General features: G+C 36.3%; 13 protein-coding genes and 1 non-coding gene across 36 annotated transcripts in view; 9 read left to right on the forward strand and 5 right to left on the reverse strand.

Moving 5' to 3' along the window:
- LOC5566139 (WD repeat-containing protein 61) overlaps positions 1 to 3,295 on the reverse strand; it is an 8,705-nt gene extending 5,410 nt beyond the window's left edge. Inside the window, exons 1-2 of the mRNA XM_001650456.2 lie at positions 3,159 to 3,295; positions 2,785 to 3,091 (exon numbers count right to left, since the gene is read on the reverse strand). Coding sequence (XP_001650506.1) covers positions 2,785 to 3,091; positions 3,159 to 3,161 — 310 coding nt within the window. The 5' untranslated portion in view covers positions 3,162 to 3,295. The remainder of the gene's footprint in view (positions 1 to 2,784; positions 3,092 to 3,158) is intronic.
- Positions 3,296 to 20,542: 17,247 nt separating this feature from the next.
- LOC5566138 (golgin subfamily A member 6-like protein 22) lies at positions 20,543 to 185,772 on the reverse strand. Of its 4 annotated transcripts, none has more exons than XR_002499306.1 (6): positions 185,584 to 185,772; positions 184,144 to 185,514; positions 183,943 to 184,075; positions 71,934 to 72,083; positions 21,043 to 21,130; positions 20,543 to 20,806 (listed from the first exon to the last, which is right to left on the reverse strand). XR_002499306.1 is itself a non-coding variant. In XM_001650447.2 (4 exons), the coding sequence occupies exons 1-3, from the start codon at positions 185,620 to 185,622 to the stop codon at positions 183,959 to 183,961; spliced, it is 1,527 nt and encodes a 508-aa protein (XP_001650497.2). In that variant the 5' UTR covers positions 185,623 to 185,772; the 3' UTR covers positions 20,842 to 21,130; positions 183,943 to 183,958. The 4 variants fall into 4 exon arrangements, 1 of the variants encoding a protein (XP_001650497.2); XR_002499307.1 differs by having other exon boundaries at positions 21,007 to 21,130; XR_002499305.1 differs by lacking the exon at positions 20,543 to 20,806 and having other exon boundaries at positions 20,842 to 21,130.
- On the forward strand, positions 20,740 to 57,016 carry LOC5566136 (capon-like protein). Of its 13 annotated transcripts, none has more exons than XM_021839673.1 (10): positions 20,740 to 20,828; positions 22,666 to 23,012; positions 40,069 to 40,140; positions 40,219 to 40,314; positions 40,811 to 40,978; positions 45,434 to 45,608; positions 50,024 to 50,121; positions 50,187 to 50,354; positions 53,458 to 53,580; positions 53,886 to 54,984. In XM_021839673.1, the coding sequence occupies exons 2-10, from the start codon at positions 22,908 to 22,910 to the stop codon at positions 54,849 to 54,851; spliced, it is 1,971 nt and encodes a 656-aa protein (XP_021695365.1). In that variant the 5' UTR covers positions 20,740 to 20,828; positions 22,666 to 22,907; the 3' UTR covers positions 54,852 to 54,984. The 13 variants fall into 13 exon arrangements, with proteins under 13 accessions (XP_021695365.1, XP_021695369.1, XP_021695364.1 ...); XM_021839677.1 differs by lacking the exon at positions 53,886 to 54,984 and adding an exon at positions 56,201 to 56,992 and having other exon boundaries at positions 20,743 to 20,803; XM_021839672.1 differs by having other exon boundaries at positions 20,743 to 20,803.
- On the forward strand, positions 66,506 to 74,418 carry LOC5566135. Its single transcript, XM_021843415.1, has 4 exons — positions 66,506 to 66,734; positions 69,956 to 70,128; positions 70,190 to 70,381; positions 74,307 to 74,418. The coding sequence occupies exons 1-4, from the start codon at positions 66,603 to 66,605 to the stop codon at positions 74,416 to 74,418; spliced, it is 609 nt and encodes a 202-aa protein (XP_021699107.1). The 5' UTR covers positions 66,506 to 66,602.
- On the forward strand, positions 77,906 to 87,561 carry LOC5566123 (laminin subunit gamma-1). 3 transcript variants are annotated; one of them, XM_021839660.1, is made up of 13 exons: positions 77,946 to 77,990; positions 78,446 to 78,448; positions 78,704 to 78,977; positions 79,413 to 79,979; positions 80,042 to 80,351; positions 80,772 to 82,160; positions 82,225 to 82,422; positions 82,614 to 82,727; positions 82,786 to 84,088; positions 84,153 to 84,402; positions 84,460 to 84,546; positions 86,705 to 87,005; positions 87,091 to 87,401. In XM_021839660.1, the coding sequence occupies exons 3-13, from the start codon at positions 78,834 to 78,836 to the stop codon at positions 87,300 to 87,302; spliced, it is 4,875 nt and encodes a 1,624-aa protein (XP_021695352.1). In that variant the 5' UTR covers positions 77,946 to 77,990; positions 78,446 to 78,448; positions 78,704 to 78,833; the 3' UTR covers positions 87,303 to 87,401. The 3 variants fall into 3 exon arrangements, with proteins under 3 accessions (XP_001650503.2, XP_021695353.1, XP_021695352.1); XM_001650453.2 differs by lacking the exon at positions 78,446 to 78,448 and having other exon boundaries at positions 77,906 to 77,990; positions 87,091 to 87,561; XM_021839661.1 differs by lacking the exon at positions 78,446 to 78,448 and having other exon boundaries at positions 77,945 to 77,990; positions 78,715 to 78,977.
- Positions 97,168 to 104,758, forward strand: LOC5566122 (adenylate cyclase type 2). Of its 3 annotated transcripts, XM_021839662.1 has the most exons (16): positions 97,168 to 97,456; positions 97,524 to 97,664; positions 97,728 to 97,890; positions 97,960 to 98,321; positions 98,385 to 98,500; positions 98,559 to 98,594; positions 100,088 to 100,519; positions 100,583 to 100,733; positions 101,865 to 101,939; positions 102,012 to 102,136; positions 102,205 to 102,465; positions 102,524 to 102,785; positions 102,839 to 102,931; positions 102,994 to 103,262; positions 103,585 to 103,679; positions 103,737 to 104,758. In XM_021839662.1, the coding sequence occupies exons 1-16, from the start codon at positions 97,319 to 97,321 to the stop codon at positions 104,558 to 104,560; spliced, it is 3,543 nt and encodes a 1,180-aa protein (XP_021695354.1). In that variant the 5' UTR covers positions 97,168 to 97,318; the 3' UTR covers positions 104,561 to 104,758. The 3 variants fall into 3 exon arrangements, with proteins under 3 accessions (XP_021695354.1, XP_021695355.1, XP_021695357.1); XM_021839663.1 differs by lacking the exon at positions 97,524 to 97,664; XM_021839665.1 differs by lacking the exons at positions 102,524 to 102,785; positions 102,839 to 102,931; positions 102,994 to 103,262; positions 103,585 to 103,679; positions 103,737 to 104,758 and having other exon boundaries at positions 102,012 to 102,126; positions 102,205 to 102,459.
- LOC5566121 (leucine-rich repeat-containing protein 59) lies at positions 104,460 to 106,590 on the forward strand. The gene is made up of 4 exons (XM_001650451.2): positions 104,460 to 104,892; positions 104,949 to 105,008; positions 105,075 to 105,371; positions 106,168 to 106,590. Exons 1-4 carry the CDS (start codon positions 104,770 to 104,772, stop codon positions 106,555 to 106,557), a joined length of 870 nt encoding a protein of 289 aa, XP_001650501.2. The 5' UTR covers positions 104,460 to 104,769; the 3' UTR covers positions 106,558 to 106,590.
- Positions 111,862 to 130,844, forward strand: LOC5566143 (proton-coupled amino acid transporter-like protein pathetic). 2 transcript variants are annotated; one of them, XM_021839680.1, is made up of 8 exons: positions 111,862 to 112,147; positions 119,263 to 119,319; positions 119,382 to 119,452; positions 128,547 to 128,636; positions 128,697 to 128,847; positions 128,916 to 129,577; positions 129,659 to 129,802; positions 129,861 to 130,844. In XM_021839680.1, the coding sequence occupies exons 2-8, from the start codon at positions 119,311 to 119,313 to the stop codon at positions 130,123 to 130,125; spliced, it is 1,392 nt and encodes a 463-aa protein (XP_021695372.1). In that variant the 5' UTR covers positions 111,862 to 112,147; positions 119,263 to 119,310; the 3' UTR covers positions 130,126 to 130,844. The 2 variants fall into 2 exon arrangements, with proteins under 2 accessions (XP_021695372.1, XP_021695373.1); XM_021839681.1 differs by lacking the exon at positions 111,862 to 112,147 and adding an exon at positions 115,387 to 115,601.
- LOC5566141 (ras-related GTP-binding protein C) lies at positions 142,273 to 143,876 on the reverse strand. Its single transcript, XM_001650449.2, has 4 exons — positions 143,712 to 143,876; positions 142,959 to 143,645; positions 142,756 to 142,898; positions 142,273 to 142,683 (listed from the first exon to the last, which is right to left on the reverse strand). Exons 1-4 carry the CDS (start codon positions 143,712 to 143,714, stop codon positions 142,341 to 142,343), a joined length of 1,176 nt encoding a protein of 391 aa, XP_001650499.1. The 5' UTR covers positions 143,715 to 143,876; the 3' UTR covers positions 142,273 to 142,340.
- On the forward strand, positions 159,746 to 177,491 carry LOC5566142 (phosphatidate phosphatase LPIN3). Of its 3 annotated transcripts, none has more exons than XR_002499303.1 (7): positions 159,746 to 159,948; positions 171,855 to 174,287; positions 174,355 to 174,493; positions 174,558 to 174,770; positions 174,834 to 174,937; positions 175,322 to 175,831; positions 176,212 to 177,491. XR_002499303.1 is itself a non-coding variant. In XM_021839666.1 (6 exons), exons 2-6 carry the CDS (start codon positions 171,934 to 171,936, stop codon positions 176,459 to 176,461), a joined length of 3,060 nt encoding a protein of 1,019 aa, XP_021695358.1. In that variant the 5' UTR covers positions 159,747 to 159,948; positions 171,855 to 171,933; the 3' UTR covers positions 176,462 to 177,491. The 3 variants fall into 3 exon arrangements, 1 of the variants encoding a protein (XP_021695358.1); XR_002499304.1 differs by lacking the exon at positions 159,746 to 159,948 and adding an exon at positions 170,788 to 171,254; XM_021839666.1 differs by lacking the exon at positions 175,322 to 175,831 and having other exon boundaries at positions 159,747 to 159,948.
- A 5,357-nt stretch (positions 185,773 to 191,129) lies between the features above and the next one.
- LOC5566134 (cyclin-dependent kinase 10) lies at positions 191,130 to 193,160 on the forward strand. Its single transcript, XM_001650446.2, has 4 exons — positions 191,130 to 191,274; positions 191,334 to 191,485; positions 191,543 to 191,615; positions 192,147 to 193,160. The coding sequence occupies exons 1-4, from the start codon at positions 191,265 to 191,267 to the stop codon at positions 193,133 to 193,135; spliced, it is 1,224 nt and encodes a 407-aa protein (XP_001650496.2). The 5' UTR covers positions 191,130 to 191,264; the 3' UTR covers positions 193,136 to 193,160.
- A 5-nt stretch (positions 193,161 to 193,165) lies between these two features.
- Positions 193,166 to 193,646, reverse strand: LOC5566137 (39S ribosomal protein L42, mitochondrial). Its single transcript, XM_001650445.2, has one exon. It carries the CDS (start codon positions 193,597 to 193,599, stop codon positions 193,210 to 193,212), a length of 390 nt encoding a protein of 129 aa, XP_001650495.1. The 5' UTR covers positions 193,600 to 193,646; the 3' UTR covers positions 193,166 to 193,209.
- A 2,159-nt stretch (positions 193,647 to 195,805) lies between these two features.
- On the forward strand, positions 195,806 to 200,441 carry LOC5566133 (conserved oligomeric Golgi complex subunit 5). Its single transcript, XM_001650444.2, has 5 exons — positions 195,806 to 196,011; positions 196,070 to 196,581; positions 196,640 to 196,781; positions 196,858 to 197,562; positions 198,991 to 200,441. Exons 1-5 carry the CDS (start codon positions 195,966 to 195,968, stop codon positions 199,875 to 199,877), a joined length of 2,292 nt encoding a protein of 763 aa, XP_001650494.1. The 5' UTR covers positions 195,806 to 195,965; the 3' UTR covers positions 199,878 to 200,441.
- Positions 200,442 to 206,964: 6,523 nt separating this feature from the next.
- Positions 206,965 to 207,038, reverse strand: Trnas-aga. The gene has a single exon. It is a non-coding gene; the product is annotated as a tRNA-Ser (tRNA).
- Between the last annotated feature and the right edge of the window lie 32,126 nt (positions 207,039 to 239,164).

Raw genomic sequence — 239,164 nt, forward strand, 5'->3', positions numbered from 1 at the left:
AGAGTGTGACGTCTGTTTGTCTGTGTAATAACTATCATCACTCACTGGGCCCGTCGGCCAAACACACCGATTATAGCATTGGGCGTACATATCTTCGTGACTATGATTTTGATTAAGATTTGTTCTAAGTGTTATGTCTGTGAACAGTGTTTTAATGTCTAGTGCAGTAAATCAATTGTCACCCAACACGCAGCAACAAAGACATTGTCACCTTCTATTCTTGTTGCAACAATTGTATTCCGCAACATGAGTTTATCATCACTTGAACAGAATATGACAAAGATCGATCACCACGTGTGCAGCTATTTTCTGGGTTTCGCATTGCAATTTTCGAGAACTTCCTTCGTGTTGGTAAATATTAACACATTATCAAACAGCATCCATGAAACAAATTTGGTTTTTTGTTTAAAATAACTGATTAATCGCGAGTTGAAAAGGATGCAACAATGTTGCACTCTGTGATTGTCATGACAATTTTGCTTTTGATTGTGTCCTTATCCGCAACAGTTTCGACAAACGGTTGTGAGCGAGCTTGATTTGTTGTTTGTTTTTCGTCTATTTTGATGATAATTTGATTCACTGGTCTAGTGTCATTATGATCTGCTAAAGGATGCTTCAAATAGCCACCACAATAAAAACCGTAAGAATATTCGTTTGAACACTCAAGATATTTACAAAAATGTACAAATTTGTCCTTCGTCATGAAAAGCTTATAATTTTGTCAGTTTTTAATTAAGCTTATAAGACAATTATATTTATAATTCTGGTAAATTTTACCAATTCATTGAAACTTCTGATCATAATGAACAGTTCGTGAGCGAAATTAGATTTGTTCGTGAACAAAATTATTGAAAAACAATATATTATTTTCAAGATGAAGGGGCGGGGTAAAATGAGCCACCTAGATTTAAGCAAAGCAAACGATGTTTGGGACATAAAAATGCATTGCCTAAATATACCGGATTATTTTTTACTGCATAGTCATCTTTATGCACCATTACACAGTGGAACACTTTGCTAGAAAATAAGTTGAAACAAGTGTCGCAATTTAGTACTAGTATAACATGCTCTGTTTACTATGTAGTATGTATCGTTAAAAAATAAGCCGCTAGAATGAATAATTTCAAGCAAAGCTAATACAATTTCCTTTCCAATAATGTACTCTTCACCACTAACTCTTCTCTATACTGTTTTAAATAAAAATCAATGAGGTGGCTCATACTGCCCCGTAAGGTGGCTCATAATGCCCCATATGATTGGTGATTACGTAGAAAAACATGGCTTTCCAAAAAGTTCCTGAAATAATTTGCAATTTGATGTTAACATTAAATATCGACGTAACATGGAAGATAACATTTTATAGTACTAGTCTGAGACGAGACTCGCGAAGACGGTCTTCTTTTTCTGTGATTGCTGAGTTTTTTCTTATTCCACTCTGTGTTGATATCAATTATGCGCAAGCCGTTCAAACCCTCACATGGACATCTCAGCAGAAAAATATTGCGTTTGCATCACACCGAAGCATAAATAGCATTTTGAGTGCAATTCCATGCCAGCAAACTTATCAGACACTAGAAATAACTAATCTTGTGTTAAGAATGATCAACATCTTTGAAGAAACGACTCCGCTGACGTAACGTTTTCAATAATATTTTATATTGAATACAATACTTTTCACTTTTTCAGCCATAGAAACGACTGGCTGCATTTGAAGTTTCGTGACAGCGAAATCTGGGCTGCATATGAAGTTGATATTTTTCCTCTTCGCGAGTCTCTCTCAGGTACTAGTCACTTGCATTTAAACCATATTTTTTGCTGTTTTTCTATGCATCCCACGACGTTTTCCTTACGCGGCCCATATTGCCCCGATCACCCCTATCTGGTCGGATTACATGAAAAACTTAAACTTCTATCTCCTGGTCGCTGTTTTGATTTCTTTTCAGACCTTACACAAAGGGACGAATGACCTTCGGGATAAAGTCCCTCTCAAACAACAACAACAACAATTTTTAGACCTTAGGGACATCAATCAAAAGTTCCTATTTTTAAAATCGATACCAGCTTTCGGGACGCAACAGTGAAATTCTCGCAGAACATTACTAAAGGACCTATGTACAAATGAGAGATTCTCTCCTCTCTCGTTCTCTTTCGATTATAACAGTGGAATACTAAAGATTTTGGGAACTTTTTCACTATAGATCGAAAGTCAATTTCCTTGACTAGCGTTTCATACAAAAAACGCAACAGAAGAGGTTAATATGACTCAGTTATTAATGAAAGAGAAAGTAAACAAAGAGAGCCTCTCAATGTTAGATAGGTCCTTTAGTAATGTTCCGCGAGAATTGTTCTGAGATTTTTTTTATATTGACTCGTTCAGGATTGCATTCATATTGACAATTCAAAAATTGATAATGAAAAATAAATCTCCATATTCAATGAGTTTACATTAACACTTCACGAAGAGTACAAATAATTAGAAACAACCCATTTAGCAAGAGCAATCTGACCATTAAATGAAAAATCGTCCGTCCCGAAAGTTTTATGGAGGTCAATGGAAATCCATTCTGTTGGAGATCCCTTGGATTTTACAGTACTTCTTAGTTGCATCTTTCTTAAGACAATGAGAGCTTGCATTCACCTGGCCATTTTTTTTGGTAAAAGAGAAATCGACCATTGCTGATAAGCCGTTATGATACTAAACGCGAGATATGATTTCGAGACCAGTTTTCCAGTGGTCTCCAGTAGGTACCTAGTAACTCTATAATTTTATAATGCCCGCCTTACCTTCTCCATCGCTGCTGACATCCACAGAAACAACGCCAAGAGAGTGTCCGGTAAAAGTGTTTCGTAGCTTCAGTTTGTTCTCCTTTGTCACATCCCAAACTTTAACACGATCATCCAGCCCACCCGTGACAACGAAATCACGGAACTCTTGACCATTTCTCTTATTTCCCAGGGAATCACGAGAATTCTCAGCATCACCGTCCAGCTCCTTGTCTTGTTCGTCTTCTGTAGAAACAGCAACTCTCCCCCAGGAGCATGACCAAATGCTTTCATCGTGCGCGCTTTCTTCTTTATGAAGTAACGAATACTGCAATTTACAAGAAAATACATTGGTAAAAGCAATCAAATATAATGTGTAACAACTGAAAATTTACCATTTTGATCACTTTTTTTGAGTTTTGTTTGTAAAGTTTTGCAAAGAAGCCGACACCGAAATGACACTCTGAACTCTGACACTGACAGTTTGAATTCGTGAGGTGCCGTTCACAGTTTACGTAACGTCTAGGGAATGGACACGACTTAACGCGTTACAACCGTTACGGCCACCCGAATAAAATCGCAAGACAAAACCGGACACAGATTCCTCTGACTACACGTGAAAAAATTCTGTGGTAAAAATTACTATTTTAGCTGACTACGTCCATTCTTGAAACTACCATGCAATTTCAGACCAATTTATTATGTTTACGGTACATCCCACCACATTACACGTAGGGTGTTTCATGTATTTTGGTGCGTTACGCGTATATAATTTGGCCACTTCCATTTGATTTTGCCGTAAATGGCAAAATTATATACGCGTAACGATCTGTCCAAAATACTTTGATCACCCTACATTTGACAGAAATAATTTACAACAATCTGATTTTGGCTACAGACATGGTAAAATCAAGCGCATTTCTGGTCTGCTTAACTTAACCCCATAAAATGGTAGTTTTTACCGCACAATTTTTTTTTGCGTGTACCCACAAATATATACTGCCTCGCGTCGAAAAATGGGTTAACCAACGTGCGAAGTTCGATTTTTGACCAACTTCGTACGCTTCGCTATGCCGTAGGCTGGTAAAGGAGGATCGAAAGGCTGATAAGTAAATAAATGTGACTTGTATTCTGCACTTTTCAGCACTGAAACAATACTTGTTTTGGCTCTCAGGTTTTGACGTCTCTACGTTGGCGACGAGAGATAAATAGGATTGTGACAGAGTTTTTATATGTCTGTATAAATACTCTGGGTTGTAAGGGAAATTTGTATCTTTCTCGTGTAAATTTCAAGGGTTTGTTTACAAGTTTCATAACGCCAAAATTGGCAATTTTCAACACCCACCCACCCCCACTTAGCGGTCATGCACAAATTACGTCATGCTCCAAGGGGGGGAGGGGGTCAAGCCAAGCTTTACAAGCCTTACAAAAATTTCGGAGGACTCATACAAAAAACCTGAACAAGGGGGGGGGTCAAAAAAGTTGAAATTTAGCGTGACATGATTTGTGAGATCAGGAGCATATAACCGATCCGGATATTAATCAAAATTTACGTATCAACGCCCCAGCGTAATTTGATCTTATCTTTTTTAGATCGGGAGTATCTTGACGCCCTGTAGAACATCAATTGAAAACTTCAGGCTTAAGCCTGGTATAAGCCATTTTACGAGACGTTTCGGAACAGCTGATCGCCGAAACGGCGTCAATTGACAGGAGACCTGGGATTAAATCCAGCGTGATTTTTAACAACGCCTCATCTTACCAAATGGGGACATGGAGAAAATGACAAAAAGGAGATCCAAAAATGTTCGTTACTGCAACATTACACCTAGTTGTTGTATCAGCTACCTCTTTGTTACCCAAATTGCACATAAAAAGGCACTTTTGTGATTAGAAATATTTTAATAATTTTTCTCCATTTAAGTTTTCGCCTGTATGAAAAGCTACGCTAGAAATGCGCACAGTCATCAACCATCATCGTCGCGAAAACTGACGACGATGATTGAATTCTCCCAGGTCTCCTGTCATTTGACCAGCTTCGTAAAATGGCTCATCCACATCCTAAGTAGAGCGGACAAGTACAATTTGTTGCTAATTACCAAAGTAATTTTGACAGCTGATCCAGAATGAGCGAAGTGTCACTTTTACTTGCGGAATAATTGAGCGGCACATTTTTCCGTACGGAATAGTGACAGCTCCATTTAATTTGTACGGCAGGCGTTACCAATGTTACGAAATCAGCTCTACTTGACAACTGGATACAGCTCAAGTAATTTGGACAGCTGAAGTATTTATTGGCCATTACTATCCTTTTGCACAGTACTTATACGAAGTGGATACTACCCATTAACAACGCCCTGGAGCAGTGTTGCCACATGTTTTCCAACTCTCATCTGTGTTTTCGGCTGAAAAAATCTTTTTTATCTTAAGTCAACCTCCAAAAATCTAGGTAAAAATCTGTGTCGCAATAAAATCCAATTTTTTTTTTATGTTTATAAGAACCTTTGCGAACGTTCTATGGGTGTTCTTGGCATATCAACGATTTTTAATTTGAACTTATTCAGTAGAATTTTTAGATAATGCATTTATAACTTTTAGATTATGCATTTTTGACTTACTAAATTTCCGCGCTGGATAATCTAAAAATTCAAAATACTTAAGTTTTTGAGAAAAACTAAACCATGTAATGCCATTTCTGTTTTAAATCTTACAAAACCGTGTAATAAACTCGTTAATTTTCCTAAAAACTCAAAAATCTTTTTTATCTAAAAAAAACTGTGATCTGTGATCACAGATATCTGTAGGAAAAACAGAAAAAAAATCTGTGTAATTACAGATAAATCTGTGTATGTGGCATCACTGCCCTGGAGTAAATTGACCTTATTTCACGTAGATCGGGTGCAGATCAATCGGAATAGGGCGATATTCAAAACTGAAAAGGCAATAGATGGCTCTTTTTCGATGGTAGTAAAAACGAAATCCTGGAGCAAAGAAAGCACCATGGAAGATGAACTTTTCCGTACGGAAAAAAAACAAAAAGTTATCTGTTCACATTACGCTTGATTTCTAATCACTACTTTTTCAATTCAGTTTCCTAGTTGCTAGTAATTTACGTTTTTCATTATTTTCCATACGTTTTGACAGCTCTCGACTACCATTCTTCCATGCGCTTGTGTAGGAAGTTTGAGAAATTTGAGAAACGAGCGTAGCGCGATCAGTGAGTGGAATACAAACATCAGTGTCGCTGCTCGGCGACCAGTGAGAGAAACTGAATGTTCGAAAGGTTGTTGTCTGTACATACTTTTTGCCACTGACGCCAACTGTCGTTACCCTATTGTCAAGCTATATCAACGCCCCGGAGTAATTTGACCTTGTAATGTAGATCAGATGCAAGTTAACGCCCTGTACGACATCAATTGAAAATTCCATGCTGTATCAACGCCCTGGAGTAATTTGACCAATTCGACCCTACCTTACCAGAACGACATCAGTTGACAATTCCAAACTAAATCAACACCCTGGAATGATTTGACCTTAACGCATTCAAATCAGCTTCCTCTTAACGCCCTGTGGAACATCAATGGAAATTGTCAACATGTATAAACACCCTAGACTAATTGACCTTGTCTTACGTAGATCATTAGCCCTGTTTTTTTTCGAAAATTCTAAACTGTGTCGACTGAAGTTATTTGACCTCATAACATGTAGATCAGCGCAATATCAACGCACTGGAGTAATTTTACTTTCTTCCCCATATAGATCCGTTGCATCTAACGCTTTGGAGTAATTTGATCTTATCTTATGTAAATCAAGTGTACCTTTTCGCCATGTATCCAATTTAAAATTTCAAGCTATATCAACGGCCTGGAGTGATTTGACCTTGTCCCATGTAAATCAGTTGCAACTGAACGTCCTGTGGGACATCAAAAGAAATTGGCAAGATGTATGAACGCCCTAGACTATTTCGACCTTGTCTAACGTAGATCAGGTACACATTAATGCCCTGTGTCGATTAAAATTTTAAGCTGCATCGACGGCCTGGATTATTTTGAATTTATTTCATATATATCAGCTGCATCTTAACGCTACAACCTATTTAAATCAGGTACATCTAACGCCTTCTATGATATCAATAGAAATTGCAAGCTTTATCAACGCCCTGGAAATTTTGACATAATCCTATGTTGATCAAGTGCATCTTAACGATCGTACAAGACGGAGGATCAAATGTTAATTCCAAGTTGTATCAACACCCTACATCTCAACGCCCTGTAGGACATCAATGAAAAATTCCAAGCTCTAACAACGCACTTAAGTAATTTGGCCTTATTTTACGTAGTTCAGACACATCTTAGCACTTTTAGTAACATTAATCGATCATGCTTTATTAACGCCCTTGAGTATTTTTTTTTCCACATTGATCTTTGCTAGATCTGAAGCATATCAACGCACTGTTGAAAAGCTATTGAAATTTTCTAGCTGTTTCAACGCCCTGGATTTATTTGATTATCCTATGTAGATCAGGTGCATCTTAACCAATGTAATGGATTTTACTTAGGTGGCGCAGATCATTGATGCGTGCCACTAGTTCTCTCTTTCATTCTCCCGCTGTTCTTATGCAGCGCAAATTGTGACGTCACTATTTGCGCTGCATAAGAACAGCGGGAGAATGAAAGAGAGAACTAATGGCACGCACCAATGATCTGCGCCACTCTAGTAAAATCCATCACATTGCATCTTAACGCCCTGTATGACAGTAATAAAAATTGTATATCAACGTCCTGAAGTAATTGATCTTGTCACATATAGTTCATCTTAACGCCTCGTGGGACATCAATTGCACATTATGAGCAATATCAGCCTGCTGGAGCATATTATCCTTATCATATGTAGGGTGATCAAAGTAATTTGGACAGACCGTTACGCGTATATAATTTTTCCATTTACGGCAAAATCAAATGGAGGTAGCCAAATTATATACGCGTAACGCTCTGTCCAAAATACATAAAACACCCTAGATCAGGTACATCTCAACGCTCAGTACGACATTAAATGAAAATTCCAAGCTTTATCAACACCCTTCAGCAATTGAACCTTAGCCATTTTCAATCTGTTTCACAACGCCCTGGAGTAATTTTACCTGGTTTCACGTAGATCATGTGCTTTCTAACGCCCTGTAGATAAGCATTTTCAATTTTGCTTCATTAACTAATGTGAATCAAGTTAAGTTAAGTTAAGATCTAACTTGAGGTGTGTTTGGTACTTCAATTATGTCATCTGTTCTTGCGGGAACGAGCGATGTAATCAGGCACAATAGTGATTAGCGTATTGTGTATGCCGATAAATTTATTTATTATAATAGTGAGTTCGTTCTGGTTGAAGAGTGTTTTATATTTTGTTTTATAATATCTATATTTAGTTGCATATTATTTTAGCGTATTTAACACCAAATAATTGTGGTACTTTTCCTCGAATTTCGACTCCGCGAACGACAATTCCCAGAATGATACATTTCCTCGAATGCCATTTTTTTAGAATACATCGTTTCTCCGAAAAGTGCAGCTCATAAAGGTACAGGAATAGTTCTCAGTGAATCACCACCCTTTCACTGAGAACTATTCCTGTACCTTTTTAAACTACATCACTTTTCGGAGAAACGATGTATGTATTCTAAAATAATGGCATTCGAGGAAAAGTATCATACTAGAAAGAATGATTAGCAATCAAAATAAGGAGATGTTAGGTAATTCTTCCAAATTATATACGCGTAACGCTCTGTCCAAAATACATAAAACACCCTAGATCAGGTACATCTCAACGCTCAGTACGACATTAAATGAAAATTCCAAGCTTTATCAACACCCTTCAGCAATTGAACCTTAGCCATTTTCAATCTGTTTCACAACGCCCTGGAGTAATTTTACCTGGTTTCACGTAGATCATGTGCTTTCTAACGCCCTGTAGATAAGCATTTTCAATTTTGCTTCATTAACTAATGTGAATCAAGTTAAGTTAAGTTAAGATCTAACTTGAGGTGTGTTTGGTACTTCAATTATGTCATCTGTTCTTGCGGGAACGAGCGATGTAATCAGGCACAATAGTGATTAGCGTATTGTGTATGCCGATAAATTTATTTATTATAATGGTGAGTTCGTTCTGGTTGAAGAGTGTTTTATATTTTGTTTTATAATATCTATATTTAGTTGCATATTATTTTAGCGTATTTAACACCAAATAATTGTGGTACTTTTCCTCGATTTTCGACTCCGCGAACGACAATTCCCAGAATGATACATTTCCTCGAATGCCATTTTTTTAGAATACATCGTTTCTCCGAAAAGTGCAGTTCATAAAGGTACAGGAGAACTATTCCTGTACCTTTTTAAACTACATCACTTTTCGGAGAAACGATGTATGTATTCTAAAATAATGGCATTCGAGGAAAAGTATCATACTAGAAAGAATGATTAGCAATCAAAATAAGGAGATGTTAGGTAATTCTAGACCATTTGTTAAGGACGGTGGAACTGGAACTGGAAAGAACCGTCCATCGAATGAATAGGAGTAAGTGAACACCGAATGACTGATCCATTTAACTGCTCTGAAATGTATGAAGTTGTGATAATTAAGAATATCAATTTTTTTCGGGAATTGGACTATTCTGGGAAACAGGGTATTCGGAGAACTGGCGTACGAGAAAAATTCGGGGAACCGATATCCGGGGAAAAGTAGCACAACTCGTTAATGGCCGGTACGGTGATCATAAGTACTGTGCAAAAGGATAGGGCAAGAACCGGTCAAGGAATGATTCTGCTACCGAAATTACTTGAGCTGTACGCTGCTGAGAAGTAGAGCTGAGTTCATAACGTCGGTAACGCCTGCCGTACGAATCAAATGGAGCTGTCACTTTTCCTTACGGAAAAATGTGCCGCAAGTAAAAGTGATATACTGCTTCGCGACTAAAAATGGGTGAACCAACGTGCGAAGTTCGATTTTTGACCAACTTCGCCACGTCGCAGCTCGATTCTCAATAGTGCGCATAATGCACACGGCGGAGGGCATAGATGCGCTCTATACACGCAAACAAATTTTGTTGTATAATCTATCGAATCCATGGTAGAATTAAGAACTGCACCAACGATTTTCAACCGACTACAAAAATCTGTTAAGTTTACTATAATCTGGTGAAAATCACTGAGCAGTGCAGTAAATTTGACTATGTCCATAGTAGCATCCACTACAAAGCATTGTATTTCAATCCGTGACACCCACCGTATAACACAGTGTGGTCAAAAGTATGATGCTAAACTTCTCAAATCAAGAATGTTTCTAGTCAAAAATACTACAACTCTGGTTAAATCAACAGAAGAAATTTTCTTGTGTAGTGATGTTGACTATGTTTTGGTAGAGTTAACAGATTAATGTAGTCGGTTGAAAATCGTTGGTGCAGTTCTTAATTTTACCATGGATTCAGTAGTTTCTACAATAAAATTCATTTCAGTGTAGCGAAGCGACTCGCGACGCGGCGAAGTTGGTCAAAAATCGAACTTCGCACGTTGGTTTACCCATTTTTAGTTGCGAAGCAGTATACTTTGGCGAGATGGACCGTGATCGGTCTTAGCCGTCTAACTAGACACCCCAAAGAAAAAAAAAAAAAAAAGTGATACTTCGCTCATACTGGATCAGCTGTCAAAATTACTTTGGTACACGCAAACAAATTTTGTTGTATAATCTATCGAATCCATGGTAGAATTAAGAACTGCACCAACGATTTTCAACCGACTACAAAAATCTGTTAAGTTTACTATAATCTGGTGAAAATCACTGAGCAGTGCAGTAAATTTGACTATGTCCATAGTAGCATCCACTACAAAGCATTGTATTTCAATCCGTGACACCCACCGTATAACACAGTGTGGTCAAAAGTATGATGCTAAACTTCTCAAATCAAGAATGTTTCTAGTCAAAAATACTACAACTCTGGTTAAATCAACAGAAGAAATTTTCTTGTGTAGTGATGTTGACTATGTTTTGGTAGAGTTAACAGATTAATGTAGTCGGTTGAAAATCGTTGGTGCAGTTCTTAATTTTACCATGGATTCAGTAGTTTCTACAATAAAATTCATTTCAGTGTAAAAAAGATAAATTTTACTTGAGCGCTTTAGGGATGATTCCAATATTACGTAACGCAAAATTTGGCAATTTTAGACCCCCTCCCACCCCCACGTAACAACTTTTGTATGGACAATTTGAAATTTTTGTATGGACCGTAACACTACGAAAGACCCCCTCCCTCCCCCTATTGCGTTACGTAATATTTGAACGATCCCTTACGTTTCAGGTGCATACTACACTGAGATGAAATCTCCATTATTTTTTATGTGCGGAAAACAGATAAGATGGGTTCGAGGGCCTAAAATTTTAGTTTATGTGCAACATTTAATTTTCATTAGATTACAATAAAATTAAATGTAATGACATATGTTTCCCACATGCTACGCAATACAATACAATGAAATGCATTCATGATTCAATTACGTGAAATATGTTTTTGATTGCGGGTCAAACGCAATATAAAACAGAAAAAAACATGTTTGGAAGTGTCTAGAAGAATTTGCTGATGGACTCTTAATCTAAACGTATGGTAAATAACGTAATACAATAAAACGTACTTCATGTAGTTTAATCAAAAATATCTGTTCCTCAGCAGGACGTGAATATAACGAGGGATTGAGCACACCGGTGAACATAGCAGCGAAGTCAGAAAGCAACAGCAAACCTGGAGACGAGGCTGAAAATGCCACTGATCCCTCAGCTCGTTACTCCCATCAGCATCAGAAAAATTAATCGCACTTAATCAACTAATTATGTATATGATACATAAATATTATTCAACATTATACAAACAGTTTAGACGTCAAACTTACGTTTTGGCTATTTTTTTCTTTTTTTGATGATGAGAAGAGTAAACAAAACAAAAAATTATCTAAAAGCGCGCTATTTATTTACCATTTGTTGCCAAACATAAAATTTAAAAGTAGACTAATATAATTTGAATTGGATCCAACCTTGTTTTGGATGTGCGTCGCACATAAAAAATAAAGGTTACATAATTTCGGGTTCTATCTGCATCATTGTTAAAATTTATGTGCAAAGCTTGATTGCAAAAAATTATGTTTGCTGCACATAAAATATAATGGAGATTTCATCTCAGTGTACGCATAAGTCAGTAGCGCAACCAGGATATGGCTCTAGGGGGGGTTTTGTGAACTTGAAGATAATGTGTTTTTGGGAAAAATGTAACAGGTGTTGAAAATTTCGAGCGGAAAAATTAAAAAATATTGCGAGATTACCATAAAAAAAGTAACGCCATATGCAAACTTAAGCTTTTCTTGTCCATCCTGGGCATACATTTTTGTATAAATTTACAACTCTACTCAAAGGAAATCTGTTGTACCTGATGAAATTTTCCAAAAGATTTTTGAAATATGTTTGTTGGGTATGGAAAACCCTTCGGGTTCCAAAGAACATTTCGGTATTTACAAACATTGTCTTCAATTCTATGTTTTTAATATGAATATTTGAATGAGATTGCAATATTTGATATTGTTTCAATCTACATGTACATAATGCGTACTTTCTTCGAAAGTTTATCCAAGCTACAATCGTGCGTGCATTCATACACGCACATACACATTTTTCAACTAACAGAATCTTTCAATACAAGTCGCAGAAGCATTGCGACTATCATTAGCAATTTGGCGAAGGCAAATCAGCATTGCAGATAGTGAAGCATTTCCGTATTGTAGACGAAAATTTGTGATTTTCAGCTTAGCAACGGAACCACGATCTCCCATAATCTTTCCTAGGATTTTTATTTGTAATAATTAAAAACTAAAGAATTGCTTCTCCGGAAATTCGCGTGCTCCTCGAAGGTCTTAAAATGCGGCAAAATGCCCCGCCAACTAATAAATATTTCAAGGCATTAAATTTTGCATCAACCAGCTTTCTAAACGGTATAGATATGCAACTATATATGCATATTTGTTTGAAACAAACTTCTCTTCAAAAACCTGTAAAATATTTGTCAGAAAAAGTAAAACAAAAAACTACGTTTTTTAACTTTTCGAAGGCTTCAAATTAGAGATCAACAACTTAAAACAACATAATTGTTAGTACGACTTACTGCTCCAGTGTTTGTTGATTTGAGTGTTCAGTTTCAAATATGTATATAGAACTTCTTTTTAAAAAATCTGCTCTGGGGGGGGGGGGGGGGGGGTTTCACCCCCAAAACCCCCGCTTGGTTGCGCCACTGCGTTAAGTAAATGCATATTACGATATTAATGAATTTGCCTACAGGGCGTTAACAGTGTATGCACCTGATCTTTTGAAAAATCTTTTAACAAATAGAACGTGAGATATGAGGGCTTCGTGGTCGTGCAATTAGTGTTACCAAGCATTTATCCGCATCGAGTCAAGGAGTGTGGGTTCGATTCCCGCTTCAGTCCGAAAAACTTTTCGTCAGGAACGTTTTTCGACTGTTCTACTGGGCGTTGCATGCTAGTCCGTTGTCTAGTGTGGTGCTTCCTTCAAAGGACATAACCTGGGAGGGAGAAACCAATACAAAATTTCTGTACGTCATAGTGAGCCGAGATTCCGCTGTCATGAACTGTCACTGTGAGCCCAGATCTCAAACATTGGACTAACATGAAAAAAACGCGTAACTGATTAAAACACATTTTCGTATTTCTTCAGAAGTGATAAAAATCGAATAAAAATCAATTCATGCACATAATGCAAGTAATGTCACGTGAGCACCATTTAATCTGATTGAACATAAAGCATTGAAAAACGCATCGTTCTACTTTTTCCAATGAAAATGAATATTTAGTGCATAGAAAAGTGTGGCCCTATTTTCATGTTTGTCAGGAAAGATCGAAGGTGCACAACAAAAGGAAACTACCGATTTTCTCGAAGCCTGCCTTGATTGTTGTTGGCATACTGGAGTTATCTTGCAGTTCAAAATAACGTTGTCTTATATTTCGTGTGTAGTATCGGTGCCTCCCTCCCAGGACATAACCATCCACTGAAGCATTAACGTTTTTTCAACTTTCCCGGTGAATATCCTGGGATTTTTATACACACAAACACGTCGGAACCCTTGACGAACAAAACGGAGAAGGAATCATTCAAATTCGTTGACCCGTTCGTAAGCCATTTCGTGACAAACAAACACCATTCCATTTTTATTTATATAGATTTAACACAGACAAACAGACGTCACACTCTCACCGATCTCCATCGACCACCTTTTTAACGGCCGATTCAAATATATGGTAGGGGGCCAATACACCACCCGCAGCGCTCGCATCGTTTTTGTTCGCGTTTGACGTTTACACACTACCGCCATCTGTTGGTCCATCGGCCAAACACACCGATTTTAGCATTGGGCGTACATGTCATTGTGACTATGATTTTGATCGGGATTTGTTCTAAGTGTTACGTCTGTTTGTCTGTGGATTTAAGGTGACCAGACGTCCCGCGTTTCGCGGGACAACGCAATTTTCAATATGATATTACTGCGTCAAAACTAATTGTTTGACTAAACTGAGAAATTAGATCATGATTTAGACATAAAATGTTTGTAGAATACACATGCAATACAAATAATGTTTGATTGGGAACGAGATCTGACAGGGTGTTGCTTTAATCTTATTAATCATATATTTTAGTGGTATCAGTTTCTCATTCAAGTTAAACTAAATTTGTAGGCAACATATGGTTTTGATTGACTTTTTGTTGTATGCACAGTCAAATTTCTTCTGAATTACCGTAAAATGGGGTGTTAAGGGATGAAAAAAAAAATTCAACTAGAATTTCAAGCAACTTCTAGTATGTCAATAATTGAACAAAGTACTGCCCTACCATTCTCTCGTGGTGTATATCAAAAGCCAAATACAATTATAAGGATCCCATGACAGTTTTCTGAGATAATAATGAAAATGTGTGATTTTTGACGGAAATGCAAAATGGGGTGTTAAGGAATTTGAGTTTCGTAAATAAAACCATATTTTTCAAACAGCAAATCATAATCTTTTTGGTCAATAACTTTGGTGCTTTCATTCAATTTCATAAGTTATGTTCAACCTTAATCAGATAATACATCAATATTATTGAACTTGGAACTCCTGCAAACGCAAACCGTTTCATTTTAACTGCTAAATTTTTCACAGTTATTGCAGTAATCCAGGGTAACATTGATCATTTTTTTGAATATTTCTTAAATATTTCGTTTGAAAATGCAAATGTAGCAAATTTTATATTTTTAAAACAAGTACTGCCACCCATAGCTCGTGACTATATACTGCATTTTGTTTTTTGAAAGACTTAAGCATGTTTAAAAAAATGTTTTAAGTGAATTTTTGATTTAGTATGATATGGGGTAACATTGATCACCTATGTAAACAATGTTCGGTAATATTGGAAATGTCATTGCTTACTTAAATCATTACCCCCGAAACCGAATATGAAGGCCAAACGCTTACGAGTCATTTACTTTTTAAGTAATTTTAAAATTAATAACACCACAAACCACGGAATACGCCTAAAAGTAGGCAATTTCCTAAGGGAATTCTATATTCCTAACAGTAATTCGTTAATGTTGTCTAATTGAGCATACTTATGAAAGTTTTGACAACGGAATCGTTTTCGGCGATGCCATTTTTAGTAAGAACCACATTTTCCTTGCTCGTATCGTTTGCAGAACTTATGTGAGACGTGAATGTTCGGTAGCGTCATCCTTACCCATTGAAATCATTTTTTCGAAAAGTTGATAAATTTACGCATAAGGTAAACGCAATTTGCGCAAAAATCTTCACTTTCATTAGCTTATGAATATAAGAAAGAGAAGCACCATTCATGATTTGATAATGCTATGCAGAGCAACTTCTTAAATAATCTATAGTATAAGGATAATTTCAACAAGCTTTTATTTTTAATAGGGAAATGGTCAATTTGTCCTGAAAATATAACACTACACTAAACAAAGTATTTGCATGCAACACCCAGTGGCATGGTCGAAAAATACCGAAGAAGAAAAGTGTTCCAGTATGGAGCGGAAATCTAACGCTAACTATATAACACGTTAAGTGCCCGACGAGGCCGCGAAGTTTCTCAAAGAGAGCTCAGAAATGACAGAGTCTATGTACAGAGAGTTACGCGAAGAGGCTTCTTTGAAAAAAGCCTTTATTTGTTTTCCTTCGTCTTTGAAAAAAGCCTTTATTTGTTTTGTTGATCTGTTTGATAGCTGGACGGTTTGAAAGCTCGATAGATTTGTTTTAACACTTCGCGCAACTTTTCATTTATAGACTCTGAGAAATGACAAAATATTATTTTTGTTTACCACTTCATAGGATTACCACTGAAAGAAACAACGACTGCAAAACCATTTTGCATTTCCAAGTAAAAGAATCCTTCTAACTTATAAAAAAAATTACCAGTAAGTTCGAACAAGTTTTGGAAATAATATCTAGAAAAATCCTATGTTTACTTTAATACGTAGTTAACAAGATTTTCCAACCAATTTAACCAATTTTTGAGATTAGAAATTTTTGAAGATATTCAGTAACAAACAAAACAGGGTCCCTAACTTTTACAATGCAGTTCTACCTCACGGAGTAAGGCAAAAGTATATTGAAATATATTACAGCATAAATCGAATGAGTTTAGTAACTTGGAAAAAGTAGAAAAGATAATCCCTTAACACCCCACGTATTTTCAAAAACAGACTTTATCCATCAAAAATATTAAAACTCGAAATCTAGATAAAATTTTCAAAATTTGTTGCCTACATTGTGATCTCAATTAAATATACTTATCTTTTAAGTTACTCACATATTTATCTTAATATTGTTTCATAGTTTTGTAGATTAATGTATTTAGCCTATAAAATTTGAACAAAAAAATTTTGAATCCTTTTCAATATCTAGACTCCACAATACTTTATTTTATAAGACATTCCCTATCACATACTGCAGTTCACAATCCTCCGAACAAATCAAGCATTTCAGATGACTGATATATCGACTTTCGACGTTTTTGTGACTCGTCGAACTTGATGGAGAAGTTCAATCCCTTAAAACCCCACGAGTCCTTTACACCCCATTTTACGGTACTTACCAGAATGAAAATCATTTAAGCATAAGGGAGCCAAACTTTCAAATTTGGCATCACTCTAATGCTTATATCTATGTAAATTTTTGGCCAATTTTCAAAACATGACTGGGTCTCAATTAAATATGATTTGTTTAAATGATGGTAATATAAGTAAGTTTAAAAAATCCAGGTTCAATAGAAATATTTTTGGAATATTGTGAATATAATATGAAATAGCAATATTCTCCAAACTATAGCATATAGAAATTTGTTTCTCATCCGAAATAAGGATACACCCCAACCACAAGCATTATACCATTGCATTAATTTGACCGAAAGTCAACATTTTTTGCATTAATAATGTTATCATGCATTTATTCAATAACTGTCAAGCAATGATCCATTTGATTAACGGCATGATTTTGAGGTAGAGCTTGTCACGTCGCAGGCGTTGTTCCGTAATCGGAAGCTGTTGGTGATAGTTGTATACGTTATTTTGCTGTTTTGTATCTTCAAATAATCGTGCTTAGGTGTTCCTACGTTTATAAAGCGTCGTGGATTACGGATAATTTCTGTCGCACGTAAACCCGCCAAATTTAGTTTCGCATCTAATCAGTGGTTCAGCGACTGCCATTACTACTTTGAGATGGAAAGAGACAAAGCCTGTAAAAAATGCTCTCAGTGTTTTGATTTTAATATCGATGCTTACACTGTTTGTGAGGGGGATTGCGCGGGATTTTTCCACGCTAAATGTGTTGGACTCAGTGTCGAAGACTTGAGCGTACTCTCATCGAATATAATCTGGATGTGTAATACCTGTATGCATAAGTTTCGGAGAATGAGAGACAGTATTTCGGCAGAACCTACAAGAGAAGATAGCAACGTGAAATCAATAGATGATGAAGTGAAACAGCTGAAAGCTACAGTGGCAGAAATTTTGGAAACGCTATCCAAAATTGTACCAGCTGCCTCCTCAAGTGAGGCCCCTTTACTTCATTCCACTCCAATATCATCGTGTCAACTACTCAATCAAACCGAAGCAAGTGGCCCAAACAGGGAAAGTGATGAGAGACTGCGCACTACGAACGATGGTGACTTCTCATTATTTCTGTCCAACATAGATGAGTGTGCTACTGAACGGGATGTACAGAAAATGGTTTTGCAAGCGCTTGGTACTCACGAACCCGAGAACGTTGATATTGTAAAACTCACATCAAAATGGAATCATCGAAGAAAATTAGTTTATATTTCGTTCAAAGTTGTACTAAATAAGCGATGGAAACCTCGTGCAATGAATCCGTGTGTTTGGCCGAAAAATGTAAAATTTCGAGAATTTAGGCAAAGCGAAACGTGGAAACCTGCCTAATTCTATTAGATTTGTATGCATATGAAATGTCTTCTGTTTATTCGTTGTTTTTTGTTTCGGAAATATTTAAGAGAGATTTTGTGTTTGTGCTTTACATTAATTTGGTTGTTGTGGGGCCCTTTCCCGCTTCAATTATGCTCTATAAAGCTCTTAAAGATTATGTCGCTTTAAAACAAAATCTGATAGCATACTATAGAGTAAACATAAAGTATTCATATATAGCTTCGTGGTTACTTGGGACTTGTTTTTGGATTTTTTTTATTGGGGTGACCATTTCCGAAATAGGGTGAACAGAAAAATCGCGATTTTGCAAAATTGTCATTTAAAATAAAATATAACTTTTTAACCGTTCGACCGATTTTCAATCTTTTTGGACTTAGATTTTCAATCTTTTTGGACGAAATGAAAGCTAAAGATTTCGACGTAGAAAAAAAAACCGTTTTTTCGTGTTTTTTTTTTTGTTTTTTGAAGGCCTCGGGACCAAGGGGGCTATTGCTGTTCTAATTTTTTCTTGCAAGTTCAGAAAATTTTAAGTTTACTGTCAAATTTTCAGCAATGTATGTTTCTTAGTTTTTGAGATATATATTTTTGAAAATAAAAAATCAGTCATTTTTCATCGGCACACACTGTAGGTCTCAGCGCATAAGATTTTTTATTAAAAAAAAAATCATAACTTTTGAACAGCTCAACCGATTTCCAATCTTTTTTTATGAAATGAAAGCTTAAAATTTCAACTTTTCAGACAAAATTGTAAAAACTAAAAAAAAAAATGTACATGGAAAAATATAAAAATTTCTATGTAGTTGTTTTTTAGAAATTTTCATTTATTTTAAAGTAATGAAAATATTTTTTCAAGGTTTTATATTTTTCTGAAAAGCTGAAGTTTTAAGCTTTCATTCCATAAAAAAAGATTGGAAATCGGTTGATTTGTTCAAAAGTTATGATTTAAAAAAAATAAAAAATCTAATGCGCTGAGACCGATGAGAAATGACTGATTTTTTATTTTCAAAAAGATATATCTCAAAAACTAAAAAACATACATCGCTGAAAATTTGACATCCGTTTTGTCCGCTACTGGTGCACTGATAATAACCTAGACATCCTACGATTTGATATTGAACAGACGTTTGATAGGATGTTTTTGTATTTGATTTGACTCAAAAAAAAGATCGTTTTTGAACTATAGATGTTATACCAGACTTTTAGATATCTAAATTATTTGATCTTTAATGATTTTATGCAGTTTGATAACATTACAACATCATCGCATTTTTATTAATATGAATATTGGAGAATTAATTGCGCATACCTTAAATGTGACTCATATAGAAAGTATTCGATGGGAATATAGTGAATGCATGTGCGGCAAATAAATTTAATGAAAATCTGTATATGCAATTGCACACATATTTAAGGGAGCTATTATCTTGGGTGTACTAAGTTCATTTAACACATACTTATCTTCTCTTCATACACATTTTAATCAAACTATCGAATACAAACAAAGTGCTTTCAACTAAATTCGATTGCATTTCTAATAAAAGCGAATTAAAACAAACTGGTTTAAGGTGAAGATTCAAACTGAAAACTTCATCTGTTGGCCATGCGCTTGTGGTGACTAATCGATAAAATTTTCAGCGGGTGCGGTTATCTGGTTCTTCAGATTTGTGATCTTGAAGTTTTGGAGTTTGGCCTCGATCTTCCTTCACCTCAAGACAGGTACGAATGATTTTTTTATGAAACAATACACCAAATGAATTATTCCGATTACATATAACTTCGATTAAGGCGATAAAATGTATGAATCATGTATGAAAACTACAAACCCTGAAAAGGAGTTTGTAGTTTTCATACATGATAATTAATATCGTACATTTGGAGTTATTTATCGAGGTGAGAGATGTTCCATATATAATTTGCGATAATGCGAAAGTCCACTAAAGGTACATGGACCCATCGCCAAATAGCAAATGATAAAGACCAGTTTTTCTAGCATTTTTCCGAAAAATTTTCTCACAGTGATTTTTTTGGATAATGTTTTTTTTTTGATAATTTAATAGACTGTTGAGCAAAGTTTCATTCACTTTAACTGTAAAACTTTCGTTCTGCACTGCATATTGAACGAGCTAAAAATTTTCAAAATTAGAGGTATACAGAAAAATTATTAAAATTCATAAGGAGTTTTATTCTTCTGATAAAAATTTCATACAAATCCAAGAACATTCGGCTCATACTTTTCGATAATAAAAATAATCCCAATAGAGAGGATAAATCGAATAATATTCAACTATTTTGAAGTGCCATATCTTGTATACCCTTTTAACGAATGCTCGAAGAAACATACTTTAACCGATGGCATTAAAAGTGCGATCTAATCATGATATTGAATGAATACACAGCAGCAAGCACCACAAACACAAATACTGAGAACATTGTCGATTCCATTCAAAGATATCCAGACAGTCAGTCAGTTGTTTGGTGTGTATCGGGCTAGATGGGTGTTGACCCATGAGTTTTGATGTACTGAAAAAGGAGATAAAATTTTGTACAATATTAAATTAAAATAGAACTACAATATATTTCAAGTATTCTGAAGACACGAAGAAGCGTAAAAAATCCAGCGGATGAAGAAATTGAACGCAGATTGTGTCTATGTGTACGCGCTCTACTTATGCCAAGAGAAGATAGTTGGAACGGTGTTGTAAATATGCATTAATGCTTACCTAGAAAGCAAAGTGACAAACAAGTGCAATATTTACCGTAAACCAACGCGTTAAAATCAGTATTGTGTGCTCGTATTCTTCCTACATCCGCGACATATACCAGTTTGTTTCAGTGTATCGTGTTCTGAAATGGCAGAAAGTAAAAGAAAAAAAAAAACGATTTTAGTTAAATAAACCGGAAGCTGTTTTATTCTACATTTTACATTGTGTGTTGTGAACAGTGAATGCTCGATCTGCATGATAGTTCCTATGTTATGACTCATTGACTCTGCTGAAGTTAGTCATCGACAGTCACTATCGTTCAGATGTGATTAATTCCTTAATTGTTTCACGATACAACAAAGGATGGTTTAACTTGCATAGCTTCGACATTAGGTTCAACATCACCGTGCGTGACTGATTTACTTCAATTGGGATACCCTCTCGATTGAGAGAATATATGTGTGACCGGCCCGGACAGCATTTTTATTCAAGTTTTGGATCGTTCTTCAAAATTTCCATCGTTACTGTTTCAAAAATAGATTTCATGTCTGGCATGTCCAATGAAAGCAAAACACTCTGCTATGACGAAAATATAAAGATTACCATTTGAAATTTGATTCGATTGGTAGTCTCCAAATTAAGTTGATACTGTTGCAAAATCAATCAAACAGAAAAGTATTTTTAGTATATTAATGATTGATTATCTTATTAATAACTTTTATTATTGATGTACAGAAACGAAATATGCGAAATAATGATAAGTAAAATATGATTTTAAGAGTTGCAAATGATCCCGAATCTTCAAATTTAACATAGCAAAGTGAGAATAAGCTCTTTGTGGCAAATAATAGTTTAATGTTAATCATCATACAACTCCACATTATTTAGATATTTAATTTATTTTAAAACAAAATCAAATTTTCGAATAATTGAACCAAGAAACGTTTTTTAAATGCTTGCCATTGAGTCTCGTTTTTGATTAGTAACTATTATGACATGTTTAATAATTTTAACTGCTATACTAAATTTAATCTATAGTTATAAAACTAGTGAAGTAATACAACAACCTGGACAACTAATTCATCGAATCACAAGTGTTAGTTGACCAGCATGAATTCTAACAAAGCATACACGACCACATGAACAGCTTTTACAGAGAGTGCCATGTGTTTTCCTTCATATTAACGTGCACATATGACAACAAAGATAAAAAATTAAGTTCTACTTCTTGTTATGCTTTTTTACATCGGAAAGCAACCGCGGAATTGAGAACCGGTTTATCCAGTTTTTACCAATAAAGGAACATGGAAGAGATGAATAAGGCATAAGAGCATAAACTTTTTCTTTTCTACTTTGCTTTCTACACCTGAACCGCGTGTGTGATGGACACAGTCGCCTTTATGTATGACCCAGCATGACCATGTTGAACGTTCTGGACAATGATCGAAGAAAATAAAGGAAAATCAGTTTTAAGATACGTTCAATTTCAGTTGATTTGTGCCGCACTCTAGACGGAGCACAGAAGTGGCTGTAAATCTCTCCCGTAGAAGGGTGGAAGAGAGAAACTTTGAAATTGTGTTATTTCATTTTGTGCTGCTTCCGTTGCTCTTTCGCCCTGTTTGGTGTTCTGTGTTACAGCATTATAATTATTCCCAAAAGTAATTGACCTTTGGTTAGTTCATCCTAAGTAGCACACGCGTTTAGAAAATACAGGAAATGTTTAACTATCGAAAAATCGATTCCTGTAAGAAGCAGTGAGTGTGTGATTAAAATCAAAAGGTTCAACAAAAAATGTTATTAAGAACGTTTATAAGCTGACCTAGTGCAAAGCAGTGTTACGTTGCAGAGAAAAGTGATTCAGCTCTTCTGCTATAAAACATAGTTCGGAAAAGAGCCATCTCAACACAAAAGCAAGCAAAATGCCTTCTCAACCTTACGATCTGGTGAAGGATGACCAAGACATTCGGGTGCCACTGTATCCAGAGCAAGCATTTTACGGAAATGGAATCACGTTTCAAGCAAGGGTAAGTTTTACTTCTGGGTAGAAAGCCTTGTTAGAACCACCTGAACGACTAAACTTGCATTTCAGCTGACCCTTAGTCAAACAAAACCAAAGTTGCTTTAATTTGTACTTCTATGTGTCAGTGTGCATTTAACTGGTTATTAGTACTTGCAAACGTCTATGGTGCGCGGAACTCTTTATAGACAGGAGCAGTAGTAAAACTGCATTGCAATAACATGAGTCATGTACCTTTATATTGGAGCCATTGGTAAAGCTTTTAACATCAAAGCCAAGTAATGTTACATCGATTGAAACTTATGTACTGATTAAAAATAATTTTACCAAGTGAATCCTATAAGGGCTTTGACTCAGTGATGTGCGTTACGACAGCTTCTTCATCTCTTATTTCTCAGAATTTGTCGTGTGTAAAGTTGAAGTAGCTATCTCTCCATGTTTGCATTTTCGTCTACGTTGCGTCTCCATCGTCATCATGCATTTTCAAGCGATGCTGCTGCTTTCTCTGTAAAGAGCAGGTGCATTTTATATAAATATATAAACCACAAAAAGAAGATACCGGCAAACACTGCAGAAGATGCAATTCACATATTCGCGAATACATAGGGAATTTAATAGAATTGCTTGAGCAAAAGACTGGTAAAACGAAGATCTACTTGAGAAGTTGAAGCTTTACATATTTTTTTATCTTTACAACATTCGTAAAATTTGCAAAAATGGTAAATCAGTGGGATTAATATTCATATAAACATTCTAAATAATTGAGAATAGAACATTCCTTCGAAGGCATTAAATACGTTCATATTATCAGTGCGTTAAGTGGCCTTCCTAAGCCGAGTGGTCAGAGTCCGTGGCTATAAAGCAAAGCCATGCTGAAGGTGTCTGTGTTCGATTCCCGATCGGTCCAGGATCTTTTCGTAATGGAAAATGTCCTTGACTTCAAAGAAAGACAAAGAAGAAAAATACTTAAGATTCACTCCGTCGCAAAGTTTTTCCTAAAAGCATGATTTTCCTGATACCGGCAAACACTGCAGAAGATGCAATTCACATATTCGCGAATACATAGGGAATTTAATAGAATTGCTTGAGCAAAAGACTGGTAAAACGAAGATCTACTTGAGAAGTTGAAGCTTTACATATTTTTTTATCTTTACAACATTCGTAAAATTTGCAAAAATGGTAAATCAGTGGGATTAATATTCATATAAACATTCTAAATAATTGAGAATAGAACATTCCTTCGAAGGCATTAAATACGTTCATATTATCAGTGCGTTAAGTGGCCTTCCTAAGCCGAGTGGTCAGAGTCCGTGGCTATAAAGCAAAGCCATGCTGAAGGTGTCTGTGTTCGATTCCCGATCGGTCCAGGATCTTTTCGTAATGGAAAATGTCCTTGACTTCAAAGAAAGACAAAGAAGAAAAATACTTAAGATTCACTCCGTCGCAAAGTTTTTCCTAAAAGCATGATTTTCCTGATACCGGCAAACACTGCAGAAGATGCAATTCACATATTCGCGAATACATAGGGAATTTAATAGAATTGCTTGAGCAAAAGACTGGTAAAACGAAGATCTACTTGAGAAGTTGAAGCTTTACATATTTTTTTATCTTTACAACATTCGTAAAATTTGCAAAAATGGTAAATCAGTGGGATTAATATTCATATAAACATTCTAAATAATTGAGAATAGAACATTCCTTCGAAGGCATTAAATACGTTCATATTATCAGTGCGTTAAGTGGCCTTCCTAAGCCGAGTGGTCAGAGTCCGTGGCTATAAAGCAAAGCCATGCTGAAGGTGTCTGTGTTCGATTCCCGATCGGTCCAGGATCTTTTCGTAATGGAAAAGATTCACTCCGTCGCAAAGTTTTTCCTAAAAGCATGATTTTCCTGTCACATTCAACCACGTTGGTAAGCTTCATGACCCGGAAATAGAAAAAAACATCCCTAGCACTCTCTCCGAAAGCTTCCATCAGATGAAGAGCAGCAGTTTAGTACGAAAAATGGTGACATTTTGAAAGAATGATAAATTCAAGAAATCATTATGTTCACATAATGTTCATTATGTGCGGACGTCATGCCATAAAGAAGAAAAAGATATTATCAGTGCGATTGCCGAACAAATTTAAAATGTAGGGGTAGTACTGGCACTCTTAATCTGCCCTAAGCTCCTTCCCAGCATTTGCTTTTATAAGCCTCTATTGCGTTCATCACACAGACGTTCCTAAGCAATGTTGCTCAAATGGTCACTCTAGCAGCAATCAGCCCTTACCGTAGTTTTGCAGTCTAGTAGTTCAGACTACTATTAAACTATGATAAGGCCTGAAATGCTACTAGAGTGGTTAAAGTGAAGAACGAAATAGTTTTATTAAAAGGTCCTCATTCCCCATTTCATTTCATCACTCACTATCGACACTTTTATTCATCACTATCACGATCACCGATTATCACTCAACAACTATCGTAATACACTTCAGATATACTTTCCATTATATCACTTTGCACTAAGTAATTAAAAGATATTCAATTTCATTTTTCATTATTTTTGTTGCTGTAGAGTCATTACTATTCAAACTACAATTTAGCACTACGATCAAGAAAATTACAGTAAAAAAAAAATCACTTCGAACCATTCTTCTGCTCTCGCTGTCATTATAAAAATCAACATGTGTGAAGAACTAGGCAATAGGCAATAGTGTTTATATTCAGAGAAATGATTGTAAAATGTATTTTGACCATTATTAAATTAATAGTCATTATTATTATACCGTCAACGTACCAGTATCCGCTCATGTTCCAGTAGCCCGCTCACGAGTTCAAAAAGTAAGGTAATTTGAGTAAATACACAAAAAAATGTCCACAGTATGATTCTATTCGTCCATTTTAAATTGTATAGCGGCTAAGGTTTTCAGATTTTCGTTGTGTAAACTTATCTTTTTTCAGTGTGAGCGGGCTACTGGAACATGAGCGGAAACTGGTGCACTGATGGTACATGTATTTTTCACAGAACTATCACAGTCACTGCCAATATCATTTTCAAATTTTCATCACCATAGATTTTATTATAGAATCACTATTAGCACCCTCACAATCATTAAATTTAACAACGACGAGTTCAACTCACAGTTCCACCAAACATCCATTCTTATGCTCATTATAAATCGATTGATCACACGTTGGCTTCGAAACTTAACCACCATTACTGATTAGTACAAAAGGATGCTGCAGCCCGTGTAAACGAACTGAAATATCAACAACCAGCACTGGTTTATAAGCAACTATTGAGCCCTGGCGGTCCCTCCGTTCGAAGAGAAGCTGAAAATACGCCGAAACATATTAACAGATCCTCCGCCTGAAAGCAGCCGTTTCATGATAAATCATGAACTGTTGGAGGTGTGCCAAAGTATTGGGAAGGTGATATTTTTCACAGACGGGTATTATTATGGTGCACCTTCTACTTTGGCATCGTCAAACCCTGTGATCGTGGCCAGGTAAATTTGAAATGTACTTTTTATGCTGATAATACATACTTAGCAAACAATAAATTGTAATGTTCACGTCATTAAAGCTGCGCATCAATTTCGTCTTAAATGCGTGGTATACAATTACAAATCTAAAACATATTGAACCAACCGGTGACTGATGCAAATCGATAGAACCGGTTTGAAAACTTGGCAAAAAAGTATGATTAAAACTTTGATTTAGCGAGATGGGATTTGAATCTTGCCCAAGTAACACAGCGTGTTATATATGAATAAATAATTCAAGTTTTGAACATATTTCGTTGTTTTTTTCCAGTATTATTTAATTTATATCTAACACTTATAAAGCTAAAACAGCGCAAAAAATGGCGTCTTATATAACATCTTATAGGTTTGACAACTATGCATAATCATCTACAATTGATTATCACCTACAATAAACAAATTCTCAACATGATCCAGTGAAAAAGGATCGCGTCCGATACCTATCGGCCATCTCAACACGATGAAGGAAATAAGATCAATTTACCACATGTTTTGTGTTTTTACACAAAATGGGCCTCTTGGCATTTATGTCGATCGAATCCAATTACCTACGTTTTGAGCAGAATAATAGATTTGGGGTTGATGAATCTGATGCCGTTCTCAGAAATTTCCCAGCAACGTCAGCTATAGGTCGTTGTATTATACATTGTATTATACATTGGTTTTATTGATGGTTACATAAAATTTTAAGCATATTTTATCAAACTTTTTTGTGATCTTATCCACCCATGCTGGGTGGTTTTGCATGCTGCAAATAGGACTAAAACTTTCATTTTAGATATAACACGATTAAATTTAGATATATAGGGACCATCGAGATAGGGAGAGATCGAGACAAAGAACAAATTTTTGATGAATACTAGATTGAAAAACACTCCGTTGCCAAGAAAGTAATAAACAAACAGATGCCAGTTTGCGCTCCTAATTTGTTTTGAATCCTAAAACTTTGGTCTAGTAACCTTCGATATTGGTCATATCGACATACGGAGAGAAAACTGGGTACAAACAATCAACAGAAACACATCGAGATAAGGAGGATATCGAGATATGGAAAGAGAAAATGTATGCAGACTGAAGGGACTTATGAAATCATCGACATAGGGAGAGATATCGAGATGTAGAACATCGAGATGTGGAGAGTCGACTGTAATTCATTTTAGATATAACACGATTAAACTAAGATAAGATATAATTGCACGATTAAATTTAGATTGAACCGAATCTTTTAACATGCTTACAAACTTCATACAAAATTCTTCGTTTCAAACTTTGACTTCGCATTATTTGTGAAAAATCTTTCCGCGTTTGGTGTTCCCGCATTTGATATTTGCATTTCAAACGCACACAGCAATATATGGTAAAATACAATACTTTTCTAAACCGTCTAGAAATAACTTTTCTGCAACGAAAGTATTATAAACTTTGATAAGTATTGTTCTACACATAAAGTTTGAGTTCTGTGGCAAATTAAGTAAATAAATTGCCTTACAAGCTGGCGAACTTGCATGTAAGTTGGCTGAAATAGTCAATTTTGAACAGCCAATATCTCAAAAACTAGACGTGCTATGATATTTTTGTAAACGGCAATGGATTTAGCAACTATAAATTATGTGAACAGCGTATTTTTTTGTGCTTGAGACAAAAACGTGTTCCAGTGTTATGGCATTAAAATACGTAAATGTTAATTTGCAGGTTTTCATATGAATAAATAACGCCTTCAATAGCTTTTTGTTATCGCGAAAATAAAGTCAAGCCATGCTGTATGCGTCTGGGTTCATTTCCTGTACCATCTAGGATCTCTTTGGGTTTTTCAATTTGACTTCACTGTCATCGAAGGATGGAAGGAAAGTTATTAAGGGCCGATTTCTTCACCACCGCTTAGGCCTAGGGGTAAGTGTAGTTTACAGTTTACAGTCATGGTGAAGAAATCGGCCCTTAGACATTCATTGTTACTAGAGACCTTTGCATCTCCACAGTTGTCATGGAAGGATATTAGGTTAGTGGGATCTGGGAGTCACCTGCAATTCCATAATTATAATTACTTCATGACGTCTCCTTCGTATCGCTCGCCCCCACTGGAGCAGGCATCGCAATCAAAGGACTAAACACTACTAAATTTTTGCTTATCTGAATTCTCTGTTTTGCCTTATTTTTCAATATACACTGCTGAACAAGTTTTTGTCTGAAGCTCCAAAATATTGCTATTTTAGGGTCACTTAATCTATAGCCGTTTTCGGAAATCTCATAGCACGTCTGGTTTTTGAAATATTGGTTGCTGAAAATACTAATTTACTTATTTTTGTCGATTTCAGTCAGAGAAGGGATCGAATCCCACCCCTGAGACAGGGGACGTCTCCTTTGGGAGGGAAAGTAAACTTATTGGTCCTGAGATGAACAAACCTAGGGTTAAAAATCTTGTTGATAAAGACAAAAAAAAGATCTACTTGTCAGACTGCACCACCTGTTTTTGTTTGGAGACTATTGCGTACTTACAAAGGCAAAAATTACCAATTTTCAAAGAAAACTTTCAAGCCATTAATGTGGAGCTGCTATTGAACACCAAGCTGCGCCAAAAAAAAAGAGGAAGCATTGGAAAAGATATGCCATTCACCGTCTATTTACAGCATTGCATAATGTGTAATTTTGCCAAAAAATCTTTATTTTTATATTTTGCATAACTTTTTGCGTTAGACGTTCTTCAAAGAAAACAAAAAAATAAATGTGATAAAAGTGTCTTGATTCCAAACATTTAGACAGCTATCAACCGCTCATCCTAAGATTGAGCCCTTTATTGCTCTTGTTGGAATAAATTCTCTTCTTGGTTGCTTTCCTTGAGCTATACCTAATTAGACAATATTGGCAAGAAGCATTTTTCGGTCTGCCTTAATCAAATCATTGATAAACTCATGTTCACCTCCTTAGCAATCATGAAATGATTTTTTCTTTGGAATATATAACACATTTACAGTTGACTCTCCATAACTCGATATTCAAAGGACCATAGACTTACAGATTTATCGATTTATAGAATATACCGACACAATAAATTCCAAAATCAAAGAAACAAATTTCTGTAGTTCTGTAAGAATGCAATATGATTTCGTTGATAGTATTTTGAGAACCATCAATCAAAAACTTTTTTCGGAATGCTCAAAAACCTCGTTATTTTTACTGACAATCAATATTTTTTTTTATTTTCAACGTTTTTTACAACATGGAAGTATTGATACATCTCCTAACAAGAATAAGTCCAAATTTTCCCGATTTTTAAATAAATATTTTAATGCAATCGTGTCACCGACTAGTATATCTATCGAGTTATAGAAATATCGACTTGATGATAGAACGATTTATGGACATTTGAAGGGACCGAAAAATCCATCGAGTTATAAAATAGGTATATTAAATTACTGAATATAGAATTGTGAAGAGTCGATAGTACCGTAATCCGGGGGCAAAGTGATCACTTTTTTACAACTTTTTGTTGTGTTATCCTTCGGAATGCAAATATTGTCAAATAAATTTCTACTAAATTTGGGTCTCTTGAATCTGAAAATGATGTCAAAATTCTTACAACTGGGGTATTTGATCATTTTATTGCAAAATTAAACTTTGAAACTCTGCTCAATACGCCTAAATGTACGCAATTTCCCTTGAATTAAGCACATTATTTGAGAATACACGGTACTTACTTGATACTTGATGGGCTACAATTCGCTACGATGAATCTGCACCGAATGGATGAGTCTTCTCCACTGGGCTCGGTCCTGGGCCAATCGCTTCCAGTCGCCCTGAACGTTAAGTGCCCTTAAGTCCTCCTCAACCGCAAAAAAAAACATCGTGTGCGCGGCCTACCACGAAGTCGGCGGCCTTGTCCGGGTTCTCTGTTGAATATTATCTTTGCTTGTCGTTCTTCCGGCATACGGGCAACGTGACCAGCCCAGACCAGAGTCTCCCTCTTGAAAAGGCACGAACGCCTCTTCCACTGCCCGACGGTCAATATCATCCGCAAAGCCAAGGAGCATATGAGAACGTGTGATAATGGTACCGCTTCTCTGCACACCGGCTCTCATGATAGCACCTTCGAGCGCTATGTTAAACAGCAAGTTAGAAAGAGCGTCACCCTGTTTCAATCCATCTAAGGTTACGAAAAATGACGAAATCTCGTCCACCACCCGCACACTTGATTTCGATCCATCAAGCGTTGCAGTCAGTCTAATCAGCTTCGCCGGAAAGCCATGTTCGGACATAATTCTGCCATAACTCGTTTCTCTTCACTGAATCGTACGCTGCTTTGAAATCTACAAACAGATGATGGGTCTGCAAGTTGTACTCCCGGAATTTATCTAGGATTTGACGCAGGGTAAACATTTGATCCGTCGTTGAACGGCCCTCTCGAAAACCAGCTTGGTATTCACCGACAAAGAACTCCTCGTACGGTCTCAATCTGTTGAACAGAATTCCAGACATGATTTTGTACGCCGAATTAAGGAGTGTTATCCCTCGGTAATTGGCGCACTCCAGTCGATGCCCTTTCTTGTACAAAGGGGAAATGAGACTTTCCAACCAACTAGTAGGCATTTGTTCTTCCTCCCATGATACGGTGAAGGAGTTCGTGCAGCTGCTCACTTCCGTGTTTGAGAAGTTCGGCCGGGAGCTCGTCCTTCCCAGCAGCCTTGTTGTTCTTCAGCCCATTGATAGCTTTCTTTACCTCATCTAGCGTTGGAGGTTCCACAACCTGTCCATCGTCATCGATTTGAATTCTGCTACCAGATCCACTTCCGTTATCTCCGTTCAACAATGACTCGAAGTACTCTTTCCACCTGGCGGCCACCATTGTTTTATCCGTCAGCAAGTTTCCTTCGCGGTCGTTGCACATGGCGGGAGACGGCGCTGTTTTTCTCCGCACACCATTTACGGACTCGTAGAACCGTCGCATGTTGTTCTGTTCCATAGCTTCTTGCGGCTGAGCAATTACTGCCTCTTCATGCTCCTTTTTCTTTCTGCGATGGATCCGTTTTTCGGCTGTCCTTGCTTCCTTGTACCGCTCTCTGCTCTGACGGGTACCAGACACCAGCATCCGGCTTCTAGCCAAGTTCTTCTCGTTCGTCATTCTCTGGCACTCCTCGTCGAACCAACAGTTCCTTGGTCTTCGTTGAGCAGTACCTACCACTTCTCGCGCTACTGTGTTCACCGCTCCGTGGACTAACTCCTACAGATCGCTGAGGTTGACGCTTTCGTCGATTTCGCTAATCCGCTCGTCGAGCTTTTGATGGTAGTCCGCTGCTACACCATCTGCTGACAGGCGTTGGATGTTGAAACGCAACGATTGTCGATGTCTAGAACTCGAAACGGTTGATGATTGCGCTCGAATTTTGCTTACAACGAGATAGTGGTCTGAGTCGATATTGGGACCCCTGAAAGTTCTAACATCGATGACATCGGAAAAATGTCGGCCGTCTACCAGAACATGGTCGGTCGATTTGGTTGCAAAGTTCGCCATTTGGGTGTTGCCAGTTGTGGTTGCGGATATCCTTGCGTGCAAAGTAGGTGCTACTGATGGCCATCCCCCTGGTGGCAGCAAAGTTCACTAAACGTAGGCCGTTGTCGTTGGTAACAGAGTGAAGGCTCTCTTTACCAATGATAGGGCGGAAGAAGTCGTCTTTTCCGACCTGCGCATTAGCGTCGCCGATGACAATTTTCACGTCGTGTTTTGGGCATTCTCCATATGTCTTGTAGAGACATTCGTAAAACGCGTCCTTCACGTCATCGGGTTTGTCGTTAGTCAGTGCATAGACGTTGATCAGGCTATAGTTGAAGAACTTGCCCCGAATCCTCAATACGCAGATCCGCTCGTTGATCGGCCTCCACCTAATAACGCGCTTCATCTGCTTCCCGATCACTATGAAACCGACTCCGTGTTCAGCTTTATCGCCACCGCTGTAGTAGATGTTGTATTTGAATGCGGTGTTAGCGGGGTCTACCGCTCTGAATTCACGTTCTCCAGATCTTAACCAACGCACTTCCTGAATAGCAGCCACGCACACGCCAACTTTTCGCAATTCACGAGCCAAAAGGCTCACTCGTCCAGGTTCATTTAACACGGTGCTCCAATTACCGTTATTATCAAATAAAATATACCATTCAAACGGCAGTCAGCAGTTGATTCCTTACGTTGTTCTGCACCTCTGGGCCGATTTTGAAAAAAATCCTTAGACAGAATTTTGAGTTACGCCCTTTTGAAGTTTATATGATAGAAATCACTTAAAATATGCCATTTTTACTTGTTTAAACAAAGAGATTATACCAAAAAATGTAGTTTTGATTTTTTATCTGGTTTTAGATATTGAAAAATATTTTAATAAAATAAAATATTTAATATTTTAATATTTTACAGACATTTGAAAAGGGCCAATGCTATGTTTAGTTATTACTTATCAACCAATACACGAAAAATTATATCTAACAATCTAACGTCTGATAGTGATTTTAGGAAATTGTCCAAAGCATTCAAATATGAATGAATAATTCTTGGACAGGATATGCAGATACGCCCTTTTGAAGTGTATGGAATGAAAATTGCATGGTGAATTCCGCTTCATCTATAATCAACAGTTAGGTGCATACATCATCATTACACCTCTGCGATTGTTCTTATTTCATTCAATTTAGCAAGTCGCACAAAATTTACACGTACACATATTGTCTAGATTGACATTATAAAAGGGCCAAAGTATAATTGAAATATATACACATCAATATAGCTGAACATCATAACATAGAACATAATTCTATGTTCAATATTCTATTCAATTCTATATAATTCTTTTCTATTCTAATCTGTTCTATTCTATTCAATTCTACTCTACTTAAATTTATTCTATTCTGATCCACCCTACTTGTTCTTATACATATTTTTACAAATGCCAATGTTGTAATCAACAACGCGCAAAAGAATTGAACGATACACTTTCGATGTTTGTTCGACTTTATAGCGCTGACAGGTCTGTGAAACAGCGCTATGCACAGACTCCGACGCCAGCTCATTATGTCAGCCTCGACCAGTTGCATTGCAGAAGTCTTTTACATTAAACATGGTGGTATGATATTTCGAAGATTTTGTCAGACTCTGCTCTTCCCAGCTCTCGACAAATTTGTTCAAATTACCTTTAAAACGAGGATCCAGCTCAAATGAAAAGCATTTAATACAAAATGCTTAAGTTCCTTAAAATACATAAAAACTATCATATATAAGTTGAAACCCTTATTTGGACTTACTGTGAAATAATAATTCAAATCTTCATTTTTATGGATCATATGAGAAGCACGCATTAGGAGTCAGAATCTGTGCATAGCAATTTTTACAGAGCTGGGAGCGCTAAAAAGCCGTACAAATATCGAAAGAGTACCGTTCAAATCTTTTGCGCGCAGTTGTTAATTTTTACAGTGTCCATTTGTAAAAATATGTATAAGAACAAGTAGGGTTGATCAGAGTAGAATAAATTTAAGTAGAGTATAATTGAATAGAATAGAACAAATACGAATTGAAGTATGTATGTATGAATATATAATATAGATAAAGATAAGTGATGTTCGAGTTTTTCGGTCAACTTTGATACAGTCATTATTCAGCTATATTGAAATGTGTATATTTCAATTATACTTTGGTCCTTTTTCAATGTCAGTATAGACAACATGTGTACGTGTAAATTTGGAATCGTTCAAATATTACGTAACGAGGAGGTTCGGAAGTGTTACGGTTCATACATTTTCCATACAAAAGCTGTAACGTGGGGCGAGAAAGGGGGTCTCAAATTGGAAAATTGTGCGTTACATTTGAATACAATTTGAATCATTACTTCTATGCAACTTGCTAAATTGAATGAAATAAGAACAACCGCAAAAGTGTAATGACTATGTATGCATCTAGCTAACCGTTGATTACAGATGGAGCAGAATCCACCATATCCCATATTCCATATTCTTTCCATACATTTCAAAAGGGCGTATCTGCATATCCTGTCCAAGAATTTTTCATACAAATTTGAATGCTTTGGACAATTTCCTAAAATCACTATCAGGCGTTAGATTGTTAGATAAAATTGTTCGTGTATTGGTTGATAAGAAATAACTAAACATAGCATTGGCCCTTTTCAAATGTCGGTCTAGATTTTTTTTTATGAAAATATTTTTCAATATCTAAAACCATATAAAAAATTGAAACCACAAAATTTTATTATAATTTCTTTGTTAAAACTAGTTAAAGTGGCATATTTCGTGTGATTTCTATCATATAAACTTCAAAAGGGCGTAACTCAAAATTCTGACTAAGGATTTTTTCAAAAATCGGCCCAGAGGTGCAGAACAACGTCAGGAATCAACTGCTGACTGCCATTTGAATGGTATATTTTATTTGATAATAACGGTAATTGGAGCACCGTGTTTAAGGTCCTGACGTTCTAGGTACCGAGTTTCCAATCATAGTCCTTATTTCGTTGCCAGGTCGGTTGCCGAAAAAAACGTTCGTTTCTTCGACCTGGGGACGGACCTGGTGTAGTGGTTAGAACACACGCCTCTCACGCCGAGGACCTGGGATCGAATCCCATCCCCGAGATAGTCACTAAAAATTCAGCGACGACTTCCTTCGGAAGGGAAGTAAAGCCGTTGGTCCCGAGATGAACTAGCCCAGGGCTAAAAATCTCGTTAATAAAGATAGAAAAAAAATTCTTTCTCCTTTTTTCGTGATGGATAATAAATTCGGTATGCTACCTTACCGGGGTCGCGCTACCTACATCACGTTGATGGGACTGCCATCTTAGGTGTAGCTGACGTGATACAGCATTTCATACTCAGCCGCTAGATGCCAGAACAGACGCTGTTTGAGCCGCACCTCCTGGTTTACAGACGCTCAGAACGTACCTCAGAACAGTGGCCAGGCTGCACTACCAGCTAAGTACGCAACCCTTAGCTGGCGGTCTTTGTCATCATTTGACCCGTGGAAGCGCGAGGTAGGAACTTGTGAGGACCAGAGCTGTGTTGGTCGCTCCTTCCTGATTGTCGATTCACCATTTTCCCTGAGAATACACGGATGTATGAGCAAAAAAAAAACTATACTTGCTATGCTGCATAAAAAAATAATGTGTCCAGTAGTTCATACTTAAGCTTACATAACATTTTAAACACTCGAAGTTGACATGTAGGCAAAGCACCTGTGGATTGTTTAGCACCGACATTTCCAACTGCATTGCTTCAAATACTGTGAATATTTTTATGCAAAACTGACTATAATGAAAATTGAATAGTCTAAAATCATCATTAGACATCTATAAACTAGAAAACATGGAATGTCTATGGTTCCAACAAAACCTTCAGCATCCTTGGGAGGAAATGTTTTTTGATCCCGACCTGATCAAATTCGCCCCAGTGATCAATTTTGGTAACTTTTAATGCGAAAATTTGTTCAATTATTTAAAAAAAATAACTCATTGAGCAATAAATGGCGTCCTTGCGGTACAACCTTCAATTATGGCCTACTTCGCCTTTGGACGGCTGTTGAAAGATCGTTGGAATATATGGCTCTGCTCTGTTTTGATTGTTTTTAATGGGCTTTTGATTTTTACTGTTTAGGGGCTGTCCATTTATTACCTAAGACATTTTTCGGGGGTTTTCAACCCCCATGGTAAGATTTTTTGTATGAAAATTAAAAATAATTTGTATGGCACGTGAGAAATCTCAGAAACTGATACTACACGTGCACTAACACAAGCAAACTTGCTGACTGCAAAAATCAAATCATCTTAAAGTTGTTTTCTGTCGATAAAAAATCCATTGTATCTCTGCCTAAAATCGAATACTATTAGTTTTTTCAACATATGGTGAACATTTCAGTTCTAATTGTATGAATCACAATAAAAAAAATGTAATTTTTGTAAATAAATACAAATATATTGGTCATGGTACACTTACCCGCACTTTTCAATGGGATGGGGTAAGTGGACCAACTATTGTTATCAAATATTGTCAGACTACTTACGCGGATTTGAATAAGCTTTAGTGTCATCAAGTGTTGTTTTCCTTTTACATTTTTCATTCCTAGCTTGAATTTGCCAAAATGACCTGAGAAAATGTCAATTGATCCACCTAAAAGTGTTGTACAGTATTTCTAGTACAAAAAATAAATAAAAATTAAAAAATTAAAACAAAATTTATCGTGGTTTTTCTAAGCTGAAATGCAAAAGAGCAAAATATACAAATTCTCCAGCTGAAAGCATATTATCGTACGTTTTTGACCATATCGATTGTTCTAGACAAATGATATTAATATTTCCATAAATAGAATTAAAAGATTTCAGTATGTTAAACAAAAATAAATGTAATTAATATTTTTAAACTACAAGTGTCTTTCGAAAATATCGTTAGGAATAATCCTCAATTATTTTGTATAACTCAGGTGTGATGAATTTTCTCCAAAATATTCTAGTTACAGTGTTTGTTTTTGTTCGAATAAGTGTAAAGATTGTTTTATATTTTAAAGCTATCAAAATATATAACATAGCACTTATAACAAGAATGACAGTAATATCATTCTTACTACACAAGATTACATCACATTTGTTTTGAGAATATAGTTTTTTTTTATAGGTTATCCACTTACCCCACCATGGTGGGGCAAGTGGATCATTTGGCGAAAATTTTCAAGTCCCTCATGCTCAATACATGAAAATCAGAAAATTCAAAATAATTGACAATTTGAAGTATAATTGTTATCCACAGAAAAAAGTTTGAATTACATTATCAACGTTAGCTGTAAATAAAAATGAAGTTGACTATTGATTTTTCTGTATCCATTTACCCCACGGTACCTTACCCGCTAGTTACAGAATACAACACTGATTTCAAGTATACGCAGAAATTGTTGATTTTGCTTCCACAAACCCTTTTTTTAATCGGCTTTCGGGCATGTCAGGAGTTAATCATCAATGTTAACTTCCTTTTCCCGATCAGCCTAGATAGCCGTGTAGTGTCGGTAGCGGTTGTTTCAATTGGCTAAGAATTAACACTACGGACTGCCTGTTCCGGTGGTAAAAGGTGACCCCTAATTCATGCGGCTTTAAGCTTACCGTGCCTAAGAATGATTGGTTAGGGGGGTCTAAAAAAAACCTAACCGCAAAGGGGGCCTGTGGAGTACCAGGGCGCCCTCTACAGTAAGGAGCCCTTCCTGTGCTACCCGGAGCAATGGTTCAGGTGACCTTGTGTTTCTCAGAGATAATCGGCTGCCCTTCTTCAGTCTCATACCTGAGGCTGAATAAGGGTGAGATTGTAAGGATGTTGTAATTTAGTTTAAATTTTCACCCTTATGGCTTCGCATTATGCGTTTTTTTTCGTTGGCGCAGCAGGGACGAAACGGACCCCCCCCAGGACCTCTGCGAGTTGGAGAGTAGAGATGGTCGGGTTTCACATTTTTCAAACCCGAACCCGACCCGTACCCGACTTATTTTATTTCTTCAAACCCGGACCCGACCCGAACCCGAGACAATAATTGAAAAGCGAACCCGGACCCGACCCGAACCCGAAAAATTTTCGCTGTGTAAACCCGAACCCGACCCGAAACCCGAAAAAATTTTGTAAGAAAACCCCGAATAAAACCCGAGTTTGAAAAGATGGTAAATTCATCGTTTCTGATGCATAGGGAAGCTTTTAGGTTGTTACTCTGTTCAAAATTCTCACCAAACCCGACCTAAACCCGACTCAAACCCGACTTTTTGTAAGCCCGAACCCGACCCGTACCCGATAATTTTGTAGCTTTCAAACCCAACCCGAACCCGAACCCGAAAAATTTCAAATTTTCAAACCCGAACCCGACCCGAACCCGTCGGGTTCGGGTTCGGGTCGGGTTTCGGGTTTGAAAACCCGAGACCCGACCATCTCTATTGGAGAGTTGCCCAGGATGTGGTGAAGTTCGCAGTTGGCTCTGATGAACCTTCATAAAAACCACAGAAATCCGAATGCAACTCTGTCACAGCGACCGGTGCCACTTAAAGTACCAAAGCACCCTAGCCCAAACTAACAGGAGTGCCAACCGGCACATCAGGATTGATGCCAGTGAGATCCTGATTATGGCATACTTACTGGTCGCGATACAAACGGACAAGGCATGGAACTACGAGTAGGAGTGCTTCGAGCACATTGGGACCAACGCCAGTACGGGCCCACTTTGGGACCAACGCCAGTACGGGCCCAATTATGTATACTGGCAGCGCACGACTAAGGACAAGCTACGGTATATGTACTAGATAATATGCTTTGAGGCTGACAGCGGCGGCATTAGTAGGGTCGGGTGACACTGGCCCGAAACAGCGAGTGGGTTAATGGCGCAGGCTGCCCCCGTCCCGTAAAACCGTGGCAGGCTCTAGAGTACGTTCCAAATCCGTCGCCTGGTTGTTCCAACTCAGATCCCATTACCTGACCTGCGCCGATCCGGCTCTGAACATAGTACCTACCCCATAAAGGACTATGTCAACCCTAGCATGGCCTCCCTGCTTGCATAGATAACCATGGAATCATAAAGGCGACTATTCCAGCGAAGATGGATAGTGGCTCTTAGGAGGACCCATAAGAGATGATCAACCAAAACAAACAACTAGCGGAATGTGAAGGAGAGGCTTCTGGACCTATCAATAACCGGCAAAGGTACCCGCCAAGGAAGGAGGCGACCATTTTTTTCGAAAACAGTGTGGGCAAAAGTCTAGATACTGTGACGACGGCAGGCACTGGCCGCTCCAGTGCAACATGTTTGGTGACCGATGGCCCGGGACTTATCGAGGCCATGGACCGCAATAGGGAGTACCTCCCTAAAATGTAGGTAGCTGCTGACCAACTTGATGTCATCATCGAGTTTGTTAATGGACCCCGGGAGGGTCCATAATAGGCATTCGGACAACAGTTTTCCAACTGCATATTTAACTGGAAAAATCGAATGATTTTGTATGTTTTATAGGCGTACCATGATGTAAAGACATTGAACTTGTTGTTAAACTCCACAAAACGTATATCCGTCTAAGATATCATTGCGGTATAGCGCCGAGAATGAATTTCAGCTACTAAGGGGCCCATTACTAGCATTGAAACCCTAGTAGCGGGATGTAGCTTCTGCAGTTTAATGATTATGATTGATAATACATTGCAGTGATGAATTAGCCGTAAGCGGTCAAAATCATTATTGAGGTAATCAGCTGGTGGAGATATCGCAGAATTCTAGTAGAAGATCGATTAATATTATGTGATAAGTCGACATACTCATTTATTCCACCTTGGCTGTCCATTAATTACGTGAAACTAATTTTACAATTTTTCAATCCCCTCCCCACACATCTCATAGTAAGATTTTTTGTATGAAATTTGCATATGAGTAGTATGGCGAACGTTAAGTTCCGAGCCCCTTCCTCCTAGAAATCACTGCGTAATTAATGGGCAACCCCGTATAAGCCAAAGCGTAATCGTACTCATGTACCTTCTTATTTTCGATTATAATTTCAGTTAATAGGCTGGCAAATCGTTCCACGTCCCAGCAGTCGAACGGAAATCGTCCAAGCTATGCGGAGAATTCGAGTAAGTATTTCAAAATTAAGATTGCAATTTGAACAATTTTATGAGTAATTTTGGAAATTTTGTTTCTTTTGTCTACAGTATGAATACAAAACACAAAATGCAAAGAAAAAGAAAGTTTCTTTCTATATCTCAGTGGATGGAGTGAGGGTTTGTTTAAAGCGAAAAAGGCGAAAGGTATGTTCAGTTTTGTAAAGAGTAAATAAAATCGATTTTGGGGACGGACCTGGTGTAGTGGTTAGAACACACGCCTCTCACGCCAAGGACCTGGGATCGAATCCCATCCCCGAGATAGTCACTAAAAATTTTTCAGTGACGACTTCCTTCGGAAGGGAAGTAAAGCCGTTGGTCCCGAGATGAACTAGCCCAGGGCTAAAAATCTCGTTAATAAAGATAAAAAAAAAAAAAAAAAAAAAATAAAATCGATTCTGTGTGCATTAGAAGAAACAGTGCTTTCCGTCATCGTAATCATCGTCATCATTGAAACTTCAACAGCAGTTTTTCTGTTCAAAACTGATTTTTTTTTTGACGAAAATGAACACATTTTTATGTAAACTTTTATGATTTTGAACGAAAAAACTGCTTTTGAAAAATCTCAAATTTATGACGGATCCTGCCGCATTAATGTACCTTAAATGTTATATTGTTGCTCTTTTCAATCATTCTATTACAGAGAAAACACCAGTGGAATGACCCACCAGAAATGGAAATTTTAAGCCATCCAATTTATCGAATTTTCTACGTATCTCACGATAGTAATGATTTGAAGATATTCAGTTACATTGCGAGAGATGGTAGCAGCGATGTATTCAAATGTTGTGTATTCAAAACAAATAAAAAGGTAATGGACATAGATTAAACAGTAAGCGAGCGCTCTTCTATCTACATATAAATTATATAAGACTAGTATTGAGTTTTATGCATACACTCCCAAGCAAAACTTTAAAAAGGATACATAAGTGTTTTGTTCATAACTCAGGTATTACACATCTAATTGAAACTTCCTGTGGTACATTCAAAAGGCTATGAGTTCATCTTACTTCGTAGGTATTTTGACAAGACGCTCTTTGAGTTTTGTTTACTTAATTTTTACTTGTAGTTGTAATATTTTTTAAAAAACTACACTGAAAAAACATGGCTAAATTTCTTAGCATTGGATTGACCAAATTGTTAAACCAGAACGACGTTAGCATCGTATTCTCAAAATACTTGAAGAGCTATAAAAAAATGTTAACGGAAAACTCTATATGTATTGTGCAAAAATTTGTGATCACCTGCTAAGACGCAGGCAAATCAATGCATTTTCAAAATCTTTGCCATTTTTAACTGATTTCAATATCACTGCACATTTTTATTAAATTTAGGTGAGGGATTTTTGATTTCAATATGATAATAAATCTTAGTGGAATATCTATAAGTAAAATAAAACTGAAATTAGTACAATACCATTTAATTCCATAAGAGTATGTATAATTTGACAGATAGGCGTATTTTGACCTCAACTGTAAGGCCGTCTTCAGTGTCGTGTACTAGACTCAATTTCAATAGTCTATGTCTTATTTAAATTTAAATAATGGGGTGTATGTATATAACTGGTATAATATTTTACAGAATTTTCGCATTTTTATTCAGTTCTAGTTATCCCAAACGTTTGCACGAATGACTGTTTTGATAATTTTTCAATAATTTTCAGATTACTCCGACAAAAAGTGCTCTTCAAAGATTATGAAATCACGGTTCTAATGTCGTACCGGTTTAAAATTTTGGTCAATCCAATGTTGAGAACACTAGCCATGTTATTTCAGTGCAATTTTCGAAAAATGTCACTACTCTAAGTGTGCACAAAGCTAAAAAAAAAACTTTTGTCCATATACCAACGAAGTAAGATTAATTTATGGCTTTCGAATGAGCATTAAGAGATTCAATTGGAGGAGTAATTCCAGAAATATGGACAAAACATTTTTATATGTTTTCAGAGCACCCTCTAAATCAAACATTTGCACGGGAATGTATGTGTTGATAATAATTGTATGTTGTTTGAGCATTTATTACAAAATAGATTCTAGGTGATGGTTCAAATGGAATTGAGTGATTATAATTCACTTATTCATCCAAACTCATTCTACGTTGCGTTGATAACATTATGCGACACAAATTCCTAGCTTCGCTTCTGCGTTCTCCACGAACACTTGTTGTAGCTGCGAATGTGCGTTATAGACACCCACTAAGTGTATATAGACATTTCTTCTCAACGGCTTAAGCCGCAGTGTCCGGATCGTGGAAACCTATTACTTTTTTCCAATTCTCCCGACAAACCTCTCTTGCTCTTCTGTGAACTTTCGCATGTACAAAGAGACACGCTTGGCTCACTAATACAAATGGTCAGTGAAAAAAAAAACTTGCGCGCTGTTGTGTACGAAGGTTTATGAAGCAGAATTTTAAAATTATACCAAAAATTCATAAAACGAAGAAGACGGAGATTTTTCTCAATGTGGTTTGCACGGAGCTAGTGCGTACCGAGTATCAAAGCAGTATGGTTTGTTATGGAAAACCAATTCGATATCTTCCAATATTGTTATCCTGTGTAAATTTTACATTTCATTGCAGCCGAAACACGGTGAAACGCTTAATCGGGTCCCAAAGAAGAGTCTTTCGTTTGAAATCTCAAGTAGGCGTGAAAATGCGTGCATAAAAATCTGCGATAAATCCTCGACGAATATTGGATGCTATTCGAGTATCTTTGGTTGAGCGCAATGGTGATCTATTTACTGGACATTTGAAAATGTTTAGTGGTCCGTGTTAGTGAGTGATTGTCTGATGAAGCTAAACAGGATTATCTGTTGTAAGATGTTCTATTATATAATATCCTAGAAAGGATTCTCGTAGAATATAATCCTACGTTTTCTGCGTTTAAATCTTCGATGATTGGTGTTTGCAGTTGCTTGAGTAGCAATTATGTGACATTGTGGAATTCTAGAGTGATAAAAAATTAAGCTTGTGCTAAAAATAAAAAGGAAAGCCAAAGTGAACGGAAAATATAATAAATGAGCACGGTTTCATGTTGATGTGAAGCATTGGGAAGCAATAGAATGAGATATTGTCATTGGAATGATATCTCCAGTACATCATGAATCGAAAATCAATGGCGAACATATTAGTTTTTCAACATTTAGAGCTCAAAGTATTGTTTACGACTACGGAATTCAATTTGGGCCTGCGGATCAGCGTTAAAGAATAGCCGTGAATAGATGTGAAACGAACAATGATCGTTAAAAAATATAAAAAGTGATTCTATTATTTGTTAGAAAAATGTTACTCGTTCACGGATAAAAATAATTTTCGCAATAATAAAATACTGCACCAGTGAGAAATACAACAGGAGAGTCTTGACCTATTCTAAATATACCTTTCAAGTTTGATTTGTCTACTTAGACGATTGTCGTGATGGTTATGATGGAATATAATTATCCGCAAGACAATAATATCGGTATATTCGTTTTGTGTTGACACGCGAGGCAAACGAAGATTTCATGTTCAGGTGTGTGCCACATAGGATTGGATCAACTACTCGTTATTGAATTTAATTCGTCATGTCTGAGAATTATACCCGATCCTGCTCTCAGTGAAAATCATTCAATACTTGAATTATCTAAGAAAAGATACGCATTGGTTTAAGTGATACTGTATTATACGAGTATACTGTACAGTGCATCATGATCAAGCAGAAATCTGAAGATATGCAACTCGAAGGCCTGGATCCGCTGGTATCACCAAACAGTAAACGAAGAAATGAGTCAACGTTACGACAACTTCAAAATGACATGATGGGAAAAGCTCGATCTACATTGAGCAGTTTAGGCGATGTTTTGAAAGGAAGTAAAAGTGCTCCAAATACTCCAACTAGTGCAAGTGGATCCGGAAATGAACCATTTTATAAACATTCATCTAATGAAATGAACATTGAAGAAACAGACCAACAGTTTGCTACTCCACCACGTAGTCCCAAAACTCAAAAAGACAAAAGTACTTTGGACTTTTTCCCGTGGTCTAAAGTCAAAGGTAAAGAAAGTTCAAAAAGTGTTAAAAAAGAGAAACTTAAGCCTCAACAATCTCAGCTTAGTGATGTTTACGAAGAAGAAATTGATGAGCTTCAATCATCTAGGTCGAATTTCCCCATAACGGGAGCAGTGAAGAAAAAACCGTTGACTGATAACATGCCTGCAGCTCGTCATTTGTCCCAAATCCAAAAACCAAAAAATAAGTATTCAACGGAGTATTCGGAAATAACTTCAGAATACAGAGATGAGCATGATCTGAGTCGATCTATGGAGGATGGCATACAGTATATACATCGTGATAACTTGCGCTTTAATGAGAAGTACTATGACAATCGTCCGAGATCGTATAATGAAAAATACTCACAAAGTTACAATCCTGTTTATCATACTCGAGGTCCTGCGGAACAGAGCGATCAATACGAAGAAGATTTTAGCCAAAACACAAAAAGTAATAGAAAATCTTCCAACCCATCTAGCCCTGCGCCAATCAAACATATATTATTCAACGAGGAGAACGATATACTTTATTATAAAGATAACCAAAGGCCTACAAAAACAAAATCATTAAGTGAACATTACAGCAGAGATAAGCAGAAGAATATTCCATTCAAAACTTCATCAACGAAAGATAACAGAAAATCACAAGATTCAACCCCATTGCCGATCCGAAAGGCCTCAAGAGATGATAAACCAATGAGTGCCGCAAACTTGTCTCATGGAAATCCAGAGCTTGTATCAAATAAATCTGGCATGAAGCCCTATAGAACAGCAATCATAGAAGACAAATCAAGAATGATTCAAAAAGTAGCTGTATCTAAACCAGGATTATCTAGAGATTATTCAATTGATTACAGATATCCGTTGAGCGATACGCAACTGGATTCAATTCCGTACGGTAATACAACGGATCAACGAACCGTACGTTCGACGCAATTTACCAGTGATGATCTAAATGAGAAAAGATTCAATAGAAAAATATGCTTTCAAGAACCATCTTATGTGGATAAAACTAAATGTGATACACTTCCTCGCAGCAGAAAAAATCTTAGAAAAATAGAATGCGACCAAAGTGTCAATGAGTATTTAGATAAGGAAATGTTGCGTCCTCGTAGCGGGAGTTTAGATTCAGATCTTGAGGTAATTCTGTTTGTATTTATAAAGATAGAGCGCTCTACTGTTTTCACTTCCCTAAGAGTTGTTTAATTTGGTAAACAAATAATTTTTATTTTTATTCACAGTCACAAGCAATGCGTATAGTAAGAACAGTCGGCCAAGCTTTTGAGGTTTGTCACAAGTTATCTACACAAGATAGTGGGGATAACGCTGATGAACACTCGGAATTATCTCACTGTGATGTATCCGAACAGGATCGAAGCTTTGATAGAATTAGTGACGAGGGAGAAATAAAAAAAGGTAAATATCCTAAGCTCATTCAAATGTTTCATCACATGCGTTCCTTATGTTCGTGTTTGACTTTTAAATACTTCCGCCATCTGGTGCCCTTTTGATTAATGATTGTGTGTTTCGCTTAAAGCGAGAAAAAAGTGTTCCACGTGTTCTTCTTTTTCCATTACGTCCTCAATGGGATAAAGCCTGCTTCTCAGTTTAGTATTTTTATGAACACTTCTTCAGTTACACTGAAAATAGCGTTTCGTATTTTTCATACACTTTTTCGTAAAATGGTACTAAATCCAGTTTCTTATTTACTCTTTAATGCATTAGTTGAGTTGGACTATTTTTTTATTCTTCTAATTTCTAGCGTTACGTCCCCACTGGGATAATGCCTGCTTCTCAGTAGAATATTTTCTTATAAGCACTTCCACAATTATTAACTGAGAGTTTGCTTTACCATTGACCGTTTATGCATGTGTACACCGATATTTTATGCCCTGAAAAGTCGAGAAAATCTCCAACCTGAAAAGACCCTGGACTAGTAGGTTTGATCTTGCTAAATAGCTGCGCGTTTACCACTAATGCTATCTGAATCCCCCTGAGCTAAATTGACATTGTAATTTAAAACTCTCAACGCCTAATTGAAATCGGAAGTTTCCCATCCTACCTGTCATCTTCATGATGTCAGTACACGGCCATAAGCTCAAACATTTGTTCCACACTTAAAACTTCTTAGAGTTTTATTTTCCAGAAACGATGTGTAAAATTTGTATTAAAAGAAAATAATTGGTAAAAGTAAATAATTAAATTAAACAAAGGACTTTAACCGGATTTTGAAAATCTTCATAATTTTGCGTATGTTTTATTAAAACATCTCCAATTTAGACAACTTAAAATCAAAAGCAAAATTTGCATTTCTCGTAAAAAAGGTGGGATTCCTTTTAGTATGGTTTAATATTGAATTTATAGACTGGGAACAATTGATCCTTAAATAATATACATTATACTTCAGGCGACAAAAGAAATTTCATTTTTTTTAATTTTTGGCAACAAAATGTATATGAAAACAATTTCAAAAAAGACAACCCTCTTACAAGGGAGGGTCATGATAGCGCCCCCGGGGATTTCAACCGGACTATTTTTGTTGGATTCTGTATGTCAAAATATGGAAAAATCCAAAGCCTTTCGGGTGATGGGCCAGTGGTGTAGCCAGGAGAGGCTCTCAAAGTGCAAATTTTTGCGTATCGAATATAATTGTAAAATTTTCTTATTCAACTAAAACTATAATTTCAATGCTGATTGCAGTAGTTATACACAGAATAAATGTTCAAAATGTATATTTATTTTACCAGAGGCGTAATAAGGGTGAAAACTCGTGGGTAGAATTTTATAATGTGTCAATTTATGGACCACTTGGCGCTATTCCCACCTTTGCCACGAAAATAAAGAAAGGCAACCTGCTTTCTTCAGTCGCGTAGATGAGGAAATATGGTTGCAACTGATAGGGGAAGAAAACGATAAGGCTTACGAGTGATTTCAATGATTATTTTTTGAATTACACAAAATATGAAAAAGCATAAGTATTTTTTATATGAATTGAAAGTGTTGTCAGTAAATGCCTTCATTGAAAAAAATAGATAAAAAATATTGTAAGTCAATTTCCAATCACACCAAGCTTACATACCACGAGACATTTTTATACATTTTTTTAAATTGATAGGGTTGAAAAGATTGAACTCGAAGAATTCATATAGTCATATAGTCCCTGTGCCAAACAATGATGTTGTGTTTAACTATGAGTAGTGTATCTGTCAGAAACCGGACAAAATATTAGTATGAACGGGAGATCGGGAGATTGCACGATACCAGTACATTCAAACAGAATCTATCTCTTGATGGATTTAACGTTTTTAAGGATTGTCGATTCATAAAGGACATTATCTTTATTAGACGTCCAAGAACCGATCAACAGAAGAACTTATCATCTTTCCACCAAATGCGATCACAGAACCTCATTCAGAAATAACATCAAAGCTTGCTTTAATACGTTTTCTGTTTTTTTTTTTCTGATGTGAAGAAACGTACGTTGAACAACTACTGCCCCTATTATGGCCACGATGATTATTTGTCAGCCACTGAACTATGGTAATTCAATCACTATCTACTCTACGGTATAATATTCCTCCAGCAAATGCCTTGATTTGATGACAAACGATTATTTCATCTTCTTTAATATATGTTTATATAAACAAATTCATATCGATTTAAATATAAACATACTTCTGGGCTGTCCATAAACCACGTAATCATGTTTTTTTTTCAATTTTCAGACCCCTTTACCTATTGCCCGCACAAAAACTTTAAAATGTGTATGGACTGTGGTCTTTTGGTAGAACACCATTCCCTGCTTCCAATATGTTACCACGTGATTTATGGATGGCCTCTTGGCTATTTTCCATGCTTGGAAAATTTAGTTTTGAAAAACATTCGTAGATCATCGTTGTAAATACGGTATGTTCTAGCAGAAGAAGAGCAAATTCTGCTAGAACATACCGTATTTCCTCATCTCCTACATTGTTAACATTGCCCTTATGTTTACCCTTCCTGTCTACACGACTGGAAAAATCATGTGGCCTTCCTCCATTTTCTTAGTAAAGGTGAGAATAGCGTCAAGTGATGGGAAATTGGAACCAAAAAATGTAGGTTCACAGTTCGAACGAAACGTGTAAATTTCTGAGACATATAATGCACATAATTGGAGCGTGGAATATCATGGATATTTACATGATATGTCATGTAAACTTCAATTAAATGTCATGTAATCCAGCAGGATTCTGTGTGATTACATGACATATAACACATTTTTACATATTTTCAGACTTAAATTTACATGACGTGTAATCTGCATTATTTTTTTACTGTGTTATTATAAAATTGTTCCCACGAGTTTTCACCCTGATTACGCCTCTGGTATAATGAATATACATTTTTCACATAGATAATTATTTATTCTGTCTTTATCGTAGTTTATGATCATGCAAAAAATACGCCTTTGCCTGTGCTTTCTATCTCATTAAAATTTTATTATCCAGTAAAATTACAAACGAATAGAAAAGGTGATCAAGTCTCATCAGACTCCCCTATTGTCAAGAAAAAAGTTTTTATATCTATATCACATAGATTATAATCCGATGTATTGCTGTACATCCTAGAGCATAGATGAATCTATGAAGTTGATTTATCTAATTAATGCTTAGTAACTTGTGCACATGCGCACGAATCTACAATATTTTTCGTTTACGATCGTGTTCACCGTGTTATTGATGTATGTAGTACCGAGCATGTGAAAAGAAAATCTGAAAATGTAGTAAACTATCATACGGTTTCAATACGACCCATAAGCGTTAGCGCTATATGACTGTCGTTTTCGATTTCTTTTTATATTGAGAGAAAAACGAAGCCGTGGACGATTCCGCTAATTCAAGGTATATGATGACGTCTTATGGAAAACTGTATACCTATTTGACATTCATAATTTCTCAAAGGTGGGTATGATGTGCCAGCCAAGTAATAAATCATGAAGGAAGCTAAATTTTGCTTACGCCACATCAATGTGCGTTCTTTTGAGATAGTGAGCAGTAATAGATTTAGATGATTGTTACAAAAAAGATCATGCACTTTTGAACAAGTAGCATCTCCCACTGCAACTAAATGTTTAGTGTATATTAGGATGGATACTTTAATTATAATTTATCGTGTTTGCGGCTAACAGTCATCTATAATTGGGCATCTTGTTCTTCTGAAAGAAGTGCGCTTTGCGTAAGAGGACTGTGAGTTGAAATTGAATTGACTTCTACGTTCATGGGTTCTTTCGTGGCGTAGCGGAACGGCCCCTGTCTAGTTAATTGGGTGTCATGAATTCGATTCTCACCGAAAATACGTGTAAATTTTCCGCAAATTTCACTTCAATTTGTCCATTTGATCCAATAGCAAAAGAATATGTAATGTCTAGATTTTCGATAGTTGTTAGGATGCATGTTTTATTAACTTCAGCCAAATTAGACGTCAATTAATGAACCTCAACCCTATCAGCCCTGAAATCGACCTTTTTGCTGACAAAAGACTAGAGCTCAAGAAGTATGCAGTTTTCTCTTCGATCGATAGAACTTTTTAGGGATTTTTTCAACCTGAAAGTTTAGGTCTTGCTATGAATTTTGTCGCAAATAACTGTTAAGTATGTTGAAGAAGAAGAATGAGTAGTAGAAAAAGAAGGAGAAGAAGAGGTTTTTAGCAACTTGTTTCTTGGTAACAACTACTTTTAAAAAAGAAATCTATAACAGAGTCTTAAACAATTTCATCACGAATTAAAAACATGACTTTTTGCTTCTTTGCCCTACATTGTAGTTGATACAAATTTAATAAATTTTCTTTTTCAGACACTATAACAACACATCAGGAATCTCCACGACAAATCAGGCCTACTCATCTGGATTTAGATTCTACAACAAACCTTCTCTCATCTCAACGGACTACCGTGACTAACTTTATATTTTTTTCTATCAAATTTATATTTCATTCATTTTTTTTTCGTTTTTTCAGGATCCTTCAGAAATACTCAAAAAGACTCCTCTTTCTGCGTCAAAAGAACTAATATCACTAAAAGAGCAACTGGATCAACAGCAACTCAATACCAGACAAATCCTAGCTCAATTAATGCTTGTGCGAGAACAACTTATTACTGAGACCAATACGAGAATCGAGGCGCAGGTATGTTTGCAGTAAGGGCAAAACTTTCTTTTGATAAACATTGGAACTTTTTAATGAAACTGTTCGTAACAACTAATTTTCTTAAATTTCAAGTAGAGGAAAAATGCTAGTTTTAGAGCTACGAATTCTCAATCTTTTCTTCAAAATAACGTAAGATTGTACCACAGACAACCAGACGTAACACTTAGAAGAACAAACCGCGGTTGAAATCATGGTCACGAGAACATATACGCCCAATGCTAAAACCCCGTTAAAACCGTTAAAAAGGTGGTCGATGAACTTTGATGAAAGTGTGACGTCTGTTTGTTTGTGATTGTATTTGGACAATCATACAATCACAGACAAACAGACGTACTAGTAATGTGACGAAAATAAATTTTCTTTTTTTTTTGACACGCGTGTTTCGACATGAACGGCAAGGTCGTCTTCAGTGTCGTATACCCAACCAGGGTGGCCACTAAATTTTCATTTTGAAATTGCCGCTTTTTACGATTCACTAATTATATTTTTCAAACTTTTCTCTTTTTTTGAAATGTGTCAATACGGAGACGTATTCTATTCTTGGAAATTTTGGTTTTTCTTCGGCAGGAGTATTTTTAAGCTACTGAACACATATTTTAGGACTTCTTACTTACAATGTTGGAAATAAAAAATGAAATAAATGATTTTCATACAAAATTGTCATGTTTGGAGATATGTTTGAGAATAACGTGAGTCTACCATTTTTGTTGGATTATAAGATTTTTATAATTTATTATTTCCAATTTCAAACTATCTAAAACTTGAAATTCTAAAACTGAGGTATGAAGACACTGAAGACTAATTAAATGGTATATTATCAAATTTGGATTTTGATTTATTTATAACTATTCCACTAAACACCTGCCAAACAAGCAGGAATTTTAAATTTTGACAATACTTTCATTTGATTAGGTACACAATTAAAAACATGACCCCCTGTATACGATTACAGGTAGAGTTCTAGTTTTAACATACCCACACACTTTTTTCTAGTATAAATAATAGATCCATGCGATGTTCTCTTCAAGTCAAGCACTCGACAGAAGTCTGTAAGTCGCAGACGAAATAGGCCTATCTGTCAAGATAAGCAACACATATTAGAGTTTAAAGGTATTTGCTCGCCTTACAAGTGATTTAGTATTTCATTTTTTTTGCAAAAGTGAAGTGTTAAAGTTCAATTTGTAGTTTTACACATACTCTAATAATCCCTCCCCTAAATTTAATATAAAAAGTGTAGTGTAAAAATTTACCGTACTCCGTTAATTTGTTCTACCGAACCGTACAGCTATTTTTATTCTCAATTTTTACTTATATTCTAATTGGAAGCTCATTTCACCATTGGGCATCACTTGAGCGAGGATCGATTAAAAATGTTGTACTAGAGCACAACGCCTAAATTCACACTATTTGTTTATTTTCTTTTTGTATTACCTAATCTAGTTTTGGATCTGATACTACTGTCTCTTTGCGCTCTCTACTTTTCGCAGGTAGATCGAAGAGCACGCAGGGATGCTTTCTCAGTCCAAGAGATGTCCATTTGTTCATAGCCGTTTTTGTCGATTGCCGTGTTAAGCCGGGTGCAGTTGAGCATTCGCTCAGAGAAGGGTCAGATGTCAGTCCGCTTTCAGACGGCCGTGATGTTGGACGGATGGGCTCGTGTTGTTCTTGAGCGGACTGACGAAGTTTTTTGTTGATAGGGCTGAGAATCAAACCCATGACCATCCGCTCATAAAGCGAACGTGTAGCCAACTACGCTACGTTGCCCCCTTAACCGTACAGCTATTGAGATTGCAAAGGAATCCGTAAAATAATTTAAGTGTGTAGTATGGATGCCGAATATTGTAAAAATTTACCGTACTCCATTAATTTGTTTTACAGAACAGTACAGCTATTGAGATTGCATAAGAATCCGTAAAATAATTTAAGTGTGTAGCATGGATGCCTGTTTCCTATGCTAAAACTTACTGCAAGAAGTTATCAAACTTTGATTTAAAACCAATAAAGAATTTAGAGAAAAAATTGTAACCCATGACAGTAACTAGAATTCAAAACATTCTAGTTTCTGTCATGGGTTACAATTTTTTCTTTGGTAGTTATTCTAAACAGAGGATTATATTTTATAAGCATAGTGTAACAAAGTAGAAGGTAAATCGTTATTATTGGATACATTCCAATGAAAGTTATTTGTCCTAGATCATAGTTTTATTACATTTTATTAGTTTTATTACAACGAATTTCTACAACTTATTTTCGTTGATTCGTAGATTTAGAGCTTGAAAATGTTCCTTCAAAATGATTTTTGCGGTGATTGTTTCAAATTCCCGGTTTATTCCGGTGGATTTAAATTCCCATATTTTTTTCGCTTTTCCTGTGTTTTCCGGTTCTGTGGCCACTCTGATTTAATAGAGTCGACTACTATACGACACTAGGGTAACAGTTGAGCTAGAAATTAGCGTCAACATTTTTTAGATGGAATGAAATCATATTGAAAGATCTTCATATTTATCTATTGATTACAAACTGTCAGTAATTCCTGAGGCTGCTGATCATTGAGCCGTAATTTTGATATAATTCGTGGTAGATATTTGTTCTACCATCAAGAACGTAAAATTACCTTTCTATACCTATATTAAGTTTAAAATGTGTGAATACGATAGATTTGTTCAAGACTAGTACGCGACAAAGAAGATGGTCTTACAGTTGAGGTCCAAATACGCGTATATGTTAGAAGATATAAATTCCTAGTTGGTGCAGTACTAAACTCAATTTTTCATTTATTTACAACTGGTATAAATTCCATAATCATGCTCAGAGATTTATTATCATTATTTTTGCTATCACAAGACACTCACACAATTGCCTTGAGATCTGAATGGGATGCACTGGTCATGTCCAATAGTAGTAATAGTGGTAGATGAATTTTCATATATTATTATTTATTTATCATAGAGGTTTTAAACCGACCGATTGATGAACTTTTATATTTCAATGGATGCAACAAAATGTGTCCCCTCACACACTTACAATGTCAAGTTTTGAATTAGTAGCTAATATCCGGAAATAACCTTTCATTTACAAACAGGCACGCATTCAGCAACTGCTGCAGCAGAATCGCGAATTGCTTGAGCATATTGCATCTCTTGGAGGATATCATGAGCCTGATCGACCTGCAATATCTACAACTGCTATCGGATTAGCTCCACAGGTAGGCTTTATGTTGTTATATACTTCTAGGTGTCCCCGTTTTCAGCTACCATTTAACAAATGCTGTGTTTCGCTTCTACTGATACATAAAAAAATAATAGAATAATGATAAAATTAAAACAGTGCTTATTTTCGTGTACTGAATACTAATACATGTGAGTGATGTTCGTGTGATGCAGGACATGTTTGGCTTCAACGGTAAGTAAGAACCGTAATGCATGATCGATATGAGATTTAATAATTCAGCATGCCGATATTGAAAGATACAATTTTCGTATCAATTTATTCATTAGTCTTTATTTTCAGTATCCTTATTTTCAGAGTAATCAAATGCTAAGCGATATACTTAACTTAGGTAACATGGGTCACCATTATCCTCCAATGCATCAGTTTACCAAAACCAATCAACCAACAGTGACTACATTGCAACAATCTCTAAATAACCCTGGTAGTGGAAGTTATTCAACACTCAACCAATTACATAATATACAATCCTCGCCCAACATGCTTGGCCAAACGGTTGGACCTCTTTCAACACAAGAGCTTTTGAAATTGAATCAAAGTATATTGAACCAAATAACGAGTTCCAATTTCAACTCCATGTATCCGACATTGTCTACGGCAAACATTGGATCTAGTCAACAACAACCTAACAGTTTCATGTATGCTAATCAGAATGCACCTGGCTTCAGCCCACAATCAGCTGCTACCGAAGGAGCCAAATCACCTTCGTCAAATAAAACAACGCACATGGATTTCCAACTCGGTTTAAATGATCAACAAGTGAACTCATCCAACAGGCAATTAGGCGATGACAACATATTACATAAAAATGATCAACGTGATGGCGAAAATCAAACACTCGTGAACGAGCCAACACAATTCATAAAACCACTATCTCAAGTTGGGACCCTAACAACAATGGATGCTGATGGAAAAGTTAAAGTAATTGTACCTGTTAACGCTAGTGAACAAGTGGAAGTTTCCAAATCACCAAATAGAAAATCAGCATCATTTTTGGAACTTTCGGGCAGTGCATGTAACGATGGAAGTAGTAAAAATGTGTCTATACTCAAAGAACCAAAAGAGAAGAAAACTTCCATTCCAAGTTTGGTAACATTGAAAGTGACAGATGAAAGCGGAACTGTTACTCGCAGGCTACCTGCAACACCAAGCTTCATTACCCGTAGTACTAGTGAAAAAGTTCCAAATCGTAGTCAAATAATGAGCCAAGTTCAACGTACACAATGGGCCCGTCATACTACGAAGTGAAATGTCGGTAAACATGGAGGAATGTTAAGCAATAAGGAATGGTGTATTATAATTGAAAATAAAAATGAAAAGTATAATAAGTGAACTAAAAGTTGACATATGTATAAGACACAGTAAAATGATCATAAATTTGTTTTCCATGTTTTAATTTTCATATCCGAAGTTGAATTGTGTTTGATAATTTTGGGAAACTATGCTTGCTATGCTTGTGTATTGCTATATAGGAGTAAAAAAATAATGATATACTGCCATAATCTTTGCCATTTTTCATCATTTGAAAACATGACGACAATGTTTTGGGGATTGTGGATTATATTTTTAGTCAAATATTTATAGTTATTTATTAATTGAACTAACAAACTGTTAAGTGCAACTTGATCATTTAAGGAAACGTCCATAAATGACGTAGCATTTTGTACACCCTCTAGTCTATTTTCTTATACCTAATACATAGTTCGTCACAAAATCGTAGACAGACAACACCCCCTCCCTTCTAAAATGCTACGTTATTTATGGACGGATCCTAAGCTAATACTAGTGAAGAAGTTTCTATGGTTCGAATAGATGTTTTATCGGTAAGTTCTAAAAGTATCATAGTTTCGTTTCTCGCTACCAATTTTACCGATAGTTTGGGCGCATAAACATTTCACTGTTCGATAAGACTTTCCACAATTATGAGCTGTGTAAGGTAAAAATATGTTATACGCCCCCTTAAGGAAATACTGCTCTATCGCAGTAGCAAAGGCATCCCTTCTAAAAAATTTTGTGTCAAGGTGTTCCTTATTTAGTTGGTCATGCTCTGCACGCAATATTCTCTTTCCAGGTTGCTTCAAAAAAGTGTACAAGATGTTTTTTTTGTAAACGGTCCCAATGTTTACGTTTCAAAACAACCCGGGCAATATGCCTCTCCCATACAAAAAAGGTCCACAGCGTTGTAGAAATGTTTCCGAAGAGAATTCTACCACCTGCTTAGCTTAAAAGGGTCTATTAGCATTCGACTTCCGGTAAAAGTTTTTGTTATAAGTACAATAGTTAAGAAAGAGTTTCATTCACCCTGAGGCTTGCTTATCAGAAGCAAGATTTTAAACCAAAAACCTGATTTTCGTTATTTATAGAATTTCTATTGATTGTTTATGCTTCTCAAAGAACAATATGCGCAACATCATTATTTCGCGAAAATGAAGAGGGGCGTATTGCACGAGTTACCCTACATTCTTTGTCAACTAAGAATTTTCGCGTTTGTGCGGTAAGCACGAAGGGCACGGGAAAATCTTTTTGACTCACCGCTAAGAATAATTATATGAATAATCAATTTACGTTATCATTTAATTAATAATTATTTTTTACAGCTCTCATCAACTGCCAAGGTAGCCAGATGGTTCCATCAACTCCAGTGGACTAACCAAAATCAGACGCTTTCAAGGCCAGAAAGTGGGTTTGTTTCAGGGGATTCACGTTCTGAAAAAAATCAGAAATCAGAAGCCGACATTACCGACAGTCTAGCCAAAGATCAACAACATCATCAGAATATAGATTTATGCGATGAGTATCTTTTGATTGAAGGAACAAGTAATTTATGGAGCAAATTGAACGTGAAAAAACGCAAAAAACTTTTGAGTATGAAATTAGGGAAGGTTACTACTTTTTAAAGATATTTATTATAATTCCTTGTTGGAAGATAATTATTTAAATAGTATTTTTATTAAGTACAAAATCATTTTTACTCAAACCCGCATTTCAAATCGTTAATGCCAATTAGTAAAATTTTATCATGTAATTTTCTCTTGAATACGCCATAACATTGGTCATCAATACTGTTAAAGCAAGCGATGTTTTCATTGTCGAAGGCGATCAAACATAATTAAAATTAGTATACGAATGAATCGTTAAGTATAGACATGACATCATTCACTACACTCAATATGAAATGAGAATATAATACGTACTACTTTTTTACAGTTTATAGAACTTTAATTTGGATTTTTTTATATATTATGCATTAGTATTTAAACTAACCTTACTATTTTCAGTAAGCAATATCTTATTTCTGACTAATACGTAGACAATAAAAAAAAATAGTTTTAAGAAATCTATATAATCATTTGCAATAGTGAATCAATTTAAATTGGAGTAATGTAATTTAGACAATTGAACAATAGTTATCTGATTAGAACAATGTTTAAGACTGACAAAATTTTAATTAAAATAAATACTTCATTATAATAATACTTATCATCCTCAATTAATTAACTTCGAACAATACCGAAATATCCTTTTTGAAAACATATTCATCTTTTTGCCATTACCTCCCTACTCGAACAAATCCTGCTTCGCAACTGGTATGTACGAGTATAATCTATGCCCTCCTAGAAAGTCGAGAAAATCTCCAAACCCAGAAGACCCACGATCGGCGGTATTAGAACTCACAACTTTCTGCATTTTTTTACAAGAGGGAAATATGCAACCAGACCCTTGAGAAGGTAACGCAGGGATAATTGGGATGCTACAACAGACCCAGAAAAATAGGCGCGTGCACTGCAATGTACAGAATGCACAGACTTACCCTTGGCCTCAGACCCTTTTTTCCCTGGAACCACCTTACGGTATTTCTTCTGGGAGGAACCAATGTAAAGAAGCCTTCAATAAGAAGCATAAAATCATAGCAAGAATGTTAGCAATTCTGACCATCCATACATTGATAATCTTCACACCGTGCGTGCACAATCATCGCAATCGTTGTGCGCAGTGATGTCAAGGTTGCGTTCCATAAAATCATTGCAAATAATGAGAATTTCCGTTATGCCATTATGCGAAACGTCCTTATGCGAATCGTCTTTCTGCGAATTGTCCCACCCCCAAATAAACATATTACAAATCGTGGAAAAATCTATTACCTACCACCTGGCAACATCGTCATCTCCTGCAAACACTAGACTCAAAGAAAACACTAACCATCAACTATTGCATTTGATTGCACTTGTAATCAGTGCTGGGAATGGTAATAGTAGTAGGCTTGAATTTCGAGAAAATCACGTGGCTCTCTCACTACAGTAGCTAAAAATTTGTGAAACTGATCAAGTAGCCTATGGACCAATGCATGAGGTCATTATTTGACGTTTGAGCGGTGCCGTGTTATTTATGTGGCCATGGCAACGAATGAATTTGACACCGCTCAAACGTCAAATTAGTGAACTCATGCACTGGTCCATTTTAGGTGCGTGAATTCTCTAAATCTGTAGTGTCACCATAGAACATTTTTCTACAGTAATTTTGGGTTGCCCTTAGCAACGGGTGTTTTGCAATTTTCAAGACTTTAGCCTACAGCAGCGATGAGCGTGAGTTTCACTAGCTTCGCTGACTGTGATTTGCTTTGCTTGGCTACTGTAGAGTGAATTTGAGATTTTTTTCCCAACCCTAATACACGTCAAAATCGAAAATCGTTCACTGCATAGAATAAATACCATTGCTTACCTAGTTTGTGTAGTCTATATTACTCAGTTTTTTCTCAGCTTTCTGATAGCTTTGTAATGATTGAAAAAAATGTGTTTCAATCACCTACCGGGGTGATAGAGTCCGCAGCGGTTGACTCTACTTCCTCCATCGATTCGCCATAGAACATAGGATGGTGTTGTCGGCGAAGTCAAAAATCCTAATACTCGTCGGCAGCACATCGCTTTCTATGACATCGGACCCAGGATTCAATCTTGAGGTACTCCCACCTTAATTCCTTTTTTGTCCCTCTATCTCATACAGTAGATTCCAACTTTTAGCTTGGTCGAGTTGAAAAGCTGCGCGTTCACCACTGCGACTATTTGAAGCCACAAACAATCAGTACCAGAATTGAGCTATGGGGTCCTGGGAATATCTCATGATTGGTCCCTAACTACATAATTCAACGCATTATTTCATGCAACAAACTGGCGTATTGAAATTAAAATTTGATTTTGTACAGAATGTTCAGCCCACATATTTATGATTGTTAACCTCTTTTACTTTCAAAATAAACCAAAACGAATAAATGCACTAGTTGATTCATAAGATTACACTGCGGAACACGTGTTTGTCTCAAGCAGCAAATACCACTAATTACTTAATTAAGGGTTGCTGAACCCATTACCATTTTCAAAAATATCATAGCACGTCTAGTTTTTGAGATACTGGTTGTTCAAAATGCAAAATTTGACTATTTTGACCAACTTGGATGCGAGTTTGCCAGCTTGTATAGCAATTGATTGGCTTTATGTGCCACAGAGTTTAAACTGTAAGTGTATAACAATATTTAACAACAAAGTTCATGATACTTTTGATGGTCAAAAGTAATTTTTTGGTTGTTCAGAAAAGTATTGTATTTTGCCATATAAGAGAAACGAAGAATTTTGTATGGAGACTGCAAGCATGTTGAAAAAATCGTTTTGATGTAAATTTCATCATACAATTTCAACTGAAATTTAAATTAAATTGAAAGTTTAAGTTATATTTTGCATACTTGGGGGATTAGATCACTGAAAAGTTTGATAAATCATACTTCAAATTTCATGTAAATATCAACGAAACCAGTGTTTTATACAACTTTGGCTAAAAATTGTGACGTGCAGGACACACACTAATTTGATCCTTGAGACACACAAAAATGTTCTTTTTGTTACACTGTGTTATCTATCTTCTATATAAATAAAAATGGAATGGTGTTTGTATGTCACGGCTTATGAATGGGTGAACGACTCGGGATGATTCTTTATCCGTTTTGTTCGTCAAGGGTTCCGACGTGTTTGTCTGTATAAAAATCCCATGATATTCACCAGGAAAATTGGAAAAAACGAGAGTGAACAGAACTGTCATTTTGTATGGGACGATTCATAGCATTTTTCAACAGCCTACTTGATGGCAAGACGAAGTTTGCCGGGACCACTAGTTATCAATAATTTAACAGACAAGGTAATTTGTTACTTATCCTCGAATGCCACTGTTTGCGAGTGCTTCAAAAATCAAGTTTTGCAACGCGTTGCATACAACATTTTTTTGCAATTTCTCATCGTAATAGGCTGTTTCTCATCACGCCTATCTGTCATGAAACGGCCTACGTTCCTGTACTGAATTATGCAGTATCGTAATAGTCAGTTGGCTTGCCGAGTAGGATAATTACGACGAGTGGTGTAAAAATCGAGTTCTGCAACGAGTTACGTACAACATTTTTTGCAATTTTGTAGAAGACCACTTGAGGGTATAAGAAATTATCCTGGAATGCATTCACCATTATTTTACCATTTCTGAAAAATTGTTGTGTTATGACTCATTACGTAACTCAAAATAATTGCGTAATGAGAAAGCGTTACGTAATAAATCATTACAGCACTGGTTTCAGTTGCGTAATGACTATTCCCGCCCTGCATACTTCAATGCTGGAAAGTAGGCCGTTTCATGATAGATGGGCATGATGAAAAACAGCCTATTACGATGAGAAATTGTAAAATGAATATTACGCAACGCTTTTTCATTGCGCTACTGTTTTGAGCTGCGTAATGAATCAATTTTCAGAAATTGCATAAAATAATTAATGCATACCGGTATGATTTATGATACTCTCTCAAGTTATCTTCTACGAAATTGCAAAAACGTTGCACGCAACTCGTTGCACACTATTTTGCAATTACGACTGTTGGAATATTACAGTTCGATACAACTCAGTATTCCTCAATCAGGTAGGCTGTGGGATGATCGTCACAAATTTTCACATTTCAATTGCTTATTTAATTTTCAAAGACTGATTAGGTAAGACGCCGTACACAATTATCAGCCATATTGCAAGTCATTCATGTGCTGAATTGTCTATACATAGAGTAAGGTGGGGCAAAGGTTCGACCTATGTGGTATACTCAAAGTGTTCAAAAAGACAATAGCAGTTGAAACAAATTAAATGCCTCACAGTGAACCTTCAACATATTGGCTATCATCTTGCTTTTGCATGAACAAACTTGTGTCAAAATATTTACCCATTTCTAATTATAACAGTTTCAAAATTGATTGTCTTAAACGAACTTCTGCCCCCACCGGGTGGGGCAAGAGCTGGAGTCTAGTGTGGGGTAAAAATTCGCTGGCTAAAACACAAAATATCGATACTTTTATGACAGGCATACTTTATACCAGCCGTAAACTTATGTTTGCAGAAATGTACACACTAAATTTGCATCAAACTTAAATTACATATTTTAACGGTTTTTATATGATCTAACGTGTGATATGATTTTCATCTCCAACGAGCCTACCAAAATAGAAAAAATAATCAAATCCTCTGTTTCGCACCTTAGGATATCCGATGCAATTAATCAAAATAATTTTAATAAATGCTACAGATAAAATTTATGTATTTATTAATAGTAATAAATTCAAAAATACCAGTTTTTCGCAAAACTAAGTGAAAATGTTAAATTCTAGTGACATTTTTCGCACGATCAGGCAAATTTCGCTAAATTTGAAGATAATATGTGGATTCTAGTCAATTTGCAAATATTTCCGTAAGTTTATACATGGGTCGATCTTTTGCCCCGCTGATTCAAAAATTTTCCCCACGATGTTTCCAAGCATTTATGCAAAAACTAATACCACAAACCTCAAAGCGTCCTTATGATAGGCTTAGAAACGCCCTTATATGAAATATTGAAAAAGATTTTATCATTATTTGGTTCAATGCAACGAAAGTTTGACCAAAAATTACAATATTTACGTCGAAAAACAACATATACAGTCAACTCTCCCTAACTCGATATTAAAAGGACCATCGATTTAGGGAGGTATCGAGTTACAGAAAATCAGTGCAACTGCGATCCAAGGGACCAGGGCAGGCAATCGTCAGATTCGTCACAGTCCGAACGTCGATTCAAAATCGTCAACGAACAACTTTGTCTTCATTCCGTTCGCTCCCCTTTCTCAAACGAAGGAGGCGTTTATTGTATGCACAAAACGGCGAATGCCATCCCAGAATTGCTTGTATTGGCGATTTAACCCGTACTCCTCAAGCTTCAAAAATAGCTCTGTTGGTAAGCGCGTGAGGTTGACGATTTAGAGATCGTTTGTTCAACTCCGGGCACGTTTTATTTTTTTGTTTTTGTTTTATTTTTTTCAAAAAGGCTCATAATCTATCGACGCCACGGTTCATATTTTTAGTCGGCTCAGAGCTCCCAAACGAAAATTCGACCATAACAAAGGAGGCTTATTTGTTCGTCATGACGTCGAGCCTTTGCGGCGGACCACTGCAGCAAATCGTCATCCAACGCTGGTTGAGTGAAGATGACGATTCTTTTTTTAGTTCCGTCGACGACTTATTCCATTTGACGATGACGATTGTCTACCCTGCAAGGGACCATCGAGTTAGCCATGAAATCAAACTTTTACTATGGTTCTCTAACTCGATATCGAGATACACAATATCGAGTAAAGGAGAGTTAACTGTAGAAATAATTTTTCCAAAAATCAATCGATTTTTGCCCCACTTTACTCTACGTATATATAAATCGCCCCATAAGCTCCCGTCTTTTTTATAGTGAACATACAAATTCTACTGCCTCCTCTACATTATATTGCAACTCAGAATTCGTCATAGTCAGCTTCTGATTCTACATCCGAATCCGACTCAATTAGGTTCATCAAATGGAGGTAGAATCAGAACCCAGTTGACTTAGTACATGTCAATGGTTGCTACTCCGTGATTGATCGGAACTGGTAAGAATTGCACTATGATCCAAATAAATAAGGGATGGGAGTTTCCGCTTACTCTCGAAGTGCAATTTTAGCAGATCTAATATTAGTGATCAATAACGGCGCCGGCCAAGTCCTTACAGTCAGTTGGGATGGGGAAGGAATGTTAGGGTTAATGATTGTTGCTTCTAGAGACCGAGAATACCTCTGCATGTCCACAATCACCACGGGAAGGGTGTTTATTAGTGAGGGAGGAAAAGATCTGGGAGTCACCTCTGGTCGATGATGCGATCCATGGACAAGGGGGAAATATACGACTTATATTTAAAGCTAGTTTTGTATTTTTGTCTCGAGAAGTTTTTGGTAGAAGCTTTGAAAAATACGTCAACATCTATAATGTCGAACAATTCAAAAGATGTTTTTATTAATGACAAAAACTGAAAATTACATGTATATATTTTAAGTTATATGGAACAGGAACAATGCCGACACTTGTAGTGACGAACTATACATAGTTTATTTGAAAATTACATATGAGTATTACTGTGCATTTTGTCTCGATATGGTAGAAGTTTAAAAAAATACGTCGACATCCACAATGTCGAACAATTCAAAAGATAATTTTTAATAATGTCAAAAAGAGAAAAACATATGTATATTGAAATTGTATTAGATAAAAGCATAATGCCGACACTTACAGTGACGAACCATACAAAGTTTGTTTTAATATTACTTAAAAGTTACGCTTTCAAGAAAGTATGTGTTATCACAATCATCAAACGAACTCACCAGTTGGTAATCGATCCTCGACTGAACACAAAACTGACACCGACAGCAAAACTTCTTGGCGTCCTGAAAACAAACCGTCTTGCTTCCTAAATACCTACCCAGCAAGACGCTCCAAAACAGAAAAAAAAATCTTCGGAGACGAAAACACGCGCGAAACCGTGAGCAAAATCTATCCGACGACGCAAAACCGAACCGTCTTGCTTGGGCTTCACGAAGCACTCTGTTACATTTTTCAGCATTGTTTCTTTCGGTAGGAAAAGTAGGCCGTTTTGTTGTCCATTCTCTTGAAAAAAAGGGTGATTTGCAACGGAACTGCAAAACTTGATTTTATACAATTCCGTTCCAAATCAATCAACTTTTTATTGAGAAGATGCACAACATAACGGCCTGCTTTTCGTACCAAAAGAACAATGCTGAAAAGTACTAATTTTCAGTACTGTTTTGGGAGGTGTCAATCAAATATTCCAGTCTCTTTTGCCATAGCATCTGATGTGCGATGGTTATCCGATAAAGACTGGTGATTCTAGTTTAGGATCGAATCGTTTAGCATCCAATAGGCAATATAAGTCTCTATTATATGAACGAGAAAATTTGTGACTTTCCTAGGTACCTACTACTGTATCACAGCTTACACGATTGAAAATGGATGTATGCCCACGTAGGTTCTATGGAATAGTTATTTATGCAACAAATTGCAAAATGATGATTTTTTCAGCACGAGTCGTACATTTATCCAACGAGGCTCGCCGAGTTGGATAAATACGATGAGTGCTGAAAAAATCGAGTTTTGCAACGAGTTGCATACAACATTTTTTGCAATAATGAAAATTGCCGATAAAGTTGGAATTTTGGGGATATTTCAAGAAAATCCACATGGCCATCCATGCGTAGTAGCAACTCAGTATTTCTCAATCAGGTAGGCTGTGGAATGACTGTCAAAAATTTTCACATTTTCATTGCTGATTCTACTTTCAAAGACAGGCCAGGTAAGGACGCCCCGCTTAGAATTTTCAACCATATTGTATATGCTGAATCTTGGCAAATTACAAGAACCACCCCATAACGCTCCCGTCCTTTTATATAGTGAACCCATAAATCCTCTACTTCCGTAAGACTCAGAATCTCCACGGTTAACCAGCTTCTGATTTTTAGCACGATAAAAAGAAACAAGGTATTATATTCCGAAAAATGACATTTGGTAGTGACGTCAATCCTATCGCAATCTTGAACGAGTACAAGAGAAAGCAAAGCCTGCTCTCTTTTACTATCCTTCTAGCCCCATGCTTGGCGATAGGAATAACGACATATGTTTTTACTGAAAATCGTTGTTTACACGTGGGAATAGCCTACCTCGTTGTGTATACCGTGATTTTTAGGATCCGAATCCGATCTAATTCGGTTCGTCAAATGGATGAAGAATCAACTCAAGTTCTGATTGTACATTCATTTGACGAACCGAATTGAATCGGATTAGGATCCTAGAATCAGAAACTGGTTTCAGAAAATCACAACATTTCAATAAATGACGTATGGAGGTGATCCGACGCCGATTCGATAATTTCCAAAACAATACTGAAAAGTGCTACTTTTCGATACTGTTATTAGTGCTGAAAAGTAACACTTTTCAGCATTGTTTGTATCGGTACGAAAAGTAGGCTATTATATAGGTCATTTTCTTGATAAAAAGTAAGCCGATATGTAATCGAATTGCAAAAATGTTTGTTTGTGCTTTAAGATATAATCCAGCTGAAACGTTTTTTTTTCTTTAATAGTAAAAAATTTTGTTGCAACTCGTTGCATTCAGGCTTCTTTAATTATTTTTTTTCGTAATACTAACAGTTTTCCAATCAAATTTTTGAACTACTCATGTTGAATGGATGATGTTACATCAGATAAGAAAGATAGTGGTACATAAGCGTCATCAGTGAAGTAGCTTTAATAGAACACACGTCGTACGATCCTTCCAACGTTTACAGCATTGCGTGAGCCTTTATTACAAAGGAAGGTGGAAATGTATGCAATCGTTCCCACCTTAATTTCCAGGCGTTATTCTTTTAGGTAATGGCGGAAAGCTTTGTATTCAAAAGAAATTTATATGATTATTTTTTTTCATACTTGTTGGCTCAGCTATCTGCAAAAAGGCCAAAAACAAAATAGTATCGATAAAATATTCAATATATTGAATATGATGCATTTAATTAAATTGGACAAGAAAAGTACCAATTTTCGACCCTGCACTAATTTTCGACCCATCCATACGATTTTGGCCTACTTTGTATGAAAATCCGAAAATTGGCACAGAATTCTTGTAGGTCTAAAATTATTGCTTTTTCCCTATTTAATTTTTTTATTAACAATTTGAAACAAGGTATGTACTTTGTCAAATAAGCTAAACCTAAATTCAAATATTATCCATGCAAAATGTAGATAATATTTGATAGCAAATGTAAAGTGGAAGCGGAATTAGTACATGAATTATAATATCTGCAAGCACATTCTCTTTAAAAAAAATCCATATTTATTTATATTTGTTTTCTGAACATGTTTTTTTATAACACATTACCCATTTTTTTAGTATTTACTGCCGCTTACTGGGAGACAGCCTGTTATCTTCTCATTTCCCTGGTGTTACGTCCCAACTGGGACAGAGCCTTATTCACAGCTTTGTGTTCTTATGAACACTTCCACAGTTATTAGTTGAGAGCATTTTTTACCAATTTACCATTTTTTCTTGTGTTTATCGTGAGGCAAGTTCAAAGATACTATGTCCATTGAAATCGATAAAATTTCCTCTACGAAAAGATCCTCGTCCGGCGGGTTTCGAACCCACGACCTTCATCTTATCTTACTACGCGTTTATCGTTACGGCTATCTGGGCCTGCTATACTCAGCTTATTGTTGTATTAGTACGTACATAATTTTGGTAATCTCCGGAATATTTGTGGGATCATGAAAGCAAAAATTTCCAATTTTATGATTAAGTTATTTGTACCACGCATTTGATTCTTATAATGGCAGAATAACGTTTATCTCAAATTAATCACTTAACAGAGATGGACATTGTTGTTACTGAAAACAAAACGATGATGCTTATGGGGAGATTACTCTCGTTTGCAAAAAAATCAAACATGAAATGTAAATGTTTACTTGTCGAGTAAAAGAAATTCATAGCTTGGAGGAGGTGTAACTTCATTGGCTCTATCATTACTCATTTTTCATTGAAGGAGTGTAGTATTGCTAAAAGTACCCGCCAGCAAGTGAAAAAATACAATGAGTGACAACGAGATGAAACCTACCATGAAACGGAAACCATCCGGTATTTTGAAATCGGACATACCAAAAAATCGGAAGCCTTCAGGATTGTCTATAGACGTTAAAACGCAAAAAGCGTTAGATCACGAGGTTTGTATAGTAATTAACATCAGACGTGATAATATTCAGAGAGGATTTCGAAGATTTGTCGATAATATAATGTAACTGTAAAAGCTTCAGTGTCAGTAGCTCGCGTGACTCTTTATTATAAATATAAATGAAAGAGCATTACGAAAACGCCTATCACTTAAATGTTATCATCATAGCAAATCTAATCATTTACAAGGATTTACTCAGGAGAATGGGGAACAAAGAGAGAAAGGTATATAAACGTAACTCTGGTAGAAGGGTAGATACGACTATCCTTTTTGACTTATGCTTCGGTCTAGCTTCGAAGGAAGGCAAATGAAAGTGTGAACTGAAATTTAATAATTGTATTTCCTGTCGTTGTCGGCCACTACCATTTGAACTCCCGTGAAGAAAGAGAAATTAATTTTCTTCTAACCATAAAAAACGTTAGCACATCGGGAGGCCACCCTGAAAAAAGAAATAATCCAACGACAATGTACAGTTCAGATATTTTCAGTTATGGATTGTCTTTCGTGGTATACATGCGATCGAACCGGAGGCTTTTGTTGGAGATACTGGGTTTTCAGTTAAATTTTGTGATGTGATATAAAAAAAGATAAGTGATCACTAGTTTAAATCATTCTTGGATATGATAAACATATAGTCCAAAGGTTTATATAACGTCTGAAGAATTGAACAGTGAGAATGATTCATATAAATAACAGCCTCCCGTTGTAAGTGTCTTATGCATGTGAAACATATATCGTTTTTTTGCATTGCTGGAACTGCATGTTGATAGTCTAATTGAGAGTGTTAGCATTTTTCGAATATGGATTACATCAGCCAGTCATAAAAATGAAAGTTCATAATACTCATTCGGTGAATCACGTGAATGTATTCAAATCAATGTACAGTAATGTACAGAATAAAGTACGCATTCATCATTTTTAATACATAATGATTAAGGCCTCTGCTTCTAGTGATCCGATTGACTCAAAATTTTACCCGTAGCTAATTGATACCTTGAATTTTAATCAGGAATAATTTATAAATATTTTATAAATGCTAATGCTTTTATAGCTAAACAGTATCGCAAATCACTTATTTTGCAAAATTGCTTATTTTTGCAAAAGAGAGTTACTGCTCTAAATAAGTCCATTTAAAATTAATTGCTAATTCAAAATTATGCCATTTTTGTCCGAATTGCAAATTTGTGATAACAATCGGTGCACTAGAAGCCGATATCCAAAACAAAATAAATAACATTTTGAATGAAAAAGGGCCGATACATAAATTAACCTGTCCAGTACTGTAGAACATTATAAAAAGTTTGTTAAAGAATAGGATAGATTATTGATTAATGTCAGTCAGAAAAAAGTGTGAAAAGTCAACAATCCTGCTACAGTGGGCTAGGACTATGCCACCTACGAATTGGTGGAAATTTCCTTGACTATTTTGCCTCCCACATTATATACGGATGCGAAAATGGCAACTTTGGCAAAGAAAGCAGTTCACAGTTAAATTTTGTGGAAGTTATAAGTAAACTAAACTCTGGAAGAAAACTAAGCTGAGAAGCAGGCTCTTTTCCAGTCAGGAACTGATGCAAATAAGAAGAAGAAGATAATTTAAAAATAGTGATTATACTTTTGAATAGGATGGGTTGTGTTCTTATCAAAAAAAGAGAGCTTATTTTATATATTTGGATAATAAAAGAGAAGATAAATCCCCAACAATTGTGTGAAACTATCAAGACCACGCTGCAATCGTTTAAATTCATAAGATAAAATTGATTCAAGAAGTGAAAACAAAGAGCATAGTGGAACTCCAAATCTATGCGCGTGAAATTTGCTAGTGAATGTTTATGTTCTAGGAGCGGAACGGTAAAGCGCCTTTGGATGCATGAAAATTATTGATAGAAATGTGCATTTTGTTGGTGCTTTATTTTTAATGAAACCAGTAAATGTTTATCAAGTTAAGGTTGTGGAGATTCGAATACATTAAAAAAGTGGTTTCGATGTGACCGGCCCACTATCTACACTTGGTCTTTCAACGTGTTCAAATTTATGTTTCGAATTATCTCCGAAGGAATGCCAAAATATTTGGGATGATCATCTTCTTCTTCTTCTTCTGGCGTTACGTCCCCACTGGGACAGAGCCTGCTTCTCAGCTTAGTGTTCTTATGAGCACTTCCACAGTTATTAACTGAGAGCTTACTATGCCAATGACCATTTTTGCATGCGTATATCGTGTGGCAGGTACGAAGATACTCTATGCCCTGGGAGGTCGAGAAAATTTCCAACCCGAAAAGATCCTCGACCGGTGGGATTCGAACCCACGACCCTCAGCTTGGTCTTGCTGAATAGCTGCGCGTTTACCGCTACGGCTATCTGGGCCCCTATTTGGAATGATTGGGATGATCATACAAAGTTCTTTTTTCTTGTAATGCAAAATTCATAGGGATCATGTTAAGGATGTTAAGCCCATAAAAATGAGATCTCTAACATTTTTATTATACGAACAAACAATTCAATGGTTCCAACGTGTTCGTGTGTACAAATAATTTAAAAAGATCGCTGCAAAAGTATGATAAACCAAGAGATAAAAGCTGTAACTTTCTATGGGAGTCTTCATAGTATTATAGAACGGCCTACTGAGTGGCAATGCAACGGGCCAACTAGTTGACTTAGTACTCAATTACAATCAAAATTAATACCGTTTTGTCTCAAATTTCGAACAGACTCATATTCCGAACACTCGGTTTTTGTATGGCGGTGTGGTTGAAATGTTTCACTGAAATGTGTCATCAAATTACCAGGAAATATCAGTCAATTGCAATGCAATTTAAACGTCTTTCAATCTATTCTATACCTCTGGAGTAGTTATGATTCTCTAGTTTGGGACCAATAGTACGAGCTCAGATAAATTTATTTGTAAAATAATTCATTTGAATACGATTTATTCGTGCTGTTCGGAATATGAGACAGAATGAACACAGTGTTCGGCATTTGAATCAAAATGTTGTTCCATACTTGTACGTAAAAACAATACTTAACAAGCTTAAACAAACAATTTTATCGGCACACCCAACAACTAACAGTTAGACTTTGCCGAGAAATTAAAATTGCCACAAATATCAGCTTATTTATGCCTATCAGATGTATTTGAAGTCACTGTTGGCCTTAAGTGTTCGGAATATGAGCCAAAACGGTATTCAAATTGGAAATTTTTATTTGATTCCGCAGCAGATTTCACCTCCATCATCAGTTTCACCACAACTATCAGTCACATGGGCTACTCATGTGCAAGCAAGTAACAATGAAGGCGAAGAGATAGACAAAGAAAGTTTTGTAGATGACATATTTTTCAGTGCTGAAAAAGCATTAGAAATGAAACCAACAGAGCGAAATGCGTCAAGGTAATTGTTTTTTCTTCCAATTTGTTTCCAATACTTCTACTAAACCCATATAAATCTGCAGCATTGAAATCCATGATACAGAAGATGAGGATTATTCTGCCAGTTTGAATGCCATCATCAAAAGGAAAGCAAGCATCAAAAAGAAAAGAGGATCTAGACGACATCGTAGAACTTCAAGTCCAATTAGCCAAATCATGGGATCCAGTAGCGGTGATCGTAGACGGTCAAGCGTGTACACGACTAGTTCAGGAGAGTATGTATTAACTATTTGAAACTCTATCTGTAAATTTCGCTTTTGGGAAGAAAACTTTATAAAATATAAATGTAACTTCAGCGTTTTTGGGGACATACATTATCGGAAATGCATATGTTCAAATTTATTTTCGGATAACCCTCGTGAATTGACTTGATGAGAATACGTTGAAATATTTCAAACATAAAGAATACACCATACATGTTTTATACGAATATTCACAATAATCGCTTATAATTATCTCATGTCATTCTTTGGTAATGATTTTATATTATTCCTTAAAACTAAACGTTTATATTATAATTTGTTAAGTTTGTCCACTCACTTTTACTGGTATAAATTAAAATCTTTACGCGTCGATCAATACATCAATTAGCATCTAATGTGGCAAAGATAATTTAAATTCCTATTACACATTTTTAAGCCAACTTGCTTGTCCAAACCAGGATTGTCAGTTCCATGTCATGTCATAACAACTGAAAAATGTGATGTATGAAATGATGAAATGAATGAAAGGCAAAATTTTATATTTAAAAAAGCGTTTTAAAACACAAATATTTAATTTCATGTTTATTTTTTATGTTTTATTTCTCTAAGAACTGCTGTAACATTGGAGGATGCGAAAGAAGATGAGACACAGGATAGGATTTTTGAAAATATAAGATTGCATAAAGAAGTGTTACAATCAGTCAAGATGGAACCATGGAGTATGAAGCGCAAGTTAAAACTGGTGAAACAGGTTAGTTGGATGAACAAATAATCAAATGAGAATTATCAATATGAATAAATATCAACAATTTGTGTTGCTTTTTCCATCCAGGCTAAAAGTTATATAATACAGCATGAAGGTGTATTGCAAGATCATTTTGCTTCACGTTCGGCGAAAAGTTTACTTACACAATTCAATATTTTCCTAGCTACGGTAAGGAATACCACGTTGATGATGTACATGTTTTATTTTGGAGAGATCCTTTTTTCAGAAATGGCGGCAAGTTTTACGAGAAATAACAAATGTTTCTACATATTTAATCCCTTGGGAGTCTAGAATAAAAGAAATTGAATCTCACTTCGGATCCGTTGTAGCTTCATATTTCACGTTTCTCAGATGGTTATTCTGGGTAAATATAGTAATATCATGTCTTCTGATTTTCTTCGTAATGATGCCAGAAGAAATCTATGTTAATCGAGATCGAGCAAAGTGTGACATTAGAAAAACTATGTCTTCGCAAGAACAGGCCATATCATCGAATTTCAGTACGATTTGGGAATTTGAAGGAAGGTTGAAATACTCTTCATTGTTCTATGGGTAACTAATGTTGCGTATATGTGAATTTTTGAATAACATTCAGAATCTGCTTTTAATTTTTCAGCTACTACTCTACATTTTCAGGTGCGATTTCTTGGGGGTATAATTTACCATTAGCATATTTTCTCACAGGCTTAGTAGTATACATATACAGCTTCGTTGCAACATTGAAGAAGTAATAATCAATAAATAGCATAAAATGTGATGCCTAATTATGTGTTTGTTATAGAATGGCTAAAAACTCACGGATGTCGAAGCTGTCATCAAAAGATGATGAATATGTGTTTGCATGGAAACTGTTCACAGGCTGGGACTACATGATTGGCCACACTGAAACCTCGCAAAATCGAATGGCATCTATCATTTTAGGTTTCAAAGAAGCACTCTTGGAAGAAGCTGAAAAGAAGAAAGACACGAGAAAGCAAGTATCAATCAATCATATTTTTTCATAGTTATTGATCTATTAAACTTTTATTTTAGCTGGCGAATCATATTGCTACGAATAACGGTTAATTGTTTAATACTTGGATTACTAGTCATATCGGCATTTGCAGTAGTGCAAGTTGTTAAACGATCTATGGATATCAAAGAAACAGACTCATGGTGGACGAGGAATGAAATAACTATCGTAATGTCATTAATTACATTTTTCTTTCCAATGGTTTTTGAAGCATTGGGATTACTTGAATATTATCATCCACGAAAACAATTGAGAATACAGTTGGCGAGAATTATGGTTTTAAATTTGCTCAACTTGTATTCACTTATATTTGCATTATTTGACAAAATAAGTCATATGACGGAAGAATTGCATAGAATGAAGCCCTCGAATTTTACAAGTGATAGTCAATGTATAACCATAGCTAAAAACCAAACATATAGCAATTTTAGTGCATCGAGTATGGCACTTTTCGCAGAACAAGCTTTAAAACCTATGTCGCTTACACTATCACAAGAACTATTTGATGCTCCAAGTAATTGTTACAAATTATTTATCAAATGCCCAGTGCAGACAACGATCAATGCTGCGATTTTGACGATGTTCTTTTCAAATATAACTAGTTCCATGTCACCTGCTTCTAATACATCTGAGTACTATGTACCAACCTCTAATATCATGACCACTTCCTATACAACCATGGATGACTTAAACTCTTCTATTATCTCAATGGAAACTACACCGACTTATAGCAATATAGAAGAAAAAGATGACTCATTTGTTGCTGAATTTGGTTATGAGGATGATGATATTGCTTATTATTTAGAACAAAGAATGCGCAATTTACCGAATGATCAATTTGAAGACATTCCAATTAATAAAAGAGAACTGAACATGAGCGACATATATCAAAATTATAATATATCCAGCGAAACATTGACTGAGTCTTCAACAACAAATGAATTTTTCGAAGTGGTAACACAAGCTCTTTACGCCAGCACAGCAACAACTGATTTTCAAACTATGACGTACAATGAATTGTATACATATGTTACTGAAAAATACGACGAATTTCTTGAATCGTACTATTACTCGGAAGAAGATGAAGAACATGAAGACAATAGTTGTTTTCAATGGATTTGCCCAAATACTACTGATTCTACAACAGAAGCTATTTCAAGCAGCCAAGCACCACTCTCAGATGGTGTAACCATTACAACAGAAAAGCAAACCTTATTCGACGTCACAATTCCAGTTGTGGAAAGCACATTGGCTACAAGTAAAGAGTTCCCGACGCAAAGTGCTAGGGAAGGAAAATTCAAGAACGCAGATATACGAACACTTTGCTGGGAGACTATGTTTGGACAAGAACTGGCCAAACTAACTATCATGGACTTGGTAAGTTCAACGAAATAGTTTGTTTTAAATTTTAAGCCAATAATTTACTATCAATATCTAGCAAAGATAAATGAAAGAAAATTGTTTTCTTTGTTTAATTACAGTTGATGACTATTTTCTCGACAATGACACTTGATTTTATGCGAGCATTATTTGTTCGTTATATGAATAACTGTTGGTGTTGGGATTTGGAAAAGGTGTATCCAAAGGTAAAATGATTCTTGTTAGAATACGCTTGTTTAGCTAAATAGACTTTTTTTTATTATTTTAGTATGGAGATTTCAAAATTGCTGAAAATATACTACATCTTGTAAACAATCAAGGAATGGTGTGGATGGGCATGTTTTTCTCGCCAGGTCTTGCTGTGATCAATATATTCAAATTAATTATCATAATGTATTTGCGGTCGTGGACTGTTCTCACATGCAATGTTCCTCACGAAGTAGTGTTCCGGTAAAATATAAGATTCAGCTATGTTGTTGCTGTTTTTGAATAATTGAATCTTTTTTTCAGCGCCTCGAGATCGAATAACTTTTACTTCGCACTCCTTTTAACTATGTTATTTTTATGTGTACTACCAGTGAGCTACGCAATTGTATTCTTAGAGCCATCATGGCATTGTGGCCCATTTTCACATTCCAATAGAATTTATCACCTTCTTACAAATGCTACGGAGAATATCATTCCAGATGCTATAACTAAATACATTGTTTCGCCAGCAGCAGTGATTCCATTGCTTGTACTTTTGATATTAATTATATACTATCTATTATCCTTGACAGGATCTCTCCGAGAAGCAAATCAAGATTTGAAGTTACAATTGCGCAAAGAGCGAACAGAAGAGAGACGAAAAATGTTCAAAATAGCGACAACTCAACATTGTCAACAAAATGAAACAATGAAAGGACTTTCAAATTCATGGCATAAAGTGTTGGATTCCACACAACAAAAAGCTCATCCGACAACAAACGGAAATGATCAAAATTCCGATATGGTCAGCACTAAACACCGTCAAAGACTACAGCGTATGATGCAAAAAGCTTTACAGAAGCAAACCGACCATCAAACAGAAAATAATGCAAATCAAGTGCCTGAGCATAATGCGGATTTTGGACAACAAGAGTTGAATAAGAAACTCGTTAAAAACAAATCGGGTAGAAATGAAACTGAATCTAGAGATAATTTTAGTGGAATATCAATTAGAACTATTAGTGAACAGAAAACTTCGAATTGGGTTGAAAAAATTCCTGTCATTACAATCAGTAAAACATCTAGCGATGAGTGTGTACTAGATTCAGATGTTGAAGACAATCAGGATAAATGTCAGTGAAATTTTTGTAACATTTTTGAAAGATTGAATGATGTTCTCTATGCTTAATAAATGTGAGTTTTGCCCACAGAGAAAGAGCTCAAAATCAGAAAATTTTTGAAATTTTAACCACTATCAGTTTATTAACTTTGAAAACATAACAAACGTCTCTCCACGGTCTTAGCCTTTTCGTAATAGATAGTACATAGTTACATAGATAAATCTTTTGTCAACATAATCATAAATAAATAAATGAAAACCCTCAAATTGATACTATACAATTTAATTCCACTAAAGTTTGTATCCTTTGACAGATACGCGGATCTTAACCTCAACTGTAAGGCCGTCTTCAGTTTAGGTCGAAATTCGCGTATCTGTCAAAGGATACAAACTCTAGTGGAATTAAATGGTACATTACTAAATTCGGTATTCCATTTATTTATAGGTGTTCCACTAAAAAACTCGAAGATTTATTGTCACCATAATTTTGTTTGAGTTATCGTTAGCTTAGTTAATAAATCGCATTAGCTATGTTAATTGAGGCCAGGAAATAGAGTTGGATTGTTTTAGTTATTTTTGTGTAATATAGTCAACTTACCCACTGGCATGTGAATAATTTAAATAATAGTCGAACTAAAAAAAAAAAAACATAAATATCGCCAGTTTATAAAAAATGCAATTTTTTGTTTTTTTTTACCCACAATAAAAATTATTTAAAAAATGAATGAGGATAGAAGAACAAATTAAAAAAAAATGACAGTCGAATAATCATCAAAGATCAATAATAGTGCAAGCATTCTTGTTGCAAAACTAGCAATATGTATAATTATGGTTATTTTTTGTTTATATCTAGATGTTTTGTAAAATGTTGTGATAAATGTTCTGAACTGATGCTTGATTATTTGATGCAATGGAATGGAATGATAGAATCTAAGGTGAAGATGAATCGAAGCCAAATCTAAAATTTCCAAGAGCACAAATCTGGAGAACCAAACTTCTGTTCAAGCTGAAAACCTAATCAGCTGGGGGTGACCAATCGATAAAGTTTTCAGCTCAAACGGGTGTTCGGTTCTCCAGAGTTGTGCTTTTGAGAAATTGAAGTTTGGCTTCGATTCATATTCACTTTAAATGCGAAAATTATTACTTTCAATTACTTTGAATAATGGGAAAATGTCGTTATTTTATATTATAAAATAAGGATTCACAGAACCAGTTTTTAATTCCAACAGTGTTAAAATTCTAAGAGGCAAGTTTAATCAGTAATTGTAATCAGTAAGATAACGGCAATTATTATTATAACATCAAACTAGGAAAAAAACACAGTATAGAGATATTGCTTTGCAAATTAACCATAAACACAGAAACATACGTCATTGAACATACTAAAATAAGTAAATGAAAACCGAAAATAGTACTATACCGATTTATTTAACTAGAACTTCTATCCTTTGCGATATACGCGTATTTCGGCCTCAACTATAAGGCCGTCTTCAGTGTCGTGTACCAGAAACGACAAAGTATACAAACTCTAATGTAATTAAATCGTTTAGTACTAAATCTGGTATTCATATACTTCCACTTTCAGGCATTCCACTAAACAGTTTGAAGATTTATTATTATACAAAAATTGTAAACACTTCCGAGTATTTATAACTTCAGCTTTCCCCACTAGTTTATTGTTCATCCAATATATCGTTGAAAAATAGTAAAAAGAATTCGTATGACATTTTGTCACAGTCTGAAATAGTATTTTAAAGTTTTATAAGTGTAAAGGTAGTTGATCAAAGAATATAAAACCAAAGAAGTAGCATAAGTAAAAATTATTATTAGATGTGATCCTGAATATATAATGATGATCCTAAATTAAATGAAACTAGATATTTTTTATATATTTCCATTAAATGCAGCGTTCCAAATCATGGAGGTACATCGAATTCCCCTAGACATTTGAAATAAATTTGATTGATCCACCAAGGTTTATTGGGGTCGTAGCGGTAAACGCGCAGCACGACCATCTGAGGGTCATGGGGTCGAACTCCGCCGATAGTTTTTTTTCTGGTTGGAAATTTTCTCGACTTGCGAGAAATTGCCAATTAACGAAAAAGGTCTCAGTTAATAACTGAACATTTTTCTGAGAACCTGTTTCTATCCCACTTGGGACATAACATCATGATGAAGAAGATTTTCTACATTAGATGAGCTTGTAAATATATATTCCATGCACTAATTTTGTTAAGAATAAATTCTACGGCTCTGCACAGCTACAACATGTTTTAAATATGAGTATATTTTCATAGACATATTAAGAGCATGAAAATTAAATTCTGACAAAATTTCTTGAAATGGTTCCACACATTATTGTAATTAGCCTAAACCTCTCTTCTGTTTTTCACTATATAAATGTAAAAAACGCAGTTCTTAACAAATATGCAAAGAGGCGCCGACTGGATGATTTGTGTTATTTATTTGTTTCAAATTTGCAAATTTGCGTAACACTAAACCGATTCAATATTTCATTTTTTAATAACACATCCTGTACGTTTTGCATGTATCCCATCATTGTCAGCGTGTTCGCCTTTGGAGAGGAAAATAATATTTTCTTTTTGATACAAGTGTGCAAAACCAATCTTAAATGATGTCTTTGATTAATCTTTCAGGCTTCTACATGGTTAATAATTAGACTCTGCTGGAATATAATGAGCTAAGTTCGAGCAGTAACTACATATGAGTTAAAAATAGAACATCCCGAATCCCGATCTGACAGCATATTCTACATTTTACGAGAGATCTAAACATTGGCGAGAAGGATTAAAACTAGTTCCACTCACGATCATTAAGATTTCTCATAACAAACGATCATTTTTTTTTCTGTACGTATAAGTCACAAATACATTGAGCAACTCATGCGCACATGTTCTTCTTTATGTGGAATATGCTGAACACGATCATATGATCATAGTCCAACTTGGCGAGTCGTGCCGGGATGGATTTATTCAAATGAATGTGTAAGTTAATCTCTCAACAACATGTTGTCGTTGTGTTAAGGAATACTGAGCAAGACGAGAATAAGGAGAACTCAAGAGAGCATGCTTTGGGAATCAACATTCAGTTGCACTTAAGATTTCGTTCAGTATTGAGGTTCGAGAGTCGTATAAAAGTATGTTTCCACGCATGGAGTGCACCATCTTAGTTCTAAGATAGATTGAAAGTGAACAATTTTTGGTTGTAGGCCAATTGTGATAAGTGATTGATTTCAAAAGTGACAATATAATTCATGAAGCAATTACTCATGTTAATTCGAAAAAGTAGAACAAAGTGAAGCATGCTACTGAGAATCATTCATTGGAAAAGTCTGTTCAACTTGAACCCTACATTATCTCGATTCGAGATAAGGTGCTTCAACATTCCGCTTGGTTCTTGATTCTAATATATGACGAAATTCCTGATGGTTTTTGAGCGCTTCATGTTACTAAATGATTTCATTCATGAAGAGAAAATCATTACTTTTTGCAACGAATGCTTTGAAATGATGACGTAATCGAAACATAAGTAAATCTTGTCCAAGCAAAAAAAGAGTCCATGATATCATTGCTTATTTCAAGATTCATGCAGTTTGTTTTAATTAACAGATGTGCGAGGTTTGCATAGTGAGTTGAAATATGAAGAATAGAGCGTACGGAATGATGGATACATGAGCAGACAGCATACAAATGTTTATTTTAGTCCGCTTTTTCGTGGTTAACCGATCTGATCTAGTGTTAGTGTCGAAATTCACTTTGTGCTCCACCCAGGCGATCGTGTAAATTTTAGTTGATACAACATATTTTTTGGCCAAATGTGCTTATCGGTCTAATAGTGCACGAACCGTAGTTTTTTTTCAGAAATATATCAATAGGTTTGCTGCTAACACAATGCAACTATTTGGTGGGGGCGCAAATTAGCTTAGCAATCAAAGGAGCATAAATCAATTCCATCAAAACTCTGGACAAAAATTATCAGGATGAAAATGGCTATCCAATTGCCAAAGACGATCATCCACTATTTATCAGTACTGGCAATACTAAGGGCAACTACGATCACGGCAAGTGATAATCAACACTATCTACCACCATTGGAATGTTACGATCCATACGGGAGACCGCAGGTGAGTGATTGCTGTAGACTAATAATATATCACTTAAATTGTAAATCTTGCTTGTATGTAAATTATGTTCAAGAATTGAATCTTTCAGAATAGTTACACAGATTACACACAAATCAAGATCGTCTATAGATAATTCAAATGAACCTATGGACACATCACAATAATTGATGCCAGTCTTAATTCAAGCTTGAAAAGGCCACACAACGTAGCGTAAATGAAAGTAATGATAATAAAAAAAGTACTTATAACTAGCGTATTATATTCCGGAAGCAAAATATCAGCTATTTCGTACGTTACAATTTTGATAAGGAAGCAACAAGCTGCTCTCTACGGCTTAGTGATACAATGAGATGGCATACACATTTTTTTCAATTTAGACCCAAGCGATTACGGAGGCACGCAGATGAATGTAATAATTGTCATCTACATTTTTAGCGCTGTATACCCGAGTTCGAGAATGCTGCATATCAGGTTGAAATAGAGGCCACCAACACTTGTGGCGAAGATGGTGTGACTAACTTTTGTGTGCAAACTGGATACTCCAATCGGAAGAGTTGCGATGATTGTAGAGAAAATCAACATGCTCCACATTTTTTGACCGATTTACATGATCCAACCAACCCTACATGGTGGCAATCAGAAACAATGTTCGAAGGAATCCAGTACCCAAATCAAGTGAATCTAACGCTAAATCTTGGAAAATCGTTTGACATCACGTACATTCGAATTGTTTTTTACTCACCGCGTCCTGAATCATTTGCCATTTACAAGCGAGTAACACCAAATGGCACGTGGACTCCATATCAATACTACAGTGCCACATGCCGAGACACATATGGTCTTCCAGATTCTCTTTCGGTAATGAAGGGAGAGGATGAATCTCGTGCATTATGTACTAGCGAGTACAGTGACATTTCACCCTTGCGAGATGGTAATATAGCTTTCTCATCGCTTGAAGGAAGACCCAGTGCAATAAACTTTGAACACAGCCTGGAATTACAGGTAATTTAGCAACGAAGGATATGATGAATAGTTCTGGATAATCTGTATATACAATATTTCAGCAATGGGTAACCGCCACTGATATTCGCATAACGCTGGACCGCTTGAACACTTTCGGAGATGAAGTATTTGGCGATGCTCAGGTGCTTCAATCTTACTTTTATGCTATAGCCGATATTGCAGTTGGCGCCAGGTGTAAATGTAACGGTCATGCAAGTGAATGTATCACAAGTACCAGCAATAGTGGTCAACGAGGACGAGTATGTAAATGCCAACATTATACCGATGGGCCAGATTGTGAAAAATGTTTACCTTTTTATAATGATGCACCATGGGGACGAGCCACATCGAAGAATGTTCATGAGTGCAAACGTGAGTAATAACTAACCAAAATATGTGACTTGACATGAAACAATTGATGGTGTCAGCCGTTTCTTCTTTGATCAATTTTAAACCAGTAATGTCAGTTTCCATTTAAGAAAAGTTGTCACCGAGGGCACATTTTCTCTCATCCTTTTGAACGATATTCTCGATAGCCTTTGTAGAATCGTTTCATTCCATTATAAGCCGTTTGGTCGCTGAGTCAAGTCGCGAAGTCAATCAACATCGAAAAGCAACATGAATAATATTTCAATACTTTTGATAGCAATAATTCTGTTGTGCAATAAATTAGAGGCTTACATTCACAAAAATAAAAAAAATGTGTCTTTACCGTGGTATTTCATAAATTGTATAATCCAATTATAAGTTAGTCGGTAAAGGATAATTGAACATGGTTTTGAACTATTTCAGCGTGCAACTGTAACGGATATTCAACGAAATGTTTCTTCGATCGTCAACTGTATAATTTGACTGGCCATGGAGGACATTGTATCGAATGTGGTGCCAATCGTGATGGACCGAATTGTGAACGGTGCAAGGAGAATTTCTATATGCGTGAAGATGGCTATTGCATCAATTGTGGTTGTGATTCAACGGGATCTAGGTCACTGCAATGTAATGCGGAAGGAAAATGCCAGTGCAAACCTGGAGTAACGGGAGAAAAGTGCGATCGCTGTGAAAATAACTTTTACAATTTCGGACCTCATGGTTGTCAACCTTGTAATTGCGACGTTAGAGGTTCCTTCGACAATACTCCATCATGTGATCCCAACACTGGAATTTGTGCTTGCAAGGAAAATGTAGAAGGACGTCACTGTCGCGAGTGCCGGCCGGGATACTTCAATTTGGATTTGGAAAATAAGTTTGGATGTACTCCATGTTTCTGTTATGGTCATACCAGTGAGTGCACAAGTGCTGCAGGATACTCGATAGTGTCTACCACTTCTAATTTCAACAAGCATAAAGAAAAGTGGACAGCCGCAACTGCAAGTGGAACTGCTGTAGATATCAAGTACAATTCAAAAGGACAAACTATCGGTGTCGGTGCGCAAGGATATGAACCGATATACTTCCTGGCTCCAGACCGTTTTCTCGGCGATCAACGAGCATCATACAATAAGGTTTTGAAATTCCGACTTCAACTCGTTGGACAACCAAGACCAGATGTGTCTACGTTTGATGTCATACTACAAGGATCAAACAGTAGTATATCGCTGCCAATATTTGCACAAAATCAACAAATGCCTGATGACGAGATGAAAGAATTTTCCTTCACGCTTCATGAACATCCTGAATATTCTTGGCAGCCATCTATGTCAGCTAGAGGGTTTATGTCTATACTGAGCAACCTCACTGCCATTAAAATAAGAGCTATTTACTCCGACTATGGCGAAGCATTTTTGGATGATGTTGAATTGCAAACTGCACATCGAGGAGCAGCTGGGCGGCCAGCAACTTGGATTGAACAATGCACATGTCCAGAAGGCTATTTGGGTCAATTTTGCGAATCATGTGCGCCAGGTTATAGACACAACCCCGCTCTGGGTGGACCATTTATGCCTTGCATACCTTGCGATTGCAATAAACATGCAGAGATATGCGATTCTGAAACTGGACGTTGTATATGCCAACATAATACTGCAGGTGATACGTGCGATCAGTGTGCAAAGGGATATTATGGTAACGCTTTAGGAGGAACTCCTTATGATTGTAAACGTTGCCCTTGTCCAAATAATGGAGCATGTATGCAAATGGCAGACGAATCAGTGATATGCTTGGAATGCCCAGTTGGATACTTTGGTAATTTTTATTTTTTTACAATAAAATATTCGAGCATCCAGATCAATATTATTTCTGTTTCAAGGCCCTCGATGTGAACTATGTTCCGATGGCTATTATGGAGATCCAACCGGTGTCCACGGTGCCATTCGAATGTGCCAATCATGCGATTGTAATGGCAATGTTGATCCAAACGCAGTCGGTAATTGTAATCGCACTACTGGTGAATGCTTAAAGTGTATTCACAATACAGCTGGCGTCCACTGCGACCAATGTTTACCAGGTGAGCAATGATTAAACGTTTCAAAGGCAAGATAAGATAGACTCTGAGTGATGTGTACATACAGGGAACTAAAATGTCGCCAAAATTGGTTTTGGTTTGGAGCATATCAATAAATATTTTAGTTTTCTGTTCCGGTTAATTGATGTAAATTAGAATTTTTGTAACTGACACTAACAAAATTCTTTTTAAAGGTCACTTTGGAGATCCACTGGCATTACCTCACGGTAACTGTGAACAATGTAGTTGCTATCCTAGAGGCACCGAACAAACGGACAAGGGCATTTCCATCTGTGATCCCAATAATGGTAATTATGAATTATTGTTTTGCGTACGCACATATCATTTATTCAATTACTGTTTTAGGAAATTGTCAATGCAAGCCTAACGTAATTGGTCGTAATTGTAACGAGTGCAAGAATGGTTACTGGAACATAATATCTGGAAACGGTTGTGAAAATTGCAATTGTGATCCAACGGGAAGCTTCAATTCATCATGCGATACATACACTGGAGAATGCTATTGTAAGCCAGGAGTTGTCGGCAAAAAATGCGACAAATGTGCAGTAGCACATTATGGATTTTCACTAGAAGGATGTAACTCTTGTGACTGTGACCCAAGCGGTTCGAAGGGTTCCCAATGCGATCAATATGGACAGTGCCCATGTAATGACAATGTCGAAGGTAGACGTTGTGATCGTTGTAAAGAGAACAAGTATGATCGCCATCAAGGTTGTCTCGATTGTCCAGCGTGCTACAACTTAGTGCAAGAAGCAGCAAACGAACACCGTCAAAAGTTGGCTAACTTGAACAAAATTTTACAAGACATCCAATCCAAACCAATTGTAATAGATGATAACGAATTTGTATCGAAACTAAGAGCCGTTCAAGATAAAATTGATATTTTAGTAGAAGATGCAAAGAGTGGTTCTGGTGGAGGAGATAAGACACTAAATGAGATGTTGCAAGATTTAGAGAAACGTTTAGAAACTGTTGAAGATTTACTCAACAAGGCAGATCAATCTCAAAAAACGATGGATTTGAAAATAGGCAAAGGAACCAGCAATGCAACAATAGCAAACACTCAAATAAAAGAGGCTCGTAAGGAACTTGATAACGCAATCGACATATTACAAACTGATGGAAATGGAGCCTTAAATAGAGCTCGAGATATTTCAGGCCGACTGGGTAATCAAACCAACCAAATTAGTGGAATTTCTCGAGAAGCCCGACAATACGCAGATCAGTTTAAAAAAGAAGCCGATGAAAATAAAAAAGAAGCTGAAGAGGCTCTTGATAAGGCCACTAAGGCTCATAATATGGCCAAAAATACAATTAACTTACAGTCTAACATAAGCGAAGAATTCCGAACGAATATTTCTTCTGAATTACAACAAGCTAAAGACAAACTTAATACAGTGTCAAAGTTAACAGAACAAGCATTAACAAAAGCAAATGAAGTGTATGATGATGCTCTATCCCTTTTCGTGGCAGTGAACAATTTATCTCCTCCCAGCATTGATATTGACCAGATCAAAAAAGAGTCCAACAGATACAACAAAGAAGCAGATAAAATCAATCAAGATTTAGATATAACTATAGAAGATCACAACACTCTATTAACCGACGTCAGCGAAAACATAGAGCTTGCAAACACGCTACTTGAAAGGTAATTCTCGTATATGTATTTCACATTTACAAACATCGATAAATATCTAACTTATCTCTTCTAGAGCTGAGTCGCAGAAGGATGATGCGATCAGAGCCGTCCAAGAGTTGGAATTCGCAAGAGAATTAGCGGAGAAAGCAGTAGCAGAAGGGGATGGAACCCTTAAGAAAGCCAACTTTACCTACCACACACTCTCTGGGTTCAAAAATCAAGTTGAAGAATCGAAACAAAAAGCCGCAGAAGCCCTCAAATCTGTGCCCAGTATTAAAAGACAAATAGAAAACGCTATTGAACTGATTGCCAATTCAGAAGCAGTGAGTAAATTTTTTTTTTCTTAACAATTCCTTTATTCTTCAATAAATCAATTTTAGGCATTGAAAAACGCCAACATAAACGCTGCGGAATCTCGTAGTAATGCGCAAACCGCTCAGAAAAAATACGCCGAAGAAGCATCTAAGGTAAGGATTACATTCATATAAATATCGGCACAAGTTTGTGTTGTTCCTTACAAGCACTATCAAAGTCGTTTAAAAATTTAAACCGAATATGGGGGACGGACCTGGTGTAGTGGTTAGAACACACGCCTCTCACGCCGAGGACCTGAGATCGAATCCCATCCCCGAGATAGTCACAAAAAATTTCAGTGACGACTTCCTTCGGAAGGGAAGTAAAGCCGTTAATCCCGAGATGAACTAGCCCAGGGCTAAAAATCTCGTTAATAAAGATAGAAAAAAAATAAATAAAATAAACCGAATACGATACTTTTTAAATTAATTATGAGGAACCAATAATTTGCACTAGTGTAGATTAATTGCAATTAAAACCCTTGATAAATAATTGATAAATAAAATGGGACAAAAGATTCCTTTTAGGATTTCTAGCTCAATAAAAGCCCAATATTATTAATGTCATAGTGGTTCACTCCGAATATTATAGAAATCGATTGAGATTTGGAAAAGTTATGGCTATTTGTTGGTTTTGCGCTAAAATATCAATTTTCGATAAAATTTTCCTTCGGAAGGGAAGTAAAGCCGTTAATCCCGAGATGAACTAGCCCAGGGCTAAAAATCTCGTTAATAAAGATAGAAAAAAAAAATAAATAAAATAAACCGAATACGATACTTTTTAAATTAATTATGAGGAACCAATAATTTGCACTAGTGTAGATTAATTGCAATTAAAACCCTTGATAAATAATTGATAAATAAAATGGGACAAAAGATTCCTTTTAGGATTTCTAGCTCAATAAAAGCCCAATATTATTAATGTCATAGTGGTTCACTCCGAATATTATAGAAATCGATTGAGATTTGGAAAAGTTATGGCTATTTGTTGGTTTTGCGCTAAAATATCAATTTTCGATAAAATTTTCATTGCATGGATCAAAATAAAAATAAAATCTCATTTCATTTTTTATTTAAGGGCGTTGCTATGCATTTTATAAGGATGCTGTGAAGTGCTTTGGCTTTTCATTATTATTTGGAAATAAAATGTTTGTTTCTGGCCCATAGTAGAGTAAAAGTTCGAGCCTTTATGGGCGGTGTTTAGTTAGATCAGACAAAGTGCTTTTTGTGAAATTCAGAAACATATACTCCAAGAATTTGGAAGGACTTAATATTTGCACTATTTGCCGTAATATTGTAAATAATCTATTTGGTGAATCGTCTATATCGAAACTGCATTTGAAAAATCAAAATTGTAGAAATCCTTGACTTATTTTTACAAGGCCAAAATATCATCTAGTCTGACCACCGACCATATTGTCTCACGAAAAAACTTACCTAAAATTTACATATTATCTTTAAATTTGGCAATATATACAAATCATGCGAAAAAGACATAAAAATATCACGTTTTACCACAGTTTTGAAAAAAAACAGCAGTTTTTGGGTATATAACATATAACCCTGTTTGGTGCCTTTTTTTGTAAATTTGATTTTGATCAACTATTTGCACATCAAAATAGCCATCCTATGTAAAGTTTCCAAAAAACATCGATATAGACAAATTTGCTGGATACACTTGCAGTAAAACATTTGCCTATTTTTAGTTATATATGTTATAGCAGTTTTAAAATTGTGTTTTTATTGTCTCAAACAAATTTTTGTATCACCAGTGCGTGTAGCTTAAGGTTTTTTCCGACTTGATTTTTCTTAAATATGAATGAGTCACCTTGAACTATACTGCGTACACAAAAACTTTATGATCATGATGTATAAAACCAGGGGCCTTCTTAAGTCGAGTGGTTAGAGTACACAGCTACAAAGCAAAGCCATGCTGAAGGTGTCTTGGTTCGATTCCCGGTTGGTCCAGAGTGTTTTCGTAATGAAAATTTCTTTGACTTCCTTGAACATAGAGTATCATCGATATACGATATACAAATGCGAATGTGGCAACTTTGGCAAAAAAGCTCTCAGTTAATAACTGTGGCAGTGCTCATAAGAACACTAAGCTAAGGAGCAGGCTTTGTCCCAGTGAGGACGTAATGAAGAAGAAGAAAAAGAAGATGCATAAGAACTATAAGGGACAAATTTTTAAATATTGATCTATTTTTATTTTACAAGTATACAAATAATAAGACATCCATATTCATTATTAAATATTTGTTTTATTTAGCTCGCTGACAACATCAAAAAGAGAGCCAATACAACGAAAAATACTGCTCGAGATTTGAGGCATGAAGCCGACCAATTGAATGGCCGATTAGCTAAAACTGAGAACAGTCTATCCGAACGAGAAACGAATATTCGTAAGGATTTCAACCTTACGAAAGAGGCTAAGGAAAAAGTTGGACAAGCTCAGCTCAACTCAAACGAAGCAAAAACGCAAGTCGATAAAGCTATGAAAGATATCAAGGCTATAATTGATGAACTGGCTGATTTACGCGACATTGACGTTCAAAGTCTGGATGCGTTAGGTAAGTGCATGCTGAAAGAACAATTTGATAAGAATAATATAATACCATTATATTCATTATCGTTTACTTCTAATTTGTATTACAGAGGACCGTTTGATGGCGGCTGAGAAAGAGTTGGAGGATGCACAGCTTACAAACAAGTTACACGTGCTAAACGAGTCGAAAAACATTCAGTCACAAAACATCAAAAGTTATCAACGCGAATTAGCAGAACTGGAAACCGAAGTGGCAAATATCAAAATGATTGCAGACTCTTTACCTGAACATTGTTACAAAAGAACACGACTCGAGCCATAAATAGATCGTATGTGACGGAACGCGATAGCTGCCTTCTTCATCAACATCCGTGTTTCATCGTCATCATAAAATTCTATGGACCGTTTGATCAAAATAATGCATTTATAAAGCATCGATGTGCCAACCACGAACAATATAATTTAAGACATATATTTTAAAACAATGTGTGTTTAAACGGGAATGTCAGAAAATACTCCGTCACTCGTATTTAATCAATACTAAAATTATATATATGGTTCTGAAATACAATTGTTCAAACCAAAAGTTCAAATAATATAACAAACTTTTACAGTTACTTAAAAATGAAATAAAAATCAATAAATAAAATTATATGCGTTTTAACAAATAATAAAAACTATTCCCACACATTATTGAATATCACCTATCATTTACAACTCTTTTGAATCAACAATTAGAATACTTATAGGCTGCACTGCCCATACTCGCATAACAGTCCCATAATCTATGGGATTTCCTATATAAATGGGACTGTTATGCGAGTATGGACAGTGCAGCGCACTCAAACATCAGTTTAAATGGCAGTTGTGTAGCAGTAAATTGCTATTACGTGGCGGTATTTCATAAGAATATATGGAAACAAATTCATGAAGCGTGTGGCAAACCCGAATTAATTTTTAAAAGACGATTTATTACTGTTTTGGGATTTTGAACGGTTGATTCAAATACATGGTAATTGACTAATCAGCCACCCGCAGCGCTCGTACCGTTTTTGTTCGTGCTTGATATTTGCACACTATTGCCACCTGTTATCCCATAATAACTATAATTTTCAAGAAATTCTATCCTCTATGGCCATATCTTTAACCTGTACGATAGATTTTATTTCAGTGCAAAATCGTTTGAGCATTGTTCTAAGGAAAATTCTCATAATAGAGTCGGTGTACTTATAGTAGATAACCCCCTATAGTCACACTAGTGGCTTTTAATGGTCGTTTTGTTACACATCTTCGAAAAGTTTTTTTATATATATAAATACTGCCGTGAATCGCAAGTCAGTCCCATCTGCATTTTCGTCAAAATTGAGTTGAGTTCAGTTTACAACATATTTTTCAATGCTCTTTCAGCTCAACTCATAAGACAATATGATTTGTTCGGAATATTAGGAAAAAATAGCAAGTCAAATTGTCCCATAATGAAAAGTAACCGCATATCCGTCCCACTACAGATTTCCACCCCGTGTAACACAGAAAATAACCGTGTTTTGATCATCTCTATATTTTTCTCGAAAAGATATCGAGGTGAAAAGCAAGTTGTGAAAGTTTTATTAAGATCTGATCATGTTTCAATCCTCTGGGATTTTTTGAATTTTCATATGGGAAACGAGTTTGGAAACTTTCTCAATGCCTACATTTCACAGATGGAGCTGATTTGCGTTTCACGGCAGTATATGTCAGATGCTGTTCATTTAAGTACCTTTGATTCAGTGCTTAATTTTGTTCAAAAAACGATCAGAATAAATAGTCAAATATGATTGTTATTATTATTTTTCTAACAAAAAAAAAGAAAAAATAAAGAACTTTAAAGGTTAAATATAAAAGTTTTATAAACATACGGTTTTGTTTTATGTTTTGCCTACGCCGTGTTAGTTCGCGTTAGTGTTAGTTAGCGCTACTATAGGAACAGAAATTAGAAATAGTGATTCTCAGGGATTGAATCCTGAGAAAATTGAGAGAATCTCTCACTTATCGCTCTCTGTATGATATGTAGCACAATATGAAAGCTTGTTAATCATATTATATATATATATATATAGCCATTCCATGAAAAACCGATCTAGTGGGTCTCCGAATTCCGTGCAAATTTGCTATTTTGTTCCTTATTCGAAATAAGGATTTTGTCAATTTTGTCTGAATAGTTGAAATTTTAAGCTTTCATTCCATTGGAAATCGGTTAAGCTGTTATAAGTTAATTTTTCTTAAACATTACAAATCTAATGCGCTGGGGCCCAGATAGCCGTAGCGGTAAACGCGCAGCTATTCAGCAAGACCAAGCTGAGGGTCGTGGGTTCGAATCCCACCCATCGAGGATCTTTTCGGGTTGGAAATTTTCTCGACTTCCCAGGGCATAGAGTATCTTCGTACCTGCCACACGATATACACATGCAAAAATGGTCAATTGGCAAAGAAAGCTCTCAGTTAATAACTGTGGAAGTGCTCATAAGAACACTAAGCTGAGAAGCAGGCTTTGTCCCAGTTGGGACGTAACGCCAGAAAGAAGAAGAAGAAGAAATCTAATGCGCTGAGACCTACAGTGTGTGCCGATAAAAAATGACTGAATTTTATTTTCAAAAAAAAAATAACCCAAAAACTAAAAAACATACATCGCTGAAAATTTGACAGTATACGTAAAATTTTCTGAACTTTCAAGAAAAAATGAGAACAGCGATAGCCCCTTTGGTCCCGAGGCCTTCAAAACACGAAAAAACGGAAACTTGAGTTTTTTCATGTGAAAAACACAATTTTTGTGAAATTAAAATTAAAAATAACAAATAAAAAATTTGCAATATCTCGATTTTTCTGGTCACCCTAATCAAAAAATCCAAAAATACGTGTATCCTTATTTCGGGGAGACCCACTAAATCGGTTTTATATATATATATATATATATATATATATATATATATACATATATATATATATATATATATATATATATATATATATATATATATATATATATATATATATTTATATATATATATATATATATATATATATATATATATATATATATATATGTATATATATATATATATATATATATATATATATATATATATATATAAAACCGATTTAGTGGGTCTCCCCGAAATAAGGATACACGTATTTTTGGATTTTTTGATTATATATATATATATATAACCGATGTAGTGGGTCTCCGAATTCCGGGAAAATTTGCTATTTTGTTCCTTATCCGAAATAAGGATACACGTATTTTTGGATTTTTTGATTAGGGTGACCATTTCCGAAATAGGGTGACCAGAAAAATCGCGATTTTGCAAAATGTTTATTTAAAAAAAAAATTATAACTTTTGAACCGTTTGACCGATTTTCAATCTTTTTGGACGAAATGAAGGCTAAAGATTTTGACTTTTCAGGAAAAATATAAAATTTCACAAAAATTGTGTGTTTTTACATGAAAAAACTCAATAGTTTCCGTTTCTTCGTGTTTTGAAGGCCTCGGGACCAAAGGGGCTATCGCTGTTCTCATTTTTTCTTGAAAGTTCAGAAAATTTGACGTATACTGTCAAATTTTCAGCGATGTATGTTTTTTAGTTTCTGAGATATATTTTTTTGAAAATAAAAAATCAGTCATTTTTATCGGCACACACTGTAGGTCTCAGCGCATTAGATTTGTAATGTTTAAAAAAAATTATAACTTTTGAACAGCTTAACCGATTTCCAATCTTTTTGTATGGAATGAAAGCTTAAAATTTCAACTAAGACGGGGTTGGTGGTCTGATGGCTACCGCTTCTGCTTCATATGCAGAAGGTCATGGGTTCAATCCCAGGCCCGTCCCTTTCCTCGTACTTTGTAGTTGTGTATCTCTCCCTTGCTTCTATCTTCCATTCTAAATATATCACACTCAAACTATTCGTTCATAGCAAACGCTAGAACCAGAGACGGACAAGAAACCGTTTCCCTAACGCTTCCTACTTCCACGCGCACGCCTTTCTTACGCCTGATACATAGGCAGTCTGCTAACCACAAAAGCAAACCTCTCTGCCATTCCTTTCCCCCAATCCATACACTCCCGCATGAACTGGCGTGGATGCAGTGGAATATACGGTCTACGTGGGAGCCAGTTCAATGCATCATCAATTCCTCCCCCTTCCCCTCATTGGTCTGCATTCTGACGTGGCAGGTGCCATTGTTGCCTAAAAATAGAAGATCACCAGCACTTATACACTGAGGATGCCTGTTAGTCCCAAGCAGTTATTCGGTTGGTTCCTTGTGTAAGTGCTGCTGATCTGGCGATACTGGAGTGCATCCACGGGCGGCCAATCAAGCTCAAGCTCAAGGAATGAAAGCTTAAAATTTCAACTATTCAGACAAAATTGAAAAATCTGATAAAAATATGTTTATCGTGAAAAAATATAAAAATTTCTAGTTTTTCTAGAAATTTTCATATATTTTAATGTGAATTTTTTTTTCAAAGTTTTCTATTTTATGCATATGCATTCTATACGCACTTGTGTTTCTATAGTGGCACAAGCGATACAAAAAATATTATTTTTCGTAGTTTTTATATTTTTTTTTCGCAAAAACCAAAATAAAAAGCTTTTACATGACGTAAGTTTAATGTTGAATCGGTCAACTTTAGCCATAGAGAGCTAACATAGAGCAATCTCAATTTTGTGGTAAGGTAAGTCGTCATTAGTTTCCCATTAGTTTTTCGGCTAAACGGCATTCAACCGAATGGCACTTTTGGACAAATGGCGTTCGACCAAATGACCTGGACCCAAAATTAACACCCTCGAGTTTGTTTGAATTATGGGTGTCGATTATGGAGGTGGTGGAGTTGACAGTAGCGCACTCTATTTCCATAGTTGAGGAATGGATGAAGTCTAGGAAACTAGGACTGGCCCGTCACAAAACTGAGGTAGTGAGTGGTGGTCAACAACTGCAAGTCCGAGCAACGGGTGCTTATCACGGTAGGTTATTGCACCATAGAGTCCAAGCGATCCCTTAGGCATCTTGGGGTGATGAGGATGATGCCTAACTGCTCTGCTGTAATTGCCAGCAAACGCAAACTCCTGGCAAGAGTGGCGCTATCCATCATAAGGTATGGAGGACTTGTCTGGTCAAAAGCGCTTAGAACGAACAGAAACCTAAAGCGGTTGGTAAGCACGTACAGGATCATGTGCTTAAGAGTAGCGAGCGCATACGGAACGGTATCTAAGGAGGCCGTGTGCATCGTAGCCGGGTTGACGCCCATCGGGCTCATCATCAAGGAGGATGTTCAATACCAGAGGAGTCCGCGACACGTGTAAAGAGGCAACGCTCAGAAGTTGGCAGCAGGAATGGGATAACTCAACTAAGGCTAAATAGACTCATAGGCTAATACCAAATGTGTCAGATTGGTATGGAAGAAACCAGGGGGAAGTGAATTTCCACCTGACGCAGTTTCTGTCAGGACATGGTTGCTATAGACAGTACCTGCATAGGTTCGGGCACTCAGAATCGATTGCCATTTGTTAAACCTTTGGGAAGGACTTTGCAAAAATTTTTAATTAATTTTGAAACAAAAATATGTTTGCATATGTTAAAAAATATATGCACTGTTCAACTCGTAATCGAGGCAAGATGCTTTATAAATTTAAGTTTTATAGGAAATATGCAATTTCCGAAGAAAAAACTTAAATAATCCAAAGCAATTTGATTTTTTTTTCATTAAAAAATCATGTTTTTGGGTAGTTTTTGTTGAATAACTAAGTCAAACCCATTTTTTATTTTAAATGTGTTGCATGAACAGTTTAAAAACAACTAAAATTGCTTCAAAAACATGCAAAAACAATCAGATTCGATTGAGTATTTGTGAAGTTATGACCAAACATAAATAATTTTTATAGTAAAATGAAGAAAATTTTGAATAAAAGTATTTTTAACTAACAAGTTTTGATTTTAGACTAATTCGATGTTCTACAAAGTTTTTATGAATTTAATTTGAAAAATAATGGTGCTAAAAGTTAAAGTTAAAAATTAAAAGTTAAATAACAAAGTTATGTTTCCATCACTGAAGGTCATTTTTTATAACTTGAAAATTCACCTTCAAGACGCTTGCGCCACCTCTGATTGTTAATATTTTTGGCTCAAATTTTGAGGTTTCTCTTTGAATGTGATTTGAATTCAGTGGAGGACACGTATTTTTGGTTTTGAGAACTTTTGAAAACTAAGCCGCACCCTAATGCACAGGCCCCTCCCGGAAGAAATACCGTAAGGGGGTTCCGGGGAGATAAGGGTCTGAGGCCAAGGGTGATGTCGATGCACTGTACACCGCTTGACCAGTTCAAAAAGAATTGCTCACGTACAGTGCATGGGCTGGTTTAAGCGGGTGCGTCATCCCCACACTCCCTGAGTTACCTTCTCAGGGGGTCTGTTTGCAGAATTCCCCTTTGTAAAAAATAGAAAAAAAACATGCTACGAAAATAAAAGTGCCATATCAGTGATGAAATGGATTAGATGATCCACAAGTCGCCTACTATCCAACACTTTGCTTATATGCGAAGTTGCTGCGAGAAATTTAATGTGAAATTTCGAATAAAAATTGATGCACACTTTATTTTTTGACATTAATTAGTTCATGTACAAAACAGATCAGTCTATCGAATAGTGTTGAAACAAATGCATATCTGTGCTGTTACTTCAATAGGGCCTAACTGACATGAGCGATTTCTCTTAATCGATCCTCTCTTTCGCTAATAACTTCGCTAAACTATATAAATCTGTATCTTCTTAATGAAACAAAATATAGTGATTCTTCATCCTACCGCACAAAAATATGTTACGAAAAGAGAATCAGTTTTTTGCATAAACGCAAAGAGATGAAGAGAAATCAATTAATGCAGATAGGCCCTTATGAAAGAACAAAGCAGATATGTTCAATGAGTGATATGGTGTATATTTCGTACCGTAAAGCAAGAACCGGATCCTACTCTTGGCACTTGTGATTCACTTCGGCAGTGGGTTGTTCTGGAAGCTACTGTGTTTATCTTTGGCCACATTAAGCGTCGTATTAAAGTGCTTCTAATTGCAAAGTTTCAGACAATTCGGCCGAGAAAAACCTCCCATGCCAAAGTGAATCATAGAAGTACCCAAGTAGCTCTGCACCCTATTGCTCGTGCTATGAACAATTTTCGCACCTTATAGTGTGAATGAATCATCTCTTACTATTCATTGCGTTCTACTCTTATGGTGCAGAACCACTTGGGCACTTCCATGTTTCACTTAAGCAGGGGGGGTTTTTCTCGGCCAAATCGTCTGAAACTTTGCAAAGTGCATCAATACGACGCACATTGTGGCCAAATATGAGCATTGTAGTACCTAAGTTGACAGGAGCTGGCACCATTGTTTTCAGGTTTTGTTGAAGCGCGAAAGAGAGAGAATTTCGCCGTGAAATGCCTAATTGAATGGAGGCAGCTACATGTGATGTTAGTGGGGGAAAGAGGGGCGAAAGTTTCATTCCAATATTTCTAACTCAATTCAAAATAAATATTATAAATGTAATGATGTTTAAAATGCTGTCCAAGTTAAATACTTCCACTCCAAATATAATAGAAATTGATTGATGTTTGGAAAAGTTAACGCTATTGGCTTTATGCGTGAAAATTGCAATTTTTAGCCAAATTTCCATTGCACTGATCAAAATCAAAATAAAAGCTATTTCGCTTTTTATGCATTTCCGGGCTTGTCATGAGAATGCTTTAAGATGTGTTAGTTTTGCATAGATGCTTGAGAATAATTTTTTGCCCATAGTGAGGCAGATTATAGATTGTCTCGCAGAAAAACTTGCCTAAAATTTACAAGTAGATGAAAAAACTGAATTTAGTACTATACCGAATTTAGTATTTACTCAACTGTAAGGCCGTCTTCAGCTGAGAGAGAGGAGACAGCTGGCTTAGATTGCGAGCTCCCAAAAGTCAAGGGAACCTGTCATCAACTGTCACAGGAAAACCGCACATTGGAAGGGCAGAGCGTGAAAAACCGTCAACATTTGGCCAAACTAAAACTGGGTATGATTGAAAATTCAGGTTGTTTTCCTGTGATCTCGCATATAAAATAATTGATTATTTAAACATTGACAATTGGACTCAAATTGATATTGAAATTTTAAAATTTTATGACCTTTTTGATAGCAAATGGAATGTGAAAATGGTTTTGACCCAGTTTGTGCTCTCCGATCCATTGTGCACAACCCAAACATGAGAAGAAGAAATCCAAGAAGCCTAGAAAACAAGCCAGTTGTCAGTGAGCTGTCTCCTCTCTCTCAGGTCTTCAGTGTCGTGTACAAACTCTTGTGGAATTAAATGGTATAGTACTAAATTCGGGTTTTTTCATCTACTTATAGGTATTCTACTAAACAGCTCGAAGATTTATTATTAAAATTTACAGTTTTTTTTTTAATTTAGTTAAATATACCTGATAGCGCGAAATTGTTACCAAAATTTACGTGATACCATAGTAGTAAATTTTAGTTTGATGGAAACTGTTATTTTTTATACATGTAATACTATTAAATTTAGTGTAATATTATTAAATTTAGAAAGTACACACTTACACCAAATCACCGACTTCGGTAATCTCATTACCAAAATCTCAACAGCTGAATGACCTGTAATCGATTCGGTAAACGAAACTGACCTTTCGATAATTTGCGTTTGCACCTCAGCTGTCAAATCTACCGAGTTTTCGGTGAACTTTAACCTCAACAATAGATTACCTGAGATCTGTAATTTCACTCCTGACACACAGTAAAAAACTCACCGATTACCAAAACTTCGTTATTTCTGTGAATTACTGATCTGTTTCGGTAAATTTATTTACCGAACACTCGCACTCTGTTTGAGTGTGTATTGTTCTGCAAACATAAAATCATGGCTGGTATAAAGTATGCCGATATATAGTGTTCCAGTGGGCGAATTTTAGTTTAGAATTTTAGTTCCAGTGGGCGATTTTTTTTAGGAAACGCTAGATTCGAGCTTTTGCCCCACCAGTGAGTTCGTATAACCCCTTTTTTGTTTCTCAATATTTTTGCACCATTCTTTTATAAGTTCTCAAAAAACTCGTCTAGTTCCAGAATATGTGGCGATATTAAGAATTAGTCATCTGGATTCTTTAATATTCCTTGGGGGACCGACGCGTAGTCATAACCCACGTAAATATTAAGATACAGAATTTTTATCGTATTCGGATATTCACTCCTCGAAATTAATGCGAGTATGTTGTGAAAAAATGAAGCAATTTGGTGCAGCCGTATTTGAGTATTGAGCATTTATGTTTCTGGTACCACGCTCGACAAATAAAAAGCTTGAAAACTCTAACAAACCTTATATCGTAATTTTTAGATTTCTCCAAGAATACTGAACCGGTTTGTATGTTTTTTTCAGGGTGGCTTTTTATCACCTGGTATTGTATAGTACACAATTCATTTTTCTGATAAATTGACCAAAAACAAGAACAAAACCAAGGAACATCGGAATATCTTCAAATCTAGATCACCAATGATTAATATCGACACGGATTCTAGAAAAACTAGAAGAGATTTTTGAGATCTTGTTAAATATCGAAAAACAAAAAAGTTATAGCGGTTTGAATATTTTTTGGCGGTAGGAAATGAAGCTGCCGGTAGAGGGGTTAAGACATTAAATTAGTTATTATTAAAACTGTTAATACTAAACATGGCTAAGCATTTTGACAGAAATTTGTTCAGCAAAATTGTAGCGGATATGTTGAACGCTCACTGTTTGGTATTTGTTTCTTATCAACTGTTATACTTTTCTGGAAATATTGATTATTCTACTAAGGTTGAACTTTTGCTCCACCTTACCTTACGTTACTAGCATGTTCTGCTATGTAGTGCAGGGTGTACAGTGCTTCCAAGTTCATCGGAAAACTGTTTCATTGAATCAAAGCTCTCAGCGGATGAATTTAAAAATCTAACGAAAATCTCATCTGATGAGCATTATCTGCTCCATTAGCATTGTAACGCTGTCAAAAAGAAGATATTGACTCATGCGCGAAATTATGACGAACGGTGATCAATTTTATCATTATGATAGGTAAACAAGTATCGTCGTTATCAATATAATGTTTTAAGTGGCCATTGTACGACACCATGAGAGCTTATCATTTCTTCTGAACGATTAGTTGTTGTTTGACTCGACTGAAATTTACTTTTCATTCAGTATCATTGCCGGAGTATTCAGTACTTGTGTTTATATTATTTTAGGTTGTAATGTAACTTTGATTGGAATGTCATTAAATTTGAAGCACATATGGTGATCATGACCGATGACAAGGATGCAGATGATCCAAAAATTTACAATAATGAAACTACTAGTGAAGTTGAGCCAAGTCAAGAAACAGAAGCGGATTATTATGCTTTGAAAAAATGGGAGCTTGGATTTTTAAGGGTTTGTATTGAAGCATTCAAATGCAAAATTATTAAAATAAATGATGATTGATCTTTTTCTGGAACAGCAAGAATGTGTCAATCTGGGACTTGAGGTGTTCTACAATAAGTACATGGCTAGAGTTCAACGTAGTTATCTGTCGATTTTTGTTGTTCTCCAAACTTTTATCAGTATAGCTCATGTAGTGGTAATAGTAACAGGAGATCAAGTAAGATACGCAAAGTAATGGTCTTCGATTTCTCTTCAAAGATTTTTTTTTTATTTATTTCAGCATCCGACGGCTGCCATACATCCCGATTTAATTTGTTACACTTTTGGAAGCCTAATAGTCTGGATTTCTTTGTTTGCCGCATTTAAGGAAAGGCTGATAAAAGCTCATCCATGGGTACCATACGTAACTTCATGCGCTGCTATTTTCACGCTCATTGTAACCGGTATGGAGTGACGTGATAGGTTTGATGTTGCAGATTTTGTTACATTAAAATTATTATTATTATTTTCAGATATTATGATCCCTCTTTATCACGCAGTAGTTACCTTCATGAATCCTCCATTAAGGCCATCATATGCTAGTCACGTAATATTCGCAATTTACATATTTCTGCCACTAAGCGAAAACTATAATGTAATTATACTCGGTGGCGCTACCACCATATGCTATTTGATAATAATGGCATTGATTACCTATCGTTTGGAATCTGATATGATCATTAAAGTCACAACTGAACTAATTTATTTCTTATGCCTTAATTTATTTGGACTATATTTTCGCTTAATTAATGAGGTAGCTATCAGACGAACATTCCTCGACCGAAGGGAATTGGTCGAAGGAAATCTTCTTTTGAAATTTGCAAGAAATCAGGAGGTAAACTTCAACCTAGAAAAAGTTTTTTTGCCTTTTAATTGATAATAATTTAAAACATTACAGAAAGAATTACTGCTCAGCATTTTGCCTGAGCATACAGCCGAGTTAATGGAAAAAGACATTCGAGTGATGATTGAAAAAATGCGCAGTGGACATCATAACAACATAAATCCACATAAGTAGATAATAGATAACTAGTATCAACGTATATTTTTTACTCACAAAAATCTGTTTCAGTTTTTTCAGAACCGGAACTCAATGGCGTTCTATTAAGTAAGTCAATATTTTGGAACAACATATAAATGAAATCATTTTTAATTTTTATATAAGGGAGTGGCTAGCTTTATCGTAAGGGCGAGGTGTATTACTTTTTGCATACATGTTTGGAAACCGTTTTTGGCCTATAGTGGAGCAAAAGTTCGAGTCAAATATTATCTCACGAGAAAATCTTAAAATTTACTCAAATCTATATTCAATCTTGTTTTGAATATAGTTTTGTGCGAAAATGCTATTTATGAATGTATTGAAATTAGCCCTGTTTTGAGCAAAAATCTGTTCAAAATTAAATGTGTATTTTTTTTTTTTTTGCAAACTTCAATTTACGGTTGACAGAAGTTATTTCTATCTATCTTTTCCGATTTTCCATACAAAATTACCAACTTTGATAAGCTAGATCTCAGTTATATATGGACCGATTCGAATAAAATTTTCACAGAACATCAGATATAACTTGAATTTTAACATATATTTTTGAATAATTTTTCCAATAACGAGTTTGTAAGTATTAACGGTTTAACTAAAGTGTAATTTTCAACGAAAAATTCAAAACTATTTATCTCAAAATCTGATAGCCCTACACAAAAACTGACTTCAGCAAACTTGTTCATCTCATTAAAATCTACAACTTTGCTGAAGATACCATGAAGCTATTCCTTCAATATGTTTAGTTTTGTCATTTATAAAAAAACGTCAAAAAATTCACTTTAGTCAAACCGTTACTGCTTTTAAACTTGTGATTGAAAAAATCACTCATAAATATATGTTAAAATTCAAGTTATGTCTAATGTTCTGCCAAAATCTTATTCAAATTAAATAACTGAGATATAGTTTACCAAAGTTGGTCATTTTGTATGGAAAATTGTTTTGTCCAATACTGTATATAGATATTGTGTGAATCAATCAGCGAACTTTTGGTCAACCATTAATTTCGAACTCTTGCTCCACCGGTGAAACTATTATTACTAGGAAAGGGCTAGTATTTTGACACAAGTTTATTCAACAAAACTGTAGGTAATATGTTGAAGGTCCACTGTAAAGTATTCATTTCATTTTCAACTGTTATAGTTTCTCTGAAAATACTAATATATCCACTAAGATCAAACTTCAACCCCTCCTTACTCTACGGCTGAAATAAACTTCGAACTGCTACCCTAGAAAAAAAAACTGTTTTATACTTGAACTGACGTATTATTTCATTATAAAATATAATGCAATGATAGTATAAAAGTTCGAACACATTTTGGAAAGTAGCGGTCAACTGAAGTCTGGAATAGGCGGCATCCACAAATTATGTAACGCTCTAGGGGGAGGCGGACAGTAGGATCAAGCGTTACGACTCATACAAAAATTTTATTTTGTCATACAAAAACCGTTACGGAGGGGGGAGGGGGTCGAAAATTTCCAATTTTACCGTTACGTAATAAATGGACGGTGCCATAGACATTTTCGTATATAAGATAATAATTCAGTATTTATCTACATTTCAGCAAACTCTATGTGCAAAAACACACCAACGTTACAATTCTTTACGCGGACGTGGTCAACTATACATTTATCACCACGCAGTTACCAGTGAAATCCTTGGTTGATGTACTTCACGAACTATTCGTCAAATTCGACGAGGCTGCTAAGGAGTTCAATGTGCTTAGAATAAAGTTTTTAGGCGACTGCTACTACTGCGTTTCGGGTGTCCCTATCAAGAACAAACATCATGCGAAAAGCTGCGTTGATTTAGGACTACGAATGATTAAAGACATTCGTGATGTGCGGATGTCTAGAGATCTGAACATAGATATGCGTATTGGAATTCATTCAGGCAGCATAATTTCTGGTGTTATAGGAGCGTGCAAATGGCAATATGATATCTGGTCTAGAGATGTTATTATAGCAAACAAAATGGAATCGACAGGAGAAGCTGGGTATGTCAACTTACACCTACAGAATTTTGTGAAAGATAGCACAATGTTCTCCCGTTTCCCTAGGAAAGTGCATGTGACAATGCAAACGTTAGAACTACTGGACGGAGAGTACATATATGAGGATGGGACAGATAAAGCTAAAAGCGATCCTGTGTTAGTGAAACATAATATACAAACATTTCTAATAGTTCCACAGTTTTGCGATGATAGTAATGTAAGTATAATTATATTCAAAGTATAATTATAGCTAAAATGACGTGATATCACAATTTAATTCTGCAATGTACGCTAGTTCACACAACATATTCAAAATTATTAGATTTCTTCTCAGCATATCTCTTAGTGCTCGAAACCTGCTAGAATTTAATATCTTTTTCGTTAATTTTGCAAGACGGTTCTATCGATTGTTAGATAATTTTTTAATCGTTCGGATTCAACGGCTACGCCGACTTATTCCCTTAGATAAAAAAGAGGTTTATTACTTGCCCAACGTTTCGCTCTCTTAATGAATCTTCGAGCTGTTTAGTGAAATACCTATGAAAAAATGAATTTAGTACTATACCATACTATAAGAACACAAACTCTGGTGAAATTAAATGGTATCGTTCTAAATTCGGATTTTTTTATTTGTTCTCCCTCTCAGTTAATAACTGTGGAAGTGTACTCAGAACACTGAGGCTGAGGAGAAGTAGTGGGGACTTAATGCTAAAAGAAGAAGGATAGGTCGAATTTTTACAGCCTAAATAATTCGACGCATAGTATTTATATTATATTTCTACATCGCTTATTGTCTTTATTGCTTTTTTAATAATTCACACAAAAATAAAAATAAATCGGTGGAGATACATCTATCTAAAGCACATTATTTTGTATGGTATACTGATATGCGGCAGGACTGATATGCAGCTTAAATGTCATGACATTACAATTTATATTTTGCTATGTATGCTAAGTAGTTCACCTCAAAACGAAAGCCGCAAGGAAGATGTTACCATAACCTTTAGGTAATAAGTGACCATCGTAAGGTTTGACTTACGGCATGAGAGTAAATTCTAAACTATACATCAGGTTCACCATCATTATATGAAGAAGCCTAAAAAACGTTAAAATTCTATAGTTTCCTGGATTTATTGTTTTTGACTCCCAGAAACTGCTGTACTGAACGCTGAGTCTAGCATAAGTTATTCCACAATTCCAGATGACTTTATCCATTACCCCAAATTGAATGATTTTTGGAAAAAAGATTCATACATTAGCTCAAATTTTCTGTACTCTGCAAACTATTTTTATGTTTTAAATTTTCTTCGCATGTTAAACTGACTTACTACCTGTTTTCCTATTCTAGTACTACACATTGACGGATACAGCAACGAGCAGCCGGTTGTCTGTCGGGGTTAAAAGGAAAACTATTCAAATAAAGGTAAAGTAAATAACATAATAGGTAACATATTTATTTTTCATTCAACTCTTTTTTTATCCATGCTATATAAAGAAAGAACGAAGCCAAGTAACGCGAAACTTTATGCAAAATTCAATGGAGCAATTCCGTGAAATTATGAAACAAACTAACGTTGAAATGGCAAAAGAATTAGATCGGATGCCGATAGGTAAATTTCAGTATGTATAGCTTATTGAAGATGTTCTTAAATATGATGTATATGATTAACGTGTTACTTATTTTTCAGGTTTAATAAAATATTTTCGACGAGTCGACACACAATTCAGCATCAATCATCAGCTTTACCATATTATTCCAATAGTTATACAAACAACGATACAATTAGTGACAGTCGGTTAGACAATTTATCAACATTTTTCATGTGTTTTGAAAATAAGCGCTGGGAGTGGTTATTCATGAAAGAACCAGATCTTATGCTGAAGTATAGTGTGCTGATGAGTTTTATAGTATTTGTATGTATTTTTCTAACACAAGTGCTCGACAAGGCGTGAGTAAAAACCTTAAATTCCATCCAGTTCAACAATTGTATATTTCTATGTTCGTAGATCCGGAATCTATTTTTGGTTGGTTATGGGATTATCTGGATTGATATTGTTTTGTTTCATACCAATAACCTGGTTTAAAAAATTGTGGGACATATATACGCCATACTCATCTGAAGATTTGCTGCGGATCAGAAAACCCAGGAATACAGTTCTACGAAAGTTATATGATTTTTCTGACAGTGTCATGAGAAGTTTCACCTTTCGAACAATTATCTATCTGGTTACGATATGCATATTAGTCACTTGTTCATTAGCATACTTGGTAAATAGCATAATCACATTAAATGCCACTTTTCTAAACTATTCAGTTTTTAGATTGAATGCAATTACGATATCATTGAAAAAGAGAAGGATGAGACTGTACATAAGGAATCGCTTCTCATAAAGGACTTTTGTTCCAACTCATGGGTATGTTTTCTAGCTATAATACGTTATAAGTTTGGTAAAATATTTGTTGTATATTATTACAGTCAGTCAGCCAATGTTTGACGCTAGCTATTGGAATGGCTTTTTTGTTTCTACGAATCCATTATCTGCTAAAAGCAGTTTGTGGGTTAACGATCCTGCTATTCTATGCATGGGCTATATTCGATGAGTTGCATTATATTTACGATAACAGCGCCAGCATGAACCCCGGAATGAACTCTAAAGTAGCACATTTGTTGCTAGTTGTATTCACTGTAATAGTTTTCCAATGGATTGATCGTCAATCAGAATACATCGCGCGAGTTGATTATAAGTATGTATGGGAACAATCATTTACGCTTGTTATTAAATAATTCTTATATAAATGAAAACCGAATTAAGTATTACATATACCATTTAATTTCACTAATGTTTGTATCCTTTGACATATACGCATATTTCGACTTCAACTGCAAGGCCGTTTTCAGTGTAATATACTAGACTCGAACTCGGGTCTAGTACAAGACACTGAAAATGGCATTCAATTTGAGGTCGATATACGGGTGTCAAAGGATACAAGGATACAGTGGAATTAAATGGTTTAGTACTAAACAACTCAAAGAGTCATTATCAAATAATTCTTGTATTTTTTCTAGTTGGAAAAGACAGCTTCTCAAACAAAAAGAAGAAGCTGAGGTTACCAAGCAAACTAATAAAATCTTAGTTGAGAACATACTACCCACACATGTTGGTAAGTTTAGTTGTAGAAAATTTGTTTCAATTAAGTAAAATACACAAAAAATTTCAGCCGAAATATACATAAACCGCCAGTTAAAAAACGAATTCTATAATGAGGAATACAAAAATGTAGCAGTAATGTTTGCAACAATCACAAACATGGATATAAATACAGACATTTCTGTGGAAAACGAAAAAAGCGTGCTAAAAGTTTTGAACGAAATTATTTGCGACTTTGATGAAAAATTGCAATACTTTGACGGTTACCTAAAAGTAGAAAAAATAAAAGTTGCTGGATGGACATATATGGCAGCGTGTGGATTAGATCCCGGTCGATGTGATTCGTCGTCTTCACTCGGACCGTACCGCTCAGTTTCAGGCATCACGCGAACTTCATTGATGACCAACGGACGAAGAAGTTTGAATCCCAGAACTTCAGATTTATCACCTCAACTCCCCCATAGAAACAATTCTAGCACAAGGCACAGTAACAATGTAACCATCGTAATGACAGAATTTGCATTAGAATTGATGAAAGTTCTGCGTGATTTTAGTATAGAAAATTTTAAACAAACGAATCCGGGATTATTGAGAGTAGGTATCTCCAATGGAAAAGTGATGGCAGGAGTTGTCGGTTCAAGCAAACCATTGTATGACATATGGGGAAATGCTGTTAACATGGCATCCAGAATGGATTCCACGGGTATCCCTGGAAAAATTCAGGTAACAAAAGAAAGTGCCGAAATTATTCAAAGTTATGGGTACCAGTGTGAATACAGAGGTCAAATATTCGTAAAAGGAAGAGGAAAAATTCCAACATATTTCGTCAATGTTAATGACAAATACGAACTGGTGAAATCCACATCTACTGATAACGTCTCAACTAAACTATAAGAAACGGACGGCGATAATAGGCCAATCTCTCCTAGCTGTGAACTTGTCTATGTGTGAGTATTTCGAGATTTTGACACTACCTTTCTTCATGAACCCTCTCAAGTATGACAAATGGCAAACAATCTACACGTCACGAGTGCCGGCAAGCTGATTGAGATCGAGCAATATTATAATAATTGATATTTTCGTCAAAAAAAATCACGCCAAAAATGTCCAAACGAGTTGCAACAAAACAAGATGATCGGGAAAAAATCAATGTACGAGAAAGGCTGACTGAAAACGTCTTAGATTTGAGTTTAATGAACATCTCAGTAGTTCCAGTAAACGATATTGTAAGTTTAATTCATTATTTAATTTGTCAAGAAACTCAATTCAATTTTACTTATAGAAACCATTGAAGCGTGCAACTGTTTTGGATTTGTCGAACAATGTAATAACGGCAATAAACGTACGTACATATTTGAGTAAGCTTAATTATTGCATATTACTAAATAAAGGATAAACATCTTTGTAGAGCGACTTTACAACACTTGTTCAGTTAACAAAGCTGGATTTGAGTAATAATAAAATCCGGTTGATAGCGGACGACTTTGGAAACTTGGTTAACCTGCGGCATTTAGATCTTTACAATAATCAGATCGAGCGGCTTCCTTTGAGCTTCGGTCGACTGAAAAAACTCAAGTACCTGGATCTGAAAAATAATCGCCTGAACCCAGTGTTTTCCAAAATAATAGGGACTTGTACGGACCAAAAGGATTGCATGGAAGCGGCAAGGAAGGCCGTTTCCTTTATGGTTGATATAGAACAGCAGGTATTGAACATATTTTTTATATAATCTTATATTTATCTTTAATTCGCTTACGACTTAGTGAATCATCATTCAACATTTATCAATCACTGAGGTTGCAGAGCTTGTTTCCTCGGTTATAGCACTTTTAACAAGGAACATTTTTTTGTACCAAGCTCAAAAATACCACTATTTACTTAATTTGGGGTCACTGAATCTATTGCCGTTTTGTCATAGCACGTCTGGTTACTAAATAGGCACTTTTTTAATGATTTGGAAAACATTATATTTACCCATACAAAAGAAAACCAATTTTATATGGAGGCTGCAATCTTTAAAAATAGGCCAGGAGAAGTAAATGAACTTGTCATTCATTTTCCTGTCAATTTTCATACAAAATCTACTTTTTCTCTGCTGTAAATTCACTCTGGGTGAACCACTTCCCCTGGCCTATTCGATTACATCGTAATTAAATCGGGAAATTCAAATCAAGCTATGTCTCATACAAACTTTTAAGCCCCATTTAGAATGCTCGGTCGATTCGTTTGCCACAAAATTAATAAACCATAGTTTGAAGTTCATTTGAACAGTATTTTATACAACTTTGACGACCTGTAGCAAAATATTAGGTCCTGGGGCATTTCTGAAAGCGGCAATATATTCAGCAGTCCCAAATTTAGTGGAAATACATATTTTGATCTTGGAGACAGGCGAAAACGTTATTTTTGTTCTGCTATGTAATCAGTTAATCAGATTTCCATGAACATTGTTTGGAAACAATTTTAGTTATTTCACTCTTACTCATTTACACTCTTTTTAGGTGCTAGAGGAACGACGAAAAGAAAAAGAACAAAAGGAGTTGGAAACACAAAAAAGTCTACAGGAAAAAAGTTTACAGGAATCCAAGCAATCTGAGAAGCCAAATGCGGAGAAGAAAAAGAAAAATAAAAACAAGAAACCAAAGCCGCAGCATGCTCAATCAACGGAAAATCAAGAGGACAGTCCCATGTCCAGTAACACAAACAGTCAGCAGACGAAACAAACAGTTGAAAATGATGAGAAGCAGAGTAACGGTTTACTGCGATATGTGTTAACACTGGCAGCTATTGGTATAATTTTATTTTTGATCATTTATTCACTGAATCCTGACTTGGTTGGCGACATTTTTGGTAAACAATATTCCGAAATTATGGAAGAATATATTAAGTAAGCAAATGCAATAAAGTAAAACGTGTGTATCGAACTTTTTTTATTCTTATCACTCCATTAACTCGAAATAACACCCAATCGATAACTCGTCACAGTACTTGAGAATATCTAAACAAATTTCCCGAGAAGAAATAGCAAACATTCCTCTCAGTTACCACCCGGGATGTTATTTAGCACATTTTCAAAGAAAAACAACTTTGAAGTGTTTGATCCACACATCCTGATTTGAACAGATTTATCTCCGACAAATGTATGTTATTTGAAATGCTTCGATGTGTGTATGTATTTGGTTCTAATGAGAATTTCAAATATCAGTGATGTGATGCATTCCCTCGATTATACTAACTACAGAGCTTTAGATCATTAATGCAAAATAGCTGTGCGTTTATCACTACTATCCTACAAATTATAAATTGTATAAAATGTCTCCCTTTCCTTTTTCAGTTAAATTTTATTCATTTCAAATTAAATTAATACAATATAACACAGTTTGATAAGGCGAGATGGATCTACATAGGGCCGAGCCGTGTCCAAATCGAACGACACAGCAGATAAAAAAAACACAGTTTGACAAAAAAAAACGATCTGAATGCACAGACACGCGTCACCTGGACTTGGAAGCATGGCGTTCTCACAATATTTCTGATTTTTTTTAGTAATTTTTGAATCTTAATTACAATCAACTCTCTCGAACTCGATATTCCGTATCTCGAGATCGAGTTAGAGACCCCTTATAAAAGTTGATTTTCATGGCTATTTAGATGGTCCTTTCGATCGCGTTTTCACTGGTTTGGTGAGGTTTGTTGTTTTATAATTCGATACTTCCCTAACCCTATGGTCCCTTCAATTTAGAGTTATGAAGAGTTGACTAAATATATAATTAAATCAATAACCCGACACAGTATTTTATTCTCAGGACAGCAGTATGCTATACTGTGTTTTCATGCGCTAGACAAAGGTTTTCAGACATTTTGGCTCACCGAAATAAGGTGTTTGATCATCACATTTTTTTAAGAATACTGCCGAAATTCTGTCGTTTACAAATGTTTTCCTCTATTAACAGTTCTAATAACTGAGCGAAAACATTACTTTATCATTCGTATCTTCTAAAAGAGTTTATGTGAGGCGTGGCCTAATTTCGTCAGTTATTGAATTAAACTGCAACAGTAATAAGCAATAAGCTTTTATTCACAGGTATTGTGTTAGCGCATTGACCAAGTAATCGTTCGAAGAGCTAGTGGAGTAGTGAATAGAAGAGAAGATTTACTATCTTAAAGTTGGAAGTTCGATTCTCGTTTCTATTTTTGTTTTCATTTGTTTTCACTTTAGCTACAAACAAGCAATTTTACTATAACCTATATATGTTGCAAACAGGCTCCGCCGCTTGCGATATTTGCGTTTAGGGTTACCATATTTGCTGTCACCGGAAAGAGTACATTTTTCCAACTCTGGAAAAGAGTACTAAAGAGTACGATTAGCCTTAAGGCCTTTACATTATTGACGAGTGTGCAATTTTGAAAAAAAAAAATGGAACTATTCAATAATTACGTCTCTACCTAAATAATGAAAACAAATACAAATATTATAAAACTTTGGATTCTGGCTCAGTTTTGATCGTAGAATCAGAATATTCCTTATTTGGCAACATTATAGTCTATCAGATATTTTTTAGTACTAAGCAAGATGGTTCCTTTACAAATATAGAAAAAATATTTGTTTGTTCAGGAAACTAGAACTAGGAAGAGCGAATTTTTCAACCTTGGATCTGAAAAGAATTTCAAGCATTATTGTTCATTCAGGTGTTTCTAAGGAATTGTTCAAGCATCTTTTATAGATGTAAGCTTGATTAATTTGATAGTTTATTTTCATGTTTAATACACTATATTTTAACCCTATATCGGTAGCATGCATTGACTGAGTACACGCACCTTGAAAAAAAGCTCGCTTATCATTCACAGCTCAAGCGAGGTTACGCTGGCGATGGTTGAATGCGCGACCGCCCTTGAGTTAAAGTTAAACCCTTCCATTCCCACAACTTTGTTCAACCGTTTAACGACGCTTCTAATAAAAGTGCATAAATAAAAGCTGTTCCAAATCGTTTGAATCCAATTCGAAATTAATAATTAACTATAAACTAAAAATCAATAGTTAGTTAATTGTTTACCAATGGTTTTACCACATGGTCACTTTTTTTAAAATTTAGTGAGGTATATGAGCTTATAAATACTTTCAAATTATTTTTGAGCTAATTGTTCCAATTCGATTCAATTATTATTTAACGAAAATCGTTGAAATCCTGTTTTCAAGGGAAACATGTGGATTTCCCAAAAGATTATTTGATTTGTTCGGCGATCGTAATAACTAGAAAAGAGTACACTTGAGCCCATTTAGCAAAAAGAATAGTACACACATTTTTAAGGCAAAAAAGAGTACATGTACTCTAAAAAGAGTACATCTGGTAACCCTATTTGCGTTGCTATTCAGTACAATTGTAAGTCATAGTTGAAAACAATTGACAAATGTGATTGATTTTAAAAAAATATTCTCGCATAACCTGTGATCTCGCCCTAAAAGCCATTGGTAACCGAGTGTGTAGCTTGTTGTTACCGAGCAAACAAATGGATTTACACGTTATTCAACATTGCTACAATGAGGAGAAGATCCTCCTCCATCGCCCAGTGGTGATAGTTTTCAGCCTGGGCCATTAATTAGGAGCATTGTTAGCTGGAACAGTTTACCAACTTCAATAAAAACCATTAATTCATTTCCTAGCTTCAAGAAGAACCTCTTGCAGAACTTTCAGTAGATGGGTGTTGTTAAAGAGAACATATTGTTAAGAGATTATTAAGTGCTTTTCTAGTTTAACTCCATATTGTAACATTAAAAAAGATGAATGTCTTAAGTTACATGAATTTAATAAATGAAATAAATAAATAATTTGCTTAGAAACAAGGAGCTACACACTCGATTACCAATGGCTTTTAGGGCGAGATCATAAATTATGCGAGAATTGGAACAAACTGTGCTGCTTGTGGGAGATCTGTTAGATCGCAATATGAAATAAGATACACAAAAGTCTACAAGGGGAGCTTTATGAGTCGCGTGGTCATATTTTCAGGATTTTTCATCCCTCATTGCAGCCAATTCTTCGCATATTTTAGTCGGGATCCCTCCACAAAATGGTTACACAATAACGCATCCACAGTAAAACAAAGAAATTGTTGATACGTCACGAAATTTCCGAAAAAAAATGGTGAATTGTGAAAACGTGAAAATAATTCATTTCAACCATTGAAAATAAAATACTGTATAAGGTTATTGATAAAATTATAAATTTTAATTAAAATATACGCTCCTTAAAATAATTATGACATTATGACTGAATGACACATGATGTAAGTCATGAAAAATGTAATTTTACATGATGAAGGACATGAAAACGATGCCACTATGATTGACATTTCCCGAATCAGACACCATTGTATTTAAAATGTGACAAAAATTCACGTCATTTGGCTCGCTTCTTTTATGTGCATCCAGAAGACGTAAAATCACAAGATTTTTTCGGAGCTGTACTACAAGTTTGAAAAATCACTAACAAATTTCCTGAGGCAGACAAAAAAGATTCTAATTATATTTCAATCTTTTCGTACTTTAGCCCAGGGTGACGCATCTCTGTGCATTCAGGTAGACTTTTTTGTCCATGTGAAAGACTTCGCATTCATGCACTCTTAAAAATAATGAAAATTGCTGTGGACGTAATTCACGTTATGACTGAATGACGCATGATGTAAGTGATGGAACGACACAAAAACGTGTTCTCAAAGATGTATTGAACAAAAAATGTAATTTTACATGATAAAGGACACGAAAACGATGGCACTGTGATTGACATTCTCAGAATAAGACACTAACGTATTTGAAATTCAACACAAATTTACGTCATTTGGTTCGCTTCTTTTATGTGCATCCAAAAGACGTAAAATCACATGATTTTTTGGGAGTGTGTGTTTATCATACATTTATATAATAAATCAAACGAGGTAAGTTGCAACAGCGGTGAAATTTATAACTCATCGACATTATTCCGAATTGATGTTTTTGTAACGTTGAGAAGCTTCTTCATAATTTGTTTAATCGTTTCTTGAGCTTAAAGTTATTGTTCTCGTTTGATCTGCGAAAACATTCATGAAAAACGTTCCTTCTACCACTCAATCAGAATAAGTATGAAGTTAAACATTTTTAATAATAGCGTGTTTTATAGTCTATAAAGCGACTAAATAAAAGTTTTACGCTTTAAAACCAGATAAATTTATACATATTTCTTACTTCTCTTGTGAGGTAACATGCAACAGCGATTTCAACGTCAATTCCGCTGTTTCCTGATGATAGTCATCAATGTGGATGTCACTTGAGAAATCGCAATTGAAAATTTATTTATATCATCACCATACCTTTGAATGGAAAGTCTCAGAAAATTTACACAATTCTTTTGAGAATTGTGAATTAAGAAGTTTTACACTGGCTGACTGGTATTGACCCGTTACAAAATGTTTTTCATTATTACTTAGAAAAATTGACACAAGTATCGACTATTTTTTCTGGAAATTATACAAAGCTAAATGAGCTATCAACACTTGAAATGAAATAAATACTAAAACAGTATTCAATATGTCTGCGTCTTGTTTCTCGATGTTTGCGCCTTTAGAGCAATCGTTTTCATTTATCTGATACTATAATAGTTCATAGGCAGATTAACAACAGGAATAAAATATATTGCGGGGTCATGTCAAATTAATAATTAAAAATAAATCTACCACAAAAAAAAAAACAGTTAATAGGTAATAAACATTGACCCACAGTACAAAAATAGTGCTCATGTTTGCACAAATACTGTCATGTCATGTAAACCGGCATGGTTATACAGACAGTTAAATACAGGAAAGCCAAGGTATCATATCACTAGTGTATCTGACTGAACGGAGCAGTTGAGACCAAATGGACAGCTTTCCAATCAAAATTAGAATGCTTTAGAAGGCAGCGTTTTTATATTTGTTCATGCCCATGTTAATCATTTTCATCATTTTATCAGATGGACCCTCAATGCATGCTAAAACAAAATTTCGTGGCGATCTTATAGCGAATTACATATACTTCATTCATCGTTCTATTTAGAATGTATTGTCGAAAGCCGCATGCGTAAATATCATAAACTTTTTGCTCTCTCTATTACAACAAAACCACATAGAGACAAGCCTAGATCAAAGGTGTTCTCACAGAAAGTGCAGAAAGTATCCCTCTATGGGTTGCCGTGCCAGTCTTACTCTTACTCTTGTGTCAGACGGTTGCTGCCCAAGTTTAGTCGGAAAGGGGACCTCATTGTCTTCCTCGTGAGTCAATACATTTCCCCGGCCAACTAATTGGGTTAGCTCATTGGAAAACGGAAAAGACTCGCTTCCTTCCGTTATCGTTAAAGGCAGTACGTGGTTCCTATTCTAATCTCCCTATCAAATTACATATCGGAATTGCGATTCGTGAAATCTTTCAACTAATTACGTCAGCCAGACTGAAGAACAGAAATATCTGTATATGTGAGTATTTCCAAGGTTCTCATTTCGATGCGACATTATGTGAGGTGTGATAAGAACTGTTCGGTTAAGGTTGAGTTATGATTCAATGAAATTATACAAAAATATGTGAATAGTGCCAATACAAGTCCCGGTAGTGCAGTCGCTAAGTGGTGCATCATTACGATATAAACGGCCACGTGTTTCTTTGCATGAGAGAACTATCCATTGAATTGCAAACGTAGTGAAAAGTATTGGCATATACCAATACTAAGAAGAAGTGCCGAAAATTTGATGCACACCACAATGAACTGCAAATCGCATATTCCGCTAGTGGACTGGCAGATTTTCAACTTTCCTTTTCATCGCTCATTGCTGAGGTAAAAAATCGTACAACATATTTATGTTCTTATGTATGATTTGCAATGAATTAGTTACTATCAGATCCAGACGATATTTGAGACTAAACTCGTCAGCATATTTTATATGACACCGGTGAGTTCCAATATAAGGCGGTAATGATCCTTGCTACTCGTGCATCTTTTGGTGAGAATGTATAATGATGCAATAGTATTTTTGAATTGCTTTTACCAGATGCTCCAGAAAAACGTGTTTTATTATTCTCATCATATAAAGGAAAGTTTCAGTGGTTCATCTTAGAATGTGCTTCTGCTAATAACATAGAAAACATATCAACTTTAAGTTAACTTTCAATGTTAGAAAAAAAGAATGTTAAGTTTTGTACGCAAAAATGAAGATAAGGCTTTGAAATGTTATTTATAGCTTTCTATATTTGTAAAATACTGCCAATGCACTTTGAAGGCCGACAAATACAACATAGATGAGAACCTAGGTGAAATGTGCGTTCCAAATAAATCACTAGCTGGGTTCCGTTATTTTAAGAAATAAGAAACAAAAAAAAAACGTCACGAACGTTGCGTGAAACTTTTGCACAAAACCCCATCATTTTAGGGTAAAACTGGTGTGTCACACGCAATCAGAAAATGCAAGCTCATGCTGATTTATTGAAGTATAGAATCAAACAGGTTTAACCAGGTATATGAGATTAAAAATATTCAAAGTGTTGCTCTGCAAACATGATGAAGAAGCAGTGACATATGCATATTTTGATCGTACTAACATCAAATGTTTATCTTATAAAATAAGTGTGTCATCACAATCTGATTAGTCATTATCAATCAATATATTTTTTGTAATTGGTCAGGCCAATGTTTATTATTATTATTATTAACAAAAGGAATTACCAATCCCATTTTGGATCATTTTTCTAGAACATAAAGAACATCTCCACTGTTATAGAACCTGCTGCACGTCTTAAGACCACTTCCAAAATTATTAACTGTGAGTTTTATTTGTATTCACAGATGCCCAAACATTTACACTCCTTAAATGATTGCCCGTTAGATTTTGGTAATATTCACTTTAGTACAGTGCCAAAATCGAACGGTTTTTCGAAAATTTGTTAGATTTTGGCAAATAATATCAACAATGTTTACAATTTAATCCAAACTAAGTTCATAGGATGACTTGGTAATTCAATTCAAATTGTGTTAGAAAAATGCACCATGAGAAAATCGTTCGATTTTGGCGCCGTTCGATTTTGGCAACTTGAAATAATTACCACAAAGCCTCTTGCCGTCGCAAAGAAAAGATCTAAGAATTTCAAATAAATCATGGACTCTTCTTAGTACGAAAATATAGAAGTATAACTCCTGCTGGGGTTCGTCCGTATCGCGTATCAATTTAAAATTGTGCTTGAATTTTCGTTTTTAGTTTGGATGTATATTTAATATTATTTTCAAGCAATCTATTACAGTGGAAATGTTTAACAGAACTAACAGTATAAACAAATTTAGATTATTTTTTATTTCATTTTTATTAAAGTGTTGTGTTTACTGTTAGTTGCACAACAGTAAAATAAAAATAGAATATTTACAGAACAAAGTGAGGTGTAAATTGTATCATCTATGTTTAAAAAACAACATAAAAATATTGTATTTTTGTTATATAAAATTTATGTTTCTGTAATTTAATTGAGATGAAGTAATATGTGTGGAACGTATATGCGGTGTTATGTTTACTAAAATATTAGTATGTTCTTAGAGAACATCGCTGGTTTAGTTTAGCATAGGGAGAGATGTCCCAGAACCAGACAGCATTTAGAACCGGACACCGTCGAAAAATTGAGAAAAGAGGTGTTTGAAAACCGATAAAAAAGATGACGTATCGCCTTAAATTAGAACCTTATTAATAATTGAATATGAAAAAATAATTTTTGAACATGAAAAAAATATTTATAAAAAATAATACGCAATCATAATGGAAAATATGAATGAATTATGTACCAAACTACAATTTTGTTACATGAAATCTTTGTAATTTATGCACCAGTGTCTCAAAATACATTAAAATAAAAAGAAAGAAAAGTCAGAACAAAATCGTAAAATTTGTTTTTTTATCATTATACATGAAAGAGGTTCTTCGATTCAAGTTCTGCAGACTAAGTAAAACTCAAATTACTCTTTGTTGGAAATGCATCAATTGACAATGAAATACTACCTGGAGTTTAAAATATCATTTATATTTTTAAATTTGTTTTTGTATGCTACAAAAATAATAATATTCAACATGAATGGGCCCCAAGATCGCATAAAATCAATTGTTTTTGATTTATGAATTTAGCAGCTTAGATGTCTAGTACCGGGGGATCTCCCCTATCGTTCCTACACAGTATAAAAACTCAACTAATAACAGACAAGCTAATCTTTTCAGCTGATAACTGTCGACATCCTGAAAAAATACCATGTTGAAGAGGCATGCTAAGTTTTATTGGAAATTCAAAGTCACGAACATCGAGAATTATCACTGTTTTCGTCATAATTACATGTGACGATTTCGTCGTCATTCAGCAAATGATGTCATTGTTGCTAATCAATATCATGCCAAATCATTATGTTTATTGATAACTCTAACTTGACCGCAAAGTCGTTAACAGCGGGGAAACAACAATAGGGAGATGGGCACTGTGCCCGGCAGTTCTGATTCAATTTATTGAAGGGATTTTCCAAACGCTATTGGGGTCAAAATTGGCAACCGAATTTTCTACATAAAATTGCATCTAATCACTGAGTTCAAGAAAATTTTACAAATAAAATCCTCAAAAACAATATGAATCAGAAGGATGACAAAGCAGTACTTTACCCTATTTGTTCGGTCACCTATAATAGATTACAATCCAAAGAGCCTGTCCTCAGTATTGCACATCGAGCGTTAGAGTTCGCACCGTTTCAAGTTTACTGGTTCTGGCTATTTTGATGGCTCGTCTAAGAACGCAGTGCATTTATTAGTGTCATATTTCAGCTGACCAAGCATTACGAATGTGTGTTTTTTTCTGTTGGGCTATACGGTTTTAACATAGCTACTGAACAAATCAATTGTGCTAGAGGATTGCGGTGTGGTAAGATAGTCATTTTTAGCTAAGTGAATATTTCAACAAATTGCATGCAATATTACACTCACCAGTGAGCTACTACAGAGAAAACAAAATATTTATCTGCATGACTGTAAATCATTTAACGTGGCCTATGCAAATACAGAGTTACGTATGAGATGTGTATCACAAGTGGGCTTTCGTTTTGTACTTGGTTCGAGAAGTGTGAGCTGAGCACGATTAAGTAAGCAGCCGTTGCAAAATTAAGCCAGTCGAATGTTAACATTACATCCGTCTTCGAAACTACACGTGTCATGAAAAGCGTTGTTTCTGAAAGCACTTTTAAGTTCAAATAAATAATTCCTATTATCAGTTTGAAACTTGTACTTCGGAGCAGTATTGATAACAATAATAGAGCGAAGCAAAACAGATAAGATGTTTTTGATTATATAGGTGCCGCTTGCTGTTGAGAGCATTTCCGTGCAGCGATGGCTATATTAAACATTGGTCACGATTTATTTTGCGGAAAAAATGACCCTAGACATCTTTCCACACTTCAAAAGCTTGATTGACAAGCTCAATACATTTTCAACGGAATATTCTGAAAATAGAAAAAGAGACGTGCCTTCTTCTGAAAATCGCTTATGACAAAATTGGTGCGTAAAAGTCTACGTCTACATACAGTCCACCCACAATAATGTGTCATACAAAATTATTTGCAACGAAACGAAGAAACGAAATCAACAATTGGATGTTAACCGGAGCAGGCAACGAGAACTAATTGATAATTAATTTTGATGCTGTGGTATTATCGTATATGATCAATCAATTTTTTTTTTTTTAATAAAGAAATAAAATGTTATATTAATTATTTGTTATACATATTGCGACATTACAAAAAAAATCAAAATTAGTAATTATTGCGATATTCAAATTAAATAAATAATTCACAATGATGATATCTGAATGCTACCTTTATACCAGGTTATCGTTAGAATATTGGTATTTTTTTTCGAACAGAATGTCTATCAATTAAGTTAAAAGGTAAAATTATAACACAACTTTCGAGGTAATACATGAATACCTGTTAGAACAGTTTTTAATTAGCTAAACAATTATATTATTGTAACATTCAAATGATAATCTCAATTGATATATTCGTAGCGTCTATTGAACAAGATTGATTGAAGCTCACTTATCATTTTGATATTGATGGTTTAAAAATACTAGTTGTAATTGACCTTCATCAAAATGTTATGAAAATCAATATTCTAATTATTCCATTTGGATAAGATTATAAAACCAGATTTCGTTCGGCAAAACTTCTTCGTCTGTGAAGATTTATTTAATCCAGATTCTACGTCGATCAAAACGGGATGATTCCCACGGCAAAGAATAAAACACCGTAATGTTAAACGTGATATTTTGCATTTTAATTTGTGTCAATCACAACAATACCGCTATTCACTCAACTAAGAATTGCTGAACCCATTGCCGTTTTCAAAATTATCGTAGCACATCTAATTTTTGGACTATCGGCTGTTAAAAAACAACATTTTTTGGACTAGCATTTGAGAACACTTGTCGAAAATGTAAAGAAAAGGTCAGTTTCCGACCTCGTAGTAAAATATTTAAATAGAATCACACCATGAGTCCGTCAAGAACTTGCCTAAAAATTTTACTCTCACAAAATATTTAGTTAAGAATTCATCGAAGTGTTCGACAATATTGATTTTAGGGTCAAGATTTTCATAATCCTTATTAACCTGATTTACAATCCTGGGTTAGTTGATCTCGGGACCAACGGCTTTACTTCCTTTCCGAAGGAAATCGTTACTCTAGCTTTTAAAGTCAAAAGTGACCATTTCGGGGATGGGATTCAGTCCCAGGTCTTCGGAGTGAGAGGCAAGTATTCTAAACACTACACCAGATAATAAGATGTCAACGCAAAAATAAATGGATCAATCCATTTATTTTTCCGCAATAAATTTGTTACACTGAGATTTCATCACAAAATTCTAGTAGGAAATCAGTGTTTAGAATTAAATTTTTATACCTTGACAAAATATTTATTTTACATAGGGGTCGTCGATTAATTAGGTAAGGGTTTATGGGGGGAGGGGGGTGGCGTGTTTGAGATTTCTTACGCGCCATACAAATTATTTTTAATTTTCATACTAAAAATCTTACTATGGGGGGAGGGGGGGGTCTAAAAACCGCCAAAATTGTCTTACGTAATTAATGGATCGCTCCAGGTATATCTTTTTAACTAATTCTAAAATCAATAAAATAAATAACTATATGGTTTTTGACAAGACGAAGTTTTTAGATCTGCCAGAATCAAACGGGACACTTTTATACATAATTAATTATGTAAATTTATTTTTCAAGACATAAACAATTTTCCTCGATTTATAGTATCTTTAACCTAAGAGCAAAGATATTTTCAGCTGAGTAGATGGAGGAAAATGGTTGAAAAGCACGCTTGCGGTACACAGTACAAGCGTGGTGTTACTTTCGGTGATCATCTGCGCAACTGTTGATAAGGTTATTTTTTTTTCTTTTTTTTTTTTTGCTTATATAGTACCCCAAAATGAATTCAGTTTAACTGTTTAAATTATTCAACATTCAATTCGAACATATCTACATATTTTTAACCTACAAGAGTATCTATTTGTGACTCACGGTAAACCCCTGAACTCAATTACCTTTTTGACATCTATTGATTGCATATTCCTCCTGATTTGACACAAATCAACCACTTTATGCTTGGAACGCTGAAAGGCGTTGTCCACAAATTACTTAACGCTCGATGGAAGGTGATCAAAAATTCCCAATTTCAGCTTTGCGTAATAAATAGATGCTGCCGAACGAGTTGATTGGTCAAATTCTAATTAAACGATAGTAATTGAGGAAGTGCTCGTTGAAGTGATTGAAAATTCTCAAGTTAATAAGAAATCATATTCCTGGACGTATAATATACGAATAGAAATATGGCGAAAAAAAAGGACTAATCTGAAAAATAGTTATCCCCTATATCTATATTAAAATGGAGTTGTTTGTATGTCACGAAATGACTTGCGAACAGGTTATCAGATTTTGGAAATTCGTTCACTAAACAGTTTGTTAAGTGCTCCGACGTGGTTGTGCGTATAAAAAACTTATGATAATCACCGGGAAAGTCGAAAAACGAGGGTGAACCGAACAATCATTCTGTATGGAACGATTCATGTCGATTTTCAACAGCCTATTTGATGGCAATATGATAGTTGCCGCGACCACTAGTACAATACTAAATATGCAAGCGTTGATTAAAAACAATACGGCAGAGATCTATTCTTCTCCAACATAAAATGTGATACTTATATGGTTTTTTATGCAAATGATTCAAATTCAGTGTCTATGATTGATGTACAGAACCATAGACACTAAAGCAAAGTTCCGATCGAACTACATAGTATAGTCAATGTCTGTGGTATGGTTGTCAAGTAAACATCTAGTGCCACGAAATCAATTAGTTGACCCTCAAAAACTAGGGATAGGAAGATCGACCAATCATCGACTAGTCCAATGTGCTTGATCAATTTACAATCGAATATCAAGCCTTTTTAGTAGACAAAGAGTCTGTTTCCCTTAATTGAATATGTAGACGATCAATAACGTGAATTTCTTTTCTTTTTACCGACAGACACTCTAACGCCAGGCATTTAGAAGCAATACGCCACATCAATTAAAAATGGTTAACGTAAGTAAATTGAACTGTGGCAGTCTTAAGCGGTTGCATAATGAGCGACATATTTCTTTTAGGAATACACCGGGCCGCCAGCCCAAGAATTGGAAACATTCCTACCTAAAGATGCGAAAAACGGAACATCAAAGTAAGTATCCTACACAAACATCACGCAGCATTTTTTTTCGAATCAATCAATAAATTTGATAACGTCAGTTTAACATGAACTGTGATGTATCTATATTCTAAAAACTTGATATTGAAAACGGAAGTTAAAAAAGAGCAAAGCAAACTGGTGTGAGGCGCAGCAGCAAGAGCCACTGAACCTTATAGGAGAGATACTGTTTTCCAAGAAATTTGTAAAAAGATGAACGAAAAGCACAAAGCAATACGAAAAGATCATTTTTGTTTCATTTTCTTTGACCGGTTTCCCGCAGAGCTGTTGCAGATATTTTCCATGCCATACGTACATGAAAAATGTTGATCCGCATGAAACCTGCTTACAGAGAACGAAAAATCTGCGTTAAATTGGAGTTTATCAGGGACAAAAAATGATGCTCTGTCCAGGGTAAACTTACTAATATTGGACCGTTATGAAATATCATTCGATTACCGTTTAAATTTTTTAAAGTAAACAGCTTCATTATTGGAACTAGGGGTGACGTAAAGGCAATACGCTGATAGTTCACATATTTAGTTTAAGGTGAAGATGAATCGAAGCTAAACCTCAAATTTTCAAGAGCACACATCTGGGGAACTAAACATCCGTTTAAGCTGAAAACTTAATTGATTGGTCACTAGCTGGTGGTGACCAATCGATTAAGTTTTCAGCTCAAACGGGTGTTCGGTTCTCCAGATTTGTGCTCTTGAAAATTTGAGGTTTGGCTTTGATTCACCTTAAATTAGCTTTTCTCTTCATTTGGTGCTGATTATGTAGACATTTTTGAACTCATGTTGATTTAACACCAAGTCCGCATTAACACAACGGTCCATAAAAGGGAATTTACTCAACCTCTTTTCAAGACGAATGTAGTAGCTAAAGGGAAGATCACTGGAGAAAACCTCGTATTGGAAATTGCGAAATTCAATGTAGGGAATAAATTAAAATATGACAGGATTGCCACACTGAGCACTTTTGCAGCTCTACGTGAGGCGATCCTCTTACGAAGGACGTGCGGCTCTTAAATTATCGAACATACCGAGTGTACTTATTATTCGCAATTATCCCTTCCGTTTTGATCATTTTCTCCCCGATCAATGCGATTGTAGGCTGTACCAAAATTCTGTGTGCTGCTAATGTATGTTAAGAGTCTGATGCAACTTCCAAGCATTTTCTATTTTATTGTCAACTAAAACTAAAATTATGTCAATAGTATAAGGATAAGAAAGAAGTTCACCTGGAAAAATGCTATTTCGAGTTTAATGGACCACAATAACATGTGTTATGTTGTTTGGCTGATATGTGGAAAGAATAAGAAAACGAGAAACATTAACATTACATGGAGTAAGACATATGCGATGCAATGCAGCATGAGTTAGTCTTTTATCAACGCTCGCAGTGATCGGTTGGTCTTGATTGAAAAAGTGCGTGCATCGCGAGAGAAATGATGGCTAGTGATTTCCAATTCAACAATAATAATTCAGAAAAATGTGATCCACGGTAAAAGTATTATATTTTTATATGAACAACATGTAAGCTAAACACCATATAATACACATATTTATCTAACATAGAAAATGTGTATTAACCGTTGGCATTTAACAATTTTATTTTTGCATCACCAAAAGAAAAGAAATATGAGTTGTGATGATTGAAGATAAGGGAGTCATTAGTTTGATCACACTCGCGTAAATGTATCTACTTTTTTATCTGCACCCCTTTTGTGATATTTTTACCTATTTTATTTCATTATTGAGTTTAAAACAAAACACTAAACATCAAATATCACAGAAATCATCAAGTTTTCATCTGCAAATAAAAACGTATAAATTTGCGAATACTGCGGATATTTAAATATTTGTGTTTTAATGGTTTGGATTACATATAATGATAAAATTATTTAAATGTAAGTTGAAATATGATTGTATACCAGTAAGCGTCAAAGGCAAACTTTCGTAATTGAGAAATTTTTGCTCGAAATTTCTCTACTTAACAGTTTAATAGGGATTCCGCATAGATTTCCCTAAGATTCTTTTTTCCAGCATTTTTGGTCAGGTCATGTTGCATATTATTGTGGTATTTTATCAGCAGTCGGGTTAGGTGCATTTTCAAAAATTCATGAACCCTTGAACCCTTCAAACTTTCAAAAAAGCTAGCATGTTGAATTTTATATGTAGTTCATCGAAAAAAAAAAATGCATCTGTGCAATGAACCATTGTATTGCCGAGTATTGCGGTATTTTCCTTTTATTGCAGTATTACGCAACCGCAATAATAGATCAAAGAAATCAGAGATTTTTAGTAAGTTGTTGTTTTCTCTTAATTTTTCCATGGAATATCATGATACAAATTGCATTGTTAAAGTAAATTTTACACGATTATCACACATCTAAACCCAATCCTGAGTTTCAGCCACTACAACAATAATCGGAATATCAAATTAATTATTATCGGAGTGGTAAAGATGGATAAACTATGGGTGAAATCTCGCGTAACTTTCCAAAAGGACCAGTCTAAAATTGAGAGGCTTACTTCCTCTTAAAAAAACGGAGTCATATTTACCTATTCTGTTACGTTTTTTTTTTTTGTATGAAACGCTAGCCAAGGACATTGTCTTTCGATTCATAGTGAAAATTTTCCAAAAAGCTTTAGTATTGCACTGTTAAATCGAAAGAGAACGAGAGAGGAGAGAATCTCTAATTTGTACATACAGTTGTGTTCAGAAGAATAGTAGTGAAAGCCGATTTTCATACAAAACACTCAACTTTGGCATGCTGTAACTTTGTTTCCATATGAGCAATCGACATGAAATTTTGGCAGTGAACTACAAATATACTCAATTTCATTATCATTTTTTGAAAATTTTCACACCACCGGCTAAAAAGTTAAGCACCAGGTGAAATCGCTCAAAATAATAGTAGTTTTAATAATTCAAATATCTGCTGTATTTTGAGTTTTTTTAATTTTTTTTTATTCATTGTTTCAACCATTTCCACCCAAGCTATAAATGTATAAACAAGCCATTTTTTTTATAAAATTGTTGCTGAACAAAAATTTACAAAAGAAAAACTACTATTATTTTGAGCGATTTCACCTGGTGTTTAACTTTTTATCCGGTAGTGTGAAATTTTTCAAATTGTATGATAATGAAATTGAGTACATTTGTAGTTCACTGCCAAAATTTCATGCCGATTGCTCAAATGGAAACAAAGTTAAAGCATGCCATAGTTGAGATTTGTGTATGAAAATCGGCTTTCACTAATATTATTCTGAACACAACTGTAGGTTCTTTAGTAAAGTTCAGCGTGAAATTATGAAAAAATATACACGTCCTCGGCTGGGACTCGAACCCAGTATTTCAGATTCTGCGTGATCTGTGAGGATTTGATTTCGAAATTTTTAACCTTCACCAATTGCCTCGGTAGCTTAGTTGGTAAAGCGCTCGTCTAGCATACAATAGTCCTGGGTTCAAATATCAACCGACCACGTGGATTTTTTCCATAATTTCACCCATAATTTATCCATCTTTACCACGCGGAATGAGTTTATTATTTTTCAAATAAAAAAATAAATTCAGTAGCATTTCCTGATAAAGGTTTAAGAGTTTCCCTTAATGAACTTTATGAATATTTGAAGAATTTGCTTGAGAAATTTAACGATTGATCTTAGGAATGGTGTAGCCTTGTGTTTAAGTCCGCGGCTACAAAGAAAATACATGTTGACTGAAGTAACCACTATCCCACTAATTCGCCTTTTTGGTCTTGTAGGGCTGTTATATGGCTAATATATGGCTTGTCAGCTCCGTAATAGTTCTATATTAGCGCGGAGGGCGAATTAAAGTGCTATCTGGTAACTTGGGGAAGGCTTGTTTGTTTGTTTTTACAATAAAATGTTTGTTTGTTTGACAATAAAACAAACAAACAAACAAGCCTTCCCCATAATACCAGATAGCACTTTAATTCGCCCTCCGTGCTAATATAGGGCGTCTGGGTTCGAATCCCGGTCACTCCAAGTTATTTCGTAATGGAAATATTCTTGACTTTCCTTGGCATATCATGCCTGTTACACGATATACGAATTTGAAAACGGCAACTTAGGCAATGAAAACCCTCAGTTAATAACAGTGAAAGTGATCTTTGAACACTAATTTGAGAAACAGTCTTAGAAGGGATGTAGTGTCTTAAAGAAGATGAAGAAGTCTACTAGAATAGTAAGTAGTATCCGTTTCTTTCAAGAACATTCATTGATGATAATAAATATTCGTTCTGTTTAGTGAAACACCTATAAATAAATGAAAAACCGAAAATGGAATTGAATGTATAGAACTAAATTCGGTTTTTCATTTATCTGGCTTACAGGTAACACACAGAACGTTCAGCTTTCACAGAACGTTCACATGAGATGATGGTAAAATTTCACAGGAAATCAGCAAAATAATCTAAGTGTGCAGTCAAATAACGTTCTAGCATTGCCTAAAATGCTAATCAACTGCAACTAAATGGAATATTTCATGTTGTAAACAAGATGAATGTTTTTTGAAATCTTAATTTACGTGAATATTTACTGCTTCACTAAATGTTCTTTTTTTGGATTGGGCCCGCATAGTTTAAATATCCCAAAAAGTTTGACAAGCTCAGTTAAAAATAATTAAATATTACAAAACCCGAGTTTTTTTTTCAACTTCGACGGCACTTCATATATTGGCTTGCACAGCGTTCCTCATAGCTAATTGTAGCTTTGCTGGCGGTGCATTAAACACATATTGCCCAAAATGGACAGAGCAACCTCTACTGGTATGAGAATCGTGGTCCGTCATAATTATGATCGCATGGTAATTTGTGAGAATCGCATCAGCAGAAAGAAAAACACGTTCAAAAATTAAGCATATTCATCATTAAAAGCAAGGGGAACAGTAGGTATAAGAAAAAGTACGGACTAAAGAGTTTCCACTCTCAGAAACAACATTAAAGGCTCCTTCAACAGACCCTAACTGAGTATTGTACCTACAAGTAAAGCTACAAGCGTTGTTTGAAGAGATTTGATCCTGCTTCATTCATCAAAATTGGTTCAATTTTCATTGATCATTAAGTAAAATGTCAATTGTGCGAAAAATCTAATTATACACGGGAAAAAATCTGATTCCCAAATCATGATTTACAAGTCATGAAATTCATAATTTGGTTAGGTCATGTTACCAGGACCACAAATCATGGTTCCTGGAGTCATAACCATGATTCCCTCAGAAGCGTAACATCCAAACGGGGTGCATTGCATCATTTAATTCGTTTCGATCACCCTCATTTCAACAAGATAAAGTGGTAGTGTGGTATGATACGGGACTCTCAATCAGAACATTATTGGTTCGAACCTCGCTCTAGCTTTTTATTTTTTTATGTTGCCGATCATAAACGGATGCGTGACTCATGATTCCGAGCAATCCGCAACAAAAACATAACGTGTGTGTTGTGTTACGGCGATTTGACTCATGATATCATGAGTCCAAATCATGGTTTATTTTCATAAGCTGAAAACACTCTGAAATCATGATATCATGAGCCATAATCTTGTTTATGGTTTCTGATTTCTACCCGTGTATACTAAAACCTAGGATTTCCACTCCCGGTAAGAATTTTGCGGAATTCCTGTTTCCCGGGAAATAGTGTTTTTGTTCCTTGGGATTCCAGTATTTCCCTGAAAGTTTATTTGACTACATTCAAACAAAAACTATCGCACAATTTTACTTTTTATGTCATACCAAACAGTGTCCTAGATTACTACACGGGAAAAAAATCTGTGGTAAAAATAACTATTTGAGCTAACTACGCCTATTCTTAAAACTACCATGAAAAAATCAGACCAATTTACATGTTTACGGTACACCCCACCGTATTACTGGTACATTTCTTCTTCTTCTTTCTGGCGTTACGTCTCCACTGGGACAGAACCTGCTTCTCAGCTTAGTGTTCTTATGAGCACTTCCACAGTTATTAACTGAGAGCTTACTATGCCAATGACCATTTTTGCATGCGTATATCGTGTGGCAGGTACGATGATACTTTATGCCCTGGGAAGTCGAGAAAATTTCCAACCCGAAAAGATCCTCGACCGATGGGATTCGAACCCACGACCCTCAGCTTGGTCTTGCTGAATAGCTGCGCGTTTACCGCTACGGCTATCTGGGCCCCGTACTGGTACATTTGACAGAAATAATTTACAACAATCTGATTCCAACTGCAGACATGGTAAAATCAAGCGCATTTCTGGTCTGCTGAAAATTGCCGGTGCGAGCCCCCTAAATTTGTAGTTTTTACCGCACAAATTTGTTGCGGGTAGTTATATTGAAATGTTTATTTGTTATTTTTTGTAATCAACTAGTTATAAATAAAACGTATATCTTTTTGGCGATTGTGCTGCTTTTCCCCGAATGTCGGTTCCCCGAACGCCAGTTCCCCGAATGACCCGTTTCCTCGAATAAGCCGGTTCCCCGAATAGTGTAGTAGTTCAAAAAGGTGCTATAATAGTTTTCAGTGGCATGATGGTGAATTAGAAAGAACGATAAGCAATCAAAAGTAGGAAGTATTTAGTCGTTCTCGACTATACACATGTTGCCAAAAATGCTGAGGACGGTCAAACTCGTAAGAACCGCCAATCAAATAAAGAAGGGTGCATATCAGATGACCAGTACGTTCACCAACTGAAATGTATAAATTTATGACAAATATGAGTGCGAAAAACTTTTCGGGGAAGTGGGCTATTCGATGAAACGGGATATTCGGGAAACTGGCATTCGGGTAACTGACGTTCGAGGAAACAACATTCGGGGAACCGAAATTCGGGGAAAAGTAGCACAACCCTTTTCGGCGATATGTTTTTCTTTCACGAAATATATATCATGTATTAAATAGACTTATAAAGTTCTTCATGAATTCTGTTCAATCATCGCATCAGTCACAAGCAGATTACAGCAGATCATCAGTCAAAATTTCAACTTAGACTCTAGTTCTTATTCTAGTGCTTGATAATAATGATTCAGTGTTTACAAATATGATTTTAACTTTATACGATTAGTCCAGAATGAGCCTAACTATTAATTTTATTGCATGGACTGTTGATTGATTTCATTATTTATTTATTTTTTTGGCTTGTCCAAAACTTAGTCAACAGATTTTTTTATTTTTTATTTTTTTTTTTGGAACATAAACAAATTAGGCTGGGACAAATTTTAATTTTCTTTAATATCCGAGACCTTGTAGAAGGTACGAGATCGGAGATAAAATAAATAAGGAACTAATATAAAAAAAATTAAAAAAAGGATTTTATTGAGTTTTTGTTTTAACATTAACTTTTACACATTTTTCAATCGTCATCGATTGTCATTTAAACATTTTTTTTACATTAAAAACTTCAAATATCTAACAGAAGTAAAGAAAATAATGGATTAAAAGCAGTGCTGTTAAACGTCAAAATTTTGAAAAAAATAAAATGCTTATTGCTTCCTCGCATGCGAAATATCGCTACAGCAAGCATTGGCAACCGATAGTAATTCGGAAAAGGTCACCGCGAAAAACATTTTCCGATGACTTTTTTCACTAGGAGCGATGATATTAGCAAAGAACATTAGCAAAAACTTTTCGGGGAAGTGGGCTATTCGATGAAACGGGATATTCGGGAAACTGGCATTCGGGTAACTGACGTTCGAGGAAACAACATTCGGGGAACCGAAATTCGGGGAAAAGTAGCACAACCCTTTTCGGCGATATGTTTTTCTTTCACGAAATATATTTCATGTATTAAATAGACTTATAAAGTTCTTCATGAATTCTGTTCAATCATCTCATCAGTCACAAGCAGATTACAGCAGATCATCAGTCAAAATTTCAACTTAGACTCTAGTTCTTATTCTAGTGCTTGATAATAATGATTCAGTGTTTACAAATATGATTTTAACTTTATACGATTAGTCCAGAATGAGCCTAACTATTAATTTTATTGCATGGACTGTTGATTGATTTCATTATTTATTTATTTTTTTGGCTTGTCCAAAACTTAGTCAACAGATTTTTTTATTTTTTTTTTTTTTTGAAACATAAACAAATTAGGCTGAAACAAATTTTAATTTTCTTTAATATCCGAGACCTTGTAGAAGGTACGAGATCGGAGATAAAATAAATAAGGAACTAATATAAAAAAATTAAAAAAGGATTTTATTGAGTTTTTGTTTTAACATTAACTTTTACACATTTTTCAATCGTCATCGATTGTCATTTAAACATTTTTTTTTACATTAAAAACTTCAAATATCTAACAGAAGTAAAGAAAATAATGGATTAAAAGCAGTGCTGTTAAACGTCAAAATTTTGAAAAAAATAAAATGCTTATTGCTTCCTCGCACGCGAAATATCGCTACAGCAAGCATTGGCAACCGATAGTAATTCGGAAAAGGTCACCGCGAAAAACATTTTCCGATGACTTTTTTCACTAGGAGCGATGATATTAGCAATATTTAAATGTCAAAGACACAAAAGAAAATTAATATTTGTATCAGCCTTTACAGGTTTTTCTTCTTTCTGGCGTTACATCCCTACTGAGACAGAGCATGTTTCTAAGCTTGGTGTTTCTATGAACACTTCTACAGTTGTTAACTGGGGCTATCTATTTTTTGCGTATATTATCGTATTTGCTACTATTTTTGCGTATTTAAATCGTGTGGCAAGCACAAAGATATTTTATGCCCAGGGATGTCGAGAAAATTTCCATTACGAAAAGAATTTCGACCGGTATGATTCGAACCCGCGACTACCAGCTTGGTCTTGCTGAATGGCTGCATTTTTACCGCTAATTCTATCTGGGCTTACAAGTATGTAATGTAGAATTTCTTAAAACAAAAACAACAACAGATATGCGGGAAATCAAATCAAAAGAACATTGGAAACTCTAAATCTTTCAAGAATGCAAGTATAGTCGAATTTATTTCGTGCGTTGTATTATCTTAACGTAGTTATTTTTTTTTTAAATAACACAGTACATCGGCCGAGGTTGAGAAAAATCATAATTGTAATCGTTTATTTCTTTTGTACTCACAGATACCAGATCACTCCAGCAAAAACTGATGTGGAAACTGCCTTAGTAGCATTTGATCCGTTTAAGGAGCGAAAATGTGATCATCCTACAACGTAAGTATTTAAGGTTGGATTTTTAGGTATGGTGTTTCATATGATGTTTTAATATTTTAGCGATGGCGAAACTTTAACGCATTTACTGAAGGCATCGTTAGGTACTGGAATCTTGGCTATGCCAATTGCTTTCAGCTATGCTGGTCTTGTAGGAGGTATTCTGGCTACGATTCTAACAGCAATAGTTTGCACTCACTGTGCTTACGTTTTGGTAATGAAAAATATTAAATCTATAGGAATGTGAGAAACAGTCTAATATTTACTGTATTACATTTTCAGGTAAAATGCGCACATACAATGTACCACAGAACGAGAAAAACGGCCATGTCTTTTGCAGAAGTAGCAGAAGTTGCACTGGATAACGGTCCACAATGGGGCCGAAAACTAGGACCATTTATTCGTTCCTGTATCACATACGGTCTTTTCATAACCTATTTTGGAACATGTTCAGTGTACACTGTTATCATTGCAACAAATTTCGAACAGGTCATCGAACACTACACTGGCACTGATATAAGCTTGCGCGTCATGATTGCACTTCTGCTAATCCCATTGATTCTCCTGTCGTGGATTCCTAACTTGAAGTACCTGGCTCCAGTTTCGATGATTGCAAACGTATTCATGTGCGCAGGTTTGGGAATTACTTTCTACTATTTGGTGACGGATATGCCACCTCTAACCGAGCGCCCAATGTACGTATCTGTGTTAAGTTGGCCTTCCTTCTTCGCAATTGTAATTTTTGCCATGGAGGCGATTGGTGTTGTAATGCCATTGGAAAACCAAATGAAAACACCACAAAACTTCATCGGACTCTGTGGAGTGTTAAATCAAGGCATGGGTGGAGTTACCCTAATATACATTCTCTTGGGATTCCTGGGATACGTACGCTATGGCGATGCAGCGCAAGGAAGCATTACTCTTAATCTGCCTGTAGAAGAAATGTAAGTAATACCTAATAGAACAATGTGAAAAATACAATTGCAACATATTAATCAATATATTACTTCTTCTATAACCAACAGTCCAGCACAAGCTGTAAAGATTCTCATTGCTCTTGCTGTATACTGCACATTTGGACTTCAATTTTACGTCTGCCTAGATATTGCATGGGTCGGTATGAAGGACAAATTCCAGAAGAGGCCTACGCTGGTCAACTATACAATGAGGTACGAAGTAAAACATAAGTTTCATATGAGCTAATTGATAATCTTGAAATAATTTTAGGACTATCCTGGTTACAGCATCAGTACTGCTTGCCGTTGCTGTGCCAACAATTGGACCATTCATTGGATTAATTGGAGCATTCTGTTTCTCGATTCTTGGTTTACTCATTCCCATTTTGATAGAAACTGTAACCTATTGGGATCAAGGTTTTGGAAAATTCAACTGGATTATTTGGAAGAATGTGATCGTATGCTTCTTTGGTGCCGTGGCCTTGATATTTGGATCAAAAAGTTCAATCGAAGATATCCTCAAACTATACTTTTAAGACAATCTTTAGATTTCAACTGAAACCACTGCATTATCCATATGAAGTACTGTGGGGCACAAAATCCGTTCGACAATGATTGTACTAATGCTTACATGTACTTATATGTATGAGACTTTTTCGATAAACTCAATGGTAGGATCCAGACCTATCATTTGATAAGTACTAAAAAGCATGGTGTTTTACTAAAGATCTTTTAAATACCTAACGTGCATTGCATAATTGTGATACAAATCGAGAAAGTGCCTATTTTAATTCGGTAGTGCTAGTTTTTTAAAAACAGCATAGAATAAAATGGTATCTCTAAATCTTGAAAAAAAAAGTATATCTAAGGGTTTTGAACTGATTCAAAAAGATAATGTCATCTTGCTGAACCCACCAACTAATGTCCGCAGCAATAGTATGCAATTAGCAAGCAAAAGATCATCGAAAACATAATTTACCGTGTATCGTTGTAGTTATTGAAAAAATTCTTTTTATAAAAGAAATGACTTGATTTCTATAAATTGCCAACCTTCAGCAATCTACAACGTAAATGCATACCGGTTATATGCAACACAATTAATCTGATGTGCGAAAACAGAATTCAAATAGAATTGTATTATTTACTCTCATAATATAGCACTGTAGTAATTTAGAATCTTTTTTTTTGCGTCATGTAGTTTTTGAAAACAGCTCGCTGGAATTCAGAGTAAAAAGAAATTTGAAACTGAACTTAATACTATTAGTAACTAGCATTATCCGATTTTTCCTTTTGTCTCTTATGCCTTCATCAAGCAGAACAAGCAGTTAAGATTAGTGTATTTCAATATACTCTTAAGAAACATGGCTCTAGTGATTTCAATCATTAATCCGAAATAAATCTACATCACATTTATTCGATACTCAAGTAAATCTGTTCATTAGCGTCTCGTGGCTCTAATTACAAATAAGATATTAAGACAGATGTTTCTGAAAAGGTTTGAAGTGGATTGCTTGAAATTCAGTGTACTTGTTTCTTGACGTATGAGAAACCAGTCCACCATAAAATGAACAATTTCTAAGGTGTTGTTCATAAGTTATATAAGGGGTTATGAAGGGAGGGGGGCTTCGAGATTTATGACAAATCATACTAATTATTTTTGATTTTTATACAGAAAAAAAAACCAAAAGGGGAGAGGGGTCGAAAATTGCCAAATAGGTTTAATTTAATTACTACACATCCCCTGATACAAAAATGGAATATACATTTCTCGATACTTTTTTGACAGAGCCGCGTATTTATAATGACTATAGATTTTTGAAAACACCGTCGCTTAGATAGCGCGAGTCACATATTATAACAAAATTCACGTTGTCCAGCAAAGAAAAACTAACTCATGACTAAATTTTACAAATTTGACTCTTCCAAATTTTAGGTAAAACCAACATTCAAATGAGAGATTGTCAATTATTTTTGAGAGATTGTTTGTAGTAGAATGTCGAAAAGTTTCAATGGCTGCAGCGGGTATCGAACCTACACCCCATGACACGATGCACTTCAATGCCTGACGACACTAACCGCACGGCCTCGAGGCCCACTATATAATGAAATTTAGCGTGCAATGCGAGTATATAGATTTTATTTCAATTTATTCAGTACTTTTATGCGACTAAATTTATGATAACACATTTGATTTGATAGATGATACGGATTGGTGCGACGTACTTGGAATGTGTAAATGGAACTAAAAAGAATGCACTCATGAATTCAAGAAAATAGCGTTTTATGTTAGGAAACTCGTCATTCACACGATTTCCGTCACCGTTATGTACGGATGTGATGTTATTTGTACAAGTAGGCGAGTTTTAACGTTAGAGTAAGGTGGGGCAAAAGTTCGACCTTAGTGGTATAATCAAAGTTTCCAGAAAAACAATACCAGTTGAAACCAAACAAATACCATACAGTGAACCTTCAACATATTGGCTATAATTGTGTTGAACAAACTTGTGTCAAAATATTTACCCATTTTTAGTTATAACAGTTTCAAAATCGATTGTCTTAAACGAACTTTTGCCCCACCGGTGGGGCAAGAGTTCGAATCAAGTGTGGGTCAAAAGTTTGCAGGCCAAAACACAAAATATCGATACTTTTATGACAGGCATACTTTACACCAGCCGTAAACTTAGGTTTGACGAAAAATACACACAAAATTTTTATCAAAAAGTAGCCCAAAACAGGATTAATTGTAATATACTCAAAAATAGCAGTTTTTCGCAAAACTAAGTAGAAATGTAAAATTTTGGTGACATTTTCGCACGATCAGACAAATTTTGCTAAATTTACTTTATTTACTTTATTTACTTAAATTCAACGAACTCTTCTGGTCTAATTGTCTAATTGTCTAATTGATAATTATCAATAACCTATTATACATTTAATAACTCTAATTACGAAACAAGCACATTTGAATTCATAATCACAAAATGACAAGTTCACAAAATACGTAGCACAAAATTTGATCGATACAAATATAAGTCTCATTCCTTTCGCGCGAGCAGGGGTTGAGGATAATATGTGGATTTTAGGCAATTTGCAATTTTTTCCGTGAGTTTATACACGAGTCGAACTTTTGCCCCGCTGATTCGAACTTTTGCCCCACTATGGGCCAAAAATTGTTTCCAAGCATTTATGCAAAAACTAATGTACCTTAAAGCATCCTTATGATACGCCTAGAAACGCCCTTACATAAAATATTGAAAAATGTTTTATCTTCAGTTGGTTCCATGCAACGAAAGTTTGACCAAAAATTACAATATTCACGTCGAAAAACAACAAATAGCCATAACTTTTCCAAATTTCAATAGATTTTTATGATATTTGGAATGGAAGTCTCTTACTTGAATAACATTCGAACCACCATGACATTCATAAGTTTAGTTTTGAATTGAGTTCTTAAAAAGAAACTCTTGCCCCACTCGAACTTTTGACCCACTTTACTCTAATTCTTAATGATTTTTGGTTAGCATTAGCATTAGCATTGAGCATTTCGCACAAATTCGTATGTGGTACAGTCCTAGACTATTGTATGAGGTGAACCAACACGTTTGCACGATGACTTGAATAACTGTTTCATTGATTATGAATAGTTTTCAGAATTTTCGTGAGTGCTCTTCAATGAATATAAGATTACGATTCTAATGACACATTGATTTAAAATTTTGGTCGATCCAATGCTGAGGAAATTAGCTATGTTGTTTTGCAAAATGTCACAACTTTCAGTAAAAATTTAGTATACTAAGTTCAAAAAACGTTTTTTGGAAAAATACTTACGAAGTAATTATTATTGATTGCCTTAAAATTGAATGACCGCTATGTAGCTGCACCCCGTAATTGACCAGAACAATCGAAGTTGGGGTTAGGAATAAGCTAATTATTCTCAATGTACACAAGTACATAGTGGAAGTAAAGGATTGTAAGTTAGACAACAATTGTTACTGAATACCGAATATACCTTTGCATCTCCACAGTTGCCATGGAAAGGATATTGTGTTAGTGGGATAAAATAAGGATCTGGGAGTCACCTCTGATTGGTAATGCGATTCACGCCTTACCAGATTCGTGATATTACTCGATAAACGCCTTGCACACCAAACCAGTGTGATTCCGACTTCACCGCTCGTTCCTGCAGAAGCAAGCAACAGAATCGAATGATCAAACACTAGTCTCTTATATGCTAAGAATCTATTGAATCATATATCCAGGAAACTATCAAAACTTAAAAAAATCTCAACTGTGAGATATGAGAATTTAGGATATTTCTAAAACAACTTAGGTTTCATGTTCATTAGAATCCATTCAGCAATTTACGAGTGCTAATAACCACCACTATATTAAGAAAGTTGAGACAGTTTTCTCACTTTAAACGATCCTTCGCTGGATCGAAAATTGAACTCTTCATTTCCGAATTGTTGATCCTCAAAGACGACCAGAGTGAGCGACACACAACGAAAATGAAATCTAACAGTCCCAATAATTTTTGGTTTGTACATCGCGCCTTCTCTAGCCGGAACTTAAACTCTAACACTGGAGACCCAAACATGAGTGTTTTAATCTTGAAAAAAAAATCGTATAATGGACACCTGGAATGGAATATCGTCTAACGGAGTAAATTGCAACAAGCTGTTTTGTTTTATATTTTGCTCCGACAATATGATATTAAACTTATCATCTCAATTTGTAAAATAATGGCTGAGACGAGCCAACCTAGGGCTAAATTCTCTAACTCTTGCTATGGTTCTGTTCCCGATATCGAGATAAGCATAAGCATTGATGACCGTACAATACGAAGTTGCTAATCCGTGATTGACCAGAATAATCAAAGTTGCACAAGGAACCAACAGATGTAGCTTGGAAGTAACTTTCCATCTTCAATGTACAACTTCGAAAACTCCAAACATTAAAAAGTCAATAACGGCGCCGGTCACGTCCTTACGGTTATAGGGGAGGAAAGGAATGTTAGAGTGACATCCATTGTTACTAGAGACCGAGAACACCTCTGCATCTCCATGGTTGCCACGGAAAGGAGTTTTGTTAGCGAGGAGATATCATAGCTGCATGATCAGGATTCACCTTGGTAAGTGATGCGATTCATGCAACCTCTGTTCAAAAAATCACCTATCAGTACTTTAGAGACAACGTGAACATATGGTAAGTCCACAGACAAACAATCATCAATTTAAAACATAGTCACGTGAACATTTACGCCCAATGCTAAAAATACTTCATTTGGCCAACCGTGAATTAGGTGGCGGTAGAGAGCAAACGTCAAACTCGAACCATATAGTCCATTTTACGAGACGTTTTTAAACAGCTGATCGTTCATTTTGTGAATGAAAATTTGACAGGAGGCGGTGTTGTAACGTGTGAAAGTATTTGTTGCCGTTTCGTAAAACGGACTATTACCACCATACAATATATTAGAATTGGGCGCTATTCTGCTGTCAGATGAAAATAATTAGAGTGTTACGTATGTTTGTCTGTGGTAAGTCGACACTCTTAGTCATGATAAAAATACATTTCTTAATATATTGTAAATTTAAACTAAAAGCATGAAACGAGCTCACCAAATTGATCATCCATCCTTGATTAAGCAGCTGTTAGCTACTTTAATTATCATTTTCATTTCACAAAAGCAAGCTATCACTCCGGCGACGCGAAAACCTGAACTCGAATTGTACTCAGAACTCAAACGAAAAAAAAAAAAAAAATGGGCGCGACGCAAAAAACACGACTTTTTTGGTGAATATGAAACAAATCCAAACCTCAAACTTTCAAGAGCGCGAATCCAGAGATCCAGACAGCGCACAGTGAGAAAATCGGGCTCCAAAACGCGACTAAATGCAATATCTCAGCTGGGTAATGGTTTCAGGAAATGATTTTGACCATTCTAGATCGGAAAAAGGCTGCTGAATCGATTGGTGGCGGTCCCATTGACCGAGGACTTCGCCCTGGCCACCTAGAGCCCTGGAACCATCCTGAGTTCCTTACGGCAAGTAGAATTGTTGGAACTGATTTAAACTGTCATGATTTCGTTTTGCTGCGGAACAGCACACGACAATATTCTTGCATGGCGGATTTAGTGATATGAATTATTGACCATTATGGCCATTTCATGGTTCCGGAACTAACTCGGAACATCCGTAAAATTGGCAATATTGAAAAAAAAAATGTTCTGATGGTTCCTTTGTCTCTTGATGATTACAAAGAAGTACTCTTACAATTCGTATTTAGTAATCTGAATGTTTGACCATTACGGCCATTTTATGGTTCGGGAACTAACCCGGAACATCCGTCAAATTGGAAATATTGAAAAGAAAACAAATGTTCTGATAGTTCCTTTATGTCTTGTTTTTAAGAGAGAAGTATTTTTACAAGTCGGATTTAGTAATCTGAATGTTCGACCATTATGGCCATTTTACGGTTCCGGAACAAACCCGGAACATCCGTAAAATTGTAAATATTAAAAAAATATAAAGGGACGGACCTGGTGTAGTGGTTAGAACACACGCCTCTCACGCCGAGGACCTGGGATCGAATCCCATCCCCAAGATAGTCACTAAAAATTCCAGTGACGACTTCCTTCGGAAGGGAAGTAAAGCCGTTGGTCCCGAGATGAACTAGCCCAGGGCTAAAAATCTCGTTAATAAAGAAAGAAAAAATATATATATATTCTTTTAGTTCCTTTGTCTCTTGCTGATTACAAAGAAGTATTCTTACAATTCGTATTTAGTTATCTGAATGTTTGACCATTACGGTTATTTTATGGTTCCGGAACTAACCCGGAACATCCGTAAAATTGGAAATACTGAAAAAAAACATGTTCTGATAGTTCCTTTGTCCCTTGTTGATTAGAAAGAAGTATTCTTACAATTCGTATTTAGTAATCTGAATGTTTTACCATTACGGCCATTTTATGGTTCCGGAACTAACCCTAAACATCCGTAAAATTGGAAATATTGAAAAGAAAACAAATGTTCTGATAGTTCCTTTATGTCTTGTTGATTAGAGAGAAGTATTCTTACAAGTCGGATTTAGTTATCTGAATGTTTCACCATTATGATTATTTTATGGTTCCTGAGCTAACCCGGAACATCCGTAAAATTGGTAATATTGAAAAAAAATGTTCTGATAGTTCTTTTGTCTCTTGTTTGTTAGAAAGAAGTATTCTTACATTTCGTATTTAGTAATCTGAATGTTTGACCATTATGGTCATATTATGGTTTCGGAACTAACCTGGAACATCTGTAAAATTTTCCATATTGAAAAAAAAACCTGAATGTTTGATCATCTTATAATTCCATAATTAACCCGTAACATCCGTAAAATTAGCAATATTGAAAAAAAAATCATCAACTTTGGTAAGCTAGACCTTTTTGAATGAAATTTTCACAGAAAATTAAACATATCGTTATTCCAACATGCAATTTTGAATAAGTTTTACAATCACGAGTTTGAAAGTAATAGCAATTTTCCTAAAGAAGAAAATTCAAAACTGTTACACAATAACTGCATAAAGCAAACTTGTCCATCTTGTCAGAATCTACAACTTTGCTGCAGGTACCATAAAACTAGTCCCTAAATTTATTTAGTTATGTCAACTAACTCCTAAAATCTCTTCTCAACTTATCGAACCAAGATTGCCATGTAATTGTATGCAAGTTGAAATTGTATTGCTCCAAGAAATCATTCATTTCAAATGAAGAAAAAAAAACCATAACATTAGAAATTTAAAAAGCCAATTTAAAGCACAATTTAAAACCGGAAAAAATAATTACAATACCAGGAAACTAAAAATAGGGTTCCGATGGCCACCCTGTAATAATCATTTCATTTCCCCATGGAACATTAAGAAAAATACAAATTTATCGGCAAATACATCTCTTTTGCAGCTATTTTTAAAGTCTCAGTCAGTTCACATAATTTTAACTTTTTCAAAGAAATTCGGCAATTCATCAAACAAGAATTTGCCATGGAATGCAATGATAGAACACCGCAAATCAATAATACCGTCATGTTCAAGTCCAAACTGGGAAAAAGGATACCTGTCGTGTAGTATACCCCGTAACCTAATTGAAAATGATGCGAGAAGAATAATGGAACTTCCAACTATAAGATCAAGGCTAAATTACATTGCAAATTCCTTAAAACCCCCAGTCGTAATTGACTGCTTAATGAGGATTGCTGGGGGTCTGGATTCAGCAACTGGATTTTCTCAGTACAACCAGGGCAGTATTCTTGGTAGCGACGATTCCCTCCTATCAGAAAATTTTATGTGTTTACAACTAATAACTAGTTCTGGGTAATTGTAAATTTCAACAATCCTAACCCGCAATCAGATTTCTTCTCCCGTCCAAGATCACTAAGCTGGACTAAATAGACCGATGCGATCACATTAGAAATGTTCACCAAATTTTATGAAGAGGTGAATGGAATAAAAACTAACCCCGTGATTATCACTGTGGATAATATCTCTCGTCTTTAAATAACTGCAGAAGCGGTATATTCTTTAATAGACGGCAAAGCTGCTTATGCTATCGTCGGCGATAAAAATACCCACGACTGCCCAGTGTGTATTTCACGACCAGATGGAGTTATAGGTCCATCATATTTTCACTCCCGGTTGAACTCCACGGAATGGTTGATTCGTAACGCTGCCAAAAAGAGGATTCCCAATAATCCAGCATTGAAACATCCGGAAGCAGGGTTGCCACATTTAAACCTGTATTTTCTCATTGAATTATCTGTATTTCTATATCCTGGAGCAAAATATCTGTATTTTAAATCTGTATCACTAAAACGTAGGATAGTCATGGAAATTACGCAAACAATTCAAGGAAATACAAATATTTTGTAACTACAATGGTAAATTGTCACATCTCAGCTTAAATTTTAAAGTTTTCAAAAGTATATTTTTCATTTTTTGAACAAAAATCTGTATAAATCTGTATAACTTTGGCTGAATTCTGTATGCAGAATCTGTATATCTGTATTTATCCGAAAAGTCTGTATTCTATAAATACAGATTCTTGGTCACAAAGTATTCGACAAAATCTGTAAAATACAGATAAATCTGTATATGTGGCATCCCTGTCCGGAAGTGCAGTCAGAGCATAGAAGAATTTCAAACAAACTTGAAGATCGTTTCAAAGCGCATGTTAACCGACCAAAGCCAGGTGGATGTGGAAGCTCGAATAACGGAAATCTTGCTCGCCTTCAACTCTCCGACCCTACAGCGTTTTCTGATATTTTGGGAATAAATAGAAAATTGGTGGAAGATTTAAGAATAGTAAGCAGTTTGGCACTCTCATCGCAAAGGCTCGAACCCGAGAAAATTAAAATTTTATACGAGGAGTTAGAAAAAAACATACTGACAGAATTCCCTTTTAAAAAAAGCTGCCACCCTGCTTGCATAAGTACAAACACTTATCGGAGTACATCACCAAATTTGTAAGTGTACTGTTAGCTTAAAGTGTATAAAATTTTATCTGTTTTTTTTATTCTAGCCTTACACTATGAATTTTGTTGATGAGCAGGCAGGTGAACGCATGCACAAACGGCATAAATTTTCGAGGCCTAACCTAGCCCGAAAAACAACTCCGGAAGTTAACATGTACGATAAAATGGTTGCACCTTTGGCGTGGTCTGACATCAAAATATCGTACACTACGTTTAAAAAACGACGAAATTGCAACACTAATGAAGACCATGATATTGATTTGGCACAATATTATGAAGGTCATCAAATGGAGATCGAATACAAGGAATCAGGATCGGATGAGGAAAGCTCTGACATAGAAAGCTCTGAAGAATTGTCTAGCGAAGAGAGTTCAATGTCTGATAACGATTAACGAGCGTCATTTTTGTTTTTTTTGTCAATGTTTGTTAAAAATTGTTAATTTTTCTTCGTTAGTATTTGATTTTTATAGTTTTTTTCTGTATTTTTGTTTATTTACGTTTATTGTTTAATTGTTCATACTTGATTAATGTTATAGGCATAAGAAATGAGACTAGAATTCTTAAAAATAACAATAAGAGATAAAAGATAAATATTTTGTTTGCATTCTCGCATTTCATATATTGTTTTCTATGTAGCATTCACATAATATATTATTCTTTGAGTACCAATCGGAATTTTTGGAACAACCAGTTTACGAATTGGTAATTCAGATTTTTTTTATCATAAATATGTCTCAAGAGCATCATATAAGAGATTGAAGGAATACCATTGAAAGTGTTAAATAACTACCTTTTACAGGACGGAGAAGAAGAACAACATATGATTTACTATAGAATTGAAGATGCTTGTTTTGCGAAATAAAATATTTAACTTTGTTTAACTTTGACGTTTAAGAGAAAACTAATTAGATCTTATACCAAAGACCTCGACTATCCACAACATCGTCGAATACTAGTTGGACGATGTACAGAAAACCATTTCGATTCACGAATTGTAAGAGTACTTTTTTCTAACAAACAAGAGACAAAGGAACTAACAGAACATATTTTTTAATATCTACAATTTTACGGATGTTCCGGGTATGTTCCGGAACCATAAAATGGTCATAATGGTCAAACATTCAGATTACTAAATACGAATTGTAAGAGTACTTCTTTCTAACCAACAAGAGACAAAGGAACTATCAGAACATTTTTTTTTTAATATTGCCAATTTTACGGATGTTCTGGGTTGGTTCTGGAATCATAAAATGGTTATAATGGTAAAACATACATATTACTAAATACAAATTGCAATACTTCTTTCTAACCAACAAGAGACAAAGGAACTATCAGAACATTTGTTTTCTTTTCAATATTCCCAATTTTACGGATGTTCCGGGTTAGTTCCGGAACCATAAAATGGCCGTAATGGTCAAACATTCAGATTACTAAATACGAATGGTAAGAGTACTTCTTTCTAACCAACAAGAGACAAAGGAACTATCAGAACATATTTTTTTAATATTCCCAATTTTACGGATGTTCCGGGTTTGTTCCGGAACCGTAAAATGGCTATAATGGTCAAACATTCAAATTACTAAATCCGTGTTATAAGAATACTTCTCTCTTATCAACAAGACATAAAGAAACTATCAGAACATTTGTTTTCTTTTCAATATTTCCAATTTGACGGATGTTCCGGGTTAGTTCCGGAACCATAAAATGGCCGTAATGGTCAAACATTCAGATTACTAAATACGAATTGTAAGAGTACTTCTTTCTAATCATCAAGATACAAAGGAACCATCAGAACATTTATTTTTTTCAATATTGCCAATTTTACGGATGTTCCGGGTTAGTTCCGGAACCATGAAATGGCCATAATGGTCAATAATTCATATCACTAAATCCGCCATGCAAGAATATTGTCGTGTGCTGTTCCGCAGCAAAACGAAATCATGACAGTTTAAATCAGTTCCAATAATTCTACTTGCCGTAAGGAACTCATTATGGTTCCAGGGCTCTAGGTGGCCAGGGCGAAGTCTCCGGTCAATGGAACCGCCACCAATCAATTCAGCAGCCTTTTTCCGATCTATAATGGTCAAAATCATTTCCTGAAACCATTACCCAGCTGAGATATTGCATTTAGTCGCGTTTTGGAGCCCGATTTTCTCACTGTGCAGCGGTTCTAACTGAAAACTTCATCGATTGGTTACCACCAGCGAGTGGCTCTGCAGATCCTTGCTCCCGAAAATCTGAGATTTGGCTTCGATGCATCGTCACCTTTTCCTTGGGCTTTAACGAAGCACTTCTTCAAAACCTGCACCAACCGTTTTACCAGGTGCGTACTACTTCTAGTACTGCATTTGGTAAAGTATGTAAAGTATGGTCAAAACTATGGGACCGCGACAATGTCACGAAATGTTGGTTCTATCGCCTTGATTGCCTCGAATTTCCATTGTCTCTATTCATTAGATATAGAAACGTCAAGTGGAGTACATATTAGTTTAGTAAATTCAATCTTACTTATGTTTTCAGGCCACTATTTTAAAACTCTATCAAGTACCTTTAGTATCAGTTTTCAAGGCATTGAACAAAATTATTTTTGATGGATAAATATAAATTTTATAACAGCTTCAGTTGTGACCCCTACTTGAATTGTGAATCACATGAATTGTAAGATCGATAACATTTTTTTTTATTTTTCATTTATAGTCATATATGACTGCAAATTACCATGTGTTGCAAATCACTCCGTTTGACGGTTATCCAAATAGGGTATCAAAAGAGCCGCGTTAGATTTTTTTTTAAATTTTAACGGATTTTGTACCAAACATTTGTTCCAAAGTTTTTTGCTGGATGGATGGTTCTAACCCACATGCACATGAGAAAATTTCAAAACATTTGCAATCCAATTCAAACACTACGACAATACAAACACAAATATATTTTAGTCGAATCTATGACAAAAGTTCAAAAGACAAAACGTCGAAAGGACATAAGGTCGAAAGACGAAAAGGTCGAGTAAAACTAAATAAGGGACAAAATATGTTTTAGAAGAAAAAATTCCCACCTGTATCATTTTTAGTCTTTTGTTCTTTCGACTATCTGCCCTCAAAACACGACTTCATTGTTCAATCCACAAGACAAGAAATGCCAATTATGAGTCGAGAAAAAATAAAGATATTTGCGCAAAACCGTTTAATAACCCAACTTTATTTTTACATTTTAAACCTAACTTTGAAGAAAACATTGTTTAGGCCACAGCAGTATTACTCATATGCTGATCGAAGTTTTGTGAAGCCGTGCCCGTAGAGGGAATCGAACCTTGATAATCGCTATCATGGTCTTGACTGTGTTCAGCAGCCTCCAGTTTCTGATTTTTCAGTCGCAATTCAAAAACCTGAGTGATGGCTTCTCGAAAGCACAGAAAGTTGTAGTCGATTACTCCTTGGCGAGAGAAATTTTCTTCACGTATGATGCACACGAGAGCCAAAAATTTGTTCACTTCCCGAAGATACAAAATCGTGCTGTTGTTCATTTTTATCAGGCTGGAACTGTGGTCGTCGAATGCAGCAACATCTGGATCATCCTTAGACCTATTGATATGGATAAGCAAAGGATTTAGTGCGATAGTAAACAGAATAAGAATAAGAATATTTATTACTTACCCGTAGATGCAAGACAGGTCTATCACAACATCAATCATGTCACAGCATAATTCGTAGCTTTGCATATCCACTGGCGAGCAATCAGTTGCTATATAAATCTTAGATACCACATCGAACAGAAAAGCCTTTTCGATTCCAGAGTTCTACAAATACATAGTTTTAAACATTTTTCAAAAAGAAGCAATGTAACAGTCCATACGTACCGAAATAAAAATGTTGAGTAGGTTTTCAAGTGTCGGTAACTGAGGGATCAACTTTTGAACAACTTTAGAAAAAGCTTCGAATATTGAGTGGTCGTAAATTGACGTTAAATGGAAGCTCAGGTGGACTCCTTCCAATCCAGCATCAGCCAGATCATCTGTAGCTCGAGAATGGATATCTCTTTGAGACTCCATTTTGAAGTCATCACTCACTCCATCCACTTTGTGAATAAATACTTCGAACTTGATCCTTGGATTTACCTTATGGGCTTTAGTTACTGTTTGGTTGAGTTTTGCTAAAGCTTCAATGTATTCATCTTGAGCATCAATAACGAATACCAATGCTCCACAACCTCCAAAGATCATATCGGAATCAAAAGTTGGATCGAAGAAATCAATTTGTCCTGGGAAATCCCAAATCTGGAATTGCACAAAGCTGCTATTGTTGATGTCATCTTTGACGATTTTATTGGTCGATTCCAGGAACAATGTTTCGTTTGGAGACATTTTGTGGAACACCACTTTTTGTATGGAGCTTTTTCCTGATCTTCTAAGGCCCATCAGAAGAATCCGAGGCTTATCTTCTGCTGAGCGAGAATTGCTATCCTCATGATCAAAGTTTCCGTACCCAAAATCCTTGGGGAAAGATCCCACCTGATAGCCGATTTGTTCTTCCTCATCTTGATAGCTCTGTGGTTGATACGCAATAAAATTTAAAATATCTCGAAAAAATCAACCTAACGAGCATTTACTTACCATGGTTGCTAAGTAATTTAACTATATCACTTATGTAGTCACTAATCAAAATACAGAACGATTTACATGGATTTACACAATCGTACGCTTTATCAAACAAAAAAGTGATAATAAAGTAGCACAATGATTATTTCACGCACGACCGTCCTATGAAAAATGATAACAAACTCACTTTTTTGTCTGTCAAATGAGTGAAGCATGAAGCATCATGAATGTATTCATTTTACCTTTTTTATATGGTATTCCCGAAAAGCTTTAAATCTTTTTTTTTTTTTGCTTGATTTAAATATTTTATTACCATTGCAATTTTAAAATTAAATTTGTTATTCTATCAGTTACTTGTTAATTGTTCTGTGATTAACCTGAGACTATTTCATGTCAATAAAATAAATAAATGATCGTGGAAAAGAAATGCTTGTATGAATTTTAATTTTTAGTATTATTGCGGTAGGTTTCATCGTAAATCAAAGAATAAGTGTTCCGAATACACCAACAGAATTCAATGCAATCCCGCACTTTTATTCACACTTTCTCACTTATGAGGCCGCACTTCGCAATCCAGTAGTGAAAGAAATACACAATATATACAAAGGTTTTATTCACAAATTTTATAACGCTGAAAACAGTGAAAATAGCATTTTTTGATACCCACCCACCTCCTCGTGACATTATTTGTATGACTATTTGACAAATTATGTATTATGGATCTCTAGAAATCAAGACAAACACTATTTTATTATAAACTGACACTTATATTGAGCTGTTCGGTAATCCAATCCGCATGGTTATTAAATTAATTAACTCATTACGCGTGGTAAAGATGGACAAATTATGGGTGAAATTATGAAAAAAATCCACGTGCTCGGCTGGGATTTGAACCCAGGACTCTTGTATGCTAGACGAGCGCTTTACCAACTAAGCTACCGAGCCACTTGGTGACCCAATAACTGAGTTGGTTACAAGTTTAGAATTCAAATCCCTACAGACCACGCGGACCCCTTTCATAACCAATATCCATCCATCTCTTGTTCCTACACACGCGGAGCGAGCGAGTGCGATTTATTGTGCATCCGAGTAATCGCTACAATGTCGCTCAACTTTCGCGTCGCTGGACTGGCGAGCGCTTTGCAGTTTAGTGCTCCAGCGACGCATTGAAATAGCCTGTGTCGCTCAAGCACTAACATGAAAAGGTCGCCAGAGTCCAGCGACGTTTTAGTCGCGTGAAATAGTTGAGCGAAGTTTGTATTCGTTCTAGGTTTTGCCTGCACTAACAATATTTAGTGTTGAAACTGTTTGCCTATCGTACCTACATCGCTTCCACAACAACTGTATTGTGGAAGAGTAAAGATGTGGGAAGGCTATCAACGTGTCGTTCTCACTCAAGTGACGACATGACTACTACAGAGAGGCAGTACACTCTAATATAAACTGACACTTATATTGAGCTGTTCGGTAATCCAATCCGCATGGTTATTAAATTAATTAACTCATTACGCGTGGTAAAGATGGACAAATTATGGGTGAAATTATGAAAAAAATCCACGTGCTCGGCTGGGATTTGAACCCAGGACTCTTGTATGCTAGACGAGCGCTTTACCAACTAAGCTACCGAGCCACTTGGTGACCCAATAACTGAGTTGGTTACAAGTTTAGAATTCAAATCCCTACAGACCACGCGGACCCCTTTCATAACCAATATCCATCCATCTCTTGTTCCTACACACGCGGAGCGAGCGAGTGCGATTTATTTAGTGTTGAAACTGTTTGCCTATCGTACCTACATCGCTTCCACAACAACTGTATTGTGGAAGAGTAAAGATGTGGGAAGGCTATCAACGTGTCGTTCTCACTCAAGTGACGACATGACTACTACAGAGAGGCAGTACACTCTAATATAAACTGACACTTATATTGAGCTGTTCGGTAATCCAATCCGCATGGTTATTAAATTAATTAACTCATTACGCGTGGTAAAGATGGACAAATTATGGGTGAAATTATGAAAAAAGTAAGAGGTTGTTTCCGAGATACGACCGCCAAGTTGACGTTGGATAACGTTAGCTTCTTCTATTTCCTGATTTAGGACCGTCACGAACTTATGAAAGATTTACCTAGAAATCTAAAAATCTAATCAATTTTCAAACTATTTGTTGCATGTCAATTCTGATCTATTATGGATATTGAGTGTTATTCACTTCAACACCGATAGAACCGGTCGATGGAAGAAGAAGCATGGGCGGTAACTTTTGCTCTCCAAATAAACAGAGAAAGAGTTTTGGGTGATCTGTTTGTAGTATGAAAATGATATCCGTAATAGGGAATGCATCACCAAACTCGCAACTAATCAATGTTCATGACTGCGATAATTGACAAGAAAATGATGAATGAAATGTATCACTTGGGAAATGCGACCGTTCCTTATGAATAATCCCAGAGATAATCATATTCTTTAGTCCTTACATTTAATAGATGGAAATAATATCCTTAGGGGCCATCCATTTATAACATAAAGGTTCATGGGGAGAGGGGGTTTCAGATTTCTCACGCGCCATGCAATTTATATTTTAATTTATTTTTATTTCTATACAAAAATCAAAGGGGGCTATGTACAAGACCCGATTGCATGACGTTAACTACGCTGCGTCCTCGGAAACAGCCTTAAATTGCCGTATTGTCAATTATTCGTAATTAATCAATTATTGTATGATGGAATGAGATGAATTAAGAGATTATAGCAAGTATGTGGTAAACACATTAGGGAATATTATACAAATAACTCTTTAAAACACATTTGTTGGCTCTCAAAAGGGCCGATTGAATTGTTGAATTTGCGTAACACGGACACATTTTGACGGCGCACTGGTTTCAATCCTCCTCGCCTGATGAGATTTGCGATGCGCATGACGATGTGCGCTTCAACAAGCGGCTTTGGTCGATTTTCTTCAGCCATCTCGTACAACAGCTTGCCTCTGGTAGCGAGGAGCTGAGCAGGTTTGGAGAAGCTCTTACCAGCTCGAAAGCGAAAACAGAATGAAACCAGGTTCAACGAAGGAGGGATGCTTTATACCCTTAGAATAGCAGATGATGCTCCTCCTTTCATATTCTTCGTTTTCTTATCTGGGAAATAGGCTATATGAAACTGATGTCTGGGTAAGGGATGTACAAGATTAGCATTATGCTGTTATTGCAACTCGACGGCACTGCAGCAGCATCCTCGGAAACAGCTTCAAATTGCCGTATTGTCAATTATTCGTAATAAATCAATTATTATATGATGCTATGAGATGAATTAAGAGATTATAGCAAGTATGTGGTAAACACATTAGGGAATATTATACAAATAACTCTTTAAAACACATTTGTTGGCTCTCAAAAGGGCCGATTGAATTGTTGAATTTGCGTAACACGGACACATTTTGACGGCGCACTGGTTTCAATCCACCTCGCCTGATGAGATTTGCGGTGGGGATGACGATGTGCGCTTCAACAAGCGGCTTTCGTCGATTTTATTCAGCCATCACGAACAAATTAGGGAATATTACACAATCAACTCTTTAAAACACATTTGTTGGCTCTGAAAAGGGCCGATTGAATTGTTGAATTTGCGTAACACGGACACATTTTGACGGCGCACTGGTTTCAATCCTCCTCGCCCGATGAGATTTGCGGTGCGGATGACGATGTGCGCTTCAACAAGCGGCTTTGGTCGATTTTCTTCAGCCATCTCGTACAACAGCTTGCCTCTGGTGGCGAGGAGCTGAGCAGGTTTGGAGGAGCTCTTACCAGCTCGAAAGCGAAAACAGAATGAAACCAGGTTCAACGAAGGAGGGATGCTTTATACCCTTAGAATAGCAGATGATGCTCCTCCTTTCATATTCTTCGTTTTCTTATCTGGGAAATAGGCTATATGAAACTGATGTCTGGGTAAGGGATGTACAGATTAGCATTATGCTGTTATTGCAACCCGACGGCACTGCAGCAGCATCCTCGAAAACAGCTCCAAATTGCCGTATTGTCAATTATTCGTAATAAATCAATTATTGTATGATGCTATGTGATGAATTAAGAGATTATAGCAAGTATGTGGTAAACACATTAGGGAATATTATACACATAACTCTTTAAAACACATTTGTTGGCTCCGGAAAGGGCCGATTGAATTGTTGAATTTGCGTAACACGGACACATTTTGGCGGCTTTGGTCGATTTTCTTCAGCCATCTCGAACAAATTAAAGAATATTACACAATCAACTCTTTAAAACACATTTGTTGGCTCTGAAAAGTGCCGATTGAATTGTTGAATTTGCGTAACACAGACACACTTTGACGGCGCACTGGTTGCAATCCTCCTCGCCCGATGAGATTTGCAGTGCGGATGACGATGTGCGCTTCAACAAGCGGCTGTGGTCGATTTTCTTCAGCCATCTCGTACAAATTAGGGAATATTACACGGACGGTGACGCCTGTGCCGCTCGATCTAATGAACCAGAATGACCGCGCTAGCCTCCCGCATGGCAATGACAGAGGAGCACTGGCTGGTAGCGACGATTTCTGGCCGAAAACGATTGCTGGCTGGTGCACTCAAATGAGCGGCTTCAGTTGCTGCGGCTCCTAAATGCGTGGTTGTTCGGTTCTAATGCGTGTTGTATTCGCGTCCTATTGAAAACTGAACTGAGGACGCGAATGACTCTCGAAATTTGCTCGCCGACCGTGTTCACAGTCTGACGGCAAAAAGAAGAATGAGGGAAGAAGCAGGGTGCGGTGCGCTTTTATAGTGGGAAGCGGAACCGAAAAATGTGCTTGAACGTGATTGGTTAGATAAGAAAGGGGTCAACGTTTTACGATATTCCAATAGTTTGTTGCTAATAATCAATGGTGTCCTCCATTTGAATCGACGCGTAGATAAATTTCCAATCGATTCATGGATAAATATTGAAAATCTATCGATAAATGACTGAGTTATTAGCGGTCAAAACCTGACCATTTTTCGTTACATGCTCAATTTTTCGTTTTTCTGAATTGTACCCCCATATGTTGCCGTAAGACGTTATCCAACGTCAAAAATCCACGTGCTCGGCTGGGATTTGAACCCAGGACTCTTGTATGCTAGACGAGCGCTTTACCAACTAAGCTACCGAGCCACTTGGTGACCCAATAACTGAGTTGGTTACAACTATTTTATTATGTTTTAGTCGGTCCCCGAGCGTGAAATAGTGCGCTGTGTTCACAAAAATCGTAAGAATGCAGCGCCACACTAACTCCCATACACCTTATTTGGCCACTCTCGTAAGAAATCAATGTGATTGGCCAATTTAGGAATTGAAACTAAATCTATGGACGAAACTGATTCTGGTGGCCTATATTGACCAACAAGATTTTCAAAGCGAAAAACTGGTTTCAGCTCAGTTCCGATATTTTAAATACATAATATGGATTGAACGCTTTCATTCGACATATTTGTAGTATAAATAGGGCTTTCCATATAATTTTTATTGATATTTTCTCTTAGGCTGGCCAAAACCGGTGCTTTAACCTGCAAATGTGCTCGATTACGTCCGAAACGATCAGTGCGTTTTCCACTTACGGGTCGCAATTGACGCTTATTGGTTTTGTTGCCCTCTGGTGTTTAGTTCAAGCTCCCCGGATAAAAACGTAATATTCAGTGAATGGAATAAACCATTAATGTACAATATAACGTATTGGATACAATACAGCGTATTGTAATTGAATGTCGAAGCAATATTATTCATGTTTGGATATACAATTCAAAAACAATATAATATATTGTAACAGAACATTGTATTGTTTTTAATTGGTTTTATACCTTACAATTTTGGTCAAATTCCTATTTTCGCGTAAAACAACTGTTGCTTTTTTCTATAAAGCTTTGCTGAAAGAAATAAACAAAAAAAGTTCAAAAAGCAAGAAATGTTGGGTGGAAAATATCAAAAAAGTAAAAATAAGTAGTTTTTTAGAAGTCACTTGACATTAGCTGTAACGATGAATGCAACCATGATACAGTTTGTTGAATTGTTTTTGTATTGTACAACAATACACGAATTGCTTATCTAGACAATACATGCACAATATATCGTATTGTATTTTCAAAATGTTTGTATGAGAAAATATCTATATTTGTATTGTTACGATACTTAACCACCCATACATTATATTGCAAAAATCTCATATACCATACAGTGAACTGTTCAAAACAATATATTGTACTGTGATTGTATTGTCATTTTATAATATACTGTATTGTATTTCCAATATATTGAATGGTACTGTTTCAATACGTTATATTGTTTTTGTATTGTATTTTTTATCCGGGTCGCTTTCCCTTTTAACAACTATTCTAGAGTTCCGTACCGTTGGCCGTCATTTTTTTTTACCTGCGGCTTGAATAATTCGTGTTAAACGAGTTTGTTTTTTTTTTTCAACCCGATGACCCTGGAGGAATCGGATTTGATTTGTAACGGCAATAGATATTTATTATTACAGTACAATCGACAGTAAAATACTATTCATAAAATAAATACAATACCGTTTTCTCTGTTGATTGCCGGCATTCAAAAGATTAAATTAAAAACATTTAAACAAAAAATGCTCTTGGTTTATTACCAGCTTTGAAGACGAATCCTGACCTTATATTTCCCCCCACCTTCCAACTCCGTAGCACTTATGAGGGTGCCGCTGAGTCGGTGGCCTCTCATTAAGTATCCTTCCACTATCCCAAGTAACGATAGAAAAAGGCGTGGCCGGGAATAGCGATATTCATGCTTTTCAATATCTGGTTAAAGATTGGAACAAGATGTACCCCCCCCTACCTTATTCCTGAAAGCAGTCGGGATGAGATTATTTGAAACATGAATGATGTTAGTAACTAATCTACGAAGAATACCTTAACTACGCTAACGCTAACTACTTTACAAATTAATATGGAATATGGCACCGCTCAAAGGTCAAATAAGTAAACACGTGCATTAGTCCATAGAAGCATGCATAGTTACGACATGTTTTTATTATGTTCCTAAATTTCCAGCCACATGAGTCGTTCTGATATCACTACTTTTGACACGCACGTTGTCCAGAAATTTTTATTTTATTATAACAAGGCATATTTTTAAATAAAATTTTTCACATTTTGCTTGCTATTCCCTAGTTAGTATCTCATATTGCAGTATATGTATATAAACTTTGTTAGAACAAATTTATTCCAGGGTATCTTCAAGATATCTTGGTTCATTCTGTTAAAATATTTGTTAAGGGATGATCCCATTTGCTTTCCGATGTTATTGATCTATACTATAAAATATAATTTTGGCTTGTTCCGTGAAACAAAATTGCAATATAAAAGTTAAGGTGTCTATTTTGTGAGCCACTGAATAATACTAAAAATGACTAATCTTGAATTACCGAACAGCTGGTACACAAATCTATTTTCTCGATAGGTAATTCGTTTTGTTTTTCAATTTTTCACAGATTGAATATTTTGAATCATGGATTTCGAAAGGCTAGACTGCCAGAGGAAAATTTCAGGTTCATTCAAGTTCGATAATATAGTAATTCAGAATTCTACCCCATTACCCCGAATGTCATCACCTCGAATGCAATTTCACAGAATTTACAATTATCATGACATGATGATATTGATGACATTTCCCCCACGATATTGGAATTCGGGGTAATGTCATTCGGGGTGATGGGTCATTCGGGGTTTTGGAATTCGGGGTAATGGCGTTCGAGTTGATGGCGTTCAGGGTAATGGGATGGGTAATGGGTAGAATCATCATAGAGGCCTGAAAATCCAAAAACTTAAACCACTTAGTTTTTGGACAACCCCCGTACACGCTTGTATAGACAATGTTTACTATGGTTTTATTACTCGATGTCGCGATATGGAACATCGACCAATGGGGAGTTGATTGTATTCCATAATTTAGTATTCTTCTGCACATTACGTACATTTCTGCATTTATTTGGCATGCATTTATCTCGGAAAACCTTCCAAGTATCATTCTAGATAATTGTTCAAGTTGGGCATATTTAAGGGAGAAAATGAATCCATAATTACAAAATTAGTATATAAGAGAGTTCATAGGGTTTTTCACCTGCTGAAAGCCTATCAATGTATGTAGCTGATAGTCATCAACAAAAAAAAACTAATCACAATTGCTCCAATTATGCCGCACGGCAAAAATAGTTTTCTACCATTTGAATGAAATACTGCAGAACCAAGCCATATTCAGTCATTTCTATCTAACCAGTTGATTGAGAAACACCACGCGAGGAAGAGCAGCGATGAGTTGGTTCAGCTCCATTATTCTGATTGTGATTGTGCTATTCGTGAATATCGCATATCATCGAGTCTTTGCACAGAATGGGTAAGAATGATAAAAGCTCACATAGTCACAGCAACTTCAATATCATAAAAAAATACTCGTAGACCGTTTTATATATTTCACATAAAGATATGATTTACACTATTTTCAAATGTTCAACCATAATTACAGTTGCTGTTGTTAAACATACCATTGTTTCAAATATCGTGCATCTGTCTCTGAATGCCTGGTGACATTTTGAAATATCTCTCAATTGAACAAACTAAGTTCATCGTAAAAAAAACATCGTTCAGAGGTTTGTATTATTGATGCGAGGAATAAAACATAAAATTTTCTCTGCTATTTTGCAATTATAACTAACAAACGGAATTAGGAACTATGCCCTAATACCGTGTGTTGACACCATGTAATTGCATTCTAAAATAATTTTGTTTGTGTGTGCAACTTTAATTCAAACCTGTTATGGCTTTCTAAATATTATTTAACATGCTGAAGATTGTTACAGTAATTTAGAAAAAAATAATAATATGCAAAAAAATCGACATAATTAAACGGTATTCGGCAATACACGAAATTAGAGCAGGTCACGGTATAACAGAAACATCAAATCAGCTACAACAGCATACAATAAAAATCTTACACATTAAGTTAGTTAATCATCTCTTTTAGTTTTTGGTTTGAGCTCGTGTCCTAATGAGTAGTAAAAGTGAACCGAAATATATGTTTTCCATAGGTTTTTTCTATCTATACAACGGTAACGTAAAACCTTTCTTCATTCATCAGAAAATAGTTCAATATGCTAAATATACTGAGGAGAATATCCTTTAATTTTCATTTTTTTTTATTACAATTGTAGGCAAGACGGATTGGTTTTTGGATCTATGGCATCATCACAAAACACATCAGACTCAAAGCCTCCAGTTCCAGTTACTGAAGGATCAAAGATACCGGATGACATTCGACTATAACAGACGTAACACTTAGAACAATTTCCATCAAATTCCAACGCCTATTTCACAAAGCCGTTATTTTGTGAATGTTAAACAAAATACATTTATGTGTAACAAGGCAGGAGACGCTAGTGTGAAACGTCAAACACAAAGGAAAACGATACGCGTGCCTCTGGTTGTAAGTCATACAATAGGGACTTTGAAATCACTGTTTAAAGCGTGATCGATTGGCGATTCATCAGTGTTATGTCTGTTTGTCTGTGGTAAAGTTATAAGACTTATAATTTAATAAATAAATACGAGTAATAAAACGCTTGAGGCCAAACGATTTAAATGTGAAATCTATAGAACTCAGTATCCTTCACACAATTTAACAATAAAACATGAATGTGACGTCCTTTATTTATTCAGGGTCTGGTTTTGTTAGGGTCATTTGAGTGATTTTTACATGTACAGGTCGGACTCGATTATCCGTAGTATCGATTTTTTTTTCTCTTCGGATAATCGAATCACTTAAAAAAAAATCGGCGATAAATGAACTGAAATATTATCTTTTTTCGTTGTTTCATTTATATGATGCAGTGACACAGCCAGAAATAATTTCTAGGAATATTAGGGATCTTGAGAAGAAAAAATCAGAGCATGTGGACATCAGAGGACGTGTGCAAGACACGACCGCATGACGTTAACTACGCCATGTGATTTGTTGCATTTGAATTTGAGTCAACTAATTGCAACCTTCCTTTAGTTATAATTCTGAATGTAATGGTTTGTGCATTTAAGAACAGCGAGGAGCTCTTCGTTCGGAGAAGTGCCCCAGTCATCGATATCGTCATCGCTACCGTAAAATTCAATTTGCCGTATTCTCAATTATTCATGAAAAGGGCCGATTTAGCTGTTAGATTCAAGTAACACCCAATTTTCTATAGTTTATCGTCAAAAACCAATAATTTTCTTCATTTGAGTAAAATTTTGTATAAATTTCCGACTGATTGGTAGGAAAATATCGAAAATCTATCGATAAATGGCTGAGTTATTAGCGTTCAAAATTTAACAAAATTTCGTGACAATCCCAACATTTTAGATTTTCAATTGACACCCAGTATATTGCCGTAATACGTAGTTACGTAATATTTGAATCATTCCTTAACAATAGAAAATATATTGCATTCCAACAGCACTGCAGCAGCGTCCTCAAATTGTCCTATTGACAATATCATAACTAATCAGATATTGTATGATGCTACGAGATGAATTATGAGATTATAGCAAGTATGTGGTAAACACATTAAAAATAATTACACAAATAACTCTTTAGTATACACATTTGTTGGCACTCAAAGGGCCGATTGAATTGTTGAATTCGAGTAACACAGACACATTTTGACGGGTTTACTGAAATCCTCCTCACCCGATGAGCTTTGCGGTGGCGATGACGATGAGCGCTTCAACAAGCTGCTTTAGTCACGGTGACACCCAGTATATTCCATTCATGAAAAAGCGGTACGATTGACGGAACCGACGTTTGGTCGAATTTACTATTCTTTAAACGGGCAATAGGTTGTTTTTTTTATACTGTTAAAACAATTATTGGCAGTAAATATGCCAAACGTCAGTAAGCCAAAGGGATTTCATAAGTCATAAAACTGTTATTATGGTGTATTCATGAGGAGTTGCAAAGCAAATTCCTTTTAAGTTTTTATCATCAAATTTATTGAGAATCCTGAGTTATTAATAGAAAATTTTCTTCGAAATTAACAATAGATTCTTGATAACATTCAAGCCAAAACCTTTTTTGGATTCTTGATGGCTTTCTGATGATGTTGGAAACAAAATTCTAGTGGATTCCTTGTTAGTTTTCTTCTTAGCTTTCTGCTGAGTTTTAACTAGTTGCACAGTGCATTCCTGGCGTATTTATAAAGATCTGCATAACAGGTTTTCCAAAAATCGTGGAAAACAGCTGTTCAGAGAGATCCTGCCTAAGACTGCATCAGTGAAGCGAAGCCACATCAGTTTGTATGTATTTTATCCTACATTTATTTGAATACTTTTCAGAATTTTCATTATACTTTATCCGTGGCACATCATGTCTTTCAAATAACGGAAAATTATCAAAAACGGTTTTCGGCGAAACCTATTCCTTGTGTTCTGGAGTAGCCAGATCTGTTGGTAACGAGGTCATTCTTCATTTATAGACATATTTTTTTCCTTCAAATAATGGTAATGTCATAAAATAGGCCTTATTGGAACCTGTACGTGATGCTCAGGAGTGGAAACACAGGATCTATGCCTCATTAATTGACATGTTCTGTCGAATTCATGAAGATTGAGGCGTTGCACAATAGGTTTTGGACATGGAACTGAAATGTCCCCTAAGAGGCCTTGACGGAACCAGTACCAGGTGCTTAGGAGTAACCTGATTAGTTGATTCCTAGTTCATACTTCATTAATTGACATGTTCTTTCAAATTCACGAAGTTTGACACGTTACACGGTTTGTTATGGATATAAAACAGAAATATCTCCAAGGAGGCCCTGGTGGAACCTGTGTGGAACTATGGACTGGCCACATCACATGTTAATAAGGATTCTTCTTGTATTGGCATGATTTTTTTACAATTCACAAAGATTGAGACAAAGGCAGAAATATCCTCAAAGAAGCCCTTATGGAACTCGTGCCAGAAGCTCTGGAGTGGCCAAATCTTTTATTACCGTGTTATTTCCCAACTAACAATTCAGAGCCACAAACAAGCATGCATGTTTAATAATTGTTCAATAATGGTAATGGCAGCTGAATAAAAAATTTGCTCTATAAAGAGCTAAGAAGGTGCTTTTTTAACACAAACTTAGATCAATGTTCAACGTTATGCATTAGAACGAACAAAAGTTGAATCGCCACTTATTAAACGTTTCCAAAGATTCTCATTCGACTAGTCAAGATTGTTCTACAAATGAGCTGAACAAGACATGTTTCCCCCAATTAAAAAGCCAATATTCCACTAAACAAATGTAAATGTATAAAAGGATATTCAGAAGACGAACTAACGTTTTACTTGCGTCGCACTTCAGCTATTCCCACATGTTTAACATAAGCATGAATAAGAGCTGAATAAGTATCTTATAAAACCCTAATTCAGCTTCAGTATATTATAAGAACAGTTGATCCAATAGAGGCCAAAATGACGATTAACAAACACGTTGTTCAGCAATAAATAAGCCTTGTAAAAGCGATCACACTATAGCTAAATTTCATAAAATGGACAAAATATCCGAAATTATCCGAAATTCGTGTTGAGTTCCGAATGCATTTCAAAACTCATAAATTATGCTTTCTTAAAACTTTTGAAATAGCTGTTCAGAAAATAAACATGGTCAGTCTCCAGAAATGCAGAATTATTGTGAAAAACAAAAATAAACATTTAAGCTAAGTATTCCGAGTAGGAGCAAAGTACTGACAAACAAAGCGTGATATTGATTTGATTGACATAAGAGATAAAATATCTGAAGACAATATCAAAATTTTGTTCCTAGAACTTCTAAGCCTATGAAAAATTTGATGTACGCAGATCTAATGAATAGCTCGCAGCTATTGGTAAATAGCTATTTATAGATATTTTATATCATATATCTATCAAGTTAATATCACTTTTAGCTATCCATATTATATTTTCTATTGCTTAGCTTTTTTCGCTTGCTCGGGATGTTTTTCCGTACAAGAAAAATGGAAATTTCTTTGACAGAATAGGGTCCTAAAGGCCTGTCCCAATTTTAATGCCAAACGCTTAAGTTTAGGCCAAAAACACATGTTTACTCAATTTTCAAATGTTTTTCTTTTGTTAAAGTCCAAAAAACATTTCTTTAGATTTTGCCACAGTCCTTGGCTTAAACTCAAATTTTGGGTGTATTTTGCTTTCCGTGTCCCTTCCGAAACAACCCCAGTGTTAAAACTAAAAGCCCTGTGGTGTTTTTTGTCGATTAAGCGAACGTGATCAAAAGTGTCAAGGTTCATTTATAGACCCAATTTTTAAATTAAAGTTTAAATATGATGTAGCCGTTATTTGAGCGGGAAAAGTTGCTAAAGTAGTTGCGATAACATGCTCTTTCGTGTCATTAAATAAAAACAAGATTTCAATAAACATTTTAGGACCCAATTGATTAAATAAATTTCTATAGCCAGCTACATTTGAAATGATATTTCTTCACAACTGAATAAATACTGCGCTCTAAGAAAAATGATTTACTTGGCCATTTCCGAAAATAAAAATCGCATCAAGATATTCGAATATTTTTCTATTCAGGTGGGTTCTGAGGACTAAAATGATTCAAATATATTCATACAGAGAACTTTTACTTAAATGCATATGTAATAGGTTTATTAGAAATACACATAAAAAAATAATCAAACTATAATTTATAAAAGTATTTAAGTTAATTAATCATTTTTGAACAAACTAAAACTTATGAAATTAGATTAATCATTTCAGACTGTTTTTATTTTGTGTAAATAAACATTATTTTGACCAACATCGACATAAATTTTCTCACTGTGCGCTAAAAATAGCCGACTGAACTCAGCTTGGATCAGCACTAAACAGCAGCTGAATAATATACTTGTTCAGTTGTAGATTAGCGTACCATGTGTTGATTAGACGTTGTCGAATAGAAGCTCGAACATGGTCAATATTCAGCTATGAGAAGTTTATATTTTGCACTGGACGGTATAAACATCAATTCTAGGATGGCCCAGATGGCAAGGCATACCGCTGACGATTGGAAGGTCTCGAGTTCGAATCCAGTATACAGGCGATTTTCAAATAAGATTGTTTATACTATCGTAATAATAGTGCACACTACATTTATAAAGTGCCCAGAAAAATATTTTTTTGTTTTATTAGTCTAATTATGTTTAGACCAGCCGTATAAAAGCTGAACTAAATGCTTGTAAAACGTTTTTAAAGCTGAAAAATAAAGTTGGTATCCAACGACATTTGTGTGAACAATGCTTTAACAAAGGTTGGCCATGGAAATTATTAAAATGTTATAAAACATGATGCTGGATAAAACTGCCATAATGGTGTTTGTTAAATGAGTGAATGTTAGTTGGGTTTTCATTTAATGTTAAGTTATTTAAAATTCAATAAGATTGAGATATCGCACGCTATGTTTTTGGACATAAAATGGAAATGTTCCCCAAGAAGCCCTCGTGGAACCTGTGCCTGGAGATCTGGAGTGGCCACATCTGTTCGTACCGAGCTTTTTCTTCTTTTATTGACATGTTCTATCGAATTCACGAAGATTGATACGTCGCACGGTATGTTTCTGACAAAAACGGCAATGTCCTCAAAGATGCCCTGATGGAATCTGTGTCAGGTGCTGTGGAGTGGCCACATCTATGGATATTTAGTTTATTCTTCCTTTATGGACATGTTCCTCCGAATTTATGAAGATTGAGACGTCGCACGGTATGTTTTGGACATAAAACGGAAATGTCCCCAAATAAGCCCTCGTGGAACCTGTGCCAGGATCTGGAGTGGCCACATCTGTTGGTACCGGAGTTTTCTTCTTTTATTGACATGTTCTCTCGAATTATCACGAAGTTTGATACGTCGCACGGTATGTTTCCAACAAAAAATGGAAATGTCCTCAAAGAGGCCCTGGCGGAACCTGTGCCAGGTGCTCTGGAGTGGCCAAATCTGTTGAAATTTAGTTTATTCTTCCTTTATTGACATGTTCTCCCGAATTCATGAAGATTGAGACGTCGCACGGTATGTTTTGGACATGAAACAGAAATGTCCCCAAACTGGCCCTGGCGGAGCCGGCTACGATGTTCCGGAACGGTTCACTTTTTCAAATTATGTTGAAATGATGATAATCGACCATTATCTCACGTTTTACATAAAAACTTGTGTTGTAGCTGCAATAAATAAAAAAATAATCCCATTTCCAGAATTTGGTACCCTCTTGACCCCAGTACAACCCGGAATATCTCCGGCATGGTTCCGAATACAGAATTGTCCATTTATGACAAATAACTGAAACCTTTTTAAAGTAAACTGAGGGTGGTTTCGAAACAATCGAATGGAAATTGACGAAATGGCAGCTGTTTGAAAATGCCTTGTCGGAGGCCGGTAACGTAAAGGTTAATAGGCAGCGTCCATTTATTACGTAAAGCTAAAATTGAAATTTTTTGCCCCCCCCCCCCCCTCCGTAACGCTTTTTGTATGAAACATTTCAATTTTTTGTATGAGCTGTAACGCTTGAGCCTACTACCCCCCCCCCCCTCCCCCTAGAGCGTTACGTAATTTGTGGATGCCGCCATAGGCCTCAACTCGGTTCCAGTTGAATATAGAAATGAGACTTTTTAAGGAAAAGGCCACATTTGCGATGAGTATCCTAGTTAGCGAGACATGAGATTTTTTCAACTATCATGCATATTTTTGAATGATTAATGTATGCTTCAGTAAGAATAGACTCTTTTACACTAAATTCAGCAGAAACCCGATTTGTTTACATTTTGGATTTGATGCCTTTTCAATTGTTGGTCTTGATTTGCGTTAATTTGTGATAAAAAAGCCAGTGGGCACTTTATTTTGGTGATTACTGTATGTACCGGAATGAATCAAGAATGTTCCTTTTCCACCCCTGCTCAAACACCATCAGTTCATCACCAACGATTCATTCAGTTCATCTCGCAGTGCATGTTCATTTTTTAGTAATGTCAAAAACGGATGATTAATCGCATGCAGTTTATCAGTTTCAGCTGTCATCTTCTGCTCCGCGTTCAAAGTTCAGTTCTCCGTCGCCGTCGTCTAAGTTAAGTTGAATGGAACAAAAAGAAAAGTGCGAAATTTGAGGATTTTATATAAATTTTGCACAGAAAACCGTTGTTGCTCGTTAATTTAAACCTAATCCATCGTTGAGCGAGACATTACCACGGAATTCAAGGTAAGAGTTTAACTAGGTATTTACCCATCAGAAGGCGTCTCTAGAAAAATCAATATCGATAGGAAAATTTCAATCGAAAGTCTGCATGACTTGTTCTTGAAGATTCGAAAGTAGTAAGAGAAGTCGAAGTAAAACATTCACAGTATGGTGTTATAGTTTTTCGTTTAGTAACTGAAGCTTGAAAAAAATGTCTATGCTTGCATTTACAGGATTAAGTTGATTAAATCGATTTATCGAACGACATCCATCTTGTGGCAATGTCGCGATTGATCGATACTAGATTAGTTAATATTCCGCAGCTCAGAAATGCTTCTATTTGTTTAAAGATAAACATATATAGCTGTTCAATTATTGTTCTGTTTCGCAATTAGTTTTTCTTTATTTTGTTTGTAAATGACACTCTTGCAGTTAAGCTTGTTATAAGCCTTATGTTTGATGCACTTTGGGCCGCATAAGTGTTAGTGAAAGAGTCCCAAACAGGTGATTCGGACGCTAAATCGTACGATGTCTGGCCACACACAATGACCACTCCGTAGGTATAGGTTTTCCTGGTCTGGTCCGGTTGAAAATTCTTACTTTAGCAGTGTTTTGAAAGCGATCAGGTTGCTGAGAGGTCACACTATTCTACACATGAAAAGGCGAAGGCAAAAAAGAATTATTGGCCAAACTAAACGAGCACACAAATGCCGGGTGTTGCCACAAGTTTGCACATGTGCAGAACTAGCATTAAGAAGGCACGTTTTTTTTTATATTACTGACCGGAAAGTCGTCTGAGACAATTAAAAATAATTATAATTATTGTGCTGGCCAAACCATAATATGAAGAATCACAATTTCATCATAAACTTCCTCGTTTGGTTTCAAACACTATGTTTTATATGTTTTCTCCAAGGAAAATCACTATAAAACTAATAATATTTATTATTATTATTATCTTTATTATCGAGACTTTCAGGCGAAGGCTGGTTCGTCTTTCACTAATAATATTAATGCATTGCAATAATTTTCATGTTTTAGTGAGAGCAAATTCAAACTCTGTTCAATGTTGACCTATCCTGAAAAAAAGATAATACGAAAGGTTTAATACCAAAATTAATGCAATACAGCTCATATGACTACGTGACCCCACTACAGGGCTGGTAGCAGGTCTCGTTTAAGAGATTTGTTTATTCCTGTTCGGATTCGCTACTGTGACCTGGCTTTTAGATCTATTATGACTTCATCCGTATCCTAAGTGTCATTGAGGGATAATACAGTATCGATTTCGAAACAGTTCTTGTTTTGTTTCCTCAGAAATATCTGAAGGAATTATTTAAGTTACAATAAGGTGTCGCTATTTAGACCCTTCTAGAATTAACTCGCCCTTTACAAATCATAAACGAAACATTAGTACTGATATTAGACCGTGCATCGCAAACCTAGATTCATATTAGTGCTGCAATCAAATTATTCTCCGGAGACTACAAGACAGTAGAGTGATGCAAATTTTGAAATTTTTGCTCCCCTATGCCTTAACGATTTTAATTATGGTAAATAGCATCCTTTCAAAGTTTGAAGTGATTCGGAAGAAATTTGACTGTGCACACGCCATTTGAAGTTTATATGGAGATTACTATGGAAAACGCCAATCTTTTGTGTTCAGTCCTCTATCTCTTCGTCATAACATTTTATGGAAAAGTGAACACACTCATCCTATTTGAAAATTTCCCAGCTACAACTTTGCCGAAGACCACTTTTTGATTGGACGTCAGGATAAATTGTTATTCATCATCGTAAACTTGGTTTGCATGTAGCATGCTACACCAACTGTTCGGCAGGCAACAGTGGTACTCCTGGCGGGAAGAATAGATCAAAGTAATCTAGGCTACTATGTTCTACAGCAAAAAAGCAGTGTTGCTCTGAAAGTAATTGAATGATCATCTCAGCATGATTTAGACTTTGTTATCAATAATAACAAATTATCCTTACATCCCATCAAAATGTGGTCTTCGGCAAAGTTGTAGCTGGGAAGTTTTCACATTAGATGAGTGTGTTTACTTTTACATGAAATGTTATAACGAAGAGACAGAGGGCTGAACACATAAGATTGGTGTTTTCCATAGTAACCTCCATATAAACTTCAAATGGCGTGTGCACAGTCAAATTTCTTCCGAATCACTTCAAATTTTGGGTGAATGATTTTCATCATAATTGACATCGTTTAAGCATAGGGGAGCAAAAACTTCAAAATTTGCATCAGTCTAACGAGACAGTGTTGCATTTGAACGCGTTCAGTTTGCGTTCCAGTTCAAACCTTTGAACGAGGGATCCAGTAGGCTTGAACATTGGCTTGAAGCTCACAAACTTGAACCTGTGCGAGCTTAAAATTGAACGCGAAATGAAAACTGTCGTCATGGCAGGTGCACGACATATTTCAATGCGGAAGTTTTGCAAAGATGTTGAGAAACATTTGAGGTTCCATATATTGATAATGATATGAATGCAAAATATTCTGATGTAGTTTGTTTTTCGGCTTTTTAACATTAATGTGCATTTTGAAGTGAATAGGCCGTTCATTAGCAGGTGCAGAATTTTGCACGAAAGTTCAATGTCTACAAGGTTCTTGTGCTAAATTAGATCGTGTTCAGTTAATTTTTGGCTTGCGTTCAGTTTCAAATGCATCACTATTTACTACGAGAAACCAGGGGCTCCTTATTACCAACAAGAGCGTTTTACATAAGGAGGTTCGTACAGTAATAAGGATTATCTCATGTTTCTTGAATACCGGTTAGTACAGTAATAGAGTTAGTACATTCAGAGATTTCTAATCCATTTTGTATCACTTGTGTCAAGGTTAGCCTTGGTTTTCTGGTTCTCCAGATGTGTGCTCTTGTAAATGTAAGGAGACTTCGATACATTTTCACCTTAAATTCCAAAACGATAACCCAAGAATGCAAGAAGAAATATGCTGGAATTTGGTTCAGTAGATCTCATCTCGTAATGCACTAAAGGCGAATAACCTTCGTTACGGGAATTTAAGAGACTTGGTCTCTATACTATTGTAAATTTCTAACAGGTCGTCTATTCGTTTACAGAAATGAAATTCCCTGGTGATTTCAAGAATTTTGATTCTTGGCTATAAATAAGAAGGATTCTCTAACCTACATTCTGAAAAAATCTTAACAAAACTCTTTTGACACATACACTGCATATGAGCCACTGCGGCTCATTTTTACCTAAACATTATTCAAAGAATTTGTCAAAAGTTTGTCCAGGACTAACGCTACATTGAACCCTTCTTTTTTTATTACAACTACTTCTATACCAGTTCCTCTACTTCCTACTCAGATCATGGAACGGGCTATAACATATTTTGACGAATTTTGAGGAAATACAAATGTTTGCTAATTTTTTAATTTTGTCGTCAAATATATGGATTTGAAGTGACTTCAGGCTAAACAAAATTCGGTCATAATTTCATTGAGAAAGGCAATATAAAATATTATTTCAATTTACAAAACCTACTTAGATTTTCAAAAGGACATATAGCTTAGTCACTGGCCCAGCAACTCGAGCTGACAATCTGCTTAGAAAAGAAGAAAGAAGATAAAAAACGTAAAAAAACCTGTCACAAATTCCTCTAGTGAATCGATCTAAAATGAAAGACTTTCATCAGACGGTCACCTAGAAATTTATTCTAGTTTTCTGCAAACACCTGACATCTGGGCTTTGAAATCTTTGTGAATGTTGCCATTCAACATTGCAATAATCATTCTAACGTAAAAATATCCAAGAAAAAAAATAATGGCCTTTTTTATTTTTTTTTTTATAGCTAAACTAGTAGTATTTTGTCGATTATGAAACACAACATGAGGGCCACATTGCACTAAAATTTAAAACAAACTCGCGTGCCGCACGAAAGCATGGGAAAGGCCAAAGTTTGGTCATAGACAAACATACGTAACACTTAGAAAAAATCTCGATCAAAATCATAGTCCCGAGGACATGTACGCCCAATGCTAAAATCGGTGTGTTTGGCCGACAGGCCAACAGATGGCGGTAGTTTGTAAACGTCAAACACGAACTAAAACGATGCGAGCGCTACGGGTGATGGATTGGCCACCTATAATATTGTTGAATCGACCGTTAAAACGGTGGTCGATTGAAAATGATGAGAGTGTGACATCTTGTTGTCTGTGGTTTGGTAGTCACTGTTCTATAACGAAGGAATAAAATGACATTAGGGGACCCCAGATGGTTACCCGGGGCAAGACGAGCAGTCCTAATTTTAATTTTATTAAAATATCGTTTTACTCTGTTGCATTGAAGTTCATCCAAATACTATGCTTGACAAAATTATTGGAAATAATATGAATTTTAAAATGTGTGTAAATTATCATAAGTTTTTTTTTCGGTAGCGATAGGGGTAGTACTGGCACTCTTAATCTGCCCTAAGCTCCTTCCCAGCATTTGCTTTTATAAGCCTCTATTGCGTTCATCAAACAGACGTTCCTAAGCAATGTTGCTCAAATGGTCACTGTGTACCCTTGCAGCAATCAGCCCTTACCGTATTTTTGCAGTCTAGTACTTTAGACTACTATCAAACTATGATAAGGCCTGAAATGCTACTAGAGTGGTTAAAGTGAAGAACGAAATAGTTTTATTAAAAGGTCCTCATTCCCCATTTCATTTCATCACTCACTATTGTCACTTTTATTTTCGACACTATCACGTTTATCACCGATTATCACTCATCAACTTTCAGATATACTTTCCATTATATCACCTTTCACATCACACCATTTTCATATAAATTTATTGTTATTAGCATTTACCATCTATAAGCATGACTAAGTAATTAAAACATATTCAATTTAAATGTTTCATTATTTTTGTTGCTGTAGAGTCATTACTATTCAAACTACAATTTAGCACTATCAACAAAGTTACAGTAAAACAAAATCACTTCGATTCATTTTTCTGCACTCGCTGTCATTATTAACACTTTTATCATGCATGTTTGAAGAACTAGGCAATAATGTTTATATTCAGAGAAATGATTGCAAAATGTATTATGGCCTTTATTAAATTAGTAGAGTTCTCATCATTATACATCATCATTATTATATTTCTAACAAAACTATCAGAATCACTTCCAGTTTCATTTTCAAATTTTCATCACCATAGATTTTATTATAAACACACTATTAGCACCATCAAAATCACTAGATTTAATAACAACAAGTGTTACGCGCAGTTCCACCAAACACCCATTCTTATGTTGCATTATAAAACGATTGATCACACGTTAGCTTCGAAACTTAACAACCATTACTGATTAGTACAAAGGATGCTACAGCTCGTGGTAAACGAACTGAACCATCAACAACCAGCACTAGTTTATAAGTAACCAATGAGCCCTGGCGGTCCCTCCGTTCGAAGAGGACCTGATAATATGCCGAAACATATTAACAGATCCTCCGCCTGACTGCAGCCGTTTCATGATAAATCATGAACCGTTAGAGGTGTGCCAAAGTATTGGGAAGGTGATATGTTTCACAGACGGGTATTATTATGGTGCACCTTCTACTTTGGCACCGTCAAACCCTGTGATCGTGGCCAGGGATGTAAATTATCATAAGTTATGAAAACATTAACTTTTCTTATAACATTTAATTAACCGGAACGAAATAATTCTTTTGTCTTCTAACAATATTTTAACCAAATTTCTTATTAATCAGCCAACATCTAAGCCTATTGATCTTTTAGTCTTTTAGTATATAAAGAAAAACAGTACTTCACTTGATGTAAGTAAGATGAGCACCACTTATGGAAATCAGATTTGTTTATGTACTTCAAATACGCTTAGCAATGCTAGGTTAATGCTTTAGCTTTATTACATCTCTTGGTTAGCTTGTATTCATAAAATTGATCCGTTATACAGTCGTTTCTCATAATTTCCTTCCATTTTTAGTAAAATAAAAAATAGTAATGTATTTATATCTACAAACTGTGAAATGATTCAAGAGTTTTCTGCTCGAACAAAATTTAAAAAGTATAGCTTGATGCAGAATATAAAGTGCATATCAATGATCTATCGAAAAACTAAATAAAGTGTAATATAAATTTATACGTTTGGTATAGATCTCAGATTTTTTTAATGTGCTTGTTAAACTACGAGTTTTCTACAAACCGAAACCAGAGATTCAAAATATTGCCTATATCCGATCAATTTATATTCGTCCCGTAGATGGCAATAAGAAGGCACTGTTGTCAGAATTTCCCTCTTCATAATGCTTCATTTTACCTGTTATAATTAGTTGACTGAATCTAATCTAATAAATATCTATTAAAGTAGTATTTTGGATGAATGACTGTTTAATAATGTTTCAAATAATATTCCAATATTCAATCAAGCTTCTGGGCTTTTTTAAAACTAATACTTGTAGTTTTGAAGTCACTTTTTGATCATTTTAGTCACTATTATTTTGCTGTCTGGCCGCTACCAGCCCTGGGCTTAACCATTCGCCCTTGAGTATCTCACATTGGTTCACTGTACTGAGTAGTTAAAGTGTATCTCAACAACGGTAGATACTCGCCCCAATGCCGCTAGTAAAAAATCGTAAAATTGTCTTCGCTAATCTAATTGATCGCTGCTAGTGTTCCCATTACGCCTTCTATTGACGTCACAGGTGTGTCTTGTGAGCCGACTGATAAAGCCATGCTACATTTATACTGCGTCGTATTATTTATGCGGAAGCGGACCAACCGGGGCATGGCAATGTGAATGAGAAATGTTGTTTGCCTACCTCTACCATCCATTCAACCATCGAACGCGGTTCTCTCCCAGGCGCCAAGGCGTCCCAAGTGACGGCGATTGTGATGATGGTACGATTTCAACTCGACTTCTGATTGGCTACTTTAGTGGAGGCGCGTACTTCGCATAGTCGTTCGACTAGACTTGTTTTCGCCCTGAAGTGTTGCAACTCGTCGTGCCAAGATTTTGTTGCAAGTTGTTTATGAGCGTAGTTTAGATAAACAACGTTTGCATATTTGTCGGGACAAGCCTGCAAGACGGCGATGTCGTTTGAATGATACATTTCATTCATTGACAAAGTGTTATAGATTTTTGACTATTTTACCATGCATTAGCACAATTTATTAAATTGAATATGGTTTATTACTCAATACTTATTGCATATTTTGAGTAAACGCTTCTTACAGTGCAATTCTGTATGCTTCTATTGTGAAACAATCAGAGATAATTTATTATATACAAACTATTTTTAAGAGGATTACAATTTGAAGGGGTTAACGAAAGACAGGGCAACTGATATTGCAACTCGGACATCGATGCGATTTAAAAACCAGTCGAATCAAAATAAAACTTATCGAACAGGCAGTCTTATTTAGATAACATGTACCTTTTACCTAGTACATGTCCTCCTTTTTGATTAAATCTCTATATTTCCCTTTTTTCTTACGATGACGTTGTTGTCCGAACCAAATCTTTTGAAAGGTGAGTGCTTGCTTCCCTTGTCTCAGGTTAATCATTTACGGTAATTCTCGATTAAACACATCTTGCCAAAAATGCCGAGGACGGTGAAACTCAAAAGAACCGCCAATAAAGTAAAGAAGTGTGCATATCAGAGGATCCCTTTGTTCACAACATCGAAACGAAAAAAGTTATGACAATTATGAGAGTCAACAACTTTTCGGCGAACAGGTTTATCCGGAGAAACAGGGTATTTGGGGAACTGGCGTTCAGGGAACGACATTTGGGAAACAAAAATTCGGGGAAAAGTAGCACAACCGTTCAAAATTAGCTGCCCTTACATATGTCATAATAGAGAGTCGGTTATGGACCCTTTGCGAATTATGGACCCCCAATAGAAAAACATAAAATTAACACTCAACGCAACCTTATTCCTATGAAAAAACACCGGGGCAACTTCGATTGCATTGTTAGTCAGCAATTTCAGGCAAAATATTTGATTTGAGGTGCATAAATGCAGATATTTGAACAGTTTTGTAAATGAAACCATACAAGAGGGTCCATAATAAGCATTTCCAGGTGGGTCCATAATAGGTACGTCGGCAGCGAGCCGAATTACATGGGAATCAAATGGAGGGTCCATAATAGGAAACGTCAAATTTGCAAACATTCCTATTATAGACCCCGGGAGCGAGGTAGGGATCCCTAGTAATATTCTTAGTTAGATGCTAGCTCGATTTCTATTGAAATTCATGGCAAATTGTTAAATATCTTTGTAGAAATCCTAACGGGAATCCAGGAGATAGTCGATCAGTTACTTCAAAAGTCTTATTCAATTCTTCGTTTGGCAATGAGATTTTTAATGGATTCTATTCTAAAGATTCTTTGCATTGTTTTTTTCTCGTAACTATCATATTCCTAGAAGTCGTTAAGCTGAACTGGCGAATTTCATAAAAGATCTTAGTGATTTCCTATCGGAATCTTAGGCAGATGCCTAAGAAAATATTGTTTTGTGGATTCCTGGAGATGTCGATACTGATTCTTGGTAAAGCCTTGTTTGGATTACTAAGTTTACTCGTCTAAACTATGACTATGACAGTCTTTATGAGATGCTCAGGCAGCTGTATTAGTAAATGCGCAGCTATTCAACAAGACCAAGCTAAGGATCATGGGTTCGAATCCCACCGTTCGAGAATCCTTTCGTAAAAAAAATCTTCTCGACTTCTCAGCGTATATAGCAAACGATATACAAAAGCAAAAAAAAATATCAATTTGCAAAGATAGCTCTCAGTTAATAACTGTGGATGTGATCATAAAAACACTAGGCTGAAAAGTAAGGTCTGTTCAGATGTCAGACGAAGAACGAAATGTAGTTTGTATGTTTTCTGATTTACAACGGATCTAGTCATTTTCAACGTGTTCTTCGAAGTATGAATAAATTGTGAGATTTTTTAGGTATTCTAAAAGATTTTCGTTTAATTCTTGATGATATAGTTAGCAGGAGTCCAGGGAAAATGCTTTTTTGGATTCATCGCCCTCATTCTTGTTTACGGCGAACCCAACTTTCTATAAAATCCTATTTGTTTTTGTCTATCCAGGGACATCCCGGGACGAAAATCCCGAAGATTTCGAAGAAATTTCGGGATTTTCCGTATTCCAGGATATAATTTTAAAATTCTGAAAATCCCGAGATTGCCGGGATAATTGTAAAATCTAATAAAAACCTAAAATGTTAAGGCAGAACGATAGCAATTTTGCATGGAGGAATAAACAGTAACAACAAAATCTAATATGAAAAAGAAAAAAGTCAATTAGATTTAAAAACCGTCTCGCATACTCGTAACTTGTCGGGATACAAAAAACTTTTCAAAGACTTCAATGAAACAATTAGAACATATAAAAAAACGTCTCATTACGTATTACGTATTTTTTCTGTTAAGAAAATTACAAAAAAGGCGTAATGTCAATTTTTGAAATTTGTCTAAAAATTACTATCGTTAAACCGATATTGCCTTTGAACTCGTGAAAGGAAAAATCGGTGAACAATATTTGTTGAAATCCAAGTTATGACTGAGGGGTGCTGTGAGAATTCGAATTTTATTCAAATGGGAGCCTCCAAAGTTGACCATTTTGTATGAAAAAGCGATAATGTTGCAAATGTTGTGTTAATATTGGGTAAGTATAAGCAGATTACCACAATATATGCTACTTATAAATATGATAAAGTAATCTATAAATGTGATAGTAACTACTGTCAGATTAGAAACAGAAAGTATGTAAGACCTAAGCTATCAATATGTACACATTGTCAGATGTTTGGCTTGAACCTGGCAGCTGTTCAAACATTTGTTTGAAAGTAACAGAATTTCACTAGTTCACTTATGTTTGGCTCTCAGTCAATTATTTGATCCCGTATACTACAAGGCCTGGTCAGGTCTGAAACATTTCCAATAAGAACAACATCCGTAGAATGTGTCATATCAAATAGATTAAAAGTCATTGAAATCTTGATTGAAATCGTCATCTCAATTATTTGGACTGGGTTGAGCCTTCGAATTTTTTTTTCGCAATCCTATTTTTAGTGAAAAAAACAACGTTTTGGGACACTCGAATAATGTACCAACAACCACCTTGACCATACAGAGCATACCATATGCTTAATTATGTGCGATCAAAACAAACCCACTCGGGATGCTGCTTTTACTTATTCCACTCTTCCTTTTGCATCACTGCTAAAAATTCTGCGTAGTAGATTTAGATAATAAACACATTCACTCGGCAGATAGACGCAGCAGCACGTTCAAGGTCCAACAAGGTTTGAAAGAGCGCGTGAAAAGGCTTCGAGTGTGTGTTGTTTGTAGATCCGATCGTGTTTACTACCGTTTAGATCCCGTTATTTTCAGTGGGTGTTGAATTATCTTATCAGTGTTTCACTCATGACAATGATTGCCTACAGTAAGTTATACTGATAAAGATGGGTGAGGTCTAAATGCAAATACCTAATCAATTTGACCACATACAATAATCAACAATCACCTTGAAGATCGCATTAGGCGCGTAAATTTATTTTTAAAGTTCAGCATTTTTCCTTTCGCTTCTTTTCAGAGTAAAATACATTTAAAGCAAATACATTTGCAAAATACATTCAAACATACGAGCGGAAGCATACTGTATAGAATACTAAATACCTAATCTTTGCATATTAGCGCAAGAGAGTGCTCAGGGTGGACGAACAGTATTGCATGTCTACAATCCGCTTTGGACTGTCGTCCACACACACATACAGAATAGCGGGTTAATAATAATTTATACCCTCTGATGTGGGGATCTAGCTGCTTGAAGACGGTCTAGCTGGGCTCAGTTAGCCGGTAAATGTCTTACGGAACGCAAGCAAGTGGAAATACAAGCACCTATATCTAGTGAATAAGACGACGACCGCGAAATCTGTCTTTGCATTCAGCGCGGTCAGACATCTATACGTACGTACTTTAAGTTAGTACGGCACGAGAAGATGTGCAAAAAATGGGGAAAATTGTGTTTACGTAGAAACCTATATAATTATAAATAAATAGAAGAGAAGCATTTTAGTGAGTCAGAAAACCGCACGTGATATTTTTTAGTAAATGGAAATAAAGTGTTCTCGATTAATCTATTTATAGTGTGAAAAATACAAACTTTTGCCAAAATCCTATATTGTTTTTGATGTGTGATCATTTGCCTCTAAACATCGTTACTTCTATGAAGACTACGGTATCATCTGCTTTACTTCCGCTTGTGCCTCAGAAGATTATTTTTAGCAGATTACTGATCAACAACTTCCTTCAATAGAAAGGTAGGTCACATTGTCAGCAAGTTATATTTTTCACGACTCTTTCTCTCTTCGCATGACGTTCAGGATTTCAAGCAATTCAAAGACGACAAATGCGCTTCTATAGCTTGGAGACGGTGTCTCGTAATAAATAAAAATAACGAAGGGACGGTAGATTGCTATAGGTAGAAATGAGTTGTGATGTTTGCGCCTCTCGGTGCGAATGATTCAATGATTTATTGGATTCGTTGTTTCATTCCATATGGCGAAGGAAACCCGGTCAGAATGATGGTCTTCCTACCAAACAACAATCGAATAGCCACGTCGAAGGAAGATAACGTTTATCACAATCTACCTCGACGAGTTTGTTTCCAAAGGTCAAACTCCAAAAATCTGTGGATGGAGCATTGTCATTTACTGAACCAGTTTCCCCTATGTACGTGAGCACTATGAGGAAACGTTGGTCAGCAAGAACAGCACGCGTGTAAATTGTTCTATACACCTCGTGTAATCATTCTATAACTTTAGTCGTGGTGTCATGACGCAGACTCTGACTTAATTATAATTTGTCCCAGTTGATACCAATTGCATATTGATTATTCTCTTGTCTCTCTTTCATTGCAGGCTCAGTGTGTTTGAAACACCTCAGTTAAACTTGTTGAATCTAGTACAGTGTGATAAGTCTACGAGACATTAACTCAAAATGAATAGTATCGCAAAAGTGTTTAACAACTTCAAGGAGTTCTATAGTGAAATCAATGGTGCTACGCTGACTGGGGCGATAGATGTAATCATAGTAGAGCAGCCAGATGGATCATTTGTGTGTTCTCCCTTCCATGTGCGCTTCGGAAAGCTTGGAGTTTTACGGAGTCGCGAGAAAATTGTAGATATTGAAATAAATGGCGAACCGGTTGACATACACATGAAACTAGGTGAATCTGGTGAAGCCTTTTTTGTCGAAGAGTGTCTCGAAGAAGATGGTGAAGTTCCAGCTCATATGGCAACCTCGCCAATTCCTACTAGTTCGTTCATTGAGTTCGCTCGCGACACTTCAATTGTGACAGTTACGCAAAATTTAGAAGATGAGAATATACCAAGACCAAGGCGTAATTCGATCGATTTATCAAAAGAAAATACCGAATCAGATAAATCCAAATTTGAGAATCAGAAATCCGATTTCAACCATCGACGGCACACTGATAACACTACAGGAAGGCCCGATTTGACTTTGACCAAGAAAGAATACACTACTCAGAAGATTCGCCAAGAATGGGCTGAAGCAGAACAGGAGCAAATCTTCCAAATGGACGGAATTGAAAATTCGACAACTGATTGGCAGAATAGCACATTGCTTCCGCCTAACAACGAAGAAGACAAACATTTTAAACCAATCGAAACAGTTCCTACCTCAACGGAATCTAAAATAACAAATTCGGAGCTAGCTTCTCAAGAAGATCAACAGGCACAGTTGCTAGAGGACAAGACTAATGCGGATTCTAAATCAAAAAAGAAACGCAGGAAGCGATCGATTATGAAGAAGAAAAATTCTCAACGCAAAAACTCGTCCAGCAGTTCTGGAGGATCAAACCATTCGGATCCGAACGATGGCGTTGAAACAGATAGTATTACTGCATCGCAACCTACTGCCTCATCAGCTAGTGGATCTCCCAAGGAAGGTGAACCTGAAAATTTAACAGCTACTCCAGCAGAAAATGCACCAAAAGAAATTCCAGAGCTATCAAACCGAGGTCATGAATTAGATATTCATTTCTTCAGTGATACTGAAGTTACAGCTGGTGTTAGTCCACGCCAATCTCGCCCTTCAACTCCGATACAAAGTGACACGGAGTTTGAAATTTCACAACGCGAGAATGTTGAAGGCGATAGCATGTCCGCTTCTTGGAAGTGGGGAGAACTCCCAACAAAACCAGAAGAGATTGAAGATTTGAGTACCTCTCAGGGCAAACAAGCTCAACGTAATTCAATGCTAAGTGGTTTGATGAGTTTTATGAAATATAACAACAAGAAAATGCGGAAAAATGTTCCAGATGGTTTGTATCTTTCGGATCTTGACGAATCTTTGGACCCTGAAGTGGCTGCTCTCTACTTTCCACCCGTTTCATCTAAAGCACAGCATGCTCAAACTGAAGAAGACAGAGAAAGTGGCAATGGGACATCTCTGCCGCATAGTCCGACATCGCTCGAAGGTGTGAAGAGTCTGGATTCCGATTTTGACGATAACAAGGATAAACTTTCGTTAGATTTCATCGCTCTTTCACTCTGTGGTGGTTTGGACAGTGGTACACCAACGTATGAAGAATTTGAAAAGCATCGTCTTCAGTACGCCGATGTCTGTAACAGTCCGACCATTTTTTCATCACCGGATCTAGTAGTGAGAATCAATGACAAATACTGTTCATGGCAAGCCGCTTGCCCTCAGGTGATGACTATGCTTGCATTCCAAAAATCTCTTCCCACTGAGCAAGCCGAAACTCCTAGCAAACCGAAATCACTGGACGTCGCTACAGCTGGTTCTGTAGAAGCTGATGCACAATCCACCAAGCAACAAGTTTCGCAGACATCTTCGGAAGCCAATCGAGGAGGACGTTGGTGGTATTGGCGTAGATCGAACGACAAATCAACCATGAAAACCGAAAATGAGACTGAACAACAGTCGAAAACTTCGGCTATAGCTACTCAGACTTCTCGATCCAATACTCCGGAAGATGTTGGAACAATGACAGAAAGTTTCAGCAAGACTAAAGAGGATGGATATAATGGATCTCTAAGTTCGGAAGATTCTGAGCTGCCCTCAGATCAGCCAACAAACCAGGAGCTCATTTTGAACAAATCGGACAGTTTCATTGAGAAATACCGAAAAACGCTTCGCCTGTCGTCCGAACAAATCGAAAGCCTCAATCTTAACGATGGTATGAATGAAATCGTATTCAGTGTAACCACTGCCTACCAAGGAACCACTCGTTGCAAATGCTATTTGTTCAAGTGGAGATACAACGACAAAGTTGTTATCTCTGATATCGATGGAACCATTACAAAGTAATGTTTTAACGCTTAAACGAGAACTGACTGAAATTCGCTAACCATTTTCATTATCTTCCTACAGATCTGATGTTCTTGGGCATATTCTACCAATGGTCGGCAGAAACTGGGAACAAATTGGCGTCGCCCAGCTCTTCTCGAAAATTGAAGAAAATGGCTACAAAATGTTGTACCTTTCAGCACGTGCCATTGGCCAAGCGAAGGTAACGAATGGTAATTTTTATACCTGTTTCAAATACTGAAAGCTTTGTTTCTATTTATTCCCAGACTACCAGAGATTATTTGCAGTCTATTCGGCAGGGAGATGTGAAGTTACCGGATGGTCCGTTGCTCCTAAATCCTACCTCGCTAATGTCAGCCTTCCATCGAGAAGTTATCGAAAAGAAGCCGGAGCAGTTCAAAATAGCTTGTCTTAGTGACATTCAAGCTCTGTTCCCTGATAAAAACCCCTTCTACGCGGGATATGGCAACAGAATAAACGTAAGTATTTATTTGATTTTGTTGGTAGACAGTTTTATCATTTTTCGTTCAATTCTTCAACAGGATGTCTGGGCTTATCGTGCAGTTGGAATACCCATCTCTCGCATTTTCACCATCAACACAAAGGGCGAACTGAAGCATGAATTGACGCAAACATTCCAATCTACGTAAGTATCTTGTATAAGCCATTCGGCACACTGCACTGTGGTAGAACGTGTGTGACGTCATTGTGGGATGTTGTCGCATTTAAGCTTTCCTATGTCATACGGGTTCACATGTAAAGTTGAAAAAAGAATCAACTAACAAATACACAATTGGAAACAAAGGTATACAAAACACTACACAGTCAATTATTGTGGCAATCTATGAGTACCACTTGCAAATTTTGTACAAAACGTCATCTGATTGATCACTAACACATATGTTTCTAGCTTATAAGCTTTAGTTTTACTTAGTTCTAATAAGTTTTTGTTTTTTCTTATTATTTTTTATTTACTCTACCGAAATGCTTCCACAAACAAAACAATTGTACAAATTGTAAAACTACACAGCTATGCGGGGCAGTCATTGGTAGTCAATGATATATTTCCGCCCATAATACGCGAGTCGTCATCAGAGTCTGATCAGTCAGACTACGATCAATACGACGACAATGACGACGACCATGACGAAGCCGATAGCTGCTTCGAAGAAGCTGATTTTGAAAGAACTGATTCAATGCAACGAATTAATAGCAAACCAAAATTTAAACAACGATCCAGTGGTCGTTGCCCAGAATATGACCAACCGGAATTGCAGTTTCCATGTGATATAGAGTACTAGATGACCACGAGGGGCGACCTAGGCTAAAAGTGATAAGACTGATTTTGAAGCAGAGTAGATTTACATAACTGCTATTTTGATTAATTACAAAGCACGCTAGAGGCTTATGTACGTTCTATTTTTGATGGTAATGGAATCGTAACGCTAGTCAACGAAAATGACTTTTTCCCTAGCGATGTAGGCTTGTATATGAATTTATACTAGCTTTTCCATTAGTTTCTGCCATCAATTTGCTACGGGTAAGCAAATGTATAGTACCTGATAAGAATATCATCTCCATCAAAGGTTCAACTTTAACAAATTTTAACATTTTTCAACGATTCGCAACAACGTTCATCATGGCTTCGATTTCATCGAATAACAAATCATTGAGGTTCATTTGGTTCACATATAATACTTCATAAGGTATCTTGATATTCGTTTGCAGAATGGTCACCAATACACAAAATTAGCAAGATACATTGCTTGGAATCACGGTTTGTCAAGGTGTAAATTTGATAACATTTATCTTTTAGAATTGGCTTGCATTTTACCTCATCCATTGCTTATCATTGTTCATTTATAATCCCCTTTGTATACATGTTATATAATTTTCTCTCTATATAACTTTTATTTACAGTTACGCAAACATGGCATACATTGTAGATCAACTATTCCCACCCATCAAACACATAGAAGAAGAGGATAGCGAGTTCACCAGTTTCAACTACTGGCGGGATCCAGTACCGGACATCGACTTGAATCTCGATTTGTCCAGCAGCTCTCAGAGTGGAAGCGGCAGTTCTACGCCGGTATCGCTTCTATCGGGAAAAGTAACTCCCACTAGCACACTGGTACAACAGGCTCTACCTACTATTCCGGAAAATTAAACCATCTTCAATTTCGTTTTCCAAAGATAAACATACTTTTAATCGCGTATCAGTATCGTATCAGACACTAAGTGGGTAAGAATAAATGTAAACGCATATAAACTACTAGCTTTCCGTACAGATATAGGCTTAAGCCATTATAATCGAATTATTGACAAAATCGAAACAAACATTGTGAACCACACCAATGCATCCTTCAATAGCTTAGTTCTTGTCTTGTCCTTGTATTAAATTATAGTTCAGTTTGTCATGTCTCTCTAGTTTGCCTTTGATAGGCACATGCATTAAAGTTCGCAGCACAGCCACGAAGAGAAACAAATATTAAAATGCTCCAAAGCAGTTTACAATAATAATATTGATTTATAAAAATTATGTATGAAATAATTAAAAAAAATGCTGACGTGTTTGTAACAATGAGTGCTGATCTATTACCAAGCACGAAATCAAGCGTTGCTGAGAATGATCAAATTTGCGATGATACGAAAATTCATCAAAGCATAGCGGATAGTGAATAAACTATTGTTGAGACGAGCAGATGGAACAGCGAGTCTGATCCAAATTGAGCTAGTAACATGTGATAATAATTTCTATTTATATTTTTTTTCGTTTTCATATATTTTAGTTTGTAGTTTTCAAATAAATAGCAGCATTACAAACAAACGTAAACAGTAGCAAGGTTTTATTTGTTCTTTTTTCATAATTTGCATGTGGCCCAACAACAGGCAAGTACCACTCAGTTACGCTATCTTTTCGGTGCGATAAGGCTTATCAGAGCAGAAAATTGATTTTATGGTTCTTACCATGCAAGTCATTTTGTATGCAATCGCTCAACCGGATGATGACAACACTACGGTGAATGAAAAAGCCTGTGCATCCAAATTTCGGTATGAACAACCATGCAATCTTAGAAAGAAAACCAATTTGTGTATGTTGTCGAAGTTTAACCATGACGGTGATGCGTAAGTTTGTCATTTCAAGCGCGTAAAGAAAAAAAAACAATGAATAGACGCTAAAGTACTGTGCTTCAGAAGGTTTGACTCATTTATTGTCCGAACTTAATTCCATGCAGGAAAACTAAACATTTAATGCTCATAAAAAATCACTTTCGGTACCTGAAGTAATTTTCTTAATCTTCACGCAAGCGAAGAGCCAAATCACTACGCGTATTTTGCTAAATCATAAAAAAGAGCCTTTGTCTAAATTTGCGGAGCTTCATACAGGAAGACGGGATTTGGGTCTAATGGCTACCGCTTCTGCTCCATAAGCAGAAGGTCATAGGTTTAATCCCAGGCCCGTCCCTTTCCTCGTACTTTGTAGTTATATATCTCTCACTTGCTTCTATCTTCTATTCTTAATCTATCACAAGCCAAGTACGGACCTGAAACGTAAATCGCTCAAGTAAAATTTCTCCTTTTTACCCAAGTAATTTTGACAGCTGATTCAGTATGAGCGAAATGTCACTTTTACTTGCGGAATAATTGAGCGGCACATTTTTCCGTTCGGAAAAGTGACAGCTCCCTTTGATTTGTACGGCAGGCGTTACCGACGTTATGAAATCAGCTCTACTTCTCAGCTGCGTACAGCTCAAGTAATTTCGGTAGCGGAATCATTCCTTGACCGTTTCTTGTCCTATCCTTTTGCACAGTACTTATGATCAGCGTACCGGCCAACACTCAAAAAATTATTCGTTCATAGCAAACGCTAGAACCAGAGACGGACAAGAAACCGTTTCCCTAACGCTTCCATTATTCCACGCGCACGCCTTTCCTGAAGCCTGATACATAGGCAGTCTGCTAACCAGACAATCAAACCTCTCTGCCACGCCTTTCCCCCAATCCATACACTCCTGCAAGAACTGGCGTAGATGCAGTCGGACTCCACGGTCTACAGTGGGCCAGTATAAGTGCAACATCATTTACTCCCTCTTCTCCACATTGGTCTACATTCTGACGTGGCAGACGCCATTGTTGCCTAAACATAGTAGATCACCAGCACTTATACACTGAGGGTGTCTGTTAGTACCAAGCAGTCATTTGGTTGGTTCCTTCTGTAAGCTGATCTGGCGATACTGGAGTAGCATCCACGGGCGACCAATCAATTTCAAGCTCAAGGTTCATAAAGGATTAATTAAAAATGTCTTATGAAGAAGATGAATCGAAGCAGCATCTTCAAATTTTCACGAGCACAAATAAAAAAAAAACAAACATTGCTGTACGCTGAAAATTTGATCTAGTGGTCACCTTCAGTGAGTGACCCATCGATCAAATTTTAGTTGAAACTCTTATTTGGTACTTCAAATTTGTACTTTTTAAAATTCAAGGTTTAGCTTCGATTTATCTTCACCTTAAGTTGTCACGAAAATGTTCAATTCAAATATTTTGTAGCACGAGGTCATGCGACACATTCATATTTGCAAAAATCTTATTGAATGGTCCAAGAACACTTCAATTGATGAAAAAAAAATTCAAATTAGATTTATCATACGGTGATTTTGGCTTGGAAATGTACTCAATTCATTAAATGTGGGTCATTTAGTAATACGGAAGCAGGTTCTGAATGTTCCGTACATGTCACAATTTCCCACATTTGGACGAAAGTCGAGAGACTTATAAAACTGTAGATTATTTCCTATAACTACAGTTAGTGTTGTCAGTTTGTTTGTATTTATCGAGCAACGGACTCATGTTCCATAACCGATCGTTTGAGAACGTCGCGACCCATTGGAAGCCCGCACTATAGAAATCTCAGCCAGCACGTCGTTGTCGAGTGGTGTGCGGTATTTCAATAGCGCGCTATCGGGCTACACGGGAAAAAATTATGTGGTAAAAATAACTATTTTAGCTGACTACGCCCATTCTTAAAACTACCATGGAAATTCAGACCAATTTACTATGTTTACGGTACACCCCACCGCATTACTGGTACATTTGACAGAAATAATTTACAACAATCTGATTCCAACTACAGACATGGTAAAATCAAGCGCATTTCTGGTCTGCTGAAAATTGCCGGTGCGAGCGCTTATGTTAACCCTTTATTGCGTGTAGGCATTGGATATAAATAGAAAGCGTTGTATTTGGATGGGCATCTAATTCTTCCGAAAGAGGTGCGCTTTGTGAAAGAGGAAAACGTGATTATTGAGCTGAAATCGAATTCAGGTTAACTTCTGCGTCCATGAGTTCTCTCCTGGCGTAAGGATAACACGCCCTATCTAGAGAACAGGGAGTCGTGAGTTCGATTCTCAGCGAGAAGACGTGTAACTTTTTCGCAAATTTCACATCAAATTGTGCATTTAATCCAATTGCAAAGTATGTGTAATGTATAGTTTTTCGGTAGTGTTAAACTTCCACTCGGCTGGTTTGCTCAGATATAGGAGGACGGAACTTTCATAACGTGATTTTTTAATTCCGGTTTTCAATACCGGAGCTACCGAACAAAACCTAAAATGGTATCTATACATCCAGAATGATTAGAATTTACCTACAACAGTTTTAATTTGCTAAAACTGTGGTTTTCTTATGTGTCTCTACTAGATTTAGGGTTGCTGAATCTGATGCCGTTTTCAGAAATGTTCCAAAACGTAACAATTTTTAGCTACAGGTAACTTTTATACAAAGTTGTATAAAACGCTAGTTTTATTGATGTTTATAAAAAAAAATGGTTTATCATACTTGTTTGTGTTATAATCCACTAATAAACGATTTCTTCACCACCGCTTAGGCCTTAAATCGTATGGGTAAATGTGGTTTACAGCTTAAGCGAAGGTAAAGAAATCGGCCCTAAGCATGCAAAATAGGACTTTAACTTTTAATTTCACATATAATTTGGTTGAAATTGCACGATAAAATTTAGATTAAATCGATTTTTTTAACATGCTTGCATTCTCCACACAAAACTCTTCGTTTCTCTTATATGGCAAAATACAATACTTTTCTAAATTATCAAAAAATAACTTTTGAGCATTGAAAGTATTATGAACTTTGTTGATAAGTAGAATGCAAGTGTAAGTCAAAATACGCGTATCTGTCAAAGATAAGCATTTAGGACGGAATTGAAAGGTACAAGGTACTCCAATCTACTTTTCAGTTTCTCTTTTCTCAACTCTTAATCAAGTAAATAGCGGTATTTTGGTGCTTGAGACAAAAACGTGTTCCACAGTGGTATTAGTCAGAGAATTTATTTATATAGAGAAGCGCGAATTCTGAGACCAAAGGTTCCAATTGAACCGTCAAACGTGGTTCCAATCGAGCAAATTCAATGAGACTCAAAAAGATGTTACGCAAAAGGGACGATGGAAGTGAAAAGTGATACGAAAGTGACGTCATTGATAAGCTTGGTTTCTTTTGGCGACTGACTGGATGACACACTTAAATATTATTTGAATGACCTCAACTATTGATAGTCATTGCAAATGTTGTTTACAGAGGCGTCGCGTCCGCATGTGCAACATGTGCACTGCACAGGTGGCAACTCGCTCATCCAAACCACCTACAATATGACTGCTTTTGGAGTTCAATATAATAATTCTTCCAACAAAATTTATCCCATTTCATGTTTTTTCTATTCCTGATAGGTTGCAACATAATTTTCACCTATCAATTTTTAAATTTTTGCTAAGCAAATGAAATGCAATAGCTGGTTCATGCGATCCCGAGGAGGAACAAATAACTCCCCAATAACTTATGCATACCATTTTTTGGTATCATACCAAAATTAGGTATTGTTCAGTTGTCAATACCTCAATTTGGTATTATAATAGTATTGAAGATAATATTTCAAACAATTAAAAATACTTCATTGAGGTATTAAACAGCTATTGAGGTCTGCTGGAGGTATTGAACTACAATTGAAAAATTTCATTTTTATATGAAAATCCATCAAGTATTATTGAGGTATTACAATACCTGATCTAGTTATCAGTTTGGTGTGCGTAGAATATGCTTGAGGTATTATTTGAGGTATTTTACCTCTTATGCAGGGCTAATTCATACCTCATTCAGGTATGTAGTATTGGAAATTATCTGGTATGGAATACCTCAATTTGGTATTCAGTAGTTATTTTCTTCTGCTCGGGATCTGAGACCTAATTTTCCTAACGCGCTTCGCGCGATGTATGCTCCGCAACATTTTGTTCCATGCTACACTTTGCTGCTGTGACGATGGAAACCAACGCGTGCACTCTCATCGGGAAACGCGCTGCCTTGTATCGTACACGCAATCCTGCATATGTGGTAGAAAGCTTTTTGAACTACAAATGCCAGTGTGTTAGTAGCCAAAGCGTCCACTCTGGCCGGTGCACAGTTTTGCTACATTAACAAATTTGATCAGTTCGAGCGTGCGGATGGCGAGACAAGAGGAGAGAAATCAGTCCACGAGAGAGATCCATTTTGCTTGCTCTCACGCTTGTGGTGTGAAGTGCAAGCGTGATTTTTCTGGCGGCTGGCGGTAGGAAGTTTTTGCTAGTTGGCTTGGCACTCAGTACTCACGCTGTTGCTTTTTGTTGTTCACTGGTTAAAACACGCGCTGATAACATGCAGCATTAGCACGGTGGTACTTACGGTGGCCAATCAGATGACAACCAGAAAACTAACTCAAGAGCGGTCGCGTCTTTCGTAAACCCCAGCATCTTCACCTTTGTAGTATGTTTTAAAAGTCAGCATATTTCATGACGCGTGCACTAAGCAGGATAAGTAAAATCACACACACAATATTGTTTTTCTAAAAAAATCTTAACGAAATTCTAAGTAATCTTTTTTACAAAACACAACTATGGTATGAAAAAAGATACTTCAAACTACAAATTAAGCGTATGGAACGATTAAATTATATTGTGTTTCTATGCTTTTCAAGAACCTTTACCTAGGTGGACCATACTGCCACTATGGACCCTACACGATGAAACCGATATTGTTTTTTTTTTTAAGATTTCCTAAAACGGGGTAAACAGAAGAAGTAGGGCGAATAGAAACAAAGCGACCTATAGTTAGGAATGCTACTATTATGTAATCACAATCTTCAAAAAAAAAAACACCCTGAAATATTTTTGTTTCATTAGTTTGATAGAAAAAAAAGTATGGTCAATTTTCAAAATACAAATTTTACTATATTTTTCATACAAAGCAAGAAGAAAATAATAAAATCTGAAGTATGTTTGATAGCTCAAACATTTATTTTCAATTTCTAAGATGATCAAAAATGTAAATAATGTTTGAGTATCTTATTTATTTATTTATTTTTCACAACTGAAATGTGAAAACACATTTTGACTTTTCTTCAAGATGTACTTAGAAAGTGTTAATTTTTGAATTGAAATAAAAAAAAAATACTGATCGTTACTGAACAGTTATTCTATTCGTCAGTGCTGCTGAAATCGTTACTTATGACCCGCATAATTAGAATTATTTTTATGTTCAAATTTAAAATTTGCCCATAATCATGAAAAATTGGTAAAATAGAAAAACTATTGGTTTAATTGATAAATCAAACTCAACAACCCGAATAGCATATGTTATCTTAAACGTTTTCAAACAACTGAAAAATTAGAAGAAAATTATATTTGAACAAACATTTTTATTAAAAATATTTAGAATCCGCGGTATACCTAATAATGAAAAATAAAATGATACTAATTTAGAAGTGCACAGGTTGACAATGAGGCCACGCGACGCCTCTGGTTGTTTATAAACAAAGTCAAATTTTCGCCGCGTTTCCCTAGTATAAACATATTCTCTGGTATTAGTCTCCCCTTCTAAGGAGTAGTGTGTGGTCTTTTGATTCTGTTACATGCTTCTGTCAAGATCAATCGTGTCCGGTTCGCGTTGTGAGAGTACGAAAGATATCCGTGTCCAGTCGAGGATGGATTTCTAACTGATGAGCTCGTTTCATGCTAACGATAACAATTTTTATCGTGACAACGTTACGTTTTTTAATTTTGAAACAAACTATGGATGGTTCATCACTACAATTGTCGACATAAACCCTTATTCCTGTTTTATATAATACTGATACTAGTTTGAGTGAGAATCGTATTTTTCCTGCCTATCCATGGATAGCATCACCGACCAGGGATGACTCCCAAATCTATTCCTCCCTCGCTAATCTACGCCCTTTCCGTGGTTGATTGTGAAGATGTAGAGGTGTTCTCGGTCTCTAGAAGCAACAATCATTATATCACAGACAAACAGACGTAACACTTAAAACAAATTTCTTCAAAATCCATCGCCCAGTTTACACCATCATCATCTGGTGAGCATGTTGCACAAAAAAGGTGTTTCGTGCAACAAGACCGGTAGATGGCGGTAGTTTGAAACGTTAAACGCAAAGAAGTGAAGAATCTGACGATTGTTTGCCCTGCTATTTTTGTTCCGCTGTGTTATTCACCTCGCAAAATTTTGAACCTCCAGTAGGATTTTCGGAACACTTACGAGACTTTTTGATTTGTCTAGTTAGATTTATTATAACAAAAGTTTTTGGGCACTTACCTTAGATGTGGAAGATTTACTGTCTCTGCTGCCTAAAGCGACTAACCTTCTTTTGGCCAACGATTGTCGATGGTTGGGTCACAGTAGTTTGTGAACTAGTTTCGGGTTTGTGTTCCACTACGTCACCCATTATCTAGAAATATATAAAAAAAAAGTGCCAATATTTATTAACAAACCGATCCAATAAACGAATTTCCTTACATCTACCGGTGCAATCTCTGGCTTTTCGCGAGGTTTCCTAACAATTGCCGGTTGAGATTCCGTCATATGAGTTTCCGCCAAAACCATTTCGCGATTTTTGAGAATCGATTTCTTCCCCACCGGCGACGATAGAGGAAGTTCTTTTCGCAGGCAATGTTCGAACAAACGATAGATATCTGCCGGACTGCCAATAGACTCTTGATCATCATCTTTGGGAGCTGGAGAACCACCATCCGGCGAGTGAACAATTTTGAGTTGTAATGTTTTGCGGGAATCATCATTGGAGGTCACACTACTTTCTTCCATTTCGACGTTATCATCTATAATCTTCACACTGTCACTGTCAGCAAACTTAATAGACTTTGTTTTCTTAGAAACTGAGCCTTCTTTTGTATCAACGGTTGAGTTCTCCCAGGAAGGATGGAGGAAATCAAGAGCCTCTTCCACTTCGTATCGCAAATCACAAAGGCTAACCTTTTCATCGATGCTAATGCCTTCCTTCTGAAGTCTTGTACTGATTTCATTGAGTTTATTCTTGAACGCTTGCACTTTGTCCTTTTTATTCATGGCCTTTGTGTCTTGTAAAAGTTTCACGAATTCCACAGAAGAATCTTCCTCTTCAGACTCATCCGAACTTTCCTCCTCATCATCAGTGGTTTCAATTTCGACTTGTTCGTTTTCGAATTCTACCACAGATTTTTCCGATTCCTCGTGAGGTAACTTATCTATACCATTTGTCTTTTTTCCATGGGCAACTCTTGGCTTTGTGGGTAACTTTATCTCCCCACTCATCAACTTCCGCAACTGTTCATCTGTTTTAACCGGAATCTCCAGACTATCCATTTCTTGTTCCAATTCCTCCATCAGTTCTAGCTCTTCCAAGCGATCCATTAACGATTGATCCGTTTCCGAAACCACGCTTTTGTTCCGTTCTTGAGCTTCTCGCAGTTTAGATTCTCGGGATCGTATCCGGTGTTCCTTGCGCCAAACTTCCTCTTGGGCTTCATCGTACTCTTCAATGATTTCTTGGCCACTGAAAGCATCTTCCGCGAAGGGAATCTCCACCTTACTGGTGAACATGTCCCTTTCCTTCTCGTACTTCCGCAGAACCTCGTTTGCGGTTGAAATCCGGTGGTCAATGATCCGGTTGGCTTGCTCTATCGAACAGTCGGAAAAGTAACCTGATCCGTGGCTTGCCATTACTTCCCCGGTGTGATAAAGCTGGCCCGGAATGAGAGCTTTCGACCCCACCGGAATCAAGATATCGACTTTCAGCTCTTTGCTGTACATTTTCAAATTGTCTTTGAGCTCTTCGTGTTCCGCTCTGTAGGATTTCCACCTTTCGGTTTCACGTTCGTTGTTTAACAAGGCCTGACAAGTTGCACAAAAACATGTTCATATTTAAGCACCTAAGATGCAGCTGATTCTGTAAAAACTTACTTCGTAATACGCCTGGTTGTAAAGATTCATTCCGTCCATTTCCAATTGATTCAAAAAGCAACGAATTTTGAGCGAAACAAGAACAAAAATGGAAAAGAAGTTTCGAATGCCGAAATCGGAATTTTGAAAACGCGGTCGTGAAGTGAAACATTCCACGGTTGTAAACAAACTAAAGCGGCTTTTTTCTTTTTTTGTTTTGCTCGCCGTCCTCGCGCTCGCGGCTCAACACATTACATTGCATTACACTACGTTTCGAAACCATCAGCTGATTGCAAAATCATTTAATGATGATGTCAACTGACAGATCTTTGAAGATACACGGAGAACCGAAACAACTCAAATTTAAGTCAAAATTGAGTTGTTTGTAAAGTACTCAATTCTGAGTCATTCCACTAATTCATTGAATTGAGTGATTTTAACTGTATTGCAATAACTGTATTTTGGATCAAAAGTACCCAATGAGCCATTTTACGAGACGTTTCGGAACAGCTGATCGCCGCAACGGCGTCAACTGACAGGAGACCTGGGATTAAATCCAGCGTGATTTTTAACAACGCCTCATCTTACCAAACGGTGACATGGAGAAACTGACAAAAAAGAGATCCAAAAATGTTCGTTACTGCAACATTACACCTAGGTTGGTTGGTTTGACTTTATTAACGAGATTTTTAGCCCTGGGCTAGTTCATCTCGGAACATTACACCTAGTCATTGTATCAGCTACCTCTTTGTTACCCATATTGCACATAAAAAGGCACTTTTGTGATCAGAAATATTTTAATATTTTTTCTTAATTTTAGTTTTCGCCTGTATGAAAAGCTACGCTAGAAATGCGCACAGTCATCAACCATCATCATCGCGAAAACTGACGACGATGATTGAAAAATCCCAGGTCTCCTGTCATTTGACCTGCTTTGTAAAATGGCTCATACCGAGAGTTGTGTTGAAGCTGATTTTTTAAATAATGAAGTATTTGTTTTTAATTATTATGTTTAGCAATGAAGCAACTTATAAAGTAATATTAATGCAGCAGTACAATTTATAAAGTGATGTTATAAAATGTTATAAAATGGATCAAACATTGCACGGTAAATGGCTAGGCATGGCGTATCATTGGTACCTCGCGTACCTGCAGGAATAAAATAGACCCCTTTGTGTGGTCCTCAGCCTCTTGCCCAGCAACTCCTATCCCTACCTCCTCGTGGTACTGGCCGGGGTACGATTAACCTTAGGGAAAATCGGGTAACCAACCCGGGTGGGAACTTTGGCGTATGCTGACAGGGAAGGGGGGTTTGCTTTTGGTTCTGCAAACCTGGACATTTTTCTCACAGATTTCATGGCAAGAATTTTCTTTGAATCCAGAGCTGGAGTCTGCAGACTCCATGGCATAATATTGAGCACGATTAGGTGATAACGAAAGAATGAGTTCCAAACGAAATGTACACACACACTCAAACAGAGTGTGAGAGTTCGGTAAATAAATTTACCATAACAGATCTGTAATTCACCGAACTACCGAAGTTTCGGTAATAGGTGAGTTTTTGACAGTATGTCAGAAGTGAAATTAACGATCTCCGGTAGTCAACTGTTGAGCTGTCAAAAAAAATCACCGAACCTTCTGTGAATCACCAGTATTACCGAAAACGGTAAAATATTTCACTGAAGTTTCGGTAGACTAAGGAGTGGATCACCGAAATCGGTAATTTGGCAAATTGAAAGTGTTTAATTGTTTACCTCGACGCGTCGTGGTGAAAATTTTAGCTTGCCGATGTTCTATTAATAAAAAGTTCATTCTAAGGATTTACTCAATACAGGAATACGATAGAGGTGAGTAAAAAGCAGCTTCCAAATGGTTTTTATATGGACTAATGTTATTATTTCAGGATTGCAACGACCGCTGCGGTTCCGCAATTTTCCGGCAGCCCAGCACAAGTCCCCAGTACCCGCAAAATAAGTTCATGGATTGATTTATGTTAATTGATATTTGGTTATCCAATCATGTGTAAATATATAGTGCAATATTAAATGATAAAATAAAGGTGAAAAAAGTGAAGTATACGTTTACGTTTTACTATTTAATAATAAGAATTTGGTTATCCGGAGGAACAAACCCGTGTGCCGTATTTACAGATCTTCGGTAAACGTTTACCGAAAACTCGGTAGTTTTGACAGCTGAGGTGCGAAACGCAGATTACCGAAAGGTCAGTCATTTATTCGTTTGCCGAACTGATTACCGACCGTTCAGCTGTTGAGATTTCGGTAATGAGATTACTGAAGTCGGTGATTTGGTTTAACTGTGTAGACCACGCAATAGAGGGATTTTTACTTGAGCCTATCTGTAAGCGTTTTCTTTCGCGGAGTGTCACGAGCGTAGCGCCGACCCTGAGGCTTGGAGACGGGGGTCTCATCTAGGCTGGGAGTAACACGGCCAGCAAGTTACAAGCTCTTGAAATATGTCAAATAAAGGCAATGTTATATCAATGTTGTTGATATACAGTAGAAAACGTGCAATGTCATAATGCTTGTGGTTACTTGGGAGCATACTTAGCTTAAATCGGGTTGAAGTGCATAGCTTTGCCTTATGAACCCAAACTTTGAAAACAAAAACAAATGTTCTCGTGGCAACCTGGAATCGAAAGAAAGGACCTTGCGATCGTTAGGCCCGTGCGTACACTCAGGCAAATGGACTATCGATAAACATAGGAATCCCTTATGAAAATTCACCACCAGAAAACGGATTGAAATTCCTAATTTTGACTTATGAAACCAGAATTTGAAAACAAAAAACTTTTTAGCGGCAACCTGGAATCGAACCAAGAACCTTGCGATCGATAGGCCCGAGCATACACCACGCGCCTATCGACGCCCTGATGTGGAGTGGTGCTAAAACGATACATAAAGCGTTGGTATTGCAATAATCGTTCCACCTTCCTGTGGGGTTTGGAATTCTGGAGCTCGATTTGAAAAGGTCGAATGTGACATTTTTGACTATCTGAGATAACTCTCCATGAAGTTTCTCAAACAAAATTCAATTCCTATTTCAAGCAAATAGCTCAAAAGTGTTCAATATACGTATTAAGACACAAAATGAAATCCCCTTCAATAAACTATCAAACAAAACCATTAAAATACACTCAATTTATTGATTTATGATCATTAAAAAGCTTTCCGTCGATATAACATTGTTTGTTGTTCATTCGACCTAATCGATACGACCTAACGCTAGTCACCACTGCACTTCGAACGGGTACGTTCAGACGTTTGACATCTGAAAATGTCCATACGTCAAAGTACGATCGGACTGATTGGTGTCCAGTGAAGTACATACGACCCACCGTTGTAAACAAAAATAGAGAATTTCAAAGAATTTCTGAAGTTTTCTGCATGAAGGTATGTATTTCGTGAAGTTGGTAAACGATTTATGCGATCAGCGATGTTGCTCAGAGCAAATCCCCATCTGCGCTGAATGTCTACTGTAGAAAAAAGGCAACGGAAGCGATTATGGATGGGTTCCCGGATAAAAAATACAATACAAAAACAATATAACGTATTGTAACAGTACCATTCAATATATTGGAAACACAATACAGTATGTTGTAAAATGACAATACAATTACAGTACAATATATTGTTTTGAACAGTTCACTGTATGGTATATGAGATTTTTGCAATATAATGTATGGGTGGTTAAGTATCGTAACAATACAAATATAGATATTATCTCATACAAACATTTTGAAAATATAATACGATGTATTGTTCGTGTATTGTCTTGATTAGTTATTCGTGTATTGTTGTACAATACAAAAACAATTCAACGAACTGTATCATGGTTGCATTCGTCGTTACAGCTAATGTCAAGTGACTTCTAAAAAACTACTTATTTTTACTTTTTGAATATTTTTCACCCAACATTTCTTGCTTTCTGAACTTGTTTTGTTAATTTCTTTCAGCAAAGCTACATAGAGAAAAGCAACAGTTGTTTTACGCGAAAATAGGAATTTGACCAAAATTGTAAGGTATAAAACCAATTAAAAACAATACAATGTTCTGTTACAATATATTATATTGTTTTTGAATTGTATATCCAAACAAGAATAATATTGCTTCGACATTAAATTACAATACGCTGTATTGTATCCAAAACGTTATATTGTACATTAATGGTTTATTCCATTCACTGAATGATACGTTTTTATCCGGGTTAGTCGGATGGATAATGGATTCATTGTATATGTTATATCGTTGCAAATAAAATTTATACTGAGATGTTGGCAAACAGCAAAGCAACACTTGGTGCTGTATCGTTTCCTAGGAAATCAAGTTACAGCGTTTCCGATTGTTTGGAAGACCTTAGGGAAAGGTTTAAAGATCCACTCCGTGACAATTTGCACTCTTAGTTCAACTTTGGTTTAATTTTCGGCCTTTAGCATTACTGCAGAAGTACTAATGATGCCTTATGAATGTTCCTGCAACGATATAACATATACAATGAATCCATTATCCATCCGACAAACCCATCCATAATCGCTTCCGTTGCCTTTTTTCTACAGTTGACATTCAGCGCAGATGGGGATTTGCTCTGAGCAACATCGCTGATCGCATAAATCGTTTGCCAACTTCACGAAATACATACCTTCATGCAGAAAACTTCAGAAATTCTTTGAAATTCTCTATTTTTGTTTACAACGGTGGGTCGTATGTACTTCACTGGACACCAATCAGTCCGATCGTACTTTGACGTATGGACATTTTCAGATGTCAAACGTCTGAACGTACCCGTTCGAAGTGCAGCGGTGACTAGCGTTAGGTCGTATCGATTAGGTCGAATGAACAACAAACAATGTTATATCGACGGAAAGCTTTTTTATGATCATAAATCAATAAATTGAGTGTATTTTCATGGTTTTGTTCGATAGTTTATTGAAGGGGATTTCATTTTGCGTCTTAATACGTATATTGAACACTTTTGAGCTATTTGCTTGAAATAGGAATTTAATTTTATTTGAGAAACTTCATGGAGAGTTATCTCAGATAGTCAAAAATGTCACATTCGACCTTTTCAAATCGAGCTCCAGTAAATAGTTAACTGTGTTGAGCTAGCAGGTTTTGATTATGGGGGGATTTTGTAAACCCAAGATGAAAGAAAAAAGGTCGAATACGCGTTTTTTTAATTTTGGTGTTTTTGCTACATTGGACCTAATGCGCAATAGGACGAATGAACAAATTTTTACTATTCCTAATTTTTGTTAATTACGTCAAAGTGTCAATTTATTTTTTTATTTTAGAAGAAATATGATATCGATATGATACTTTACCAGCATGATAAGCTGAACAGAATCTACCAAATGGTGAAATAAACGCGATTTTTTACTTTTGTTACTTACGACCTTTTCACATCGAGCTCCAGAATTGATGTTCGTTTTTTATTCATATCACCCATTGTATACAAATGTCGAAGGGCCCTTTTCTAATGTTTGTCCAGAGATCAGCGCATTCATGTGTGTGAAAAAGTTTCACCGTGTATCTGTCATTTGACATAATTTTTACGCACGCACTGCCGAGCCGAGAGATCATCAGTGTTTTGTTGTTCATTCGATTGCCACAAATTTTGCAAATCTTCTCTTAATCGTTAAAATTATATTACTATTTTGCCATTACCGAAAGGAAACTGCCTGTATCATGACCAAAGGTTTGTTCCGACGCTCCCAATTCGTGGTTCTTTCCATTTCATCGGCTATTCTTTTCCAGACAAACGAAAGGCCGAGCATGATGGCAAACAAGTCACGGATAAAGCCGCTGTCGGATCCGGCAGCAGTGATCCGGTAGGGCCAATTGTCCGGAAGGGAGCGCTGATGTCGTTCCGCTCGAAGAAGTTCACAAACATCCCGATTAAGGATATGGTAAGTTATTAAGGCTTATAAATTGATACTATGGCTAATAATGCTTCTGCCTTTCAGTATGGCAGATGTCGATATGTGAACGCTTTCATGAAGTGTAATCGAGTTGGTGAAGGAACTTACGGGATCGTATGTGAGTATCTTACTTCTGTAGATTGGTTGTAACTCAGTTAAAAACTGGGAACAACCTTTACATTGTAATTTTACCAATTCATACGAGATCCATTGCTTTACTAAATTATAATTACCTATCTCACAGTGTGAAGTTAAAAATTAAAAAAAAAAATAGTTTGAATCGTTAATTGATCTTCAGCACAGTTGCAAATCGTATAGCGAATAAAGTTATCAACAAATCAGACAAAATGGTGGCAATAGAAGATTGCCACGATAAGTGATTTATATATTAAGGTTAAGTTTATTGAAAATCGATTTTTTTTCTCTTATAAACAATGCATCTCACCTGCAAAAATCTGAACTGCCATGGCAAATGAAATGTAATATGTTGTTAACAAATTAGAACGATAATGTTGTATCACACAGAACACTTTAATATGTATAAGAAATGTTTGAAATGGCACTACAAAGGAATAAAAAAAGATATAATTATGTGTATCTTTTGAATTCGTTGGACAATCGCTTGATATGTTTAATCTTTTACTTCCAGTTCGCGCACGAGACACGGAGAACGAAGAAATTGTTGCCCTCAAGAAGGTCCGGATCGATCAGGAAATGTTCAAAGACGGTTTTCCGGTCAGTGGCCTACGCGAGATTCAAATTTTGAAAAACTGTAACCACGAAAACGTCGTCAAGCTAAAGGAGGTGGTTGTGGGTAACAGTTTGGAAAGCATCTTTCTGGTGATGGAATTCTGCGAACAGGACTTGGCTTCCCTGCTGGACAATATGGAGACACCATTCTCCGAGTCGCAAGTAAAATGCATTGTGAATCAGCTGCTGAAAGGATTGAAGTATCTGCATTCACAATTCATCATACATAGAGATTTGAAGGTTTCGAATCTGCTGCTGACTGACAAAGGCTGCTTGAAGATTGCAGATTTCGGATTGGCACGATACATAAGCGATTCCGATAAACCAATGACCCCTGGACTGGTAACTCTTTGGTATCGTCCTCCAGAGCTACTGTTCGGATCAAAAGTTCAGACTACAGCAGTGGACATGTGGGCCACAGGATGCATTCTAGGAGAACTGTTAGCCCATAAACCGCTTTTGCCTGGAGTGAGTGAAATTTCTCAGATCGAGCTCATCATCGAATTGCTGGGAACTCCATCGGAAACCATTTGGCCAGACTTTTCATCGTTGCCAGCGGTGCAAAATTTCACACTCAGGTCTCAACCCTACAACAATCTGAAACCGAAATTTGCCTGGCTTTCCTCCGCGGGACTTCGCTTACTAAATTTCCTCTTCATGTACGACCCTAAGAAGCGTGCCACGGCAGAAGAGTGCCTCCAGAGCAGCTATTTCAAAGAAGCTCCTCTGCCATGTGATCCCAAACTGATGCCCACATTCCCGCACCATCGGGAACTGAAAAACACCGCCAAGGAACCAACGGAAATTTCGGCTTCTACAGACCAGATTACAATACCAACCATTTCCGATCTGCTGGGTTCATTGGTGAAGAAACGACGAACGGAATAAACTCAAGATCTACAGTGAAATAACAGCCAGTACCTGTTTGCTTTTAATCTGATTTATTCTATTGAAGAACCCACCTAAAGATATTCCCGATCCATTGGAGTCTTCTTGGCTTTCTTGTCGCGAGCTCTCGGGAACCAGCGATGTTTTGTCGTAAAGGTGACTTTGGAGAGCTCCTCGCGTACCATTTCCGGATGTTTGGCTTTCAGTTGGCTGGCTCCGGACAGGACCAGTTCGTCACGCACCAACGATGGGCCGGATTTCACCGAGGTTCTCTCGATGGGTTTCGAACACTCGTAGGGAAATGTTGGCTCCGGGTGCCAGGCCACGAAAACTTTACCACCGAAGGCAGGGTTGACGCGTTGCACTAGGTTCTGGGGGTTCCCTCTGGCCACTTGGACATTTTCGTACTGTTTTAGCGTAACAAAATGATTCCAGCGACGGAAAATACGACCGCACAGCGACATGATGCAACAAAGAGTTCGATTTCGACGGGCGAAGCTGTCATATGAATGTCACATGCTTCCTACACACTAACCACAAATTGAACAAAACATTAAAGTTAAAGTCGTTTTCGAGAGAGATTCGCGTTTAGGGCTTATTAAAAATCAATAACAACGAGAAAGCAAATAATATTATGTTTTCAAGATAATAATGAGTACATAAATAAATAAAAGAATAACCGAATCTAGTACTGTACTATATAATTCTAGAATTTGTATCCTTTTACAGATACGCGTATTTCGACCTCATCTGTAAGGCGGTCTTCAGTGCCGTTAGACTAGTACACGATACTGAAGAAGGCCTTATACAGCTGATATCAAAATACGCGTATCTGTCAAAGGATACAAATTCTAGTGGAATTGAATGGTATAGTATCTAATTCGGGTTTTCATTTATTTTTAGGTATTTTGCTTAACAGCTCATAAAAAAATTATAATCTTATAAGCCTGTCATCGATATAATATTTAATATCGCCTGTTACTTTACACCGTGTTTCAAATTTGGATTCAATTTCGTCCACCGTGTTTGGCTTGTTTCTTTTTTGCAGTGTCACTCTCGCCGTGTTTTGTTTACGATTTCAAATTCAACCATTGCTTTCGTATAAAAACACAAGATCATAATTTATGAGCAGTTTTGTTTTACATACAGTTAAGTTTCGTATTCTACAAATTTGTGTTTTTTAAATAGTATGATTATCGATAGGGGAAAAGTTAAGAGCAGTGAATGGACAATCAAGCTACAATTTCATCGCTATATTTTCTTCAATTGTACACGTTTTGTCAGTATTATCCAAAACGCGGAATTATTAGTTTGGGCCCATTCACATATTTCATAAGGGCTTATTGTTAGAGTGTAAGCGATGTTTGTACAGTGACGGGTATTTGACAGAATATGTCTTCGAAAAAATGTTCGAGATGAAAATAGATGTGCTAGGAAATGAACTGAAAGTTGTTTAATTTTAATCTGCTTCCACGGTGAATCCCTTCACTTAGGACTTGTTCACAAATTTCATAATGCTGAAGGGGGTGGGTGGGTGTCCTGCTTACGGCATATACAAATTTTGTAGAATTTTCATACAAAAAGCGTTACATGAAGGCGGGTGGGTGTCAAAAAATGGCCATTTTCAGCGTTATGAAATATGTGAATAAACCCTTATTTCATAACGCTGAGTGGGTCGGTGTCTTCGAGATGTTACAGGTCATGCGTTATGAGAGGGTGGGTGGGTGTTGAAAATGGCCTAACAGGCTTGCTACTGACAAGAAAAGGAATCGCCTACACACTTAAACGGTTTCGCCGAGAACCCAACAGCTGATATCTCGGTAATAATTTGACGATTCTCGGTAAAACTTTTACCGACATCTCGGTAAACGTTTACCGAATCTCGGTAACGTTCGCCGAGATCTCGGTAAAAAAATCGAATTGCCGAAATCTCGGTAAAATAAGTATCGAGATTCGGCGTTAAAAATTATCGAATTCTCAGCTGTGTTCTCGACGAAAAATTTTACTGAGGTCGGTGAAATAATTTAATTGTGTATGTCCTATTTCTTCCCAGAAATGATCCTGGAAATCACATTTTTCTGATCACAGTACGCAGTTGAGAAGAAATGTCATTTCAAAGGGGGCTCTCTGTAGGAAATTTCTGAACCCATTCTGTCAAGGAATTTCTTTACTTTTCTTGAACGAAACAGCATACTTAGGGCCCATTCACATATTTCATAACGCCAAAAGGGGGGGTTGGTGTCCTCGTGATGTTACGACTCATACAAAATTTATAAAATATCCATACAAACAGTGTTATGAGTGGGTGGGTGAGTGTTGAAAATAGCCATTTTTGGCATTATGAAATTTTTGAATAAACCCTTAGCTTTTATTAGGACCATTTTTTTAATTTTACCTTTGCTTCGTGACTGTACGACCTGTGAGAAGATAACATTCTTCTTGCACACTGCTTGGGAGTAACGACTAACTAAACTAAACGTGATGGCTCGGTCACGAAAATGAACTACTTTAAAAAATATCTTCATCAAATAATAAAAATCGTGCTTAGTCAACCAATTTTGTGCGTAACCATGTTGATGAAAATGTGCCACCCTGCTCTGGGATCCATAGTTATTGTGGAGAAAATCAAAGCCAAAGAGGAATCGATAGAGTACGATACGTCATCATTATCATCATCATCATTGAATAGTTCATTCATAAAATTTACTTTCGGTGTCGTGGCCGCATCAAAATTTGGAAGGACCAAAAGTTTTGTTATTTGAGAATTTGCCGAATTTGCAGCTTTTATTCAACGGAATCGGAATTTACTCAATCGGAATTTCCTCTAATCATGGAAAAAACCGAACCGGATATCTGCGATACGATGCAAAATGATGGTAAGTTGTTCCGTGACTTGCAAAAGATGAGGCCACTAATTGCGATTACGGGGTTTAGATTTCTTCCGAATCTTCCTGGAGGATCGTCAGGAGGCCAAAGCGAATCTTTCCACGACCATGACCATTACGGAGCAGATAGCCAAGTTGTCCGAGGGTCTGGAACAAATTTCGGCTCATCTGCAGACGCAGGTCCGCGGTCAGTATGGAGCGCTTCTGTCCCAGGCAAATCACGCAGGTCGACTCCACACGGCCATCAGTTCCATTTCCGGCCACATTGACTCCCTGCAGCACAGTGCGGACCGATTGAAGAAACAGATTAACGTTCCGTACGAACAGCTGGAAACGCAAACCAAAATCTTGGGCCATTTGCATGAGGCGTCCCATGTCCTCCGGCAAAGTGGCCGGTTTTTGCAAATCTATAAAGCCTTGGACAAGGCGACGGAACTTCCGGAACAGGCACGGATCGTGTATGAACTTGAAAGCGTCATGGAAGACGTTGACCTGAGTCAAATAGAGTTCTTGAAAGATGAAATTTCTGCCATGACCGCAGTGAAGGCTCGTCTTGTGAAGGTAAGTTCCCTGGAATAAGGAATCAATAAGCTTTGAGTAATCCGTAATTTCTTTTCAGGTTGCCAATAGGGATCTATTCCAAGGCATTCAAAATGCAAAGGAAGACGAAACAAAGAACTGCTTGAAAATTTTCCTCAATTTAAAAACACTTGCAAAGTGCCTGGAAAACATTTCGGCCACTTATCAGAGATACATTAGAGGTATGCCTAATGGTGATTTCAGGTGAGACCGTTTCATACATGATTTTCTATTTTTTTTTCTTCTAATGTTCTATAGATTCTATAAAAGAATGCTACGCGGCTTCGGATGTTGGAAAATTGCGTAAGCAGGATACATCTTCCGGCAGCAACAACAAAGACAAGATTGATAGAGGTTCCACGAAAGGTCCCGGAAAGGCTCCGGTTTTGGGCAGTTCGACTCACTTCCGGACCAAACTGTGGCAAGCTCTGGAATGGCTCTTCTTGGACGAATTCTACAGCTACTGTCAGCAGATAGCATTTCTACAGCGTTGTTTGCTGGGCTTACCCTTGTCGGAGGATTGCCTCACCATGGCCAAAACCATAGGCAAGGACTTTTGGAATAAATTGGAAAAGCAACTTATCGAATCGTTTTCGACTGCTCAGCCGCACGTTTACCAAGCGCTTCAGCAGGGCCTTCCGAAGATGCTTTCCGTGGCACGTGCCCTGGAGAAGAAAATCGACAACGCGTTTGTGTTTGGAGAAAAGACATTTGTGGCACTGGAGGCCGGATATCTGGAGAAGTGCGCCAACAATTTGAAAACGGTGCTGGTCGATATAGACTTTCCGAACCAGGAAGTTATCGATAACGTCGTACGAGTGGCTTCTACGGAGTTGAATGCAGCAATTGTGGATGATCGTCTGACGCGTCAGGTGACGGACGTAATTTGTGCATCGAACCAAGACTTGTGGAACAGAATAGAACGCAATGTGAAACTTGGAGGCGACACGCAGCAAGTTTTGGGTAAGTATAGCAACATGGGCAAAACTACTAGGGGTGACTTGCATTTCCTAAAATTTGTAGCATGACTATCAGATAATTCATGAAGAAAATGAAGAGCTTCGTCTGAGAATATTTGAAGAAAATATTGCTTACTATTTGGTGAAAAACTCTACTACAGCTACTTGATGAAGATCAAATGATATCCTTAAATGAGGCACTTTCGTAGGATCCACACAAAGCACTTTGGCAGATACGTTATACAATATTCGTACGTTTGCAACTATTCCGATTTTTCATTTAAAATGGTGACCTCTTGAGGGTCAGTTCTATGTTATTTTTATGGACGAATTTCGGTCAAATTTTCTCAGTTTTTTCACATAACTTAAGTTTCAACATATATTTTTTCAATGACGGTTTGGCTAAAGTGGATTATTTGACAAATTTGATTAACTCACATAACTCAAAAAGCTTCATGCCCTCTTGAGCAAAGTTATAGAGTTAGAAGAAATGAGCAAATTCGCTGAAGACGTTTGTGTTGTGCTAGATAGACGATTCTCCGGTAGAGAATGGGGAGCGGGCAAAATAGACAGCAAGTTAATAATATTTTTTTATCATAATTGTCATTCATGTAGGGAGCCAGATCCTATTCTTGGCACTTTTGATTCACTTCGGCAGTGCGGTCTTTTGAAAGCTACTGAGCTAATAAGTGGCCCAATATGCGTCGTATTAAAGTGCTTCTTATATCAAAGTTTCAGATGATTCGACCGAGAAAAAATACCCATGCCAAAGTGAATCATGGAAGTGTCCAAGTAGCTTTGCACCTTAGGAATTATTTTTCTATTAAAATGTCAGAAACGCACCAAAGTTCTAACGGAAAATTTTATAAAAATAAAGAATATTTTGGGAGAAATTCTAATCCGAGTCAGCGAAAAATATCCAATGAGTTCCTTTAACGACTTTGCCAGAAACTTTCCAAATGTAAATCAAAATGTTCATTACAATGTGATATGGTAGAAAAAACTCTCTACTTTTGCCCATGGCAATCAAATTTAAGTTATTGAAATCGGTTATTAACAAATAAATGAAAACCGAAACCGCTCTAGTACGTTCAATTCAACTAGAGTTTGTATTTTTTGATATTCTTTAATGGTAATAAATTCTATAGTATTTCATTTCATTTATTTATAGGAAGAGTGTAGAGCTTCTTGTGCACTTCCATAATTCACTTTGGCATGGGGTATTTTTTGGGCCGAATTATCTGAAACTTTGCAATAAGAAGCATTTCAGTACGACGCATATTGTGGCCAAATATGAAAGCTCAGTAGCTTTCTAAAACCCCACTGCCGAAGTGTATCAAAATTGCCAGGAATAGGATCTGGCTCCCTGTTCCACTAAACAGCTCGAAGATTTGTTATTAACGGTTATTAACTTTCTTATTGCTATTTCCAGATAATCCCAATGTATCCCAGTCGCAGAATATTACACTGGCAAACATTGTCCACTACCACCACGAAGCAATTTGCAGACTGATTCAAAACTTAGGCCCGAATTTCGTCAGCACCGATTCGGCGACCAAGTTGAAAAAGAGTCTTAACGATGGTCGTACGATAACCCTTGCCATCATGCAACAACTGATAGCGTCGATTCATTCTGCCGTGAATATAATATTGCTAAGTATGCACCGCGAACCGGGTCTCAATACGGCATCGATTTCCACGGCTGGCCCGTCGTTCTACATGAAAGAGCTACAGGATTTCTTGGTGCGTTCGTGGAATTCCCACATTGTTCCATTCGCGGACAAGTCAGTGATCGATGAAAGCGGACAGCATTTGGCTGCTCGATGCATTGAGCTTTTCGTGCAGAATGTTTCGATTCTGCGACCAATCTCCAACTCTGGCCGACAAAGACTCAAAGCCGATTGCCATCATTTGGAACTGGCGCTGAAGCCCATTGTTCCTGATTTGGCGGTTTTAGGGAAAAGCTTTCGCTTGTTGAGAGCCATGTCATCGCTTCTGGCAGTTTCGGCTGAGGAATTGATAGAGCACACTTCGGGAGCCGGTGGAGTGGTACCATCCTATATTGTCCTGTTCATGTTGTTTGGCTTTGCTGGACCGGATTTAGCCAGCCCACATGCTACAGCCGGGTGGTCAAATGAGAAACTGATTCAGTGGTTGGAATCACATTCCTCGGAACGTGATAGGTTGGAACTGATCACAGGGGCTTTACAAAAATATCGAGCCGTCGTTCGACAGAAGAACATTTCCCAATACGATGTGGTGTATCCGCTAATTGCCAACTATTTGGAGGAATCTTTGAAAGAGCTTGCATCCCAATAGTACAACTTTAGACAGGTGAGTATTTGAGCCAAAATTGCAATAGAAATGATTTTTAGAATAATTTAGATCGTGACATGATTATTTTGCGTTTTTTTAAGTTGTAAGTTACAACTTATATCTTTTTTTCAAACAAAAGTATTCGTTATTACTGTGAATCAATCATTTTTTACGCTTGTTTTTAAATACGCATACTTAATACCATACTTAATACTTAAATACCATACTTCATCCTTTTCTTCATATTTGGGATGCCCTTCAAGTAATCGTAAGTTGTAAACACAAGGACACACTTCGCAGGAATTCGAGAGAATTTTCTACCCGTTGAATTATTGGAAGTTTCATCAGTGTTGAAATCGACTCTAATAAACCCATCAAACATTTCAAAGATAAAAACAAAATCTTCAGCATCATTGATGAAAAGAAATCAATCGTGTTACGTTCTCTCAATTTCTAAAATACTTTTATTGCACTTTGTAGGCATTATCCATTATGTATAATATATTATTTTTGCTATAGTTGGCAGATATGAAACACTAAATATATTTTATTTTGGCTGAATTTGAATTTTATTGGATTTTATAGTGATGACCCACCTTGGCTACATCATTTGTGGAGGGCGACTTGAAATTCTTCAGCAGATTTGTTTATTTTGTCTTGGACCTATTGAGCTCGAAATTTATAACAATATGTTAGCATATCTGCCCTCATGGTAAGAAGGGGCACAGATTGGAGTGCGCCAATTACCGAGGAATAACGCTCCTAAATTCGGCGTACAAAATAATGTCGCGTGTTATGTTCAACAAATTGAGACCGCTGGAGGAGTCCTTCGTCGGCGAACACCAAGCTGGTTTTCGTGAGGGCCGATCAACGACGGATCAAATGTTTACCTTGCGACAAATCCTTGATAAGTTCCGGGAATACAACTTGCAGACTTACCATCTGTTTATTGATTTCAAGGCGGTGTACGATTCAGTAAAGAGAAATGAGCTATGGCAGATAATGATAGAACACGGTTTTCCGGCGAAACTGATTAGACTGATTCGTGCAACGTTGGATGAATCGGAATCAAGTGTGCGGGTTGCGGATGAGACTTCAACCTCCTTCTTCTTAACCTTAGATGGATTGAAGCAAGGAGATGCGCTTTCGAACCTATTGTTCAACATTGCTCTCGAGAAGACGCTATTAGGAGAGCGGGCGTGCAAAGAAGCGGTACCATCGTCACCCGGTAGCATATGCTCCTGGGTTTTGCGGACGATACCGATATAATCGGAATTGATCGTCGAGCCGTAGAAGAGGCATTCGTGCCTTTTAAAAGGGAGACAGCAAGGATTGGACTTACCGTCAACACCAGCAAAACAAAGTACATGATCGCTGGTAGACAGCGTGGTTCCAATCGTGACGTTGGTAGTGAAGTGGTGCTGGGTGGTGAAAAATTTGAAGTAGTGGAAGAATTTGTGTATCTTGGTACTTTAGTGACGTGCGATAATGATGTTACCCGCGAGGTGAAAAGGCATCTTGCAGCTGCGAATAGGGCTTTTTACGGTCTCCGTAACCAGCTCAAGTCCCGTAGCCTGCAGACGAAAACAAAATTCGCACTATATAGGACAATAATCCTTCCGGTTGTTCTATACGGCCGTGAATCCTGGACGTTAAAAGAGGTCGACCGGAAAGCGTTTAGAGTTTATGAGCGTAAAGTGCTGCGAACAATACTCGGTGGTAAACAAGAAAATGGCACCTGGTGGCGTCGCATGAATCATGAGTTGCACCAAGTATATAAAGAAGTGGATATTATCAAGCTCATAAAACACGGCAGGCTGCGTTGGGCTGGTCACGTGGTACGAATGCCGGAAGAACGACAAGCAATAATAATATTCAGTAGAGAACCCAGACAAGGCCGTCGGCATCGTGGTAGGCCGCGCACACGTTGGCTTTTTGCAGTTGAAGAGGTCTTAAGTGCCCTTAACGTTCAGGGCGTTTGGAAGCGATTGGCTCGGGACCGAGTCCAGTGGAGAAGAATTATTCATTCGGCGTAGATTCAACGTAGCGGATTGTAGCCCATCAAGTATCAAGTATCAAGTAAGTATGTTAGCATGTAAGCATAAAACACCTCATGCCCAAGAGTACAAAACGGTCTAAAATACGTTAGTTCCCAACGGCCTACATGAATTAGTGAGGCATTGAATTACATGACTTTTTCGGTTAGGACGTTTTTTATACGTTGAATCATAAATTTCATACGACGACAAATCAAACGAACGACTTTTATTACTAATTTATTTATTACCATCAAGAGACAGCGTACATGAAGCAAACTACGATTTATACAAACTAATGGGTGCGCCTTACAGTACAAACTGATACAATAAGATAATGATATTCATTTACCGCGCACGCTGCTTTCAATAGTTTGGCGCGCTGTTGGGTTTGTGCCAACTAGAGAAACTGAAAGCTAGATACGCCCTTATGATACTTAACGCGAGAGATAATTCCTCCAGTCTTATAGTGGTCTATTTGGGTGCTGCAGATAATACTCGGCGGAGAATATAACACGAGTTATGTCAAAGGTATTAAGTACCGAATATTATTAAGGTTGACTTCGATCGAACAAATATATCCTATAAATAAATAGTTGAAGTTTAAATACGTGTATCTGTCAAAGGATATAAACTCTAGTGGAATTAAATGGTATAGTGCTAAATTTGGTTTTTCATTTAAATATATTCTTGTTTGATACCATCACGACTTTTTGGTTCTCATGAATCGATGACAGAAGACTGAAAACAAAATGCCGAAAGGAGAGAACGTCAAAAGACGAAAGATCGACAGATGAAGGGTCGGAAGACAAAAAGTCGAAGAAGGAAAAAGAAAACACAAATAGTCGGGAATCTTAAAAAAAAATAGAAAAGCCATATTTGCTATCTTTTAACTTGCTTTTGAGTCATTTTTCTTTTCGTATTTCATTAGCTCTTCTTATTGTTGTTAGAGAGCAAAAAGCAAAACAACACAAAAACCGAACTTTAGTGCGTTTACTCAATTTTGTGTTAGTGACACAGTACTGAAAGTTGAGTGATTTGATCTGTCGGTTGGGCAACTTAGCCAGTAAAGCCTGTCCACGTTAAATTTCGGACACCCAAATAATGGCAGCATAAAAAAGTTACACATAATTCAACAAAAACAATTGTTTATTTCAGAATAAAAGAGTTATATCTACAAAATAAACAGTTGACAAGGATGTTAATCCTTCTTTCTGTAAAATTCTCGAACTTTCTGTGGTACACCCGCCATCCGTGTCCGAAATTTATCGTGGACAGGCTTTAGACATTTTTTCGAATGGATGCAAATGGCATTAACTTCCACCCCATTAACTCAAAAATAGGTTAACGCACGAACCAGAGTGGAATGAACTCACTTTTGAGTACCGTAAAATGGGGTACCTTTGATAGTTTTTTCGAAGAAAACTTCAATATCTATGCATGCTGTTTCAAAGAATTACAATTTATATTTTTAAAACAAGTACTGACATCCTAGCTATCGATTGCACTCGATAGATTGCCAAAAGATCGATTCTAAATGGATATATTATTTTTCATATAATCGAAAGTTGGTTTTCTGTTTTGGGGTAACTTTGATAATGGAGTATAAACCGAACAAAATTGAATGAATTACGGAACATTTGTAAGGAGTTGCATACCTCTAGGCGTTTAACGCTATATGGAAATTTCTGACTTAGATTACAAAAATGGTTTTGAGACCGAATTCATGTTCTACTATAATCAGCCTTTCGAGGATAAGTGACGAACTCATTATGAATTTATCAAATAGTGATCGTAGAACAGATTGTTTGTAAGCGTTGCAAAAATACTAAAATCTTGTAAATTTTTAATATTTGCGTATAAATCCTAAAATGCACTTGATTCCAACGAAAATAGCTTGGACATGAAGTGCCATACTAATACTCTTTACTTTTGCATTCGTTTTGGATAACTGATTAACAGAAACTTCGTTATTTCGTTTAATGTGTTGTGGGTCTCGCACTATCAAAGTTACCCGCATTATCAAAGTTACCCCGTTTTACGGTACTTCATTTACTTCGATTTTAGGTTGGCCAACGGTGTTGCAGATATTGTTACTTTTTATCATTACTACATTTTGTCTTTCGCTCTTTTGCCCTTAAGCTGATTCCCATACAAGCATCTGCTAATTTGGAATAAACCAACCCATAACGGCAAGCTATTATCAGAGATCGCCCAAATTCTTACAGAAATCTGTAGCCTTGACCCATTCTCACCCCCGACGACGGTACAACAATATTTCAAAAATATCAAAAAACATTAATGATATCCTTGTTATGGTCTTATCAATTAGGCAAAAAAGACATGCAAAAAATGATACGATTGAGTATTGAAAGATAAATTTGAAGAACCATTTCCTGGGTTCTGTGGTTTACATATAATTTGGACCAAACTAAATAGAAATTACGGTCTAAATACTTTTCTACACTGAACCGAACAGGCATTGGTCTTCAGTGGAAGCGTAGAAGCCTCATTCAGTCTTGGAATATGTGGCATAATTGGCTCGATTGGACGACACAAGCGCTTTCAGAACAGTTTAGCTATCACGAAGGAAACGGGTCCCATAGTGCTAGAGCCATTACTCTTCTCCATAGACAAAAGGGCAATGGTCAGAATCACATATGGCGACTCCCTGCTCGGCATATGAATGAATTATTTTCCACACAGAAGGGACGTGCCATTTTGATGCGTGCCTGTGCTTAAGTCCGGAAGCTAAGAAGCTTACGAAAGCGATATCACACATCGCTGGGTATGACAGTAATAATGATACCACGGCCGAGCGCTTTTGCCGCTGTCCCTAAACAATGAAGCTTCATTTGTGACCAGTCATCGCTGGGCTGGGAAGTCTATTCATGTGGGTATTTACTCTTACATGATCAGTCGACAAGATTTCTCTATATGTGTTGTATGTGATATCAATTCAATGACACCTTTCTCTTAAATCCCGGTGCCTTTCAGAAGAAACCCATTAATCAAAGTAAACGGTAGCTCTAAATGTCATATTGCCTCCTACTCCCAAATGGTATCCCTTAGGTATCAATAAAACCTACAAATCTTAAATTGCAACTTGCTACTGCGTTATTAGTAAAAGCTGATTAGATTTTTCAACGCAATATGTTTGACACGTCACTTGATTGGTGCTTGAGATAATGCCGATGATTCTTGGATGCGGTACACTTTCACCTTAACCAAATGGAATTCCATGTTCATTATTGGAGTATCTAATGCAATTTCGAGCTTTTCGTATATTTTTGTCTGTTGATTGTACTACAAGTTTGCTTCAATATAAAAACTTTATCTCTCTTAGTCTTACTTTGTTGTAATTTAAAAAAAAAATAGATTTGTTAAGGATTCAACTTTATACGCTCCCTAGTTTTTTTCAATGTTGAACCCTGAACGCTGAACGTAATTAATTAATATCATTTGAGATTGTTGTTCCCAATCGAATATAATATGATGCCGAACGAAAAGAGTGGACATCACGCTGCAAGCTTCCAAAACAACCTGTTGCTTTTGAAAGTTCAATCGAGGAAGGGTCGTTATTTGCCCAGCAAAGCAAATAATAGCACTTGATTAGGCAGACGTTGTACTTTTTGTCCCTTTCAAGTTGGGGACTGAATGTCGAAGAATGTATCCTTCAGAAATCGATGCCGTCTCGACCGGAAATGTATGGAATCTATCTATAAATATATTCAATCAACGTCCCCATTCAAGCAAATGTGGTGGAAATATCGATGGATTGAAATCGTGCCCAAAAGGGTTCGATAATAAAATTTGTTAGCATTCTGGTACTGTTCTCTATTGGTCGTCCCTAGTAACGTTTGAAATGTAAGTTTCAAACATGTGTGAGGCATATGCATTACCGCTTCTCATTGATTAAAGCTGTTTTTTGCTCTTTATGATCACTGCGTGTGATGTTGAAATAATGCAGACAATCATCGCGTATGTACCATTATGCAGTTTCAATTATTTACCACTAAAACATATAAAGCGCATTGATGTAGAAACAGAAACGGTTGGAGGGTCAGTGGTGTTTAGTCCTCTCCCAGAGTCGTGCAGATTAGGAATTTGTATCAGTTGATGGGTAAGTTAGGTTAAAAAATAATATTGTTTGAATATCGCATGCATATTGCAGAGGCATAGGCGCAAACTTTGAGGGGCCAAAGCATTTTTTGCTCCTTCAATAATTTTTAGGAGAGGCGAAATATTTTTTTGACTGCCCAATAATTCCGACAAAAATTTTTTTAACACCGATCCGTTCTCAATTAAAGCTTGTTTCATATTTACTTAACGGAATGTCGCGAATCAATAATTAGTTAAAACTTATTTAGAATTCGAAGTCGAATTTCTTTTTCAAAGGAATCTTTTGGTGTTTGTCTAGTTTTTAACTCAGAAGTATCTTCCTTCGGTAATAAAGAATTTTTGAAAATGTTGCAAAATCATAACACCTTGCCCATCTCGAGTCAAACGTTTAACCAACGCCTCTCGTTCTCGTTTAATATAGAGCTGATCTTAAGAAACGAATATAATTGAAAACATCGAATCCAATATTTTTTAGAAACCCTCATAGGACGAAGAACGCTTCGATAGAAAAAGTATTATTCTCTAAATGGGTTTTAAAAAGAATGTACAAAAGCTTCCCTAAAAATCATTGATGCAAATTTGAAAAATACCTAATGTACATAATTAACAGAAAAACGTCAGCATAAGTAGGTAATGGCCGAAAAATAACAGAAAATAAATGGTACCTTAACAGTGGCGCAAAAGTGGGTGAAATCCACCCCCCCTCCCCCAGAGCAGAAAATGTTTATAAGAATTATCAAACATATTTTTGGAATTCAACACTAAGTCCACAAACAACGGAGCAGTAGGTTGTATTAAAAATAATGTTGTTCTAAGATGTGGCTCTCTTATTTAAATACCTTTAATGTCTACCGAAAAGCTAAACATTACATATAATTTGCAATTGGATTAGATGGACAAATTGATGTGAAGATTTGCGAAAAAGTTACACGTCTTCTCAGTGAGAATCGAACTCACGACTCCCCGATCTCTAGTTGGGGCGCGTTAACCACTACGCCATGAGAGGACTCATGAACGCAGAAGTTAACCTGAATTCGATTTCAGCTCAATAATCACGTGGTCCTCTTTCGCAAAGTGCACCTCTTTCGGAAGAATTAGATGCCCATCCAAACACAACGCTTTCTATATATATCCAATGCCTAGCCCGAGAGCGCATTGTTTTTTAGATATAGGAATAGCACACTACACTAGCCAGCAACTGCGCTGGCTGAGGTTTCTATTGTGTGGGCTTCCAATGGGTCGCGACGTTCTCAAACGACCGGTTACGGAACATGAGTCCGTTGCTCGATAAATACTTGTTTTAATTATGAATCGATGGGCATCTAATTCTTCCGAAAGAGGTGCACTTTGCGAAAGAGGACCACGTGATTATTGAGCTGAAATCGAATTCAGGTTAACTTCTGCGTTCATGAGTCCTCTCATGGCGTAGTGGTTAACGCGCCCCAACTAGAGATCGGGGAGTCGTGAGTTCGATTCTCACTGAGAAGACGTGTAACTTTTTCGCAAATCTTCACATCAATTTGTCCATCTAATCCAATTGCAAATTATATGTAATGTTTAGCTTTTCGGTAGTTGTTAAACTTCCACTCGGCTGGTTGGCCGTAAACCACGATTCATAATTAAAACAAGTATTTATCGAGCAACGGACTCATGTTCCGTAACCGGTCGTTTGAGAACGTCGCGACCCATTGGAAGCCCACACAATAGAAACCTCAGCCAGCGCAGTTGCTGGCTAGTGTAGTGTGCTATTCCTATATCTAAAAAACAATGCGCTCTCGGGCTAGGCATTGGATATATATAGAAAGCGTTGTGTTTGGATGGGCATCTAATTCTTCCGAAAGAGGTGCACTTTGCGAAAGAGGACCACGTGATTATTGAGCTGAAATCGAATTCAGGTTAACTTCTGCGTTCATGAGTCCTCTCATGGCGTAGTGGTTAACGCGCCCCAACTAGAGATCGGGGAGTCGTGAGTTCGATTCTCACTGAGAAGACGTGTAACTTTTTCGCAAATCTTCACATCAATTTGTCCATCTAATCCAATTGCAAATTATATGTAATGTTTAGCTTTTCGGTAGTTGTTAAACTTCCACTCGGCTGGTTGGCCGTAAACCACGATTCATAATTAAAACAAGTACACCTTTAATGTGTTTAAAAAAAAATGTTCTCGATTTTTTTTTATAAAAAAGCTGCATTTTTCAGAAAAGAAGTGCAGATATGTATGCATATCGAGACCGTTTAAAACGATGATAATTTTAAAATTCGATGTTTTTTAAAATCTTATTGTAATGAAGACCGTGGTTGAGCTGCTAAGCCGAAAATTCACAAACTTTCGTCTACAATCTGAAAATGCTTTAATATTTGCAATGCTGATTTGCCTTCGACAAACTGCTAATGATAGTCACAATGCTTCTTACCGCGACTTACAATGAAAGATCATTCTTTTCGTTGACAAATTTGAAAACGTATGTAAGAAATAGAATAGAACAGAGGAAGAGTGATTGAACGCTATCACGCCAATGTGTGTGCGTGCATCCAATTGCAGCTTGGATAAACTTTCGAACAAACTACGAAAAATGTAGATTTAATCGATATCAGAATATTGTAATCCCGTTTAGCCATTAACATATAAAAAATGTAATCAGGTTCCAAAAATATTTCATTCTCTAAAGGCTTTGTCTTATGCTTGTAAAGAATGACGTATTCTTTGGAAACTTCCAAACCCCAAAAAAGTATTTCGTAATATTTTTGGAAAACTTCACCTGGTGCAACAGATTTTCTTAGAGGAGCGTTGTGAATTCATATAAAAATGGATGCTGAATGAGAAAAGCTTAATTTTTGCATATGTTGTTACGTTTTACGCACGTCTTACTTTCCGAAAAACACATTACCTTAAAGTTAACAAAACCCCCCCTAGAGTCAAATCCTGGTTGCGCTACTGTACCTTAACATTGAGCTAAAAAAAATCTATGAACACTTTTTTAGTGATATATAAATAGAGTTTTTTTTTTTAAAATTTCTTTATTAGTATCATTCCAAACATTACATTCATTTCTTATATCTAGGTATTCTGTGTTAGACAACACTTGTGATACACCCATTCAATTATTTACGACGTTTTTGTACCAGTGTAAAATCGACTCGAGAAGTGTTTTACATTGTTTTGTGCTTACGTCGCTTGGTCTTCACATATAAGTCCATAGAAGTCGAGTCTAGTACACGACACTGAGGACGGCCTTACAATTTAGGTCAGGCAATTTGCATTTTTTTTCCGCGAGATAATGACTAGAACTTTTGCCCCACTATGGACCAAAAATGGTTTCCAAGCATTTATGCAAAAACTAATACCCCTCAAAGCATACTTATGCTACGCTTAGAAACGTTCTTACATAAGGAATCGAATTAGATTTTATTGCTAGTTTGTTCCATGCAAGGAAAGTTCCAAAAATCAAATATTAGCCATAGATAACTTTTCCACATCTCAATCATTGTCTATAATTTTAGGAGTAAAAGCCTCTTACTTGAATAGTATTGAAACCACCATGACATTTGTTTTAAGAGGTAATTAATCATCATCGTTCTGAAAAATTTTAAAACCAGTTTTTTGCTCGAAATTGAAGCAATGCCTAAGAATATCTGTCATTGCTCTTGCTACCTGTAATGCGTTGATTTTTATGAGAATTTCTTTAAATTTGTACGAAAACAATGGTTTTAATATTAATGATTGAATGATGGATTTTTGAGCCCTAATTTGTGCTTGAAGTCCTTGAAAATCTTGCCCCACTCGAACTTTACCCTATAATAACAAAAAAAAAATCTTAGAATTTTTAAATTATGTCACAGACGAAAACATCTCGATCTTGACTTTTAAATTTTGCCACTTTAACTCTTTCTTATTTATTCGAACCCTCTGAGAAGAATCCCAAAAAAGAGAATATTTATCTTCTGTCAAATGATAATGCAATTAGGGTGGAATTAAAAGGTACAATACTCAATCTACTTTTGAATTCCCTTTAAATTTTCCACTTCAATGATTTCATTAAGTTAGCCCTGAACAGAGAAATAGTTTATTGCACAGCTGATGAAAGTTTCTTCAAGTTTGCTCAAGAAATTCCACATAATATTCCATCAGGACTCCTATCACTTTTTTTCTACTTTCACCAATTTTTCATTACATGCTATGTATGTGAACAAAAAAACAATCCAATCTTCTACGAATTATGCTGTTTTTCTGATGGACGGAAAAGTCACCTAAAAATTACGTTGGAAAGCTTGGAAACTGTCATTTTAGCATACTTAAAAACGACCAAAATGTCACTTAAACCTCTTTGTCTTTGGGCCCCTCTAGTGTTGTACCAGAAATATCTCCCAGTATTTATCAATTTCACTAGAAATTTTTCAAGAATTTTATCAGACAATTTTCCTCCGTTGCTGTTGTAATAGTGTAATTATTTTCTTCATATTTTAAATTACCCAAAATTTCAAACCATGAATTCTGCCTTTTCTTTTTTCAGTTAATTGTATGTAAATTCCCTCACACATGTTGATATTGATTCTGTAAAAAAAATACAAAGAATAAAATTTCAATCGATAGAAATCCAAATATATTAAGAGGTTTTTTTTATTTATTTTGAGATATTTGTACCAAAAACTTCTAATGGTTCAATCGCCGCGACTTGATGTGTCAATGAATCATCGATTTGTTTTCGGCGAGAAGTACTTCTCGCCGAAAACAAATCGATGATTTACTGACACATAAGAAATTTCTATTGCATAATCAGAATTGTTAGATTTTGTTGTGTTCAAAAAGGTTGAAAAAAAAAACCTTCAAAGTAGGGTTTGTGGAGCTCTGAATCGTCGTTGTTAAGCGGGAGCCCCACGATGAACTTTTCATTCCATTCTGACGTTACTATAGGAGTGAGGCTTCGAAGTTGTGCCATGCCTACTAGATCGTTCGATGTCCGATCCGATGCTAAATTCTCGGAGTTCTTTCAACAGGCTTTTGATTGACAGCTATCATAACAGGGTTTGAAGACAAGATCTATGACAATGTTCATTCAATACCACACATCCTCCCTCTTCTCAGGAAAAAAATGAAGTGATGAGTTTTCACATAGTTTTCGTCATCACGAAAGCTTCTAGGAATATCTTCTACATCGCTAAGAATTTTACTGATGTATACTGATTCATATCTCTACAGTTCAGTTGTACATGCGACTTCGAAACATGTTTCCGCTGTAGGATACCCACACAATCAGGCGTTGAAATTATTGATCGGTTGAATTTCATTCGATTCATTAGAAACGGCAAGCTAATTCTATGCAACGACATTTCTAAGACGAACTAATTTTGGACAAAATATTGCTATTATTGGACTGCCTTAACAGAGTAGCATCAGCATTTGACCTTCATCGTGTTATACATTCAATTCGCCGTACTTTCACGGAAATACTCACTTGGACATACCTTGATCTATTTGAATGTAAATGTAAGTTACCAAACATCATTGGACTTACATCTCTTGTTCTTTAGAAACATTTTCGACCGCCAGTCGCACATGCATGTGAGCATCACTTTTATTAGGAACCAATTTGCGACCACCAGTCGCGATAGCAAGTGTACACCATCATTGCTTAGAGCAAATATACGACCACCAGTCGCGCTAACAACATCAATAGCACTTGCTAGGAACAAGTATGCGACCACCAGTCGCTCTAACTACATCAAAAGCAGTTACTAAGAACAAGTATGCGACCGCCAGTCGCGGTAGCAAGTGTACACCACTATTGCTAGAAACAAGTATGCGACCACTTTATCCATATGATGTTGTTACCCTGGAAAATCAAGCGCTTGGCCCTGTTATGGTTTATGTCCGTTGGAGCCTATAGATTATATATTCATATTATAACGTTTTGGAAAAGATGAAGAGGCAGAATGCGCACTTCATAACTTTGATGAATCAGCTCGAAATTAACATAATCTTTGAATCGAAATGAAACACTTTTGCCATTTTTTTACATCCGAATATTTCCATCGAAGCAATCCAAGCAAAACAAAAAAAAACCTGTATCGCGCAACTCAAATAGTTGGGGTAATGCTGGTTTTCAGTAAGAGCAACAACAAGAACAGAGAGAAACATTGCTGCTTCAACGAGAAGTGAAGTGGCTAACACATATTCATGTCATATTTCCTCCTTAATCAGTTTTCACTTATTCATAGAAAATACAAAATTGCTGTTTACTTACAGATATCCACCTTCATCTTTGTTTTCAGAATCAAACTTCATTCCACAATCACTTTGAACACATATTTTCACACGCGGTTGGTTTAAGAAAAAAATAAAACACTCGACACAAACACATTTTCTAGTGGACACTCTCGCTCGCTAACGAATCCAGGCTCTCCAGGAACACAAAAAATTATTTAACATTCTGGCAGGTTCGCCAAATGAGGAGCTCTGAATCGTCGTTGTCAAGCGGGAGGAGTGAGGCGTCGAAGTTGTACCATGCCTACTAGATCGTTCGATGTCCGATCCGATGCTAAATTCTCGGAGTTCTTTCAACAGGCTTTTGATTGTCAGCTATCATAACAGGGTTGGAAGACAAGATCTATGACAATGTTTATTCCGTACCACACAGGGTTGTACACCTACCCTAGCTATGGACATAATGGTTCCCTATTTCGCCATACGGGATAATTTGATTACCTTCAAATCTTTAATTATTCTGTGTGTTTAAGTGGTGCGATATAAAATTTATCTTGATGTTGAAACATTCAAAAATTTTCAAAATGTGGAAGTTTTCGAGAAAACACATATGGCCAAATAGGGAACTATTATAGCCATAACTGGTACACTTTCCTTAGGTTTTCCTAGAATTTGACAGAAATTTGATTAAAAAACTAGGGTAGGTGTACCAGTTATGGACATAATTGGTCCCTATTTCGCCATATGTGATTACTTTCATGACTTCAAAGTTTAAAATTTTGGTGTGTTGTAGTAGTTAGATTTAAGATAGATCTTGATATTAAAACATTAAAAAAATAATTTAAAATGTGAAAGTTATCAACATTTCACATATGGCCAAATAGGGAACCACTATGGCCATAACTGGCACGCTTTCCCTATTTTTAGAAATGCTTGATGTTAATTCATAAATACATTTGTAAAAAAAAATCCTGGAATAAAAAAAACAAGAATTATAATTTATGAAAATGATAGAACAAACCAAAATTTTGCTGCGATTCAAAAATTAATTTTTGATGATTTTCATGGAAAAATGTGTAGGAAATATTATGAGATATTACTAAAGAAATTCTTTAAGCAATTTACTCTACAAGATCTAGCAGAATTGAGTCGAATTTCCCCTCAAAATTGGTCTTTAATTAATTATTAGCAACCTCTATACTGCCGTGGATCGCAAGTCAGTCCCATCTGTAAAAAGTTGGCATTGAGAAAATGGGATGTGAAGTTTTCAAACTCGTTTTCCATACAAATATTAAAAAAATCCAGAGTATTGGTACATGTTTCAATCTTTATGAAACTTTCACAACTTGCTTTTCACTACGATATCTTTCCGAGAAAAATAATAAGAAAAACAAGTTACATTTTTGTGTTCCACGCTGCGAAAGTCTATAGTGGGATTGATATGCGGTTACTTTTCATTATGGGACAATTTGACTCGCTGTTTTTTACCTATTTTTTCCGAAAAAAATCATAATATTTCATTATTGCAGCTAAAAGAGCATTAGAAGAGATGTTGAAAACTGAACTCAACTCAATTTTGACGAAAATGCAGATGGGACTGACTTGCGATTCACGGCAGTATAATAAGTATCGTTAAAATGCTTAAAAAAATCTCCGATAGTTCGTTTATGTGCTCCTATGATATAATTTCTGAAAGAAGTTCGAAACCATTTTTTTTTCATAAACTTTGCTATGGATTCTGCCAATAATTTAATACAAAACTCTTTCAGGAGTTTCAAAATACTTTCACCTTCTGACAAATATCGAAAGATATTTTATCATAATTTCTTAAATATTTTTTAAAACCTGAAATGCTTCGACCATAGAAAATATGAATTTTACAAAATAATCCTTGAACCCTTGGTACAGAAATAACTCAATGAATTTGATAAAATATTTCTCCAAGAAATTTCATAATGAGTGCTACTTGAAATGTGTATCGCTGTGTCTGATTCCAAGAGGAATTCAAGAAAATAATCTCCCAAAAAATCTCTACAGAACTACCTTGCAATATTCATTAAATTAATCTAGTATAATTTCTGTAGTAATCCCTGGAGTAGTTTTTGTAGAAACTACTGTATGAGTTAACGATCAACGCTCCGTCATCGTAATCATCGTCATCATCGAAATTTCAAAAGCAGTTTTTCTGTTCAAAGCTAAAAATTATTCGAGGAAAATGTGTTCACTGCGTTTCGGCTGGAGAATAGAATACAGTGAACACATTTTCCTGTAAATTTTCTTGATTTTGAACGAAAAAACTGCTTTTGAAAATTCCGAAATCAATGACAGATCCTGCCCCCTTAAGGAAAGTCGGAAAGTCTCGGTTGTCGCGACAATTTTTGTAACGCGAGTAGTCGCGCGTTGTACTTTGTACAACAACCTTGGTTTTGCGAATACCCAGGAATCTGACCACGTAGAACGATGACATCATTATGTTAACCATAAAATTCGGAGTTTTGCCACTAAGCGGCGCTAGTGAGCATAAAATTTTTGTTTTGCGGATCTCAGGATCCTGACCACTTAGGAAGATGGCGTCTTCGGCAAAGTTGTTCGGTAACTCAAGGACTATCATTAATAGAGCTAGTTGATTCGAAACTTTGCCACCAGGTGGCGATAGTGAGCATAAAACATTTATTTTGCAAATATCTCAGGAGCCTGATCACTTAGAGAGATGGCCTCTACGGCAGAGTTGTTCAGAAGCTTAAATGCTTTCTTTTTTTAATCCTTGAAGTTCGAGATTTGGTGAAATAATGATAGTCCCTGAGCTTCTGAACAACTTTGCCGAAGATGCCTGTATAAAAAGTCAAGATTCTGCAGTATCCGCAAACAATTTCATGCTGACTAGCGCCGCTTGGTGGCAACACATATCATTTCTTTGCTCAAATAATGATAGCCCTTTAGCTACTGAACTATTTTGCCGATGACGCTATCTTTCTAAGTGGTCAGGCTCTTGAGGTATTTGCAAAACAAAAGTTTCATGCTCACTAGCGCTGCCTGGTGGCAAAATTTTGAATCAACTTGCTCGAATAATGAAAGTCCTTAACTTACTGAACAACTTTGCCGAGGACGCCATCCTTCTAAATCGTCAGGATCCTGAAATATCTGCGAAACAAAAGTAAAATATTCATGCCTTCTAGTACCACCTAGCGTTCAAATTCCGGATTAAATGAGGTACCATCAGATAGCGCTTCACCTCCAGAACAACTTTACTGAAGATCCCAAGTTTCTAAATTATCTGGATTTTGCGATATACCGATTTAAAACTGTGATTCACTCGAATCGTATATAGTGCGATCATTATCATGCGACTTCCATGTACATTTATTGATTAGAACGCATTAAAAAGGGCCATACTTTAAATAAAAACTGTCAAGTATTGTTCTTAAGAAAATTCTTGAGGAATATTTGGTTTTGTGTCGATAGAGATTTTTTATTGCAAAATGATAGCATATATGTAAATTATAACTAACAGCGCGACAGCCCGAAGGATAAGAAGAAATATTTTCTGTTTTTTTTCCTTTCAAAAATCTATTTCAAGGAAAATCCCCTAAAAGTTCGTGGACGAAACCCTTGAGTAAACTCTTGAAAAATTATCGGTGGGAAATTTGGACAAAGAGCCAGAAGTATTCCTCGATGATCTGTTTTCAATATGCCGCCTGAAGGAAGTAATGTAGTAATCTCTGAAACAATTTATAAGTAATTCTTTCAAGATTATTTTGGGCTAGATATCTTGCGGCACTTATAGAACCTGCAAGAACTCTTGCAGAATTTCCAAAAAAAAATCGGGTAAATCTTTTGGAAGATTAAAATTCTTCTAGATTCCGTAGAGAAAAATCTCGAGATACATTAATGGGAGTACTTTCTGGAAAAAAATCTATTGTATTTCAGAAAACTTTAAAAGATTTGTTTAAGAAATTCACAAGGAAAATCCCGAGGGAAACGTTTAACAAATGGCTGGTGGTGGAATTAGTGGAAAAATTGCGAGAAGGGTCCCTGTAAAGCGAATCGTGGATTTTTTAGAGCAATTTATGTATATGTAAGTTGTGAAGGAGAAATGTGCAAAAGATTTCACTCAGAATTATAAAGATGTTCCCCACGATAATTCTTAAGAAACTGCTAGTTGAACATCTGGAAAATTTCATTACCATTTTTGAAGGTATGCTCGGAATTCTTAGCTGAATCTCATAAAATCTTTAAAAAAATCTTGCAGAAATGCACGAACTAAATTTTTTATATTAATAAATTGATAATTTGTAAGAACAGCTGCAAGCATTGCTGGCGATTCATGGCGAAGATTTTTTGGAAGAATTCTTCGAGGGGTTCGATCTTCACGAAAAAAGGGAATACTCCGAGATTAGTAAGAACCATGGTCATTACGACGCTGGGCACCCTCAGTAAAAAATCCTTGTTATGCCAATGGCGAAGTGTGAAATTTTTCCCCAGCAAGTGTGAGTGTGTTTTACTCCAAAGGAGTACTTTTAATTTAACCTGTAGCTACAGGATTCCTCTGAACAATGGTGTAATCCTACGCGCAATTCAAACTTTAATTATACCTTCTGCAGTGCAAGTAGGTAACTAGGTATTTGTTTAATTGAGATTCCACTCAATTAGCTGCTAATTGATGTTTGCTATCGTTTCACTCCTGCACAGGGGATTAAGAGGCCTTAATATTATGTTGATTCAATGGTTATATGATGGTAACATTATCACTGGAAACTGTTTTTTTTTTATTTTGCGATTATATTGTAGATATCTGGAATTATATTTTCATAATCACACCTTAATGTTGTCTTATCCTCCTACTTATCAAAAATTTATTTCGGTAATGAATTGTTGGACCCTCATGTATTACTGACTATTTCTAATTCATAGTGATCTGTATGTTATTCTATAGCGTTCCAAATTGATTAAATTTTCCTCATTTAGTGAGTAGACCAAGTTCCACTGGTAACGTAGAGCCACAAAGAAAGGAAGAACAGATAGAGGATGGTAGTTGGTTGACGACAGGTTGTACTTAGAATGGAAGACTTTTTATCCCTTGCACGATTTTCCACCAGCTATCAAAATCTAATCTAGAAGCTTTGGTTTGCCTCTCTTTCCCTGCTGAAAAAGCTGGATGTAATCTGGCAAAGTTATAGTGTTCCATATAAAACTAATCAAGCAGCTACGACTTTCGGTGTGCTGCTTTGAAACGCAAACTCATTTTGTCTTGTACGTGTAATTGATTTAGATACTCTTTGAACTGTCGTTGTTCGCTCTCTAGTTGGAAAAATAATCTAATAAAGCGATGTGTTCGATGAAATTAGCTGTCGTAAAGATTGACGGCGAAGGAGGCGTTTTTCATTTTCGTAGGGGGACCTTTCCCTGGTTGTTAGATTTAAGTTTTGTGCTTCAAGTATCGTTGATTTTGATATCAAGTTCTAGATTTTTCAGATGATTCAATTTTCAATCGATTTTAATAGTATAGTTTTTTTTCGAACGCAAATAGTGGTGCGTACAAGATTGGTTTGAGATATCACCAATTTTTCATGTTTTAAACGCTGCTATTGGAATTGCTTTGAGAATTGTTCCATCGGCGATGTTTGACATTAAAGTGTCCAATGACAAAAGTTAGGCTTGTTAGAAAAGTGATCCGTTGACGGACATGATTATTGATCAAGCGATCGTTAATAGAAGAATAAAAATTATTGGAAATTTCACCTACAGAATTACGAATACGATAAACGTTCCCGTTCGTCTGATTGATAAATACAAACCTCAATATTTTGTTTGCGTGCAGGGCAAACCAAAAAGTTAGACCTATGGGTGCCCCCAAAATTTGCTTATAGGTACGATTTTTTGGTATCTTCTGCCACACGAAATATTCATGAAAATTCCAATATCTATCAACCTTTAATGTCAACTATTTATTTGTTCAACGGATATTTCTTAAAACTACTAATTGAACTTTAACATTGCACTTTTTGCAAAAAAATAAAATACTAAAATCACTAGTAAGGCGAGCAAATACCTTTAAGATCTAATATGTGTTGCTTATCTTGACAGATAGGCCTATTTCGTCTGCGACTTACAGACTTCTTCAGTGTCAAGTGCTAGTTTTAAACATACTCTAATAATCCCTCCCCTAAATTTAATAAAACAGTGTAGGATATTTCCTGCATTTTCGTGGGAAGTTGAAACAGCAACACCACGAAAGCCTACCAAATAACTTAAAGGAGACTCAGCTTGATGCAAATGTTAAGAAGACACCACTCCGAGCTATGAATTATTGATCAACATAGGCAAGGTAATAAGTACGACGGAGTAAAAGTTCATGACAGATATTAATGCCCCATGGTGCAACGGATTCTCACCGGATGATATGTTGCCTTCCCCTCCGGCTCAATGATGTTGATGTAGGTGATGGTAATTGGAGCTAATGATTAAATGCGATATGACCTGCAATTCTAGGCGAGCAGCAGATAGACAGTGTTATTCAATAAATCATAGAGGAATATTTCCACAGTAGGTGGAAGCAAATCTAAACTCAAACAGAATGGGATTTACAACTGATGAAAAGCCCTTCTACTGATTCTGCGAATGGCAAAGCTCAAAACATAACTTTACTCTGTTTTTTGTACATCAACAACGAGCCAATAAATTCAATACGAAAGTATAAAAATTCAGTCCCGGAGGTATCACCTAAATTCCATTCTGCGTGTCTGCACTGGTATGTATGTATCAAACAGGATGACTTCAACGTATCGTTAAAAGATACGGAACCAATCGAATCAATAGAGTAAAAGTTTTTCATCAAAGCGAAAAACGCGTGCCACTTCAGGGGAAAATTATGTCAAATGCTCTTTCATCGTATGTTTTGTTTTCCTCTTAAAAATAAGATTATTATATACTGAGAATTCATTCTAAATTCTCGTTGTTTGAAATTTTAGTCTTGGAAAAGATTATAGCCCTGTTTCTCAAACTTCTACAACTATCGCCACTTTAAAGTATTTTTTTGGCAATCACCCTCTCATATGTAATTTCAATATTGTTAATCCATGCTGTGTAAAAATTTTGATCAAGTGTGCCGAAAAAAATGTTCAATTATGAAGCATACTGGTGTGGTTCTTTGAATATGATAAAAATGTTAAGCACGTAATGCTACGTTCAGACTAGAGCTGATATTACGTAATATAGGCTCTCTTGATAATAGAAACCTCACATCTAGTTTTCACTGGAAAGAAGAAGTATGATGTTCGATATCAGTATAGCCTATATTACTTAATATCAGCTCTAGTCTGGACGTAGCATAAGATTCCATCCATAAAAATGTAATTGATGCATATTCATAAAAAAATAAAATAAGAAAAATCATATTGATTAGTTCTCTGATTGTAAATAAATGAAAAAACATAAATTAGTGCTATACCATCCATTGAACTCTACAAGAGTTCTTTTCCTTTCACAGATACGCGTTTTTTGATCTCAACTGAAAGGTCGTCTTCAGTGTCATGTACTAGACTCGAAGGCGAGTGGAATTAAATGGTATATGTAGCACTAAATTCGGGTTTCATTTACTCACAGGTATTCCACTAAACAGCTCGAAGATTTATTATCAGATTTTATGCGTTAATTTTGATTTCATGTCGACATGTCCGTTATTTTGAATTGTTGAAATTAGTTCAAAAATATTTAGACACTGAAAGCCCAATCTAAATGAAATAGTAAATGAAGAACTAGAAAACTCTTGCTCATAGTGAAAAGCTATTTTTTTTTTTCTAAACTTCTGAAGACCAGATTTTACTGCCCACTTCCAGAATCACTACCTTACAGTGTGCGTAAACTCATAATCTCAAATCTCAATCAGTTCCGATCTTTCGTACAAACTTCATGCTTAAGATGCTTTACAGAAGCAATGGTGCATTTCATATCGTTCTCCTCTACCGATGACAACAAAGCCAGATCCCACCAGAGTGCCAATCAATATACATTCAATTTTCGCTACAACCCCTGATACATATCCACCGCAAGGGATGTAGTAGTGATTGCCAAACGGATGGATTGGATACGGGGATGATGTAGCGATAAATCTGTTGACTTTCTCTTAAAGGAATCTACGCAATCTGATAAGCGTGAAGCACAATGTGAAAATTGTGAAAAAGTATTAGGAATTTATAAAACCGTATTTAATCATAACACCAAAGATTCTCGTTTATCATTGTCGTTTTCTAGATTTATTGATATAATGAGATAAACCGAAATGAAGTATTCGGAATACCAGTTTTTGAATAAATAGTAGGTTTGGAGCACCAATCCAGTTATATTAATCGACTTTAACGATCGAGTTTAACGATTTCATATGATGATGTCTATAGTTTACGTGTGAGTGCCTTCGTTATATGCAGAAGTGTAATTATTTTTAAGCACAATTTTTATATGAACTTATGTTTCTTCGAGGAATAATTGCTTGTCCTAAGCAAAAACAGCTTAGATAATGGACGCTTTATCGTTGGCTCTAATTATAGTATTAAACTAAACGACGAACAACAAATAGCTTAACAAACCGGAAAATCATTAGTCCTTACACATTACTCAGCCTCAGTTTGCCAGTCATTTTCACTTCGATACTTGATAGAATGAGAAATATGACATAAGTACTTTAAGTGCAAATCTGTAAGGACGTAATGCCAAGAAGAAGAAGCATAGGGACACTTGACTCCTTAGCTAATATACATACACATTATATTTATGGAGCAATAAAATTATATTTGAAACATTTAATTTTAATTTTAGCGCATTTTTTCCGATTTTAGTTAGTTTCATATTACAGAAAGTGATCAAAAGGGGAACAAGTGCCACCAAACTTCTTTAAACGTTTCATAACTCATTTGAATACCGAGAGTTTAAGCCAAAAAAAAGAGGATCAAGTCTTTTCAGTCACAAGAATTTCTGACTGTATAGAAAGCTAATATAAAAATTGCAGTGGTATATAATAAGCAAGGTACCGTTATCCATAACTTTTTGTTATGATATTCCTTGCAATACAAATATTGTTAAATCAATGTCAACAAAATCAGTACTTAATTGATCTTTATCAGACACACTGGGATGAAATTGATCACCATCGCAAAGCAGGTTTAGGAATAAAAAAAAATCCCTACTCACTAAATTAGAGTCTCCTCAATATAAATATTATATCAAAATCAAAATTTACGACTCGTGTATTTGAGCAATTTATTGTAAAATCAATAATGTCTGCATAATACACCTAAATGTAGGCAATTTTGCTTGGAATAAGCATTATTCGAGAATTAACGATTTTACGCGTAAAAAAAACTATGCTTGTAATGCAGTATGATTTCAATATTGAGTTCAGTAGTTTGCACTTAAGCTTATAAAACATTTTAAACACTCAACGTTTGCTGGTAGGCTTCGGACCAGCGAATTGTTTAACAACGACATTTTCAACAGTATTGCTCACACCTTCAAAAACTGTGAATATTTCACTGCAAAACTGGCGTTATTAGTAATGAATTTGTTCAAAATCATTATTAGACATTAGAGTGATGCAAATTTAGAAATCTTGGCTCCCCTATGCTTAAACAATTTATATTATGGTAAATAGCATCCTCCCAAAGTTTGAAATTAATCGGAAGAAATTTGACTGTAACAGGCCATTTGAAGTTTATATGGAGATTACTATGGAAAACGCCATCCTTTTGGTTTCAGTCCTCTATCTCTTTGTCATAATGTTTTATGGAAAAGTGAACACAATCTTCTCATGTGAAATCTTTTCAGCTACAACTTTGCCGAAGACCACATTTTGATTGGACGTCAGGATAAATTGCTATTGATAATCATAAACTGGGTATGCATTTTGCATTCTGAACCAACTGCCCGGCAGGCAACAGTAGTGCTACTGGTGGGTAGAATAGATCAAAGTAATCCAGGCTACTATGTTCTACAGCAAAAAAGCAGTGTTGCTCTGAAAGTAATTGAATGATCATCTCAGCATGGTTTAGACTTTGTTATCAATAATAACGTCCCATCAAAATGTGATCTTCGGCAAAGTTGTAGCTGGGAAGATTTCACATGAGAAGAATTCGTGCACTTTTTCATAGATTATTATTTCAAGCAGTTAGCGGACTGAACACAAAAACTTTGCCTTTTTCATAGTAATTTCCATATAAACTTCAAATGGCGTGTGCACAACCAAATTTCTTCCAAATCACTTCAAGTTTTGGGACAATGATTTTTATTGACACCGTTTAACCCTTTGGGGCCTGATTTTTTCCAAGAACTATTATACAGTTTTTTTAACGCCTTTCAATAGTTTTGGTGCTCAAAATGCTAAACATAACAAGAAATGATGACAAATATTTTTTTGGGAGGTGCTAGGTCTTCCAATCTGCTCTTGAATTCATCCCGAGGAGGACCAAATAACTCCCCAATAACTTATGCATACCATTTTTTGGTATCATACCAAAATTAGGTATTTTTCAGTTGTCAATACCTCAATTTGGTATTATAATGGTATTGAAAACAATCTTTAAAACAATTAAAAATACTTCATTGAGGTATTAAACAGCTATTGAGGTCTGCTGGAGGTATTGAACTACAATTGAACAATTTCATTTTTATATGAAAATCCATCAAGTATTGTTGAGGTATTACAATACCTGATCTAGTTATCAGTTTGGTGTTCGTAGAATATGCTTGAGATATTATTTGAGGTATTTTACCTCTTATGCAGGGCTAATTCATACCTCATTTAGGTATTAACTATTGGAAATTATCTGGTATGGAATACCTCAATTTGGTATTCAGTAGTTATTTTCTTCTGCTCGGGATAACTTGAAGTCTATGCTTGTAATAACAACCTTGTTCATCATACAAGGTGATGAACTGTAATCTACCGTATATTCTGAACCTTCTGAGTGTTCAGCAAATATTATCAGATCATTTCGAATGTTCCAGATTATCTAACTTGTCGGGATGTTCAGTACATAAGATCTACAACGCGATGAGAGTCAGGATTTAGTGGTAATAAATTAATAACCACGAAACGAAGCACTTCCGAAACATGGTGTATTCGACAAAGTTTCCAGTCATAATTAGCGACATCTATTGGGAAGCATCCATAAATTATGTCACGTAAAAATATACTATTTTCAACCCCCTGCTTTTCACCTTATGTTTAAGAACAATTTGTGAAAACGTCAGTAGAATCTAAATGCGTAAACGACTAGAAACACGTTTTGAATATATGTGTTTGTCGACGAATCTTCTTCTTTTTTCTTGGCATATCGTTCCCACTGGGAGGAAGCTGACTTCTCAGCTTAGTGTTAGTTTAGCACTTCCACATTTATTACCTGAGATCTTTCTCAGCTAATGACCTTTTTGCATGGATATATCGTGTGGCAGGCATGCGCCCATACTCTGTGCCCAAGGAAGTCAAGACTCTTTCCTTTACGAAAAGATCCGGTAATCGTCATACAAATCTCGAGCTCTACTTCTTTTTTGCAATCGTGTGCAATGCAAGCTACGGAAATTCTCATTATTCTACGGTAATTTACGGATTTTTCCAACGGAAATCTACGGAATTGCAATGCCGGGGATCTCTCCCCCGCTTATCACTTTTCGTCTACGGAATGATTTCCAAAGAAATCTGGCATCGCTGATTATTTCTAGCGCAAGCAACTACTGCTGTAAATTTCGAGAATTGAGCTTCGGGATAGTCTGAACGTCGTAGAATATCCCAGGACATGAAAAGGCATGTGAAGCAGCGTTTTTCTTGACATAATAGGTATGTATTACCAAGTACGAACATCAATTGTATTTACAAAAGGCATTTTAAGCTACTTTTACACTAATTATTCTATTTGTCAGACTTCTGCATATTCAGGATGTTCTAGGATGCCAAGAAGGACATTAAGGCATACACTTAAAATTTTTCCCTGACAAGGAAGTATATTTGCAAGGACTTTTCCGAAGACAGTAAATTTTAATCATTGGTTCTTTGTATACAGCCATTTTCCGACTGCGGTCATAAATGACCGTGCCGGCCCCAAAGGAAAAACTTTGATCATTTTAGCGAGAAAAGTTACTGGAACAAGGGTAGACCTGAAGTTCTGAACTCCAGGGTAAATTGGAGGGCCTGGAATATCACCAACGTTCCTTGAAATAGCCAATTGGTCTGTGAGAAGGTTCATTGAACATGGTAGATTATATAACTTCACTCAGTTTAGAAGGAAATATTACTGGAAAAATAGTAGACCTGAAGTTCTGAAGTCCTGGGGAAAGTTTGAAGGATCTGCAATACCTTAATCGTTCCTTGAAACAGCATATTGATCCATGAGAAGGTTCAGTCAACATAGTAGATTATATAACTTCACTCAGTTTAGAAAGAAAAATTACTGGAACAAGGGAAGACCTGTAGTTCTGAACTCCAGGGTAATTTGGAGGGCCTGGAATACTCCAAAGTTCCTTGAAATATCTTTTTGATTCGTGAGAAAGCTCAGTGAACATCAAATAACTTCATCGTTTAGTAAGAAAAATTACTAGAAAAATTGTAGATCTGAATTTCTGAACTCCGGGGTAATCTGGGTGGCTCGGAATACCCCAAACGTTCCTTGAAACAGCTAATTGATCCGTGAGAAAATTCAGTGAACATGTTAGATTTTATAACTTCACTCAGTTTAGCGAGATAAATTACTTGAACAAGTGCAGACCTGAAGTTCTGAACTCCAGGGTAATTTGGAGGGCCTGGAATATCCCAAACGTTCCTTGAAAGAGCTTATTGATCCATGAGATGGTTTAGTGAGCATGTTATATTATATAACTTCACTCAGTTTAGTGAGATAAATTACTGAAACAAATGTAAACCTGAAGTTACGAACACTAGGGTAATTTGGAGGGCCTAGAATACCCCAAACGTTCCTTGAATTAGCCTATTGATCTGTGACAAGGTTCAGTAAACTTGGTAAGTTATATATCTTTACTCAGTTTAGCAAGAAAAAATACTGGAATAAGTGTAGACCTGAAGTTCTGAACTTCAGAGTGATTTGGAGCACCTAAAATATCCCAAAAGTTCCTTGAAACAGCCTATTGATGCATGAGAAGGTTTAGTGAACAGGAAAGATTTTATAAATTCACTCAGTTTAGCGAGATAAATTTCTGAAATAAGTGTAGCCCTGAAGTTCTGAACTCCAGGGTAATTTGGTGGGCCCGGAATACTCCAAACGTTCTTTAAAACATCCTATTGATACGTGCGAAAGTTCAGTGAACATGGTAGATTATATAACTTCACCCAGTTTAGCAAGAAATACAACTGGAATAAATGTAGACATCAAATTCAGATTTCCAGGGTAATTTGGAGGGCCTGGAATACCTCAAACGTTTCTTGAAGTAGCCTTTTGATCCGTGACAAGGTTCAGTAAACATTGTAGATTATATAACTTTACTCAGTTTAGCGAGAATAACTACTGGAACAAGTGTAGACCTGAAGTTCTGAACTCCAGGGTAATTTGGAGGGCCTGGAATATCCCAAACGTTCCTTGAAATAGCTCTTGAGATTTTCAGAGGTTGGTAGATTCTATTTGAATTTGTAATGTTATTGTTTTTAACCCAAACAATTACTGTTACGGTTGTAGATTTCAAAGAGTGTGGTTCAGGACAGTTTGGACGTCCTAGAATATCCCAGGACATAGCAAAGCAAGTGAAATAGTGTTTTCGTTAAAAGAGTAATTCAGTATTATCTAGCCTGAACATCATTTATGTTCACAAACAGCATTTCACGCTTCGTATGTACTTATAGTTCAATTTTCCAAACTTCAGGCTGTTCAGGATATTCTAGGTTATCAATTAGGTCATAAAGGCATATACTTCATATTTTTCTCTGATAAAACAGTATATTTGTGATAACTTTGCCGAAGACAGTATATACATTTGTTCATTGGTTCTTTTTTACAGCCTTTTTTGTACTGCGGTCATATATGACCGCGCCGGCCCCAAAGGGTTAAGCATAGGGGAGCAAAAATTTCAAAATTTGCATCAGTCTGTTAGACATCTATTAACTAGAAAATATGGAATGTCTGTGATGCCAACAAAATATTAGGCATTCTTGGAAGGAAATACTACTTGATCAAATTCGCCCCAGTGATCAATTTGCCCCCGGATTAAGGTACCCCTTGCGTTGTGCCCTTGAATTTTCGGTGACAAGGACAATCATAAATAAACCTCAAGTTTGCTCATAATTCCTTCGCTCTGTTTAATTGAGGGAAACCACACACCCTACGGGATAACTAGTTTTAATATAGCACGAATCTCATTCCAATCCCTAAAATATTTGTGTTTTATAAATTCTCTCTTATTGTTATTATATTGTTTAAAGTATGGTAAATACACAATCAATCAATCTTACGACCCATTAGACATCAATAATTTGACGTTTATGGTAGAACGACATTAATTAATTCATAGTCATGTAATAAACCATGTAATTGATGACTTTGATATTGAATTTTGGCTAATTCAACATTTTACATCAGTTGCAATTATTGAATACTTATTTTTTATTGCAATGTAATCAAAAAAAATGTGACGAATTTCAAATTCACAATGGAATTACGCGAATCGACCGCGGCAAGGATTTTTTTTATTTTATTTACAATTCTTCGTCTCCTTGTAAACACATTTCCCAAGGGTCAATTGAGATCCGAGATTAAGTTCCGGAATTTTAATTTCCGAGAAAGGTTTTTTTTAGGTACTTTGTATTCCGGTGTTGAGTTTTTTTCGTTCACCATCAGCATCAGCAAATAGGGATCTGAGTGAGTTGGAGCAGATATTGTTGTTGATATTATAGCGAGAGGAGATTAGCAATTTTGAAGTACCGCTTTTCCTATCGCAATCTCGCAATCTGTCTGAGTAATCAGTGTTTTTTTGTTTTCCCTTTTTTCCCTGCCTGATTGCGGAGGAAATGGTGGAAAAAGGATTCAATCCAATAACATCAAGTACCCACAAAACAAGATAGCAGTTTCACTTGATTGAATCGGAAAATTGCTGGAAGCGATCCGTTTCATTGGGGCGCAACAAGCGATTGAGTTGTTTAATCAAGAATCGAAAATGTGCTTACAACAGCATCGGAAGAGTTGTTCATTATCCCAGCGTTTATTGGATTTACATAGAAGCAACATAGCTATTGTTGCTAAATTTTCAAGCTGTTTAGCCTATACAGAGCACAATAGTAAACGTATAAAGGTGAATGTGTTATCTTGAGCATCACTACAGCACACGTGCACACCGTTGCCCTAACTGTTTACCTTATTGATCCATCAGGCAAAATTTGCATAAAGTCAATTTCATCTTGCGTCGCCGACAACATCCGTCGTTTCAGACGTATCTTTGCTGCAACTTTGTCTTCGTTCACCGACTTGCTTTCAATAGAGAGATCTTCGAAGACGATACACTACATATTAGTTCCTCGTTCCCGGGAAGCAGTGCAACCTTACAAAAATGAGAATTTAATTAGCATTTGGATGTCTTGGCTTCCTTTTCCTCGGTAGTTGGATCGGTGTCATAGGAGGAAGTCTCAACGTTTTCTGCTGCAGTGTTGCAATAGGTACAAGAAATCTGAGAAATTATTTTTTGATACCTAGAAATCTCAGGTAGTTAATATTCTGGAGCTAGCCATTTGACATATGGTCATCTAGCACAACGCTATTTGCCATTAAGGACATTTGGCATAACGGTCGTTTGACATAATGGACATTAGGAATAGCCACAATTATAACCCTTTTCTCACGGGATGTCTGTTCTTTCTTGATAGAAAAATGTTGTGCCAAATATTATATCCCAAGTAATACATTTGTTACAATTAGGGCATATAAACTGATATACGACTAAATCCGGTTTTATAATACTTACTCTAACTTAATTACAACATGTGGTTATGCCAGATGACCCAGACCTGTACAATTAATTTCTAGCCTTATCTTTTACCCGAGTAGCACACATGTTATATTTGAGCATTTTCGACTGCTATATGACCAGATCAGGTCATATATGAGTTGATAATGCTCAATTATAACATGTGTGTTGCTTGGGTATGGACTTTACATCAAGATTACCGCTCTACAAAATACAAATACTCTTTAAGGGGTTTTTAAAAACTTTATTCCATTTTCAAACCACCGCGCATCACTTTGCAGCAAGGAAGTGTTACCCTCAATTACAAATTATCCAAAGAGTGTTGATATCACCCTGCTGTTGTGCTAATCCTGCGAGGCAAGCAGAAGCCATACACTAGAAGTGAATTGAAGCATCAGATAAGATCACGTTTTCTCTATAAATAGCAAGGAGCATCACGCTCTTTTGGGGTTTGGGGTGCCTGCCTTCCTAGCGAACGACGGCAAAAGGAACATGTTAAACATATAATCTGCTCATTTTCTACTTATGTTGCCATCTCTTGACAGCAGAAAGCTCATCAGTGCACTATGCATGCGATGTGTTGATCTAACACGATTGCTGTGCGGTGCCATCTAGCGGAGAGAATGCTCTCCATTAGATTGTACAGGGTGTCCGCAAATTATCCGAACAGCAAAATATTGGAAAGATGATCTCACATTGAAAACAATGAAAAATCAATGTCCATGTACCTTTTATAATACATCTATATGTTAACACAAAATACAACTTTAAAAAATGTCTAAATGATTGCTTGTTACTGATATAGGCAAATTTAAATTTTTCGGAGACGTTTTTCCTGAGGGCCGCTAGTCATACTGGGGATGTGTTATCCCTAAAACCTCAAAGAGATGAATTCAAATGTCCTATTATTATTTGAAGTAATCTACAGGTTAGTGGCTTCAAGTTAGACTGGAAATAGAAAATTGTACGGTTCAATTCCAGTGAGTTCTATGGACATTTCTCTTCCGTCATAAAGCTCGGAAAACAGCTCCCTTTAAGACACCTCAATACATTTGGGTTGGTTTTGCAATTATTTGAAATCGGAAATGTGTCAAACTTATTTCTTAAGAATATAATAAGCCAATGTTTAAAACCATGCAAGAATATTGAATTTATTATGCTTGATTGTATAGAGCCAGGTCTTCAAAGTTTGTACGGATAATTTGCGGACACCCTGTATGGCAGTGCCTATGCCGAGTTGGATTTGATTGTTCAATTGCCAAGGGATTTCTCTGAAATTTGGATATGACAAATGCAATACGTGACGCAGTCTTTGTGCATTGGTTGATATGAAACTGATATGTATTGCGGGCTGGAGTGCGCGTGATGCCATTTTATGACATTTCTGAGAATTTAGAACATGTATGAACCTGAGACGAGACTCGCGAAGAAGGTCTTCTTTTTCTGTGATTGCTGAGTTTTTTTCTTATTCCACTTTGTGTTTATACCAATCATGCGCAAGCCGTTCAAACCTTCACATGGACCTCTCAGCAAAAAATGATTGCGTTTGCATCACTCCGAATCATAAATACACGGGTAAAAATACGGCACTCTAAAACAGGAGAAAGAGTCATGATTTCGGGAGGAAAGTGTGTTTTCATGTTATGAAAATACACCATGACCAAAAGTCATGAAATCATGACGCATTTTACCGTAACGCAGGCTGTACGTTACGTTTTCAATTTTTAGCGAAGAAAAATGGCAATTAAAATTCTCAAATCATGAAGCATGTATGCTGGAACCATGAATAAAATTCATGGAATTAGTCATCTGTCATTTATGATTCCTATTTTTGATACGAAAAGTGGCAATTTCGGTCATGAAATCATGAAGCAGGATTCCTGAATCATGAACTCAGTTCATGAAAACGAAACATTATACGTCAATTTAGATCCCAGTTTATATTTGCCATTGGTAAACAAATAAAACAAAGATTAAAATTTTTACTGCTTTTGTGCCGATAGTTTCGCAATAAACCGTGAAAACATTCCACAAATGTCAACCTAATGAGTGTGACATCTTTAGCAGGAACGCGAACATTCGGTTTGTACGCAAAATGTTGTTTCGAGCATCAATTGAATTGGTAAATGGTCCCTGGGCTGGTGGATTGCATGAGTCATGGAACACTCCTTAACAACTCTGCGGATGTGAAAAGTGGAACTGGATCATCCGGCTGCCGAAGGCCTTTTGTGACCTGTTCTGTTATAGGACGTGGGGTATGCATCACTTCCGAACAATTGAAATCGCCGACGAGCTTGTCAAGCAAAATCTTCGCTCAAAGTGAAACATTGCCCGGTTCTGCAAAGTCAGGATTAAGTAAGTACATTGATTGTGTCGTGAAACAATGTTGGAACTCACGAGAATTTCATCAAGAATGTCATCGATATGATGACAAGGTTCCGAAGAATTTAAGCTTTTTCAAAACAAAACTTTTTTTATAATTTCACTAGAAAAGATCACCGATCGTAACGAGACACGTTGACTAAGGTGAAGAAAGTGACAGTTAAATTTGTGTAACGCCCTGAGCATACAAATTCTTGCATAATACTCACGATTTCATGACTTTTAGTCATGATATCATGAAACATAAAATTTTATGAAGTCATGACTTTTTGTTCATGAATCCGGCAACGGATTTTTTTCCGTGTAGCTGAATCATAAATAGCAGCAATCGTAGCAGACATTTGAAATAACTAATCTTATGTTGAGATTTATCAGCAACTTTGGAAAAAACAGCTCCGCTGACTTAGGTTTTCACTCACAGTTTATTTTGAATATAATACTTTTCACGTTTGCAGCCATAAAATCGGTGGGCTGCATTTGACGTTTCGTGACAGTGGAATCTGGGCTGCATATGACGTTGATATTTTTCCTCTTTGCGAGTCTCTCTCAGGTATAAGCTGGTGGAAAAGTATGAGATGAAAATGGCCCGCGGGTTCGTTGTACCCGACAAGACCTATTTTTTTGTATGATTATTTCTATTAATCGAATTCAAGTCTTTAAAACATGTTGGTTTGCGTTACTTATGAACACCGATATGTTTTGAAAGACTTGAATTTTACAAAAATAAAAGGTTAAGATTAATTGAATGGACCGGATGGTAATGCTAATGATAAAATTATAGAAATCAATAAATCTTACTCAATATTCGCGTGATATTCCTTTTGCACCCCTTTACAGGCTCTGTCCCAGTGAGGACATCATGCCAAAAAGAAGAAGAAGTATCCCGTATATTCTGTCGGGGAAAATTGTACTTCTTCAACTTATTTTCCATACTAACTTTAAGATATCCATATTTTGCATCTAAAACTGTATAATACAAAGTGTATGGGAAAATGTTCGCCAACAAAATGACTAGGGACAATGGACATTTGTAATTTCGCGGAAGCCACAAAATCCGCGAAATTTGGCATTCGACGCGAATCACAGGAAATCCCGCGGGGAATTCGTTATATACGATCATCGCAGTAAATTCCTGTTCATTGCTCATGAAAATGGTTTATTTATTTTAGAGTCGAGGTCCACCATTTAGTTTAAACTTGGACGTCCTTTTTTATGAAATAAAAACTATAACTTCTGAAATACCGTTGTACTTGTACATTTCAAGGATGTTTTCACCGTTAATATGCATTTAAATGTTCAATTTGCTCAAAAGTATGCTGCCAATAACCGAAAATATGTAATATTCGATATTTTTGACAACTTCGAGTAAAATATTTAAATTATTATTTGGATCCATTAGAAAAACGTAATCCAATAATAATTTGATTTGTAAATTTTACACCAACTTGGACTGCTTCAGTCATAGTGGTGGCTTTGAACATTGCATCAATCATTAGATTCAATTGTTCAGTTAGAAAATAAAAATCAGATGCAGACTTATCACTTGAAGTGGGTACATCTGATGATTTCCCATTAGAATTTCCGGTAGACGAAGAAGCGGAGTAGGAGTTACCTGTGGCGTACTGTACTGGCTGTACTCATGGAACGAATAGGGGAGGAGTTCAAATTACCTGCTACGATATCGGCAAAGGATTTACAGATACATTGGGTAGATACATTCGAAATTGAAAGATTCGAACGGCTACCCGCGGATTAAAATTAGTTTGTGAATGAGCATGATTATGATCTTCCTGATGGGTATGATTCCTAATCAAGCGATCATTAACTGAAAAATAAGCATTGTTCGATACTCTACCATGCGAATTCCGTTATCGTAACGGATATTATCTTTCATCTGCCTGGCACGAGCCTCAATGACTCTTTTGCGTGAAGGGCAATTCCAAAAATTTGACTTATGATTGGCCCACAATTAGAGCATATAAACTTGGTGGTATCTTCTTTCACTGGACAGACGTCCTTAGCGTGAGAAGAACCTCCGCAAATCATGCATTTAGCATCCATGCGACAATTTTTTGTACCATAACCCCACTTTTGGCACCGACGGCACTGAGTGGGGTTCTGGTAATTTCCTCCAGGTTTCTGGAAATGTTTCCATGTCACACGGACATCGATCAAAAGTTTTGCTTTTTCTAAAGCTTTAATATTATTTAGTTCTTTTTTGTTAAAGTGAACTAAATAATATTCTTGAGAAAGCCCTTTCCGAACAATGCCAGATTGGGTTCACTTCTTCATAATGATTACTTAGACTGGGAAAAATCCAAGTAAATCATTTATTCCATTTTTGATCTCTTCAGGTGACTTATAGTCACTTGAGAGACCTTTCAAGACAACTTTGAACAAACGTTCAGTTTTGTCATCATAAGTAAAAAAATTGTGCTTCTTCTCTTCAAGATGTTTGGGAAGAAGTTCGCGATCTTTAAGAGTTTCCGGCAAAACGCGATTGGATTTGGAAAGAAACCTTGATTATCCTAATGGAGTTCAAGATCTCCTGCCTAAATCCCCCAAATTTGGAACAACTGACCACGATAGGCGGCACTCTTTGCTTCCTCACTTGAATCAAAGAGCCTGGGCTAGAGGCTACTTCGATTTGGTGTTCGGATAATTTTCCTAGAGCATCGAACTGATTGCTCATTTTGATACAATTATTCATTTCACCCTTGGAAGAAAGTTCGCATTCCGGGGAAGCGTCCTTTCTTCCATTCTTGCCACGTTTAGTGACAGTTTTAAATCCCACTTTTTTGGAAGAAAGTTGTGAATTCAGAGATTCACCCTTCCTTTTGTTTGTTGTTGATACATTGTTAAGTTAATAAACGGAAGAAGACGTGACCTCCTAAGAGGTTTTTTTCCCAAGACGGTGTCCAAGAAGGATTACCACCGTTAGCTTTCGCCAACGGGTCCAACGAAAAATCGAAGGCACGGGTCCAAGAAGGATCGTAAAGGAATCAATAGTAGAAAAAATAGTACTGAAAAGTACTGTTTTAGTAGCACTGAAAAGTACCGTTTTGAATTTTAGCACTGAAAAGCACTGTTTTTGTAGCACTGAAAAGTACTGTTTTATTGCTTTGGGTAGTTTTTAAGAAAACTTCCAAGAGCAGAGAGAATTCGTGTACGCACAGCACGAAGGTACGATGCGCACTGATACCGCAAGTTGTTATTTTTGGGCAGACACCGGGACTCGATTTTTTGTTGAGATCGCAGTAGGCAGCGCGCGCGTGTTTAAAATTCATCTGTCACGTTTTTATCGTCTCCGCAACTCGGCACTCGGCTGGTGCTGTTTTTGAAAAAAGTGTCTAGGGTAGGTGTACCAGTTATGGCCATAGTGGTTCCCTATTTCGCCATACATAATAACTTTAATTTCTTCACATTTTGAAAAGTTTCGTGTGTTTTAGCAGTAAGACAAAGCGTAAATCTAGATGTTGAAACATTCAAAAATATTAAAAATATGGAAGTTATCGAAATTTCACATATGGCCAAATAGAAAACCACTATAGCCATGACTAGTACACTTTCCCTATAGCGGAAATAAGTCGGTTTATTCTGCACGCGTTCTGCTGGGCAGTGCTTCGTTAAAGCCCAAGCAGAAGGTGAAGATGTATCGAACCATCCGGAATCCGGGCAGCGGATCGGGCTGAGGGCCTAATCGTTGGTGACCAATCGATCAAGTTTTCAGCTTGAGCCGCTGTCTGGTTCTCTAGATTCGTGCTCTAAAGGGTTTCAGTTTTGGCTTCGTTTCATCTTCACCTGAAAAATTGTTTTTTTTTTGCGTCGTCGCCGAAGTTTTTTTTTTCCTCGTTTTAGTTTGCACGAGTTATGCGTACAATCGAATTCAGGTTTCCGCGTCGCCGGAGTGATATTTTGCTTTTGTGAAATGAGCATGCTGATGAAAGTAGCTTACAGTTGCTCAAATAAGGATGGATGATCAATTTGGTGAGCTCGTTTCATGCTTCTATTTAAATGTACAATATATTTTGAACTGACATTCAACAAAATATGAACAATTCTTCACTGTAAGTGTCGACATAGACTCTTTCACTTAAACATTTAGAACCCTGTACCCTTGTTTACAATCGAATTCAGGTTTCCGCGTCACCGGAGTGATATTTTGCTTTTGTGAAATGAGCATGCTGATGAAAGTAGCTTACAGCTGCTCAAATAAGGATGGATGATCAATTTGGTGAGCTCGTTTCATGCTTCTATTTAAATGTACAATATATTTTGAACTGACATTCAACAAAATATGAACAGTTCTTCACTGTAAGTGTCGTCATAGACTCTTTCACTTAAACATTTAGAGCCCTGTACCCTTATTTTTACCTGATTTTTATCATTATAAAAAAACACCTTTTTATGGTTCGACGCTAAAAGTGTCGTCTTACCGTATGTTCATGTTGTCTTTAGAGTTTTGTGAAGGTGATTTTTTGAACTGAGGTTGCATTAATCTCATCCCTTACCAAGGTGAATGCTGATCATGCAGCTATGATCCCTCTCCAGTAACTCCTTCCTGCGACAACCATGGCGATGCAGAGGTGATCCCGGTCTCTAGTAACAATGGATGTCACAATAACATTCCTTCCCCTCCCCGATGACCGTAAGGACGAGGCCGACGCCGTTATTGACTTCTTATTGTTTGGAGTTCTCGAAAGTGTACATTGAATTTGGGAAGCTACTCCCGAGCTACATCTCTTGATTCCTTGCGCAACTTCGATTATTCTCGTGAATCACGGAGTAGCAACTACTGAATTGTACGGTCATCAATGCTTATGCTTAGACACCGGGTCTCGATATTTTGTGGATTTTACTGAAAGGTTAATAAATACAGTTCATAATGTGAGTGCCTCTATTATTCCATATTTCAAACACATTGCCAAGGTAAATCATCAAAAACTGGTGAAGGATTGGGAGATTTTTTTAATTTTTTATTGGGAATTGAATTTTGCCAGTAACGAGATGTCAGAAAATTACTTAGCGAATCTCATGCCAGAGGTTCGTACGACGTTTAGTCAAAAATGGAAAAGTAATTGCAAATAACTTTCACACAAGGTTCAATAACTCTAGATCATACTCTCGAACATCAATAACATTTGAGGGATGGAAATAAAGGTAATAAGAATGACACAGGAGTTGGAATCACAGTACTTAGTTTGATTACAACATAATAAATAGATTCAAACGAATTTTCGAACATGCAAGCAGCTCCAGTGGTGCACAAATCAACATACAAGATGGTGAATTTCGATGCTAGTTGACTCAAATCGATGCATTTTCAACAGCCAATATATCTAAGTTAATAGTTGTGTTTTGATGCTTGGGACAAAAAATTGTTGCACTGTGCTATGCAAAACAAAAATTAGTTAATCTTAAGCTCCCTTTCACCATACGTTCTTTTTTTTTTGTATAACAGCTTCAAACATTTGGGGAGCCCAAATACAAAGGGGTGTAAGTGACATTTTGGTCGGTTTTGAGTTGAGTATACTGAAAAATTTTCAAGGTTTTTAATGGTATTTTCAGGTGATTTTTCCGTCCAATAAAAAAAATAACATTATTCATAAAAGATTTGCTTGTTTTTCTGGTTCCCATGCAATTAGTATGGAATAAAAAATGCTGAAAAAAAAATTAAATTAAATTTTCTCAAAACATCTCTTTGCGTCTAACCCCCTAATTTAAAATCTCAAAAAGTGAAGTTATTCATGGATGCTAAGAGCACAATATAGGGGCCCAGATAGCCGTAGCGGTAAACGCGCAGCTATTCAGCAAGACCAAGCTGAGGGTCGTGGGTTCGGATCCCACCGGTCGAGGATCTTTTCCGTAAAGGAAATTTTCTCGACTTCCCAGGGCATAGAGTATCTTCGTATCTGCCACACGATATACGCATGCAAAAATGGTCATTGGCATATTAAGCTCTCAGTTAATAACTGTGGAAGTGCTCATAAGAACACTAAGCTGAGAAGCAGGCTCTGTCCCAGTGGGGACGTAACGCCAGAAAGAAGAGCACAATATAATATGTTGAAGAAATGTTAACTTTAAAGTTATTGAAAGCAACAATATACAGAAGGATTTTTTGGAAAGCTACTGGACCCATTCTGCAATCAATATGCTCCGTTGATGAGTACTACCGAGTTTTAGACATTTTGGGTGAAAAACGATACCAAAGTGAAATTTGAAAGTGCCCAAGGGGTTGTCCATTAATCACGTAAGACTATTTTGAACATTTTTCAACCCCCCCTTCCCCCCATAGTAAGAATTTTTGTATGAAACTCAAAAATAAATTGTATGGTGCGTAAGAAATCTGAAACCTCTTCTCCTCCCATAATCCCATATGTAATTAATGGATGGCCCCCAAGTAGTGATGATGATGATGATGATATAGGCTGCCATCTATTGTAGCAAGGTATCCACCGGTAGCAATGGCCTATTCTAACAAAACAATTTGTTCAAGATTGTATGACTCCTGTCTGAAGGGCCAAAAATGAATGGCGGACCCGTAAGAAGAGACACTTACGCGAAACCCGCAAGGAAAAATAATCTCCTTCCAAAAGTAAGTTCACACGAACAGTCGTACAATCAAGCCCTTGCTTGTCAGAAAGACCCAATAGATGGGAAGAAGAGCCCGCCCTTTTTCCACGAAATGTTAGCGATAGGAAGTTGACAGTTTCACTCTTCCTATCCATCTCGCTTCAATCGGGTGCCCTGATGGTCCCACCCAACCCAAAATGCATATAACATTGGAAATATAATCAAATAACACAAGTCATCATGAAAAGATCTCACCGGTTTTTTTTATCCTTGTAGTATTTAGAAGCTGGTCGTCGCAACGATGTTCGGGAGTAACGTGGCTCACCCTGAACTACATCCCTGAAATCGTTTGATGAGCGGGAGCCTTCGCTATTCTCTCATTTCAGCATCGGCAATTAAAAACTGTATTTTCCTATCCTTTTTATATAAGCGAGCAGTAATGATCAGTTCTTTGGTTCAAACGGGTGCCTATCCCATAGAATATTTTAACATGTTAGTTTAAGCGTCCTGTAGATATGTTTCGGTTACAAATAAATGTAGATATGTGTATAGTTTTCGTAAAATATATGTTATGAATCGGATGTCGCGTGTGAATTACGAGAACCTAAGAGATATGACCCGAAACTCTGGAATCTACGGATCGGAACCATGGCTTCTAAGGAATCGAAACGAAGTCTTCACAATCTCCTACGATCACCTAATCCTATTCGTGTTGGGGGATTGACGGCCCAACATACAGTCCACTCCAAGCAACCGCAATCCAAAGGACTCTCCCTTAACATTTGTGGTCCTTCGAGCCGGATTGTTTGTTATTGAAAAATATTTAGTTTTCTAAAACTCACTTTATCTACCCTGAAGTGCCATGCGATGGTTTATAGAAAATATCAAAATACAGTTCCAACACCAGTCCTATAATTTCTCCCAACTCCTCCGCCATCCATGTGTCTTAGATCCGGAAAAGGCATTTTTCGTTCATCAGCTTGATGAAAAGTGAATCTACTCCGTAGATCGTAGAACTTCCATTGCCTTCGATCACCATAGAAATGTCGCTCAACGATGTGTTACTGGTTGGGCCGGTAATACAGGAGGATCTCAGGGCAATCATCTTGCGAAGTCGCACCAAGCAGATCATGCTTGTCTCGGATGTCGAGAAGATGTTCCGACAAATATGGGTGCATCCGGACGACAGACCTCTCCAGACCTGTGGCGCTCCAATCCTCAGGACGAGGTCAGCGTGTTCGAGCTGAAGACCGTGACGTACGGAACGAAGTCGGCACCGTATTTGGCCACAAGAACTCTCAAGCAGTTGGCGATGGACGAAGAGGCAACGTATCCCCTCGGTTCAAGAGTGGCGAGTGAAGACACATACATGGATGATGTCATCACTGGGGCAGATTCAGTGAAACAGGCTTGCGAACTTCGTAAGCAACTGAGCAAAATGGCGGAAAAGGGTGGATTCAGGCTCAGGAAGTGGGCGTCCAATTGTCCCAAGGCCTTGGAAGGACTTCCTGAGGACAACCTAGCGATCCGAGAGGTGGACGGAATCAATTTGGATCCGGACCCGTCCGTGAAGACCCTCGGACTTACCTGGATGCCGAGGAGTGATCAACTAAAATTCAAGTTCGACATTCCTTCGGTGAAATCAACCCAGCAATTCACCAAAAGGGAAGTTCTTTCCATCATTGCAACGCTTTTCGACCCTTTAGGCCTTCTTGGGGCAGCAATAACAACTGCTAAGATCGTGATGCAGCTTTTGTGGAAATTCCGGGACGTTAACGATCGCGCGCTGGACTGGAACCAGCCAATACCTTCGACGGTGGGTGAGATTTGGAGGAAATACCTTGCACAGCTTCATCTACTGAACGAAATAAGAATTGATCGTTGCGTTGTCATTTCGGGTGCAATTTCCACGGAAATCCATTGCTTCTCGGATGCTTCTGAGAAAGCGTTTGGCTGCTGTATTTATATAAGGAGCGTAGATGCAGCAGGGAGGATTGAGATGCAGCTTCTTTCTTCCAAATCGCGAGTAG

Source organism: Aedes aegypti, chromosome 2 (assembly GCF_002204515.2).
Source record: "Aedes aegypti strain LVP_AGWG chromosome 2, AaegL5.0 Primary Assembly, whole genome shotgun sequence".
NCBI lineage: Eukaryota > Metazoa > Arthropoda > Insecta > Diptera > Culicidae > Aedes > Aedes aegypti.

Bases quoted from the DNA above. Each gene is read 5' to 3' on its own strand.
- LOC5566137 (XM_001650445.2), bottom strand. From the start codon at position 193,599: ATGTCGCTGTGCGGTCGTATTTTCCGTCGCTGGAATCATTTTGTTACG.
- LOC5566143 (XM_021839680.1), top strand. The intron at 119,453-128,546 runs GTAAGTATCCTA...TTGTACTCACAG, and splicing joins GCGAAAAACGGAACATCAAA to ATACCAGATCACTCCAGCAA. The intron at 129,803-129,860 runs GTACGAAGTAAA...AAATAATTTTAG, and splicing joins CTGGTCAACTATACAATGAG to GACTATCCTGGTTACAGCAT.
- LOC5566135 (XM_021843415.1), top strand. From the start codon at position 66,603: ATGAGTGACAACGAGATGAAACCTACCATGAAACGGAAACCATCCGGT. The intron at 66,735-69,955 runs GTTTGTATAGTA...TTGATTCCGCAG, and splicing joins AAAAAGCGTTAGATCACGAG to CAGATTTCACCTCCATCATC. The intron at 70,129-70,189 runs GTAATTGTTTTT...ATAAATCTGCAG, and splicing joins ACAGAGCGAAATGCGTCAAG to CATTGAAATCCATGATACAG.
- LOC5566141 (XM_001650449.2), bottom strand. The intron at 142,899-142,958 runs GTACGTATGGAC...ATGTATTTGTAG, and splicing joins TACTCAACATTTTTATTTCG to AACTCTGGAATCGAAAAGGC. The intron at 142,684-142,755 runs GTAAGTAATAAA...CCATATCAATAG, and splicing joins GACCTGTCTTGCATCTACGG to GTCTAAGGATGATCCAGATG.
- LOC5566123 (XM_001650453.2), top strand. From the start codon at position 78,834: ATGAAAATGGCTATCCAATTGCCAAAGACGATCATCCACTATTTATCA. The intron at 82,423-82,613 runs GTGAGCAATGAT...TTCTTTTTAAAG, and splicing joins CTGCGACCAATGTTTACCAG to GTCACTTTGGAGATCCACTG. The intron at 87,006-87,090 runs GTAAGTGCATGC...TTTGTATTACAG, and splicing joins TCAAAGTCTGGATGCGTTAG to AGGACCGTTTGATGGCGGCT.
- LOC5566134 (XM_001650446.2), top strand. The intron at 191,486-191,542 runs GTAAGTTATTAA...TCTGCCTTTCAG, and splicing joins ACATCCCGATTAAGGATATG to TATGGCAGATGTCGATATGT. The intron at 191,616-192,146 runs GTGAGTATCTTA...TTTTACTTCCAG, and splicing joins AGGAACTTACGGGATCGTAT to TTCGCGCACGAGACACGGAG.
- LOC5566122 (XM_021839662.1), top strand. From the start codon at position 97,319: ATGGTGATCATGACCGATGACAAGGATGCAGATGATCCAAAAATTTAC. The intron at 97,665-97,727 runs GTAAGATACGCA...TATTTATTTCAG, and splicing joins TAATAGTAACAGGAGATCAA to CATCCGACGGCTGCCATACA. The intron at 103,680-103,736 runs GTAAGTTTAGTT...AAAAAATTTCAG, and splicing joins CATACTACCCACACATGTTG to CCGAAATATACATAAACCGC.
- LOC5566142 (XM_021839666.1), top strand. From the start codon at position 171,934: ATGAATAGTATCGCAAAAGTGTTTAACAACTTCAAGGAGTTCTATAGT. The intron at 174,288-174,354 runs GTAATGTTTTAA...ATCTTCCTACAG, and splicing joins ATCGATGGAACCATTACAAA to ATCTGATGTTCTTGGGCATA. The intron at 174,938-176,211 runs GTAAGTATCTTG...TTTTATTTACAG, and splicing joins ACGCAAACATTCCAATCTAC to TTACGCAAACATGGCATACA.
- LOC5566138 (XM_001650447.2), bottom strand. From the start codon at position 185,622: ATGGACGGAATGAATCTTTACAACCAGGCGTATTACGAA. The intron at 185,515-185,583 runs GTAAGTTTTTAC...GCAACTTGTCAG, and splicing joins ACAACCAGGCGTATTACGAA to GCCTTGTTAAACAACGAACG. The intron at 184,076-184,143 runs GTAAGGAAATTC...ATATATTTCTAG, and splicing joins CAGAGATTGCACCGGTAGAT to ATAATGGGTGACGTAGTGGA.
- LOC5566121 (XM_001650451.2), top strand. From the start codon at position 104,770: ATGTCCAAACGAGTTGCAACAAAACAAGATGATCGGGAAAAAATCAAT. The intron at 104,893-104,948 runs GTAAGTTTAATT...TTTTACTTATAG, and splicing joins TAGTTCCAGTAAACGATATT to AAACCATTGAAGCGTGCAAC. The intron at 105,009-105,074 runs GTACGTACATAT...ACATCTTTGTAG, and splicing joins ATGTAATAACGGCAATAAAC to AGCGACTTTACAACACTTGT.
- LOC5566133 (XM_001650444.2), top strand. From the start codon at position 195,966: ATGGAAAAAACCGAACCGGATATCTGCGATACGATGCAAAATGATG. The intron at 196,012-196,069 runs GTAAGTTGTTCC...TACGGGGTTTAG, and splicing joins CGATACGATGCAAAATGATG to ATTTCTTCCGAATCTTCCTG. The intron at 196,782-196,857 runs GTATGCCTAATG...AATGTTCTATAG, and splicing joins TTATCAGAGATACATTAGAG to ATTCTATAAAAGAATGCTAC.
- LOC5566136 (XM_021839667.1), top strand. From the start codon at position 43,851: ATGATCAAGCAGAAATCTGAAGATATGCAACTCGAAGGCCTGGATCCG. The intron at 45,333-45,433 runs GTAATTCTGTTT...TTTTATTCACAG, and splicing joins GTTTAGATTCAGATCTTGAG to TCACAAGCAATGCGTATAGT. The intron at 53,581-53,885 runs GTAGGCTTTATG...CTTTATTTTCAG, and splicing joins CTATCGGATTAGCTCCACAG to TATCCTTATTTTCAGAGTAA.